Below are 277,203 nucleotides of genomic sequence, written 5' to 3'. Positions count from 1 at the left end.
ATGATGAAATTTTGTCTTGTATGTCACTTTGTTATTATGTATTTTATTGTGAAAATCTCATTTGTTTCGTATTTACTAAATTCGTAAAAATAGGTCACAAGTAAAGTTATCTTTGAATTTTATATGTAAAAACATAAAAAAAATATGCTTTTTAACAGTTGTCTGTGTGTTTTTCTGCCTGAATAGGCTTCATTTCACGTGTTTCTTATTGACTACTTATTGACTGTCAGGAAGAAAAAGGAGAGTTGAGATCCATATTTACAAATGTGTTAAAATAATCTCATTTTATTTTATTCAAACTCTCTCTTACAAATGGCACGCAGGAAACTTTTACGTATGATTTCTCACTTATGACGTCATGATTTCAATATAGCCGTGGAATTCACTCAGAAGTCATATTTAAAAGAGTCATGGTTAAAATAATGAAAATAATTTTCTTTCTCTGTAATATTTTTATGAATATAGCAAAATTCATGTTTTGGCTATTTTATTTCTATTATATTAAAAATCTGACGTGATAGATATTTTCTACGGCTAGATTTGTACTCAGCACAAAATTACGTAAGAAATCACTTATAATTTCCAAACAACTTTTAATATTCTTAATTTCACAGGCTTAATTTGAATAAACTGTGAAGCTTATTAACTGTAAGCCCCTTATTATTAATCAATGTACTTTTAGTCAAACGAAGTGTTTAGTCGATTATTCTTGTTCTTTTATTGTATCTTCTCTTTCTCTCTCTCTCTCTCTCTCTCTCTCATTTGCTCTCTTCCATCTATTATTAGAAACTATTACACATTACAAATGATTATGTGATGATATTTAACACCACGTTACGTCTATGAAATTGAATTTGGTAGAGATAGACAATTAATCGAATATTGAATGACCGCTTAATAAATCTTCATATATTAAACATAATTACATAAATTAAATATTATTAAACCAAGAAATTATTTGTCTCACAATCAAAAAGATATTTTTGTTTTAGTGCTTCAAAAAATAAATTATTATTTTTTGGTATTTTTTAATAGTATGAATCTTGAAAAAGAGAGAGAACAGCTTAAAGGTAAAAATTTACAAACGTTTTTATTAACGTATAAATTATTTAAAAAATTGCTTAAAACTTTTTTTTCAAATTAATATTAAAAAAAAATTTTAAATAGTTTACGTAATTTGTGTAGTTTTAATCTGACTGACTCAAAATTTATAACAGATATTATATTTATATTATTTTTTCTCGTTTGACTTCCAATTATGTAAAAATTTTATTTTTTTATTTTTTTATTAAAAGATTTTTAAGAAAAAAACAAAAAAAGAAATTTTTTTCAAAATTTTCCGTTTTTGCAAAAATTATTTTTTTAACTTGATTGTTGATCAACAAAAACTACATTAATGTAGATCAAGAATTTGTTTTAATTTTTTCTAAGTTTGTAGTTTTTATATTTTTTCCAACAAATTTCTTCAGAGACCATAGCAAAATGATGCTAAAGAACAAATATTTCTTTGAAGCTTAAATAAAAGCAATAAACGAAACATCTTCGAAATTACGTCTCACAGTATAGAACAGGAACGTCATTTCCTCTCACAATCCATTATTTGATAATTAATAATAAATTCATAAATGTAATATATTATTATTTCCGTACGTAAGCAAAAAGAGATAAAAACGATCATAAATATTGAAATTTTTCTATAAAAAAGTTTATAGAAATGTTTTATTTTTCCGTGTAACTATATACCTCTATAAAAAAGGTATTGAAAAAAAAATATATTGAAAAAATATTGCCAAATATTTTTTTCATTTTTATGCAAATTAACATAAAAGAACGTTTTATGTTTCAAATATATCACAAAATGACACATTTATAGAGCGCATCATCTTGTTAAGGAATTATCTCGACGATATCACACCTCCAACATTTGCAAAACATTCAAAATTATGACCGATACCGGAGATTGCAAGAAAATGTCATTATCATTTCAGTGTTTCGATAACGCAAAATGCTTTGCCCTAGATAGCAAGCTGACATTATTTGTCGTCATTTCAACGTCAAAATGACATCTTTAACGATGTCAAAGTTCTAGCTTGCTACCTGGAGCTTTCTTTGCACTAAGAACGCACAAATTGTCGTGGAACAGCGATAATAAATAACACACAACAGTTAAAAGAATAAATTGAGTCCATTAAAGATAGCACATCATTAGCAAGTACATGTCACGACTAATCGATTGATATGATATCGGTAACGTCCGACTATTACTTTCTCAAATCGATATACCATGTAAACATGGCAATCGTAATTAGAGTCAGCAATAAACCGCGAATATACTGTGTGTAGCATCCAATTAATGCAGATTGAATTTAATTGTAGAAATTCCGTTATATTCAGCGATCGAAATGTCGAGTGTGCGTTTCCTCTTTTCCAAGTTATAAACATATTGTTAATTAAAGAAGATATTATTTCATTTTTCCATCTTTGCTTTAAAGATATAAATATCTTAGGAAAGCATGTCACGATCCGCGCTATCAATTTTGAAATATGTGGTAAAGAGAATATATGAAGCGTACACCGATATGTGATACGAATATAATATATCTCAAAGCAAGCGATATCTACCGACATGAAATTTTCCGGATTAAACGTAGAATTATACCAGTAATATAATTCCACGCAGCGGAATATTACAATGTAACTGCGGTGCACACGATTGCATATAAATCTAGTATTCATGATTCTTCTCATACGCCAAAATAGTAGCTGGAATATAAAATATTTTGTGTATTTATTTGTTGCCAAAACAAAAGATAAAATTCTTACTATTATTTGGCGTACTTGTGGATGCAAGATAGATATATATTGTGGGATGTTGTTCTCACGTTGCAAGTTGCAACATATTTGCGTGACTTTTTGATGAAACGTAATGTAAAAAAATAATTTCAATTTCTGTTCAATTTCTCGATGATTATTTTGATGAAAAATTATTAGATTATCAGATACTGTAAGTACAAACTAAATTCGTTTATTTTATAACACACACACACACACACGCGCGCGCGCGCTTCATCTCGAATAGTAAATCCTAAAACCCACTTTAAATGCAGAGTTCACATTTATGGCTAAAATCATGTTTTTCTAATTATTATTCGTATATGTGATTAATATATTTTTTGACTATATTTAAGCCATTCCAGGAATATTCTTATTACTCCTCGGACAAATAATATTGTTATTATCTTTTATTATTATATTTCCTGTCATTTAAAGATCCAAACAATGATTTTTTAAGGTTTATCTTCAGATTTCACTTGGAGACACAAACGAACACATTTTTTAACATTTTTATGTAGTAATAAAATTACAGTGATAACATTACATAGATCGTATAAAGTCTTTAATGAGAGAAAATGTTTGGCGTATCTATCATTAGCCTCCTTTATTAAAGACCTTATACGGTCTTTGTAATGCTATCATTGTAATTTTATTACTACATAAAAATGTTAAAAAAAGTATTAATTTTTTTCCCCAAGTGAAATCTGAATAGACCTTAAAAAATTCTTTCGCAATTACAAATTCAAAATCTTCTAATTAAAATCTTATTAATATGATCATAACGTTAACAATACTTTAAAAAGGTTTTAAACATTTTAAATAGTAATTTTTTGATAATAAAAATGTTATAGATTTCTTTAGTAATTTTTCTATAAAATTTCAAGTGCAAGAATTGCATACATTTTTCTATTCTAGAGCTGTTTAAGAAATGTTGCAGACATATTTTGCAATTTTTATAATATATTTCTAAGATATTTCTCTGAAAAATTTCGGTGTTGTACAGGAAGACATTGAACAAACATTCGCTTTAAGACGAGAGAGAGGGGAGAGAGAAAGAGAGAGAGAGAGAGAGAAAGAGATATGTCAAGCCTTATGCGGAAGCATTATACGTAATGATAGCGTGATCTTATAACAGAGGATCTAGTCACTTGTCCCTTAGCGTCTCGTGTCTCGTACTTGCGTTAGGAAAAAATCTTTAGTACAGATATGTATCTATAGATACATTTTTGGCTAGCTTAACGCTTTTGACTGTATTTAAGCCACTCTAATAATGTTTCTATCACTTCTTGGACAAACGAATGTTATTTTCTGTCATTTAAGGACCAAATAATGAGTTTTTAAGGTCTGTCTACTTGAAATTTCACTTACGAAAATCGACACTTTTTTTAACCCTCCTTTACAACAAGGAAAATTCATGAAAAGATAGTCAGATTCAAATAATAGAATTACTGAAAATAATACGCTCTAGAATTTTTTTTTTATAGGTTTAAATATTTTTACTGCTACAAAAAAATAGTGCAAAAGCAAAAAAACAAAGAAAAAGTCTTTAAATTTCAAGATTACTACTCGCAAAATACAAACAACTTTTAAACGAACTTTTCTAAAGTTGTAATTCAAGATTTCTTTTTATGATCAAATATTTTTTTACGATTCTACTATCTTTTATGATTACTACTATCAAACGAAAGTTAACGGAAAATGGAGGCAGTATACGTTTTACCAAAGTCGGAAATTGGTTATTAAAATTCCACAATTTCAATATATTTTCTTATCGACTCTTGGGTATAAATTTACATAATGAGTATAATGAGTTCGAATGTTCTTGTGCAAAAAAATTTCAAGGAGTAAAATAATATTTTATCTACGAAAATTTATCGTGATGAAACGTACAGCAGCTTATTTATTACTAATCGTACAATATTTTCCACAATAATAGGATTTTTGGTCAAATTTGAAAATGATATCAATAATATCAGTAATAGGAATAATTATATTGCCATAATCATGCAAATCATAATAGTGTAAGCTATAACAAACAGGATCATCGAACATTAAACATACATCTATTTGGCAAGGGAGAAAATTTATTTTATATTTTATGTACATATATATATTTTTTATGTACAATCTCGTATATGTAAAGGTACACGAGAACCTTCAAACGGAAACAATCATTTTGTGTCCGTATACTAATTAATTTGCATATCGTTAGTGTCCATAGTAACGTTGACGGATGTTCGGGGCAGGAACTTTCACCTGTAATCATTATAACAAATACAGATGTATTATGCATGCAGTACGCTACTATTTGATGTAATAATCTATGTAACATTTCACTTGGCGTAAGATAAATGCCCCAGTAATCAGGCATGTACCTACGCGTATATTTGGACACTTACACAAAAACTTATCATTATTAATTTGAAATGATTTTTTGTTATAATATTAAAATTCCATTGTAACCTTTAAATATTTAAAATCATAATTAAATTTAAATATTATAACAAGAAAAAGCATTTGTGTTTGTTAATAATTTTTGTGTCCGTAGGTCGGCGTAGATAGGTACAGGTCCGGTAATTAGGGTGTTTACCTTATAAAAATGCAAAACTATTTAATTCGCTATATTTTAATTCGCTTTGCCTATCGTTCTTTAATACGTGAATATGATGATAAATGTATTTGTGGCACGCCTTGTCGAAACTTACATGAAACTGATTGGTGACACCGTAGTAAGGATACACGTCACCAAGGACATAGCGATAATAACCATTATGTCTGATACGATATTCGCCCGGTGTAACGTCCTGCGGGATTTCCCACGTAATGGTCACCTGACTCGATCCCAGTATCACATTAGTTCGCGTCCATTGAAATCTAAAAGCACATATATCCCATTGCGATTTATTAAGCTATAAAGGATAAAAATAAGGCGGCTAAAAGAAACAGAATTGTGGCGTTTCGTGTTTCAAATTGCATTACTTATATGTATAATTATGTACGTATACGTCAGAATTAATGTTCTTAAGTATCCAGGAAAATAAAATTGAAAAAAAAAATCAGGTTTTTCCATTTTTTTTTAAATATAGAAAAAAAAACAAACGTAATAACGATCTAATATTCTTAATTTTCCGGAAAAATAAAATTGAAAAAAAATTAATCTATATTTTTTTGTAAATTTTTTTTTTAATTTGGAAATAAACTAACGACAGCAAACTTTAATGGGTAACACCACTGTAGAATTTTCAAAAAATTGGTGTTTTTTTTGCTTGAATGATGCTTTAAGGTCTTAGAAATAAGGTACAAAAGGTCTAAAAGCGAAGAAAGATCCCTAAGTGCCATTTTTGGAAGTTTAAAGCACCGTACTTTTCGGTCAGATTTAAAGCGTTTGCGAAGATACTTCTGAGAATAATAAGAGGATTAATTACCTGCAGTAAATTTTCTTTAAAATCGGCTAAGAGGAATCAGGAAAAGGCGAACAGCAATAAGGAAGGTCAATTGTATGGTGCAGGCATCGTAGATTAACGGTAAACAAAAAATTTCTATCTTTGTTACATAAAACTTTAAACGCGTTTTTCTCGAAATCACTTTTTTTAAGATTGCCGCACTCATAACTTCCATAAATCGTGACCGATTTACTTGAAATTTTAACTGTAGCTTCTAAAATACACTTGTCAGCGAAGTACGCATGAATTTTACGTTTCATTGTAAACTTTTTTTTTTTTTAAACAATTTTCTGCAAAATTTTTCGCAAAAAAAATGAGTTTTTTTCCAACTTGTGTCATTTTTACAAAAAAAATTATTTTTTAATTTCCGTACGTTCTTCGCTAGCTAATGACATAAAGAATTTAAAAAAAATTAGTTTTTTGTTCTCGAGCAAAAATTATAGCAAATTTTGGTGCGCCAGTAAGGCACTCCAAAACGAGTAGCCATCGTTGCCAAGCTTTGTCACCACCATTTTGTAATACAAAAATGCAAACAAATTTTTGTTAATACTTCAAAGTATGAAGAATAAAGTACTTTAAACGGATTTTGTTACCGTTTTCCTTTTCCCGTAAAAAATGATCAAAAATAAGCCTTTTTTAGAGTCTCTACAGTGGTGTTACCGCTTGAAGATAAATTACTTAATTATTAAAACTTTTGAATGTGAGAAAAATCTTAAAGCCATCGACACAAAGAACAATAAAGGTGACGGTCTTTTTTTATTTAATAGCAAGAATGATCCAACAAAGTACGTCAAAGGAAAAATCAGAAAAACTGTTTTCCTCAAAATTTCCGAGAATTTTTCCGAGCTAAGAACATTATTTAATACATTTACTTGGTCTCCCAATCAGCATCCGTGGCGATCGATATCCACACTTCATCATCCTCCAATCGCTCCACAGATAAGAACGTACTCTCAGTCATTAAATTGTTACGGGGATGACCGGCGACCTGCAACAGAAATACCGTCATACAGTTGTGCAAATCTTTCTCTCGATTCATTATTGCTCCGCCTCAATTGTAATCGTACGCACGAAAGCACCGCATTCATCTACCCGAAGATAAACGAGAATCTCGATGTTTCTCGAAATACGTTCTCTCCATTTGGAATGGAATCGTAAAGCGACGTGTTTTACATACCGCACGTTGATACCGGAAAGCGTGCCAGCGTTCGCGCGCCAAGAGACGTTCTCTAAGCGATCAATACGAAGCCGAGAACGGGAGAAGTTCTAAACAGAGCCTCTCGGCCTCGCGCGCGTTAAGTTACGGACTATGATTCATTTGTACCGCTGCTTTCACGATGCATCTCGCGCCTCCGTCGCCGGAAATTATAGCCAGAAGGTAATTTACGATTACTTAATCCGTTCGCACCGCGTCACCGAAGGCAACCTATTTTCCAAGTGTTACGCGAGCGCGCGGGAAAACGTCGCCGCTGCTTTTTATTGCGTACTCAATCGCGATAAAAGCTACGGATCGTGCTACGGATTAACGCCAAACGACGATTTCCGCTGAAAGATCGACGCGGCGATCATTCTCGCCTTGATTTACTAGAATTAACGGAAGTGCAGCGCATTGGAGAAATTTCTTGATGAAAAAGTGAAAATAAAGTGGACGTTACACAGTTCAATACGTTTTTCGCAAACATTTATGCGTGTAAATATGTATACTCATACGCGTAAAATTAATTAATTTATCGAATACGTTCGACGGCTAATATTCGTACGCAATATATAATTAATAACTTCGTTAATAATCTGTGTCTTTTATATTATATTATAATTATTAGGTCACTATTGTCTAAAATTAATCGAGTAATTACATATATATTATTATTTGCGCAATTTTGGTTAATTTATAATCAAAATCGCAAAACAATGTAGGATTGAAGTCATTTAACGTGTATCCATTTATATAGTTATCCATTATAGTTGTCCACTCATGTTATACAAGCCATTGAGGCCTTCACAAGGGAAGAACGAAGGGGAAAAAAAGGGACGGATAAACGAACAAGAAATAGCCGTGTAAGGCACTCTTTTGTTCGAATTTTCGCTGTGATGTCTTACGTCAAGTTGGTAATATCGTGTCGAGCAGCGATTTCGTTTCCGCTACACGGAAAATTCCACCGCAGGACTATTTGCGGGAATTACGATAAAAAATTAACTTCGCATTCTATCTCTTTATAAAAGAGTGATCTATCAATGCGTAATGCGGTCAGTTTTTCCGACAATAATATTAACACACAATAGACGAAAATAGACGCGGAATTTACATGGAAATTCAATCGTACATCGCGATTAGTTTCCACGATTTAATTTATATTATCACGAATTCACGAAGTTTCCTGTTGTCGCAACAGGCGGCCTTGGTCAACGGTGTTAATCCGTTCAATTCGCAATGGGTTATGCCGCATTAAAGGTTCATTATTGCGGTGTTTACAGATAGTCAGTGTGCGCGGGTCACATAGTAATCGCTCCATTTCGCAGCATATTCACCGTTCAATGACTCGCGAAGCGAGCACCAATGTTGCCATTTGCAAAACGGAATTACACATGTGTTTTGCGCAAGCTACCAACCCCTTTCATCTTGACCTACAAATTCAATTATCGTCGTATTGCGCGTAACGTTTCCGTGTGATGCTGTTATAGGTTTGATTCAGTTTGTAATCTTCATCGATTATTATTCTCTATTATTTGGAAACGAATGTCGATTTGTGGAAAAAATCCTTGAGATAAAACATTCTAGCCTACGCGGAGAAAATATTTTTTTTTCTTATAATTATTTACAATTTATTCTCAAAATCATATTAACATAAACTCCAATAAATTTTATTTCCTTTTGAAGTAACTCCAGTAAATATGACACACCTAAATAAAATTTAATTTAGCAAGTGTCTTTGTTTGTGTTTAAGGAAAATAGACTATGTCAATACAAATTTCATACTGCCTACTATTATAAAAAAATTTGAAATACAAAATATTTCCCTTACGTTCACTAACATTAAGTAGATGCATAAAATCGAAGAGAATTCATGTAACAGTTTTCTTAAAAAAAAAATTCTCAAAAATATAGGCTACATTTTTTTTCGCGCTCTAGACTAGAATAATACTTCTCTTTTTTGGAACGACATAAATCATAGGCGGAAACATCAAGAAAGATACTTACAAAAATCGCCGAAACTGTGTCACCGGGTGATGCAACTTTCGGCGGCTGCTGGATGACATCCCCGAAGTTGCGTCCCCATTGCGGGGTGTCGAAGAGTACGGGCGGTACAAGAGTAAGCACGCCACTTTGCAGCAATTCCGGAGGGGCTGGTCCTGGTGGAACAGATTTACCCTGCAATTACGATAAAAACATAGCATATACTCGCGATATAAATCCTGCACATGATTAAGCATCGGTGACTCTGCGATGACGCATAAAAGATGAATGATATAAAGTTTCCATGAAAATATTAACGCACTGTTACTAAGCAGAGAAATATTTTTCTTATCTACTGATCGCATCTTGTCAGCACAGAAAAAGATCTTTTCGATTTCGAATTGTGATAATGTTTCTGCATATTTTTCATATAGCGAACATGTATGCTTTATTATTTACTTACTTGAATAGCTGCCTGTGCCAGCTCCCGATATTGCTTCAAGTATATTGTAAGCGTATGCGGACCGTAAATCGTCGATGCGCCTTCGTATCTCTGTATCTGAAAGTTAATAATTCAGCGAGCATTATGCATTATGCATTGCAGAATGCGTTCTAGAAAAAAATGAATGGGATGCAAAGAGAATCTGTAGATCTTAATTTATATTACGACGTTTTTACGTGCTACTTGTCTGATATTTATCAAAAAGTTAATCAGAGAATAAATAGAACAACATCTACAAAATGGGGGAATTTTCTATTAGCGGCATATCAAAGTGAAGTTGTGTGTGCTGAATACTGGCCACCTAATTTATATCTCATCAATGTTAATTATTTTTACTTAATATAAGCAATATTTAAAATATGAAACGGTGAGAACTAAGTGATACGGACAAAAATTTAACAGATTATATCTTATTTTGTATGTCCTAACAACACTTTAAAAAAAGGTTCAATTGATGTTAGTTCTTGATCAATTTATGTCACTAATTACAATGTAATCGTGCAATTTTGTACTGAATTTTTATATTTTTATAAACAAAGTTTTAACATAAAATATTTTACATATATCTAAGTTTTTTAAATAGTACCATCGCAAAGAACCTCGCAGAATCCTTATGGAAAATGGCTTTTGGCTAATTTTTTTAAAAATTTGATATGTTGTAGTTTTCAACACGTAGAACAAAAAAGTGTCCATGGCCTCAAGGTCCTATCACGGGTAGTTTACGAGATACAGCACTCCAAAGTTGGACTTTTCTTATCTTATTGCAGCGAAAAGTCCAACTTTGGAGTGCTGTATCTCGAAAACTACCCGTGATCGGACCTTGGGGCCATGGACACTTTTTTGTTCTACGTGTTGAAAACTACAACATATCAAATTTAAAAAAAAATTAGTTGAAAGCCATTTCCCATAAAGGTTCTGCGGTCCTTTCATTACAATAAATAATGTTAAAATTTAAGTAAAATCGATAAGTAATATTCAATATTACAAATAATAATTGATATGAATAAAAGTGTCAATTTCAAAAATAAACTCCAGTCAATTTTTATTGTGACGTCCTTACTTTCTCATTATAGTTGTTTATTAATCATTTATTTATAAATTATTAATGAAATAGATATTAGTTAACCATTCCTCATATTTTTAATGATTATAATTCATGAATTCAATACTTTCAAAGGCAATACAATCTAATCCATATATACAACTTAGATCATTTGACTTTTGCACCATGTTACAAAAAGTTTTACAAGAAATTAATTTGTTATTGATGAGAGTATAAACATTGCAGTACGAAATATCTGAAACATCTAGCTACAATTTTCAACATTTACTTGCGTACAAATCAATGGGAAAATATGCAAAATCAAATGGGAAATATGCAAAATATGCAAAATATGCAAAAAATATGGAAAAAAATAACTCAAAAATTATACGCAATCAATAATTCTTTCCTATTATAAATCGCACTAACTAATCCGTCATGTTCCACGTGGAAACCCCCAAAGTAGTTTTCGAGGAAATATTTAGTAATAACAATAAACACAATTTACTTGATACTCCTCGGGCGTCGTTATGTAATCGGAGTAAATATTGCAGAGCCCTGCGACTATTACGACTGTTTCGTCGGAGGACGCATTATTTACGACTTTCTTGATAGCCTCTCGCAATCTTCTTCCGGACATTGTTGTGAATTCACCGGGCACGCCGGCAATGACGACGTTCCCGATTACGGCTACTTGTGTCGGGACGATTTTCGGCTGCCATAGATAGGGTAGTTTCATCTGAAATCAGTGAATCATCATTTCGACGATTCAGTGCGCTCGCCTGCCGAGACGTAATAGTTTCAAATCAAAGCGTTCAATTACGTTACGTTCAATTGCGCTGCATATAACACAGTGCTGACATTTCCATCTTCCTTTCATCTAAATCGCGACTTATTACTTGTCTAAACGCGATAATTCACATTAAATCTTATTTTAATTCATTTTACATATTGATTACATATTAATTTATTCTATACATTGACTACATATTAATGATTTCAAAATTTCCTTTAATTAACTAATTTTTTATTTATACATTTCTAATTGTTGATTATGATTAATTTTTTTATTAATATTAACTATTTAGTAAGGATATTTTGATTATCACTTTTCTATAATACAATTAAAATTTTTTATATAACAGACAGCAATCCGAATATCTAAGTACGATCTTTTTTAACAAGATACATCATAAATTTAAAAAATTTTCAAGACTAAAAAATGTGAAACGCGAGCTTTACATTAGAAAGATGTATGAACTCCAATCCGATTTGTAATAATTGATAGGATATGATCACATTGTATGTCACTCGATTAGAAGAAGACCGTAAAGAAGTAAAAAGGTTAAAACGCATGTTTGTATTTATAATACAGTTTTATCAACACGAATGTGAATAGTTTTTATTTGTATACATTTGATATCAACGACCGTCACGGCTCTTTAACCCATGTAACTTATTACTTGATTAAATCTTATTGTTGGTATTTCTTCGTAATTAGTATCTATGAGAAAAATCTAACGCACAATGAAATTCAATTAATCATATATCATATCTTAATTCCCATACAGCGCAGAAACTTGTAGTTACATTGTAGAAAGATTGCAATATTGCAGGCTGCATTGCAATATTATTTCAATATTGTAGATACCACATATTGTAATATATAATCGCGTGTAATAGATATCACGGTGCAAGATTGCAAAATTCTTGTAGCATTCTTGCAAACGCTAAAGAATATTCTATTATTTGTATTTTATAATGGACACAATTGATTTTTAAGAAATGAATTGATTTGTTACATGTGGAAATTTTTATATAATTGACCCTGTGCAAAGCTTCTCCCTTTACCTCTATACTTTTAATTTCTCAAAGTTTACATCTTGCATAATTTTGACTGATATTGATTTAAAAAAAATTTTTAAGATACTTTAATTTCAATGATTTGAAGAAAATACCGTCGATGTTGAAACTTTCTTAAATTAAAAAGTAATATCACAATATTAAATATTGATGTTAACAATAATGAAAAGTATTACTTCAGCCAATACTTCTAGATCTCATTACAATCTTACATAGCTCCATACATGCGAGCATCTTCGACATTTCGATTATCGAGACCTTAAATTTTTTAACGTATTAATGCAAAAAAGAGAGGGCTCTTGAAAAATTGCTCCTTTTTTTCTCATGCATACTGCATTTCCAATCTTCTTCACTATCCGAACTGTCTGACTAACAAATTGATCTACAGATCGATCGTTTAAGTTCGAACTATCTGAACTTTCCGAAATACTCGAACTTGATGTTCATTTGTCTTTATTTATAACTGTTTGAATATACATATATTTGACTTTTTGATTATAATTGAACTGTTTTTCCATCTGAAAAAGTCCATGTTAAATCGATAGTCGCGCATCTCTCGAAGTTTATTGTTGATGCTTTTCCGTAATGCTGATTGGCTCTCACTCTGTACTTACTTCGTGAGTTACTGTCATCGTGGAGATCGCGTTTTGACAGTTATCAAGAATTATGTGTATATTGAGCAAATTTGTAATTTTTAATATCAAAAGTTGTGTATGGCGCGCGTAACGTAAAAAAATGATTTTGTTGATATCAAAAATAACTATAATTTATAATCATTTTCGATATCAACTACATTTAAATTATGATAATAATGTAATCATTTTCTTATTAGTATAACATATCGTACGTTATTATTACTAACGGTATAGGAATAACAGTAATAACCACAAAATCGATCTCCTAACCATAATTATTTTAACATCCAGTTATACTCAGGGAGAAATGATAATGGGAATCGACATTTAATCGATGTTGATTCAACGTCAATTCGATGAGTCATTTCCCGCTGAGTAATCAGAAATATTAATACTTTTCTCTCAGTGTACTTGGGGGAAAAGGTAGACTCACCCGTCCGGTGGCTAACAAAATAGGTTTCGGACTATGGCAGCGAATATCGCTTTCAGTGGGAGCAGCCAAAAAGTTTCGTACGGCATTCCAAAAGATATTGGGCGTCGTTGTTCCTTGCTCGAAAGCGAACGAGCCAGGTCCGTCAGTTGTACCAGCTGCGAAACTGTAACCCATCGCAGGCACACAGCCGTGCACCTATCAAAAAAATCCAAATAAATCCTTTCTTTATTGGGAATCTGAAGAGTACCAAACGTTATAAGTTCCACTTTTTAAATTTTTCCTTTCACTCTTTTACACTTTTTCAACTTTTTCTTCTACTCATAGTACAGATAGGAAAAAGACAAAGCGCGTTTTCTTGGAAGAAAAGAAATACTGTAATAACTAAAGATATGAACAGTTACTTTGTGAAAAATTTTTTAATTAAATTCTAATTAACAAAAAAAAAATAGTGCTAAAGCGATTAAAAATTTAAAACGTTATTAACTAAAAATGCAAAATCGAGTTACTCATTTTTTTCTCCGCTCGTAGCAATACATTCCATAGACATTAGTACGTGATAGAACACAATCACAAATGTGAAATAATGCAGATAAGAATCTATGTATACAATAAAATACATCTGCACAATTTTCGTATTTACAACGTTTGGCATATCCCGTTTGTTTTCAAGATTACGGATATCAATCGTTATTTACGTTCTCAAACTTGCCCGTTGTCTCGTTATAGAATTCCGCGGACTGTTCCGGCATGTCGACGTACTGGTGAACCGCTCGTATCGGTCCAAACACTTCCACCGCTTCGTTACTTTGCCATAATCTCTGCAAGACAAAAGAAATTTTCATGAGCAAGATATTCCGTCGTGAAACAATGAAACTTATCATGCATTAAAGGAATTTTGATTTTATCTACAAGCCACTTGCATGATTTATACTATGGGAGTAAAAGGCTCTCCTTCATCGTACATCGTATTTACGCGATTACGTGGAAATGCGAAGGCGAAAAGTTTGATTATGATTGATCGCGAGGAAGATAGATAAGCGAAATGTACTCATACCGGTATAAAAATTCTCTCTATGATCGCGATCTTCGACTTTCCCATATAGGAAAGCTGATGATGCAGAAGTATGCGAAGGCTTTGCGTATGACTCGATAGCGCACAGATAAACCGATAGACATGGATACGATAAAGATGATTGTCGGAATGAAGTCGATATCCGGATGTTGCTGTGATTACCATGAGAATTAATCTAGTATCGATCACAATTATGATTATTAGATTCCTGCGTGTTTCGTAGAAATATGAAAGTAAAACGTTGCACAATCCGCAAAAGAAACTATACATGATTGTGCTGTTCTGCACAATCTGTATATGTAACTTGAATAACTTCTCGTATATTATCTATATAATTTAAATGTTGCATTATTCCAGAAATACGAGAAGTAAAATATATTACGGTAATTGAATGACTGTTAAATTACGGTTATTAAAAAAAAAGCTATTAAATTACGTTGTTAAAAAAATATTACACTTCTAACATTGCATAAATAATTTGAAGTTATTATTACAACGCAACTTTATTTATTTATTTATAATGATGTAATTAAGCTTTTCAACGATTGCTTTGCTCTTTTATTCACGTGGAAACCGTAAAGCTTCCAAAATAAGAGTTCGATTTTGAATGAAGCTGTTGCAGATTATTACAAATTTCATGAATAACATACGTATGTATGCGTGGCAAAAGGTTCATGTAACTTTTAATTAAAATGCCACGTACGTTTATTAAAGTATTCTTTTCATTTAGTCACTATTTTATTACAATGTTATTAGTTAATTACAATTGAAAAAGGCATTATAAAAACGCAACTATAGTATTTTAGAAGTTTTTTTTTTGTAACACTATTATTTTTATTGAAATATAAAAATCTGTTGAAAAAGAGAATGCTAAAATTAAAATCAGCTTAATGAAATATTGTTAGTACGATATAATAAATAAACAATAACAAATAAAAGTGCATATTTTTCAATTGTATAACATTGCACTTAAAAATTATGCATTTATATATTATTAACACAAAAGAAAAAATAACAATTAGAAAAATTATACACAGAGAAATTCCTCTTGAAATTTATTTTTAAATACACGGTCATCATTAAATAACATAAACAATGAAGAATTTTGTTACAACTTTGGTAAAATTTTCTGTATTTATAATATAATTTCAGTTTTAATTAAATAGTAGTTTTAATAAAATTTTATTAAAGCAATATTTTATAGCAGTATTTGGCAAAATTTTATTAAATTATAGTGAAGTTTTAATAAACTGTATAATGTTAGTAAAACTTTATAAATGTAATGAAAACTATAAACAATAAAATTTGACTAATCGCTATTATAAAAAAACTTTTACATATAATTTTATTGAACTACTATTAAACTGAAACTGAAATTGTACTTTACTGTTGTAATTTAAATAAAATATTATTAATTTTGTTAAATTTTTTTTATACAAAATTTTACTAAAATTATACTAGTACAGTAAAATTTTAATTTTATTTTAATAGCTGTTTTGCTAAATTTGTATTTAAAAAATGTTATTTAATAAAATTTTACTAAATAAAATTTATTTATTTACTAAATACTATTATAACAAATATTTAAATAAAATTTTATAAAAATTGTTATTAAACTGAAACTAAAATATTATAAGTATAACTGTAATTTTGTTAAATTACTAAATTTTATTAAAATTATAATAATTACAGAAAAACTTCAGTTTTAACAGTAGTTTTATAAAGTTTTATGTATTGCTATAAAAAGTTTTAAAAATAAAATTTTATTGAAACTATTTTTAAACTAAAACTAATATTTTATTATAACTAAAGGAAAGACGATGGTCATGGAATATATCTGAAGTGGTGAAATATCACGATGTTTCATACAATTCGCGTTGAAAAGCAACCGTTCAAATTACTTCGTTACTTCGCATAGTTTATTTAGACATTGTAGGATGGTTGCTGGTCATTAGTGTTCTCTATGTTTTTATAAAAGCTGAATTTCAGTCTTGCAAGTAGCAGAATAATTTACAAACAGTATACTCCCTACGTAATTTTGAAAGGTACATGCTACATATTAATTTATAACATTAACCTAACGTAAAGACCTTAAATGTGAATTTCAAATAATATTGTTGAATTTAATATGCGTCGTAATGTGTGTATGAATTCAGCAAAAATTAAAGATTTTCTCACTGTGTCAAGAAAATATTACTTCGTCTTATTGATCGAAGAATTTGCGACTAATACTCCACGAAATATCCCATACGAGAAGACAGTAGAAAAGTAAACTGAAACGACGTGCGTACGGCGGAAGTCGGAGGATGTTGAGAAAAGTAGAAAAACATAGATTGTATTTTCACGACGCCGCGATATATCGCGCGCGAAGGCGCGGAATGCACGCGAGCGAGCACGCACGCACGCCCGAAACGCATAGAGCGTCTCTAACCGGTATAGAGCGCCTTCTACGGCTGTAGAAACCGTTTCTCGCTCTCCTTTATGATGCTAATACCTCTTCACGAAACTGACGATGGTTTCGCTGGTCGTGCCCCCGTCACGCTTAAGGAACATGCGAATATATGTGAATTATCACTAGCCTGGCTCGCCGCTCGTTCATGTAGCTTCTGTATTACGACAGTGGCGAAAGCACACTGAAACCTGAAACGCCGCTCTGTTAGATCCGTGCCAAAGCCAGGTCCATGCTCGCTAGATATCTCGGTATGAATACACGTCTGAATACGCTTTACCTGCTTTGATATATAGCATCCTGATTGCTCGCTTTTTCCCAGTAGCTACGCTGTTAATAATTTGCTCCTCTGTAACGCTTCGCCGCTGCGTATGATGTAATTCGCGTTCTCTTATTTCGAGCTTTAACCGTAATCATTTTATACACTGTCCCTTTTACTCTTTTCGAATGTACTTCAACATACGTTCGCGCTAAGTTGAATCGACCGCTCGCGAATTTAATCCGCTCTTTTTAATTCTGATAACTTTATCTTCATGAGAGTAGGAATAAAACGCAAATTTTTCATGGCCACACATGTTCTACTAAGGGTCTCTTTTTGAAAACGTACTGCCGCATAATCAACCCTTTTCGTGCGGTTATTTTTCCACACTTGGCCTATTGAAAGGGTTTCCAAGAGAGAGAGAGAGAGAAAGAGAGAGGAAGCATCATGCCAAATGTATTTGCGACATTTGCGCTAAAGTTAAAAATGACTTTACCGAGATAGAGAGAGAGTGTGCGTCTCGTTTTTTCCACTTTTCCTGGCTTACCTCTCCACTCTTGATATTCGAAAACGCGCAAATCGAGGACCATTTGTATACGAGTACCGGCGAGTCATCCAGGTGTGTATAATATACTACGATAGACGTCTTTATACTACGCCCGCGACGTCGTCGGAGGGAAAGTAAGTGGCGGAAGGTGCCGTTGCGTATACGGGGAGATGCTACGCGAGATATTTCGGTGCGAGCGAGGAAACGATGACGAATGATGTCCGAGTGGATTAGACACACGAGCGCCGTTGCCCGAGAGCATACACACATCCGTGACGGGTGCTGCGCATAGCTTTCCCGCCTTCGGGCATCGTCTCTTTATTTTTTTTTTTTTTATCTCACCACGGTACGGTGGTGTCACGAGCAGCAGATTAATGTGACACGATGATACACGCCCGAGACCAACGATCACCAATGGCTGGGTGCACAGACCGTTTATATTGCATCGTTACCCGATCACGACGTCGATGTAAATTCTTCAATGTAACAGCGTTTAATTAATTTTAATAATGCGCAAATGACATATGGCGAATCCGATTGATGCCAAGACAGCTGATCAATCACCGATGACGGAGTCGTTGATCTTGCACAAATTGCCGATCATTCTCGAATTCTTTGGCGAATTAGAATATTCGATTCCGTCTCGGGATTTAATATTAACGAGCCGATCGAGTCTCACGTAGTAGGCGGGCAACCTTCTGCCAAGTCTTACGACAACAAGGACTTGTGGCATGGGAACACTCCGACCCGGAAGATTCGATTGATCTCAATCAAAGGTTTTTCCTAGTAAGTCGATCGTATCCGGTTGGGGCAATTCCCAGCCTGCATCGATCGCGCCATTTACAGTATCTAGAGCGTTGTTATCTCAATACACAATTCTCTCTCAAAAAATATTAAAGAAAGAAGAGTAAAGGAGATAGGGTCACTGTATCAATAAATAAACAAGTAAAAACAATATATATTTACATTTTAAAGTTAAAAAAAATATATTTTAATCAAATTTCTATAAAAATTAGATCTAAAAAATATTAATTAACTTGTAATTTATTATTTTGAAATCTTATTGTAATATTTTTCTTCAACAGTTATTTACTTATAATTGTTCAGAGATCTTATAAGCAACGAGAATTTGTTCTTAACATTTACTCTCAAAGTCATGGGAAAATATTTCATAAAATTTTATAGTTGATTAAACTTTAATAAAATTTGTAAAATTTTAATTTTATAAAATAGCTTGATCAAATTTTAGTAAAAATTTATACATTTTATTAAAATTTAATCAAACTATTTTATATTTTATTGTAATATATATTAATGAATCAGAAAAAATCACACAAAATGCTATGTATGCAATTACTACATGATTAAACAGTAATTAAATCTGTACTTAATAATAAGTAGAACTTCAGATAATATAAACTTTTTCAAACGGAATTTCATGTATGTGAAAGCTACCTGTATATCAAACTTTATACGCAGAATATTATTTAACAAATTCATGAAAGTTTGATGTGTGGATATTTCCTCGCGATTTTGCCATAATTCTATTTTAATAACTTTCAGAGTTATTCAACTCTTGAAGAAGCTTTTGAAGCCTTGCGAGATAAACGTAACGACATGCGATGAGATTGATGTCGAAAGAAAGAGGGTTACGTCAGATGTACCGAATTAGACATAGCATTAGCTTACATATTATAGAAATTAAGCTACATCTGCCTCGCATTAAACTAAAACGTTTTCCGCGGAGTTTGTTCAGAAATAATCACTTTGATAAATAGGAGTTTTATGATATTATCCTTTATATTATAAATTTAGGTTCTCTTCTAAGGGCGACTATAAATTGTGAACATTTAAATTAATTGCAATAAAATGCATAATGTTAATAAGGTCGTAATAATTCAACGCAGCTCGTATATCTTTTAAAAACAAAAAAGGAAATCATATTCGATAATACGAATACATAAATGTAAAATTCAATCTCAATTTGCGCTATATATTTTGTTTCATTTATTAACCTTAATTAATTAACAAGTTTTGCGACGAATAATAACCATGTTATTATTTACGTAAATAAACAAAAAATTTTCAATATAATTAAATGATGTACTTATTTAAAAAATGTATGAATTCATAAGTGTGTCGCTCCGCTTTTCCGCCGTTAATGCAAGTGTAAATCTAAAAATAAGGGCGACTTATTCAGTGATTTTTGTGTACGTACATACGCAGTTAAGAAAATCGCGGACGAATCGATATAAGCAACATTGGATAGTATCCTTTTGCTCGTACAACAAGTTAACGTACATCGCGTGGGTGTTTTTGCGCACGTATGCAGTCTCCACACATGCGGACACAGTTAAGAATAGACACATGTAGAGTTTTATCGTAAATCGAACGCGATGAAAAACATTCAAATAATCCCGGCGCCACGTAATTAAATTAACGATCCTTTCAAGCAGATTCCTAGTAGTTTACGGAAGAAAGTTATACATAATTACGACGTCACACGTCATATATCACTGCTTGCCAACATGTAATAAGCGAACTGATATTGCATTTGAGGCTTCTGCTTATTGATGCACCAATTTATAAATGCTCCGACGAGTCGACAGCTTTCGAATTACATATTTAAATCCGCTTTGAGATAGCAATCGGGAGAAAGAATCAAAGCCGCTTAAATTAACGCGCTCATTGTCTTAGTAAATATTGTAACACGGAGAATGTTTAATGTAAGCTTTTCGCTTAACGTTACGGTAGATTGCCCACAGTCAATTTAATTAAATATTTAACTCATTCGAATCAGCTCGGTTACATTATAAAGCTCGAAGGGATCTTTCAGCTTTACAAAATTCCTCGACGGACTAAACACTCTGAAGAAAATGCAAAGTGCTTCGGGATACTTGTTCATCCTAAAAGCCTTGAGCTACCCAGTATAGTACTTAGTATAGTTTTGCATGCATTTTTCGAGTGGCTATGCTATTTTGCAAAATATGACGCAATCCTGCTTTTTAGCTTACAATAAAAAATGTATAGCTATTGGAGAGTCCTTTTTTTTCACGTGTAAGCTGTAGTTGGATCGTTTTTCTTGTGATGTCGCGGCGTCAGACGATAAAAAAGTTCTCGGGGAATAAGAGGTTCTATTAAATTACGCGACGAATATATGGATATACCGTGTCACTGTACTTCTCGAACTAATATATCGGTTTTGACATAGTTGAAACAATTATTAAATAACACGAACACGAAATTTGCTTGGTATGTAACCTTTAGAAGACGGGTGAGTTTATTTTTTAAATCTTACAGTTTTTCCTTAAGTAAGATTTATTAGAATTTATTGTATTCCTTGTCTCAAAATATGACATTGTTTCATATTAAAATTATACGGTCTGAATGGAGACGAATAATAGTATAATTTTCCAAAGAATCGATTATTCAAAGTTTATAAGTTATAATTATATAAAAGTTATCGCTTTTTAAACAAAATTATGAAACTCTTTTAATATAATTCCTTTAAGTAGCTTGCATATAAAAGTATCGAGATAAAGTTATCAAAAAATTAAAACTTTACAAGATATTTTATGCCTTATTGTGTAACGTTTTGACGTAAAATATGTAATATCCTTTAAGCTATTAAATTTCTCATATTGCGTGTGCCTTGATATTTTTATATGCAGAATAATTGGAGGAATCATTTAAAAAAAATGAAATAATATCATTTCATTCAAAAAGTAAGTCTTTCGCATATATATGTAGATAGCAATAAGGTAAAGTCGCTTATTATAAGATACCTTTTTTCAAAAACTTATAATTTATTTAATTTGTACATTAACTTCTATTTTTATATCCAAATTATAGTAAATACATGCAATATCCAATTTCAAAATTTTTTTTACGACTGCACACATGATCTGATAATGAATTTTCTATTAAACAAATTTCACCCTAAGAGTAACAAATAATAAGTTTATGATGATATCGTCCGCGCTTATTAATGTAACAGAAACCTCGTTACCTCATATTAAAAACCTATTCTCTAATAGGCGACTTTATTGTATTAAAAATCTATAATACCATGTAATGTAAATTATAAATTAAAAGTAAATTACAATCATCTTATAGAACAGCTATTTCGTTGAGACAATAGTACGTATAAGAGCTCTCATATATAACCGAATAAAAGATTAAAAACAAAAAAAAACGCTCAAGTGTACGTATATTCACGTGATAATATGATCAAATTTATAAAGAATGAGAAAGTATGTGTTAATTAAGTATTAAAATACCTTGAAAAAATTTTGAATTAATCAAAAGTAAAAATGCCTTTATAACAAATGTCGGCTATAATGTATTGACATATTAGCGCCACTACGTAATAACAAGCTAGTAAACAAATGATTCTATATGCTACTAGAATTCGTCATCTAATAGCAGAGATAATTACATTCTGGCCATAATACTTATACGGCCCATAATATCACTTTCTATTAAAATAAATTACAAGGAACAATAAGATCCGAACATTTTTTTATCCTTCTTTGAGAGAACAAAACACAACTCGACTTATATTTTTTTTTAATGTTTTATTGTCAGATAATTGAAATATTTGCAACGAAATAGAAAAAAAGTATCGTTGGCAACAAGAAGTAACATTAATTATAATTAACAGTCACAATTTAAATCTTTGTGGCTTGATAAGCTTATTCTTCGAGATTGGTCATTGTATTTGTCTGAACAAATACCTCTCACTCTGTTATCTGTTTCTACATTTTCCCGATTTAAGACGTGCGGCTTTAAAGTTTTAATTCAGTTTCCCGCTCTCCTGATTAATGCAAACTCGATCGCGGCTTAGCGTCCAATTGTATACGCAAAGTACTTTAAATATCATTCCTTTCTCAAAGAAACGAATAGGTTATTCCGTGACGCGGGTAACTTCGTGGAAACGCGTCAGAATTACATTCCGCCGTCAGAAACAAAATCGGAGCACTTTGATCAAAACGACGCAGTGAAGAGGAAAAACGTCTGTAACGGAAACGAAATTACGAGAAACGATCACTGGAAGTGCGTAAAAAAATTTATTGTGTTTCATAAAAGATAGCAATTATTCGGGTTGACACTTCTGTCGACAGAGATTCCCTCGATTCGCATGTTACGTAAATATACTTAACATTGATAATATACAAAATTGACTTTAATTAACTTAATTATAACTAGCAGTAATTGAAATGTGATAGCTTCTGAATCCCGTACATTAAATTTCCTGCATAATCCATGGTCTTACAGCTTGTACAATGATTACCGCATGTTCCTAATTACTCGTTCAGCCCAGCTCTCAACGTATTCAAATATCATTTATAATAAAACATTGATTACAATATAGGATTACGCGTTACGTGTAATAAATTGCGAAACCTATAGCGTGTATAAATGTACCTGGCTAGCTGTCAATCCGACTCTTGGCAAATTGCAACTCTGTTTATTACGTGATCGTGTTTCCGCGACGGACGACTATCGTTCACGAGGAGGACAAGCGACAAGCCTCGCGGCAATTGAACACGTATAACTTATTCTTCAATAAAGTGCGTACACGAAGCACGCATTTCAAATACAAAGTTTTAAGTATCAAGAAAGCAATAGACACGTGATAACAATACAAAGCGTTTAATGCATTGTGATAAAATGGAAATAATGAAGATACGTATGAATGACATGAAACTAAAATTTTTTATTTGTCGCATATTATTAATCCCGTGTAATTTCCTGAAGTAAAAACGTGCTCCACGTATAAAGTAAAATTAATATAATTTTAAATTAATCGTTAGGAGAAATAATTAAAATACTGACAATGAGTGTAGATTTCATACTTTTTAAACTAGTTCTTCAATTATATATTTTTTTCATTAATTCTAACAAGGAAAGATACGGAAGTGTCGATTCTTCTGATTTTCACGAGTCTTTATTATGTTGTAATACAAAACAAAGTAAGGGACACGTATTTTTTCATATGTGTCGGTTTTTATTTTAGGGAATGAAACCCCTTTGAAAAAAATCTGCATTTTTTTTTAAAGCAAATATCGTCGAAACTATAAAAAATAGAAAAAATGTTCTAAATGAAGTTGAATGGTTTGAAAAATACTTTATAACGTTGATAAAAATTTGAAAAAATTTTTTTTAATTTAATAAAAATTAAAGAAAAATTACATAAAATTTTTATCGCTGTTATAAAGTATTCAAACCATTCAATTTTCATTCAGACCATTTTTTTCTATCTTTTACAGTTTCGACAATATTGGTTTAACGAAGAACTTTCTTAATTTATGTTAGACCATTCATTATCTAAGCTACAACAAATATTAAAGACTAACAATTAATAAAATAGCAGTTTTTCAAAGATTATTTTTGAGATATTCTTTTTTTTAAACTTTTAAAGGTCGCTATCTTGTCAATTTTTAGTTTTTAATATTAATTATAGTTTAGACGATGCGCTCATCCGAACTCAAAATTATAAAATAAGAAAATTTTTTGTTTTTATGTCAATCATAGTGGCTTTTATTGTCTTTTTATTTAAAAATTTATTAAATTGACACTATTGACAGGTTTCAAATTGCTGATACGTCCGTTTACATCAGTTAGATTTTCAAAAATATCGTTATAAAACTTATTCGCGCGTGATCAATGAAGTGGGTCAGCAACAAAGGAATCGAGTGAACAGTTTATGTAGATGACGCACAGCAAATATTATTAAAGCCCGTATTCAGAACGCTTATAAAAATGTTAGCGCATTTTTCATTATTTTATTTTTATTATTTATTAGATGTAAAACAAGAATAGAATGTTTAGTGAAATTTTCCTCCCCCCTCCTTCTTCTGAATCTCATATTAATAAAGGCGATTAAAGTATGTAAAATATCAAAATTTGCTGGTAAATAAACATCTATATGTTTGTAAGTATTTGCAAAATTATTTCGAAATGTAAATTATTCGCGTGGCGAAGTGACATTTTAATCTTCGCTAAACCATGCCTTTTGATCTTCTTAAATGGAATTGAGAGTTGTGTCCCAATCCCATAAACGCGTCTATGATTGATCTATCTAACCGTGCCGCGCTTCGACATACAGCCAGTAATACGTGCATGCATTGACGATATCCGTCAAATTGCACGTCCAATCTTCGTGTTGCTGCAACGTTACTGCATCGCACAAACTATATATGTGATTCCCGCTCAATAATTAACACCGTACGGCAAGCATTAATAAATGGACGGTAATATTACTTTCTAAATTAATTAATATCAAGCGCGGTGACGCTTGATGATCAGCGGCAAGTGTTTCTGGAACCAATTAAAATCAACGATGTTAATATGCAGTTTGCCTAGAATAATTATGTCTAATATGGAAATGATTAGATTATGGTACATGTTAATTTCCTTTTGTTAAACACGCAAAAAATGAAACTTATTGATGTAACCTACTGATGTAAATTTTACCACGGCTGTAAATAATAAAAAACTTGATGAAAATAATTTAATTTTAATTTGAAGAAAGATTTAGTTCGAAGAATCTAGTTTATCGTATATCAAAATTAAAATAATATCGAATAATTCAAAACATCGATTGTGGCAGTGAAGTTCGATCTCTTTTACCGGTATCAAATATGCAATAACAGCGACGGTTTTGCTGCGAAAGCAGAATTATTTTTCTTCTTGTGTCATTAAATTCCGGCAAGAATGCGTAGAATCGAGTGCAATATTCGCACTAAGGCATTTTTGTTGTGGCGATAATATTTCGAAACATTAATTATTGCCGCGTGCCCACTGCAGATTCTTTTTGTGCAAATATTGCAGTTATAATACAAAATGGACGTATTATTGACGCAATAAAGTGCTATTTTATTTATTAAATTTTGTGCGCGCAATTCTCGAGAGGTCTAAAATTTCTACATTATACGTTAATTAATTGCACACGTGTAATATAATTCATATTATTATTACACTATGTATATTTACTTAATCATAATGTAATCGGATTTGTCCTGATTATAAGCGGATAGCCGTGAGCGCTTCCCGCCGATTGTTTTCACTTTTATTCATGTATTTTCTATCGTAATCTATTAGAGCAAAATTTACGCACCTGCGAAAATTTCCTAAAATGTTACATCAATGTCGGCGCGAGTCTTAGCCGCGATACATTAATTAGTAACGTTGCGTGTATCCATTTGTAATGAACTGGGAGAAGTTGCGCACCTGTGTTCGCACGCGCAATTATTATCGTTTTATGGCTCATTTTTACCGCTGGCAAACAATAAATAATTCGAAAGCGAGCGAGTTATTGAAGCGCCTCGCCTTCTTCTCGAATTTACTATCTGTGTTCGTTGATGCGCGAGCACAGCAATTAATATCAAATTAAAACTAATAGATTCTATTTAACAATCATTGTTTTATATCTAAGCAAAAACATAATTGATTACTTATGTATGATTGGTCGATAATCTTGCTTATATAATTCAATTTCCCTCAAGGAATTTGATTATCTTAGATTTCAACGAAATGTTGCAGTTTTATTTTAATTCATTTTATTAGTCATCTGAAGAACACAATTGTGATGTGTGATGATGATAGTATTTTTTTAGTTATTTTTCTTAATAAACTGTAAAATTTTCTCATATAAGTATATTAAATAAATTTTACATTATATAATCTCATTTCAATATTTAATATTTTGAAAATAAATAATGTTTTTAAAATAAGAAAATTCTTTTTTTTTCTGTGCACAGAAAAAGACAGTATAAATTATATAGTTGTAAATTAAAATTAAGATAGTTTATTTATTTAAACACTAATTAATTTCACTTAACAATCATTGTTTTAAATGTAAATAAGGAATTATATTCTTGCTTATACAAGGTATTCTAAAATTAACGAATAAAAATAAGTAAGAAAGTCCTCGAAAAATTCAATTTTTATTTAAACAGAGAGTACTTTTGCTCTGAGATATAAAGAACTAAAGCTAATCAATCAAAGATAACGTTTAGACGGTCACCTGTCATACAGTCACTAATACTATTCACTCAATGCTCTCACGACTCATGAACATGTCTAAACGTGGTTTGTATAATTGGTCAGCTTTAAACTTTTCTCTCAAAAATTTCTGTTTGAAATAAAAATTTACAAATAATTATTTTATTTAATCTTTTTTTTGATTTTTTTCTTTTTTAGTATTTTAATTTCAAAATATCCTGGATATGATTTTATTTATATAAAAATTAATTCTATTACAGAATTTAATTCATAAATTTTACAAAAATATTATATTTTTAATTTAATATTATAATTATGGAAAACAGCATATGATTGTTTTAATAATAATAATATTAAAAAAATATGGTATATTTCTTTGTTTCAAGATACTGTTATTTCCAGTCAATATTTTTTTCTCCAAATTTATGAAAATTATTGAATAATCAGAATATATGAGAAAATTTTATATATTTCTTATATAATAGAATTATCTCATACATATTTTTTATATAATAAAATTATCTCATATAAACAAGTCACGTGTGTTCAATGCTAAATAATCTCATTTCAAGTTAACATTTTAAAAATAAATATAATTTTCAAAACAGGATTATTTTTTCCTACGAAAAGAAACGAACACGCAATTTCTGGAACACAGCGTAATTACCGTTGAGCGATCATTCAAGCGATAATCGCGAAGCGCGAAGTCGCGCAAAGGAGTCGGAAGTGCGGATCGTCCTTGCGCGCAAAACTCGCGCAAAACTCACATTATACTGCAATTCGTAATAGCACGGCGCACACGAGGCGTGGCGCGAGGCGTTCTTGGAAGATCGCGAAACGAAGCTCGCAAGGATCTTCAAGGCGGACTGAAACAACCTCGTTCAGCAATACTTTCCCACTCGGCAGTGTGGTTATCGTCAACACCGCTGCCGTCTTTGTTCACAATGCTATGGTCGATGCCGACGACGGTTGTCATTCGGCCTACCTTGGAAACAGTTTCAATACTTGGGACAAATCGCGTGACGCCGATATAATTGCGGTCAGACATAATCAACGCGTGCCCACGCAACGCAGCCTCGATATCGTCCCGACTTATGGAGAGAACTCATTCAGGATACACCGTTCGAGATATCAGGCCATCAGGTGGCTGAATTAATTCGAGATCTTCGTAAATTAGATATGCGATTTAATCAAAACTGTGTGTACTCTATTATTACGATCTTTAATCGATGCTGATTCTCTTTCGTAATATCCTTAATCTTCCTCCTTTATAAAAATTTACTACTAACTGGCTTATTAATTTACTTTGAGTTATTGTAGATAAATTTTCATCGAAATGCTAATTCACAACGCAAGTTTACAACGCAATTCTTTTTATTTTTAAAATTTTGATAGTTTAAAATAATATTCAATTAGATTTTGTTTATGTGAAAACAATGATATTCAATTTAATTTTTTTAACATCCTCTAAAGTATAAAGTAGAAAAAAATATAAAAAAGATTCATAATTATTTAGGTAAGTTTTCACCCAGACTAGTATTAATGTACGAGAAAAAAATAAATGTAAAATTTCGGAGTTAAAAACATTAGCATTAACAGTGCATTTAGTATTCAACGTAAGTAATTAATTGGCCAGTACCGATGTTAAATCGTTCTGTAAGGGTTTTACTCGAGTGTTCCAACCGGCGGCAATCGCTGGAGCGAAATTGACTACGCCGCTCTCGGGTAATCAAGAATACGAGTACATACGTCTGTCGATCCTTGATTCGCTGGCTTTTGCAGCGCCGGGACTTTCAGCCGCGGAAGCGGAGTCTGTCTCCGTCGATGTAAGATAAGCCGTATAATGAGGCTGAGATGCTATGCGATTGCGGAGCCCCGTTTTAAGACGTGGGAACAGGAACGTGTAAACACGTGTGGATCGCCATAGTGACTCGTTCCATTTTTTATCCCTCTTTGTCTGTCTCCTCATCGTGCCTCCGTCTTACTCGCACGACGATGACTCTGCCCCTTCTAATCGACCCTTGCACAAGCGGTAATATCAAGGCGTGTGGTACTGTTCCGGCGTGGGATAAAATTGGCCGCACCGATTGAAACCGGCGCGGCCATTCACGGCGGAATTACCGGCTAATGCATTTCTGATACATCACACGATTTATAAACGATGAGGTGTCACAAACACGTGGCTGATAATTTATAATAACGATTCTCTCCGAGTTGACACTTTTATTCTTTCCCGCCGATTGTTCTTCGATTTCAAAAATTTTATTAATGAAACCGCTATACATAGAAAAGTATCACCTTTCTCCTGCAGAAGAAAGCGTTTACTCACATTATTTTTCTTTCTTTAAATAACAGTTAATAATACTTATCACAAATTTTTAAAAAATTTATTTGTCATGTACTCAGAAAAAGGGATTCATATTCTTTTGAAAAATATTGTAATAAAATTTTATAGAGAAAAAATTAAAATAATTAACCTAAATGGGAACTGAACATCGATGGAATTGATACGATATTAGATACTGATATTAGTAACATTAGATAATAGTTATATTTGTGAAATACTGAGATTATAGCAATAAGTCAATCTTGAAATACAATAATATTACTATTATTGTACAGGATGGTGTCACACACGCAAACACACACACACACACACACACACACACACACTCTCTCTCTCTCTCTCTCTCTCTCTCTAATATATTCTTTCTAATACTGAATATATTTTGAATAAATTTAATGATAAACTTATGATAGATTTGCGAATATATGAACTTATTTGTATGTGTCTGAAATACTTGAAGTAATATTTATTTAGGTACAATTATTTTTCTAATACTTGTCACGCTATCCGATGGTACTCTACGTTGTTACGTCGAACGAGATCCTGTTATCTAATTGAACATATTTAATTGACATCGAGGGATTCTTCTTTATAAGCGGATGCTTATCGATTCGTTGGCGGCCAATCAATTTCGCTGGCGCACGCCTCACCAATTTGATCCGCGCGGAATAATAAAGATATGCGTATTAGGAAGAATGATTCTAAGCAGAAAAATTCCTGTGACTTCCTGACGTTACGACACAGTTATTCAACCTGGAGAAGGTTTCACTCTCGTTTGAATGGCCATGCGCGCGCGAGATCCGAATGCAGGAACGTCGGACTATTCTCTTACATCGTTCTACTGCTCCAGAATAACAAGCGCGCATCCGTCGGAGACGGTGCATTTTCTAACGATCATTCTGGAAAACATGTCGGAACACTTTTACCCTCTCTAAAAGTGTATACGCTCTCGTGCCGTAATACATGACACTTTGCCTTTCTTCGCGACAAATGCGCTGCGTAACGGTCATAAGTATTCTGCTGGCAGCATGCCATTGAGTCGCGAATGACAGAAATGATTGTCGTAGCACCGGTAGAAACCGCTGCTGAATCACTTTGTTATTTAAATAAACCCAGCCGCATCGGCGCGTTCCACATGACACCATAGATTGTGTGTTCATTTAGCATTGGGAATTATATAATGTTGCAGTTGATCGAAAATTGCAGTTAATCGAATGGAAGTGCACACAGAAGAATACATATTGCAAATTATTTGAATTTAAGTAAATATTATTTTGTATCACACAGGTATATTTCATCACACAGGTATATACTTCATATATTTACATATTCGCAATCTATCATAAGTTCATAATAAATAGAGAAATATATAGTATTATAGGTCAGTATTAATTGCTTGTAATTACTTATGGAATCATTTGTTTGGCAGCAGCTTGTCATTTATTAAAAATATTCTGCTATATTTTTGTAATAATTATAATATTAAAAATAATCCACCATATTTTTATATTTAATTTATTTAAACGCATTTATACGTTGTACAATGTGAAAACACCACGTTTCTTTGCGCTTTTAAAACATGCAAATCTGCTTTACTTTATTTAGAAAATGATGACGCCTACGCCTGGTGTGCTCATATTTATATAATAATCTCAATTTAAAGTTAAGACATTTTTAATACGTTACATTCTCGTAGTTTTTAGTTTAATATTGCAATTGAAAAAAGCGGCAGTAATTGGAAGAACAGTTACATTTTTAAATACATTTTTAATTAGAGATAATTTAAATAGAAATTAAAATGTGAATTATTCTTTGTTTCAAGAATATTTTACATATAATGCCAGCACAATAGGGAACAATAGAGAATAATAGAGAACGATACAGATAATTCCGGACAAATAAAAAAAATCAGTGTTTAATATCATCAGCTTTTGACCAAATCTATTGATATTTTTAATACTAGTAAGTTTATTACTTTAATTAAAGACGTTACAAGAAAAATTTAATTTGCTTATTATAGTACTTTTTTTAATAAAATGTTAATAATGTTTTTTAAAAGAATATTTAAATTTAAAATAAATTTTTGAATGAAATTTATTTTTTGTGTGCACATAATAATAAATTTTTCTAAAATTTGTGATGAGTTGGATAAAGCCGGTATACATAAACCGCATCTATCGAAAATTGAATTTATCAAGTTGTCTGTGAATTCCGGAGCGGCTAAAGCCGGTACGGATGTACGCGTACTGAGATAATTAGCCGATCGCCATCTTACGTTAGACTTATCATTTTATACCATTAACAGTTTCCATTGTATCACTTCGTGCTTAACAGCGCGGAAAATATACCGATGTTCCAATGTCATACGTTATCGGATATACGCAAATTATTGCGTTGCATATCGCCACGTTTACGACGCGCCGTTTTCCATACCGTAAAGTAAATTATTGATTTCAAGGAAAAAAAAAATGTTTATCAGCTCCAGTGAGAAAAGATTTTTTTGGAATCGAAATATCTAGCAGGAAGAATGAATATCTAGCAGGAAGAATGGAAAAAAATTATCTTTTAAAATTTACCTTCGAAATTATGAGAGTAAACTTTAAAACTTGGAATAATATAGACATCAAAGAATTTTATTATGCTTTCAGAAAAATTTTAAATTTTTGGAAAATTTAATTAAATTTAATATAATTTAATTTAATTATAATATAAAATAGTTTAGTTAAATATTGTAAAATAAAATTTGATTGAATTTTATTAAAATTATAATAAAATTTCTTGTGTGGATTATGCTATCGCAAAATTGCTATGATTATAACAGTGTAAATTTAAAAAATAATTTCTTGTATACTATTAAAGGTCTTGTATTATCAAGAAATTAAATTGATGCAAAAGATTGCGAATTTTCATTGAATTTTATCTAATAAGTAAATGTATTAATTTGAATCTTCTAAAAAAGATACGGTATACTACCAACTGATGTACGATGTATTATTGAAAAAAATTTTATAAACAAGCATTTTTATTATGATTCGTCGAAATGTTCAGGCAAAAAGCAGTCTAGCGAGAATTATGTGTACTTCAAGGGGATCTCGAGAAAATTATGTCATGTAGAGGCTCGTTTAACAGCAAGGATACTAATAAAATCGCAGCATCGATAAGACTGGATGACGGACAGTCGCGCGCGGAGTGAAGAGAGGAAACCGCGTATCCTTGAGCATCGAGACAAAAACTCGCCGAATTAAGGTTGAGCCGCGACCAAAAGCGGCCTCAGGAGAGTTAGACTAGAAGCCAGTTCTCTTCACTACCTAGTACAAACGTAGTTCGGGGTGTGCCAAGGATACACGCCGAGACATTTCTTCCCCACGTTTCGTGCGCGCATTCGTTTCCCACACGATTGTATTGAAATGCGGCTGGTAAACAATACGTTGCGTCACATCTGCGGGGCTACGCCGCGTAGAACGTTTCGCGAATTGATACAGGCGTGACAGGAGGAGAGCAAGCGAAAAAGAAGGCAGGAACTGTACGGCCCCAGGGTTCTCTGTGCAAACAAAGCCACGAAATCGAACGAGTCTTCCTCGCCTCGCTCCCCTCTCCCTCCCTTTGCGCGCAAATTGTCCACGTGAAATGGGAGATTAACACTTTGCTGTTTGAATAATAACTAAAATGAGATGGGGGCGTGATCCATTACTCGATAGCTTAACGGATAAGGGCGCATTGACCTCACTGGTTTCACTGATAAGACCCAATTAAACGACTAATCCAAACGTGGTTCGTGATTTAATTTTAGTTTCATTACCTTTCGCGCTTTTCTTCTTTTTTCTTCTCGAAGCGTTCCTTATAGTGCAAATTCGACGTTTAGCGTATTACGATCAAATTTGACGCATCGTGATATTTGATTTAATAAAAAATCCAAGTCGTTTTAATCTCATATTTTCGAGATAGCGTTTCGAAAAAAGTCCACAATAAAGTTTTGTAATAATTTGTAGTTTAGTTTTTTTTTCTCAGAATTTTCTGCAAATACATATTCCATTTTTCTATATTTACGAATAAATTCATTCTTTTTTTTTTTTTATCCATTAGAGTTTGCAACGTGTAATTTATTTGTTTACGGTACACACGCCGTCGAGTGTATTTGTCAATGCTCTTTGGCATTGCAGTCACGAGTGAACCTCTCACAACTTCGCAGTTATTGTAAAATCCGGAATGGGGACAGGTCGCGAAGTGGAGCATTAGACATGACTCTACTGGTGTCAAAATAGATTCGCTGAATAGCGGATGATTTTTTCTCCAAAAAAATGAAAAAATTTAAATGACATTCATTTTCACATAATATGTCATAAATTTAATTTGTTTTGTCGAATCATTCTGTTGAATAATTAATAATAAATTAAAAGTGCTTTTTGGTAGCCTTTTAGTTATTTTTCTTTATTTTAGGCACGTATTTTTTAATAAAATTTTACGTATAGAAATAATAAAGAAATCTTTATTGTGTCTTTTTAGTCTTAGCAGACTAAAGCAAGAATGTGAAATTTAATATTGATACAATGTGAGCTTGGATTAAAATTGAGATGGATCTTTAATAAAAATGTGATAAGATTAAAAATGCCAAAATATAACCATTTCGTGATTTTATTCATGTAAGTAATATTTTCCACTCTAAAAATTCTTATTACTTTCGCACGTGTATCTCACCGTATTTTTCTACAATCGTATTTTACTATCCAATATTTTGCCATCGTCATGAAAACAAAAATCAGGTCGGATAAAAAAATGATAGATTTTACCAATACCGACGCTGTATACGTATACGATGGTAGTATTGACACTGAGTTATATAACTCGTACAACCAGAAAGTGTACACTTTCCAACAATAACAATATTTGTTTACTGTGATGACATTTTTGAGATATACACTTTAAAAATTTAAATATGACTGATACTGTATCTCAAATATCACGAATTTTTTTATACAAATGGAAGCTGACATAAAAAAATTACATTCATTTAGTTACTACTGAAACTTTGCTTACATATAGAACGTAAATAGATTTATAAATATTTAAAAAACTGACTTTATGCGAACAAATCCCGTTAAGAATGTACTAAACATAGTTTTAAAGTGATAAAAAAATGTTTAGAAAATCACAGATTGTTCTATATTGCATTTGAAAGTTATATTAGTTTAGTGATAATGGTTTGTACCTGGATTAAAAATTATTTGAATAAAAAGTAGACCTTTAATTAAGAAATCAAAACAAAATGTTTTTATTATATCAAAATAAAATGTTTTTATTATATAAATACTTTGAATATTTAAAATGATTTATGTAAAATTTTATTAAAATGCAAAAACATTAATTATTCTATAAAACAAAATTTCAAAAAAAAAAATTTAAAAGCTCAAAATCAAAATAAAACGTTGCATACATTATTTTAAATACTTAACTTACTGATACAAGAAAATTCATATTTTTATTAGTGTATTTTATAATAATTTAATTTTTAATAACGCAAAAAGTGAAAACGTGTTATTAAATAAAAATATGTTATTCATACAATTTTTATATGTATAATATATAATTTATTTAAAGTATAAAGTTTAACACATTTCCAATTTGAATTTACTATGCAAGTACGGTTGATACATTCTTAAACGATTGGTGCGTTTTACGAATGAATAATGTCTTTAATTATACAAAGACTGTGAGAAAGGATCGTCGCGGTCTATAAGTATACCTGTTATTTTTCCCGTTGTATACCTTGTTATGACCCTTAACGAGTGCATTGTCAACGGTCACGCCTTATTTTGTCATCTAAATTGCTGTCTACGAAGGACGTATGATTACACAATTCTTCACCTGCAATCAACAAGCTGACACGTATTACACGACCGCAGATAAATGGATTGATCTCACCGACACCTTCATCGTTTCTTCCACGGTATTTTTTGTTGCTTTAAAATGAATGCAGAATGCTAATGTAGAACGTAAAATTAAAATTGTTGCAACGCACTTTTTAAGAGGAAATTATAGATTATACTAAAAAATACTCTTTTACATATAAATTACATACATATGAATATACATAAATATAAGGGAAAAATGAGAAAAAAGTTTAAAAGAAAAAAGCTTAAAATATGCTGCGAATATGTGTTGCTCTATTTAAATTTGCCGTTACTTTTGTAATGTTTATAAAAGCACGTTAAAACTTATCACTGCAATTACTCAATGTGACTCTATAATTAAAAGAATCCTGTAGTATAAAGATAAATTCACTCGGAGCTAGACACTATCGTGTCTCTTGATACATTCTTCTGACAATGGAAGTAAACGTAATAATATTACAGCATTGCACTTGGCTGGAGAATAAAAAGCAGCTATTGTGAGTGAATTGCGACACTTAAAAGTAAGCGAAATTTTGTATATTCCATTCTTTTTGTCGAAAACGGCATGCTATTCCTCAGAGCATCATTTGTCACAGAACAATATGGAGACAATCAACCTCGTTAAACAAAGAGAGTTTATAACAAAAATTAATGCCAAATTATTAAATTGTAATTAATTATCAATATTTTTACGTATCTTTAAATGAAATTATCTAGTTATAAAAAATGTTGTAAACTTTTGAATTATGAGTAATATTTTATTTGTACATTTAAAATTAATAAAATTAATAAAATCTGTTCACATTTATAAACTGATATTTATGACAGATATATGTTTGTGTAACAATACAATCAATGAAATATCAATAAACATTCTCAATAGTACGTTGATTTTGTCTTGAAAACTTTACAACATTACGAAAAAAATTGTATGGTGCTATTTAAAAAATTCAGAAATCTTGATTTTTTTTATTTAAAGATTTTTTACATTTTTGTATCGCATGTTATAGCTTGCATGAAACAGATGAATATTCATCATTCAACCTGTTTTTTTAATTGTCAGAAGTGCCTAAAAAATCGTGCGGACCAATACTCTGAACGCTCTGTAAATACATCCCTATTTAAAAAGTCGGTAAAAAATGATAGATACAGATTTTAATTTTATTGAAATTTTATCTAATCTTATGATAAAGTTCTTGTTTCAATCGAATCTATTTGAGTTACAATAAAGAAGTTATCTATCATGTCTCAACAGTATCTTGCTAAACAATTAAATAATTAATCTAAATATTCGGTTTTCTTTACAACTTGTCGAGTCATTTTCAGTCTAAAAATTGCGATTTGCTTTATATATAATCTAATAGTATTATTTATAGTATTACATAATGCAACAGATACAGATAAATTGAAAACTGATAAAATAATATCATTTTCAACAAAACATGGTCAGACATTGATTAAAAGCGATTATTTAATTATATGCTAAATAACATAAAAGAATAAATTTGATGTTTATGAACCAAAAACATCAGGATTACATAAACAAGATTATATAGGACTTATCTTATCTAATTTTATTGGATTTTTTAAGTAGGGAATTGTAAGCCTATTTAATATTTCTTTATAAAGTCCGCAGAATTTTTGTCGACTAAGATGCTCGAAGAAAATTATGTTCTTTTTTATTTCTTTTAAAAAAAAGTCTTTCTGTCTCTCTTTCTGTACAAATTATTCTAATTCTGATTTACTTAGCTCAAGTATACTTGAAAGGCATTAAATTACTGGAAATAAATTATGTACAAAGAACTCTTTCGCGACACGTTTCTTTCTCCGCTATCATTGTCGCCGCCGTCATTGTCATCTTCTTAAAAGACGTCCAAATATACGACCAAATTTAATTCAGCGTAGCACCCTTATGAAATCCTATTGCCACAGCCGTTGTCGAGTAATAAGCGACTGCGTAAGAAACGGGTTGGCTCGCAGTCGAAAGAAAATGGTAATATCTCGACTGTTAACGAAATCGTCCGCGGAAGCGGGCAACCTTCAATTACGTATCCGGCAAACAATGTCATTGGTAGAAAAAAGAAATAACAGCGAGGAAATAGGCCGCGCCGCTTATTAGCGCACCATACGAAAATCCGAATTTAGAGCGCGACTCCGCTCCTCGCGAATTGCGAAACACGTCAACGCGAAGCGTGACGGCGATTCGGGCGATTTAGCTCGCACAACGTTATATAGATCCAGCCTGTGCGATAAACGGAAAGCGGAGGATGGAATAACAAGAGCCATTTTGCAAAACCGCACTCCAATAATTGCGAGTGGAAATATGAGATGGAAGAATTGCGTTCTGACCGGCAATTATGTTAAATTAAGTTAATTGATTGTTCGCAGCTTCATACGTATACACACGCTTCGTGAAGCAAATAAAATTTTCTCCCGTTATTGTCAAAGAAAATGTGCCTGTTCTTAAGAAGAAAAAGAATTCTACGCAAAAATACCGCCGTGATAAAAAAATGATATACGAAACTTTACATGATCGATTATCCAGAATTAATCAGAATTTCATTTCACACATATACAGTTGCTAAAATAATAGATTTCAACATATCGCGAGAAAATAATGGAGTAACGTAATTTCTCTCTTTCTCTCTCTCTCTCTCTCGGAGAAATATTGAACAATACACATAAGTGTACGGCACGGTATTATGTAAACGCGCAACAAAAGAATTTGGACTGAGATCGAAAGGTTTTGTCACTTATGATCTTGATCCAGATAGATCGTGCTGGTAATCACTCGGGCGGGACCGACCTTTTCTTTTTTTTAAAGGTGGTTACCGGATCGCATTCACGGAACGATGATGTGTACGTTACGTGCGCAAAGAAATAACATTGCTTGTTGCACGAAGACAAACGGGCTTTGTCAAGAATTGCGTAAGAATAGAACTGAAGCTACACCACGCCTTTGTCGACTAAAACTAAAGAAATGAATTCGGGAATCAAGTTTCTCTTATATGAGAACATTGTGTATATTTGGTAATGCATGCAGTAGCGAGTAACAAAAAAATGCACAACAAAAAGTTTTATTTTATACATTTTGTTCAACGGATTAACAGTTTCTTATCACGTTAGTATTTTATTAGAAATATTTTAAAACAATTTATGATATTTTTATGACATAAAGTTGGACAAAAGCATTTAGCTTTATTTTTTATTCCCTAACAAATAAATTGATTGCAGGTGTGTGCAAAATAGAAGTGATGCTGTAACCAAAACTCACTGTGGCTCGATTAAATATTAGTGATGTATTTTTATAGTGAAACTGTTTTTTTATTGATTAAAATTTTTGTATGCACATAAACAAATAGAACTAATGAAATATTCAATTTACAAAAAAAATCAGTTTTTATAATAACCTCTTTTGTTTTATATCTTGCACAATAAAATACGGATGGTTGTGTATGTCTGAATACATGACGCATCAAGAAATGTCTCTTCTGGTAAGTAAAATATCTATAATGAAAAATTTAAATTGCGCATTTTTTCCACTTATTACTACATACGATGCTAATTGTCTTCGTTATTACGAAACAAAGAAGGTCACAAAATAAAACGCGAGGTTCCGCTTTAAAGCTGCAAGATTTAGTCTGTAATATCATACTACTGTTATGTTAGTAAAAGTTCATTTCCATATAAAAACTCTGTTAAAATAAGCATGTAAGAAGTGGCAACGAGTCTTTTCGTAATTAACGAATGTATCCTTTCTCTTCAGGATGTTCTGTAATAACGCTCGGTCCGGTTTTATTTCGCGACCGAAGGAATTCGGTGTAAACTCCCCACATTACTTATGAATTCTCTCTGCATCATATGCTCTTTCTGCGTAGAAAAATGCGTAAGAGATTTCACAAAAAAGAATAGTATTAATTCGGATACGAATATGTGAAGAGAAAGAGGGAGAAAGAGAGAATGAATGAAAGAGTGAGAGCGTTTGCGTCTATTACGTTGAGACGTGACGTAACGTTTATGCGCGCGGTAACAATGATGCATAAGCAATAAGACACTGTTCTTCCATGTAGCCTTTACGCTGTAATTTATAATTAAACCGAATAATAAGAGAATATAGTATCAACATTGTTAATCTCTGTGGATTTAGATTACATTTCATTTTTTTCCTGTAGAATTTCATATTAAATTCTCTTTGTTTATGCAAACTGAAAGTTTCGACAAAAAATTGGATTTTAGTACAAGATATGTTAAAAATATGCCATATTACATATTAATAATAAAGTTATATCGTTTGAATCGCATTTTTTCACATCGGAAAAAAAACATTCAATGCTTCGAAAGAAAGAATTTTAATATAAACATAAAATCAATTTCTGCCTAACATAGTTAAATCTTCTTTTGAAAATTATTAAGAAAACATACGACGTTTGTTGCAACTAAATACAGATTTGTTTCGCCAAATTAATGACGGAATTGTTTTGACATTTCCATTCAATTTCACGTTCACTTGGCTACCTTCCGCCGTTTTGGGACGGAATTACGTCGAAACTCTACATACGCAGTTGCGAAGCGAACGATTCGAGAAACAAGGTTTATTCGCCGACTATTATCTCCTATCCTTTCGAAATAATCGCCTCTGACGGCCAAATCGATCCGTTGCATCTTTTAAACGAATAACTGCAAGATTCGCGCGAGCGATGTCCGTGAGCGATACGGACAATTTATCTCGCCCGTCCCGTTCGATTTACCAGGTGGCCAAGTTCTATCTTGTAACTTTTGCAGCAACTATCAACTTTCCTATCGTCTCCTCCAATCGAAGCGCGAGCGTGACGGCCGGCCGATATTTGAACACGAGATGACTAAATAATCCCTTTCAGGATTTTCGCACGAGTGAGTAACGCCGACGTGTGCCACCGCCGTGGAGAGCACGTGGATAGTATACATCGTGTGTTTTCTCATACACAAAAAGATACCCGCGGGGGGTAGGGTACAACCTAGACGGCCGGTCTGAAAGAGTGGTGGCACCCGAGGCCGAGAGCTTTTGCCCGGAACGGAGCCATCCTGAGGTGGGAGATGGATATAAGCCCATCGTCCAGGAATAATGCTATCAGTGACTTCGCGCCCGAGACAGTCTCGCATACGGTAAACGTGGTGTGAGCGAAAACATTGTGGAAGCATCATGCTGAAGGTACGGCGAGAGAGAAGGCCTTGCACCTTCCAATACACGAGTGTGGTATGAACGAGAGTGGGTGTGGGTGGCTGGGAGACCGTGCGAGTGTGCAACGCTTTTCTCGTCGCGTCGCTCGCGTCCGAGAGACAACTTCCGATATCGTGTTTATTGTTCAAGTGAATCTCACTTATTTTCCTTTCATTCGCTTGATAGGGCGCGCGCACTGTAATAATGTCCGCGAGTCTTACGCGAAGCCGGCCGGAGCCTTATCTATATGGACTTTTCCGTCAAGAGGGCGGAAGAGATAATTCCACAGTTGCTTTTCGTTAAGCTAGTGAATACACGCAGAGTTTAATATCCCTTTTAATTAAACTCTTTTGTCTCTGGTATCACTCTTGCCATAAAGTCATTTATCTGCACGCATGATCAGTAACAAAAACACCCCATCTTCAATTTTTAATCTAATTTTCTAAATTATTTTGTCTTAATAAGAGATACTTATTTAGCATTATATTTGTATAACAAAGTTATTTACAATTCGTATATAAATTTTTTTTTTAATATTTTATTCTTTAAAAAAACTGTTTAGCGACAAAATGGTTTTTAAATATACGTACAACACACATTTCCATTCGTCAAATGTTAATACATATCATATATTGGGAAAGCAATTGTGAAGAAAATTTTGCTACCGTACCGAGTTGAAATTTTTTCACAGACAACTTCTCTCTTCAGAAATCCGATTTCTCTTCCTTCCCGATTCTCCGGTTTACCTCAAAGTACCGGAATCCCCGCGTTAGCTTTCACAGGCATGAATATTCGTGCCGGGGGTGTAATAGACCTTTTATTCGCGACGTATCATTTTCATCGCAAAGAAAGCGAAATTCTTAACCGCTTCCGCGGTGTTTCATTAACTTACGATCTATTGGCCTGCGGATAACAAGGTCGGCGTGAAAGTGAAAAGGAGGACGGCCCTCTCATCGATACAACTTCCGATTCGAGGCTTTTAACGAAACATCGAAACTCGAGAAGCGTGCGTCTCAGCGAAGAGACTTTCTCGATAAATCAGCCCCGATGACTTTCCAAAACTAGCTTCGTCCGAGATCTCGCCTTGACGGGTGACTAATGAAAATCGCCTGCGTTGCATGCGGTATCGATTATCCGCAGTTACGCTACGGACGCTTTTAAATATTGCACGAGCCACGGTGGCGCGGCGCGCAATTGATGAGGGAATAACTTTTACGGGACATCTCAAAGAGAAAAAGAAAAGAGAAGACAACACTTTGCAAACGCCGTAATTGGATTTGAAAAGAAACTATCGAATCCTTGACACAACTTCGCGTATTAACAATCTCGTTTTTCCCACAGAAGAGATTTACGATCGCGAATTGTGGTTTTCAGACGGTCGCTTTCCTCTCCGCCGTGCTGGCGTGCAGCCACGCGGTGGTTCTCAGCGGTTATAGCGGCGACCATGGCCTGTCCTACAACGATTACGGCGATCTCGACGGATACCTCGGTTCCGCCGGATACAAAGTACTGCCGACAGTCGCAGTTCCGGTGCACTCGGTGTCCGCCGCGCCGTTGCACCTGGACGCGTCTCTGGATCACCAACTGCACGGCTACAAACACAATGTCGAACAGGATCACGACTACTACGTGAGTACTTTTTTCACGTCTCCTTTCGCAATCTGATACTCCCTCATCTCTCATGTAGAAATATTCCGCTGCGCTTCCTTGAAACTTTTTGGAAAATTTTTAAAGAACCTCCGAAGAACTTTTGCAAAAATAGTAAAATTCAAGATGATATATTGCCCCTTACGTTGTTATACATGACACCTTGTTGGGTCCAATAAAAGTCTATTGTAAAGAATTTTTTTCGAGATATGTGTTGAAGCAGTTAAAAATACAACTTTTAAAGTATTTATTGCTTTTTATTGATTATGATATTGTGATTATAGTATTTGTTACTATCACAAATTATCCAGTGGATTATGCCTAGATGACATAAAATTGAGATCCTCTTTATGAAAGCGATTAAGAACATGTAATTAATTTGAAACATAAAACAAAAAACTTTTTAATTAACACAAGTTTGTGTGTGTCGACTGATCTACACCTAATAAATTAATATAATAATATTAAAAACTTAAAATGAATAGTAGTCTTTCTAAAATTACTTTAACTTTATTTTAATCTTTAAAGGCCGCCGTCAATATTCAATACCAATTAGTTCAGTCGGTACAAGAATTTATATAAATTAAAAAAAAACTTTTTGTATTTGAGGTCAATTAGTAACATCCATTAGGAAGTATGCAATAATAAAAAATACCGTTATAATCTATCAAAGTTAATAACTATCCTAGGAAAAAAAAGTTATTAACTAAATTTTTCTACTTGACAAAATTTCTTCAGTATTTAATTTAAATGCATAAAATACTTGAACTTTGATTTATGTATTTAACTTAAATACATAAATACACTTGAACTGAAGAAATTTAATCTGAAAAATTTAGTCAATTTAACAACCATTTTCCAGAGCATTTTAACAAAAATTACATCCTAATTGTTTTAATATTTTTATCAAAAAATTTTTAAAAACTGTAAAATTATCCACAGTTAAGCTTAAATGAAGTAAATTTTAATCGTGCGTAATAATGCCACTAGCTATGACACTCTGTTGGCATTACTCTACATAATCAAGTTCTTTAACTCAAAAAAGTAAAATATTCTTCTCAGTAACATTACAATAAATATTGTACTTGGTATATCTACACGTGAATTCAAAGGCAAATCCATATAATTCTCCTGCAATTTTAACTTCTATCGTTTCAACTTCATTAACAATATTTAACATGAATTCCCGCACGTTTCTTTCTGAAAACTGTCAAGATCCATCAAGCCTCATAATGTTTCCAGACGCTTGAGGCACATATGCTAATTTAAATTCTTGTCTCTTTGAAAAGCGACGTCTGTGTGATGAAGGTATTTCCTCTGTCCTCGCCGTATCTTATTGTCGAGACTCTTTCCGCAACGCTCATTGTCGTCGCTTTCTCGCGATGTTAATTGTCACTAAAAGCGGCGAGTAATATCATAAAGTGAGAAAACGTCGCACTGCGTGTGCGAATAATTGCGATGTAACATCGCGTCTCGAAAGCGCGCGGAATTGTGCGTCACAAGTAGCTTTATTAGATACAAGCAGCTTTATTAGAATGGCTTTATTACACAAAAACAAAACAAAAAAATTATGATAAATTCTATGAAATCTCGCAACACTCGAAACTCATCCTGCATCATTCGGTAAATTATATTAGCATGCAGATTAATTCATGTTTTAAAAATACATTATGCATATTTTTAAAATAATGCAAAAATTATGAAAACATTATAAATTCTTCTAATGTTCTATGCATTCAAAAATAATAAAAAAATATCTATCGACGATTCAGTATTTGAATAAAAAGTTATTTCTATAAGAGGTGGAAATATGTTTTTCACTTCTTATATAATCCCTCATCTTTATTGATCAATTTTAGGACATTAACTATTTATAACGAATATTTAAAACACTGTTAATAATACTTTTAATACTTATTGTAGGTAATTAATATAGTACTAAATTAACCAATTTCTTTAAAAGATAAAAATGTAATTAAGTTATAATGACAAAAATCTAAATTTTTTAAACACAAGTGCTTTAAGTGTTCAAGATGATACTTTGTATAAAATTTCATTGCTACGCAGAAATTAGTTGTTCTTTAAATAAACAAAATTTATTTATACGTTTTACGCACGATTAATACGTACAATCGCAAAGATCAAAATCGCCCTGCGTCTGCTAGCAGTTTTGCACGGAAGTATCAGTGCGTGTAAAATAAATAACGCGAGCTCGTGCACTAAGCGGCTATAGCACTTTGCACTTTTAGCTTCGGCATGCGGACGTCCGTCGGGTCGCCGCAAACTCGTTGAAAATTCGCATTATAATGACATTGTGTGTTCATTACAGTCGCACCCGAGATACACCTTCAATTACGGCGTACACGATCCCCACACCGGCGACGTGAAGACCCAGCACGAGGTGCGGGACGGCGACGTCGTCCACGGTTCGTACAGCGTGAACGAGCCCGACGGGAGCGTGCGCATCGTCGAGTACACGGCTGACGACCACAACGGGTTCAACGCCGTCGTGAAGAAAGTCGGACCGGCGATACACCCGAAACCGGTGCCGATCGTCAAGTACGTCTCGCCGGCGCACTTCAACAGCTACGACTACGAGAAGCATTATTAGCTCGGCCATTGTGTAAATAGCATCGAATCGGACGTTTCACTAAGAGGCATTAGTCGATAATCTGTCTGCTAGTCAACGCGACAGCGAAATACGTTTTCAAGTTTGATCAGATCTTCACAGATGGATTCAATTGATCATTGGCCATCGGCGACAGACAAAAAAAGAATTCGACTCATTTTTACGTACAAAGAGTTTCCATGTAAAACAATTGAGTTTTAGAAGGGTTTACGATTATATCTTTAATATAATGTGCGATAAGCGTACAGTTTACAACTGAGATTGTCGAGGAACATTGATTTATTCTCTAGCACAGTGTTTGAAATTTATTTTTTTACACATTGAAATAAAAATTTTTATCTTAGTTCTCTATTTTGTTGTCTTATTTCGAGGTGTTTTATGGTATTTGATAACTGCAGCGCAAAAAAAAGTCGATTAAGTTCGCAAATAACACAGGAACACAGCTTCATCTATTTATTTTACCTTCTCTCTGACGATTCGCGAAACCACAAATAAAGGCGTCTTGCGCATCCCTTTAAAAAAAAAGAGGATCATTGATGGAATCGCGATGTGACCGCGCGCGCATGTCTGAAGTATCGATTTATATCTGCAGGACAACTACGTAATAACGTAAATTTCATTTGTTCTCGTGATGCCCCTTGTGCATTTAATTTTAGGTTTTTCATACGCTCTAATAAATAAATATAATATCGCGAATGATTTAGACAAAATTGTGTAAACGTTTCATCATATAGAAAACAGTCATTAAAATCAATCCGAGAATTTTTACAGTCTATGTGCAATAGCGTGATGATATATGAACTTTACATTGCAGAGTTCGTTAGATTGAAACTTGTTACGAAAACGAAGAGCTCGAATATCAAATAAATGTGATACGAGTAAAAGGAACGAATGTATGTTTGGGAATGATGCAGGATGCAGGTCAAAATCATCGACTAACGAAACGCAGCGTTTTTCAAAAGTAAGATAGATAGAAACTAAGTCTTTTGTATCCGCATATGTATTTTTAAATATATGAAAAATGTGAAACAACGCGAAATATATTAACAATGTACTTATACGAATCTGGTTTACGTCAAAATAAAAGTACAAACACAATCCATTAGGTAGGTATCTGTCTGTGTTTTATTTCACTTTCTTTCGCCCAACGTAAAATGTGACGCGTAAATGCCACGTGAGAGATAATTTCTCGCTAAAATTGAATATTGAATTTTTTTTTTATTTTTCAGTCAATCTTCTGTCATTTAACTGTTGTTCAATGAAGAGGAAATTGACGATAACAAAATAACGTATAATCTTTTGGAGAAATTGTAATGAAGTGCAAGCGACTTTAATTTCTCGAATGATACTTCAATGCATCATTATGGTTTCAATAAAATCAAATGATACGGAATTATTTCTGAGAAAATTACGAGAAAAGCGTAATTTTCCTTCTGCGTTATCAACCACTCTGATATTGCTTGATTGAAAAAAAAAAACATTTTAGGATAATTGTAATTTTTCAGTTTTAAATTCGAGATCGTAATTCCAAGTATTCAGAAAACAAAAAATAAGCAATAGATATATTTCCAATTAATCTTTCGTGATGCAATATTTTTTTGTCCCTAGTTTGTTTTCTAATCTAACCGAGTTATTGGTGCATCATAGTGTTTTTGAAAAAGTTTTTGATTCTAAAACTGATTAAAAAATTCTGATACACTTTGTCAATATTCCAGAATACGATTTTATAATCGTTTGACCCAAAACATTTTTCACTTTTTTCGTACATGTCCGAATGTGAAGCAGAGTAATTGAAAATTAAAAATTCGCACGGATCTATTGGACTACGGTGGGTTAATGATTATTTAATAACTCTGGATGAATTTTACAACTAAATTCTTAAAACATAACGGAAGGATTAATTATATAATTATAATTATCTAATTTTTATAATAAAAAATTCTTTTATTACCCATCGCAGTGATATTCACTGTTTTAAATAACTGCTAGATTTTCAGTACTAAAACGGTCAATGTTTCATTATGCATATCTCTAATTAGCGTATTGCTCTTGATGAAACACACTGCGCGCGCGGAATCACTTAATTTGCTTGATAACAATCTCGACGGGTCGGTGGCTTCGTTTGCACCGCTAATAAGTTTCACATATGCTACCGTGTAATTAACAATACATACACGAGGAAGGCGCAATCAAGTCACTGAATCGAGCGGTAACACATTCAGTTCCTTACGTGCAACATGCCGCTTTGTCCGAGCACTTGAACTTACTCGCATCACCAAGACCGTGAAATCCACGTGCACGCTTTCCAATTACTTTAGTTTCGTGCTATAGCGACGTGATCTCATATTTATGTTCAATTAAAATGTCCATTTTTGGCGTTTATAAACACGAGGAGAAATCGTTAGAATTTTTCTTTTTTGCTTAACTTTTTTAAGTCAACGCATGGTAGGCCACTTCCGCCATAGGAAGTAATGTACTATCACTATTATTTTAAATTACAAATAATGTTTTACTGCACGCATCTTACGCAATAAATGATGGAAAAGGCATCACAAAATACGAGTATCATAAAAATGGCAAGAAAAAACGCACTTACCGCGGACTCTTGGTAAAGTTTGTGAGCAATAATGCTCGTGCTCTCAAACATATCCTTTCCAGGACCCGAGGCAAAGCACATTTCCTTCTTTCCAGGGCACGTATACTGCTCGGAGCAGTTATTTCCAGAGAATTCGCACTTTGGTCCACGTATATTTGGGGAAACATCGCCAAGATTAGTCGAGGCAAAGGCAGCTACGAACGGACCCTAAACCGAGAAAAAAAAACATTATGGTGTTTGCATTAAAAAAAAGTGTGTGTGTTTGTGTGTATATGTGTGTGTGTGTGTGTGTGTGTCTATGTGTGAAATTACTCTCCTTTTAATTAACCTCGTTTAATTAACTCATTCAATAAACATCGTTATTAAAACAAAATAAATTCTGTAACTTCCTAAAATATTGATTTAAATTTATTTTCGGACACGTTTGTGATATACCCATAGAAAGAATTTCTGGATTCAAATATTACTCTTCCATGTATCGTAATATAAGATGCTATAGAGACAATCATAATTATTACTGAAAAAAAATATTTTATTCTTAAATAAAAAAATTCTTAAATTTAGAACAAAGTGAGTTTGATATTGTTTCATCAATTATCTCAGATAGACTTAAATTAGACAATGGACATTTGTGACGAATCTTGTAATATTCTTGATTTAATAATAGATTGATCTAAAGAAAATTTCCAGATTTTTTTCTAATAAAATATTACGAATGTTCACAAAGCAACTCGTTTTGTAAATACCAAAAATACTTCGTTCCACAACTTATAAAGACTCGCTTAACGCACAGGTAAAGACTGTTAGGATTTCCATAGATACGTTAATTATAATGCATTATATGTGAATCTCTCTTACAAGAGAATGCTTGTCATTTATATTCCCTACCGGTAGCGTCTCAAACTGCGTAGCTATTGATCACTATACGTTATAATTTATTATATCCAGCAAATTTGTATTCTAAATGTATAAATATATAAATTGGAATTTATGTGTTACTCTTGTCTCAAGACAATAAATCAATCTTATTTAATTCAATCAAGAAAAATAGGAACTGTAGACTTCAATCTTAACTCTAGTTCGCCATTCTAGGATATCACGTACATAAAAAAGTTAAAGCATTGTAAAAAAATCGACGTACCATGTGCGATTCTTTACATTATTAACTTTTTTTCTAATATGATTTAATGACTTGGATTGAGATTCAAAACAAAGCTTTAACTATAACTTTGTCATATAAGTACGACAATCCTGCAAAAACATACTTTTTTAATTTTTCTCAACGCAAGAGTGCACGTTAGTTTAGAAAGGTTATTTGGTACCATATGTAACTAACCCGTAAGTTTTCGTCATTTTGAAATCACTGTATTTTTTATTAAAAATATCATTCTATATTTTATGAAATATTACTTTATTTTTTATTAAATAAATGTTACTGCGTTCCAGATAGTATAAAAGTGCATAAAATTGCAGAGTTAAAAGGTTATTTTATTAGTATAACGTATACGCATTTTTACGTACATTCTAATATTTTTTTGCTTTTTGCAAGAAATTGCCCAGAAGTTTTATAGTATTTGCTTTTGTAAACTAATGCACGCAAATACTTTAAAACTTTTGGGACTTTCTTTAAAATCCGTTTTCCTTTATGTATACAATAATAACATTTATTCATTATAATCCTTTGTCCACTATTTTATATTGTTTTTAAATAATAAAATTTTGTGCATTAGTTATAAAATCATGATTTGTTAATGTTTTAAAATACAAAATTTTGATATTCAATGATTTCAAACAATTAAATTTTTTGGAGTCTATTTATATTTTATTTTTATTAATTCCCCCCCTCCCCAAGTTTATAGTTAAAATTTAAAATTTTGAAATCTTTTTATTCAAAATACTCATTTCTTACAATACAATTTTCTTTTAATTATTATTTGAAAATAAAATATTTTTTTAAATCAGTATTTATCATGTATATTTGATTTCGAGGTATCGATTTTATATATTTGGAGATAGAAGATATGCTTCTCTTCAGATATATAGTATGACAAAGTTACAGAATTCCACGCAGCAATATGTGGCAGGAAAAGTAATCAAAAATAAGTGTGGCGAAGTAAAGTTAATATTGTTTTATTTTTATATTATTCCTTTATTTTTATATTTATATTATTTTTATATTATTATAAGATAGTAATAAGATAAAGTACGACAAGAATATTTTTAATCTTATTTTTAGAAATTCTTTCTGAGAGGGTAAACATGAACAGATTATTTATTGTTATAAAGGTAAATAAATAATTTAGGGCTCAATCATGCCACAAGGTACAGCCAGTTTCTAGCAAAATTAAAGTAACTGCATATTAATAAGATTTTGCGCCCTCCCTTCCCATGTAAAGTTGATCTGAAATAATTTCGAGATATTCACATAAACCAAAATATATTTACTCGCCCGTACCGTGCGCTGTATTCTTAATAGTTCTTGTATTTTTATATTTTATCTCACGCGCATACATCGATTTCTTATTCGAGCTCTATCTAATGCCACTTTATAAGTATTGCATGTTGCAATAGTGGTGCACTTAAGAAATAATAGTCGAATAAAGAAGAAAAGAATAAAGAAACACTAGCAAAACGTACGGCTATACAAAGTAACAATAGAAAGATTAAATGGATTTACTTTGAAAAGGAAAGAGAGGTAATAGTAATAGACACACGCGAACTGAATGTAGCTCATGAAACTGCTGTCTGCACGCGATGTGTAATATTTACAAATGAAATAATTTATTTAAACTTGAAATGTGTACTTAGAGGATTTCGCAGTAGTACGTGTTGCCACGATACAGTAAATTCGCATATCGAAATTATTCATGTTTCAGAGATTCATTCGTAAATTTTCTCATCAGGACATACAACCACAAGATTGTGCCGTAAATTTCAAGATTACGTCTACATGGATTATTTGTACATTGTTAACACAAATCTTTTTCAAATACAAACAATATAAAGCATTTTAAATTATACGTATAACACAATACGCAAAAAAGTATTTAAGTTTTAAGGTTGTTAATTCTCACTTTATTATTGACGAAAGAAAAATATATAACATTAAAAATTAAAAAACAGAAAGTAATTTCCACTACTCCTGTAATATGAATCTTTGATGAACTGTAAATTACTTACACAGATGAGAAGTTAAACAGTTTACATCATTTATAATTTATACGTACAATATAGGCTGTTCGTAGTTTATGCATAAACGCCCAACACTGAATTGAATATCATAGCCCAATTGTTGTAAACATATTAAAGAATATCATAATATTTATCTTATAATAATTATTTTCACCTCTACGTCTAATTAATAAATAAACACAATAAATCTCACGTTGCATATATATTAAACATTGAGAAACCTATTTGGTTGAATAAAACAAAATTTGATTGAATCAACTAAAACTGTCGTTTGGACAGACAAATAAATTTTATGGTTTTCAAACAATTTAGTTGGAAAATTTGATATTATTAATATAAAAATTTGATGCAGTGATAAGATTCTTTATCAGAAGAAAAGGCATTATTATAGGCACCTGTTTATATTTTATTCAACAACTTTGTTAACATCTAACCAGTATTTTACAGTGAAACAATTATATTCATCAAAATGTTGTTAACACATTCTAGATACAATGTTATTACTTACAATTAATGATTTATAAAAATGTGACGACACTGCATTATGGGTCAAAAAGGAATAGGAGGTAGTAATATCGATCACAAAAATAAATTTAAAAATTGATTTTGTTTAAATAGGATACAAGATTTTGTTACTTATATATTTTTTATTTATGTATATATTTTTAAATACGTAATTAAAAGTTAAAATGTATCTTCAAAAAGTTTCGAAATGCTAAAAAAAATGCCTTATAATTATCAGCTACTGCAGTAATTATAGTAATTGTCAGCCATTACGTATTGGCATATTAACATCACTACATAATGGCAGGCTAATAAACAAATGATTCCATAAGTAATTACTAGCAGTTCGTCATTTATAATTACAGGAATAATACAGATGTTTATAATACCTTCCCATAATATTACCTTATCCTCTATATAAAACTAAATTCTTAATTAGAACCTTGCTTAAATTTATTTCACTGAAGGTGGATACAAGGGTTGCCCAAAAAGTAATGCCTCACATTTTTTTCCCAAAAACTATTTATTCTACAAAAATGTTTACACATATGAAAGAATAATGTTTTATCTACTGACTCTATTTTTCCACATAATCTCGTTCAAGTTCTACTGCTTTCTTCCAGCTATTCACTAGGGCATGTACGCCCTGTCGGTACCAGTCCTCGCTTTGATTACGGAGCCAGATTTTCGCTGATCTGGCTCCCTCGGACTTCCACTTGTTCAGGCCATTAAATTTAAGGATAGCATTCATGTAAAACATGTTGAACACGACGAAGAGATGATTAGCACAATGAAAACCTGGCTCTGTAACCAGAACAAGAACTGGTACTGACAGGATGTACACGCTCTTAGTGAATCGCTGAAGGCAGTAGAACTTGAAGGGGATTATGTGGAAAAATAGTGTGAATAGATAAAACATCATTCTTTTATATGTGTAAATTTCATTTTTGTAGAACACAGTTTTTGAGAAAAAAAAAATGTAGGGCATTACTTTTTGGGCAAGCCTTACATTTGCAAAATAAAAATGAGAATTCCTTAAAATTGAAACATTGTACTAGAAGACAATGATACGCCGCGCTGCGCGTTGGTGCAATTACAATGAGATTGACCATTTCAGTACTGAGATATAAGACAATTAAAAACTGCACGTTTTACACGTGTCGCCTATACAAATTTATAAAAATGTTTATTTTGGTAGTATCTAAACTAGAAATGACATGTTAATATAAAACAAACATGCAATGAAACAAATATTGTGAAAAATGTCATAACTTTTTACCATTTAGTTTGGAAAATAGAGCCGTGAAAAGAATGCAATTTTTGATTTTGTTTGACGTATGGAGTAGACTGAGGGGAATAGTCAGTGAGCATCTGACCATAACCAGCGAGTATTGAGTTGCATCAATCTGCGTCTATTTATTTATTTTTCCCGTGTGTGCGTGCAGCGCAACCAAAAGTTTTCTCTCACTGGCGGAAGTGAGAGCATAGAAACATTGAAATATTTTACTACTTGTTTCTGATAAAATAATTCGCATACTTTTGCTTTTTTCCGATAAAATAATTATTTTTACACAAATTACAATTCCAATAAAGCAAATGGTAAAAGTAGTATTCCAATAAAGTAAACGGTTTAATAAAAAAAATTTTAGTAAAAAATTTTGCTACTCAATTAGTGGATCTCTCAGTGTATATAAATCTGAAAGAAAATCTGAACATTCCATTAGTATTTACTTACTGTGCCGACCGCGGAGTTTTTATTCATCATTTTCTCAAAGAGAATGGACGCATAGCCCACATTGTCACTGGAGATCAGGTGGTTCGTGTTATTCATACTTGTTGGATGCACGGCGAACCAATTTATGACACCCAAGGGCTCATCATCGGCACCGATAAATTGTATCTGTGTTAGTATCTTGTCTACATTATCTTCATATCTGTGAAAGTAAAGAAAGGAATATTAATTTTATGCAAATGTAAACTTATGCCTCCAGATGCTACTGACGGCGACTGTCTCATCACATTTTACATTTCAGCATATCGCAAAATGCATTTAAGCGATAAGTGGTCACGTCGTGAATTTTTGAGAATGCATGCGCTTACATGTTAGGGTGATAAACACGTTGACGTGTGTCATGCTCCGTGCAATACGCAATATACACGATTGCTCTTTGTATTTCCAGAATTAATAAACCTCAGTACACCAATATTCAGTGCCGCGCGCGACTGCATTCTATAATCCCCTTAGTAAGCAATTGCTACATGAATTGATTGATCGCGTTATTTGAGAACGTTACGTTTGTAGCCTGACTGTACAAGGCTGCACATAGTAATATTATTAATGCCTTCCGTACGTTACCTGACGTGCTTGTAATGATAATATATAAATATACTTTGTTTCAGAATTAATTTTACATTAAATCCTTTGCAACTGATGTAAATAGCAAGTAAACAATTGTAAAAAGGTTTCGTTAAAAAATTTTAGAAATTGACTTTGATTCCTTTGTAGTCAACTTATTTGACTCATATTTACTTTGATGGAATGAAGTTTGAAAAAATAATTCCTTTCTGTAAAAATCTTATAGACGGACGAATGGATGAACGGATCCATTTAAAAATTTGTCTCACAATTTTTTTTATAATTGTTCAGATTACATTTTAAAACTTGACATAAATTATTATATAAACTTTATAACATTTTTAGAATTTTTTTCTAATTTTTTTGAACAAACTGGAACATTTTTCAAAAATAATTTTAAAAAATCTAAATATTTCCCAGATTATTTAAAATTAATACAAACATCAATGCGAGATATAAAATAATACTCAAGTAAGAATATTTAGACCATTTTAAATTATTAGATAAATATGTGTGTTGGTACAGTATTTAAAATATTCTGTTTGACAGAATACTTTATGTTTATAATATTTTATGTTAAACACTAAAATATACATAATGATATTTATTAAGTAATGCAGTGCAGCTATTTAATAATTATCACAATACAATAATTATAGTCGCCTCCGTACTTAATTAATAATATTTTAAGTTTTACAATATGAAAAAATTTTTGTTAATTTATTCTTCCTTTAAATAAAAATTGCTATAATTTTCTGAAAATTCCTATATTTTGAGAAGGCTGTTACTACTTACTTATCTCTTTCCGATTTTGGATTCTGAAGATACGCTTGCGGACTCCTATTAATGTTAACGTTCAAAACTTTTCCATGAGCGATGAAGATTCTTCCGGGCACAACGGCATTGTGGGCACGCTGGATGCTCTATGATATCAAAACCAAAATCAGATCGTTACATCTTCCATCAAACAAATCATTCACGGTGGTGCAATATCGTAATGACGGCGCGTCTACTCACCTTCGTTATGCCATTGACGATAGCGTCCAATGATTCTCTGGCGAAGCCGAATGTGGGCAAATCGAAAAGGACGTTTAGCATGTAGCCACCGGGGGCTGAGTGCGTGTGCGTGGCACTAATCATCACGTTCCTCTCCGTGTACATGTCGCCAAATTGGGTTTTCAATTTGCGCAATACCTGTGGCAGGAAAGGATCGCGGTTAACATCGCGTGATAATGATCGTATTTTGCGGCGAGTCTCACGATCTCGTAAAGAGCAAATTATTGTGCAGTTATCTATGACATCTATGTATGGAATAAACGACACGTAATGTTTCAATTTTTGTCCTGCAAAAGATACGATGGTAAAAATTTGTAACATCAATTAGTAAACGTCTGCGTCTTTTTATCACTCATTCTAAAATTCGACAACAATTATTTATTTTTTCGAAACTTTATTATTGACATATTTATATAAAGTTTCAATGCCGTTATTATATAATACTTTTCAAATGAGATATAATTTTTACAACAAACTTTTATTTGAGTACTCTCCTTCTTGAAATCATGTCTTATTCTAAGTATTTATAAATTAAAACAAATATGATAACATTTCTTAAATTATTATTACGATGAAACTAGATAAAAATATAACATTTTTTTAAACTAAAAAAGAATAATTTAAATTTAATATCATGCACTACTGATCAAAAATGAAAATACTAGTTTAAAGAAATAATACAAATTCCTAATTGCATAAAATTATGCTTTTTGTAAATTTAGTTACGTTCTTAGCTTTTGCTAAATAAAAGCTAAGAACGTAACTAAATTGACAAAAATCACACATAAAAATGCATTAGAAGATGTAAAAAAATAATATAAAACTTATGAAACAGTTGTGTAAAACAATTGAAGTAAAACTCTAACATTACTTTGAATGTTGTATGAAAAGCCTCAAGATTTTTATTTCATTTTATTAACATTGTCTGATGCGTAAAAATATTTGTATAAACAAGAAAATAAAAAATCATTATATCTTAATGTGATAATATGACTCTCTGAGTAATTTATGACACATTTTACAACATTCTTTGAGAGAGTTTTAAACATAAAGACAGATTATGGATACTGGTTTTTATTTTTATTAAACACATGAAACAAAATTTCTGACGCAAGTATTTCATTTTTCTCTCAAAAACTCCAATACTGGCATATCACTTCGTTTTTTCTATGTTAGTATTGGCAATTTTGCTCTACAAAATTGATATTAGAAACGTAACCGATACGTAATTATACAACTAAGAATGAACATATATTATTAAAGTTACCTCCTGTCGGATGTCATGACCCATCATGCCAGAATCCACGTTAACGAACACGAACCTTTCCGCGCCGTCGTCAATTATATAAGCTCTGGAAAACGTACGAAGGTGAAGGCCATTTCCCTTTTGTTCCAGTTTCGCATATCCCATCTAAAATTACATGGCTATTTAAATACATATATTCAAGCACGTATTGTTCATTTTTATTTTCGACAGGTCTGATTTTAATTATCATGAATGCATTTATAACCTTTTTAATTTAAATAAAAGGTAGAAAAGATATATTTTTCATCATTTTATTCTGTAGCATGTGCATAATAGATTTTCTACGGAAATAAATTTTGACCTCGTTGTTATTAAAAATATTAATGTGTTACATCTAGATTCTTTTCTAGGAAAAATTTATTATATAAAAACATTTATAAATATATATAAAATAAGTCCATATTTTCGTTCTCTAGTACAATCTCTGTTCAAGTAAATAAGAAAAGTTGTAATTTATATTTATTTTATAAAAAGTACAAATTGAGGAAATATGAAAAAACTTATCCATATATAATCATACACAAATATGATAATTATGTGTGTGAATATAAAATTATGTATATTATGTATTAGAACATTATAGAATCTAATTATAATTATACTTTATATTAAAAGATCTAATAAAAAAGTTATTTTTTAAATTACTTTCTTAATTATTTTTCTTATATTTTTTCTATATATTTGTAGAGATATACAAACCAAATAAAAAATATATAATATAATAGATATATTTTAGATATATTCAGTTTTCATTTACTTATCATATTCATTATATTTATTTTATTTATCATTTATTCACATTTATCGTGTATTTTTATATCTACAAAATCTTTTACCGAGCTTAGATTTTTTATCTCGACGCATATAACGTATAGAATACTAACGAAGACAATTTCTGCGGACGGCCCTGTGCTGTCAGCTCTTCCGACGCCGATATTGTACAAAGCGAGAGCGGTAGGCGATAGTAACAGGAGAAGCCATAACGCAGATAAACCACGAGTTCTTAGGAGAGACCACACGAAAGTATCCATTTAGTTTTGTGAGCACGTCAGTTGTCCGGACTGAAAGCAAAGAGCAGAATGACAGATACGCCCGTAACCGCAAATGACATCTTTCGGACAGTCGACTTGCCGTATCTCCGAGTTCTGCGAGAGGTAATTTTATTGTTTGCTGCTGAAAGAATAAACAATTATCAATTTTTCCAATCGAGTTTCTTCTTCGAAAACACTCTGATTACGCGCGACAACATGTCAGTACGTCACTCTGTTAAAGATAAGAATCTTTAAACAAGTGGAAATTTTATCAAATGCAATGTACAACGCAAGATGACATAAGAAAAGTTATGTCACTCAACCGCTAAATTATTATGTTATAAGAATTCAATGTCACGAACGTGTGTTATGAATATCAAAGAATATTCTGATAATTTTATCTTGTTATTTCTTTTACGCAGATATTTTTATTCTTAATACAAAAAGAAGATAGTAAACAGAGATAAAGCAACATCAACTCTCAACTTCACACGTTGATTGTAATTAGCGGCGATTGTTCCGAGTTCATTTACAACATTTATCGATGCTATCATGAACAATCTTATGACTCTAATTGGAAGAGCGATTATCGATTCAAAGAGCGGTCCAAGGACGACGGATGGTGATGCAAAACTACTTTCACTGATCCGGTGGTTACGCGCATTTACAAAAAAAAGATGCATAAATAAAACTTTCACGTGTGCTTCGCATTACGTGATTTCACTTTTGGAAGGCTGCTGTCGGAGTTATGGCAGGAATGTGGTTTACAAAGAGATCTGTAAGGAATGTAGAGGATGCAACGGTTTATCCCTGTGTGATGAATGAACAACGCTATCTTATCTTGAACGACACTGTGGAGATTTTGAAGAAGTTTCTCTCTTCCAAAGCGACATTATACAAGTTGTTAACCAGAAACGATAAAATATCTACGCGTTGCGGTATTGCAAACATCAAATATTGGGAAATACCACAGGAATTTAAATACAATATCATGAAAAATATAGTAGTGAATAATTTCACAGTAAAGGTAAAAGAAAAAACGTCACGAATATAAAATTTCAGGAAAATTAAATTTTTAGACAACTTTAAATACAGTTTTGATAAAAACTGGCATGTCTGTTTTTTGTTCCTATTATCTCCGTTATCCTTCACAAAAGACAGCAATACAGTCAAATTATCTGATACGAATAGCACATGCAGCATGTCAGCGTACACGGGCAAACTGCTGAAGGAAAGGCATGTATGCAACGCATTTCCTGGTTGACACACGTAAGTGCACGCGTATGCAAATCGCTCGATACTCCAAGTGTCCTAACAACTGCGTTCAAGCGATACAGATATGCATACGCATTCGAGTATGTTGGATGCACACGCCGCAAACCAGCGGAGCTTTACTCACACGTTTCAATTGTATGATACGCAATTGCCCACGAGGCAAATGTTCGTCATGTGTTGAATTTTCATTGTTCTAACGGTTGACCGATCATTTGTACGCGTCAGAATTTCAACGAACGTATGTTGATCTTCGACAATATCAACCATACATTTCTTCAATTGCAATATCGAGAAAATACAAGATATAAATTCTGTTTCCCTCTTGAAACATTTTTTTGCTTGACTATTTCTAAGAATAGCTAAATTTTTACAATGAAAAAATTGAGAGAGAGAAAGAGAGAGAAAGACTAAACCATTCGTAATACTTCACCTACATCTCGCGTTTGTTCTCTATTTCATGGTTGGCTGAAATTGCGCTGAATCATCACATTTCTCCACTTGTAAAAATAGTAAACGATGCCGGGAAATGAGAATGAGTTAAGTATTTAGCAACACTTGTAACGTTGATAAAACGTGAAAGCATTATATCAGCGATATATTATAATAGTATAATAATAATATAGTATAATAATAATGTAGCGAACGCTATAATAAAGAATAAAATGCAATATGCAGGGTGGGACATTTAAAGCGTTACAAATAATTACTTCTGAAACTGTGTATTTTAACAAAAAATTCCAGACAAAAATTGTATAGTTTGAAAGAGAACAAATAATGGTAAAATTAATTTAAAAAAAAAACACTATTTCAAAATTATACGAAAGTCATCGCTTTTTTTTTTTAAATTATATGACTTTTTTACAAAATTTTTTTCAGTTCTTTAATTATTTTGCACATAAAAATATTAAGATAGAGTTATCAAAAAATCAAGAGGATGTTTCTGATTTTTTTCTGGAATATAGGTACTTCAACATAAAATATTTCGTTGAACTATGAATTCTTTACAATTATGACAATTACAATGCGACGCGTGGCGTGGGCGTCCTTGCTTACGTCCGAAGTCACGAACAGCCGTCAAAATACACATAGAATATTAGCCTTACAAAAAAATTATACACCGAATATTATTGCACTTCAAATTATTACCAAACGTTTGATGGCTCTTCGTAATATTTGATCTAACAAGTCGTGCGTTGTTCCGCGCATTCGATAAAGAATGATAAGTAAATTATATTTAACTTGTCAAAATATTGAAGGCACATTGTAGGATATATTATTTGAAATAATAATTTTCTGTGAGTATTTTTCCCCGAGTATTATTATAATTTATAATCCCGTTTTCCTATTATTGCCATTCAAATAAAAATAATCACGCGAGATATCGTTTCTCGTTTCAATAATAAACAGCCATCTTAACATGCATGTGAATTGATAATTGCAAAACCAAATACTTAATCGTGATTTTTTGTCACGAGAATTATTGCATTACGAAAGTGAAATAAGAACTCGTATCGCTATCTGCTCGCTCAAGTCTCGTCGCACGAATAACAGTTTTTTATTGTTACACTACTATTTTTTCTACATTTTTCATAAATGAAATAAGTGTATAATTAAAAGGTAGATAGGGAAAAAGGAAAGCTGAATGTTTCGAACAGTTCAGCTACAGAAAACTCAATATATGCGGAGTCTTTATGTAAGAGGCCGCGCGTTATCAAAACAACATCAAAAGCGCCCACCAAATATTTAACGTTACTTTTCTAGTTATTTTTATAGTTATAAGGACAATAGTTTTTAGTACTTGTTTGTAACAGTAATGCTTCACCTTTTATATGATATTTACATTGACATTAATTCGAGCGATAAGAAACATGTGATATTTACAAAAATGAAAATATAAGCTTAGTAACGTTTTAGCTGATAAATATAATAAAAAAAAACTTATCTCACATCCTTCCTTTTTACACACAATTGAAAAATGTATTCACACGAAAATAAAGTTTTACATTAAGAATATTTTTATAAGAAATACTTTTAATATAGTTTTTTTATTTCTGAATTCTTATTTTTAAATTTTTAAGTGGAAATTAATTAAATTAAAACATTTAAATTGTCAAAAATGTAAACAATTAATTTTTTAAATTAAATTTTACACTATAATTGAAAATGTAAAAAAGAAATAAAATTTTATACTTTTAAAATTTTCTAAATTTTTAAAAGTAAATTAATTTAAATTTAATAACTTTGAAATACAATAACATTAAAATTAAAAAGTTTAAAGTTTATTTTTTTTAATTGTAGAAATAAATTAATGTAAATAAAAAAATAAGTTTTTTAATTTGAAAATTTTGGATTAGTATGTAGTATGTATCTGTATTTTACAAAAAAAGCATTATAAAATAAAAATAATAAGGAAATAAAATATTAAGAGACAGAAAATGCAATGATCAGTTATTGCTCAAGTATTAGATAAAAAATAAATTTTTTTGTTATGCATAATACGATAAGTCATTCGATTTTTGATTTGACTAGTATTTTCTTACTAAATATGTAAAAAAAACTATAAATTAAGTAACTAATGAATAATTAAAAATGAAATAAATTTTCTGTTAAAATAAGTTTATTGATAAAATATTTTATATAATATAAATTATATTTTATATAATTTTATCAATAAACACAGTTTGCTAACAAAGTAGATTTTATTATTTTATTACTGACGACCGTAAGCAATACCCCATTTGGTTAAGTAACTAATGTGAGATATTAAAAATACATCAAGCGACGTGAAACAAATACACAAATGCATGGATAATATTTAAATATATTTCTTAAAATGTTGTTGGCTTTGTAGTTAGAGCTTAATGGAGTTTCTACTATACTAATGATTTTTCAATTATCATGCATTCGCAGATTATATTTATAATTTGCATTTTAAGTCCTTCGAACAAATTTAAAATGCAGCTAGTATTGTTCATGAATCACAAATGCGAACTAGTCAAAGCTTTATCGTTAAATTCATTAAATAGTTTGATTGCGCTCAAGAGATAAAATGTTGCAACGTAACGTAATTGATGGCATAAATGCTTTTCACTTCCTTATTATTTATATCAGTTTCTTATTTAACTTCCTTACTATTCATATCAGTTTCCTATCCTGTATTCTAGTTGCTTTTTGATTTAATCCCAAGGAGTTTACTCTAGTCACGTGGACATTATATATGTATTATTCGAACAATTCAGCATTTTGCTCTCATCTTCTATCACGATTTTAAGGCTCGTCGTTTCTCTCGTACGTGCAACGTACATTTATAGAATTCGATATAAAATGCTTTTCCATTAGCTATTATTCTTCCATTGTCTTTAAAACTTCCACGGCTCTTGAAACTTTTTACCTTCCGCGGCTCGCTTTAATTGCCGCCAATTAATTTAACGATAATTGGATATGTAATAAAAGGAGGGCTTTTGGATAATGAATCACGTACATATCACAGAAGAAGCAATTATCTTTTAGAGGATATTGATTTCCGCCGCTATGACCCACTGTACCACTTCACATCGGGATCAATGCTCGCATTATGAGATGCTCGTACTGCCGATTAGAATGGAATGATTTTTTTTATAAAGTTTTTATATAAAATCATACACACTTTCAGCTGATAAGTCACTCATCAAGTGTCACGTAACAAATGTACTCGATTATGAGAATCACTGGCTTTTAAACTGGCGAGTTGCACGCGAGAGAAGATCGTATAAAATAAGAACCGGATGTCATTAAATTTCGACGGGATGAACGATTATATCGGTTAAACTGATCCCAAAACAGAAAACACTTTCATTTTCTTTTTCACAAAATCTTTCGACGTTACTTATGACATTATTCTCTTTTGTACTCTGAAAGTATCTTTTTTTACATTTTTTTTTGGTCAATACTTTACCTGTATTTTAATGTTCTGCATTTTAAAATAATTTATTTTTAAATAAAATATATTTATTTAAAAATCAATGATTATTTTTATTATTATTATTTTCTAGTTATGCTATCAATAGTAACAACTGCGTAATAAAGTCAAACGAGTGGAACATCATTGAACCATTTAAAAATGTCATATTAAATTTTATTGTAAACATAAATATATCATTTAAATTTTACAATTTTATAATACTTTACGCGATAATTTTACGGCGTTCAAATTCAAGCATTAACGTTTTTGAGCAAAATTGTCAACAATGTTTATACAATTATATTGCACATTTAAAAATAACGTCAAGAGTATATTATCTCAAAGGAGATATACTTTTCGCACTATCTCCATTGAAACGTGACACAAACATGAAAGGACTGATGAAAGTAATAACACAGAAACATTCTTTGAAGGCCTCGGTATGAATAATAATAGACTCACAGGTCTGAATAATAACAAAGAACAGATTGAAAATCACGTACCTGTCACATTTACTCCAATGATAATCACATGTAATTGCTCTAACAGTGCCGCCGGCTTTTGTAATAAATAATAAATATAATTGGCAAACCACGGTTGTCACAAAATTAGCGCCACTCTCAATTTCTTATAAACGGAGCGTCACCACTTCCGGTCATATGGCCCCCAGTAATAATACAAGGTAGAACAAAGAGGAATATATCACAACCAGTACATGACGAATTTACACGGAATTTGCGTAACTAGCGTTAACTGGCGTTATAACTTAAATTATTGCGATCGTTGTAGTTATAGGAAAGTCACTGCGCCAATTAAATTGAAACAAGAAGTGTTTTCGTGAGATGAGCCCGTTCCTGATTCACTTGATCGCGTTACTAAGATCGAATCGATCCTGCTGGATCACTCCGCAGGCGAGTGAAGGAAACTTGCGGCGTCAGCTGGGACCGCGATGGAAACAGACCACCGGCCCGTCATCACGGAGAAAGATACTCTGTTCGGATACCAAACCAAACCCAACGTTGGGACTCACATGGTCGACAGCGCGGAGAAGGGGAAACGGAAATAATTCCACGGCTATTCTCACCGCATGAACGTATACACATACACGTGCACACATATACGTACATACATACGTCTGGTTTCATTCTCATAATTATAGGCTCCACACCTTTGCGCCTTTTGTTTCCTCTCTTCTCTTTGGTACAGAATTTAAATAGTGAGATAGCAACATCTTTTTTGTGGAATGTTGTTTGTCAGACTCGTAGTTTTCAGCCAAACCTTAAAAAAAAAAAAAAAAAACAAGAATCGCAACAAAATGATTAAAATGGCGATCAAAAAACGACGGTTTTTCCAAATAATATTTTTTTGTTGCATAAAACATGATTATTTAATTTTTTGTTTTTTGAAAAAACTTGAATTTTTATATACTGTATCAGAGGTTTGGCCGGAAATATGTGTACATGCTAACAATAAACAATAAACAATATGTAAAAAAATAAATTTGAGTGTGCTGTTATTTCTTTGCAATTGACTCATAGAGAAGAGCTTTATTTTTGACTGCCTAATCTCCTTAATACGATGTATACATGCATAAGTGAGACTACAGAAGCGGAACAAATGCCAGAGAAGCACTACGTTACAATTAGAAAATATTGACAGAAAGATGTTGACTTCAGTTTATAAACAGAATACAATCGAAATTTATATTGAGAGAAAGGAATGGCTTTTACATCACATATAAAAGCAATAGATACTTCCCACGTATGTTCTTGATTATTATTACCTGTCCATATGAATTTCGATAAAGCGATACAGAGCAATTAAAGTTAGATTTAATTACAAGCTAAATTATAAAAGTTCCCGATGAGATAATCAAATTTAATTAAAAGGTTTAAATTAAGTCTTTTATATTATTAACTGATATGCTGTATTAATATAACCGAAATCCAATCTATTTTCTTATTTTCTCAGATATTTCCTGCTCTATCAATTACTTTATTTTTAAGTATATAAAAATACAGTTAGATATTAGATAATGAGTTAATATAGTATAAGCAGAATTGGGAAAGTTTGACGAAGTAACTAGTTATCTACAGTTACAGTTATTCTTTCTCAAAAAGAAACAAGCAGTTACATTTTTGTTAATTTTTTATAATGTTTTAGAATTTAGCAGTTTGACAAAGACTAGAATTTAAAAGTTTGACAACCTTGATTTCAATTCAACAACCCCAAAAACCTATAACAGCATGCATAATGTAAAATCTGCACACTCCTCAAATTGCGTCACTGAAAGAGGTAAGATACCAATTAGTGTGATGCTGAGATACAGATGTAGCTCCTATATCACTTCTTTTAATGAGTAATGTTGCAACAACCGATTTCTGGCAACTTTGCACAGAGAATTTAATGCATGACATTTAACGTATGATAGTATACTACACTTACAATAAACAGTTAAGTAGCAATAGTAAAAAACAATCGAATATGGTTCGTTTTTATCTTTAGACCTAATCAATCGCATTATTACATCAAATAAATTTAAAGTATGTAAAATAACTGTAACTATTAGTTTAATTACTAGTTACTAAAAAAAGTAACTAAATTAAGTTATTATTACAGAAAAATGTAACAAAGTTAAATTACAGTTATTAAAAAAATGACTGACTGTAATTTTGTTATTAGTAACTGGTTACTTTCTATTCATGAGTATAACATAGAATAATCTTTATGTTTTAAGACCAAAGTTCCTTGGATTATGTTAAATAATATTATCTTCTCATAGTCCAAAGTAAAAACTTAACATAAGATGCATCTAAAACTTTAATCCGCGTAAATTTTGTAACAAGAGAATAGAAGCAGTGTACTATATATAATATTTGTAAAAGCGCATAAGTCAAAAATAAAAATAAATGTACAAAATATTTATAATACGTTTGTAATGTATAAATGCAATGCAAATGTCATATAACAAAATATAAGAGAAATTAATAAATAATAAAACGTGAAATATAATGCTTACAATAACACATAACATAAATAATAAAAATATTTTTATATTTGTTAAATACACACTGCTTTTGTTCTTTTGTTACAAAATTTACATTTTAACATTTTTTTATTTCAAAAATTTTTTGTTGTGTATACATAATTATTATTATATAATAATTAAATAATTTGCATCATTATTATACGTATAAAAGTTGCGAAAGACTAATTTGCGCCAATTCTTGAAAAATTCTCGGATTTAAAATGACAGTTTCAAGCGACAAGCTTACAGTTCGTGGCAGGTAATATTTTCTGAGAGAAGCAAAATGCATTCAAACGAAATGTCTGGTTTCATAAACCCGTCTGTCGCATTTAAACAGTCCCTCTCGGGAAACAGTCAAGTGTAAGAGGATAAGGAAAAAATATCGTCGGTGAGTAGGCAACTTTTAAATCGATGGTACGAATGCAAATGGTTACGTAGAGTGTAAAAAAGGAGCAGCGTACACATTGAACTCTTTGATTTCGCTTGACTGTGATACGAGCGCTGATATCAACGTGAATACTTTTTCAGAGGATTATTTTTTCATTTTATTTTTTCGATTTGCTCATGTGCAAGCAAAAGCAATCTCAGATTTAAAGTCTTCTTAACTACAATTAATGAGTCAAGTGTAATCACGGTGCACAACTTTGAGCTCTTTCAAGTAAATAACAAATAAGAAAGAAGGTCAATCACCGAGCAGCGTACAGTTATTATGTATTTTTTTCGATGTTCTTTCATAAAGGATTTTGAATATTGAATGCGATGCGACGACAAAACGACACATTTATATGTGTATTTTCTAGAAAATTTATGGACGTTTACGTCAATTATAAAGAAAAATATGTATTGTTGGATTCAAATCATTAAAATGTATGAAACTCTTAATAAATACTTACGAGTGTCATTAAAGATATTTTCTTGTGGAATCTGGGTCTAACGTGATGGATGGTAATCATCTCAAAAAAAAAGTTTCTCTCCCGCGTCGTCTGGCTCGCGAGAGATGAAATACTCTCTCCCTGTTCTTCTTAAGATCTTATTTGAAAAATGAGATCCTTGCGAAATTCATATGTTATCTCAGATTCACAAGACGATGTACATGTGTACGAGATATTCAGATATCATCGTACAGATACATAATCTCAAGTGGAAAAATCAATAACACTTTCTTACAATGCGTACAATTATTTTATTAAATGCAAATAAACATATGAAATCTGTCAATTAATACAATACGAAAAAAAAATATTTATTTCAAAAGTATCGTAGAAAGCTCGAGACACTTTGGCACTCTGGAAATGTTGCGCCAACATTTTCTCACTCAATTACGTGATTTCGATTAACTTTAATTAATTGCGTGCTAAATTTTCCAATAAATGTCTCTTCGATATAACGGACGTAATTAATCAGTCATTGAACAAAGTAATCGATGTAATTTTCAAAACGTTCATTTTCGCAAGGCAATTCGCCGTTTCTTAGCCGACAGCAATTGCTTATGAAGGATTTATATCTCTTGTTCGATTATTGTGCAATCAAATAGCCACAAATCAGTTCCTATCACCAACGAATAAATAAAACCAATACGTCGGAACAATCGTGTACTTGGCGTAGCGTCAGAGCGCGGACTGTCACTTTCATCGATCCGCGGTGACTCGAGTGCTCATGGGAGAAAGTAAAGCGAGGCAGATTGTGCAATTATCGTCTCTATAGCTCTAACAGTTTCAGCGCAACAAAGCGTTGGTTTGACGGAACGTCAATGTGCGAACCTGTAATTGAATTGTCGACAATTTTTCTTTTTTTTTGCTAATAATTGGATATTGAAGCTCAGTAATGAAAGAATTAAGTAATTTTAACAGATCGTTTTACATCAGAAATATGGTAATCAGAAAACTTGTTCTTCTCCTTATTTGCAATTTTATTTTACATTAACAAATTTTACTTGATTCTCGAGAAACATAATAAACTAGAGAAATTCAATAACGTCAAAAAATTGCGTAAAGTAAAAAGCCATTTTTGTAATCTCATTTCAGTTAAATATGAAAGTTCTGAGAAGCAAAGAGGATCAAAAGATGTTTACTTCATAAAAGCTACTTGTAAAACTTTAAGCTTCCCTTTTATCAGATTGCATCTCATATGTAATGATGTGACTTGTTAAAAAATGCGTCATTAGTATACAGAGATATCTACGGAAAATGGAAGAAATTATAGTATGCGAGTTAGAAACAACATAACTGTAACAATGTAATATTAAGAAAATTACTTCCGGCATTTTTCCTTACGCAAATTTTAGGAAGTATCACGTTTCCTTTTTACCGGATAATCGAAAAGCATTGCCCTCCTCTTCCCCGACTTTCCAATGTTTCGAATACATGACAGCTTAGCACATTGTTTGCCGATGCGTATACGCAAAAATCGCAACTCGATAATGCAAAATATAGCATTACATCGAAAACACTGCTCTTATTTCTGAATGAATTGCCATTCTGATTCATAACTCTGGCGTTATTTCCATCAAGTTCCACTTCCTTATTTTACATACATCATCTCAACTTTAAACCCGTCATTGCGTCCATCTTCTCTCTTTTTCTATCTATCTCTCTTTCTTCTCTCCTTCCGTAATTTAAAAATACTAATTTGTCATTAATGCTAATTTATCAGTGATTTCTGTAGATTAATTTTGCATTTAGAGTTATACAATCCAAGCAATTTGTTTATAATTGAAAGCTATAAAATAAAAGGAGAAAGCGGAATGCAAAGACTTTTGAATGCAAGAGCGTTTTTAATAACGGCATGTTATTTACCGCAATCGATTTGCATCTAATTTGTGTCGCAATATCATGACCTGTATGGATGAAAACTTATCTCATCAATACTTCAGAGCATGTGATTGCTTCATAGTAGCAGCATTGATGTTTGCTCTCATAGCGTTTCGGCTTTGCTCTTGTACAAAAATAAATAAAATATTTTTTAATATGTATATTAATAGAAAAAAATTTAATTTTTTTAATATAATTTCTCATCAGCTCTTCTCATAAAGATATAGAATATTTTAATGCTCTCGTTTTTTTACACAGCAATACATATTCCTTGAAAATAACGTATTTATAAAATTACATTGAATAATAAACAGTAAATAATAAAAATACGTATTAAAAACTATAACAAATATAAAAGTATAAAGTTAAATAAAAAGAAATCAAAATAAAATTAAAAAATGAATTTCCTTAAGAAAGCACATTAGTTTGTTACTTTATTTACTTTTTATTTTTATTTATATTAATTTTTTTATATTAATTTTTATTCTAATTTAAAAAATATATTCTTTCTTATATGTATAAATATGCAGTTGTATACAATTTTCATGCACTTACGTGAAAAAGTAAAAATGTATGAACTCCTTTTTCAAAGAAGATTAGTTCTTACAGATGATTTGCAAGTTAATTTTTCTGCTTAAGGAAGGATGTTATCCGGCATTATATTCCACTTTTTGGCATAGTGGAAAGTACAAAACTTTTTACTATGAAGAATAATAAGTCTTCATTAAAGTTCGAAATTTTCAAGGAAAAATTTCTCAACGGAAAATGAGAAACATTAATCGCGAGCTGTTACGTCCTGTAACACGTACATAAAACTATTTCGTTTTTTCTTTTGCCTAAACACCAATAACTCAATAAATCAAACCTTAACCTGCTATCATAAATCCTCTTTATTTTATCTCTATTTCTCTAGATAAACATATTCCTTTTGAAGGTCCGATCTAGATATAATACGTCAGTTCTCATTCAGAGGTCGGAACAGCAACGTCGTTCTCTGAAAGCTCGCGCGTGAATAAAGAAGTTTTTCCACAGTTTTATCTCGTTTTATTAATTACTTTTACTAATCAACTCGTGACAGAGCATTGTATTCAAGTTTTTCAGGAACATACGAGAGTTACGCAAAACGCGGAAGCTCAAATTTACAAGTCTGTACAACAAAAGGTCAATCGGTTCTCACGTTTTATACTTGCTGATGAAATCAACATTCGGTTTTGCGGTGGAAGCCATAAATTCCATTCACATTTTTTTTTGCAAGCTCCGCCACAGCGGCACTTGTTTGAAATGCGTGTAAAAGGGTTCGTTCGCACGAACGTAATAGGAGACGACATAAGCTGTCAGCAAATTTCGCTGATACGCCATTGCGACAAACCGCTCTGCCTATCAAATCCTGGGTTAGTCGTCGTCGATGTAATCCCGTGTGAGGATCGTAAAGCCAGGAATTTTGAGTACGAGACCGCAATCAACAACTTAGAGACTAATCAAAAGTAAGTGGCTTGCAAATATGTAGCTGTTGTACCATGTATATTTGGGATTTAGTGAAGCTTTCATTAAATCTAAATCTAATTTCTGATTTAATTAACTTGATTCGTTAATTAACTTTTCAACAATTAGTGCGTCTTTTGGATAAATCGAATAAATTGCACGTCGATAAAAGCCCGCCTTCGCAGATGATCGACATTCCGATCGATCCACCATGTTGCGTCGTATTGACGGACTCGAGGATTCAAAGTACAGGTAAGTTGTGTTACTTGATTAATATTTAAAAAATATAGATTTAATTACATCTCCTCAATTCCTTGTTGAAATATTTTTTAATAATGTATTTATTAATAATGAATTAAAATATTATAGAAGAAAATATTGTATCACGATCTCCACTTTAATCTAAAATTCATGTGTTTATAAAATAGTAACCAATTAAGAAATTAAAATTGAAATTAAATGATAAAATTAAAAGTTTAATAATTTATAACATAACTTTGTTACGTTAAAATATATTAATTTTTAACTTCAACTATTTTAAACATACGAACTTTTAAAAATACGTTGATTTTTTGTTTCTTTAAAAGCATTAATATTTCTTCTGAAAAATTTTAAATATTAAACAATGCTGGATAATCGACTTTCATATAATCGGCTTCACGACTATCCTGTGACGTTGTTACTTTGAATAGAAAGAAACAAAGATTTTACTAGCGACTGTAATGGAAAAGAAAAATTGAGTGATGAAAATTTTGAGAGAAATAATTTTTCTATTAAAATTTAATAATTATTTGATATGTGTATTATACATAATTACAATTATTTTTATAATATTATTATAAATAATTATTTTCCAAAAAATTTTTTAATTATATTTTACAAAAGCTGTATTTATAAATAAAATATTAAATTTACGGTATGTTTTAGATTACAACTATTTTTAATTCTAATCGTTAAAAATAAAGTTAGTTATACAAATTATAATTGCTTTTAAAATTTAATAAGCACGCAAAGATTCGAAAACTTGATAAACTTTGATTCGTTAATATAGAAATGAATTGAATATACAATTCTTATATAAGACCTCTAAAGATTGTAATAGCTTTACATGTTAATATTTACTGTAACTTTTTAAAACAGTCTTGTGTTATTAATATATATTTAATATATATTTAGATATGTTATATTATAAATAGGTTAAAAGATTCCATATACCTATTCAATTCCTACTGTCTATGGGTCAAGGTTTAATAAGCTTTCGACCATTTCAAACTTTTCAACCTTTTTTATCTTCTTGCCTTTCTTAATTAAATAATGCTTTTTAAAATTAAATACTAATTTAATTTAAGTGTAGTTTAAAACTAACTTAACTTTAACTTTAATTTAATTAAAAAAGACTAACTAACCCTGGGTTTTAATAATGTCGATAAGCTCACTGCGTGAACATTGTTTTATTATATATTTACAAAATTTTAAGATTAATATTTATCACGGTTTTAGGAACAACATCTGACAAATGCAAGATGAAGTCGGGCGGACACGATCATTCGAAGTTTTACGCGCGGCACAAATATATACTTTTTGGAGCAATTTTAATCTTATTGATTGTACTCTTTTTGACGATCACCAATCTTGCGTTTTCGATAATGTCCGGACATGATGTTCATAATGCTTCAGGTCAGTAAAGGTTACGTAAATACAGCGCCCATTATTTTTCCTGAGAAATTTGCTTTTTATCGCTTTCGCAATCACCAATTTCCAGCCGATGTCCTCGAAGAATCATCTCTTCCACCATGATTCTTTCAGTTCCAATTCAACCGGAAGCACACGTGGAGCGGATGATCAGGAAAGGCTTTCCTCTCGGCAGGAGATCATTGTCAAAATCCCAGAAGGGAGGAATGATCGATGAAGACCCATCTTTCAGTGATCAGACGGAGCTTACGAGCCAGATAGCACGAGTTGCAGCAAGCGACGCATTTCCAACAATAAATGGAAGAAACACCGACGCGCGTTTCAAGCGGGAGGCATCTCGCAGAAGAAGAGATTGCAATTTGAGCGCAAAACATTGCGAGACATTGTTGAATGAGTTACAAAGCTATCTCATGGATCTCAAAAATAAGTTTGCAATGGCAAACGGCGGAAAATCGCCGTTGTCAGAGGATATTCTGAAATGCCTTGAATGCAAAAAACTGATAAACGACGCGGATGAAAATGTCGAATATCACACGCCACGTGCGGAAGATCAATATCTTATGCATGATTATGCCGAGCAAAATAGCCCGAGCAATTTTGACACCGCCGTCAAGTTGTTGGACGACGCAAAGGCTGAAAACGGCTCAAAACGGACAGAAGTTAATCGGACGGAAGCGACAAAAATCCAGCTGCTGGGGACAGACACAGCTATAGATAATCGATCACAAAGTTCCACGAATCAATCATTGAAAGATATCAGTGTATCGGAAACCATTACTGTATCAATTGATCATATTGAATCCAATGAAAGCCGACGGATAAACGAAAGTGACGCTAATAATTCGAGCATTAATGACAAACAGCCAGACAGCAATCATACCGCGAACGACTCGAATGTAATAAATGTAATAAAAATCCAAGATGATAAAAACATTCCTGTCACGTTGAAAGTCGATCAACAACGTGTTACATTCGAAAGTAGAGATGTCACGAGCGTGAGACCGTGGCCTACAACGCAGTCGAGCAACACGAAAACGCAGTACAGCGCTACTACGAAAGATAATGAATATTCCGGGGAAGCCACAGTCACTGATTCGATAGGAACAACAACCGAAACGGCAACGGGGACTATTGACGATCTTACGAAGCAGATTATTAAAAATACGCCAGCAGGATACGACGTGACTAGAATCGCCGACCAAATGACAGTGCAACCTTTGATGCGTCCTTCGTTCGAGAGACACCCGGAAAATCGATCGACTGCGGCGACGAATGGTACGTGCTCGGGAATACGAAGAGAGGAAATTAAAGAGATTTTTCAGTCCTTTTACATGTCAGATTTGAATTTAAAAAATTAAGTATCTCTAAAGTCCGTAGAATGGTTTCGCTATTAATAATGTATTTTAGAGCAGGACTCGTACAAATTGCATATTTCGGCCGTTTCCCCTTACCTCTCTGCTCCGCGTGCAGGTTGGTAAGGTAAAGGGAATAGCACTAGCTGAGAATCCGCTGAAATGTGTAATTCGAACCCTGTTTAGGGTGATTCCGATAGCGAACTTTTAAAGCGTAGTATTTAACTCTTACTTAAAGTGGCGAGCCACTAGCTAGCAAAGTACACGGACTCAATTTTCACTCTTCGTTACACTTGTATGTCACTCCAAAAGAGAAGGTCACCTTTATTCGAGTAAATGCAGGCACTTATAAGTTAGAATTTCTTTTCACATTCAAATTTTAGAGTGATTAACATAACATAGAATTTAGAATTTTTATTTCACTCTTATGTAGAGCGAAGCGAGAGAAAATTTCACTTTATAATGGAGTAGTGCAACATTGAAACAATACAGGCAATAATAAGCAGTACTGCTATTTCATTTTTTAGATAGACTTGGCTACGTAATATTTCTCGTAAATATAAAAAATCACATAGTGCAGTATTATAAAACTTTTCACCTGCATTATAATGAAATATTTTTTGGAGAAACTTCTAGATAAAAAGCATATTAAATAAAACCTATTCTGAGAGTATTGCACAGCAATTTCACTCAACAAAGAGTGAACTAGTCTGTTCTACTATAGTGAAACGATCACACTCTAAAGGTATGGTGTGAATCACGGTTCTCTCTATGATGATTGATAAATGACTTTAACAGGAAAAAGTTTTCCACTCAAAAGTGTAAAGTGGCAATTCACTTCTATGAACACTAATCAATTGCATTAGGAAAAAGTGCTCTTTCACTAAAATGGATCGCGATTTCACTCGAACTTTTAGAGCGTAATTTAACTCTTACTTAAAGTGGCGAGCCACTAGCTGACGAAGTACACGGACTCAATTTTCACTTTACGTTACACTTGTATGTCACTTCGTTTTAAATGCTATTTCACTCTACGAAATTTAAAAGTATATTTCTTTCATTTATCTGAAATTCTTTCAACTGCATCCTTTATCGGCGTTGTATTTGTACATAATTTTAAAGATTCTTAAATTAATAATTGGCGTTTTAATTTCTGTTTAAAATCTCTCCGGTAAAAATATGTTTAAAAGTATAGGTACTTATTAATACATACCTCTCGCCAAAATTATAATATAAAACTTGATCAAACTTTAAGAATAAGTTTATAATTAATATATAGACATTTCTACATTTTTAGAAACTTCTCGACCACTACTTTTCTACATTTAAAATATAACTTTCCAAAATAATATTGAGAATCATGTGGGAAAAAAAGTTTCAAGAAAATATAATAATATGATCTAAAAGTTATCGAAATATAAAAATTAAAATTTTCTTTTAAAAATTTATTGCTTTTCCTAATTCACAACAAAACATTTTTATCTTAAATGTCCAAATTTTGTTTTTGAAATCAGTTGCAAAAAAAAAAAAATTTAATTTATAACAGATTTTGCAGCAAAAATAATTCTATTTTGCTGTAGGTTTAAATAAATAATTTTTCACGAATGTGGATTCAAATGACATTTACACGAATATTTATCCAAGTGACAAACAATGATTTTAAAAATATTTTTAAAACATTTAAAAAATACTTTTAAAAACTTTAGAAATAATAAATTAAATCCTCTTTAATTCATTAAAAAATCGTATATTTAAAAGGATATTTATCAACGTTGGAAAATGTTCGAAGAATGTTTATTTGAACATTTCAATAAAATGTGTCCTTTAACATTAAATAAATGTTTTTAAAATATTTTAAAAATATTTATTTGATAAACATTAAAATAAATGTCTTTTTTTAATAGAATAAAGAGGAATTATATATGACACGTACTATATATCCTTCTGCTAGCTCGATTGCCCACGTTGACAGTGACGATTTAATTCAAAGCGGTAGAAACTAGAATTACTTTCAACATATTGACACAAAACGTACACCCATGCATACGTATACACATTCAATGTATACATAACTGATAATATGTCTGTTATTTTTGCAAGGTACAACATTATTTTTTACTTTAGCACAGTGTTTGGATTGAGTAAAAGACAATTTCGTATTTGGGCTTATGTCAATAAGAGGAAATGTTTAGTACAATGTTCACACAATCTGACAATATATATTTTTCTTAAAGATTAGGCTTTCTTGCATATTTTAAATTGTTATTTGTCAAAATCTATTCAGTAATTTTTATTTGGAGACATTGTAACCTGGTGCAAAAGAAACAATATTTTCGGTGTTTGATGCTTTTCTATATTTTCGCAAAGAGAAAAATGCAACGCAAACTACACAAAAGATATATGCTCTATATCCAATGGAGAAGATGCCGTAAGCGAACATGTGTGCCAAAACTGCGACATTTTGTGTTGGTAGAAGGTTATCAAGAAGGTAAGCGTCCAAGCCTCGTGATCGATGACCAAATCAAGACATTGATTGAAAATAATTAATACTATACGACACGAGAGATAATCAATGTATCTCAAAAGATCATTGAGAACCACTTGCACACACTTGGCACACGTGTCTTGGTACAATATTTACAACAGACTACACCTCACAATTTTGACGAAAAAATTTAATGAATCATATCTCCATCTGCGATTTATTGCTTAAACTCAAAACGGTCCATTTTCAAAATGAATGATAATGGACGATGAAAAGTGGATTGTGTACAATAACGTAAAGCGCAAAAAAAAGCGTAGGAAAAACGAAATGAAACGAGACCGTTGCAAGCCACTACGAAGCAAAGCATTCATATAAAGAAAATCATGCTGTGTATTTGATGGAATTGAAAAGAAATCGTGTACTACGAGCCGCTTGCGCAAAACTAAACGATCGATTCCAACAAGTATTGTTTCCAATTAGACTGTTTAAAGACAGCAATCGATGAGAAGCGTGAAAGAATTAAGCAATCGTTATGATGTCATATTCCATCAAGAAAACGCTAATAAATCTCACGTATCTTTGACAACCCACAAAAATTATTGCAGCTTAGCTGGGATGCCTTGCCTCATCCTTCATACTCATCTGACACTTGGTATACCATCAAACTTTCACTTATTTAAATCTCTACAGAATTCCCTCAATGGAAAAAATTTTATTTTTTTAGAAGTCTACAAAAAGCACCTTCTTGCCCATAAAACTGAGAAGTTTTGGGAGAATAGAATTTTTAATTTGCCTGAAAGATGCTGGAAGATTATTAAATAAAATGGTGTATACATTGTTCATTAAAGGTATTTTTAAATACGCAAATTTTGTTTTTAAATTTTATATAAATATACGAAGTTACTTTTTACTCAAGCCAATATATATGTATATAATTGTAGTACTAAAATATACTTATCATTTTATCACATTTTTATATGGGAAATCAAATACTTGTTTTAATTCGGCAGCTGTTAAACGGCTTGGTTTCGTCCTTGATTAGGCACAATTTAATTTGACCAATTCATACAGCACTAAAATTTTTCAGATTTATCTCGAATGAAAAGAAATATTTCATATAAAAAAAAAATAGAACATATAAAAGTTGGGAAATATGTTTACGACATTTCTGAGACAACTCCTGAAATAGTAAAGTGTCCGCGATTCTTACCTTGTAAAAAAAGTTGTTGAAAAGATCTGCAACCTCTTGAAATATTACCAAAAGTTGTTGAAATGGCAGAAAAATATTTTTGAAATATTGCCGCAGATATCTGAATATAATAAATTTAAATCATTTGTGATGTATTTTAATTTTATTTTGTAATAAATTTGAAGCACTTCAGAAATGACATTTAAATTTATTATATTTCGAAGATTGCAAATACGAAAAGGTGACAAATAATAAAAAGTGATAAAAAATATAATGTTTCTATATAATGGCTATTTAAATATTTTGCGAATTTATATATATGGGTATTTGGAAAGAAAAATTATTGCGATTTTGTTGCATTATTTTTGGTGAAGTCATCGCAGAGAAATATGTATTTTATTTATGCAAGTGCATATAACATATACTACAAGATTTGCATATGATAACCGTTTTATTTATGTCTGCAGCTTCCACTTCAAAAAAAAGTGTCTCGAGCTCGACTACGCTCTTCTCCACTTTTTTTGTTTTTGCGGTCTTCAATGGTCTTGAACAAATGCTCTTTTATTTCTTCTACATAGACATGTCATATACAGACATTTTCAAGCGATGATATATCTTTTTTTTTGTAATAGATATGTGATAACAGTACTATTTTCTAACTTTTCTTTTTACTAAAAAATATCAAATAAAAGTTTATCATCACTGTAGTCAATACGAAATATTTTGTCAAAATAAAATAAAACTTCTCCGATCATATTATAAAAGATAGCGCAATAAAAACGTGCAAATAATTTTTCTCTCCGTTATTTATGTATTTATTTGTAAAACTTTTCAAACAACCTTCGTATTGTACGTATTATGTATAATTCCTAATTACTCAAATTGTCCGTAACATACATATTTACAAATATAAGAATATATCACATTGCTTACACACATATACAGGGAGAGGGAAAGAGAGAGTGAGACAGAAGAAAGAAGAGTGGGGGGGGGAAGAGAGAGAAAGAATCAATCACCAATTTTCTTTTAGAAAATTCAAAATAAATCTTTCTAAATAAAAAATATATAAAGTTGAAGCATTACAGAAAATATTATCGATTATTTAATGAATTATTACACTATCTAATGTATTAATATCGTTTCTGCTGTCCCATAGCTCAATCATACAAACCATAACTTAATTATATAAAGCATGCAATAGTAGCAATTTTTTGATTTAATCAATACAAACTATGTCCAGTACATTAAGAAATGTAATATGTGAAATGATTCGTGAATTATAAGAACAGTGACTTTCAATAATCATTTTTTAATTATTTTGTCATTATTTTAATATCATGACTTTTTTTATTTTGCTTAGTTATTTTTCAAATTTATTGCATACAATAGACTTTAGAAACATTTCATATAAGATTTTGTTAGAACCCTTTCAGAATAGTTGTAGATAAAATCTAAAAAGTTGAAATCTTCATGAAAATTTTCCGCATTAATCGGTGTAGTGTGGGTGTACGGTGATTGATCTAACAAAAGGAGAATTTTCAATATATTTTACACACGTGTTCAGTATGTTTTACAAATCCGTTCTATCGATTATAAATGTTATTTCATTATAAAACATTTTTACTTTAATGTACATTGGGAGAATTTTAACGATATATTTTCTTACCTTTGATATCACATTAATCCAAGATAGCTATAAAGAGTGAATAAAAGCCTTAAGTGATTTAATTGCCAGCAAAATATAAGAATTTTAAAGAATTATGTCCATAAGAAAGAACAAAATTTAGAAACATTTTAAAATAAAAAAATACACATTTTTTTGTATTACTTAATGTAAGAGATAAATTGTTGGTAAACAATTCTTTTTAAATAGCTATGTTATACTAACAAAAATGTGACAGCAACGTTTATTACTCCATTTAAACTATTTTAAACAATTTTTTATCAATTCTTTCTATATTAATATTATAAAAAAAATTTTATAAACAACAAAATTGTTTTTATTGTTTAATTTTATTCATTACTTATTATTTTGCAGATGACAATGTCAAAAAGTTTTTCATTAAATAGTACATAAATGAAAAGTCATGAGACTCCTGTCCACTTCTTTCAGCTAGAGAATCTCTTTAAGCCGTGATGGAAAAAGCTTGCTACTTATACCAATATTTACGCTGTGAATGCGCTTCTTAGTTTTTTAATTCTTCTTTACTCCGCCTGTTATTACGATACTTTTCTTTTAAAGTTTATCGAAAAATAGATATAATGAGGCATCGCATAGAAATTCAATTTACTATGGCTTGTATAATAAAATGTTCAGAGTCGTGTAAGTAAAGGTTTCATATTCATAATTCATAACAAAATATAACTCCATTATAAAATACACGAAAAAGTTTAATTAACTCGTAAATCCCAAGGTATTACATTTTTTTCCCATGACGCAAGAATGTTGCTATAATTCTGGCAGTATTTGCGCTTTTTGTATAATAAGACACAAAGTGTCTACGGTTTTCTCAAAATAATAACAATATTATTAGATAAGAAACATATAATAATTACAAGATCAAGATCGACCTAAATGTAATTACGAGCAATGCTTGTCGACCAATCATTTTCAGACTAAAGACAACATCAAATCCATTCCAGGAATCGCGGAAAACACGAACTCCAATCAACAACTGCAATTGAACTCCACTGCATGGACAATGCCGCATCCGGTTTGCTTCTTCGGCCAATATCCCGCCTCATCTGCTAACACACCGTTATCTCCGGCATCAGTGTTTTATCCAGGTTTCTCCTCCGGGCAAAATCGCGGTTTTCCGTTCCAGATTCCGCAAGAATCCTCGTCACCCAATTATGTGCAGTCGAATACGGTGCAGTTTTTGCCAAGATTTAACTACGTCGCCAGTCTGTCTCAGCCGACGGGACAAGGCGTTGGTCCCATTGGACCTACTATATCAAACGCACCGAATGCACCGATCTTTCCGCTGAATCAGCAGCCGACAGGAATGTCCCAGCAGCCAGTTGCAAACATGCCGTATTTTTGCGGCTATTTATCACTGCCGACTATACGCTTTCCACCGATCCCTGGCACATCGGAATCCGACCGCTCTGTCGATGAAACAAAAGACCTTCCGAAAGAATCGCGACAGCGATTTCCGGAGGACGATGTTAACACGCAGACTGGCCCACGTGAGCGAAATATTTATAGACTTTTTGCGAGGATTCTTTTATATTATCTTGTCTGTCATTTCTCTTTTCTTACTTTTTTAATTTTATCCGTCTTAAATATTTTATCTATTATATTTTCCTTTTTATTCCAGCGTTATAAATGTAAAATTGAAATTTATGAGATGACATTTTCCAGGAAGATAAATTAGAGCATTTTTTTTCAATTGCGTAATAATTGTTTTAGGTTTATTTACGTTCGACAGATGTCCTGTAAATTATCATCAGTGTAATAATCAGCACTGTATCCCAAGGGTGAAATGGTGCGATGGCCGTGTCGATTGCACCGACGTCAGTGACGAGACAAGATGCTCCTGTAGAGATCGAATATCACGAGATCGACTTTGCGACGGTTATTTCGATTGTCCGCACGGAGAGGACGAGCTCGGTTGTTTCGGTAAAAAAAAAAAAAATAGATATTTTATTTTTTGTATATACACAGTTGAAATAAATGATAAAATTTATTTATTTTAAATTGAAAGAGAAATGAATATAAGGACGAATTAACGAGCAAAATTCATTTTAATGGTTCTAAGAATTTGTTTACTTCAATAAAGTTCACATACATATATAAATATTTATTAACGTGACGACATGTTTCGATCTTACTTGGTCCTCTTCAAAGTCGTTAAATAACTAAAACTTTTACATGAAATATCAAATGTTGTAAACAAAGTTATAATTATACCAAGTCCTGCTAACATTTTTTAAAAAAAGATACTCGCTAGAGTCAGCAAAGATACTCGCTAGAGTCAGCAATTTCAGTCAACATTTTCGGATAGCTGATAATTTGAAATCGTATAATAATTATGCCAAAGCATCGTCGGTGGCGTTATTCAAATCCTCTCATGTTATCCGAGTTTATTTATTTCGTTTTTTTTTTCATATGTATGTTTTAAATATTATAAATGAAAAGAATTCGATTTTGCTCTGATATTCCATCGCATTTAATACTTTTATCTCAGTGCTTTTATGACATATTACATTTTAAACAAATGAAAAAAAGTGCAAAGGCTAATGAGAATCAGCGCTATTGACGATGCGCACAAAGAATCAAATTTACAATAAATTGGTTTATTCTATACAAGTTTGAACGTTTCGACTTTCTTTAGAGTCATTCTCAATAAAAGATTTTCAACTAGCATAATACAACAATAACAATTAATTGTGTTATAGTTCTCTATCCATGACTTCGGTGGTATTCGTCGATGTCTGGTGGTGAGTCACTGCTTTAAATAATTTTTTCAATCTTTAAGATACTATGTAAAATTTCGCATACAGCTATAGAAAGAGAGCTTTCCATCTCCTCTATCTACATACACGGTGGGAAAGCTACACTTCGGGTCGTGCAAACCGTGAGTGACTCAGCCAAATATCGGATGGACGATGGCCAGACCAATTAATTGTTATTATTGTATTATGCTAGCTGAAATTTGTCTTTTGTTGAGAATGACTTCAAAAAGAGTCAAAACGTTCAAACTTGTATAGAATAAACAAAGTTATTGTAAATTTAAATCTTTGTGCGCATCGTCAACAGCGCTGACTCTCATTAGCCTTTTGCACCTTTTTTCATTTGTCAAAATCTCAAGAGTCTTTAAAGTATATTTGTCTCACATTTTTATATAATCTAAAAATTTATAAAATGAGTAACGCTATGTTAAGTTTTAATTTACACGATTTGTAACAGGATAAAATTAAAACGACATGTGTGACATAGCAGGAACCTAGGTGATCAACTGAGCATCACATTTCTTTACTTATCTTGAGCACAGCAAGAATTCATTAAGAATTAATAAAAATAGTTATGCTTGGCTATAGCTACATTGTTAAAAAATAAGTTTTCTTATAAATGGCATTTTTTTTTAAATATTATTGTGATTGTCCACCAGATGACGCTAAATACTGGTTAAATAACGGAAGCTACTTTATCTACGAAATTTTTTTTGCAAGCAAACAATACAAAATATAACATCGCTTGAAGTATAAACTTACCATGACAAATTTTTGTCATTAAAATGACGAAATCTTACGTAAACGTAGAAAAATAATGCAAAATGTACATACGATTTAAGTTTAAATGTTTAATTTCCAGGCTGCCCAGCGGACTTTTTCAGTTGCGATGATTGGGACAATCGTTATAGTAATGATAACTGCGTACCACTTTCACAACGTTGCGACGGGATAGAACAATGTACCAACGGAAAGGACGAGCAAGACTGCAACATACTTCTGGAAACGCACATGGGTCCAAACGACGTACGGACGAGATACTTATATATTTACTAGAAAACAGCTGACAATTTTTTATATAATTTTTCTTACAAGTTAGCCACACGGGGATACCACCCTTTTGAACTTTTGTGCACTCTTACATTGAAAGTAATGTAAAAAAATGCTTCTACAAGCTTATCATATCTATAAATAATTAATGCATTTGTTTTAATCTCAATCCAAGTCATCAAATTATATTACACAGAAAAAATTTAGTATCAAATCAACAATCTTTCATATATAAGCAAGAATATAAAATCTTTTTGGAAGAATTTATAGCCTTAAACAGACTTAATTTGCTTACATGAAGAGAAAAATTTTCTTCATGTAAGCAAATTATTTGTTTAAGATTATAAATTCTTCCAAGAAGATTTTATATTTTTGCTTATATATAAAACAAAGATTGTTGATTTGATATTAATTTTTTCCTGTGTATAAAAAAGTTATAGCAATGTAAAAAAATCTCGTAAAGTACATCGTTGTGGCGAACTAAGGTTAAAAAGATTATGAGATGTTATGAGAATCTTTATTCATCAGAACGCTTATTAAAAACTATGTTTATAATATGATTTCAATTTAATTCTCCATAAATATCTTTTGTAGATGGCTGGTTTTATGGTTGGTTATGCTCAAGGATTTCTGCATAAGAACATGCATGGAAAATGGTATCCTGTTTGTTCAAAAACATTTTCTTGGGCAGAGGAAGCTTGCATATCAGAAATTGGTTGGCCACTATCGTATGTCATCAATAGATGCAATAACTTTTAATGACCATTACAAAAATATTTCACCGTTTTTAACCTGCGAGAACGTTTAATTTAAGGAGTGAAAATGTGCATTTGAGTCAATAAGTATGACCTCATTTTTAAGTCATATATAGGAACTTTTCCAGAAAAATGAGTGGTTGAAGTGGCAAAAAGTACTCATATGCATACACGCGTATATACATCATGTTCCTTTGTAATAGACTGCACATGCTATTGAGTGCAAGAAACGGGCATAAAAATGATGGGCTAAAAACAAGTTAAAAATGATTTATATGACGTATAAAAGCGATGAATTATTTTTGTAAGAGTGTGAGTGCGTATATGTGCATGTGAAGGTATTCGTGCTTGCATGATGTGTTTATAACATACTACACTAAAAAATATTAGTATTTTCTTATTTCAACTTTTGTATGTATCTCTCTTATATGCCTAAATTTCTTTCTAATCCTCTTTTCATAATTCTATATCTCTCTTATTATATTCTCTTTATGTACATGGACTATCAAATATTTTACGAGTCTTCAAGCCTATGATTATTAAATCCAACATCTAGAAAGAAAGAAATTCGCTCATCTTTAAAATTTCCATCATTTAAATACGTCTTTGCAGATCGACTCTAGAGATACAAACTGTTGATGTACCTGAGGATGTCTTTCAAGGTCTCTACGTGATAGAAACCGACAATAACGATATACAGACGACGACATGTCCGGGTAAAGCGGTATTCGTCAAATGTCCGCCGTTACCTTGTGGTACCACGGCCCTACCTCGTCAGAATTTCTTCCCCTTCAACACAACGAAGAACAGTTATACGTTCAGAAGACACGCAGAGGAACAATTACAAATTGCGGAATTCAATAAACTCTACCGAGAGACGCTGAGCCTGCTAAATACGAATCAGTCGGTGTCCGAGGAGATAATGCAAGATCAGAATAAAACTCTCGTCGGGACGCAATCGCGAGTAGTCGGCGGTCGAGCGAGTCAGCCTAGAGCTTGGCCCTTCCTGGTCGCTATTTACAAGGATGGTCACTTCCATTGCGGCGGTGTTATTCTCAGCGAGACTCATATAATCACTGCAGGTCACTGCATGAAAAGGTAAGAACGTTTTCAAAGACGATTCTACAAACTATGCAACGAATATATCACAAGGGATGACAACTAATCATGTTTCTTATAAACGCAAATGTTCTTTCTATCAATTTAAAGAAACATATATACAGGGTTTGACAATAATGTTCACTACCTCGTTGCGAACAAAACCCAAATAAGAATAGAATACACTAACGTTGAACTCTATTAAATCGATGAGATTTTTTAGTTAATCTATTAGACTAACAAAAAAAGTAGTATGATATGAACCGCTCCAAAAAGTTTAATTATATGAAGTATCAAAACTCGATGTTTTAAATAAATCAAAAAATCATGACAACAGAGCAAAATTTCATCATTTAAACAATATAAAATAGTGGCTAAAGAGTTGTAATAAATAAATATTATTATTGTACATATAATTAAAGAGCACGGACATCGAAATAGTCACTGAAGTTTCACGGTATATGCGCGTGTTGGAATGCAAAAGACAAAAAATATTACAATGCGCGTAATAATACGTATATTATACTACCATTATACGACCAATATTCCATCGCTATTCAATTCCCCCTTGGGAATCGTTACGTACCTTATTGCTGTGAATATTACTGTGGTTTCGTTCAAAATAATTTCTTCTAGATACACAGAAAAAAATTATTATTAAATCAACAATTTATTGTTTCATATATAAGCAAGAATATAAAATCTTCTTGGAAGAATTTATAATCTTAAACAGATATAATTTTGCTTACATAAAAAAAATTCTTTTCTTTGTGTAAGCAAATTATGTCTGTTTAAGTTTATAAATTCTACCAAGAAAATTTTATATTCTTGCTTATATATGAAACAATAAACTGTTAATTTGATACTATTTTTTTTTTCTGTGTATACTTCCTCAAAATGTGTCTCTTAATAACTTTCAGATATGAGGTGCACTACTATGAAATACAAGCTGGTATGCTCAGGCAGTTATCATTTTCACCAACAATACAGTTGAGAAAGGTGAAATACGTGATTATTCATCCTGGCTATAGAGACCAAAATATGCAGAACGACATTGCAGTGATCACATTGGATAAACCTCTTCTTTTCAATCGATGGGTCCGCCAAGTTTGCCTACCGGAGTTGAACACCGCGGGTGAAGAGTGGAAAGAAGGCCCGACGCCGCAGTCCGTATGCGTTGCAATTGGATGGGGAGCCGTAAAAGAACATGGACCAGAGCGTATGTTATCTTTACTAATCGCAACAATATTTATACAAGGTCTTTAGGTTTTATAACAAATTTTAAGAGACGATTAATTCAAGATAGAAGCTATTTATGACTACATATTCGAAACAGCTTACAATTAGTTTCAAAAATACAGAATATTGAACAAAAACTTTTGTTTTTCCCAGAAATTTCGAAAACCTAACCACCTTTTATAATTTTGCGCATATAACATAAAAGAATTCTACCAAAGAAAAGATATAAATGCTTTGAAAATAAGATATAAGAGCTGCTTTTTATTTAAAACTAAAATTCTTTTTAGCCGATCATTTGCGAGAAGTGGAACTGCCGATTTTGTCATCGTGTAAACATCCGATCGATCAGAATAATGCCACCATCTGCGCAGGGTACCCTGAGGGTGGCCACGATGCCTGTCAGGGTGATAGTGGTGGCCCCTTAATGTGCAGGTAACAATCAGTATACAGAAAAAAATTTAATTAAAAAATATTCTATTTAATACAATCATTGCTTCATGTAAACAATAATATAAAATCTTATTTAAAGAATTTGTTGATCTTAAATTTCAACAAAATTGTAATCCCAGATAGTAACGTATCTATTGTTGCTAGTGAATTGGTGGCATCATCCAGTGAAAAAGCTAATATCAAAACAATGTATTCAATACCAAAATTAGCTCGATAGTGATGGCAAGAGTAAAGGAACTCAACATTTGAATTTTGATTCATTTTTGAGTTGTCTTAAACAAAAAAATTACAAAAAAATGAATTTTTAAAGCAATGCATAAATGCTTTAATCTAAGATTATTTTACGCTTAGAATAGCGCCAAGAATAAATAATCTTCGATTAAGAATAAATTATTTTTGAAATAAAGCGGAAAGACCGTGCGCAATTAATACTGATTTTACTAGTGGAAAGAACGAAACGCAACGCTAGTAATTTTTACTTCTACCAACTGTATTATTTTTATTTGTAATAACCGAACTTATTTTCGAATAGAAAGTGAATCATCTTGCTTGATACTGGGATCACTGGGGATTCACTTAAGAATAAATTATACTTTGCACAGATCTATTTATTGATGCAAGTGAACAGTTGTAATTGAAGAGAGCATTTTATATTTAAATAGAAACAAATAGCATTCAAGAATAAAAATATACGTGAATTAAGAATTCATTTTTTTATGTAAACAATTTGACATAAATAATAGACTCAGATAACTAAATGTAGTGAGTTTGCTGTCATGTTGCCAATAATTTTGCAACTAATTTTGATAAACTCGGAACAATAAAGTGCAACAGAATTATGTCTGTCGGGTTGCATTCAGATAAATTCTAATTCTAACAATGGTAGAATTAGAACTTTTAATACTAATATTACCAAAACAAATATATTTTTTTGTATGCAAGCATTGAATTAATTAAAATAATTAAAACATTGAAAATCTTACTAATTACACTTTTATTACATGAAAATATTTCTTGAACACAGAAATCCAAATTTAGAATCTCAATGGTACGTAGCTGGCCTAGTTAGCCACGGTGAGGGATGCGGACGTCCATATGAGCCCGGTGTTTACATGAAAGTGAGTTATTATTTGGACTGGATTTTGCAATCATTTGAAATGTTAGGTAAGTCTCTTAAAAAATTCAGAAACCTTTTATATATTTTCTACTTAAACTTGTTCTTATTTAAAATTTTATTTTGAAGATAACTACACGGAGTCTTCTTCTGAAAATAAACCCTTGAGCTCATGTCCAGGATTTACCTGCCAATCGAGCCTAGAAAAATGTTTACCGTCAAAGAAACGTTGTGATGGGTTTGTAAACTGTTTAGACGGAGAAGATGAAATTGGATGCAAATTTCTGGACATGAAATCTGAAAGATATAAAGAATCGGATTCCAATGATACATCAGTGAAACCGCAAGTAGGCGAATCTAACGATACCACCGAAAAAAATGGTAAATCATGTCAAATTCTTTTATGATTGTAACAAGTATCGAATTTTTAATAATGTAATTGATGACGACACGGAATTTTGCAGAAGTAAACACGGAAGAGATTCCTATTTCTACTTCTTCCTATTTCTTCTATCAGACAGAAAGTTATAACGAAGATTCAACCGTGGATATCTACGCAACGCCTGAAGTAAGATTAACATTCACCTGCAGAAGGTAAGTTGCAAGATATTAGAACTTGCTGTACTAAAGATCAAAAAGCTATCTGTTATACTTTGAAAACAAATTGATCGAGTTAATCTGAAATATGGATATAACAACCTGTGACAGTGTTGCATTAAAATACCAAAATAAAATTTATATATCAAAATAAATAAAATTAAAATATTTGACTCTAATAACCAAAAAATCAGTTTATTTTCCAAAATTTGTTTAACCAAATGTATCTCATTAATTCAATGATCGTCTTATCAGTATTACACAGAGTTTTTAAAATTCTATCAAATATAATTTTAAAACCAATTACGTGGATCTTATTCAGTCAAGATACCTTATTTAGGCTGCGTTCGTTTTGGCATTTACAGTGCTTCAAACGTTTCATCCTTCTCGTTTATCAAATATTTCAGAGAATTGTCAAAGACAATGATCCTTACAAGCGATGTACGTGAACCAAAGTAAACGCAGCCTAAATAACATTAATTTTAAACTTTCGAATCAATGTTCGTTTTATTCATAGCCTGATTCAAACCATAACGATCAACAAAAGATGCGACAAACATCTGGATTGCGAGGACGGCACTGATGAAAAAGATTGTACCTGTAAAGATTATCTGTTGAATTTTCAACCCACAGCAATTTGCGACGGACATTTGGATTGCGATGATGAGACGGACGAGAAAGATTGCGGTATTTGATCGTACGTAATTTTGCTGTTAATTTCGCTTATTTAACAAAACGACCGTTTCAGGTAGCTGCAAAGACGACGAGTTTCACTGCAACAGGAGCAACAGAGATTGCATTCCTCTGACGAAAAAATGTGACGGAAATTTCAATTGCCCTCTAGGGGAGGACGAAGCCGATTGTCGTAAGTGTACTGAAAAACGTTAACACTAGAAGTACTGAGAGCTTATAATTGGCCGTTTTTGTTTTTAGATTGTCCTATTTCTTCTTGTGAAAAAAGATAAGATCCTAAAATTTTTCGCTTTTCTTATCAATTATTTCCTCTTTTCTGATGAAATAGGATTACTGTATTAATCATTGAACAAAAATAGTAAATAACTGTTTAAGAAAAATATTAAAATAATAAGACTTTACAATAATAAATTGCAAATTAATCGATATATTTTAGATCTAATTTTTATACAGATTTGATTAATTTTTATTTTAAAAAATAATTATATTAATTAACTGTAAAGAATTTATTGCAAAAAATATCGCCTCAGTCAGGGTATATCAATTAAGTTGTTTTTATTTGTTCATTCATGCGGTGATTCTATTTGATTTTTTATCGATTCTTTTTATTGTCATAATAATTAATTTACTTAATTTATTCAATGAATAAAAGACGTTAGTACTTTCAATATAAAAAAAAACTAAAAGCATGTGAAAAAATTACTGGTACACTATAAAAAAAAAGCAATTCTTTAATAATATTCCAGTAATTTTTTTGTATTCTTATAATTTTTTCCGTAAGAGTAAGTAATATCAAAATATTCTTCTTTTCAGTTGCACTAACTAATGGAGAATACATAAATGTGGACAGCGATAATCGGCCGATTTTGAACACGGAAGGTTTGCTCAGTAGATACCACAATGGAACGTGGCATGTGCAATGTGCTACGTCAAGCATATTAGAGAATAGCACTGTATCGTCGACAATTGGAGAAAATTTATGCAAATATCTCGGATTCACGTACGTTTGATTTTTAAATATTGACCGATTCAATAAAAATCGAATGTTTTTTCACGTATGTACACGATCATTAATGCCTAGCCATCCAAAGTTAACAACGTTTTGAATTTTATTTGGATATGTTATGTGCACTGTAGAAAACTAGAACGCAATTTATTTAACATAGCTAGGCACTAGTGAGCCTATGTGTACAATTTTCCAAATACGTAAATTAATTACTGCTATTTGACAGCATTAAGCAGCATTATGTTAATAGTTTTTGGAGTGCGTCTTCCACTTTTCTGATTCATTCTATATATTTACTTATACTGTATATTTCTCTTGTTATTTATGTTTTAACATTGTTTTATTATCATTAATTTAACAAAAAAAGTATTAATTGTATATTGCGTTTGCGTGCGTGGTAATTGTGCTGCAGGAGTATACAATCGTTGGATAAGATCGTTGTGAATAAAACAGCGCTGGAAACGAAAGTCTCGCGAAGATGGCATAACGCGACGGGTTACGAACCTTCGTCGGAGCACGTTGCGGCGAGTGCGAGAGGCGAGACGTGTACGGCACTACAATTTCGTTGTAGACCGGTTTTGAGCAGCAGCGTCGAGTCGCATCTGGTCGTCGATCCGAAAACCAGAAACCATACCTACCTGTGGCCATGGCTAGCAGCCATCTTCGTTGATGGCCGTTACCAGTGTTCAGCCTTACTCTTGGAATCGAATTGGCTTTTGTCCAGTTCGAGCTGCACGAAAGATATCAGGTGAGCGAATTCTATTTTCATCCAGATTTTTCTTGGTTTCATAAGTGCCTATCCGATGCATTTATCGAGATGCGTAAAATTTGTGTAAAGTTAAAGAATTTTGTATAAAAAGTTGTGCAAAATTAAAGAATTAATGTTGTTTGTTTACCCTCGCAATTGTTCTTAGCCAGATTCTCTCAATAAATAAAGCGGTTGTTTGAAAAACACTATAAGTCAATTTTTGTTTCTTTAAAATTGAGATATTGGGGGATTCAAAATCAAAGGGGACAGATACACAAATTCTTTCAATAACCACATTAATTAAACATTTTCTTAGATACGTGATTCTACAAAGCTGTTATTTACATGAGAAATATTATAAATCAGTGACTATGTTTTCCTTATATTCTGTAAAAATACACTCAATGAATCATTTTAGCATAATGGAATTCAATGTTACCTGTTTGCTTTTTTTCTATGAATTATGTATTGTTCACCAATAAAGTCAAATATTTTTCTTAGGATATAATATGTTATTTTATCACATCCTTAGGAGAGTCATTATATTATTTGCCATTATATTTACAGAATTTTCTAATTAAAAATCTTGTTTTACATGTAAATTGGTCATTTCATTGAGAAACATCATAAGTCAAAATTTTCAAAATTAGTTTTTTTTCAAAGTGAGTTTTAAAGTGATATGTTCCATTCATTCTATGTAAAGATAATGAGGATTTATACACATTTTTAATTATTTTAATACAGGACAGTTTTTTCAATTTTCCAAAACTGAAATCTTTTGACTTATGTTCTTTTTCATATGACCAATTTTTCAAATAGTTGTGAAGAAATGCGTAAATAAAAATTAAAATTGCAGATTATCAGTGAATTATACAACAGCCGTCCTCGGCCAAAGCCGTTCTTTTCTCTATGTAGACGGACCTTATCAAGAGATATCGATTGTTGACGAGATCAGAGACGTAAAAAGAACGGACATTTCGTTACTTCACTTGAAAACTGCAGTGAACTTTACCCGTTATGTACAACCGCTGTTCTTAGAGAAAAAGTATGTATATTAATTATTTGTTTATTATCACAGATACATTATCTTCTTTTTACATGGTTAATTTTGTCGATTCTTCGTAGAATATATCCATCAGCAATAGAAGATCTATGCGTGGCAATTGGCACAAACAATGACCACGTGACGCAATCGATCTTTCTCCAACCGGTCCTCCAAAATTGCGACAATTGTTATCGTTGTTTCGTCGAAACTTCAGAGAGCAAGTGCTCGGTAAGTAGCTTCATAATAATCGAACATTCAACAGCGATTTATTTTGTCATTTGTGTTGTCCAGTTAGTCTATAACGTTTTACATTCAAATATCTACCTTCGCACACAATTATTTTAATGGTCTAACAAAAATTATTTTCATATTTGCATCTAGCTAAATTTTCGCTATCTCTTTTTATTTTTTTACAAAAATTTCGTAAACTTAGGCTTCGTCTAGGTACACACATCCCCTGATCTACTCGTAATATACATCTCGCATTAGATTTTGACTTTATTTTTTGTTTGCATTTAGGCTAATGGAACTTCTTCGGATTGGAGCGGATCAGTGTTTTGTCGCAGTGAGGAAGGATGGTATCCCGCGGCTATATTTCATGAGAAGGATGGCCCGTGCAGCTTCCGAAACATGCGGAACTTAACGAGCTTTGATTACATCCACGTCTACCTCACGCAAGCTTTGGGTAAGCCGACGCACACTGGCGCGGAGATATATTTATGTTATCCATTTTTAATCATTTGAACTTTACTTCGATTGTTGTATTTTTACGTGAAGCAACGAGATAATCTAAGACATTTTAATTTTTCTATCGATGATGCTGCAGAGAAAGCGCCACAACCAACGTCTGAGGCTACATGCGATGGTGTTCGGTGTAAAATTGGACAATGCATTCCTTGGAATCAAGTATGCGACGGTGTGACAGATTGTCGAGACGGTGCAGATGAGAATAGTAAAATGTGCCTGCAAATGCAACAAAGTGGAAAAAGAAACAGGACCAATCACAGTAAATAATTTGAGATATTTGATTGCATAATTCATCAGATTAATTAAAAATCATAATTTATATTCGACTAACGTACAGTATAAATTAATTTAAAACTGAATAAGATTAACTATAAGATTTATTAAGCTTTAATTAATTTTATCTTAATTCTTCATTGTACATAAGCTTAATACTACTAAAATTCCTCCGTATAATTAATCATTTTTTATAGTTTTAAAAATTATTTTAGACATTTTTTTCTATCTTGTAAGATGCAAAGTGTTAGAATAACTAATACTATTTTCATGTAAAAAAATCGTATTAAGTTATTTTAAGCTGTAAATAATAAAATCTGTAATAAATCCATTTCGAATCCATCGCATTCGAATACAAATGTATCTATAATAATATACGTAGTATTTCAGAGTTAATATATGTACTTTTTGTTTAGAATGCGCGAAGTCGGAGTTACGATGCGAGAACAGCGAGTGTGTCTTGAAGAGCGCATTTTGTGATGGTAAAGTGGATTGCTCGGATGGGACTGATGAACCTGTAATATGTAGCTGCGCAGAATATTTAAAGTTGACTGCACCAGAACGATTATGCGACGGGGTGCGACACTGTTTCGATAAGACGGACGAATCGCCAGAAGCATGTCAATGCACTGAAAACAGCTTCAAATGCAATACGTAAGATTGATAAATCTAAGAACGATATAACACGAAAGCTTATGCATTGTATATGTCAGGCTTACTTCACGATAAAAGTTATCGTACCATTTTGTGGCCCATATTAATAAATAATACTTATATAGCCACTACCCAATGAGAAATAATAACAAAATCGACGTCAAATCGATTTGACGTATCATTTTTTACCGAGCTAAAACACATCTCGTGTTTCGAAAATTCTAACGCTTTAACACTAAAACTACCAATGCAATGGTGCTGTTTTGATTCCGCTAATCATTTCAACTTTAAAAATATGGTACAGATCCCAAATTCTCAGGTTCTAACGCAACTTCAAAAAATGCAATATAAGGTGACGATCAGAATCAAACTCGGGATCCGTTAACTATTAATCAACCATTTTCACGCGCCACCACGAATAAATAATAAATTTTGTAAAACTTATTACAGTCAGCAATTATATATAAATGTATGTTGTGTGCAGAGACAGCAGAAATTTTACTTGCATCTCGCAAGATTTCGTATGTGATGGCGACAATGATTGCCCGAACGGTGAAGATGAAATGGAATGCAAAAAGGTGCAAGAGCATGGAAGAAATAGGTGAGAATGAATTGTGCCATTATTTTTGCATATGCGGATGATACTCGCACTGAGAGAAATAAATGGTTGCAACTATCATAATTTAACTGTAATTCATAGTCATGTTACAACTTTTAATGACAATTATATATTTGTAATTGTTTTAACCGTGCAAATTACAGCCATTACTTATTATTATTAAACAATAAGTAAATGTTGAAAAAGATATTGTTGCATTCATTATACATATTTATGATTGAATTTACTACATAGAAATGCTTATTTTACTTTTATTATTCAAATCTTGATAGAAGAAGAAAGCGTATTATAACTACTCCTAATAATAATTTTACCGTGAAATTATAATTACAAATATCTCAAACATGTTTCTCTCAGCGCAATTAAATCAGTGCTATTAAATGCTAACAAAATAAAGCAACAAACATGTTTACGTAATTAAATTTGTGAAATTGTTTCTTAGATCTGCTGCAGGCGAAGTGATGCAACGGTCTTACGGTGTATGGCACACTTTGTGTTATTCGTCAGTAGAAACGTCAGAGAATGAAGCAGTAAATGCATGCCTAATGAGTGGTTACACAGACGGAGTTATTGATTACGAATTACAAATTTTCGACGAACCTGTCGTTCCATCTCTCGATGATTTCTACATGATACGATTAAATTCTGACACGTGGCTAACCATGCGTGATGCTAAGCCGCTTATAACTTTGGTCCGACCGGAGAAACCCTGTTATCGTCTCTTTGTCAGGTGTAAATAGTGGAATCTATTGTTTACAAATCTGGTGCAAATTTTTCTTGGAATTCTTCATTTTTTTCATATTTATTTGTAGAATTTCTGTAAAATTTTATAATTTTTTTTTAAATTTACTAGACTTTTAAAATGAATTATTACAACACTTCAGAAGTTTCTATAGAGGAAGTTTACATTTTTTCTCAAATTCTTTATATATAAATACTGAAATCTTTTAAGATTTCTTTTTTTATAATTTCCGCAAAAAACTTATAAAATTTGAAAAAGCTTAAAACATTTTTAATAAAGAAGTCTTCATAATTTTGAAATATGAAAAATATTAAAAAATTTTATGAAATGTAAAAATTTTGTTCATTAAGGAAATTAAAGCAATTGTGTTAAAATAGTATTATCTCTATACCTTTTTTACGATATGACAATTGAATATAAAAGGTATTTTAAAATGTGAAAAACACAAAGTAATATTAAGTTTTATACATTGGTAAAAGATTAATTTATTCAGTTGTAATACAATAATTGCAATGTACAAGCGAAGCAAAGCTATTTAGGAAATAATTCTTTTTCAACTTTTAAGTAAGTAGATGATCAAAAGAGTTACGTGAGTAGGGATGCTGACAATATCCCAAACAAATGTTATTATTATTGTCACATTTTTCATTACATAATATATTATATTTAAATTTACATTAACTAAATCCTTAGAAGATAAAGGAATGTAAAAAATAAACTTTAAGACTAGTGGACAATAATTTCTATTTTTTTTTTTCCAAAACAAGGTTTCTAATCTTGCATTTCTACGTTGCCTGGGATGCTGTGGCCACCTCACCTATTTACTTAAAAGTTAATAGAATAAACAAGTACATTAGTATTTTTATAATAATAGATATGTTTATTTGTATCTTTTAATAGAATATCTTTTAAATAAATCTGTATAAAAAAAAGATGTACTTTATAATTTATATAATTTCATTATTTTAATATTGTTATTTATTAATATAACGTAAAACTATTATTTGACAAAAACGATAAGTAAAATAACCTAATTTTGGCTTAAATAATGGAACCTTTCTTATGCATATTTTTTATGTGCTAAATTATTTACCAAAGTTAATTTTAAGCTAATCTAAAGATATTAAAAATTTAAAGTAGCTAAGCTTCGTCAAAAGAAACTCAAGAATATGTATGAGACATTTTTTAATCTTTTTTTGTCTTTCTATTTTTTTCCTTGCCGCGCACGCGGAAGCTAATATTCGCCACATCGTTGATTCTAGGTCATGCTAAAAACGAAATAATTTAAAGCGGATTGGTGATATTAGATTGGGCTGGGTAAAATTAGCTATCAAAATGGTTTAATTAAATAAAAAAATAAGAGAATAAGATAGGAAATGATAGAACAAAAAAAAGGTAAAAAAATGTATATTCTTGAGTATTTGTTAAGTTTTCGATTAAACTTTGATGCTTTGGATACAATTTTCAATACGTTTCCATTAAATCAGCTTAAAATTTAACATTTACGAATGATTCAACTCATCAAAAACTATGAGAAAAAATACATAAGTAGGTACCATCATTCAGGCCAAAATAAGATTATGATACCCATCGTCCTTTACACTTCCTGCGAATATATCTCATATCATTGTATTAATGAGTATGTTACATGAGATGTATATCCTTAGAATTTGCTGTCTGAAGAGTAGAAGAATCAGATGATCATGTAATATGAAATTTCTACATTGAAGAAATGTGATAGTGTTGAGCGAATTTTCTAACATCGCGATACGCGATCGCTTCGGGCACGCACACGTGCGTCACGTAGGAGACAGCGCGGATTAGTCACCCCGGGAATGTGAATGGATACCGTTTTTCGCAGTTTCGCGGCATTCGAAGGCAACTTATCAAGAGGAGCCAGGGGCGCAGTCGTTTGCCTTCAACGGCAGCGACCCCATTCGCTACATTCCATCCTGCCCCTTCTTCCTCGTTTCTCGTTTCTCCGTCGATTCCTCCGTCCGTCCGTCTCTTCCATCGTTCCGGCAGTTTTGAGTGTTGGCTTTATTCGATGAAGCCCACCTGTGGAGCGAATTAAAATCGATAACGTAATTAATAACGTTATCGATTTAACTTCCTAGAATTAATAGTAGTTACATAAGTGATTCTTGCACTTACGTTAAATATATTATGTAAGAAAATGTTTTTGCAGAAGGGATAATAACATGTATTCTACCTGTGTAAATGAAAAATGTATTACAAAGAAAAACAGACAAGAAAAATCTAAGATTTTGTTTAAACAATTTGAGAGTTTCTTACAAAAACCAAATAAGTTCAGAAACTAAATTTTCAAGTTTTTCCTACTAATTCTCAAACAAAAACTTGTTATCTTTTATACTGATTCATTATATGAATATAGTATTTTTATCCAGATATAAAGGTACAAGAACAAAGTTATAAAATTTTTTATTAATATTTTGAGAATCTATTAAAAAAAAATAAAAAAATCTATTTGTTTGGTTTTTACAAAAATGTTATATTTATTACCTATTTATATTTATATTTCACGGTTTACGTTTCATTCCTGCTGGAACAAAATTGTTCACGATATGACGTTACTGATAGAGAACAATTTAACGCTATAACAGAACTTTTTTTAAATGGACTTAATTGTAGGAAACATTAGCAGAAAAGTTTCCTTTTTGTAGGAAACACATCGATTGACAATAAACGAGCTTTTTAGCAAATTTTATATAACAACATTATAGAAATATAAAAATATGATTTTTGCTGTTATTATAAATCATGTGTATTTTTTATTATTTGCATTTCCATAGTATTCTTCTAGATTACTATACTTTGAGTGCCGTTTTTTTTACCTTCAAAGCTCCCGCCCAAAGTACATTGCATGGCATCGGTGGATTATAACAACAACCACGCGGAAACTCCTTTCCTGGTTCTTTCGAGCGAAAACGAGGGGGATATGAAAATAATGGCTATTTTTCCTCCGCATGAGTCCATTCCTACATCCTATCGCGCCCACGGTGTATTAATTTGCAAGTTTTTCTTTCGTATGTGCTACTTGTTATCTATTTTATTGTCATGTGAACATTTTCTATTTCTTGTCATAAATTTGTTATTGTACGTTTCACTCCCTATCGAGTTCAAAATTAAATAATCTTTTCGATATCATTGCAGAAAGTTACGCATGACAGACGATTCGATCGTACTGATACGCGTACTTTCGATACACTTTCTATGTACTTTCTGATATGTACAGATTCACGCTCTAATTAACATGTCTAATCGTTTAATTAATTTATAAGGATTAATAGATTAAAATAAAATAATTATACATTTTTCACAAGTATAATATTATATTTATATACAATAAATTGAAAATAAATTTATTTCTCTGAATATGTATGCTGAGAAAAAAGCATTTGATATTTGTGATTACAATTAAATATTAAAATAATTATAATTAAAAACTTTCTATTTTCATAGTTATTATTGCTCTAATGTTAGTAATAACAACATACAATGTGCTACACTAATAGAAAAATGGTTGAAATTGTGTATAGATAATATAATACATTTAATATAATAAAGTAAATAAAAAGTAAAATAAAATAATAAATATAATTATGGGAGGTCAACGATTAATAACCAACAAAATAATATAAGCTATTTAAATCATTTTTATTTATTCATAACCATATCAAATAACATTGAAACAAATATCAAAACACAGAGTCTTCTTCAGCGGTAATTGTACAAATTTAAATTATCATGTAACATACGTATAAGAAACAGAATTAACGTAACGATAAATTAACAAAATAATCACAGTGAGTACATATCATAATAACATAATAAATATTAAGGCAAATAAGACGTTAAGAAACGACGTTAATAAAATGCTTTAAAGTTTAAAAAAAAACTACTCAAAAATTAAAAATACTACATAATTTGGAATAGAAACAATGTAATAAATAAAACAAGTACAATCTTAATAGAACAAATAAAAGATATAATAAAGCTTCAGCACAAAGTTTAAATAAAATTCACAATCTATTCGTCTTTCGATTATGAAAATGGATTGAGTGTTAATCAAAGTGTTAACGAATAAAAATAAAGTAATGAATAATTTTGTAGTCATTTTTGGTGCCAACTAAATTTAATTTAAATTATAACTGCAATCATTTTTTTTATTAGTGTGACACATTGTATATTATCGTTACTAATGTGATAGTGATAATAATTATAAAAATAGCGTTTCTGTTTATCATAATTATTTTAACATTCAATTGCGGTTACAAATAATTTTCTTTCATTAAAGTACCCCAGTTCCAGATGATCTAAGCTGTACTCTCCGATCACGCAGAATATTAGGGAATTTGTGTTTTTCAACGTAACCAGCAACAAGTAAACTGAGTTTCTAGCGCACTCGCGAGCATTATTTAACGCGGTTAAATACCTTTAAGTCATTCACATCGCTTATTAACTCACGCAACCAAGCACGCGAGGCACGTACTTTTTACACGCCGGATGCTGTGCCTTATCGATTGCTCCATACTAACCGGGAGCTCGCGGCGGAATGTTGGCGCGATCATGAATATATGTATAAACGCTGAGTGATCACGATAAATTCACTGCATTTATGATGTGGCCACGTGAGAAAGCAAACTGAGATTCACATCTCTTTCTTTTTTCCAAACCACCCCTCCGTAAATTGATTCCGAGCCTTCGCGCGTTTTCAACGTATCCTTCGTACGTTTTCCTTCGTGATTTTTTACCTACCTGGTTTAATTCATCCCACCGTCACATATTGACCTGAATACACGTGACTTTTCCCGTTCTTCTTTCTTTAAGGCAAGCGACCACGAGCGTGGCTGACAATGAACGATCGGAGCGTTTTTTCTCGACGATCCGTTGCCGAGACGAGACATTGATTATGTAATCAACACGCGGGATACACTACGTGTAATTTCATTCCGCGAAGTACCGTTGGCTGCTTCCACCGCCTAAGGTTCTTCATTCCCCATGCCACTGTATGCGCCTTTGCACATTCACGCGAAACACAGTATGCAAGTGTACGAGCGTTATAACGCAACGTAAAAGGCGAAACCGGATTCAGGCTAGATTGCGGCCAATCCTTAAAACCGGCGAATTCTCCGCAGACCTCTCCGCGTGTCAGAATTGCTTTTCGCGTCTACGAAATGCCGGAGGAATTCAGGAAAGGAAGAATAAAGCATTCCTCGTAGAATTATTTCAGTCGTGCAAGGTGTCTATGATTTATTTTGCATAATATCACTTTAACGGCATATGAAAACTTACGCGATCAAAGTCATGTTACGTTCTGCTGATATAACTTTTTATGTAATTGTTAACACATTTATTCTGCAACCAGGGCGCAGGCAAAGTGGCGCGATGCGCACAGGTTGTGCCCGAACTAATGATCGTTTCGGTGTGAATTACCCGCGGCCCGTCTCGCGCGCTGAACCGGACTCGAACGGCATGGGCTGCAGGACGAAGGCAGCGTGGAGAAAGGATCGAAGTGAGACGCGAGCGTAGAGAAATCTCTCTCCGAGCGAGCGCGAGAGAGACGAGCAGAGAAAGCGGTCAACGTTCAGGAATGTGTAGTCCTCATTACGTATTACCCACATTACGTCGCGCGCGCCGCGGCTCGCCATCCTTGATGAGCCCACTCTGTCCCGCTTGCATTCCGAGCCATTGTATCTGCGTTAAGCGCAGATATGAATCATTTCAGGATCGAGGAAGTTCCTGTCCGTCGGGAAACATTGATCCTCGAGAAATTATATAAAGCGATGACGACCTTATGCCCGCGTGATGCAAGGCGGCAAGCATTTTTTCCTATAATTACGCGCTGTTAAAGCATTCATTGTCGCTATTGATTCACCGCTTAGTAAAATTTAAAAATAAACCATACATATAAAAAACAATTTGTATTTATGTTAAAGTCAATTAAAATTTATTGAAACTTTTTCGTTAAATTTTCCACATATTCTAATTTAACATAATATTTTTGTATTATCTTCTAACGAATTTATTTTATGTTAAACACAAAAATTGGAATAGATCGTTTACAATATGTTAAATCTAACAATTTTCCTATATAAGTGTATATTAAGCAATTATATGAGACAAAAAGTAATTACATGGTTATTAATTACTATTCTCTTTTATTCATCGTTACTTCGACGTTATTAATGAGATTCAAACACTAACGAACGATTGAAACATGCAAATCCAGGCGTGTGAAATAAAAATCTTCAAACTACGTTATCATCTTAAACGCTATAACTGTAATTCCCAGTAGAAGTCGATAAAGTGGTCGCTAATGGTGAGATACTGGGAAATAGTAATCAGCCATACAAGTCTTACCGCTGGATTACTAATCGTGCGATTGTCAGTGTCAACAATGGTTAACGGAACTCCGGATTCGCTTTGTAGATTTATTTCGATAAGATAAGCTACAAAATAGTCTTTTCCTTCAAAGGTACTTTTTCTAAATCACGGACGAGTCTTTAACGGGCACTAAAGCATGATCAAATAATTCTATTGTGAATTGAATACCAGTAAATGTGTAATTAAAACTTATTCCAGAAAATCTTATATTTTTTGTAAAATTAACACTTACTCACCACCGTGGGGTCACTCGCGTTCGAGCAAAATTTCCCGCGCCGCGTACATCGGTAGAGTACGTACCGAAATTATAAAAACAACAATTTCACCAATTGTTACTGCCATTTCACTTTTTAATCGTGTGTTGAAAAATTGAAACTGATTGTAAGTAAAATTACGATTGAAAATCGCCCTCGTTACTTTGTACCCTTTAATAAAAACGTAAAACGCGAATAATCCCACGATGGCGAGAGAGAGAGAAACAAAAAATTACTATGGCGAATAAAAATTAATAATACGTTTTAAATATATATTATATATTTTTCATTCTATTCAACTGCTTTTAAGTTATCAATTACAATTATAAAAAAGTTCTGGAACAAGCATCAACTAAAAAAAATCAAAATATTAAAGTTATTAACAAAAAAAAGGTAATTCTGATTTTTAATCTCATAATTAATAACTTTCTTTCATGATCAAACTGAGTAATTGAAAATGTTCGTCCTATATGATTCAAGTGTTTGATCTCGAACCTTCCGGCAATCCGTGCAGCACGTATGTATCGCTGCACACGCAAATTTCGACGGATAAGTTAATATTGACCTCGGAGAAATCTTGGCGATAATTAGCCGAGAGTACGGACCCAAAAATGCTAGTGTAACGAGGTCACGGTAAATTCAATTCCGTCATACTTAACGCATTCTTAAACGTTCAATTCCGGAAATCATTAATTCTAACGTTCTCGTTTCGCGAGAGATTCTCAGGACTGTGGAGTTTGGTATCGACTCTCGGTTTATCGTAAACCGAGAGCACGCGACTTATCTTGCTCTTATCCTGTTTGCCACCGTGTTCGCCACCATCGAGATGGTTGACACGCCACTCAGGAAGCACGACGAAGTCTGGACTCGTCTCTATATTTATCGTCGTGACGACGATGACGATATCGACGGCGCGTAGCGTCCACGAGTGGAGTATAGCCGCGCTCCGGTACCGTTACACCTGGCACTTCTTGCCACTCGCGGACTACGGCTTCCATCATCCTTGGCTTCGTCGGTTCTCCTTCGCATACTTATGGCATCGTCTTTTCGGCATCGTCATTGTCACCTACTCCCATGGACGTGCGTGCGCGCTACTGTACCGTAAACTTCGCTCCGATCGAAAATTCAGAATGCATTCGCTGCGAGCGACAGGGAGGAATTTGCAACGCGCCTTCGGACTACAATAATCACGAAAATTCACTTTGAAAAACCGTGCGATTTTATTATCGTCGGTTGCAATGAGCTTCTTTGCTCAAAATTTGAAACAAAATATTTTTATTATATTTCATTATAATAATCATGTGTAAAAAATTGGATTCAGATTTTTTTTAGATTCTAAATTTCTATAATTTATTTTTTTCTTTAAAGATTAAGAAAATCATTGACATAACATTAATACGTCATATATAATAATTTAATAATTCGGACTATATTATTTAACACTAGAAATACCAATTCGCTCACTTGTTACTCATTAACCCTTACGTAAAGGAGCACATTTTTTCTATGGAACGGATTTGTATTGAGCATTTATTTATTTTTTGAGTTGCTAATTAAGTATCTAAAGTCAGATTTGAAAAATTCAAAATGACAGATTCAATACGATGGATAAATGTTTTTATATCAGGAATTATTTTCAATACACTTATATTTTTTAACAATATTTGGGTCACTGATTACTAAATCTAAAGTCAAATTTAAAAAATTTCAAATGGCGGATTCAGTACGGCGGACACATTTTTTATATAAAGAATTATTTTCAGTAAATTTATATTTTTGAACGACTTCTTGGTTGTTTACTATCAATCTGAGATTAAACTAAGATTTGTCCAAGTTTTAATTTTGTAGGATAATACAATAATTTATCATACAGAAGAAAAAGAGGGGGAAAAAAAAGAGAAAGGTAAAGTTATACAATTGACTGCGCACCTCGCGTCTGCCGAGTGAATATTCATTAAGTACGATCCTGAAGTTCTAATTAACAACAGGTATAAATGCAGTTATAAATGCACGAAGAACATCGGCGATTCTTCTGACAACTACAAAGTCGTTCTGAGCGATAAAAATAATTATGGAGTAATAAAATGGCAATTATTGAGGGCACGGTTTTTTTTTTAACGCGCGCTGTATGCTCCGGATGGTAGAATACGGTGTGTTACCGCGGCTGTAAAATCGTGTCAGCAAGCATCCCAGATGGACGCGAAATGCAGTTTCGTAAGAATGCACGAATTGAATGAACGAATTGAGGAAGCGCATGAATATGATCGTAATTCCGCGATCGCTCGTATAACGTTCAAGGTTCAAGTTCAAGGTAGAGGAAATGCATATAATACATGCCAGCTATTTACAGTAATCGTCGATTGAATGCATTTTTTCGTTTCCCTGCGCTTCGCAGAATTTTTCGTTTCTTCCAGTCGAACTTCTCGTCCTCATGGAGTTGCAAACAATTTTACATATTCAATAAAACGTAAGGAAATACCCCAAAAGAAAATCTTTCCATGGCAAACATATTTTTTTATTAAATGAAAATTCTATTCGTTTTCCACGTACTAGGAAAATTTTCTTTTAGAATTCATTCTTAAAAAAATTTTAACTTATTTAGTAAACTTTTAATAAATTTATAATAAAATTCTTCGACGTCCACATTGTCTCACGGTACAATCGTTTTAAAATTAAATTGTAAGAAAAAATGCTCTTCATGCAGAAAAATGTAAAATTGAATTCTTTGCGTGAGGAATTCAGAAGATTTCAATATCCGCGTCGGCGACCGACTCGCGGTTTCAAAAACATCATTCTAGACTTCTCTACGTAACCGAACACTCGACGAAAGAGAGTGATACACTTCTTAGTAGCTGTGATATTGGTAATGGTCGGCCGATGATCGGATTGACCGCAACCGCGCGTGGAATGCAGCTATGCATCTCATTCGCCGTTCGACGTCCCTCGGTGAAACCGGCAGTATACGCGCACGCGGCGCATACGCGCGAGTATACGTGTACTAGCGGATAAAGAGGTCATCGTAAATACTTCGATGTTAATTCGCCACGAGTTTTGTAGGACACGCCGCGCGAGGCGAAGCGAGGCGAGGCGAACCCCGAGGAGAGGCTCGCTCATACACCGAGCCGAAGCGATTCGAGCGTTAACGCGACTACACGTCTCAGCGTCAGCCTGGACACGTCGAACGGTTTCTCGTGCGCGAAGGTCAACGCCCTGCCCAAACTTCCTAATCGTTTTGCACTGTATCACGTCCGAGGCTGTCTGCCAGGACTGTATCCTCGATACATTCTAAGTCTAGTGCCAATTAATTCATTTGACAACATTAGAGAAACTAAAATGCAATTTGTTTTAAAAGCTAAGAGAACAAGCTCTTCGGCTTGCTTGTTTGATTTCTACTTTCCCTGTAACCCTTCTCGTTAAAGTCTTTGGAATTACGTTAGCTTACGACTAACATGCAATCTGTATTCGGTTAGTAAAAATTTAGTTAAATTAATAACATTTACTTTGAATTAAGCTAGGGGATTAAAGCCTAAACAGAATGGCTAACTTTTATAATTTCAAGGCAATATTATTTATTTTACTTGATACACTTTTATGATATGTAAAAATATAAAGTTACACGGGAAGGACGCGTTATCATTTTAATAGTCCGACAAAATTATTTTCAGAGCTGTCCAGCTAAATTTTTGGATACTTTTGCAAAACAATCCTTTCCATAGAAATGTTTTTATTATTATACGACGATTTATCATCAATCACAAAACGAAACAAATCTTTATAATATAGAATTTCAGACACAAGAAGGTTGTGCGTTATTAAGACAAAATTTAAAATATCATTTTAAAGTTATAAGTCAGCGATTCTACTAAGGTCTGAAGAGTTTAAATTAAAAAAAAATTAAAATATTTTAGTGCTAAAATGCGCGTCCCGATTTATTTTGTATCTTTCAAAGTTTCAAGATTTTTCGTACTCTTTGTAACAAAAAGAAACCAATATAATATAATGATGTTTCAGAAGATTTTTTGTAAAAAAATCCAATATATAACGGTCTTCCGGAAGAAGAACTGCCAGTAAATTTAATTTTACCTATATAGTCGAATGTAATCGAACGGTTCTTTGCCCGGGTCAACGTCTTGTCATGAGCGCTTGACAGTACTTTGCTCGGTATAGCGATACGGCTAATGCCTCATACCTAATGATACACCCTGTGGTTTAAATGCACATCGCGTTGTAAGCTTCCGCTGATGCAACGTTATAAAACGAACGATCGGAATTATTACTCACTGACATTGAACCGACACTGAACTTTAATGGTAGATGCCCCGTTTGCAGGTAAAACCGTATGGTCTCTTTTTGCCCTTCCGCGATCGGCGCATATCATTCAAAGTGAATAATATCAGGAAAATATATAAGTAATTGAGTGGTGGCGCGTATATCGAAAGTTGCTAATAATCGGACAACAGCGGTGACATTGGATTGCAAATAATTATAGAATAGAGTTCTACCCTATAGGTAAAAGTTCATCGGATATATAGAACAAACGTAATTTACAATGTAAATGATTCGTTGATTATGTAAACCTAGTTTTTATTCATCGTCAAACGTTAACTCCCTCGTCTTGCTCAACCTTCTCCTAACCATCTTACAATGTCTACATAGATTGTAACAAAGTAATTTTACTTTGCTCTTAGAATTTAGTTCACGCAAATTATACAAGGTATGGAACCTCACCATCTCATACCTATCTCACAATCCCTTTCTCTATTTTTTATATAATTCTTATTATACTTTTATTAATTTTAGTAATCCTCTGTTTATTAATACTATTATACTTTTAAAGTATGTTAAATTTAAAATACTTCATAAATAACATTTATTTTTATTATATTTAGAAGATTACAAACAGCAATATTTTAGAAAAATTTCAATAACTTGTTGGTAATATTTCAAAAATATTTCAAATTTTTTTCAGTTTGTTTAGCATTATTTCTGCAAGGTTTCAAGTACAAAAATCGCGGACACTTTGCTATCCCAAAGATCTCAGAAATATTGCACACATATTTCACAACCTTTAATGTTTCATTTTTTCGTTTAAAGTATTTCTGAGACATCTCCAAAAAAATTATTACAGTGCTAAATGTACTTTATCATTTATTAAAAATTCATAAAATTTAATTAAAGTTTTTTGATATAATAATAAAATAAAGTAAAAATGTGCGCGCGCGTTTTATAATAATATAATTGTCACCTATTATATATTTGCGCCATTACAAATTCGTTCGCGTCGCACGAACTTCAATATACTCTTACTCGCGCTCCAATACATTTGAGTAAAAGTATGTTGGAGCATGCGACACGAACCTCTTATAACAGCAGGCTACTAAACAAATGATTCCATAAATAATTATTAGCAATCCCTCCTAATGACGGAGATAATACGAGTACTCATAATATCTACACGACCATAATACCACTTTCTCCTTTAGTAGCATGTAAATGTTCTATTACAATTTGTAACAAGTTACTTTTTGAATATTTTAATACCAATTTTAATATTTTTTATTAATTTTCTAAATGAATTGTATAATAAAATACGATTTTTTAAATGAATCCTATACTTCTTTTTAAGATCATATTGAGCTGTCTATCTAAACATCCTGAGACTATTATTATATATTATACAATTTTTATAGTTTCTTGTGTACTAAGAAAGAGATCGTACATTTAACTCCATTTTGCCAAGTTTGTGCATTTTTACTAAAAATTTCTTTGGACATTACAGTATAGTATTCCATTTGCCTTTTTGGAAGGATTTGTTATGTTGATCAATATGTATGACAACGACACGTTTGCGATTAGTAACACATAGAATAACCAATTCGTATAAAATTTAACTTTAATATTGCTTTTTATCACTTTTAACTCGTCTGTTGAATCAAGAACATTTTTATAACTAAAATTTCCAGTTATTTAATTTTTATATCTACAAGTGAAGAAAACCAAATAAAATTGAAGTATACATCATAATTCAGATGTATTCCTTTTTATTTAAAATATAATTATTGTTTAAATTAATGTGGATTTAAGCGTTGCCATTCTCGCTCGATTGCTCCTTGGATTTCCGAACCATTATTTGCTTTACATTAACAAGCTTGTAAGAGACTTCTTATTCTTTCGTCTTTATCCATCGCTTTTTTTCTTTCTTTTTCCGCAATTTTCTCAATACATTTCCCTTCACTATATTTCAATCCTTATCCCAGACCTTGCTATACATTTCTTTCTCAGCCTTACTTATTTCTTCAAACCAAACTTTGATCCTATTGACATTTTTCTGCGTAGGTAATAATCAATATACAAACTTATCGTGTTTAATAATATACGTACATTAAGTGTTTCGCTTTATTGCAATTTATCAGCGATCCTTTGTACCTTCGCGAGTCAACAGAATAGATAAACATTTGTAAAATCGGCAACGTTCGAGCAAATAATGATCGAGCATATTGCTTGAAACAAAACCAGCGTCTCGTGCAGGCCGATGCCAGCACCCTTTGATTGCGTTTTCTGGCTTGGTAAGCAACTTAAGGATGATGGTTCCGTTTTATTTATAAACAGTCGCCCGGCGCTCAAAGGCTCGCTCGCGTGCGCTCGCAGCGAGTTGCCGGGTTGAACGCCTCGAAGTGCAGCAGACCCGATAAAACGCTAACGGAGCGCGCTTTACGTGCTTTTCTTTTTCTCTTTTCCATCGGTCGCGAAATTGTTCGCGTCCGACTTTCATTCGATTGTCGCCGCGGTTATCTTCCATACGCTTTTCATGTTAGGTTGGAACGCAAGAGTTGAAATGTAATTGCGACGGATCGCGTCTCGGTGGCAACGGCGGCGATGCGCTCGCTCCTCTTGCGTAATTCCGACGCCGCAGTCACGCTTGGTAAAAAGTGTTACGTCCGTTGCAATTAGAACGAGTGGAAGGAAAAAGACGACACTTGAACCTCAACGAAGGCAATTAGGCGATCGTACCTCGATGAAAATATAGACGTTGCGTTAACTTTTATTTATCGTGTGCAATTCTCTTTTCGTGAATAAAAGAAGAGAATATTTGCACTTGAAAGGTTTCACTTTTTTTGCGCGCGCAGAAACATTAATTTTTACTTCTATATTTTTTCCAGTCTAGAACTCACTATAAGCAAACGAGTGAAGATTGTACAAACAGAGCAATCTTTTTCTTTTTATATAAAATTCGGTCTTTGCGTTAAAAAATTGCTTCGCGCAATCAAGCTTCCTGTATTTACGAGGGTACGACGTACGACAATTAAGTGACGCATCTCCCGATGATTTCTAATCGACGATCTAAAGAGCGGATCTCTCCAAATTATCGACGCGCGTAAGCGCGAAACGTTGAATGCTGATACGGTCGGCTCGCGCACGTCCAGCTTCTCGCTCAATTACAACTTTCATTCAGGTGCGCGCAAGAAAAAGAAATCCGCACCGGCCCGCGCGGTCGTCGTACCCGCGTGGCGTGACTCCGCGCCAACGATCTGGCTCGACGACCTTTCCTGCGCGAGCATCGATGTCTCTTTTCGCGAAACACCTACTTGCTGCAATCGCACGCCTACTTAACCCGTTAGCATGCCGAGTCGCGCTTGGCGCTATCTCTGAACATTTTACGATCCGTGTCACTTTAGCAAATTGAAAAGAAACTTATTAAAGTACTGTAAAAGAAGAAAAGTTAACAAAAGTGTTCTTGAAGCCTCTGGCTTAGAATTGTAAAAACTTATTCACCTCGATGCAGTTTCTGACAGATTTTCGTCTAATTTTTGTTATATTATTATTTTGTTATATCATTTATATTATTATTGTTATAAATTATTATTATTATTTATTATAAAATATTTATATAATATTATTATTACGTTATTTATTATTATAAATGTTATTAATTCTTCCAGAAATTTAGTGACGTCTCACTGAAAAATATAAATTGTTTTATAGATAATATTCAGACAGCATGTCTAAAAGAAATTTTTAAGATATCTTTTAAATGTATGCGTGTTGCCTAGATAATAAGTCTAGGTTGCAATTTTTTAAAGAATATAGAAATCGAAATTAAGCTAAAAAAGAATTTTTATGAGCAAACAATTGCAAAGAAATGTCATAAAATCGTGGTTCTTTCACATTACTTTGGCCACTCGTGACAATTCTAGAGGCATACCTACTCTCGGTAATAGTGCGAACCTCTGGCGTAGCACCGCCGCGCCGCGATCAAGCTCAAGTTCTACCGGCTATTCCGCCTTCGTGCTACGTTCACGGCCGTTTTCACGAATAGAAAGGCTCTCCTTCGATTGTCTGCCTTCCTACGAGTACGGGATTAGAATCGACATATGGAGAAAACATCCACTAGAATAAGATATTATCCCTCAATGAGCGTGTCTACGCACTCGTACAAACCAACCGGTTTCAAACTAGGATGCTATTTTGGAATGCAGAAGTGTTTGACAATATTATGGCGAGGTAACTCGCGTTAGCAAAACATCTGTATTGTCTTTAGAAAATTTGCAATTAATATAAACAACAAAATTAATTTCCCCGCTCTTGTTATCTTACTTGTTTGTTTTATTGTAAAATATAATAACAGTATCGTTGAAATTGTTTTATTTCTTTTATGAAAATCGTTGAAATATAGATCTCAGTGAAACGAGTAAAATTCGGACGACAGAACGATTCTGAACGGGCTTCGAAAAGATATCTTTGGCCTCCACGCCTCCGAAGGCCGCCATTATACGATCGCCCCGAACGGATTCCTGAGCGAAATGTGAAGCGAATTCACGTCTGTCCTCTCCATCGCGAGTCACGCTCGCGTCCTGACGTCATTTTGCAGCAATCCGGCCCGCCACGTGACAGGTATTTAAATGTACCGTACAGAGTACAGAGAGCTACCCCCGCGACGACGGTGCCGTGCAACAAACAAGAGCGATGCCTCCGCGCTCGGCCTTCTCCGGCGTCGCGATTCGCTCTCGAGTGTCTCCTCCACCTTTCCTGCGCCTACGTTCACGGCTGCCTCCTTTTCTCTCTCCTGCGCTCCGCAACGGGGGAGAGAAGAAGGCACTCTTTCTCAGGTAAACGCGCGCCGTTCACCTGGGCGTAGAGAGAGAGAGAGTCCAGTTCTTCAGTCACGTAGCGGCGGGCCGGAGGGAAGGAGCTCCGTGACCCTGAGGACAATTCCCAGATCCTTTACTCCATTCTCTCTCTTCCTTGCCATTCTTCTCGCCGCGAATTCTCGTCTGATATCACAACGTCTTGCGCTTCCTTCCTCTCTTCGTCGTCGTCGTCGTCGTCTTCCGGCTGCCTCGTGAGCGCGCTATTGCTATATCGGCGGCCCCGCGTCCGCGCGCGCGTGAGTTCAGTTCGGATTTCGTTCCATTTTGTGAAGTGAATTGTCTTCGGCGGATCGTAAACGGACCTTCAGTGGTGTACATGTACTCTGGGACTAGAATCTCACCGTAGAACGTAGGGAAAACCAACGTAAGTCTGTGGGAAATGTCGCTACCTCGTGGCAAAGGTCGAAGTTGTACTTCGATGCATGGGCGTGATTTTGCATGAGCACGTCTTCTTTTCCGAACACACGCCGCAAGATTACTCACACTGGCGAAAGAATTTGGGCCCGAATGGGTAGAAGGTCAAATTCGAATGTTCCCGAACGTTTCTCGAGCGAAAAATTCCGAAAAGATGTGTCACCGCTTCTCATTTTTTAGTTTACTTCTTCTTAACAAGATCATATTAAAATCATCTTTTAACTCTCAGCTGAAAACTTGTTTAAAAAGTTTATTCTTAACAATTTGTAAAATATTATTTGAAACGATGTACATATCCTTGACGAACGCAAGCTGCAAGATACGTATTTGTGATTTCCACACGTATAGAAATTGTTTAGGACTACACAGGTGTTGAAATTTACGGAGTGCGATCATAAGTTCGCGATATTAAAATATCAGATTGTTACCGGTCGGTGAGTCGCCTTCAATTAAAGTGTGATTAACAACACGAATCGAAACTTATTTACGCGGAAAATCTTGATAATTTGATTTAAAAATCAAAATGAATGATTGTACTCGAAATAGGGATATTTAGTCATTCCATCCTAATAAACATCATAACAAAATGTAATTTTTTTCTATTTCATTATCAGTAGCAATTTAAAGTACTCGGGTTAAGGTCTACTGAATTTACTTCTTTAATGTTAAATAGATTTAAAAGTCTATTATTAAAAACTCTATTAAATAATTTATAAATAATAATTTATTAATAATAATTAATAAATATTTTTTTAAATAAGGAATATTAAGTAAGCTTATTCAATTCAAGTACCTTGCGATTAATCGCGTCGGTTTCTATTGCTTTTAACAAAATGTATGAATAAAGAGTTAACGCAAATTGATACCAATTTTTTTGGTAAGAAATTTTCTCTATAAAAAATAACTCTATTCTAGAAAATTTATTTATGTGAATAAACCGAGGAGAACTACTTCATTCAATTTGCTATACAAATCGTGTATTAAACTTTCTCACATTAAGTTAACATTAAATTGTGTAACACTATATACTTTAGTGATCTCAAATTCATGCGTAGTGCTTTTTACAGTTTAAGGTTAAAATTTTACATCTGCTCGCATTATTCATAACGTAATAGTAAGAAAAGTATTTTGAAATTTTTTTGCAGAGATGTAATATACAAACTTTTCCTTTTCTGAATACTCTCTCGAATACTCGTTTGAATCGTTCAAACAGTTCTTGAGCGAGTTCAAACAGCCACGAGATTCACAAATTTTCTTTAACCGATGAATCGTTATCGGTTCGATCCTGCGCATGCAGGATCTGCATAGGAACTGCATGCAGTACAAATTCGCAAAGCGTAATCGTAAAGCGTCAGAAGAACGCACGTAAATACAGAAGAGAAAGTTTCTTGCACATTGAATTTAATATCCCCTTCGCGCCCCCTTCGCTTTGCCTTCGCAAAATGCTAATAGGGTATTGAGACGCGCGAAATTATGAGCTTTGCGTTTGCGAGTCAGGGCTCGGCGGCGAATGATTTCAGAATGCGCACGATGCGATAATTCTGCGGCATCACGGCTGCGAAATTTATCCACGCGCGTCGGCAAGAAAAGAAAAGCGGTCACCTTTCGGATTCCTTTGCGCCCCTTCTCGTAATTTTCTTCATTGAGTCATTGAACTCGCGTGAACATCGAGTTCCATCTATACAAATCTAATTATTCAATTTGCCAAATACAATACACAATATGATACATTACGTCACAGATATTTCCACTGCTACGATATGGCGATTTGCCGTTAAATTTAACTTGCTGCTCGCGAAATTGAAATGTCTTTAATGCATTTATCAGGGACTGCAAATGACTGAGTTTCCATTAATCTTTATATTACAATCATCTACTCCTCGAACATTGAAAATGTTATACACTGAGAAAAATCTTTTAATCGTATCAACAAGAAGTATACATACTAAATATATTCTGGAATTATCAATCAGAATTATTATCATCGCGATTGAATTTGTGATTTGAATAGGAAGAATGTTTGATGGATCTAACGAATATCCTTTTAGTTTCAATTTAGTATCTTTTTAATAGAATTAACCTATGAAATTTCCAATTTGCACAAGTAAATTATTTTTCAAATTTACATTACAGTCCTCTAGATATAATTTAAAGGGTTCTTTATGATGTTACAATGGCCTAAAACCCTTTTACTGATATCTCCGCCATTACGGCGGCAGAGAAACCGCGGACCAGTCTTAGGGCTTTTAATGTCGATAGGTAGGTAGATAGGTAGGTAGCTAGGTAGGTAGGTAGAAAGATAGGCAGGTACATGACTTGTAGATGCCAGCATGTGTGTAGGTAGATAAGCTCGCACATGGCGTAGCAGACGTTCTGGCCGTATCTTGCATATTAAGGGCACCATTCTATCGCGTTTGACCCTTGCGTCATTTTAAAAGAATATATACTCGCGCGTTTGCACGTTAAAACTGTTACACGGTTTATGTTGATTTTATGTTGGCTCATTGTGGGACAATTGCATTGTCAAACGTATCTACCTTTCATAAAAAAACAACGCAAGTGCATCAATACTGTACTTCTGTAAAAGATATCACGATAGAGCTCCGAAGCACAAGTTTTTCTGAAAAATTATGTTATAAACAAGTGCCTAAGTTACGTATGTTTTTAAATCTGTATTATTACTAATATTTAATTTTTAAATATATAAACAATCGTAATCGAGTTTTCGCCACGCTTCGCTTGGCTCCGTAACTTAAGGACAAATTCGCTGTATAGCTATGACGCTACCTGGTTGGAATACCGTTAGTCGCCAACGGCTAGAGCATATCATTGCCGTGAGAAATTCCAGTCACGTAACAGACATCGATTGCCGAATAAAAGAGATGCCATATCGACCGAAGTATTGTTACCAGAATCGTCAAGTGTCACCTTCGTCATTGTGTTACTAACGTAAAAAAGAAAAAAAAAACAGGTTCAAAGTTGAGAAAAATTGTCAAATGAATGAAGAACGTTTTATATTATATAAAGCGCCCAGTTGTTTTATTTTCATGGCACCGAATTTACCGTGTAAAGCGCGCGCCGCACATTTCCCGCAGCCTTTTTACGCAGAACGGTTGCGGGGAAGGCCGCGCGATTGTGGCTTCCTCGTTGCGACAGACCGTAATCACGCCGGTATTCTGCAGGACCATTTTTCGCGCGCGGCCCGTGCAGTTGTGTCGGTTCGGTTACCGCGCGGCATAACCGCGGCACGATTGCAACTCTGCACGCTGCCACGCCCTGCATGCTACCATAGCGCAGCATAGCGCGGCGCGCCTTGGTACCCGCGTACGTTCGCCTCGGCGACTGAGCCTCGCGTTTTCACCGTCGCAGCTCGTGCACGGGATGAAACGCATGCAACTGCGTTCCGCGTTGAAACGCACGCGTGCAGAAGCCACCCTGCTGCACTCCACGTGACTGCGTCAACACGGCGCCGCGGCGCCAGCCGTGCTTTTATCGGTCGACGAATTGGAAGAAATGTGAAATCGCAACTTCGGAGTTTCTACTAGAGAAGTGTGCAAATATACTATATATAGCTCGAATTTGAACCTAATAGTAGATTCAATTCGTTTTGTTTTGTTTTTGAGTGTGAAAAATTCGAATTCGAATAGTCCGAGGATTTCGATTCATCATAATAATTAAATTTTGAATCAATCTCCTAATTTCAAATCAAAGATGTCGATTCGATTCGAGATGGAAATTTCAGATTGGATTTTATTCGATTTGTTATCAAGACATATTATCAAAGATTTGATATGATTTGATCTCACAAATCGCAAAATTTTCCATCTAATTCTTTCGTAAATTTTCTTTTGACCGAAAGGAATCTTTTTATTTTGTAAACTTTTCCTTTACTCCATTTTCATAGAATATAATCTATAAAATAATTTAATAATGCTTTATTCGCACCTAAGTAAAAAATAAAAAAATTCAAGTGGTTAATCCAGCACAAGGAACAGAATTCCAAAAAGTAATCTTATTATCGTGAAACTCGGTTTTAAAAAGTTTTCAACATTGTTAAGACTAAGATTCATTTAATTCGAAGCTGATGCTAATGCCTTGTGACATACGTTTTCTTTTATTGGAGATTTTACTACCTTTATGAATTTTGATATTTTCAGATTACTTCAAATTCAACGAGCCTAAGAACTTCCTCAAACTAAATTTCGTGATAATCAGATTATCTTTTAAAAATTTGGTCCACCATATTAAATTTTAAATTTTTTAATTCTGAGATTTTAAAATTGCATTTAACGGCTGCAAAAATTAAAAAAAAATGAGGTCTTCCATAAGATACTTAGAAAACTTTAATCCTCAAAGAGTTAAGAACAAATATTTCGCGAAAAACAGGAATGTAAGATAAATTTATATATCGCGTTTTCGCTGTGGCGAATCAACGAAGCAGTTAAACGATGAGTTAAACGATGCCAATTCCTGTTTGAAAACGAATGTCATGCTTCCTCGACGTTCACTCGTCGCGTGACATTGTCATTTGTCTGCGACAGCGAGCAGCTTTATCGGTCAGCGAACCGTGAGAACCGTGCGAGAGATAACAAACGTTAGGCCATTCCGCGAGAAAACGCGATGCGGCTTCGTGTCTCAAACCTCGACCCTGAATTTCCATTCGCCGCCACGTGTATCCCGCATTCAGGAAACAAACGGTAAAAAACCATGTCGCCTTTAATGAGGACAATGCGATAAAAGTTACGCTCGCGAAAACGAGGATGATGGTCGACGCTCAATGACACTCGTATCCTTCGCGAAAGAAAAAAAAAAAAATAGAACGAGCGTTGCCAGATCAAATTAACGAAGTACTGTATAAAACTGTGATATTCCTTCTATCGAAAGTGTATAAATATTATTTACGTAATTACACAATTTATATAATTTATAATGTGGAACAACATACTTCTTTTTAAAAGCAATTATAATGTACTTTTCTACACTAATTAATTTATCTCATTATTCTATGCATAAAAGTATATGGTACTGTATTAATCATATAATAATTATAAATAAATTAATAATTTCCGAGATATTTTATATTTAACTGGAAATATATGTGCTAGAATAATGCATTATATGCAGAATAATAAGAAAAAGTGTTATGTAAAAAATGCATACAATTTTATTGAAAAAAATGGCGATTAGTTTTACGTGACTTTAAAAAATCAATTAATACAGTTCAATTAAATCAATTTTTCAAAGTCACATATAAAGGTAATCACCATTTTCTCAATAGAACCGTATTTTTAAAAAATTTATTTTGCAATTATTTGTTATACCTCCAAATTATATAATTTTTGTATGAAACGTTTTTTTCTCAAATGTGTTTCATTTTCAAGGTATTTTACCAGTCCGATACTTCTTCCTCACCCTGTATGTATACTTTCCAAATTGTGTATACTTTCTAATTACTTATAATAGAAGAACTTTCTATAAATTAGAATGAATATAAAATTGGAAGTTAGAGTGAGCAACGCTAATTGACATATATCAGACGTTTTATAACCCAAATTGCAGTATTTCTTACATTGTTTCGTATATCGATTACTGCAGTTACAGCCGAGTTACTCGTTACAGAGAGTCCGCAGGCTTAATAGGATACATCTGAATAACTTAACGGTAGCCCTCGCTAATTGGCCCTCGTGTACGACGCGCGCGAAGCGAAAAGCGAATAAATGGTCCGTGAGTATGTAAGGCAGAATTAAATGAAATTAGGTTAAAATTCGTTGAATATCATTCGTCGCATCGAACCGTGTCTGATGGACCTCTTTATCAATCGCGTGGACCTGAAATAAATCATATTTACGTTCGAGCATTGACTTAATAATATACTACGTAGAATGTAGAATTTCCTGCAGTGCTGCAATAGGAGATACGTTGCATGCTACATCACCAGCGGGTGACAGACTCGTAACCGCAGGTGGCTCGAAGGAGGCGAGCGAGCAGGATGCGGAATGCGCTTACACAATTGCCAATCGAGCCGCACGAAAGAAACGTCGTACTGACTAGGCGTTTTATGATCCGGTGTTAGATACCACTTTCAACTATTGTATACGATCAAGTAGATCGCCGCGAAAACAGTTTCAATGATCGTACGCTGTGCGGTATCATGGAGCGCTTGTAATCGTTATCCTAACGGAAAGAAGAACGGTTTTGCTAAAGTATGTAAAAATTTAACTAAATATAGATTTAGTTAATTAATTTTTATTAAATCATTTTTATTAAATCATCAATATAGAATCACTGCCAGTCAATAGAGAAATAAAAATAATTTAATATAATTACGTTTGTAAGTAAAAAATAATATTTTAATCAAATCTGTACAAAAATTAATTTTGAAGAATACACTCAAAGATCAACTTTGTTAAAGTATTTAAAAACTTAGCTGGATACAGAACTAAAAATAATTTTGTTGGATCATCAAAGTAGGATCATTGCACTAATCAATAAACAAAATAAAAACAATTTAATATAATTACATGTTCAAATAAAAAATAATATTTTTAATAAAATCTGTTTTTAATAAAATTTTTTTAATGAAAATTATATTTAATAAATACATGCAAATAATGGTTTTGTTAAGATTTATAAAAACTTATCTGGATATCAGACAAGAATTTTGTTAAAAGTTCAAGTTATATAATGACCAAAACGTCAAAAAAATTTTCTTCGTGCTTGAAAATTCTATAGTTATTTTTATAGTCCAATAAAATTATTTTTTATCTACATCCATCCAAATTTTTAGCTTCTTCAGTAAGAAAATCTTCTTTTTGTTCTTCCAATAATGTAAACGAAATCCTCAGTAAGGACGTACACTAGCGTAGGTTTTGCAGAATAAATGGAACGTACTAGAGAAAAAATTAAAGGTCTTCCGCAAGACAAAGCCCTATGCTAACGATAGCGATGGCAGTGACGAAGGAGGAGGAGGTCCGGTCTTTCATATAAAAGCGAGTCTACCGAAGCTTCCTTTACGCGCACGCAATTCCCAGAAGAGAGCCTGAAAATTTACCTGAAAGGTACACCCACACGCAAAAATGCATCCCTTGAATTCCCACGAATCCTTCGTTACAGCCGGAAACTCTTGAGCTCATAAAATTGAGAATGCCAACAATTTTACGTTAAGTGTTACAACATGACTCCATGTTAAATAATTGAACATGAATAAAAGAAACTATAACGGCGAATTTGAGTTTAACACGTGACTGAATAAGATACCGTTAATTAAAAAATAAAGGAAAAGAAAACGAGGAGACAGAGAAATTTTTCGAGTTAATTTCGAAATTCTGTCGATGTCAACCGGAAATTATATCACGCCTTGTTACGTTGCGGATTGAATCCGCGCTTGCCAATTCATCCAAGACTTGGACGCGATTACGGTAATACTAAGGTAATCAGGCCATGTAGTTCCATTCACTAAGAAGCACAACAGCGTGTAAAATTCTCACGGAGCTACATAGCCAGATGTGTTATTAGGCTTTACGTAAAGGGTAACGACAGAGATGTCTTTCCGTGATTCTTTAATTCAATTCTCTCTCTCTCCCTCTCTCTCTCTCTCTCTCTCTCTCTCTCTCTCTCTCTCTCTCTCTATCTCGTATAACAATCAATTTTGAAACCACGTCAAACTCTGTAGTTCCCAATCTCTTTGTGATGACATGTACTTATTCTACTAAGAATTATATATTAGATTACGAATTATATGTTAAATAACATATTAACATTAAAAGTACCCACGTTTTTTGCTCATTAAAATGATCAAATAAATAAGTGACTATGAAAATAAAGAATGTAATTAAAGTCTAAATATTTCATCAGTATGCTTAAAAAACGAAGTATTTAGATTTGCTACATTTAAAAGCTATTAAAAATGTTTCAGCTGTAAATGTTTTAAATCTGAATAATTAAAACTGAAATATTTTGAAGTATTTAAAAAACCGAGAAAAAAAATTAAACATTTTAAAATCTTAAAATGAAAGACTTCTCTTTTAAATGTATAAATGACATAATTATTAAAGAATCAAAGAATTTCAGAATTTTTTATCTTTCACGTAAGAAATATAATAAAACAACTAAAAACAATTTCTTAAAATTTCTAATTGTTGAGAATACACACATCTTTTATATTATTTAAAAAAAGTAATTATACGAGTTGCGAGATAATAAAAATAATAATAAAAATGTGTGTTGTAATCATGTCATATATTTCTTCATATTATGCACAATACGTTACGTGATAATAATTACGTGAAGGCCTTCTCGCGTAGGCTGCACTCAAGTGGGATATCATGATATATCGTTTACCAATTTTGTCATCGAACGGATGTGACACCGGTGGAGTTTATCGAGGAAGCCGGAAGTGGTCGGCGAACAATGCGCAGCGGTACTTCACTCATGATACCTGCATTTGGACATCTTTTCAGTTGTCTCTCTCTCTCTCTCTCTCTCTCTCTCTCTCTGTCTCTCCTTTTCGAGTCGATGAACTCAATCGAAGAAAACGACTACTTCGTTCATCGTAAAATAAGAGCCTGTAATTTTCAATTGTCAAAGTCCCACAAAGTGCAGATTGAAAACAAAGCAATCAGTAACTTCTCTTTAAAAAAAATTATCTCGAAATTGGGTAGGCATTACAAGAAATATGTAAATATTTCAATATTTGAAAAAACAAGAATTTTTGTAGATTTTAAAAATATCTTATACACTTTTTTTTAAATACATTTTATATGTCTAGAAATATCTTTTATATATATATATATATATATAAATTCTATCAAAATGCCTTCAACAAAATCTTTTTAGATATTTTAAATAACTTCATGATATTTTTAATGAGATATCTTTTAGATATCTATAGGACTTCGATGTTTTGTGAACATTTACATTACACAAATTTGCCATTCTTTTATTTTACAACTTTGGGTACAACAGTCCGATTTTGTTAATCTTACTATTGTTTAAATCTATCTCATTAATGATAAAACTGTAAAAACGTAATTCCATGTTAACATACTTACAACTTTAAACAGACGTACAACCTTAAACACTATAATTCTTAAGCAAATTAATTCTCAAGACTGCTAATTCTTTACCAAGGAAAAACGCGTGAGAACAAATACAACGGACGAGAAAGGAATATGCCTCTCAGAATTTACTATCGATAACGGTAAATAACGGTGATTGCGCGCAAATCGACATATCAACGATACCACAACAGGTTATTAGACATTAGACATCGATGGAGAAATTATAGAACCCAAGTTTTCCTGCGAAATTCGTTGTAATCTCATACTTTCAGACAGCTGCAAAAAGTGAGCTCGCTGGGAAACGAGACTTTGCGAAATCCATCCGACGGAAGTGTGCACGAAATGGAAACAAAAAAGACTCAATTAAACAGATTGACGTTGATCCGTCGTTACAATGCATAAATTGTGCTCTAGATGCGCGAATTAACGCGCGCATCGGAGGAATAGCAGTCATTATCGTAATTAAAGACGCGCGGCCCGTACAATCCGCCGCAGGAATCTCTTTTATTATAGAAATAATTGATCGAGGCGTAAGGATCAAGATAACCAGGCTCAGGATCCAGTTAGAAAGTATGTTTGCAGTGCTATCGCAATTATGACGATGTGAGCGTTTCCTGGTAACACAGGCAAACCGTTATCCGACACACTGCGCGAGAAAATAAATAATTTTGTCCACAGCTGATACTCCGCTTCTCGAGCACAAAATCGCGGTTTCGTGCAGAAAACGCATGCGCCGAGAAAAAAAATTACTAACTTGATTAAACGTGTCAACTTGTTTAAATTTCTTCAATTCAAATAATTATAAATGCAAATTACAAGTTAAAGAGACTCTCGAGATTTAAAACGAAAAATATTGTCAAGGTTAATGAGAGTCAGCGCTGTTATCGGTGCGCACAAGAGAGTTTATTCTATATGTCAATTACAAACAATGAACGTTTCGACTCTCTTTGGAGTCATTCTCAACATAATACAAGATTCGACTAATATAATAATTGTCCGGCCATCATCATTCCGGTATTCAGCTGAGTCACTCACGATTTGCATAAGCCGTGGTGTAGCTTTTCCACCGTGTATGATAGAGGAGATGGCAAGCTCTCTCTATAACTATATGCGAAATTCTGCATAAAATCTAAAACGACTGACAAGATTATTTAAAGCAGTGTCTCACCACCAGTGTCTCACCACCAGTTTCAAATAATTATATACACAAGTTTTATATATGTACACATACAGTGTCCCGTAAAGACCGTAACAGCTTTAGAGTAGATTCCTGAAATTATTTTAAGACAAAAATAGTTTTCAAATTATTTAAAACTGACACATAAAACTGTCCGAAATTCTCGTGCTCAGGTATGACAAATCGTATAGTGAAAATGTATACAAAATAAACAGGAAAAATAAAAATCGTATTTTAAAGTACCTTTATTACTATGCAACATATCATATCTATCTGACAATGAGCATTCGTATTTTGAACAATTTGATTTGCTAGTTTTAAATATCTCATTTAAATATTATTGTAATCTCGACATTAGTATTAGAATTTTTATCTTAAAATGATTTCAAAAATCTACTTTTAAACTTTTACGAGACATCCTGTATATATAGTTATATTCAAATAAATAGTATGCTTAACTTAAATACATATATACTTAAACTGAAGAAATTTAATTACAAGTTGATACATTTATGTCCATTTTCACCTAGACCGGCGCGAGAATTAGAAAAGATAAAGTAACGAATAAGTACATTAAACCGAGATTAAAGTTACTCCACGTTAGTGAAAATGGATATAAATGCATAAAAAAATATTCTTTTGAAAATAATAATTTTAATAATAATTTTAAAATATTTAAAATTTTAGAAAAACTCATTATTTATTAAAAATTTATATTCTTTTGAAGCATATTGTAAAACTTTATTGAAGAAAGATTAGAATACGCAAATTGAATTTCTATTTTGGGATTCTACAATATCAGCTAAAAGACTAAAAGTTATTAAACTTTAAAAACTACAAGCTTCTTACGTTTATTCTGTTTCTATAAACAATAACAAAAATTTTTGTAATAAATGTCTAAATTTGGGCCCTGAGACCAGTGGCAAAGAAAAAAACAACAAAAAATAGGTTTATAAAAGTTTATGCAACTTTCTTGCAAACTATTTGACTGTAGTGTTAGATAAATTTTATATGAGTAAGCAGATAAACTTTTGCACAAATATTTATTAAAGTTTTAATTAACACATGTAAAATTTGTAAATAAATACAAAGTAACGCTATTTTACATAAGAATCAAGAACAAACAAAAAAATCAAATAATTTTTAAATCAATAAGAGTATTGTGCTTAAATTTTACACAGATACTTAAATGTAATTGTACAACAATCTATAAAATAAAAAAATTTTTGACAATACTTTGAGATGTGACACATATATCCATATGACTTAAAATTCTTAATAGAAATATTAAACCCACTAAAACTCGGAACATATTTAAATTTGTATATAAATGTTCATGAATAACTTACAATAAGAATTTGTGAATATACATAAACTGAATAAAATATTTGAAACAAGTAATATTTACTTGTTTAAATATAGTAGGCATTTAATAACACTTTTCTGCATGCACGTGGTTATCGAAATTTATTATACACTAAAAAAGAACTGCCAAATAATCAGTTACGACATATGCGGCCTTTCTAAGCAAATGTCAAAACTTATACCAAGAATACGAGAAATTTTAAGAAGTTATGTAAATTTTTAATCAAGGCTTATCCGTCAAAAGCTAATGGCGCAATCAAATGGCGGTGGGCCGTTCCCAGCGCGCCGAATTATTCGCGTTCCTTCGCGCTCGGCTGCACACCGCGGAAAAGTCGCGTTTGAACGCGCCTAGGAGTCATTGCTCGCTTTTTACACGCACCGTTTCGTGCTGCTTAACAGGAAACCCGAATACTTTCTAGCGCTGACCGAGGATCCAGTCCAGTTCTAACCAACGCCTATAGGATCCAGTCTCCGCCGATTTCAATCTTCGCGCGTGTCTTCGATCTAACGCGCGACTATCTCTTCTGTTCTCGCAATGCGAATTGCGAGTTCATAACCGAGCGGATACCCGCATTTATCGATTTAATGAGATGATTAGCATTGTGAATACAGTTAACGCGTGTTTCTGCTTTTTACTAACTATTTATCACTAACTCGTACGTTTCTTGTCCGTCTATATTATAATTATAAATAGATACGCGGCAACTTTTTTTTTCTTCATTGTATTTAATTCACATTTAATTAATTGACATTTAAATCCATCTGAATGAACGTGGAAGACGATTTGATTTCAATATAACACGTATTTGACCTTGCATTTTTATGAATTTTAGCAGCGTATAACGTTTTATAAAATATATCTCTCACGTATTCTTAATACACGTGAAATCGTCCCCTCGGAGCCGAGCACATTCTTGTTCACGAGAAATAAATATAAGGCGTAGGAAGAGAACAGGTTTAACTCCTCCGATTACTGCCGACCACGAATCTTTTCGAGAGCAACTATCGAAGGACACCGGCTCGATTCCATTTTACCGGTTTCGTGTCACGACTGTTTAAAGATAGGAACAAGACGACACGTTCGAGCACTCATACAGGTGCATCGTTGACGTTTTCTCTTAGAGAAGACGCCTCGTATCCGCATGTATTTATACATACAACACAAGCATGCGGTTGTGACGCGCGCGTCCGGATTCCCTGATAACGGATTCCCTGATAAACCGTTATGATCGTCGGGAATCGACTATCGCGAACGGGGTAGCGTGGGGGCACGCCAGACATTTAACTCACCGCAGGAAGATCTCCTGCCGACGACGGTGTAATCGCGAATAATCGTAATCTTGTCGCGGTCGATCCTAACCGATAGGATGCTTCCTGCCAATCGCAAGTCTAACGGGTCTCACGTTCGGCCGCACGAGGCGACGACGCGACGGCCTCGTGTTTATGTGCAAGAACATTCGAACGAGGCTTATTTTACGCGAATTAGCTTCTTTTGCACGGCAACGGCTGCAGAAATATGACACAAATCGAAAAACAGGAAAGCATTCCGTTATTTTTACAAAAGAAGAATCAATGTACCTAGTACGCTGAAAAAAAGAATCCAGTAATAATAATCAAACCTAGATGATGGTTAATAAACTTTGGGAAAATAAATCAACTGTTAGATTAATATGATCGAAATTATTAATTATTATCAAACAATTCGAATAATATAACCAAAGGTAGTAATTATTGTCAAAAAATAATAATTAATAAGACTCTTTTCTTGATGTATAACTACTATTAAATTCGAGAAGTCAAATTATATTAAATTTGAGTCATTTTTAATCATTTCTGTATACCGTTATTGCTCTTAATCAAGATATTGTTAATTTAACTAAAATAATAAAGTTAAATTCAACTTTAGAGGTTGCTTTTAATCACATATTTTATGCCAAAGTTAAGAATTCAATTTAATTGAAAATTAGTAAATGTTATTATAATGATTTATAGTTTTTTTAATTTTACATATTTTTAATATTTAACATAATCAAAACTATTGGGTTGTGTTTATGTTTTTATGTATTATGATTTATATTGTTTTTATGACAGTGCAATATTCAAGACGTGTAATACTTCTTATATTTATTTGTCATAATAATTTTATCTACTTAAATTAAGGAAAATGTTGATATTTATTTGTATTCTCTCCGAACATTAAAATAAGAGGAAAATTTCGTAGAGTCGAAACGTCGCGTTTCGTAAGTATTTTTCATAATATTAAAGTTATATTTTTAAAACTTTAACACCTACTTATCTGACCGGCCATAATATAATTTGTTTGTCTTTTTTAAAATTCATACGAGCTTTGTTTACATAAATTCACCTGATCTCCTTTATTTAACAGTGTACCTAATTGTTAAAGAATTAATAGCTTCTTAAAAATCATCAAAGTCTTTCGATTATCGTTTTTGTCTCAGCATTCTCTTATGATGATTACATATTGCAACCAAAATCTTGAGAGGCCACGATCTCAAGCGCGATTAAGGAAGAGCTCTCGCACGAGTTCTCACGCAATCGGCATCTCCGAATCCGAGGAGGCCTAATTATACGGCCTCGCTAATTAAACGCGGATGCGCGCGGCAGATTGCACGACCGCTTGCTCCAGTTAAGCGCGAGGCGCGATTGTGACGCCTCGCGTGGACGGACAATGGCACGTTGGTTGCATAAAAGCGACTGTATACAACGGCGCGAACCGCAAAATATAATAAACTTTCGCGATCCATATGTGCCACGCCGACGACGATGTATCGCGAGGCACTGAATCGCTTTCCAGCGCCTTCCCACGAGTTCGCTCATCTGCGCCTCGCGACCGTTGCGTCACGCGTCTACCCACGACTGTTTGCGACTTGGAAAACGCAACTGCGATAATACACACAAATTTGGTTTTAATTATCGCACTGAGATAAAAGCATTCGGTATATTTGCGACTATAATTGAATGTTGAAATGATTATGATTAGAAGCTCCACTTCTATTGTTACAGCTCTATTCTTATGTATATTGTTAGCCACTAAAATAGTTTTATATAATTTATAATAATTTTCCGTGTCAACTACATTTAACTATTTCGTATTTGATGAGACATACATGTTCCGGATCTTCAAAAATTTATCTCTTCCATAAAAATAAAGACTTCCTTCTGTGCTCGTTTTAAAGATAAAGAATAGGACTATTCACAAAGAAAAAACAACACTATTAAGTTTTATCCGTTGATCTGTAACTTCGTTAAGTACTCGTAAACTGGAATAAAAGTGAAAAATACTTATACATATATTTCACAAAATTAAGATAGTGAATTTTTTCTGGGCTTATTTTGTAAAAGTCAATATTAAGGCTATATATAAAAAAAACAGCTAAGTAATTTCAAAATAAATTCAATGTAGTAGACTACATTTTCTTGGATTTAAATGAAACTCATTTTGTAGAGGCTTCTTGAGTCATTTATTATTATAAATCTAAAATCGAAATTTTTTAATTTAATAATTCCGAAAAAATGTAATTGACAAAATTTAAATAGAAAAAGGCCGAATCAGTTCTTTTCATATTTCAAATTAATAAATTCAAAAACTCCTGGAATATAAGATTTATGCAAATTCAAGAAAATTTTGATCCGCTATTTAGAATTTTAAAATTTTGATTACAGATTCATCACTAGCGATCCTAAAAGCTTTTAATAAAATATAAACTGGATGCTAATTATTCTTGGAAGTCAGAAGGATCAAATTATAATTGCAAAAATTATAATTGCACATTTTTTGGTAGTGTAACATATTGCATGTTATTATTTTAATAGCAGTATGAAAAGAAAATTTCTAACTCTAATTATTTAACTAAAAAAAAAAATTATTCCAACATTCAGTTACAATCACAAATACTAAATACCTTTTTATGTTCTTTCCTATTTTTTCTCTTCCTTTTTGATTTCGGATCAAGAGCTGCTACTTTTACCGTAATTTTAGCACGTCCTAGACATATTTGCGGAACGTGATAAACGCGGAAGAGCAGCGCGATACTCAGATGACCCCACGCTGGGGTTGGTGGGACAAAAAATAAGATCTGGTAGTGCAGGGTTAATAGACACAGGTGCGCAATGCAACGTAACGTCATCAATAATAATCCTCGCGGCCAGCGACGGTTATCGCGGCAGTCGGTTACGCGGGGTGAGGTATAGTATGCAGCCGCGCTCTGTACCACAATTCAGCACAGAAACCGTAAGGAATTTTATGGAAACGGGTGTGTATTCGACGGTGTACCTTCCGCGTTCTTTCGCGATTATGACGAACGTTCGACAAAGGCTAAAAAAAAACGGAGAAACGTCGTTGTATGCTTACGAACGACTACGCTTCATCGATCCGACTCACAATCGGATTTTACAATCGCCAATCCTTGCCGCAATGAAACGTACACTGCGTCGCTAAATGCACCGATGACGATAGATGACTAGTCATCGATGAGTAATTCCGAGAAAAATCGAGACGTTTCGAGAAAAAGTACGCGCCGCCTCTGTTACACCATCCGGCGATATCTGTAATCATTTAATTATAGCAGTGCGATGTAACGCCAACGTCTACTCACGTAGAATTTCTTGTCTGTTACAGGAATATGCTGATAAGAGAATTGGCGACCGTTTGGGTCGCCGTCCTCTTGTGCCATCTTCAGCTAACGGAGTCTCAGGTGAGCGTCCAAGTATATGTTATCGAGCCGAAGTTTCAATGTCTTCGGAACGTGCTGCGTGCATATTAACTGTTAGGAATTAAACCCGTGTACTGCTACTGATACTCACAATTATTTCGTATATTTGCGCATCCGTAAAAAAATGTGGAATCAATTACTTGCTTTATTTATCGCAGCCCGTTCAACAGAGGAACTTAATAGAAGAATTCAGTGTAAAATAAATAATTTTCGAATTAAAAAAAAACTATTAATGATATCTGAATAAGAAAACCTTGTGGGGATTTAAAAAGGCATTTTTAGGTTACAAAAGAATTTAAGTTTCTTACATTTTCTTCATTCAATCATTAAATGACAACAATATAAACTATTGTCGATGGCTCTGTCAGTGTGCAGTATAATAGCTCTCATAGTCATCTGAAAGCTAAGAACCAGAATTTTTATTAAAGTTAAGTTAAATAGTTTATCTTAGAAAATAAGACTATAATTTAAAAAGACATATGAAAAATGGTAAAAGTTATAGCGTGTTGAAGAAAAAACCAATTTTTTTTCGACCAAAAATTCAACTTTATATTATTGATAGAAATGTTATAAATAAGTAAAAAATTAAACAATTGGTCTATTCCCTAGAAAAGTTTACAACTAACCGGATGGGACTTGTCTGAAATCGACTGGTCGATTAGTTTTTGAGTTATCCCGAACACTATTTCGAAAAACTTATCTCTTTAAGCTACGATGTTCCGCTTTCTGTAGTTGTTTCAATATTATATAATAAGTCGAGTACTTTAAATTGTTGTCCAATTATGATGTCCATTGTTTCCATGATTTTTAATATAGGATAATAACCTTTATTAAATATTACAATAGTCAAAAAAAACAATAGTTTCCATATTATGTGAACTGCAGTAAAGATATTTGAAATCAAACACACCTAAACGCACCTTACAAAATAAACTGTAACCTCGTCATTTTTACGAATTCGACTTTAAGACTTCAGAAACATATTTTTCAAATGTACTTTTGATTAATGCAAAAAAAATTTTTTTTACTCTATTACACTGGACTCTTCTCTTATTTTGTTCCCATCTTCTTCATCTTTCAAATGAAAGTAATCACTATCTTTATTTTTGTGAAAGATATGAATTTTAAGAGAACCTGGAACACATGTGACTAGTCAGGCACGAAAAGGTTTAAGATCTTGATTATATATGAGACAATGATTTAATACAAATTTTTTTTCTGCGTTTCTCTCTCTTTCTTTCCCATGATGAATCTGATCAAAACTCCCCGACCAGTTTTTAGCGTAATAATATCGGTTAGACCCAAAGAACCCAAGTACTCTGGGAGAAGGTAATTTTGTCTGTGATGAAGAAAAAGTTGCTCGCGGCCCTGCCCCATCAGGCCAGGCGGTCAGAGATGAGAACACGCGAGGGCGAGCTCGCGCGATACCAGCCCTACGTCGAGATTCCTGCGAGTTTCAACCGTAGGTTATGAAGTAATTGGTATGTCGGCGGCGAGCTTCGACTCCGTAGGAGTTAGCGGTGCCGAGGCTCGTTTCCACAAGATGTGGCATATGTAAGGTGAAAGTGAATTTCAGTGCGCACACAAGCGCGCCCGCACGGGCGTGTATACACACGCCGGGTATGTGCCGCGCGATCGCACACAGATAGAGCATTTTAACTGCAGAACTGGTAGCCCAATGCGCGGAAGAGGAGAGAACGTAAGCAAGAATGCAAGTCTCCGAGGCAAGCGTTTCTACCATGACGCCTTGACGAACGTCTCCTCGAGAGTCGAAACGTTCCTCTCTAAAACTCCGCAATCTGTCCGGCAGTTATGGCTGTGGAAAATTGAAATCTTTGTAGAGACTCGTAGAGATACAGCGCGGATGCAAAGAAAACTTAAAAATTTCTCTTGCAAAATAGATTTTAATTTTGCTTTATTTCATGCTACATTTATGCGTAATTTCTATTAGTTAGAAACTTAATAATTATCACTTTCCTTGTACAACTTCTGCAACTGCATTGCATTGCATAATTATCTAATAAACATATGTCATCGTAAGATACTACCGTTATCATAATATATTATAAATAAATGACTTTGATGAAGTTGCGTATGAAGACTCGATTTTCGAGTCCCCGTTCGCGCGCGGGAATGCACAAGGGTGCAGCCTTTCTATAGCTAGTGCAACTCGCACCTCTCGCCGGAATGTAGTCACCGTTATATCACTGATACGCACGCATAGCAACGTCGAAATACAGACGGGAGCACGTCCGAGAAGAGCTCTCGCGGAGTAGCGGATACTTTCCGCGCTCTTGAGAGACGGATGTAAGAAACGAAGATCGTTGGACAGATTGCATCTTCACTTTCTCCCGTCGGATAACAATGCGTCTAGCATGTCTGGGTCTAACCGGCGTCTTTCCACACTTAAATCCGACACGAAAAAACTGTGACTTTCAAGTGTGAAGTAACCATAGGATTCAAGATTTACTATCTCTCAATTATCCTCTTTGGCAAAGTCTCATTAATCTATCGATATAAGAAATAACATTTTCATATTTTATTAATTTTAATATTGTTTAATTTTCTTTGCAGTTTTGGGGTTTAAGGGGCATAATAGAGATGCAAGCATCAAAAAATAATTAAATTGATTAGCAATTTAATTTGGTGATATTATTACTCTTTCGGGGTTCTTCTTAGAAAATGTTTTTTAAGTCCGGCAAAATTGCGGCTTGCAATTTGGAAGAATCTTGTAAATGTTTATAAATTTACCTAAAAAAATTAAATTATTGAGCACTGAGAACTGCTTTTGACCGATATTGCCGTATTCGTTATTTTAATTTGTTATTAAATATTGTTATTAAAGTTCCCTATTATGACAATTTAATGAAGTTTTTTAGTCATTCCGTGATTGCTTCCAACATTGTAACAAACTAAAATATAAGTAAAATAAAATACAATCTTAGAGATAAAAATACAATTAGGCATCTATATTTTTTTTACACATACTTTTCTAGAATTCTTTTACCTGTATTATTTTTACTGTCATTATACATAAGTTTAGAGTATTTTTGAAAGAAAGATTGATCAATATAAAATAATGAAAGAGTAACGAAAGATTGTCGCATAGAAAATAGTACAGGTAAAAAAAATTCCAAGTGAGTAAAAATAAATATAGGTATTAATTAACTAATTTTGGTCAAGTATGTATAATAATATTAAAGACCTTTCGATATTCTCGTTACATAATAAATTTGATTGCAATGACAATTTTCTACTGTCCAAAAATTTAGGAAAAAATTTTTTTAGTTTGTATAACGCGAACTCAATGTCTCTTCGACTGCGATTTAGAACTGAACAACTAATTACCATTTAATTTATCATCAGGTGTTAAGTATTAGTGTTAAATGCGCTTCCTTTCTGTTGCAGGTTCCTACTACAAATGTCTTCACCTGTCCAAACGGTGAGTAATGATGCTTGCTTATATACTGGTACACATGTCAATAGTAAACAAGTACCACTTGAAGCAAAATCTCCCTTTTCTTTCCCCCAAAAAGGTCGCATCTCGTGCTTGCATGTACAACATGCTTAGACAAATTCAAAAAAAATTCAAAATAATCTAAACTTTCATGAAAAAAAAAAAAGAGAGAAATTGTTACGCGTAAAAATGCACAAATTTTCAATCATTTCTAAAAATTCGATAAATGCGATAAATGTAATGTAAGTGATTCACACGCTCGATTCATGAGTAAATTTCGCCAATCGATGTCGCAAGACGGCGCAAGATAACGTGAAAGTTGCTCTGCAATTATTTTTTCGTGACGGTCCTCCCAAGTTAATCCGGAGACATCGTAGAAATCGCATCATCTTCAAGACGGTCAGTTTAGATATTAGGCGACTCTTACTTTCGCGACCGGTCTCCGGCAGAATATTCGAACTCTCGTTCGCGAGTTGCAAGCAAACAACCGACCAATAAAATCAATACAGAGTGATTTTCGAGATTGAGAAACCATAAATGCTATTACGGCTAATGCCGTGCAGCCTTCTCCGTTTGGATAACTGCAGGGAGAAAGAGATAAATCACACTTCGGCAGACCGAAGAAATCACGGAAGTAAAACATGATTCTATTAAGTGATAATTTAATCGTGTAAAAAGGAAATTTTGTTTGTTTGGTCTGACTCGGTGTTTCTCGCTCGCAGATCAATATTTTTATCGTAGATAGAGAGCAATTTTAATTCCGGGATTAATTCCATTGGTTCATACGTGAGAAAATTCTCTTTGCGACGCATGTAGCACGGGTCGCAATTGCAAATAAGGGAAATCGGATGGTTCCTCATTTTTTATTAGGACGCGTCGTCGTTTACATTTCGATCGCACAGAGGCGCTTTGAATAGCAAATTGCGCACCGACAATTATGTACCACGCCCCGGCGGTACGAGAGTTTTGAAAATGAGACAGGCATGCCCGATAAATAAATCTTGTGTGGGACAATGAGGATGAGAGCCATTCGGCCATTCGTAACGCTGCTCCACTTTTCCTCGTTACTCGCCGCTGCAATTAAGTAGGTTGCACGTACCATATGGGGGCCGGTCGGTAGCTAGCCATGAATCGTCGCGTGCGCCAGAAAAATTGCAAGTGCTATTTTCTTCCGTGTGTTTTCTCTATTTTCTTGTACTTCCTTAATACCCCGATTAATCTACGCTTCGTTTGCTCTCATGATAGCCGCATGATTGAAACTATTTCATCGAGAGATCGAGAAATCATTTTGTATGAATATTATTTAGTAACCTTGCTGTTCTATTCAGATCTATTTGACCAAAACGTATTTTACTTTCTTACTAATATTTTATTTAAAAACCTTTTTTTTATTAATATAGGGGGAAAAAGGTTAATATTTAATAATACGTGATATTACTTAATTTTGTTCAATTTAGAATTGTGTTACGACTAAAAATTAATTCGGCGCGCAGTTCATTGAACTTGAGGAAAGTATATAAAATCACACAAACAATACAAGCACGAAGACCTGCGACCGTAGAAAGCATTCTTGTTCAATCTCCTTTTTTTTATATTTGATGATATTTCTATCAATGTAAGATCTACTTTCTGTAAAATTTTTTCATTTTGTACTTTTTAGAACTTTTTGTTCATAATTAATTAACATGTTGATATAAAAAGTTTAAACAGAAGCAAAATTAAACGCTAAATATGAAGATTGCGATTAGCAAAATAAAATGTTTAATTTCATATCGATGATTATATAACAAGTAGAATTTCAGGATTATAGTAGATCAGCGTAAAATTTTCATTTCACAAAACAAGTCGTGCATATATGCTAATAGCTAATATGTTAATATGTTACGTTGATTCGATAATCGGAATAAAATCCACGTTCTGAAGACATAACTTCCCATTTACATAAACATTACTCTATTAACATTTTAGTGTCAACTCTCTAAAAGATTTCAATTCGGTATACGTGTCTCTCGTCATGCATACAACATTTTCGCATTCCACGTATTACGTGGAGGTTCAAGAATGTCACAATTTAAAATGCAAAAGAATTTTAAATTTAGGATTTAGAAAGTAAAACTTGTCATCTGCAACATTTGACCAGATCGGAAAAACGGTCTCTATCTAAAAATGTCTAATGGGTAGCGAGGGTCCAATTCAAGTTGAGCCTTGGACCTCTATTTGATCCGAAATTTTCGATCCGACGCATTTAAACGTCGAAACAGGTAGATCCACAGGTAGAGCTGAGGAGAAGGAAGAATGGAACGGCATTCCTAAACCGTGAATCCCTTCGCCGCATCTCTCCGTCTTCCCTCCGCCTCCTTCTCGTTTACCCTCTTACCATCGAATCATCGGCCGGCCTCGTCGCATAGCGACCCTAAAAATACACGTTGGCTCTTCTCGAATCGCATTTGTGCGCCACGGTTATACCACCTCGGAGGAAACTCGATCGAGCGCACTGTCGAACGGGATTCCAAAAAGTAGAACATCCGGCAACTTGCTCGCTCATCTGCTCTTACGCGATCATCCGTCGTGACTTCGTACACGCTTCTCGCGAGGAGGCTTTTGCCCGGAATAAAGAGGAAACGAAGGTGGAAACTGCCTTTCCGCATATTTGCGTGCCAACGGACGAGTCGAAAGATTATATCATTCGTTCGCTATCTCATCAGCGAGTGAACTCTTTCGATTGTTTCCAGTTCCTCTGTTCCAGTTTCTTTCGCATCTATATTCCACTGAATGTTGAATTGTATCAATCTCAAGGTTAATAATAATTTTCTTGTCAATTTCATCTTTAAAGTAAAGAAACGTTGCATAGAGATTTTTATTTTACTGAAAAAAATCGATTAAAATTAATCCTGGATATAGCAACCTGATAATTTGGTGAAATATAAATGATTCATAATTTTTATTAAAATAATCAAACAAATTTCGTTACTCGCATTCTAGTTAAGACTGTCTGATAACTAGACAAATTTGATTGCATGCATTTTGATTCAGACTACATTAAAAAAAAAAGTCTGAAAGATCTGATCAATATCTTACATACCAAAATATTTGTGATAATTAAAAATTCTGTTCACCAAAATTTGTTAACCAAACATATCTAGTTAAGTTAATCGCGAATTTTTTTCCGTGCATAAGCTCACTACCTTTTGTAACAACGAGATGTTTCGATTTCCTTCATTTTTTGAAATTGACTTCACAATGTGTCGTTAATATTACACGATCATTGCTTGAAATATCACGCGTCTCGTTCCCTCGAGAGAAAATAATATTTCACACACGTTCTTCTCGGACGCGAAATGCTAATGGACGTCGAGAGAACCGCGTGCGTGCATGGCCGTTTGACCTTTTGAAAGAAAGGAAGGTCGTCATCGAGTCTCTCCCAGCGAATCCAGCGCCAACTGCATCAGCAGCATGACTGAGTGATGCTGCGTCGCGTTTCTCTTCCACGCAACTTGCGTGTTCCAACAAAATCTTTAATTGCATTCCAACGTGGGATCTTCCACTTTATTCAGCGCAAGAAAATAAACACGTTAAAATTATAATACATGTTAAAATTTAAAAAAGACTAAAAAAGCTAACTTTATTTTGTTTATAAAAATAACTTAATAAATATCTCAAAGCGAGATAACTTTAATCCAAAATTTAATTTTTTTGTACCTATTGGATAATAAAGTTAGAAAGAAGCCATTATTCATTATTAATTCTAATATCTTTTTCTATATTTGTTTATAACAAATAAAAGATTTTTAGCTAATATTTTTTGTACAACAAAATAACTTTAGAACAAAAAAATATACTTATCAGAATTGCTATTATATTTTTAAACTAAAATCAATTAAGTACGATAATCATTGAAACAATAGTAAAAAAAATAAACATTTTTCAAATTTGAATCAAAGTTATTTTATTTTCTGATACTATCAATAATAAAAAAATAGTTGAATTGATACAATTTTTCAACTTAATTATACATCTTTAGTTCAAATATGCTATGTATATTAAGTACCTAAATATTTAAACTGAAGAAATTTAATCAGACAAGATAAAAAAATTCAGTCAAGTTAATTTTCTTCTCAGTATAGTTGCTTAAAAATTATGGCCACATAACTCGAGTGGAAAGTAGTCAGGTTGCAAAGTAATCTGTTTATCATTCAGGTTTATAACAGTGTCAGTAAGTGGTTGTAAAATGACGAAAATAATAGAATAATGTATAATACTTTGATCGAACATTGACATCATTTGATAAAAAATAGAAATCGCCAGTAAACGACGGTAAATTGTATATTTACAATTGATTTGTTCCAATTATCTACCGAAAACTATAGAATAGATATCTATATAAAGCTAGAAAATATTAATCAGTTCTACCTCATTCTAAATCGTTATTTTTTGAACAATGAAACATGCTGATACACTGGTCGCCAGTGTTTGCTTAAGGGATAACTGAAATATAATATTATATCCTTCCAGATATAAACTTTAGTATCATATTATTTGCATATTCTGTCAGACCAGATATTCCGTGTAGTGTAATATTGCTTGTTATACGACAAGACTCTGGGAAGTGGTTTACTTTGATCGAACCACTGACACGAATTGAGTTCGCGGAAATTCAAGAGCATCCGTAGAACGATGTACGACATGGCGTAGAATAAAAGCTCCCGCCGCGCCGCCGGCAAAGCAATCTGGATACAAGCTTCTTACACACGATATTCACGTCAAGGAAGAAAATTATTTCGATGCAATTTCTCAGTCGGGCGAGCAAATGCATCAAATTACTCTACTAATCAGATTGGAGGAAATCTTGTGAATCAGATAGATGTAAATTATATTTGCGCCGCGTAAATCGAAGAAGATATTCGTAATCGTCAGGCTGCCATCAAAATAACAGATATCGACAAATGGATACGATAGAAATTAAAGAATAGAATATTGAAATGACTACATATTGGAACATTATTCATCATATCGACTTGTTTTAACTTTAATTTAAAAATGACTTTCATATATGCGTCACGTGTTGTTCCGACTTATTGTCACACGCCTTTCGCATCAACGATTTAATTGAACTTATGTATTAGCACAAGAAGACTTGAAAATCAAAACACTGTCTCGTATCTTTTTCATAATATATTAAATATGTAATTTTATTAAACTAACATGTAATATTTACTCGTTTCATTGGCTTTTTACACTCATTTACTTTTGATGATCTAAACTTGTTGAAATTGCCACCATCACAAGTTTTACTATTTCATGAGATTCCTCTCGACTTACTATCAAGTCTTTAATGCTTACACCGTACGCACTAAAAACAATTGAGGCCGTTGTGTCCGTCGCTGCGGGTCACCGATTAACCGCCTTTTCCTGTCTTCTGTATACTCGCCGGCAAAAGATGGTTAAAGTATCCGGTTGCACGGAAGCGCTCGCCGACCTTAAAATAAGGTTTCTTGCATCCGTACTTGCATTAGTTTTTTAGTTTTCAACCAAAATTTTACGATTGTAATAAATTAATGTGTATAAATACAAATTTATAAGTTCAGCATGAAGACTATTACAATTTTAAAAAATTTAATCAATTAGTCTAATCAGTGCAACATAGTGTTCCAATAATCCTTCTGGTATTGCGTGCTCGCGATGCATTACAACTTTACGCTCAGACAATCTCTACATCTAAGGCAGACAGTTTAATATGATGTTTCCTTGCGCAGGATGGGAGCTGCGAGGCATACACTGTTATAAATTCTTCAACATCAGGCATTCTTGGGAAAAAGCGGCGGAATTATGCAGGAGGTAAGGCATACGCTCTATCGATCTTTCCCTTTCATTAGTTTTGCACTTCAGACTTGAGACTTTGGCAAAATACGATCGGTCTCTGTGATAGAAAAAATACACGAAGATAATGTTTTCGCAGAATTTACCCTTAAGATTATATAGTAATCGTTGGACAAAGTGGATTTCGAAGATTTTTACTAAATTTTATTAAAATTATAATATTACAAATCAAGGTATTTTCTATGTAATTTAAAAGTTTTAATTTTTTGAATTTCAAATTATAAACGTTTCTTCGTTTATAAAATTTTTTAAAATCTTAATAAAACTTAATCAAATTTTATTAAAAATTAAAAATTAAAAATTATTCGTCCATACCGTCCTATGATTATCATGATTTTCAAAGTAAATTAAGAGGAAATTCTCTTTGTGTAATTTCGATCGTATTCCGTGACAAAGGATAAAAGGATATTCCATTTTTCCCGTCTTTTTAAACTATGCTGCATTATAAGCAAAACTGATTTTTAACTGTTCATTGCAGATACGGGAGCGAGCTGATGGTGGTGGAGTCGTACAGCGAGAACAACATGTCGGCGAACATGATCGGCCGGCATTTGGATCATTACTGGCTGGGTCTCGCCTCGCTAGACGATTTACGGACCAACACACTCGAATCCGCCGCGGGAATGCTCGTATCGCAATATGCTGGTTCGTACGCACCGGTTTCTGCTTCATTCGATTTGCAAATTACCGCCGCGCATTCTGCAAGAGCACATCCCGTAACCGAACGCATCCTGTGCTGTTTCTCCCACCTTCCTTCTTTTCTTTACCTGTCTCTTGAGCGCGACTCGCGCTCTTCGCCATTAACGATCGACTGCTTAAAAGACCTTGACCGATATTCTCCATGATGCGACGCGGTTAGCAAGTGCAGCTTTCAAAGTAAAGGAAATAAAAATTTTTTAAAGTTACAAATGCTTCGAGATGCTTAGCTTTACAATACCAATACTAAAAATTATCTCAAAATTTAAAAACCGTAGGATTTTTTTGTTTTTATTTCTTTTAAATCAACGATGAAGAATTTTGATCGTAACCACCTGAGTTTTGGCTTTGAAACCAACTGCAAAAAACAATACAACGAATAATTTGACTCGTGCGTCGTAAATGACCACATTTTGCTGCAATTTTTGACATGTGAATTTAAATGAACTTTGCACAAATATTTATTAGCAATACGTAAAATAATATAGAAGCTTATTTCGAATACAAATTTCACATGTTATGAACGTATTACAAAATTAACTGGTTAATAATCGTGACGCGGTAGTTTCGCACAAAGCTCCGACTTCGCATACACGCGGGGCCAGTTTCTATCAGGGTCACGGAAACACGGAACTCGCGTACGTACACGGGACGAAGGCACACTTTTCCCACAACAATGCCCAGACATCGTCATTTCGTGTCCGTTTGCTGCAAGCTGCAATTTCCTCGTCTAATGCATTTGCACGCTGTCTAAACCACATCTAAACCGTACTATTAATTATGCATGGAGCTCGTGGTTAACTAGTTATCGCCAGCAAATGTAATTACTCAAGTAAGGATATATACGACAAAGTAAACTTAGTGCAAGGATACAATGCATTAGTTGAGATATTCATAATGTAAAATCACGCTATTATTAAGATTATTTAATTATCTATTAGAAATACGTGAAGGGTTTCCTACAAAAACGAAACAAGTCTTTTAAGAAATCTGAGTTATAATGTAAATCATTCTTTATCGGTAACGTCACAATGAACAATTTTATTTTGGCAAGGATCAAACAGAAAACGAGAAATGTAAATCTAAATGGAATATTAAAAATAAAATTTCCGCAAGAAGCAAATAAATTTAGAAATTTTGTAATGTAATTTTAAAATCTTATGAGACTTAATGCAGCATTACAAAAAATAAGGAAAAAGTAACAAACCGTTAAAAGTAACGGTACAGGTTACTTTTTAAAATCACTAACGAGTAACGGTAATGAATTACTTAAAAAAAAAAAATAAATAAAATAACGGTGATGGTAACGCTTTTATAACTTTTTCAACTTTTAATGTAACTTTCCCAACTTTGCTTTTTGTTCTATAAAGATTCAACTTTTGAATTTATTTGGTTTTTGTAGGATATACACACATAGATCAATAGCTTCATCAGCATCTTAATAAAATGCTAATAACTATCTAGAAAGAAAATAAGTGTCGCATGTCGACATTGGTAGAGACTATGTTTTCACATTGTTGGTAAAAATGTAGGTTTCTGGGCTCCTAAGCAGCCAAATCCGCACTCCGGTGAATGCGTGGACGTCGCCTTGACGGACGACCGGCATACGTGGGAACTGACCACGTGCGAGTCGCTTCTTCCTTTCATGTGTCGTGCTGACGCCTGCCCTTCCGGTAAGTTCGCTCACGTGAATTGCGAGCGACATGATGCAAACGGTCGCATAACGGCTGGCGGGTCGTTCTCCATATTTCACCGTGGAACAAGATAATAATCCACAGTGACGGGATAACTTCGCAGGTTCGTTCCACTGCTCAAACGGCAAGTGTATTAACGCGGCGTTCAAATGCGACAAGCAGGACGACTGTGGTGATTATTCCGACGAATTGGACTGCCCAGCTAACTGTCAGTACTACATGGCCAGCAGCGGCGACGTCGTGGAGAGTCCAAATTACCCACATAAATATGCACCTCTCAACAATTGTAAATGGACGCTGGAAGGCCCTCAAGGACACAATATTCTGCTGCAGGTGAGTTATTTACACAATAAATGTCCTCCACTCAATCTAAGTTAATGACTCTTAATGTGACATATATAATATGCTGTAGAAACAAATTAAAGATAGATTAGAAATACACCCAGACGATCGTAGCAAGGCCTTGGTGCTAAAATAATATGTTTCATATGTTTCAACATAATGAAATACACATTTACAATTTGCGGCCTTGAATTTATATCGTATTGGCAATGTTGTTATAGAAATCTTTTAGAGTCGACACGTTTCAAACAAAATTACAAAACAAATCATGATTTGTGTTCCAGTTCCAAGAATTTGAGACTGAGAAGAGCTTCGACATAGTGCAGATCCTGGTGGGTGGTAGAACCGAGGAGAAGTCTGTAAACCTCGCGACCCTTTCAGGCAAACAGGATCTCAGCAACAAGCTTTTCGTCTCAGCCTCCAACTTTATGATTATAAAATTCAGCACCGATGCCTCGGTGGAGAGGAAAGGTTTCCGCGCCTCGTGGAAGACCGAACCGCAGACTTGCGGCGGGATTCTCAGAGCAACGCCACAAGGACAAGTGCTCACGTCTCCAGGATATCCGCAGAATTATCCTGGAGGATTAGAGTGTCTGTATATCTTGCAGGCCCAGCCGGGACGCATAATGTCTTTGGAAGTACGTTGAAACCTAATATCTTATATATGTTTCTTATATATCCATTTTTACTTCAAAATAATTGCAATTATCATAATTTAACTGTATATTAATAGTTTTTTAACTATGTAAATTATAGTTACTAGCTATTATTACTGCATGATTAGTAAACAAATGATACAAAATAATTATACTCATAACAACTACAAAAACAAATATATAAATACATTTAACGCTCTCGTTTCTAGATCGAGGACTTGGATCTCGAAATGAATCGGGATTACATTCTCGTGAGGGACGGAGATTCGCCTATGAGCCGGCCAATTGCGCGTCTCACGGGAAAATCGGAAGACAATCCGACAGTGATCATGTCAACCGGAAACAATTTGTATTTGTATCTCAAGACAAGCCTCGGCGATTCCAGACGCGGTTTCAGCATTCGCTTCACGCAGGGTTGCAAAGCCACGATCATCGCGAGAAACGGGACGGTCCAGTCGCCGTCCTACGGTCTTAACGATTATCCTAATAATCAGGAATGTTTGTACAGAATCAAAAATCCGGACAGAGGACCGTTATCTTTGAAATTCATCAATTTCAATGTTCACAAAACCGACTACGTGCAGGTAAGTTCGATTACGTTATAAACACGAATGGTTACTTCTTCACGCACTTTCGGATCATTAACTTTCGCTCTTTCGCGGGAAATCGGCAGATATACGATGGTTCCAATACGAACGGTCTGCGCTTGCATCCCGGAAGTGGTTTCACCTCTAATGCTCGACCTAAGATCACGCTCACCGCGGAAAGCGGAGAAATGCTCGTTAGATTCGTCTCCGATGCTCTGCACAGCAACGCGGGCTGGCAGGCTGAGTTTTCTGCCGGTAAGCTATATTGCATTTTATATTTTAACACGCAAATTATATAAATATGTAAATAAATAATTATTAAAACTTCTATTAATTGTATATTATCATTTATAAAAATAATAAGTATCTCAGTTAAAACAAAAATTCTACAGAAGTTTTTAAAAACATATTTTAAAAAAGACAGATCAAAATAAAGTAGTAAAAAATTTGTTTTCATGTTTTTTTTAGTATTTTTCTACAATAGTTTATTTCTAAATAAAACATTTCTATTTTTTTAAATATTTTTGTTTCTTTTTAGAGTTATGTAGTTTGATGAAATATCAGCAAATAAAAATTAATAAAAAGTATTTTAAAATAGTGTTTTTATGTTTTAAAATAATTTTTAATAAATGGTGAGATAATTTTTTTAGAATGCTATCAAATTTTTTGTAAAACTCATTTTGCTACAAAATATTTTTTTACTTTAAAATTAAATGGTTTACAGAAAAAAAGAAAGAAAACGAAGAAAACTTTTGTTATGTTTTTAATTCACATAAATTTTTTAAGACTTTTTCAACTTAATTTTTTCAAAAATGTAAGAAAATTGCAAGTATCCTCGAACTTATGACTAATAGTGCATATAATTATTTTATATCTTTGTCACACTACTATTACTATTATAACAGTTACATAAACACAGGTACGCTAATATTGACAAAATTAATGAAGACAAAATTAATTTTAGACTGTCCCCCGTTGCAACCTGGAGAGGGAGCATTGGCGTCAAGTCGGGATACAGCTTTTGGTACAGTAGTCACGTTCTCCTGCCCGCTGGGACAAGAATTCGCCACAGGCAAACCGAGAATTTCCACGCAATGTCTCCCGGGAGGCAACTGGTCTGTTACGTACATTCCTAAATGCCAAGAGGTTTATTGTGGCCCTGTACCTCAAATTGATAACGGATTTTCAATTGGCTCCTCGAACGTTACTTACCGAGGACTGGCGACATACCAGTGTTACGCGGGATTCGCATTTCCTTCCGGAAGACCAACGGAGAAGATTTCTTGTTTGGCTGATGGAAGATGGGAGAAGAAGCCATCTTGCTTAGGTTCGTTAAAAACTTGATCAACACGACTAGATACGATACTATTTCTAGAATGCTACCGTGGGTAAATTTTCACCCAAGTGCTTTAAGAAAAAGAGGTCTTAATAGAAATGACAAAGAAATTTTTTAGATCTAACAAGTACTGTCTATAGAGATCAATATAGAGTTCCACCACTTCTATTACTACTGATTACTAAAATAACATTTAAAATTCTTTTCATTTAAATAGTGTTAATTCAGTTATTTTAACGCCTTGCAACTTAATAAAAAAATATATATAAAAGATCTACAGACATAAAAATATATAAAAGAATGTTTACATGAGTGAATTCATTTAGAGTAGTGTTATAATGTAAGAAAGTTATGACTAACACTTTAGGGGGGTTAAATAAAGTAGAATTATAGACTAAAAAAGTACGCACACCATTTCGTTTTCAGCATCTCAATGCGCTCCGTTGCCAGAGGCACCTCATTCCAATATAACTATTTTGAACGGAGGCGGTCGAAGTTACGGCACGATTGTCAGATTTGAGTGTGAGCCCGGTTACGTTCGAAGCGGACATCCAGTCATTCTCTGCATGAGCAACGGTACCTGGTCCGACGAAGTACCAACGTGTTCACGTAAGTAAACAACTTATTGTTAGTAACAATAAATATAAATTTAGAAGATGACGTAAAATGATTCAAGTGGACATTGTCATTTAGAAGATACATGTTCAATTCCTTGCAGGCGTCTTAATCAGTTCGATTACTATATAATAATATTTGTTGACTCTTTTTTTATTTAAATGCACTTCATAGTCTTATAGATACATTAATCAATGTGGATGATACAATTTTTTTCGTTTAAAGGTTTTATCTTACCTCATCTTTTTCTATTGATTAATATTTAATTAATATAAAATTAATTAAATAACACAATGATGTCTTTATTTCATAGGTGCTAAATGTCCGCTGCTACCTACAATTAAAAATGGATTTGTTGTTGATATCGGCAAAGATTATTACTTCGGCGATGAAGTTAGGGTGCAATGCAACAAAGGCTACAAATTATCTGGATCAAATATCATACAATGCGGTCCTTATCAACGATTTGATAATGTGCCAACTTGCGAAGGTAAATTTCATAACTTAAATTTTTTATTATAACGAGAAATGAGCGGTTGCCTTGTATTCTTTCATCTGTCTCTGCAGATATAAATGAATGCACAACGAGCCAATGCGATCTGGCATCCACGGAATGCATGAACACTCCTGGTGCGTTTACCTGCAAGTGCAAGTCAGGTTTTGCACCGACTATGGACTGTCGGCCTATTGGCGATCTTGGCCTCATCAACGGCGGTATTCCCGACGAGTCGATCACAGTTTCAAGCTCAGAAATTGGATACACAAAAACCGTAGGACACATTGACATTATTTAATCATAATCTCTCGTATTTTTTTTCTTCTTTTCATAATTAAATTCTTACGTATTTTCTTCTGTCGTAGGGTATCCGTTTGAACAACGGCGATGGATGGTGCGGCAACAGCCTCGAGCCTGGCGCGAACTGGGTAACAATCGACATGAAAGCACCAACAATTATTCGTGGCTTCCGCACGCAAGTTGTAGCCAGAATCAACGGAAACATCGCGTACACAACGGCCGTGCGAATTCAGTACACAAACGATCTGACGGATATTTTCAAAGATTATAAAAATCCAGACGGTACACCGGTAGAGTTCAGGGTTTTGGAACCGACACTCTCCCTTCTGAATCTACCTGTGCCTATTGAAGCGCGCTACGTGAGATTTAGAGTACAAGATTATTTCAATGCACCGTGTATGAAGCTGGAGATAGCGGGTTGTACACGATTGGAGTGTGCGGATATTAACGAATGCACTATCAGAAACGGTGGCTGCCATCAGAAGTGCATTAACAGTCCCGGCAGTTACTCCTGCATGTGCAACACGGGCTTTGAGCTGTACAAGGGCAATGGTACAGCCGGATTCAGCCTGATGAAATCAGAAACTGGCGAGAGGGATGGCGATATATATCAAAGAAATAAAACTTGCGTGCCAGTGATGTGCCCGCCGTTAACAGCACCGGAAAATGGAAAATTATTGTCAACCAAGGTAAAATCAAAATGAAATAATACGATCTCTTCATCATCTGATGATTAATTATTATAATTATCACTGCACCCAAAAAATTTTATTTTGAGAATTTTATCTTTCTTTTCGATAGTCTAGATAAAATGAGATTTTAATGTTGAAAAGGCATAATTTACTTACGTGTTTATTACATAAAACATATTAATTTTTTAATTTGATTTTAATGTTTTTTTAATGTGTACGTAATATCTTCTGAAAGAGAATTTTCGTTCGTTTCGCAGGAGCAGCATCATTTTGGTGATCTCGTCAGATTCCAATGTAATTTTGGTTACGTATTAGCTGGATCCTCAGCTGTAATTTGTACCTCTTCCGGAGTTTGGAACGGAACCATTCCCGAATGTCAATGTAAGTAATGTGTATATAGAACATCCCAAAATAATTGAACATAAAGTTCATAAGTTTCAAAGTTCACTTCTACAAGACTGTGAATAGGACTCTTAAAGAGAATAATTTATTCATATTAAAATGGCAAATTTTTCGAATAATTGCATAAACTCAATTTTTATTCTTTTAAAATGATATTTTGTTTTATGAGATGTAGACTATTGAATCTTTTGAACAATAGTGCATGTTTCTTACACTCATAGATATCCTCATTCTGCAAAATAATTCAAATGCATTTTTCATTTTTTGCAGACGCGAAATGCGTATCCCTGCCTGATGATAAAAATGAGGGTCTCACTGTAATCCGAAACGACGAGACTAGCGTGCTAGTACCCTTCAAGCACAATGTCACTCTGAAGTGCGGCAGCAACGGCCGCTACTTGCGCAACACCGCGACATCCGATTTCCGACAGTGCGTGTACGATCCCAAACCTGGCTTCCCCGAATACTGGCTGTCTGGTTTACAACCGGCCTGTCCTCGCGTGGACTGCGGCAAGCCGCTTCCCACGCCCGGCGCCGAATATGGCCAGTACCTAGATACTAAGTACCAGTCCTCCTTCTTCTTCGGCTGTCAAGACACCTTCAAATTAGCCGGACAGACCAATCGCAACGACAACGTTGTGCGTTGTCAAGCAAACGGCGTTTGGGACTTTGGCAATCTGCGATGCGAGGGTCCGGTCTGTGAGGATCCTGGCAGACCGAGCGACGGTTCTCAACTGGCCCGTAGCTACGAGCAAGGGTCGGAAGTACAATTCAATTGTAACAGGCCCGGTTACATTCTCATTAACCCGCGACCGATCACCTGCATTCGCGAGCCTGAATGCAAGGTCATCAGACCACTCGGTCTGGCCTCCGGACGCATCCCAGACTCGGCTATAAACGCTACCTCCGAAAGGCCAAATTACGAGGCCAGGAACGTCCGGCTGAACTCGGTGACCGGTTGGTGCGGCAAGCAGGAGGCCTTTACTTATGTCAGTGTCGATCTTGGTCGCGTCTATCGAGTGAAAGCGATCCTCGTAAAGGGTGTGATCACCAATGACATCGTTGGCAGACCTACGGAGATCCGTTTCTTCTACAAGCAAGCAGAAAACGAGAATTATGTCGTCTATTTCCCGAACTTCAATCTAACTATGCGTGATCCTGGAAATTATGGCGAATTGGCGATGATAACCCTGCCCAAGTACGTGCAGGCTCGTTTCGTAATTCTCGGTATTGTCAGCTACATGGACAATGCCTGTTTGAAGTTTGAGCTTATGGGATGCGAGGAGCCGGTAACCGAACCGTTGTTGGGTTACGATAATGGATTTTCGCCCTGTGTGGATAATGAGGCGCCGGTCTTCCAAAATTGCCCGCAACAACCGATAATCGTGCAGAAGGGAGCTAACGGAGAATTGATGCCGGTGAACTTTACAGTGCCAACCGCCGTCGACAACAGCGGCAGTATCGCTCGAGTAGAAGTGAAACCTCCGAGTTTCAAAACTCCCATTCAAATTTTCGAAGATACGTTCGTGAAATACATAGCGTACGATTACGATGGCAATGTAGCTATTTGCGAGATCAACATCACTGTTCCGGGTTAGTAACAATTTTCAACATTGTTGTCTAACATTTTTTTATCTAAAAAAAAATTTAACTTAAGTATTTTAATAAAATTTAAAAGTACTGATTTAAAACTCACGTTTCAAAAAATACTATCAATTATTCTGTGTAAGTAAATTTTAATTAATCTTAATTAAAATATAATATTTTAATTAAGATTAATTAAAATTTACTTACACAGAATAATTGATAGTATTTTTTGAAACGTGAGTTTTAAATAATATTTACTTTAAATAATAATAAATAATTAAAAATATTACTTTAAATATTAAATAATACTTAAACATTAAAGTACTAATTACTTAATATTAATTTAATTAATTAATTCACATTCTGATATCACAGATATAACTCCACCGAAACTGAGCTGTCCCCAGAGCTACGTTATCGAACTGAGCGACCGACAAGAGAGTTACTCCATCAATTTCAATGAGACACGAAAACGCATCAACGCTACGGACGCGTCCGGTCCAGTGAAGATTACTTTCGTGCCAGAACGTGCAATGATTCAAACCGGTGATTTTGAAAACGTTACGGTATATGCAACGGACTCCAGTGGCAATAGAGCAACCTGTCATTTCCAAGTTTCGGTCCAAGCAACGCCCTGCGTTGATTGGGAATTAAAACCGCCAGCTAATGGTGGTCTAAAATGTGTTCCCGGAGATAAGGGACTACAATGCATAGCGACTTGCAAGGCTGGATATAGATTCACCGACGGTTCGCCCGTAAAGACATTTGGATGTGAAAACAAACGGTGGACACCCTCGTCAATGGTACCCGATTGTGTTTCTGAAAGTAAGTTTTTTATTTTAAAATAAACTTTTTTTTATTCGCTATTACCATTTTACATTATTTTATACAAAGCAATCCCTAAGTTGAAAAGATTTAAGAAAATATTTCTTGACTTATTTTATGAAGAAAATTCCTGTAAATGTGTGGCCTAAAATGCTTTGTTTTCAAAGCATACAAGGTGTCAAGTTGATGGAAGAAATAGAAAAATTTCAAAAATCTATAAACCGCTTAGGTATTTTAATCTTAACCATATCTTAATGCTGTTCACTCAAGGCCCAATTTCACTAAAATATTCTTTTAAATATTTTACACTTACTTAGAAGTCATCCTATATAATATATGTATAATTTACTAATAATAAAATATTTTTAACATCTGTGTAGACACGCAACAGGCCGATTATCATGTAATTGCTTCGGTAACTTATCGTGCAAACGGCGCCGTTTCTCGATCCTGCCTACCGATGTATCAGGACCTCATGGCTCAGCATTACTCGACTCTTAACAATATTTTGACTCAACGTTGCTCCGCTATTAACGTGAATATGAACGTATCTTTTATCAGATCGGTGCCTTTCCTGATCGAAGAGAATGTTGTCAAGGTATAAACAGAAATCTCAATTGTATAAAATTTTAACTCATTATTTTCTTACATTTGTTTCTTTAATTCTAAAAAAAAATCTTAAACAAGAATTTTAACAAATTATTAGTTATACATAGAGGAAAAAAATTGAAAAGATGTTGTCAGACTGTCCTATAATTAGAATAATAGGAAAGAATGGTGTTAATAAATGATTCCATTTAATTAAATCAGAACTATTGATGAAAAATAAGATCAACACAAGAAATTCCCTACAAATTGCAGATGGACTTTATCTTGGTAATCGTTCCGGCACAACGTCAACCGCAATTGTACGATTTTTGTGGTTCCACGTTGAATTTGATCTTTGATTTATCGGTCCCTTACGCGAGCGCAGTTATCGAACCTCTATTGAACGTTTCTGCGATTGGTAATCAGTGCCCGCCTCTTCGTGCTCTCAAGTCATCCATTAACAGGGGCTTTACGTGCAGCATTGGTGAAGTATTGAACATGGATACCAACGATGTTCCACGTTGCCGTAAGTAGACAGTACTTCGTACTATTTATCTTAATCCATACTTTCTACTTTCTTAACGAATTCTATTGCAAAATCTACATATTTTTAGTGCACTGTCCTGCCGGAACCTTCGCCGGAGAGAAACAGAAGCAATGCACAGCCTGCCCGAAGGGCTTCTATCAGAATAGCGACCGTCAAGGTTCCTGCTTACGCTGTCCATTCGGCACGTATACGAAGGAGGAAGGCTCGAAAAGTATAGACGACTGCGTACCAGTTTGCGGTTACGGCACATACTCGCCCACCGGTCTCGTACCTTGCCTCGAATGTCCTAGGAACAGCTACACCGGCGAACCGCCGATTGGAGGCTACAAGGACTGTCAGACCTGTCCAGCTGGGACGTTCACTTACCAACCGGCTGCGCCCGGTCGCGATCGTTGCCGTGCCAAATGTTCGCCGGGCATGTACTCGGATACGGGACTCTCTCCTTGCGCTCAGTGTCCCAAGAACTTCTTCCAACCTCAGCATGGCGCGACCACGTGTGTCGAGTGTCCCACAAACATGTACACGGACGGACCTGGTTCGGTCGGTCGCGAGGAGTGCAAGCCTGTCCAGTGTACCGACAGCGTGTGTCAGCACGGTGGTCTTTGCGTGCCGATGGGACACGGCATACATTGCTTCTGTCCGGCTGGCTTCTCAGGAAGACGTTGCGAGATCGATATCGACGAGTGCGCATCTCAGCCGTGTTACAACGGTGCCACTTGCATAGATCTGCCGCAAGGATACAGGTGTCAGTGCGCCAACAGCTATTCTGGCATCAATTGTCAAGATGAGAAATCGGATTGTACAAATGATACGTGTCCAGAAAGAGCCATGTGCAAGGATGAGCCTGGGTTTAACAATTACACGTGTCTCTGTCGATCCGGATACACCGGAGTCGATTGCGACATCACTGTAAGTATTTTGCTTCTTTTTCTTTCCTTTAAAATTTGATAAAATTTAATACAATTAAATCATACTTTATCTGTAAACATTATAGATTATTTAATTTATATTTCTAGTGAATATTTTTCGTACAACTTTCTTTTCGTAGAGTAATTCTTTAGACTTTTTTACATTTTTAATTTATGAAGATTTTTTAAAAATACTTAAAATTTTTCAGATTTTTAAGTTGTTTTTCAGAAATTATAAAAAAAATTTTAATATTACAAAATTATTTCATATATAAAGATTTCTAAAAAAAAAAAGAAAACTTTATATTTTTCAAATTTTATAAAATTGCTTCAGAAATTATTCTTATAATATATTAAAATTCATAATTTGTCTAATTTTATCTTATTTTCACGTCTTTATACAGATAAATCCTTGCACGGCCAGTGGAAATCCTTGCAATAACGGCGCAACTTGCATAGCTCTTCAGCAAGGCCGCTACAAATGCGACTGTCTGCCAGGATGGGAAGGTCAAAGTTGTGAGATCAATACCAACGATTGTGCTGAGCGACCTTGTCTACTCGGCGCCAACTGCACCGATCTGATCGCCGATTTCACGTGCGACTGTCCACCGGGATTCACTGGTAAACGCTGCCACGATAAAATTGATCTCTGCTCGGGCAATCCTTGCCTGAACGGAATCTGCGTGGACAAACTCTTCAGTCACGAGTGTATCTGCCAACCGGGATGGACCGGGACGGCCTGCGAGACGAACATCAACGAATGCGCATCAAGACCATGTCGGAACAATGGCCAATGCATCGACCAGATCGACGACTACACGTGCACCTGCGAGCCCGGTTATACGGGCAAGCAGTGCCAGCACACAATCGACGACTGCGCGTCGGATCCTTGTCAGAACGGAGCCACGTGCATAGACCAACTGCAGGGCTTCGTCTGCAAGTGTAGACCGGGCTTCGTCGGGCTGCAGTGCGAGGCGGAAATCGACGAGTGTCAGAGCGATCCTTGCAATCCGATCGGCACCGATCGCTGCGTAGATCTCGATAACACCTTCGTCTGCCACTGTCGTGAAGGCTACACCGGACCGTCCTGCGAGTTTGACATAGATGATTGCGCGTCCGATCCGTGTCTGAACGGTGCGACGTGTAGAGATGAGGTCGGTGCGTTCAAGTGTATATGCCCGGAGGGATGGAGCGGGGTGTACTGTCAAACAGATGTCGGCAATTGTCAGAATCGACCTTGCCAGAACGATGCCACCTGCGTGGATCTGTTTATGGATTACTTCTGCGTGTAAGTTCATATTTCCACGATGTTTCACACAAATGATAAATTCAGTTGATTTATACGAGTTGATTTATACGTTTATTTATTCAGTTGATTTATACGTTTTCAATCGACAGCTGTCCGTCCGGAACCGATGGCAAACAATGCGAAACGGCGCCGGAACGCTGCATCGGAAATCCATGCATGCATCACGGCCGCTGTCAAGATTTTGGTTCTGGCTTGAATTGTACTTGCCCTAACGATTACACCGGTATTGGCTGTCAATACGAATACGATGCTTGTCAAGCCGGCGCTTGCAAAAATGGAGCCACTTGCATCGACGAAGGCCCTGGATTCACTTGTATATGCCCTCCAGGATATACCGGTATAATTTCAACATATCCACTTTAATACGTCATTTATCTAATTAAACGTATTTATTCTCAAGCAAAAAAATTTTAATAAAATATTAATAATTTTTTTATGAAACTTCGATGACATTTTATTGAATTTTATGTTCATTTTGGAATATTTTGATTGATGATTCCATCAAAATTTCAACATTTCAGGAAGAAATCAATAAATTTATAACTGAAATTGGAATAATAGATCGTTGAAATTTTAATAAAACGTCTTTATTTTATCATTACCAAATATTTGTAATTTTTTGTTATAATTTTATTAAAAATTTATTTATAAATATATGCAGTTTCAATTAAATTTCCTTTTTTTTTTTTGATTAAATAATATTGATAACTCTTCATTGAAATTTTATTAAATTTTCATTGAATTCTCGTTAAAATGTCATCTGTTTTTTATTAAAAGTAAAAATAACTTTTTATACAAAATATAATTAAAATGTTATTAAAGTCCATAAAATTATTAAAGAGTTATTGAAATTTTATTAAAAATTTTATTAAAAACTGGAATTATTTCTAAAAAAAATTGATTCTTTAATTATCTTACATAGGCCAAACTTGCGAGGAAGATATAATAGATTGCAAAGAGAATTCTTGCCCACCATCGGCAACCTGTATTGATCTCACAGGCAAATTCTTCTGCCAGTGCCCGTTCAATCTGACTGGCGATGATTGCAGAAAATGTACGTTTCTCTCGAATTACTTTTTTTAAAATATTATATTGGATGATTAGTTTTTATATCGTTTAATCCTGGTTTTAACAGCTATCCAAGTGGACTACGATTTGTACTTCAGTGATCCGGGACGCAGCAGTGCTTCCCAGGTCATTCCATTCTTCACTGGCTCCACGAAGAGCCTAACTATCGCTATGTGGGTGCAGTTTACTCAGAAAGACGAAGCTGGAATTTTCTTTAGTCTTTACAGCGTCAGGTATAGGTTCAATTACGCTTTTGTTACGCTTGAAACTAGCATAATTCATTATCCTCCTTTCAAATAATGTAGCACACGTGTATATACATATGTAACGTCTTTTCTTTAGTTCGCCGCACGTTCCAACGAACCGAAGACTTATGATCCAGGCACACAGTAATGGTGTCCAGGTATCTCTCTTCCACGACCTGCAAGATGTCTACCTGCCATTCAGAGAATACGCGACCATAAATGACGGACAATGGCATCACGTCGCTGTTGTCTGGAACGGTGAGAATAGCGGAGAACTCATTTTAATCACAGAAGGCCTCATTGCTAGCAAGACTGAGGGCTACGGTAGTGGCAGATCACTCCCAGCATAGTAAGTGTCTTTTCAGAAAAAAAATGTTAAAAATTATAACCTAACAAAGACACATATAACTGCTATATAATGTACATAAATGTAACGATTTTACCATTACATTGTGTCTATATTATATGGCAGTTATATTTGTGGTTTGCTAGAGAAACATTTTCCTCAATGTTTCTCCGATAATTCTTTTTTATAATATTTAAAAATGAATATTCATTGATAATTAAACCGTTTTGCAGCGCATGGACAGTATTAGGAAAACCGCAGAGCGACACTACGAAAGGTTACACGGAGTCTGGCTTCCAAGGCCATCTGACCAAGGTGCAAGTCTGGGGTCGTGCGTTGCACGTAACGAACGAGATTCAGAAGCAAGTTCGCGATTGCCGCACGGAACCGGTTCTTTATCAAGGCTTGGTGTTGACGTGGGCAGGATACGACGAGACCGTAGGTGGTGTCGAGAGAGTCGTGCCGTCGCACTGCGGGCAGCGAGTATGTCCACTCGGTTACGGCGGCAACAAATGCCAGCAACTCGAGGCCGACAAGATTCCACCCAGAGTGGAGCACTGCCCGGGCGATCTTTGGGTAATTGCGAAGAACGGATCATCGATCGTCACCTGGGACGAACCACTTTTCAGTGACAATGTCGGCGTCGTTAGGATCCAGGAGAAGAATGGACACCGATCTGGACAAACTCTGTTATGGGGCACCTACGATATCAGCTATGTGGCTTACGATCAGGCCGGAAACTCCGCTAGCTGTAGCTTTAAAGTTTACGTATTGTGTAAGTAAAGTCATCTCTTCAGTCAATATTTGTCCAATATACGCTAAAATAGTTTTTTTCGTTGCGTGCGCGTAAATTTTCTAAATTTATGTGAATTCTTATTGCAGTCAACTTTTGCCCACTATTGGACGATCCTATTGGTGGTACGCAACAATGCAAAGATTGGGGCTCGGGCGGCCAGTTCAAGGTCTGCGAGATTAGCTGCAACGCCGGACTTCGATTCTCACAAGAGGTCCCTAAATTCTACACGTGCGGTGCAGAAGGCTTCTGGAGACCCACCAGTAATCCTAGTCTACCTTTGGTGTATCCAGCTTGTACGAGTAAGCATTTGATTCGTTTTTTTTCACAGTGCTTTTATTTTCTGGATAAATTAACATATATATTCTGTTTTAGGCGCTGCGTCAGCTCAAAGGGTTTTCAGAATTAAAATGAATTTCCCCACATCGGTGCTTTGCAATGAGGCCGGCCAAGGTGTACTCAAACAAAAGGTTCGAAATGCCGTGAACTCTTTGAACAGAGACTGGAATTTCTGTTCGTATTCTTACGAAGGTAATACGAAATTTACAAATGGATTATCATCTATGACAGAATAATCAAACACAAGTTTTTTCGCCCATTTTGTGACCCTCAAAATTTAAATTGAATTCTATGCCAAACGACACTGTAATATAATAGGACATTAATTTACTAACAATGGGATTTTAACTAAAATTAGTCAAAATAATTCTTTGACTATCGTATTAAAAATTTGACCTCTCCACTTTATTTGTTTAATTTAAAAAAAAAATAAAACTATGACCAAAATGTTATTTTTCACTGAATTTCTTGAAAATGGAAGTATTATATTTTATTTGTTTTAATTAAGAAATTATATTTTCAAAAAAGGCATATACTTAAAATACGTATACTTTTTACATGTAATTTTCTACATTAATTTAATTTTTTACACTTTCACTTATTCTTTTTTTAGGCACTCGCGAATGCAAGAATCTTGATATTGACGTAAATTGCGATCACCGCATACGTACAACGAGAGAAACGAACGAGGAAGACGGTGGAACGTACGTCGTTTCTGCTGCTGTGCCCGCGGAACCGTAAGTGTACACAAATTTATGATTTTCCAATTATCAAACGTTTTAGAAAATGTTGAAACATTTGCACATGCAAATTACAATTTTTCCCTGGTATGAAAATTTTAATAAAAATTTCTACAAACTTTGTTTTCTATAAATGTTTGATAAAATTTCAATGAATATGCAACAAAATTTTAATTATACATATTTCTTTGAAAAGATAATTTTCTGCATTTAACAAAAAATAGATAACATTTTAATGACGATTCAATGAAATTTTAATAAAAATTTATTAACATTAATTAATAAGAAAGTAAGGAAATTATACTGAAAATTTTAATCTGTAACGAAAAATCATAGATACTTTATTAACAAATCAATAACATATCATTCAAATTTTAATAATTTATTATTGTCGTTTTATTACAAGTTTGTTGAGCTTTTTATAAAATTTTGTTGAAATTTTGATAAAATCACTGATCAAAATGTTTCAAAATAAATATAAAATGTTATCAAAATTTTATTAAAATTTTTCCACCAGGATTAAACACCACGTTCACTCAATCATCGCAATAAATGTGTGTTCCTCTTATTTAAAATAATTTATAGTACGTGTAAATCATAGCTTGCTTTTGTATCTCGATCATACCGATCGCTTAATTATTCGATACTGCAGTCAGTGTTTATTTCATTGTCCGCGTCACGCGTTTCGCTTACAGTATACCTTCGTACTGAGTATTTTTGTTACTTGTGTTGCATCATAGAACGAGAAAGGGTCGCCAAGGCAGTGACACCTACGAGGTGGAGATCTCGTTCCCAGCGATAAAGTAAGGATAGCTCGATTCATGCCAGCGAGACTCAATTCATTTACATTGTCTTGCCCGCCATTTGTTATCATCTCTAATACGTTACCCTTCATACAGTTTATCATAATTTCCCGCGTTAATCACGTTTCAGTGTTCCTTCGTCTCCTGCGATAATAGCGCATAACTCTTAGATTGGTAATAAGCATCGAAAATTCATCGGACAAATCATACTAACGACTAATCCTACAGCTAGCAAAGTGTCAGGGATCAAGCCTAATAGCTGTACGAAAGTAAAAGCTGCACGTTCTTACTAACTGATCACGACCGATCACCATACATACAGGTGGGACGTCATCGTAGCGAGCTGCATCAGGTGTTCACATATTTTCCAACAATGATAACAATGTAACAAAATCAAAATGTGTAACCAAGCTGTGAAGTCGCTTAACATATTTTAATTTTGTTCAAAAGAAATTTATCTATTATTTTGTTAGAAGATGATGTTGACTTACAGAATCAAAAACTCAAGCATATGCAATTACAGGCGTCACAGAAATTATTTGATTAGATTGTCAAAAATAATATATAAATCATGGAAAGAATTTTTTCTTAGAATTTACTCTCAAAATTATAATAGTTATGGGACAATATGGTATTTTGAAAAATTTTAAGCGGTTTTCTCTAATTTATTAATATCTATTAAAATGTGAAATATATTTTAAATAGATTTTAATAAAATTTACAAATTATTAAAATTAAAATTATATATCAAATCTTTTGTACAAATATGAGTAAAAATCGCTGTTACCTGCAAAATTGATTCAGCTTTTATAAAAACTAAATTCTTGATTAGTATATTTAAATTTTATTCGCTACACTAAAAGTATGTATTGTTATATAATCTTTTTTAATTTTTAGAAAAAAATAACAAATAAATTAAACTAAAATCAAATGTTAATTTTGGAAAGGGACATCAGTAGTATTATAAAATTCTTTGAAATCCCATGTTGTTTCACAACTATCATGGTTTTGTAGATAAATTCTAGAAAAAAGTCTCTCTAATTCGATTTATGTATTTATTTTGCTATTTCAAATTCTGTGACATGCATTCACGTAAGTGATTCAACAGCCTCGGTTTACAATTCCAATTTTGATAACGTACATGATCAACAACGACAACGAATGAATATAGAAATTTGCGTATATTATTTAAAATTGCTAAGGGTATGAGTGCGGTTTTAACCTGCGGTACACGAGTCCACTGATGAGGATCCTGGACAAGGCTGCCTTAACTATACTCTCCTCGAGATAACGGCTGTACATATTTGCGCAAAACCCTTCCATGCCTGTTGCTACCACGAACATTTCATCGATTTACAAAAAACGATAACTCACGCTTATATTTCGCAGTGATCCGATTCTGAATGCTAATTCGAACGAGCGTTCTACTGTACAAACGTTGCTTGAAAAACTGATCTTGGAAGAGGACCAATTCGACGTTCACGACATTCTACCTAATACAGTGCCAGATCCCGCATCTCTTGTCTTGGAATCCGATTACGCCTGTCCTATTGGTCAAGTTGTTATGGCACCGGATTGTGGTAAGACATTGTGTTTTATAAATTATCAAGAAAAATCATTTCTTCGAAATAATCAAATCTCTGTCCGTGAAATAAAAGAATATCTCTGTTGAATTTTAGAAAATGTACAGGATAGTCCTTAATTATTCTAAAAGATTTTAAAAGATGTCCTCCAACTTTGACACAGTCTTTGAAACTAAACGATTTTAAACATAACATATCAAATATTTGTCTCGAACCAATATGAAGAATCACTCCTTAAAATCATTTAATATACTTACAGACTATTTGTATTTCATAAATATTGTAATGTGCTTTTTGCAATAATAAAATATATTGATAAAAGCACTTGAGATCAAAGCTCACTATCAATTACTCGCAGTACCATGTGCGGTGGGCACTTTCTATGACGAAGAGACGAAGCAATGCGTGTCCTGTCCCGTGGGCACTTACCAGAGCGAGTCCGGAAAATTAAAGTGCAATTCCTGCCCAATAATCGCCGGCCGTCCCAGCGTGACCGAGGGTCCTGGAGCGCGTAGCGCGGCGGACTGCAAAGAGCGTTGTCCTGCCGGCAAGTACTACGACGACGTACTCGGTCTCTGCCGTAACTGCGGCCATGGATTCTACCAACCGAATGAGGGAAGCTTCTCCTGCCAGCTGTGCGGCCTCGGAAAGACCACGAGAACGGGTGAAGCGGTCTCGCGGGAAGAATGTCGAGACGAGTGCGGGTCCGGACAGCAGTTGGCCGTCGAAGGAAAATGCGAGTCTTGCCCGCGCGGCACGTATCGAACCCAAGGGGTGCAGGCAGCCTGTCAGTCCTGTCCACTCGGCAGAACCACCCCGAACATGGGATCAGCGCAGGTTGAGGATTGCTCGCTCCCTGTCTGTGAACCCGGAACATTCCTCAACGGTACTCTTAACGAGTGCGTGGAGTGTAAGAAAGGAAGTTATCAATCGGAGCCGCAGCAAACCTTCTGCATCCCATGCCCGCCGAACACCAGTACCAAAGGATCTGCTGCTGTAAGTTTTTCTTCTCTAAAATATCAATAAATAAATTTCCTTACACGCACTGAGAAAAAAAGTTGTTAACTCGGTAAAATTTTCAACTTGATTAAATTGTTTTTGATCCAAGTATTTATATATTTAATTTAATTATATGAAATATTTAAACATTAGTTCAAATTATAAATTTGTAAATACTTGAATTGAATAAATTTAATCAAATTAATAAATTTACTTAAGTTAACATTTTTCCTTCAGTGTAGAGAACTTGAGTTCAAGTATTTGTATGTTTAAATGCTTATTCGGTATAAAGTTTAAGATAAAATTATTTATCGATAAATAAAAAATTAAAATAATATGCCGAATAATGTCTACATATGTTAACAGACAAGCAAGTCAGACTGCACGAATCCTTGCGAGACCAGCGGCGAAGAAATGCATTGCGACGCAAACGCGTACTGTCTGCTTATACCTGAGACGAGCGACTTTAAATGCGAGTGTAAACCTGGATACAACGGCACCGGAACCGTGTGCACGGACGTGTGTCTGGGCTATTGCGACAACGAGGGTGTCTGCCTGAAGGATTCGCGCGGACAACCCTCGTGCAGATGCAGCGGCAGCTTCACAGGCAAACATTGTACAGAGAAGTCCGAATTCTTCTACATCACGGGCGGCATAGCGGGAGGTGTTATTCTGATAATTATTGTCGTGCTACTCGTCTGGATGATTTGCGTCAGGTTCGTAAAAAAATTCGATTAATCTATACACGTGATAACGATAGTATCTGCGATATCAAGAGATAATCCTCTTTTATTCGTGTATTATAAGAAATTTTTTAATAATATTATTCAGATATAAATCGTATTATATATATTATCATTTTATCAGTAATGAGATATCTTTCTTTTTCACAGAGCCTCTAGAAAAAAGGAGCCGAAGAAGATGCTTACTCCGGCAACCGACCAAAACGGTTCCCAAGTAAATTTCTATTATGGTGCGCCAACGCCGTACGCCGAGTCGATAGCGCCGTCACATCACAGCACGTACGCTCATTATTACGACGACGAGGAGGATGGCTGGGAAATGCCCAATTTCTATAACGAAACTTATATGAAAGGTAAGCATTGTGTGAAATATTCCAAGCACGAAATCAAGACTACAATTCAAGTTTCAACGACATAATATTGTTGCAAATTATTTATTCTCACAATATTGATATCTATTGTGCCCTGATAAAAATTGTTCTTTAGAATTCTTTAGAATTTTTCTCTCTGTACAATTTTATAACTTTTAAAAGAATTTTTCAGATTTTTTATTTTACAAAACACTTTTCTCACAAGTGCTGAAATAAATCTATATCTTTTTTATGTAAACTCTGAAATATTCTAAGATTTTTAAAAATATTTTCTTTTCTAATTTCCAAACAAAACAAAAAAAGAAAGAAGTTTTAGATATTTTTCTTAAATTTTCGTAAATTTAAAATATAACATTTTTCAGAAGTGATGAAAAACTCTACATCTTTTCTATATAAGTTTTAAAATATTATAAAATTTTTTATTTTATAATTTCAAAAGAAAACATAAAATTGAAAGAAGTTTAAGATATCTTTCAGAAATGTTCATAAATTAAAAATATTAAAAATTCTTAAAAATATAATACAGTGAAACATTAAGTTTTTTCACTAGGATAGAAATAACAAAAAAATACATGTGAATATTTTACATATAATTTAAATTGCAATATTAAGAGTGCTCATCAAGTTTTTTTTTTCTTTTACAGAGAGCCTGCACAACGGTGGCAAGATGAACAGTCTTGCCCGATCGAACGCCAGTATTTACGGCACGAAAGACGATCTTTATGACAGACTGAAGCGTCACGCGTATACCGGTAAAAAAGGTACAATCCCGCAACTACCCTCGTAATCATACTACTAATCAACGTGCCGGCTCATCAAATGTGCGGCCGCCGTCCGAAAATTACTGCCAACAGGATCGGATGCGACACGCCTCGCGCACAACCGGCTACTTATTTATTAATTAATTTAAGCCTGTGTATGCTCCCTTCGTCCTTTTACAGTCATTAGACATGTAACAAATTTCCGCTCTACTTGTTTATATATCTATATAAATAACGATGGATTGGAAACATCAACGCGCTATCTCAGAAACGTTTCCGAGCGTGCGGCGCAGCAAATAACATTACGAAATATCCATTTTGCAGATAAGAGCGACAGCGACAGCGAAGGCCAGTGACCGGGTAGAACAATGACTTTCACGCCAACGTAGAATACGAAAAAGCGGGAGATATCAGTGTAATCAGACGGGACGACGACGATATCTCATCCTTCGAGCGACGTCGTCGTCGTTGCTCCTCGACCGATCGACGGATCTTGTTATTTATTACATTACCATTCAATACAGCGTCGCACGCGAGATCCGCGATCGTTCTGATCGCGCGACCGGATGTGGGACAGAAACAGAGAGAAAGAGAGAGAGAGAGAGAGAGAGAGAGAGAGAGAGAGTGAGAAAGAGAAATGCCCGGACGGAATCGCGAGATCTCGCGTCGCGTCGACGCAAGAGATGCGCTTCGATCGACAGCTGGCGAGTGACGCAAGAGTCCTGGAACGACGATCGGCAGACCGATGATGCACCGATCGTCGCTTCGGCACGCGTCCAGCAAATTCGAGACGCGCCGGAGGGCCGTGAAAGAAAAAAGAAATTGGAGAACCCGTCCGTTCGTCCTTCGAAGTGAAATTCGATGCGTGTTCAATGATTAAAGAGACTTTTATGCGCGAGGTTGTATTTTTTGTAATTTAATAGAACGTTAAGGACCAGTCCGACACCACCCGATATCATCATCCCTCTCCCTCTCCCTCCGTCCCCAATCCCCTCTTTTTTTTATTAACTCATACGATCGACGGTGCGTACATGAGAGAAACAGTGTGCTTGTATGTTAATATAACTATACGTACGTGGATTTATATTTTGTTACACGGAAGGTATACGCATCACGTTGTAATATAATAGTGTGCGGGCGCGCGACGAGCGCAACGGGGAAGTTTGATGAGATTTTGAGTTCGATTTTAGCGACTGTGGAAAAGAAGAAGTTGAGAAGGGAGAAGGGAAGTCTCGCCAAGAAGATCGGTTCATTCGTGATGACCAAAAACCATTGGAAGCATTATATTCATATTCTTTAATGCGATGATAATCTCTCTGTAAAAAAAAAAAAAAAAAAAAAAAAAAACGGGAATGTGTAGAGTCGCCGAGTGTGACAAACGATGACCTCTGTGCCTGCGCGGCGAGCGTGCACCAAACGATGCCTACCACCTGTTTTCCATTTATGTTGTAAAAACTTTAACAAATAGTTGTTTTTTATTAATAAAATGTATTTCAGTAAAAAGATGGATATTTTATTTCCTTATTTATATTTTTATCTTATATTTTATTTATATTGTTTACATTATTTATTAATGCTTTATGCTTTATTTAATGTTTTGTGCTCATATTTTAAACACACAGACAGAATTTTTTCTTAAATTTACTTTCAAAATCAAATAATAATTGTAAGATTGTACATAATATTACGAAAAATTTTATTATAATTTTAATAAAATTTAATCAAAAACTACTTAAGTATCATAAAATTGTTTAGTTAAATTTTATTAAAATTATAGTAAAAAATTTTTATAATACAATAGTTTTCAAATTATATTAGAAAATAATTAAATTTTACTAAAATTATAATAAAATTCTTTGAAATACCATGTTGTCCCATGATTTTGAAGGAATTCTCAAAAAAATTCCATGTAATATATGTAAGATAATATTTTCAACATTTCGTCAAATCTTTTGCTTGAATATTCTTTTTATTCGTCTTTATCAGTATTACTCTGTGCATGTTCCGTTTAAAATCAAGATGACTCCTGGCTTCATTATTCAGTCGAGACATGTCGTGTGACACGATTTTATTTGCCATTGCTGGGTCGATAGCAATAACTGCATTGTTGTCTGTAAAATCGATATCGTCACCATCGGTCGCGTCACTTCCTTTACGAATACTGTCAGATTCAATTACACTTGACCTTTCGCATTCTTCGTGTTCTGTTAAACGAAAGTAGAACAGCACGGAATATATTTAAATAGAATGGAATAAGAAATGAGGAAAATTCCTTGTTTACTTTTATGCTGCAGAATATTAAGAGCACGAGCAACATCTACGTTGTTCCGGTTTTGCTTTAACACTGTTAATAATAAAATTTGTATTTTAAAAAAAAGATGGGTAGTCATTACTTTATCGTTACTTTTCGTTGCTTTTATCTTTTATAATAATAATTTGGTAATGACGTTGCAATTTTTATAACTGTAATGATAACGCTATCATTGATAACGTTATCATTGTAAATTGTAATGCCATTATCCAATCATTGTTATGAAAAAATAAAAGTAACGAAAAGTAACGGGAAAAGTCGACTTCCCATCTCTGCATTTAATATGTGATTTATATTTTCTATAATTCAAAAATTTTTTTAAATTAAATAATAGTTTATAAAAATTGTTATAATTGATTAATCCTTACATCGATCTCCAACGTCACGAGCCTTCTCGTAATCTTTTGTCATTAAAGCAATTATGAACTAAAACAGGCAAAGCTTGGTTACTATTTATTAATATTCGGTAAAACTAAATTTTAAGCTTTTATAATAAATTCAATAAATTATTAATACTTCAATGCGATCTTCATAATTTCCACCGTGTTCTTGATTCATCATTGCTGTCAAGCGCGTTTTCTGCTTTTGCATTTCATCGATAACCACTTTTAGTCAGAGATAAGAATTTCGCAGAATCGAGCTTATCATAAACAGATTATAAAACTTGAAAAAATATTAACACTCAATAACTCTCTCTTCAAACCTTCGGATCTGCATTCTTACTCGTTTGAACAACAACTTCCGCATTTTATAAAAGTAATGTATTAAAAAGCAATTTTATTTCATACTGAATGTAATTTCAAATGCGAGAATGTGCCTGTATTAATCAAAGAAACAATTGACGCACGTTCATATGTTGCATATATATTTGTTAATGATAATTTTAAAAAAAGTGTTGAAATTAAATTTTGGAAATTTTTTTCTCAATCTCGTGATTATATATATATATATATAATTATTATATATATATATATATATATATATATATATATAATTACATTTTAATATTTAATATCAAATGTTATCACTCTTTAATATTAAATATTAATATTATAAAATAAGATCCAACAACTCACTAAAACACCTCATAAGCTACCTGATGTCATATAGGAAATCCCACTTCACAACTGGGAGATTGTAGTAGTTTGCAAGACGCTATGATAATTACATATGTGGGCGAAAAAGGAGAGGTCGTTGATATACGGAATGCGTCACTGCCGAGACCCTTCAATTTATTCAAGTTTCCTTATATGAATTCATGGAAGAAATAGTCTTCAGAAAGCGTACATCGCGTAATCATAAATTATCCCCGAAGTCTTTTTGTAATGAAACAAAACAAATCTCTATCTTATTTTAAATAAAATTTGTTAGCTCATAGAGGAAAGTTACCAGTTACCAGTACTGATATACCTACCATTTTCGAATAATATTTTTTAAACAAAAGTTAAAAATAAAACTTTAAAAACACAAACTAGAAACTACTTTCTATCAAATAGTATAATTTTTATAGTGCTGTTTCGCATTTAATAAGTAATGTTTTCGCAATATAATTCAAGAAAAGTGTCTAAAAAATTGGACCTTAAAATTGACAACCGCACTAAGAGAAAAAAATTCCTAAATTTTGCAAAAAAAAATCGTGCAAATTTTATTTTCGCTTTTCAAAAATATATTTTTAGTATATTTTATATAGAAAGAATCTATAAATTTATGAACTATGAATTTTTATTTCTTTAATTGCATAAGATCATGTTTTTATCTGTATTAAATTAGTATTAATGCAACGTTTAGTTTACAAGAAACACAAGTGTTGTTTTAGGAAGTTCGAGTTTCCTCTATAATAAATTCGGTTTACAAAATGATAAATACGTCAGATAAAAATAAATGCAAAAGGAAAAAAGCATAGTAATTTTCTGCCATTTGAAACAATCGCAAAATATTGTTTGCTATTCTACCTTTAATCATCACAATCTTTTAAGGAAGAACGTTACATATAGCGATAAGCAATATCTAACTACTGTACTTGGTTTGAATTTGCACTTACAACTCCATCTAGCCACCAAGTGGAAGTGCCTATCGCAACTCGGCTGCACCGAGAAACGATAACGGAACAAACTGCTCTGAAACAGCAATTTTGCAACTGCGCTGTCATGTTCACAAAAGTTTTAATGTAAACTAGCTACAATACTTTACATTTCTTTTTAATATGACATTCTTTAAAAATTAACAAAATAATGTAACAAAATACGAGTATTATGTTATAGGGCAGGAAATACTGGAGAGTGAACAAAATTTAATTAAAAGGTCCTATTGATTCATTCGCTTTCACTAAAGTGACTCGCACTGCTGGTTTTCACACTCGTCACGAGGCAAATACTCTTATAGTCGGCCACCACGCTTTCTCTTGCCGAAAAAGAAACTCGGAACTCGTGGTTCACGAGCTATGCTTCAATTGCATACGTACATACACAATTACCCATAATCTACGGATTATTTTTTCCACGAGTCACCTAGATACAAAACCGATAAAAGAAATCATTAAAATATGTTATGTTACAAGTTATAAATAACAATGATGTCACGGGTTAAAATCTTTTCGGTCTTTTCGTGCGAGCCAGGCGAGGCTCGAAGAACCGCTTGAGGAACATGCTCGCTGCAACCGGTAAACGACCGGTAAACGACCGGCAAAGTGCAGCGTTAAGAAAAAAAAGGAAAGGAGGAAAACGGCGACGGCGGCGGTCCAGAGAGCGAGCAGCCGCGACGCGTTGGAAGCAAACGTGCGGGAATAATAAATTATCGACTCCCGGCGAGATTATCGCCTCGAATTCCGCACATGACGTGTTCCGGGCGGCGCGGCGCAGCGCGCCGCGGCGACACCGCGGTCCGCGCCGATTCGCTGGCGGTGAGCTCAGCGCAGCTTTGATTCGCCACGGATGACGATATTCCAAACGGTATACGCGCCTCACGTCTCCCAACATCGGCCCGTGACGTGGTTTAACCCCGGCACCGCCGCCTCTACGACCGCATTTCACGGACGACGATCGAAGCGGCTACACGATACAGAGTGTACACAGCGAGCGCACGCACGTCCACCTGATTCTGACACATTGAGCCGCGCGAGGGACAAACGAGTGAAAACAAAGTTGCACAGTGCGGACATCGACCTGCGGACTTTCTTGATTCTTTTCTACTAGCTCCATCCAGTCCAAGTGGAAGGTACACCGATACCGATCGTCTCAGGGAGGGTGAGTAAGTTGTTCATCAACCAACGTCGCGCGGATTTTTCACCGTGTAAAGACTCGCGCTCGTTACGTAACGATTGACGAGACGATAGACTTAGATGTACAAACGTCGTCGCGACGAGTCGAATCATAGACGGAGATCGTCGGCTCCGCGGTTGAAAGGTGCTGCGTAGTCGCGAGGGATCGATTGAAGCGCGCGACGCGTGTTGACGTCGTTGTCGTCGTCGTCGTCGTCGTCGTCGTCGGTGGCGCGACTATATATTTTGGGGTTGTACGGATATAGTTCTTTCGAGAGTGTTCCCGGCCGCAGACAGACGATTTGCGATTTTGCGTCGTACAACGCGTGGGACGCACAGAGAGAAGGGGAGGGCACAGGGTCACACGATCAGGTGCGCGAATTACGATGCCGCATCGCGCGCCGCGACGCGACGTCCGCAGCACCGCGACGGACGGTCTGATGCAACCCGCGCCCGCGATCTGATGAGAATCGTAGTCACATGCGCCCAAACGGTACACATACACACACATACACATAACGCCAGTTACATAACCAGTCGGCCTCGTCTGACCAGACTGTAGCTTTTCCTGCAGTGCACCGCCTCATCCGCTGCTGTGATAAGCCTCGAAAAAAAAACAACGTGCGTAAGCCGAAATTTCGCAAAAGGGAGGAGAACGAGATAAAGACTCTGTACATACATCTTGGCCGATAGAGAAGCGAGCGAATTGAGGAGAAATTTTCAAGGCCTTTTTGTAGTCGGTGACGATAACACGTCGGAAATAACAAGCTGTTTGTCTTTGATACGGCCGTGTAACGTGCAATTGCTAAAGAGAGTATAGAGAGATAAGATAAGTTGCATATAGGAAGTGTCGCGTGACGTTTTGGAGCGATTCGGAGGTGACTAAGCAAAGTCGCGCGCGAAATATATCGTAAATTATGATTCGGCGCCGTATCCTGCTGAATGACAACTGGCTTCGAATTCACTGAACTGATACCCTCTTTTTCTATCTCCCGCGAGAGAAAGAATATAAATTTTATCAAACGTTCTACATACGCGACAGGTATAATCTTATAATCCGTAAGATATGGATCAGTCTCTCGCGATATATAATAACGACATTATCGTGATAAATTACTATTTCGCTTATTGCTCAGCAACGTGAAGATAAAAGTGGACATCGATTGATATTGTTTATCAGATTACATGTCATCAAACATTTATAATTTTGAATTCTTGGAATTGTTACCGATACGGTGCCTATATAGATAGCAACTATTTACTAAATTAATTATCTGCATTGAAGAATGTTATTGCTACAGTAAAAAGCTAGCAAGTATCTACATTTAATAAATTTTAATGCAACATTAGATACGATTATTTAGTATTATTATTTCTTTTTTTTCTTACTCTTTTTATTCTTTTTAATTTTTTTTTTTTTTTAATTATTACTAATTGGATCGTATTAAATTAGGTTCAACCTCATTTCAGGTTTCCAAAATCCCTCCCATCTACGAACGTCCAACAACCAGCAACATTTCAGTTGAGGAAGGAGGTGTTCTTAACGTAAGTACTGTCCGATCTCGAGAGAAGATAGCGAAACACGCCACGTTCTTGGACCCGGACCCAGATCTGGTAGACGATCGAATATTGATGGTGGCAATGCAAACATTTCAGGTACCAAAATCATGCAACCGTCAGCAGCTTCCGTTATCTGTTACTCGTGGCGTGAGATCGCGGCCACTGGGAGATGCCACCTCGATGAAGGTGGAGACAGTTCCTCTGCTAAGCCCGACGATGGAGTCCGATCTTCTAAAGGAACCCTGGGTATTCCCGCGCACAAAAGTAAACTATACGAAAGAAGAGGACGTCGCGGCACTCTCCGCATGGGAAGAACACTTTCAGGATCTGAGCAGTTGGTGCATGGACCCGTTCCAGGGTCAATGCGATTTTCATATAGGTGAATCGACTACGTTTAAACTATCAGGTATCTACGTTTATTCTATACTACGTACACATTTTATAAAATTTTGTCGATTTCTTAGCAAGGCTAAGCGGCACAGAGTATTTCTATGGGTCCGTCTTGTTCTAGGTACGAAATACGAGGGTAACGGCGTTTTAATTGCAGAAGAGGAAGGATTGTTAAAAGATTTGACGAATACGACTGATGATGAGAAGTTGGATTTGAAAATGGATACCGTTAAGACGACTAAAGAGTCAAGTGACAATCGTCACTTGCTGCTATCTCCATCGGAACTCGCTAACGAATACAAATTAGGATATAATAATGATAAGAAGAATACATCCAGCTCGTGGTTAATGTCACTCGAATCTACAGCTTCTAAGAGCACCTCCTCGAGCAAACAGCATGACGCAGATGTTAGTGTGTCATTGGTATCCAACGATCACGATTTTGATTATGCCAGCCCGACGTCGATCGACAACGCCATAAATCAGCGCGAAACATGGGACGAGCTACGCACGATCGAGACAACTGGATCAGACACTTTCGACTTACTATCGTATCTTTGGGAAGTACGTTGATAGATTTATCGAAAGTATTTAGTCATGCGATTGTTGAGAATTTCTCTACGATTTATCCTTTAAAATTGATTTTACAGGATGAAATGCGCGCAGTGGAAGGCAGTGTGTCTACAGATTCCTCGACGATATTGAAAGTTAGACCAATCGCAACGACATCGTCGTCGACACTACCGTTTACCTCCACAAAAATAAAGACGGAGGAGATTAATGAACTAACGCCACCTTTGACGCGTAGAAGAATGGAGACCCGCGCGTCGTCGACGATAACTTCGTCCACGACAAAGTCTCCCGTAACGTCGTCTCGTAGATCCGAGAGGACGAGAATAGTGGCGACTAGAAGCAAAGAAAGGGAAAGAGTTACCGTCACCAATACAAAGGCAAAGGATAAAAATGGAAGGAAGAAATATTACGAGAGCGATTCCGATGATGACATCGCCCTCGTCCAATATCGAGAATGCCGTGAAAAGAACAACGAAGCATCGCGAAGATCGCGGATGAACAAGAAAGCGAAGGAATCTGAAATGTCCGTGAGAGCGACCGAGCTGGAGAGAGACAACAAGATACTGAAGATGAAGGTCGAGGAATTGGAGAAGCTGGTGACGTCGATGCGCAATGCGTTATTACGATCTGCTTTAAAGAAGGAATTTTAAGTATGCGTTATTTAATATCTAGACGTTCTCACGACCAGTCGCGCATAATCTAATAAACCATATTTGTTGCATCTTTCCGTTATGTCATGCATGCGTCCATTATTACGCGATGTCTTTTAGCACGAAGAGAGTTATGTGAACTTTAACGTTGAACTTATTTGCCTTAATTGTCTTAATGTGGGATTAAAAGCGTTCTCAAAGGCTTATTATTATCGTTACTTTCATGTTGTTTTATTCGAGAGACGTGTTTTTATTGATCTCGTCTCGCAAGTATTCTATATCGTTACGCAATTTTATTGCCCCGATTAAACGCGGATTAGCGATAGACTAATTGTACGCTGCTGCAATGCGTGTTAAAAATGTTTAAAAAAAAAAAAATGCGAAGTTGAACTTGCTGTATATCGGTACGCTGAAATATTATATATTAAAAGTTTATTTTGTTATAACGAGAGGGAAGGAGAGATTAGAAACACCGAAATTAGAATATATTTTGCGTAATAAATACATACACACAATCATACATGCACACATACACACGGAACGAATTACCTCTTAGAATTTACCCTAAAAATCACGGTAGTCGTGATGCAACATGAACTTCGAAGAATTTCATTGTACTTTCGGTAAAATTTAAACAAATTATTTTATACTATAAAATAATTTGGACAGATTTTATTGAAATTTCTTAAATTTTATTAAAATTATAGTAAAATCCTTTGAAAAATCACGTTGTATGAGTACCATGATTTTGAGAGGGTAAATGCTAAGGGAAATTCTCACCGTGCATATACACATATATATATCCTATAAGTTACTTTGTGTATAAGACATACGACACGAACGAGCAGATGACACACACTATTTTAAATGATAGTACCGTTATCGAGATTTTTATCGAGATAATAAAATCACACGATTATATATTTTCTTCAGCCTTGTATTGTACCTGATACGAAAAAGAACAAAAAAAAGAGCATGCATGTAGAATTCTATCGCAGAGAAAAGTGTGTATAATTGGTAATGCACAATTTTCTACTACTTGGTGTGGATTCAACGATATTGCGAGTTGTAAACGACTACATTGTAAAATCCAAATCCAATAAAAATCTTTATTTTGAAAAATCAACCCAGGATTCTCGCGCGTCACTCCGCGTGCATGTTGCAAATAGCAGTGGGTTAAAAATAACAACGTAAGGCGCGTCCTTCGTGACTCGGTGTACTTTTCTTCCCTTTTTTTTATTTTGCACGCAATGTCTATTGATGAGGGCGATACTAGCAGCCCCTTGCCGATTCGCGTTAAAAACTACGGCACGCGAGAAATTTTCGTAGATCGCTCACATTATTAAGATATGTACGATAACTAGGAACATGTATATGTCGATACATAGACAAAATACCGCGACGGAATGTCGCTAGATAATTGTAAAATCGATAGTGTCGATGTAGGCGAGGCAGTAGTGCAAACGTAGGACTGCCGGCTGAATATTGTATCCCACCGTGCAGGCAACAATGTGCGCCGTAACTTTATTCAGCACCTAAACGGGGGTCCGGATAATTTCTGTCGTGCCGCGCGACTTGCTTTCCCGATGGGGACGACGGCGGGCAAAGGCGGGTAAAGGCGGCAAGACCTCTTTCTGCTAATTGAATATCCGGCGTCGCTAGACACGGGACCCGCGTGCCCTCCGCGCAAAATTGCGTGTCGCGATACGCGTCGCGAATTGGCATAATTAACAGCAGAAGCAACGGATGATATCACACCTGTGAACCAGCTGACTCTCTCGCTGCATATTCTCATCTTTCGTTCCCATTGCATATTGGCCGCGTTAAATAGGATAATGACTGTGCGGTTTTCATCCTTTGTTTACAATAAACAGAAGCGTATTACATTGGATAAACTTGAACCTGTATACGCACGTTTTGACACGATCTGCGCCAAGTACGTACATAAATAGAAATCTATAAAAAAGTTTTCAACAAAGTAACGCAGAGTATAGTTAGCGTACTATATAGTCTTGTATTATAGACTAAACTTGATCTTTTTTGCCTTTATGAACCTAAATAGCACAGATAATCGTTTATCGATTATGAACTCTAAAAAAGACACCTTTATAAATGCTTTATAATTTACTATAATCAAAATAAACTAGAAAAGCTTCTTAAATGTCTATTAAATATCAAATCGTTGACCGTGATATATCAAATAGTATTATTAAAAAAATACGAAACCACATATCTAAAGTCAGAAAATATTGCAATGGCGATTTTGTGATGATAAACTGTATGATAAACTATAATAAAAAAATATATATTTACATTAATATTTAAGTAATATTATTTAATGTTATTTAATATTGTATTATATTAATTGGAATATTACTTAATATTAAATAATATTATGCCCTTATAGGGAACAAGCCAAAAAATGTATAAAGTGGAAGGGTTCAATTCTAGACTTTTAATTTTATAGATTTTGTTTAATACATAAAAATATATGTTAACAATATTCAATTTAATATATTATTTCCAGCCAATTCGCTCGGTCATTTTTGACCTTATTGTTAACATAATTTTGCAGTTAGCATATACAAGCCTATTTTTTATTTATTCTTAAAAATATATTTTATTACTTAGTTTATCAATTTATTTTATAATTAATCCTTTCCTTATGGGCTATGTCTGAATTCTGCTATTATCTAGAGTGTCAGTTTTAAGGCTCAAGGATTCTTTCTTTCGAAGCTAATATCGTCGAAACTGTAAGAGATAGAAAAAATATTGTAAATAAAAATTTAATGGTTTGAATAGAAATAAAATTTTTATATAACAGTAATAAATTTTTTTTTTATTTTTTTTTATTACTGGTACAAAATATTCTTGAAACCATTCAATTTTTATTTAGAACATGTTTTTCTATCTCTTACAGTTTCGATGATATTTGTTTCGAAAGAAAACACATCTTTTAAATAGAACCTGAAATGTAATATCATGAAATTAAATTGCTAATCAATTTAATAATTTTGATGTCTACAAACATTTGTACGATCCCCCCTTATTCCAAAAACTATAAAGAATTTGTTGCAAAAAATATTCGGTCAATGTTTGAACCTCGATCTCCTTCTGGGTGCCTTAGCCAGTTCAATCACCGAAACCCTTGCAATATTTATCGCAACAATCGATAATGTTAAATGAGTTTTTTTTAGCCAACGACGCGTATATAATCAATAATACCAACACAATAAATAATACCTTAATATCTTCAAAAAGTCAACAAATTTAAATTTGTTGACCACCAAAAACGAGAATAGTCATACTGGTCGGAAGCAAAATGCTCATTAATAATTTTGTAGATTAATTTAGAAACAGTTTAGGGGAACTTATAAATGTTTGTAAATTTATTTAAGAAATTATTATTGAGCACCATCTGCTTTCGAATGATATGACCATTCTCGTTTTTGGTGACCATGTAAGCACATGGGTTTTGATTCCTTCAAAATAATTTTGCTTAAGACAAAAATTTTTGATCAACATCTTATAAATATTAAAATATCACAGTTTTAGCCAATTTGAGCAAATCTACTTTGTTCATATGATAAGTGCGAAATCCTTTTTTGATAGAACAGTTTTCTTCAAATGACTTTCTAAAATAGTATTAAGTCTTATAGAATAGAGTTTTAAATAATTTAAAGAGACATTATCGTTTAGAATGTCAACAAAATCAATTTTTTGCATTTTATGAAAGTAATTTTAAGAGTCTATCCTTAAATTTTTAACATTCGGAAAATTACGAAAATTACAGTTTATTATTTGATCAGTGGTCAACGTCAGAGCGCTCACCAGGCCTGTCCAAATCCAATACAACTATTGTAACGACAGGTAGTTGAATATTTGAAATACCTTTTTCTATCGTTGATAGAATAGATACTACCGAGTTAAAATACGTAAAATTTTTTATTTTATTTCTAACGTAAATCTGTCAAAATGTATGATTTACTCAATCATTATTATGAACAATTCTTTTTAAAAAAACTGAAAAATGTTTAATATTATAAATAATATAATAATATTAATACTATAAATAATAAAAAAAATATTTTTAAATAATTGATCATTATTTTTATTGATTTATTTTTGTACATTATTATTTTAAAGGCAAGGCCAAAAGCTCCTTAAAAGATACATATACGAATAAAAAGTTATATTACTCCTCTTTCCTTCACTTTGTTAAACCGAAGAGCTTCTTTAAAGTTTATTGAGATAATTGATATTAAAATTTAATGGAATATAAGGGTAAAAGAAACGTTATTATCCTAAATTTTATTATCCTAATTTTCAAAGAAATTATCAATCAAGAAATTGAAAGAAAAATACAATTGTACCTGCATACCGTACATAAAAGGAAAAGGGACAAAGTGCAGGAAATGTAACCGAATGAACGGGTCTATTGTAAGAAATATTTCAGCGTTTTCATCACTCGTTAAATAATCACGGTTAAATGCTTCGGGATCAGATGCATACTCCAGTGCGCTCGGTCGCGGGTGCGTGCATCGATCGCCCGCATTACTTTCCGCACCCGCATACCGTTAAGTCTGTCAGACCCTACCGTGCTATTATTATCAAAGAACTACCATCACAAAGTCGCATTCGACTTCAGTTTACGAATCGAAGCGCAAACGAATCGTTCTCTCTTACATCAGACGACTCGAAAGAACTCAAGTAAAAGTTGAGAAGTAAAAGGAAACGAACGATTGCTTATCGATCGCTTATCTGTCGAAAGGAATGTGAATCGGGAACCTCTTTTGGATATCTGTGCACATTCTTCACTAAATATTTCAATCATTCCTGAAATCTACGAAAGGAGATGGTCCGCTCAAAAGTTTAAAAACTTATGAAACTTTGGTAACATACAGACGTTTTTTACGTTTAAATACTCACTACTGTTTAAACTATTTAAGTGAAAATCAAGATTATATAAAATTACATAGAATTATATATCAAATATGTCCACATATGTTAAAATATATATATAGATATAAAAATTTTTTCCAGGATTGAAAAAAAAAATTATAAATATATAAAACTACGGATTTTAATTTCTTGAATTATTTAACCAGATCATGTTTTAATCAATATTAATAAAGTACAATGCTTAGTTTCCGAGAAATAAGGGGATGCTGCATTCAAAGATCAACACCGTATTGACAACTTTCCTCTTGGACAACTTTAACGTATCTCTAGCTTTATTTATTTCTTTTTTTTTTATTCTCGAGTTAGGGACCATCGCTTATCACGATCTGACTCAGTTTCACCGTTTTGCTCTTCGCAGACCGGCGTCTGCTGTAATGTCTACGAGACGCATCGGAAAGACCGGGGCGGTTCCACGCGCTTTTAAATGTCCGCTCGGCTACGCGCGTCACGACTGATAAGGCTGCGCGCGCATTGCAGCCGTTCACTGTTCAACTGATAGCTCAGTACGCTGGTAACAGGTGGTTCGCCGCTATTGGCGGAGCGGCAGCGATTGAAGTGCCTCGCGGCGCCAGCACGTGCGGCCGCCGGTCTCGCATTCACGCGGAGAACGTCGTACCGCGCGCATCTAGTCTGGCACAACCGTTCTCCATCGGCAGGAAGGCAGGCCAGGCAGGCCAAGCAGGCAAACAAGCAAGGCGGAACCTTCGCCGTTACCGTTCCAAAATCGATCGCTGCGTGCCGATACTCGGTGCGTGCCTGAGTGCGTACGCATTTGCGAAACAGCCGGTTCCTCGCGATTGGCGGCTCCGTGACAACTCGTGAGTGCGCGGGTGTTGGCTATCGATCCCGCTTTCTTTAGCGTTCATTGGCGCAGCCGTCGTCGCCGGGATAGTTCGCTCGCTCGCTCGCAAGAGCGGCGTACAGTGTTGTGCCTTAACATACTTAGAGAATTATCCTCTGTGATTCCCCGCGCGCGCGCCGCAGGTCAACGAGAGATTTCCCTTTCCTTCCACGCCCGTCTCTCGCTCGGTAAGTAACAACTGCATGCAATCTTCTCCCCTTCGCTTCTTCTTCTTCTTCTTCTTCTTTTTTTTTTTTTTTTTTTTATCAATCTTTGGTACTCGCGCGGTGATACCGCTACTCGACGGCTTGGCGCGGCGCGCAAAGACGGCGGCGGATGTGACCCGGTGCACGTGCACGCGCCGCCGAGCCGGCGCTCCGTTCCATCTGGTGCGCTCCGATTACAACCGACCGGATCTATCATCGCGCGCGAGCCTCTGGTCTTCCTCGCGCGCCGCCGCCGCCGCCGCCGCCGCCGAGAACATCGAGCGCGATGAGTTCCCGAGAGAGATTCTCAGCTCGCGAGAGATCGCCGCGAGTGATGCGCGCGGAATGTGGAGCTCCCTCTCGCCGATTGACGGTCCTCGCTCGCGACATCGCGAAGATCCGACCTCCCGCTCGTCTCTGCTTGAAACCGCGTGTGCGAAGTAGTGCGCTCGGCGTCGAGCGATCACATTGAGACAAATTTGCCGCGTTTGGCGACTTGTCAGCGACAATCCGCGGATCTTCGCCGATAGCGACGCCTGCGGAGTGCTCGAGTCGCGCGTACCAAAGGTGAAACGAAACTTTCATCGAGTCCTTAGCGATAAAACTCTCTCTCTCTCTCTCTCTCTCTCTGAAAATAGTATTTATTTATAAGCTTGACGTATCTTGTCCGCGATAAAAGCTTCACGTGCTTGTCGCAATTACGCGAATCGCGCGCTGATAGCAACATGCGCGGGATCTCGCGGTGTCCTCATCCGCCGAGCGACGCATCTTTCCTTTTCTTTCCGGAAATACCAGTTTTGATTAGCATCGACTGCGGTTACGTGGAATCGTTCGCGCGTCGAAAGGTCGGCTGAACCGAGCCGGACGGTCGCATTGCGTGAACGAGCGTGTAGTACGGACATTGGAAAAAAAATAACCGGAAAATTATAAAAAAGTAAATATATCGTAAGAGATAAAACGCGTGCAAAAATTTCTGACGATTGAAAAAGAGAAATAAAAGTGAAGAACGCACGCAGCCTCGATGTCGATATCTGAAATCGTTTATCGACAGACCTTCCGACGATTCGTGGAAGTAATGAAATAGACACGGAAATAATTTTCAAGAGCAATTTTGATAACAATATATCGCGATATGGCATGTGACACAAATGTTAAGTAACAGATGATTGTTACGTTATCGTTGCGAATGTTTGACGCGATGTTTTTCACAGAGGGACAGATTTGTCATTTCATCGAAACGATGAAGTTGACAAGCCCGTAAAATTTGAGAAAAAAAGAAGAAACGGTAAAAATTTTCGCTGTCTCATTAGTTGATGCTTGGAATAACTCTCTCGAACGATGCGCACGCTTCAGGAGAGAGTAGACTAGCTGTATATTTACGTCGTTTAGAATAATTGGCGTTTTGGTCTGTAACTGTTCCGCATCTAAAATAATACGTAGTATACGTAATGTCGATTGTCGATGTTCTCTTGTGATTATCCTTGCGATTATATTCCGCGGCACAAATTAGCGACCGAATAAATAACAGAAAAAAAAATTTTATTCTATTGCATGCAGCAATCGCTCGTATATGTATAAGATCTTTGGAGTTGAATAGTAACTAATTAAAAGGTTAAAAGTTAATTAATGAAATTAATAATTTTTAACTTTAATTAGTTATTTTTGAAACACAAACGATAATTTACTAACTTTCTCCCTAAGTTAAAAATTTGTCAATATACAAAATAAAAATTTATCAAAAATGTACATTCTTACAAATAGAAAACGATATTTCTTTGCTATTTCATATAAACTTAATTTATAAACAAAATATTACATTTTTTTGATAATCCATATTATAATTGTTTTGAATAATGTATATAACTCTAGAAACTTATAAATTTCTAATTTAATATGAACAATGCTTTTCAATGTTAATTTTTAATTTAACTTAATTTAATTTAATCTTAACGTAACTAAACTTTAATTGAATTAGGTTTTCGTTTATATGATTTTTAACGTAATTAATTTTTATAAGTCATTAACTTCAACTTAATTTAGTTAAAAAAATACATAATTTACCTAACCATAAAAGTCTTTTTTAAAGAATTTGACTTTAAGCGGATTTAGCTTGTTTACACGAAGAAATTTTGTACAACTTCTTCAAAGAAACTAATCTATAATAATTTTTATTTAACAATCATTTTCGTGAATAGCAATATCTTTGAATCAAGAATTGGAATTTTTCTAGTTGTTATTATTATTAAAGCAATTACATTATACTTTTTAGATGACTACTGTAATATTGAAATGGAAATATATATGCTGAAATTTTAAATAAAGATTAACAAATTTTGTAAAAAAATTTTTGACATTTCTGCTCGATGTGAGACGATGATTGTTGAATAGAATATTTCTTTTCTGTGTACATCGACGCGTTTAATCCTCTCATCAGTCATGAGAGATGGCATGTAACATCGGCTTTCAGAAGGATTCTTATCCGCATAAAGAACACTTAATACCTCATCTATGCATGAATTTTTTTAATCATTATCTCACGCGTAAAAAGAATCCATAAACGTAGTTATAAAGGAGAGACCAGATCTTAAAAGAGAAATTTTCACGCGCATTTGACGCGCTTCGTAATAACGAGTTAATTTCTTTTCCCGATGGTGAGCAAAGCCGATTAGAATTCTTGGCGCGCCCTAAGTTTCATCCGCTGTGATTTCTGGACAGTTATGCGTGTTATGTATGCGCCGAGAAATGGTTCAATTGAACTTCATACTCTAAGATATTCCGTTCCACTCCAAGATAACTCCGATTGATATTCATTATCTAAAGATTTATTTTTGTCCGTCGTAAATATGTTATAAAAAATTCAGAAAATGCAATTCCAACACTTGAACATGTAAAATATAAACGTTTAATCGCGCTCGAAAAAGATCGCGTGGAATTATAATAAATATTCTCTGAATCTCATAGAGTGAAATATCTCTGAAGAATGAAAATTAAGCTTGTGCAACGTTCTGTAGAAAATAGCATTAATAGAGAATAGGAATATAAACAGAGAAAAAAATACTGTTGAATCAAACTAATTAGAAATATGTTCTTGTAATAATTCAATAACAGTATTAATGAAACAAAATGATTAAAAGTAAAAATGATAAACATGATTGGATGAATAAAATTTAGTTGAATCTATATATATTAATGATATCCGATGTTTCATTGAAACGTTTTAATTTATATTATTACAGTATTTTTTCAGAGTATAGGAGTGAATTTTTATTTTTATTTAGTGACAAATTATTCAAATTGAGATAAATATCAAAAAATCTAATGAAACTAACGGCACGATTATTATTGTGCATTCAAACATTCCATGAACTTTTTACTCTTTAAAGTGATATTTCGTTCTATAACATTTGAAGAATATACATATAAGAAAAAGAATGAAATTAACATAACTTTTCCTTGCAATTTTGTGATATCGTTTGCATTACCGCGTAACAGTCGGAGTAGCTCCTCTCCCCCCTTCTCTCTATCTCTTTCTCTCTCGCGACGTATACTTAGCTCATAAAGACAGGTCCATTGAACTCGTTAGAATGCACCGCGGCCCGTAATGCAGCTATGCATCATCCCGTAATATAGGACAAAAGGCATTAAACGCAAAACCGGCCGGCTGCGGCAGATAATACGATACGCGCAATACCGTATGCGGCACTGGGGTCACGGATGCGCACGTGCATGCATCGCCGTAATCTATAAGTCGCGCCCGTTTATCGATATCCTCCTTACCGGATCAGCACATCCGACATCCGGTTGGATCTTTTAATGACACTTACATAAACCTTTCCGGCCTGTCTGTTATCGAACGAGACTTGTCTATACCTCGCACCGTTCAAACACACATACACGTACACATTCTCTCTCTCTCTCTCTCTCTCTCTCTCTCTCTCTCTCTCTCTCTCTCTGTCTGTCTCTCTGTCCTTTTTCATTTTATTTATATGTCGCGAAAGTGCGGTTCCTCTTATCTCTCGCTCCTCTAGATCTAATTTTATCCGAATCGCGTGTATAAAGCTGTGAATTTATTTTCTCCCATTTTCTACAAATAGCAGCAATAACAGTTTCTATTTTAATCCTGAAGGAAAATTTTAATCTTGACCCAAGGGAAATCTATCTCGAGATCTCTTTAATTAATGCAATTAATGTAATTAGCGCGCCCTGTATTTACGAATCTCTCGTCGTTTAGTAAACAAGATGATTAACATTATCTATTATATAATAATATCGATAAATTCACGATTATGAGACAATCTTTGTTTTCAGGTACCGAATCGCGAGATTATCAAAGAACGCTGGATCCACGTGGCGACAGCATGTCGGCGCTTTAATTTTCTTCGTCCTTCATGGGCGAGTACCATGTTCCTTTAACCGACGACGTTCGCATTATCCGGAAAGCTAAGGGAAACGAATTATCATGGCGTTCTACGACGTGGGAACGGCCGACCTCAAAGAATTGTGGGAGTTGACCTATCTCTCCGAGCCGGTGAGTTATACGCACAATCTTTATATAAACTGATTCTTATGAAAGGAAAAAGATGGAAACGTCATAAATTTTATTATAAAAAACGTGTACTTTTTTTTTTTAATTTTACTTTGAGGTCACTCTTAACACGTTCGCCACTATTGCCGTTCACTGCTCACGAATTTGTCGCGCCTACGTGACGTGCATAATACATTCTTGGGAAAGTATCTGCGATCTCGAATGAGAGGAAGCTCCATTGGGATCGTAGGGACGCCTACGTCCTTCCGAGGGCCGCAATCCTCCGCGTTACTCGAATATTCGTGTCAAATCTCAGACAGTCGACAGCTCGTAATAGCATCACCACGTACTGCTGGTGCATCGCAGTAAATGTTTTTAAATAGCGAATACCGTTATTTGCGTACGATGTTGCGTCATGTCGACTTGTGCTTAATTTGAGTCATTCTTTAATCATTCCCATCTCGCCACTGCTCCTATTTACATCATTAATTTAACGATCAAATTCAAGTTAAACAATCTAACTTGAGAAATGTATTAAGGTTAACTCAAATTTAATCTATTAATTATTAAATACACTGAAAAAAGAGTTTGACGATAATTATCAAGCTTTAGTGAAATAATTAAATGTTTCGTTCATATAACAAAATATTTAGTAACATTTAATAATCATTAATAGTAAAAAAAACACAATAATAAGTGCTACACATTATTAAGTATTACTAAATGTTTGGTTATATTAATCGAACATTAAATTCAAGTATGCCTGCATGCCTTAATATGAACGTTGCTCATTTTGAAACCGAGTAATTCAATTGTAGAAACGGATTGATTACATGTAATTTTGTTTCCTCGGTTACATATTTTGTGATGAAATAATCAAGTTTGTCACACACACGCACACGCACACACAAATAACAAAATGTTACTTAACTCAAGAACTTGATTTAAAAATTTAAGTTCTTTTATATTTAACAGTGCAGACTTATCTAGTATATGTTGTAGATGGAAATATATGATTTACAGCAGATGTATATTTTACAATATTATTTTTACAATCCTATTTTGCAATATTATTCCGAGAAGTGTCTTTTTTATGAGCTTTTTATATGAAGTGTAAAGAATGTTTGTATCGAATTATCAAATTTATTGACTTCACGTTATTGAAAAAAATACATTTTTACACGTTTTCTTTCCGATAACAATTGCAATATTTGACATAAGAATGTCATATATTTACAATTTTTTAATTCTCATACAACAACATACATGGTAGAATTTAATTAAAATGTAATTGAAATTGACTACATTGAAATTCATTTTTAATTTACTTAACTCTTTCACTATAAATATGGATAACGTGGAATTCATAGTCAATTTTTATTCATGAAAATCTCAAAGAGTCCCCCATCTTCCATATCTTCTCGTAAATTACTTATTTAAAAAAAAAATAGATATGACAAATAAAATTAAAGCATCAAATCGTATTATGTGCTAACAAGACAATGACAATAAAACGAACAAGACGTTGAGCCTTTTGGGTAAAACATTTCTGCACCAAAATATAAAAAAAGTATTTATACTCGATTTTTTCTATTTATCTCATATTAAAAATTACTCATTTTTATGTACCCAAATAAGTGTACTTTTTGACGAATTTGGAGTGCCTTTTCTTTTCATTCTTATTTCAAAGCTTAACTGAAACATCGTAGAGTCACTTTGTTACATGCATTTATTATAAAAAGTTACAATTTTTTAAATTAAATAACAGTAATTAAATTATGCTACATTTTATTTTTCTTTTTTTTTAAATAAAATACAGACATTTGTTCCAGAAACTTAAAAGTATGTTTATAAGTTTTTAAAGACTTTTTGAACCATTTGAAATAGATAAAAAAAAGTGTTCGGACGTAAGTTATTCAGGTTTGTACAGATAAAGTGCTATTTTTCGCGTTATATCGTAAGAATTAATCTTCAAGTCTTTAGCTTGAAAAAAATATAAATAATAGAATTTCGTTAAAATGTAATTGAAATTGACTGCGTTGAAATTTAAAATAGGTTTTATCAAAATAAGTTGTAATCTCGAATCTCCTTTTCAATCCTGCATTTTTTTTCAATTAGTCGCTTTTCTTCTAACTTGCTTAACAATTTTAGTTTAAAGAAATTATATGACAGCCTTTGAATTATGAACAATAATAAACGCATATGCTCACATATGCGTCGGGCACATTGTCATTTATTATCGCGCTTATGGCGACACGGTTGCGACTTGTGCTAATTAAAAAGCTAAGGAAATGAGGAAACCGACAAATTTACATGATAGCGCCCCATTCGGTGAACGTCATAGCGCCGATAATTCTTCCACCAGTCTGACAATCGTCGCGCCTATTTTTCACGACTTTCGCGTATCATCTATCCGACTATCCACCACCATCCTACGAGCGCGCGACGGAAACTATTTTTCATCGCTCGTTGCATTCGCGTTTGCAGTAACAATGGCCCCGCCACATGCTCCTTTCATTCTCGCAGCGTACGTTCCTGTCTTCGATCGGTGCACGCAAAATGGGACACGGTCGCAATCCGTCGACCCTTTCACGTCAGAACTCTCTTTTTTCGCGGTACACACACAAACACGCCAGGCATCAAATTGCCGACAAATTAATTCTAATCATTAACGCGTCGCGTCTCTGCGCTGCGTTACGTCTTCGCTCGGCTGTTTCTCGCTGGCAAATAAATACCAATTCGCATGCAGTTGCATGGCTGTTTTAGCTCAGCGCCTCGCGCACGCCAGACATGTGCTTATTATTAGTTATTGTTTCTCTTATCGGCCGCCTGTAGCTTCGCCAAGTAATTTCGCAGGTCCCCGAAGCGACGGCGACGGCATCTAATCGGTATTTTTATCATTTTCTAGAAGGTCGGTGATACGCACGTTCGATTCCGCTGGAAATAAATTCAATCGTCAATCGCGCTTGTAGATACCATCGCCTCGGGGACTCGAATTAATCTCACGTCGACTCGATCGTCGTTGAGGACTCATGTAACAACAACGCTGGGAATGATAGCAATTATTGTTTTCTTCTCTTTCCAGAATGCATTCGAACGTGGTTACACTTCGAATGCATCGTCACAATTCGATTGTTCCTCGCGAATACGGCGGGGATAGGATTAGCGCCACTCGAACGCGGATTCCCGGCATTTGTAGTTCGTATTATCGTACAGGAAAGGCTATTGTATTTCGGCAGTGAGTCTATAGTTGGCTTGCGCACCTGTACAAATATCGCATCGTTTCTAGTGAATGTACTCGTAGGCAAGTCTTTTGCAAAGAGCCACTCGATTACGGTTGTCTGTATATTCAGCCGTTAATACACCAAACACGATTCGTATATAGAAATTCCTTTTTCTTTCTTTTTTTTTTTTTTTTTTGAGCATCGTAAGCTGCGTTTCTCTTCTGAATGTAAATTTAACGACGCTTCGCGTTTTTGTCAGTATTATGTCTCGGAGACTTCTCGAAACTATTAATACTTTCGAGAAATTATCTCCGACGTCGTTCCCGGTACTCTTTAAGATTACATTATTTTTAGTTCAACAGACGTGGGAAAACACGAGCCACTTACAGAAAAATACTGATAAGATACAATGCAAGTGTTCATTGAATTTCTGTATATGTATGCTGATTTATAATAGACGAATACAAGTTTGAGAGACCCAAAATAGCTTTACAACTCTATATCCTTCATGCAACAAACACATTCGAATTTTGTACACTAATTACAATTTTATCAATCCTCATTGTCACATGTTTGTCGCAAACGTGCTTTTCAGACAATTTACAGATTGGCCCAGTCACCATTCTGGAACTGCACATTTATCGTCGAGAACGCATTTGTTATTTACATTCATTGAATAACGACGATGCTTCGTTACACTCTCATTATCTCCGAAATGTGAGCTTACGTAACTTGCAAGTGTTATTTAAAAATAAAAGTCATGAATCATAATCATAACATGATCATAAATGAAACAAGACTATTATGTGAATAATACAATTAAACAGAACGTGCTAATAAACGATTAGAATTATCTCTTCGACTTTTGTAGTTTTGAAGTGTGAAAAAATTTTTTTAGAGTTCTGGAAATCCTGCTGAATGCTCTGAATAGTCGCCGCGAAATTCTATCAAAAATCTTAATGCGAAACGTAAAACTGATATTTTTGAAGAACTGATATTTTTGATATTTGCGACTATTTTTTTGATATCACTTTTGAGAATTCAATCTCAATTTTTTTTTACATTTTCGGGCAGAACCATTTCTAAAATATATATATCGAGAACTCTAGAATTCGTCAAAAGGAATCGTATATACAATTCAGAACTAGGATTTGACGTACATTTTTTGTCTTTATTTTTTTCTCTAATCAAAAAAGTTTTTTTATATCGGGAACTCTAATTAAACTCGTTTACAGACATCAAATTAGCTATTCAGAAGAACTCTCTATATATTTTCCCGTAACGTTCATAAAAATACGCGCTGACAGATTAATATAATAAGTTTCATCTTACATACTACAGTGTATATTTTCGTGCAAAAATTGTTGGATAGAAATACGTTCCAGGATTAAACATCGATTAATCTAAAGTAGCGCATGCATTTTAAATAGATCTCTATCAACGTATTCAATAGAGATTCTTTACTAAATTAAAATATCATTTGTCACTCACCGACACACGATGCGCAGCAGCGGAGTTTTTAATGTTGTAATCTGTAAAACACAAATAAATATAATTCACATTATAGTAGCGTAATTATTATTGCAAAAAATGATTACGTTGGTTGAGTTTTTATTCATCTTTTTCAAGCACGAATTATATTAATAAAATAAATATATATTTTTACAAAAATCTCTATATATGTAGACTTTTAACAAATTAGATGTACAAGTCCTATTAAAGTAATTTAACTTTTAAATCAAGTACTCGTTTACCTCGTGGTTGCTCCGCCGTTGCCCGATGCCTCCAGGTCCTCCTCCTCCTCCTCTCTTGTACCTGCTTGTTACTTTTTTATGGCACTCACTTACGAAAACACTACACTAGCAATAATCACCTAGACGATCGCGCGACAACCTGGACGGCACTCCGCGGTAGGCGACGAATCTCGAGCGCAGGAGTACGCGCGGTAATGTTTACGCCGCGCCGCGCGGCGCAACATAACCTTACGACCGGTTGGCCGCGGCCGTTGCTAACACATAACACACGCGCATCTCCGGACGATTATTATATCCGCGTTCTCCCGTACGCTGATAAACATACGAATTGAGATCGAAAACAAACACCCATTGACGGACGGACACTCACCGACGCCGTCGCTCGCGCGACGAGACGAGCTCCGGTCGAACGAAACTCGCGGTCTAACAACAGCTTGTTGGTACACTTGTGAGTACATACGGCGGTAATCACTGCTATGAAGATCGCGCGGCACTTTGCACTTACACGGCACTTCCAATGTACGCGATGCGCAGTTTATTATCGGTAACAACGGGAAATCAACACGAAACGGCGAGCGCTATCCGCGAACTGCGAGCGGCGTCACTCGATATCCGACGGCAACGAAGTTAGCCGACGGACGACTCTCGAACGATGGAGACGCGCGAACACCTTCATGTGACACCATCACCACGCCGCGGCGGGCGAGATAAATTAAGATGTCGCATAACCTTCGGTCCCGTGACCGTAACCGTTGCTAACGTATAACACACGCATGTTTTTAGATGATTATTGAGTCCGCGTTCTCACGTATGTACACTGATACACGTACGAATTGAGTCTGAAAACAAACACTCGCGGATCGAAAAACGCGATCGATCGACGGACGACAGATCACTGACGCCGTCGCCGTCGCTCGCACGACGAGCTTCGGTCGAATGGAGTCCCACGAAATTCGCGATCTAGCAACAGATCGCTGGTATACTTGTGAGTACATACGGCGATAACTTTGCTTTTGGTATGAAGATCGCACGGCACCTGGCACGATGCTTCCGATGTTTATCTGTGCCGCACGCAGCTTCTTAGCGCGCGGTGCGTGCAACTTCACGCGATTAGCGCGACCCCCTAGTAAATAGGCGCCTACTTACTAGGGGATCGCACTGGGGTGCGCAAAAAAAAAGTAGTATTAAATCAACAATTTATTGTCTGATATATAAGCGAGAATATAAAATCTTCTTGGAAAAATTTATAATCTTAAACAGACATAATTTGCTTACATGAAAAACATCTCTTTATGTAAACAAATTATGTCTGTTAAAGATTATAAATTCTTCCAAGATTTTATATTCTTGCTCATATATGAAACATGAATTGTTAATTTGATACTAACTCTTTTTCTGTGTAAAAATAATTAAAAAACGAAAATAAAATTTGTACGATATTCTTTTGCAAATTACATAGTTTATTATTTTTTATATTAGATCATTTTACATGTTTGTAACTTTATAAAACTGTTTTGTTTATATTGTTTTCTTTCATATTTTCCTAGTAGTTTAGAACATAAATCACTGTGCAGTGTAAGGCGGTACTCGTCTCCGTGAGACAACTATGAAATCTTCAACTTTAATATTGACTTTTAATATTGACAGAGATTTTATGAATTTTTCATATTCTCTCTAATAGAATAGAAAAAATAGAACAAATCCACTGAGATGCTAAAGAAACGTATAAAGTGAAAAAGTTTGATTCTAGTCTTATAATTTTATAAAATATTTTTATAAAACATTTAATAAAACATATTAGTAAAAACTTAGTGTACTATTTGATTACTTAAGTTATTAATTAATTTTATAATTAACTTTTTAGTACTCCTTTCATACGAAGTCATGTTTAAATTCTACTAGTACTGCTTACTGTATTAGGTTTGGAACTCACTTTCTTATGCGCTCTTTTTGGATTTTGTTGCGAAAACATTAATTATTACAAAATATAACAAAACAATATTATAAACTGCTGCATCAGATAGAAGACAGTTTATTTTCATGAATATACACGTGGGGACACAAATACCTTTTCACATGAAGTTACACGCATATCGGAGCGTACTCCACGCGCTTCTTATACATATATATCCTGAAAATTTTATATTATTTCTACAACATTGTTGGAATATTTTGGTAAAATATTGATATTGTACGTCTCTGAAACGTTTTTGAAATATTATATTGAAAATTATTACAATATTTCTGAAATATTGCTGGAAGCTTCAGTACAGCAGAAGCATACTCGTATGCATGCGTTATTATTTTTCAAATCAAGAGCGTTTAATATTATAAATATATTTATGCGCATGTATTTTTTCTTTTCTGTTAATTATTGACATCTGCAGGGTAGCATGAAATTTAACGTGGACATAAAAAATATTTTTATCTGTATTATATATTCAGAATTGATTTTTATTTTTGCATAATAACGAGTTATTAATATGCATCGATACGGTCGCGACTTCGGGAGCATCGTAATAGAAATTGAAAGGCAAATCTGCACATGCATGTCAATGCTGTCTCATCATATTTGGGGGGGGTCAGTCCCCTTTGGCAGGAATTACGTCAGGCGTCGGACAGTTCGTCGTGCGCGCAAATATGTCTACTCAATAAAATCGTTTAAGCCAACGAGCTAACGTTTGTGAAAGAAAAACAATGAGAATCCTCGCATGCTAAATGCAGTTGATTGTGATTCTAGATTAGAAACCGTGATCAGATTCAGGGAACGTCTATTTTCCAACATTAGAGCATTTTATGCCTGATGAAACATTTATGTCTCTCTCTTTGAAAATCCATATGTTCCAAAAAAATCAAGATAACGAGTTTTTTCAGTTTATTTTGAAGGTCAATGTAATGGTTATATGGAAAAAAGTAACTAGTTAATTTTAAAATTTTGAACTTAAGGTCCAAATCGTAGAGGTCCAAAATCTCTACTTTTTTTGTATTCATATGTAAGTTCGTATATATAGGCTTTAAAATTGTTTATAACAAAACAGTAAAAATTCTAAAAGTTAAATTTGATGGATCCTATATGACGGACTAAAATGCTAAAAGTTAGATTTGAGAGAAACTCATTTTATTCTGTTATTTAAAATTTTAAAATTTTTATTTTTAATTTGCAGCTCTTTTTAGGGTCTAACTGTTGGTAGAACATAATACAATTAAATGCTACTCCTAAAAGGAGGCCAGACACAAAAGGATAATAATAATCATCAAAAACTTGCCATAATGAATCATCCTAATTACGACTGTCGCTTACGGCAAAAATATTGATTTCTCGTTTAACCGACTTTCCTCTCACTAACAAAAAACGGCGGCACCGCGCGATTTACCATTGGCACAACGAACGTCGCGATTAAGCGTGCTGTCGTTACGTAGAAGTGAACGACAAAACGACGAAGTGTAGCAATGCAAACACAGTGGGTGTTCGCTGATGCATCAACCACCACGATCGATTCTGGAGGTTATGAAACTCTGGGAAATAAACTAGAAGACCAACGTCAATGCAAAATTTTTCTCAAAAAAAACGTTATTCAACAGTGATAATTTTGTGCCGTACTTCGTTTTTTTTTTTACTCATTACGATGAAACATTACGATGCTCGTTACAGCTGCAATTAATTCGCTATCTGTCTCTTTACGTCAAAAACACTTGTCTCGATAAACGTTGTTACCTTGCCAATGTATGTCGTTATATTATTTTGAAGATAAACTCGTGCATTTTTTATTTTTAGTTTTTACGAGGCATTTTATTGTGTTAGCTTCACTTGATTTATTTTATTAAACTTCATTTCAGTGTGCATTTTATATCTTATTTTACCATAAAATTTATAATTAATGCCAATATAAAATGTTGAAAATAAAAATTGATTTAAAAAGCTTTAAATAGTAACTTCTATATTACTAGAAATGTAGGGCGGACAAGATAATCTCACTACAGTAATTGTGTCTATGCTCGTACGTTTCGCATTTTTATCGTGGGCGGTATAAAGCAATTTTCTTTACTCGTTCTTCGTGCTTGCGCAGGTGCCACTGACGCAAATGTTGATAGTAGTCCTCGCGTTACACATTTGAAACTTGTGTCAAGTTGAAGTACTTTGCATAGTCACTTGTGTGTGAACGCGTGGTCCCATTAAAGAGAAAAAAATAATATATATTTTTGATTAATTTGTAACGGTTAAATTTGTCTTACAAAAGCGTAATATCATAAATTAAACAAATATTGTAGAAGCACTTCAGAAAACTGAGACAATTGTCGTGCTCTGATAAGAATATTATTCCCCGATTTACAATTAGTTAAAATGTTTTAGACAAAAGTAAAATCGCAGATCTTTTTGGTCATTCGTAAATTATAGATTTTTTATTTATTCATAAATGATATTCAACATTAGCATTTTATCTGGCCGAGGTTTGTTCTCAGGATATCATTAAATATCATTAAATATTAAAAGCTCACTTGATGGAAGAGGTTTCATTTTAATCCACCGCCCAGAAAGGGACGCACGATGAATGCCTTAGGAAAATACCGCGGAAGTAATTTTCCTATAGTATTACAAAAATATCGATTGTGTCTTTGATACTTGCTGAGAAAAAAAAAACTATCGACGACACGTCGTTACCATAAACAAACGGTATTATATTTCCTACAGAAACAAGAAGCGTTGTAACACCATAATTATATCTTGATCCTGATATCGTTTTATTGATCACACAATGTTATTTTATTACGATACTGACATCTTTTTGAATACAAAAGCTTCGTCCATTTTGGGCTTTTCGCGTCCAGTCATCAATCATATATAATTGTGTAGATAATAATGATAGCATTAAAGAAAAAATGAGTTTAGATCTTCAAACCCCTGCAGAAATTCTGATCTCCTGGTGTTATTTTATTCGTTTGATGACTCTATTATCAGAGCTGTCTAATACGACAAATATTACGTTCTGCTACAATATAGACTTTGTACTTAGACTAAAAGTAATGAAATATTTATTACTTAGAATGTGATTTATAAAAATGCAACGCATAATTAGTGGAAAAAAGATGGTAATATAACAAACCCAAAAATAATTTCAAAAAATTAGTTTAGTTTAAAAATCACACAGTATTTTGTTTTAAAATTATATATTTTTAATTATCCATTGTTTAGAATTGTCCTGATTTAGAATTTTTCTCCGTTTAGAAACTTTAGAGATATTATTAGAAATATTATTTTATTGCTGTTTAACATTAAACAACAAGCATAAAATGTTTCTGAACATCGTTCTGTAGAGTATCTAACAATTGATTTATCAAGGAAATATTTTGATACGGAAATTTTACTAAAACACCATATTAACAAAATCTCATATTGTTGTTTAACTTTGCATAACTGAAAATGTGTACAATATGTAAAATATGTTGAAATTTACAACTACTTGATAACTTTATACCTATTATAGTGGGTAATTTTGAGAAAATTTTCTTATAGTGTAGCTTGAAAAAGTTTAGAAATGTTCAAAACTAAAAATGCCTAATAACAATTGTCAGCTGTTGTATATTGGTATATTAGCACCACTAAAAAAATGGCGGGCTACTAAACGAATAATTCCATAAGCAATTATTAGAATTCGTCACCTAATAATGAAGATAATAGGGGTAGCCTCTCCTCTTCTATTCAGACTCTTATTGAATTAATCAATTAAACAATAAATTAATAGAAGTATAGCTGGTTTTTATTGCTAACAATTGTACATGTTACTCGCAATTATAGTTTAATAATTAAATTACGATCTTTAAATAACAAACGTTTTGACCTATTTAATATATAAAAATATATAGTTCTGTAACAAAATAGTTATGTTGTAAAAACATTAATGATTACAAAATACAAAACAATATTATAAATACTGCCTATCAGCTAATAGATGATACTTTGTAGTTTATATTCATGTTTATAAAGTTTATTTTTATAAGTAATATTTCTTACGTTTAAAAAATATTACTCGAAAACAAAAGTGATATGCCAGTATATATTAACTTTCCTCTATTAATAAATAAAAGAAATTTAATTTAATAGTTGGATGTTCAAAAATATTAAATAATCAATAATACGATAAAAGTGGTTATAAAAATTGACACAGTTAGTGGTGCGTAGTATAAATAATAAAATGTCTCTTTAAATTAAATTACATAGATGCGTTCCTAGGAAACACATGTTTATTAACAATTACTTTTAACGCGGAGAAATAAATTATTATCTGGACAAAACAAAATTTTTATGTGATCGTCGCAAAGTGTTTTGTACGTACGTTTATCGAGCAATGTGACGTACAACAGCAATATAGATTGCTTATCTAATCTAATTAGGGAAAAGCGATAAAAATAGCTATGGTGTCGCAGTAGAACACCCACAATAATCGCCATGGTAATGACTATATGAGAGAAGTCGTGGTTGGTTGCCTTCTAGTCCGAAACCGGAAGCAGGAATATGTCGAGCTCGCAATAACGGAAGCACAAGCGCGAAGAATGGGAGAGCCGGAGTAAGTAAACAATAGTAATGAAACGATGTTGCGACACTCGTCCCTCCGCACGTAGGCAAATATTATATAAAAATGAGTAACCTCCGGAGAACGCAAACGTTGAAGTGCTCCAACGCTTGAGTAACATTTATTTTTCATGTAACTCGAATCCATTTTCTCAACGAGCAAATTTATTCTTTTTTCCCCCCTGCCTTCTTAACAAATTTCCGACAACGGCAATTTCTTTCTTTATCAAAGAACTATATCTGTATATACATATAGTCTCAAAGATCTCGTCCGTTAAATATGGAAAGTAGAAAATAACGCAAGGTGATATAGATACGAATCGCATCGTACGTTCTAACGCTATGTACGATACGTGTGTCGCGCGTCTTCTTCCTTGGAAATAGCGGCACGTCATTAAACTAAACTTGTCTCGAACATGGTCGATCTCTACGAGCCGACTTTCTATCTCGAACAAGCATGCCGAAACAGAATTCCCTCCTTCACCGACGAGCTTTCCGTTCGGGCGAGCGGAACTCCTCGAGGAACGCGACTCCTCAGTTCGCGACATCGTCGCCGCGCGTTCTTGAAAAAAAGAAGGAAAAAAACCGTCAATTACCAGCGATCGTTCATTTTCTAGCGGCACATTTCCTTATCGCCGAGCGCAGCATGATTCCAAACGACGCGACCGTGGCACGAAAATAATTATTGTTTTTCCCGGCTTCCCGTTTGTTTGCACGCTTCGCTTCCCCGTTCGCTTCTTCGTTACGCCGCAGCTTAAATTCACGCCGCGTCGGCGAGTGGAGAGAAGGAAAGGCTTGAAAGAATTCGCGACGAAATCACCGTAGCGTGACCTTTCGACATCTATATCAAATCCTCAGGTAGCGGCGGCCAGCGTTCGACTTTTAGCTGTACCGGCGACTTCCTTACGCCTTTTTTTTATATCGATGTCTGAAACAGTTAATCGCTATCATCGGACTGATGGTATTCGATATTTTAGATCCGCATCGTTGCGCTCACGACTAGTATATCTTCGTGAATTCTTCATTATAGCTGTTGCAATTGTTACAAATGTAATGTGAAAGTAATTTTGCCTTCTATTAAAAATGTGAAATTTATAATTAAGTTGGTTATTTAAGAAATTCCATAAATTAAATTTTTGTCCAAATTGAAATGTTAATCTTTCCGTTCCTGAATTTTTTCTAGAAATAATCAGCATCTATTTTATCTTCTTAAAGTTTTTAAACGCACATTCCAAGAATTTTTGGAATCAATGATTTGAATTTACTATTTTTTGGTTTGCCACATTGGAAACGTGATTCTGAGATTAAGCAGCAATTTTTTTATATAGCCCTTACGTTGATATTCAAAATGAGCTTAAAAAGAACTTGCTACCTTCATTTTTGTAGAAGATGTATTTTTAATTTTTTACTATATGAATATTTGATGAAGTACGCAGACCAAGAGTGAAACTCACAAGAATGTTGACTTTCTTGTGAAAAGTCCTATCTTTTATCTGTAAAATGAGTCGAGGAAAAAGTCGATATCTTTATTTTTGTAAAAGATATGAATTTTCTAAGGACATAATACATGTTCCACCAAAGGGCCAAGGAATTCAGAATCAAGAAAGATAAACAGTTTCTTTCAAAAACCACATTGGTCAAGCATTCCTTTCCTAGATACCAAGCTCACAAAACTGCTTTTTACAATTAGAATAATTTGAATTTTTATAATTAGTTTTTTTTTGGCAGTAAATTTTAGAAAATTATTTTGATTACTGTAAATGTAAAAACTAGGTTTCTCCAGTTCTGTAAAAGTTACATTTTTCACACACACATACGCACACACACGCACGCACACACACACACACACACACACACACACACACACACACACACACACACACATACAGGTAACCGATTCAATTGATTGAGTTATAATACAAATTTAAATTCCTGTGTTGCGAGCGAAGGGCAGAAATTGACCGATTTGCAGGATGCGATTGTTGCGCTCTTACTGTTTCTGGCGTTCTTATCGTCTATTCGCATAACACCGTTAGATGCGGGATTCCACCTTTGTACATGCGTAACCGTAAACTTTTCTTTCGCGCACGCTTGCGCGCGAAGCTATTCTCACTGTTTCTACAAGCATGTAATGGTACGATGCATTCCGGAGCTGTAGGATTTTCTGTCAAAGAAAAACGCATCTTCTGTGAAATCATTGAATCTGATGAATTTCAATATTTTAATAGCAAACACATTTTTTATTATATCGTGGATAATATAACATACGCAAGATTAATAATAAAATTAATGAATAATAATAAAATATTTAGCATTTCAAAATTTTTAAGAGAAGAGAATTTCTATGAAATTACCTTTTATTAAAAGGTTCGTTGATGCAAAAGAGAATTTAAGTTGTAATTACATTATTCTTTGCATTACAAGACAGTAGATAATTTCCGATTTGTTTCTATTATCCTCGAGATGTCGAAGGCCACTCCTTTAGCCACTCGTGTCTGCAGTGAGCAGTGAAAAATGTTTGTAAAAATGCATAAGATAATTTGATATCTCATATGTGCAAGATTGCAACAATGTTGAACTCTGTAAGCGATTGCATCATGCGATTGGAGAATGAGAAATACAGTTTGGCAAATTCGTTATATTTAATCGAATTGAACGTCCTTCGACAACAAGAACACGAATACAAGCAGAGCGCGAAGGACAGGCTTGTTTGCATAAGACACATTACGCTATTAATAAAATAAGATGATGTAGAGGAAAGTCACCAATATTAGCATATCATTTCGTTTCTTAATAATATTTCTTAAACAAAAGCCAAAAATAAAACTTCAAAAACATGAATACGAACTAAAAATTATCTTCTATTAAATAATATTTTTATTTCCTGAATTGTTTAAGCAAATCATATTTTTGTCAATTATAATCAGTGCAATGTTTAATTTTCAAGAAATAAGGGGATGCCACTTTAGGAGGTTTATGCTTTAACAGTTTGGTGACTTTCCTCACCGAGAAAATTCTAAAGTGATTTTCGTTTGGATAAATAATCTTGCGTTTATCGCGCTCGACGTTCATCCACTATATTACATCTGTCATAAGCTGCCACCATTCAGTCAGTTGAACGCAAACGACTCTCAATTTTCTCGTGGTTACCAACCGGCACGGAACCATTACTGTTACTATCGCGGCGCCTGCAGTTCGTGAATGAACGCAAAAATTCGCACACGCAATCCGTCGCACAAGCCTATAATTATTCAGGAAAAAAAGAGGGAGAGGAAGAGAATCTCTTATGAAATGAAAGAATATGTTTTGACCAAATACGTCAAAGGCAACGCGAAACAACAACCGTATGATTTACTATATAGCGCGGAAGAAATTCCACCGACCTTGAATAATCCATCGCGATTACAATTGCACATTTATCCCAGAGCGTACCTTAGTCTCGAATACGACAGACGCTCGCTTATCCGCTCTATTATCAGCAACTGACTGCATCGGGAAGATTTCAACGATTTTAACGACACAGATCGTAGATAATATTTGAGTTGATAACAGAATGGCAAGTTGATTAAAAGTTTTGTTCACATGTAAAACTTTAGAAAATTACACACTGAGAATTTTATTTTAGAGTTTTCTTTCAAAATCATAGTAATCGTGAAGAATTTTACCCTAATTTTAGTAAAATTTTAATAAATATTATTTATCCGTGGCAACAGTTATAAGTATTTCTCAAACTTTACACAGAGAATTTTTTTTAGAATTTATCCTCAAAATCTATAATTGTGAAACAACATGGATTTCAAAGAATCTTACTATAACTTTTAAAAAATTTAATATAATTTAGTAAATTTTACTACAATTTTACTATACTAATTTTTTGTAAATAAATTTTATTAAAATTATAATAAATTCCAAGAGAAAATTTTCTTTGTTTAATGTGAAATACAACATTCGGTTGTCTTGGATAAAAATTCAATTTTTCAATAATTTGTTATTATTTATTGAATTAAACATCTCATTCTTGTGTTAATCAAAAACTTAAAAATCGAATACTGATATGGAGGAGCAACGATATTGAGTCGATAGTGCGTAAATATCTTGTCCAATTATTCTTGCAGCCAATGATTGGTGAGATATTGCAGAATCGAATTTTTTCGTACTTTGTCTTTCCCAGTAGAGTCTCTGGAAAATTTAATACTAAGAGACTTTAGAAATCCATTTAACTTCCTCACTGTTATCGGCCAACGTGCAGCCTCTATCAGAGGAAAGAGATAAAACCGTCGTGATTACGGGCCCTCCAGCGATTAGAGGTTCATTCCGCACATACGTTTCTTCTCGTGGGATCCGTAGGTACTTGCGCTTCCCAAATGTAGTTTTACGAAGATAAGAAATATATAGAAAAAAATCTTGTAAGTTAGCAGCGCTATTAACGAGAGCAATGAGAGAAGCATGCATTCGTTGAATTTTATTCTTTCACATCGAGATTTTGTTTTCTCACTTGTGTTTCAATGGAATGCCAACTCACAGAAATACTAACATTACAGGATACAAAATTCTTCGATTTGGCTTTACACACACACACACACACACACACACACACACGTACACAGAATTGAATATTTTTTTACATGTATAAAGTACACACAAGAATAAATCGCGGGATTCAACTTAAACTTGAGAACAACAATTTTTTTTAAATATATCGATAAATCTTTTTTTGCTTTTAAGCTTAATTAATGATGTGTTGATAATTCTTCTTTGTTCTTAAAGTAGCCCATAATTTATTCTTGTGTGTACTTTGACGAATGTGTAAAAAAATTTTTCAGTTTTGCAAAATTAATTTGGAGAATTTTGTAATATCAGTAATTTCGTCGGTTTAGGACCCCTAACGATGCAGCTTCTAACGGCAATACGCCATTGCGTCAATTGCTCGCCGATCGATGAAATTATTTCCGGATCGTAGGCGTTCTTCTGTCGCAAGGGCGCACGAGTTTTCCTCGAGTTTAGTTGTATTCTGACGCGCGAATCTCAATTTCATTTATGTAGGTCTCGACGATGCCATCGTAGTAAGAGTTATTTAAGGCGGTGATACTCCACTGTCTTTCTCGTCGCTTTAAGTAAGCTCGCAGCTGTATATTAAATTCGACTTGTAATATGGCGATACGTGTTATCAGCATATCCTTGAGGGCATCTATTATAAAAAAGTTTAATAAAAATTATGAAAGATACGAAAGCTAGCTAATGAGAAGGAGAATTTTCGAAATTCTTAGAATCTTCTGAAGTTTTAGAAAGAGATTTAAGTAATGGAAAGTATCTCTATTTTAGAGGAGAAAAAAGATTCTTCACATTGTTAAGACCTTCAACAGAGTATCATAATGCTTCTAAAAGACGTTTAAAAGATGGAAATCTTTATTTGAAATTCTTCTCTTTCAATTGCACGTTATGAGCGTTATGAGCTGCTTTCTCTAATTTTATTTTAATCCAGTACTCTATTAAACACGTTTAAAATTACTCTTGGATATATTAGCGGATATTGGCGAGCTGTAGCGAATTCAGGCCCGTCATCTTACCTAAATCCGACGCTCATCTCGACAAGCCTCTCGCATAACCGGTGACGCAAGTGGCCGGTCGTCGGGCGCAACTTTTTTTCGACTCGACGTGCATTTATCAAGCGTGTTAAACAGACGCGGGCGATTCGTTCGCAGGTATAACGACGACGATAAAGCGAAACAGTGGCCCGGCGAATCAGTCGTGCTGAATAGTTACGCGTATGGTGATAAGCTCTTATCAGTTGCGGCCGCCATCGCGCGCTGCCCCTCCGACTGCTTTTTCGTCTTCCTTCACCGCGTTGCCCTTTACCTCTTACGTACTGATTCCTCGCATTCGTTTGACCTAATTGATAAGGGCATAGATCCACGCAACACCGATTCCTTAACTACGTCTCCATTATACGAACACGCACGATGCTAAAATGCGCGCTTCACTTACATTAAACGATTCTGTAGTTTTCGACCTTTTTCACATAATATGAGTATATGAACTTGATCAAACTTTGAGGAAAAAGTTTTCAATTAATATGTAGGCAACCCTAATTTTGCTTCAACTTTTTTAATCACATAGTTTTCTTTAAATGACTTTGTAAAATAGCATAGCCTCATGAAAAGAAGAATTTTACTCTGATGCATCATAATGACATCAAGAATTGACGACAATTTTGCAATAATTGCAATAATTACTAAAATAATATGTTACAACACAGCAGTTTTGTAGAAATAAAATTTTTAAATAATATTTATCAAGAATTAAACAAATCTATGTTTGAAATATAAGCATTTTACAATTCTTTCAAAAGCCGTTTAATTCTTTATTTAAAATATTACCACGTTGATTGTGTAATATTTCATGCTGCAATATTTCTACATTAGAATTTAAAAATAATTATGCACTTCTGTAAACATGTATATAGATTAGTTTTATATATTTTATGCAGCTAAAATATATTTTTCAAATTTTAAACAATTCCTTTTTAAATTTAATTTTGTAAGCAGTTATCAATATTTTATAAGAGGTCATTTCTACATCTATTTTCGTAAATTTACCTATACAACTCTAAATTATAATTTTTATAAAAGATTTTGTCATATAATTTAATGAATGTTGTTCTACCGGTATACTTTAATCACAAACAAAATATAAAAATTTTTTAAAAATATTTTTCTAAGGAAGAATAAAGTTTAAAGAACACTTTGGAATTAAAATAAAATAAAATAATAAAGTTCCATCTAAAGATGAGTATCATCTTTGTGTAAAAGTTAAAGTGTTTATGAATTATGTAAATCTTTGTAAATATAACATCATATTAGTAAGAATGTGACAATGACTTTTATTGCAATATTTAAGTCGTTATTATACACAATCTTTAAAAATTTTCTCCACATCAATATTTGTTATCGTAAAGATAATATTTTTAAATAATAAATTATCATTTTTATTGCTCAAACTCATTAATTATTATATTATTTTAAATGTGGCAATATCAAAAGCTTCTTTATTTAAAGATATATATAAATGAAAAGTTACATGTCTCCCCTCTACTTTTTTAAGATGAAGAATTTCCTTAAGCTTCAAGCGTGATGATAGTTTACATGATAGTTTAACAAGATACGCCTCGTGAAATAAATACAACGATTTGCAACTAAATAACATGATTATTAAGTTTTTGTAATTAATCAAACGTAAATAATATCATTATCAAGTTTTTGTAATTATGCTTTCGAGTAAAATGCGGATTAGCGGAATTCCATGTCTTATTTATTATATACGCATTACGTCAATTAAATGGTAACTTGATAAGTTATCATAGCTCTTCTGATGATTCGAACTGATTAAACAAAATATTTCGCTTCAGGCTATAAATTTCAATGTCGCAAATTACGATCACCAATAAATCTGTTTAAAGAACATGGTTTCTAAATTGCAGTACATTATTCCTTTTTATTTTTTTCTATTTGTTTGCGTATTTATCGTATTTACTGAAAGACAATACACCGAATATTAAGTTAAATGTAATGTTAATGATAAAGTTGAGAATATCTGATTTAGATAATTCAGAAGCGGCTGAAGTTCTTTGCTTTGAGTATATACACAAAAAGAGATATCTGTAGACCTGATGAGAACGAAGAAATTGATAAAAAAGGATCTATCAGACCATTGTATTATATATTATGTTAGGACTGATAGAGAAGCCAATTAATTTACATCCTTGACATATAATATTGTATAATGCACTATTGATCTGAATATTACATGTTATTATTGATAAAATTAGTTGATTAGTTACATAAAAGCGTCTCGCCGGTACTTCGACTCTGACTTTGTAATTACTTACTTTGTCATTACATGAATGAGTCTAAATATCACTTTCAAGTGTATACATTGTGTGTGTGCGTGCGTGTGTGTGTACGAGAACTCCTACAGTTCTCGTACACACACACGCACGCACACACACACACACACGCACACACACACACAATGATATATCTTACTTCAAACATTTTGCAAATCACCGTACGTGCCTAGAATAGAAATGTATTCAAAACTGAATTGAAAACGATGTTTATATTCAACGATTACTTCGAGTATCAAAGGTAGTTCGAGGAGACGCCGCGAAGATAATTTACAAATATCTCAAATTTAAATTCCTGGAATATAAAGCGACCTGAACTTTTCTGCGTTTAACAGTCCAAAGTATTTAATTTATTTCTACGTATTTTTGTCTTGCATTTCTGCAACGGTTGGCAACATCAATAAATGAAACTGGCTCCGCGATTAGGCCTTTTGATTCTATCACGAGTATTGTGTCGCCCAATAGCAATTCTGCCTTTATTGGTCTCTCGGATTCGAATACTAATCGGTGGAATGATATATCACGAGGTCACAGGTATACGGGAGAGAATGGTCCTCTGCGTTCGATTCGAATTATCGTCATTGATTGCGTCCATTCTTGGGCACAGTAGTAGAAAGTAATAAATTCATCGAGCGATATCTCATATCAAACATTACATATATATTTAGCGCAATTATAAAGCCTGCTTGCGTTACGTTGAACGCAATTCGCTATTTTTGTTTTATCTTATAATTAGCTCTATCTTGCTTTATCTTGAAAATTTACGTAATGTCATCGTCGTCGAGTCATTTTGTATCGTGAGCGGACAAAGTTTGCAAACCTTGACATCGGTATGCAATGAGTAAGCAGCCAAATATTTCTTTTTCCCGTTATCGTCCATGCGAATATCTTGCATCTTGGGTAGCACTTTTTAGTCCCTTAACGTAATCTGCCGAGCAAAACTACCTGTTGATATTTCGCAGACAGAACATTCTGGTGGGTAAATTATTGTCTCCATGGGTAAATTATTGTCTCCATTCTCTTCAAGAAGACGAGCAAAGACCGATGCGTAAATAATTCCGAGCCGTACGTGAGAACTCGTCCGAAATCCTGGGAACACAGCCATAAATGCGCCTTGTTAAGCGCCAATTTCGCTTACGAAGCTATTTGGTCCATTCATCGAACAAGATATACGTGCGCAACGCTTGTATTCTTCAATAAACCGACAGTCGCAAAAATCAGACGGATTAAATAAATTGTATTCAGACAATTATGTCTGCGTATAACAATGTAAAAAATATTAAGATATCTGGATTGAATACGGCCGTCTTGAGGGTGGGGGGGGAGGAGAGAGAACAAACCATTCTGATTGTGATTTCTTATAAAGGTCAGCAAAAAGTGTAAGAATATAAAAGAGTAAGAAGTGAAATATGCCTTTTATAGTATTTAATAACATGATAGCTAAGCTTTGTGATTTGATGCTCATTTTAAAATAAAATGTTACACAATTTTGTGCCAAGTTATATGGCAATTACATAGCCGGTATAAATTATATTTTTAATATTATTATATGTATATAAATTGCAATAACATTTTTTTCAGACACTTGAGCTGTCACTATATGCAAAACATGATTTTTCAAACTTGATTATAATACTTGATAACCTTCATTGTAATAGTCTTATTCAAATTTTGGGTACTTCACTTAATTCTAATTATTTTAAATTTGTAAAATGCTGTTCAAACCTATAATACAAAAGTATGAAAGTATAAGTTGCTTTTTCCAACTATAAATTATCAAAATTCATGGTTTCATCACTCATACGTTGTTTTTACAATTTAAATTTGATTATCTACTGTAAATAAACAAAACACGTATTTCCTCTTACATCATACTATTTAAATACTTGTGATTCTCTCATAGGAGGTGGCATCTAATCCATGCGTTAAGGAAGATAGACAGTTTTACAAGATTTAACTAATTTTTTTCAAGAGAGGAGAACATCGTAATTTTCATTACTTTTTATTTGTATAAATAAATAAAGATCCTAAGAATATTGTATTAATAATAATTTTTCATTCTTTGATTCCATCATATAATAAAATTGTTTCGGAAGAATGGTTTAAGTGTGGCATCTTCTCCCAATTAATTCACCTTAATTAATTCTATTTTTTACAAAATCTAATTTAATACAATTTTAAAAAAATAAAATTAATTAAGTGGAATTACCCAGTTCATCTTATGATGTTATTTTCAAAGTGAGAATAGAATGCAAAAAATAATTAAAGTTGAGTAAAAATAATTTAAAATAATAAACTTGCTGAAAACATTTGTTTTAAATTTGCTAATCGTTCGTATTTTCTGTATCTGCAAAATTAAATTTAGTGACGGTTTTTGCGAAAAACAGCTCGCTCGGCGAATTCAATGTCGCTGGAATTATACGGACACAAATTATGTCTGCAATGATGTACGGAACTTTTCAAAATAAACGGCTCGGATTTACGTCATCCGATCCGGTCGCCATTTCTTGGGCAGAGCTCGAGTGGCGAGAGCTTTCTAGAGTTTCTCAACTTTCCTAAGAAGGTTCACGGCTACCTGTGAGGAAGGGATCTGGTTTTGAAACGAGTTGTATGATGGTACACGAGAGAGAGAGGGACCTGTCGCCGTCGCCCGGCGTCGTCGCTCGTCGTCGTCTGAGGACCGTGGTGGGGAATAGACGAAGTGACGGGATGGTTCGGATGGAACTCGAGGACGTTCACCTTTTTTCGTGACTTCGAGGCCGGCAGACGCCGTTGAGATACCCTCCCCGGCTAGAATCCTGGACACAATTGACCTATTCGTCTACAGTGGAGAAGTCCGTCTTAGTGATTGGAAATAGCGATTCTATTTTATATTCTATAGGATTTTAGAGCCCAACACATTTTCGAGGAGGATATGAATCGCATTGTTTATTTTGTTAGGATATATTTCCAAATACAAAGTTGTATGATTTAAGAATGATTTAAGATATGGCAGATACATATCGTATCGGAGTTATCGAATACTCCATTTCTTCAACAGAAAGATGTCTTATATATTATATATTGCCTATTTGTATATGGTATAAAAGCGGCGACCTATTATTTATATTTATAAACATTCTTAAAGCCAAAGAATAGACTTTTGTATAACGCATAATACATAATGTATAAGAGAATTAACCAATCAAAGTTCTTCATTTATCCTTGGAAGGGAAATAAATGATTCTGATTGATTGACTGATTGATTCTGATTGATTGTACGTTATGCAAGAGTCTACGCTTTAGCCTTTACAACAAAAATTTTTTGTTTTTGTCAGATATATTAACACTATTCAAGACATATTATAATAACTTTATTCATATATGTGTTTCCTCAAATGTGTAATAAATTTCTTCAAAAATATTTATTTTTTACAAGTAACTTTTTCGTAACTTTGGAAATATGAGTTTAAATAAATATTTGCGAAGGTGTTATTTTTACAATTAAAATATCCGGATTCAATGTTTCGAAAATTTATTTACTAGATTTCAATATAATGTATTAAATTTGATTCAAATAAATTTTCACTAAAGTTATTTTTTAAGTTTAATGCTTAAGTTTACTCTACTTAAGAAAAAGATGCTATATATTTTAAACATTATTTATATTTAAATTCAGTAAATCTAATTTTAATAAATAGTTGTAGTATTATATTTTTAATAAATTTACTAAAATTAAGGAAATTTTTATCGCAATATCAAGAATATATCAAGAATATAATGAAATTCATATATTGTATATATTAAAAATTCTAATTAATAATGTATTAAAAAAATTAAATAAATGAAATAAATCTTCTTCAGCCCGGGAACAATTAAAGTTTTATAAAGTATTCAATACTGTACAATTCAAGAAATTCTTAGAACGTTTCACTGGTTGATCGGTAAATATCTTCTGCGTTGCAAGACGATTAATATCAATGTACGCTGACAATAAATTCGTATGTGCTGAATCAATTTAAGTGAGTACTCTTTCTCATACACGCGAAGAACACTAATAGCAGTAAATCTTTGTAAACAATCTAGTAGTACCGGAAATACTCATCGAGATAAAGCGAAAGAAATAAAGAGTAAGAGAGAGAAAGAGGACGCTCCAGTCATACATAACGGATGGGCTGCTCTTTTGCCGTGTAGCAATAGTAAACGCTTGGAAAATATTTGCGTTCTCCGCCGGGGTTGTATTGGTATTCCATACGTTTGGATTTCTGTTACTATAGCATTAGCGTAATTAGATATTCGTTGGTGCGTGTCGTTGACCTTCCCATCGTGTCTTCGCATCGACATGCGACAGCGCGGAATCTGCGCCGCGAGTCTTTCCGGCGTAAGCGGTTTGGCAATCGCGGACAGATCGGCTTGTTTTACGGGTGCGATACGCGAATGACGCGCGGACATTACGCGGCAGGATGTAACAAAAACTCAGGCGCACCTTTTATGACTATGTTTTTATTGTCGGATTTAATTTATCACGAACTATTATCGCCTTTTTTATGAGCAATTTACGCTCCTATCCGTCGACGATAACGCGATGAACATGCACAGAAGAGACATCGTGCCGGATACGTGTCGTTTCTTTTATAATTTTTTATAACTCCCGCGTTGATCACGAGATTATCGCTTCGATCACCTCGCGCGCTTGCGCTTGTATCATCCGAAGGACGTCTTTTTTGTTATCAAGCGTCCTGCAGTAAATTTAATATCAAGCGTGTGCATACTCGCGTAAAGAGAATTTCCTCTTAGAATTTACTCTCAAATTATATTAGTTATGGGACAATATCGTCTTTGAAAAATTTTACTATAATTTTAGTAAATTAATAACTAAAATAAATTTTACTAAATTAAGTGAAAGGGGATGGCAAGGGGACACGATGACAATACGATGTTAAGGTTTGTCAATTTTCCCTAATTTTTGTGTCAATGTAAAAATAATATTCTTTGATTCACTCTAATCTCGTTTATTATCTGCAAAAATTAAAAGCTGTTAAATAATTTAAAATTTTTTAATTTAGATTTTTTTATGGACTTGTCAATGTTGTCACCTTAACCCCATATGCTGATACGATGGCAAGTAAACTAACAATAAGTAAAGTTAAAAATATACTCCTTATGAATAAAATAAATTTATTATCATATATTTTGATATTACAGTCTAGTGAGCACGGAAAGTGTACACGGATTACGTAAAATATTTATGTAATTTGCAAAAATAAAGTCATTAATATTACGATGCATAATATGACTATAATTTGCGTTATATATAGTCAAATACATAAATGTGTCACCTTGTCCATGCACGATTTCGTCATCTTATCTACAGTCGTCTTTATTTATTTATTGCACATAAATGTTTCAACGTAAAAAAAGGAAAAACATGAATAAAATATGCGTTACTTTATATGCTTTTAACTATATAATGTTGCAATTTTATGAAGAAAATAAAAATATTTAATATTAAATATTTAATTATATCATTTCTTATGAACAAATACCAAAAAAATACATAGATGCAGATTTCTTATTATATTATCTATTTTTGTGGCCAGATTAAAATTAAACTACCAGAGATTATTATCTAAAATTTCAAGTAAATTAAGCATCGGCTCATTTGTTATTCTTAGAAAAATTAACAATTCGTCATCTTTTTCTCCTAATATAATCAATTTTACTGAAATCAGTGAATTTTTTCGAAGTCCACGACTACCATGATTGTAAGAATAAATTTTTTTACAAAAAGTTAGTATCGAATCAATAATCATTGTCTCACATATAAGCAAGGATGTAAAATATTTTCTAACAAATTTAATTAAATAATATGATAATTTTAAGCAGAGATACTTTCACAAAAATTTTGTATAATTTCATCGAGAAGCATATATTCATCTTTATTCAATGCATTTTAAGGGAAAACGTTCTTCCTGTACAAATATTTTTGCGTCAGGTAGAATTAAAAAAAAAAAAAAAATATTAAAACGCAACATTCACGTCTCACGATTCTCGATTCCGCGCGTGCGAACAGCGATTACAAGTCACGCGTGTTTAAGCGGCATAGAAACAGCACGGAATTTTTATTTTGCGATACATGCACACACAATACTTTTACGGTCCCCGTTTTCATTCATATGTATCGCAGCTTTTGAAACACCGCACTGCTCGAACATGCCACTGCAATTCTCTCCGGTGCATTACCCACAAGTGCGTCTCCGTCTGTATGCGCCTTCAATGCACCGGCGCACAATTGCTTTTCGACCCGTGCATCGAAGTTTAGCGTCGAACCGACAAGTGGAAAGGTCAGTTCTGTTAATAACCGGCATAACTTCGCGGCTGTGCCTCGACTTTATCGCGGATACCACCGCGTTTGTATGGTGAAAATCGTAATACATAGAAGGAATCACGATGGAAAGGTTGACGGTGCACGTCGCGTAGAAATTAATTTACCTGAGATTACATAAAAAAAAAAAAATGTTTTAAGTCGAGCTAGATCAAAGCAGCATTTTGGCACTAAAATAATATTCCTTGTAATTTTATATACTATTTCTGTAAATTGTTTCGCCCAAAAACTGTGTGCCATTACTGTCGATTTCAACCTCTTGGATTAAATCAGCTTTAAATTGAATCAGAATAAGTAATATCACAGAATTAAATTGACAAGCCAACGCAGTTATATTATTACATTTATATTTGAAATTTTAGACTATCAAACTTTTAGAAAAGAAATTATATATTTTTGCTTACATATGTGAGGTAATAATTTGATTAATTTTTTCTGTGTGCAAGAAAGTGCAACTAAAACGAAGGTGTACACGCCCCTTATTTCTCCTCAATTAGTTAATAGCAGTATTAAATAGTGCTTGTAATAACGGTCGCGCGCAATAGCGGAAAGGCATGTAATAATAATAATCGTTCTTGAGAAAATGAGTGAATCGAAGCGATTGCGCGAGGCTCCCGCGATTTCTCGTGGGCAGTCGGAACGACGAAATAATAATGCCACGGTAGTGAAATAACTCGTCGCGAAAATTGCTGAGCCCAGATCCCCGCGCACGATCCACTTCCCGTGTTGCGCCGCAGTTAGTTAATATCAATCGCTACGTTGCAATTTTGCGCGGCGGAGAAATTCAATCGGAATTCCTACCCTGGAGGGAGGGAGGCACACGGAGAGGGCGCCGGCCCTCCAGACTGACCTGCTGCAGAAATGCTACTGCAGGGAGGCTATCATCGTAATGAACGAAGCACTGACAATTAATTAAATGTTTACGTTGAATTTATTAATCGGCGATTCGTGTTGAAATATCATTTGTTTGTATTTTTATTTGTATGAGCTCCCGTCAAGACTTATTAATTGCAAATTCTTTGACACTGAATTATTAACATTATCGAAAAATGAAATTTAAATGTTTAGTGAATATTTCATTTTTTATTATTTTGATTTATGAGAAAGTAAATTAACAAAGAGATTAATTTTATATGTATTTTAAGCATTGATATTATAACTTGACGGCTTAAAAATTGAACCAATATTTGTTTGTATAGAAACCCTCAAGACTAATCGATCGACAAATTTTTCATTTTATCAACTTTATTTGCGAAAAATATTTAATGAACGTTTCAGTTTCATATTATTTGATATTAGTGAAAATAAGTTAGCAAACAGATCGATTTCACAATAAGTTATATCGGACTGACGAAACATAAGGATAAGGAAGTCTGTGTCAGTCACAGTGGTTCCTAGTGCCGAATAATGATCGATCGATTTCATATTATGGAAATTAATTATTTGATGGATTGAGAATCAAACAAATGTTCTTCGAAAAGATTATTGCGCGAATCCGACGGCGAATGAAATAATGCTGATAAATCTACTCACAAGTAAAATTGCGTGGTAAAAATAGTATGAATGTGGAGGTCATAATTTTTTATCATATAAATCGCTAAAGGATGTTATGTCGATACGAGGAAAATCGTATCTGTTATGTAAATTTATCATCATAAGAAGAAATTCATTACGACGAATCTCACACGAGCGTTTGCAAATATATGTATCTCTAAAGTTTGCGAAGCAAAGTGCGGAAAATTAACGCGATACATAAACGATAATGGATGACGAGACGTACATTTACAGCCGTAGATAGATGAACATATATTGACGAACACGAAAAAGGGTGCACGTGTATCCTCCGCCATATCTCCAAAAAGACAACGGAGAAGGATCGTCCATTACGGACGTGCTTCCGCCGGAAATAAGACGTGGAAGGATGCGAGAGATAAGTGTTGGCCGCGCGACCGGAGCATAACGGGGAGCGACGACGAGGGGCAAAAGGACGAAAAGAAGGACCGTGTGGAAGAGTGGAGGGAACGGGAATGGGAAAAGGAAGAGTGGTGTCGTGACCTTGCGAATCCAGTTCCGCATTGCTGCAGCCGGCAAATTTTTTTTATTGGAACCGCTGGATGCTTCGAAGATGTTTCGAAGAGCGACGATAAGTCAGACGCGTTTTTAATCGATTCGACTCAACGCGAGACGCGATTTAACTTTAATTTTACGCGAACGGAACGATGTTTGTTCTCTCGCAGACCGGTAGATTTTCCGGATCTTTTTTTTCTTTTTTAATTGCTGCTGGTGCGTGAAAAATTATAATACTGAAGATGTTGGTCGGTAATGATAAACCTACGCGAGAAAAATGTATGTAATGGAAACAAGAGAATAGCGGAGAGGAAAGCAAAGACGACTCCGTGAGGTTTGAGTTCCGGGTTGTTGGTTACTAATGGTTCTATTGTAACTAATTACCCACTTGCGGGAAATTGCTGCATTCCCATCTAAATTAAGGGGACCACGGTGTATAACAAAGACGAAGAATAGAAAAAGAAAACTGAGACAAAGGAACGAAAAGATGAATGAAGAACAAGTTTGAAATAGAACGCAATTTCATAAAGCGATCGATGAAGTTATTACATTTAAAGTAATTCTAAGAAAATGTTAATGCAAGCAGCACCGTAAATTCAATGTTCAGAAATTGTTTCGAGCGTATCCCACGCTTCTTTTCGTCAACAAATCGTCTTCATTGAAGTCTCTGCTGTAAACAGTGCGAACGCGTGACATTGAAGAAGCATCGCTTAAATCATCAAAATATCATTCCGCGGTCGGATTTGCTTATACAGAGCAAACCGTGCGTAACGGGGAAGTCCGCGAGCGGCTAAAGGAAAACCGTGCGTATGCGTCAACTGCGCGAGATGGCAGCGAAGCGAGAAGCTGAATAGAACTTGGTTGGTAGCAGCAGCGTCGTTTGCGCGATACGAGAAGATCCGTCTTGACCTTGGGACCGGATTCCGCATTGCTGGGTCGCGCCTGGTTGAGGGTCCTCCGAAGATCAGAGGCAGAAGGAGGCGAAGCCTCACTGCTATCAGCTACCTCGCAGACTCGGGTAACGGCCGACCTTCAACTTGACCGCTCAACTTGAGCGCCCTTCTCCTTCGCTTACGTGTGACCGTTCGCGGAACGCTTCGCGTATAATTTTAGAAGCACGCGGGGTCCTTGACACCTCGCCGCGAGACGACAACCATTGACAGCCGCGGACGCTGCCCCGCCCCTCCTGCTTCCCGTGTCCATTGACTCGCGTCACGTTACGTTTGCGGGGAAATTTCACGTAGGATCGATTTCCGCACGGCTCTCGTTCCTCTCCCCTCGAACTGCTTGATCAACTGATCGCACTTTAATACCTATTTCCACCAATTTAGATTAATTTAGAGTTACTTTTTATCTTTCTGTATTTTTAAACTAGAAAAAGATTAAATGTAAGGTAAACCGAGGTTAAAGTTGATCTACTTTAGCAGAAATAATCATTAAAAAGTCGTTAAAAAAATCTCGATAACAATACAAAGATACGCGGAAAGAAGATAAGACGCTTGTATCAAGTAGAATAAATATAAATAAACGTAAATTTATAAAAGAAGTAATCGTATGTTTTATACAAAATGTTCTTGGAATAAATCGTCATCCTTACAGAAATTTAATATAAAATTGGTCACGATTATTTATTCTAAAAGTTTATTTTTATTTTTATTTATTCTGAGAATTTACTTAATATTCGTTCTCAAAGGAATAAGATAATCTGTTATAGAGGATAATGATAATTAATAAATTAGTTTGCACGTTTAAATATTAACAAATAATTTATCATTTTTCAACCATCATCGTACATAAGATGAGATTATACATTTCTTTAGGATGTTTCGAAATGTTTAATTATACTTTATTCCAAGATTTTGAGTACATATTTTTACGTTCAACAAATTCTTACATTGCAGATGCTCAATCAGGACATCTTAATGTGCACCAGAGAAGAGGAATGGGGCAACGCTTTGCTGAGAAATAACGTAATACTGAGAGACCGCCTAATGACGGACGCAGCTCTCGGTGGACCTCGACCTCCGATAAAATACGAGCACAGTTACAGCCTTTCGGCATCCAGTCCCCCTCCGAGTCCTGCAACACCCGGAGCAAATCCCCATACGCCCAATTCAGGTTCCGGCGCGGTCGGTTTCGCTACAGCGACTACTAGTTCCTCCATCGATTTCGCCAATCTGGATCACAGGTCTCTCGACATCCGCGATAGGATCGATGGTAAGAGAAAATGACATTGTGCGACACAGTCTTTTCTTCGAACGATAGTAGATAGCTTTATCGCGCGGCTCAGTCACGAATTCTTTATCACTTTTTTTTTTGTTTCTTTCAAAACCAATACCTGAGAGACACTGAGTATGACAGAGAAATTATTACTGAAACGTTTCAGATATGGAAGAAGAATGTTTTCCAGCTATTTCCATAAGCAGCACTTCGAACCGCGTCGAATCGTCGCCATCGTCGTCCCTGACATCGTCATCTACCTCGAGCGTAATCCTCAAGAGAAACAATACAGTACCTGAAGATAACGAGTGTCCTGAAATCAAGGACGAACCTATCAGCGCGCCGGCGAGTCCCAGTGCGCCTTGTCAGCCGAATTGCGATATAGTGGACGATAAAAGCACAATAACTCTACTGTCGCCGCAGAGTCTTCACTTCACCAAAACCCCTCGCACACATACGAGTGACAGCGAGGAGGATGATGAGGAGTGCTATCAGGTATCTCGACTTAAATCAATATTGTGCCACATAAATTGTCCTCGAACGTTAAAAAAATACTCCGAGAGAAATATTAAATACTTTTTAATGCTATTACACGATCAGAGCAATCATATTGTGCTCTTTAGAAGACTCTTTAGATGATTATAATAAGTAATTGAAATAAAAATACGAGATTTTGTTCAAATTTAAGATAATCAAAATTCTTCATAGAAGATTAAATTATATATAAGCAAGAATATTATTTCTTACTTATATGTGAAACAATGACTGTTAAAGAGAATGTATTAATTTTAATTTGATACTAACATTTTCTTTGTTAGTGCGTTAATTTGTTATCATCGTTGTCACTTTCTTCCAGAATCTGGATGTTGAGGCGTACGGCATAGCCTGCGAAGGGAAGGAAGCCTTGCACGCGTCGAGACAAGGATTACCGCCGACGCCTCCCAGTAGCGCAAGCTCCGATAGCGAGGGTACTGCTTCCGCTTCCTGCTCGCCGGAACGTCGAGATTCCCAGACTTGTACGCAGAATCTCAGGGGCTTGCTGACACCGCGGCTTTACGTCACCAACGGCACTCACACCACCAGACAGCCCATTCATACGCCTCTAATTTCCTGTCAACCGGTAAGAAATAGTCCTGAAGAGTTGGTGGATTTCTTATTGCAGCAAAGTTATCATTAAACCGGTTGACAGGCGTGACCCACATTTGATTATGAATAAGTGGCATGATATCAAGAAAAGAAAACGAGAATCTTGGAGATAATTTGCATTCGATATTCAGTTATGTAAACACAAAGGAATTCTATTATTTTTTTGCTGTTAACATGGAAATGTTTCACATGGTAATCGTAATCTATGTTTAAAAGAAATCAGAAATTTATAATAAATAATGCAATTTTTCTTTCATTGCTTTAGCTACATGTATTCTGTAGTCTTATATTCAACTAACTTTATTAAGAAGGATTTTATAGAGATTAAATAAACTTCTTATTAATAAATTGTTATTTGTATTTTTTATTTAAGAAAATTAATTTTTGAACTATAATAAATAAAAGGCAACAAGTAATTTTAAAAAACATTTGCCAACTTCTCTAAAAAAAAACAGAAGTTTCTTATAAACCTTCTAAAAAATTACGCGACACCGAGACAAATAAATAACTTTGAGGACATTTTTATTAATAGGTTTGATCAATGTCCTATGTTATGATGCATATCGTGCTCATTTTTCTCTATGTTCCATATTTACATTATCAACAAACATAATCGCATATCGTTAGTCAGCAAAGTGGCTGGTTTGCATTAACAAACTTCAAGTTTCTTTTATGGATGAGTTTCACGTATTTTATGTTTTATTATTGTCTGCTTTATTCCTGCGATGGTGATCCATTATTGCTGTCACATTTATTGATCCAGTTATATCAGTATGATGCACTCACATGCAATTGATATTACAGAAAGGATCTACGGGCGTGTTAACATTGACAGAGGAAGAGAAGAGAACCTTGAGGGCTGAAGGATATCCTGTGCCTACGAAGCTTCCTCTGACGAAACAAGAGGACAAAGCTTTGAAGAAAATACGAAGAAAAATCAAGAACAAGGTAAGTGTTTTTAATTAAAAAAATAAAATAAAATCACGAAAGAAGCTAGGATTATTCCACGTTTTCTGAAAAATAAGAAAAAAACCGATTGATAAGGCACTAATTTTTTCAAAAAGTAAAATTGAAAAAATCCAATTTTTTATTTTTTTGATAATTATTGATAAATTATTTACTTATTAAAAGTTTGTGAAAAGTAAAAGAAATCTTAAAACAATTGATGCATAGAAAATAATAAAGATGATATTATCTTAAAAGAAAAATCTCGGAAACATATGGTAAGGAAAAGAACCAAAGAAAAATCTTTTTTTTTTTTACAATTTCCTAGACTAGTTCCAAACTAAGAGTACTAGGCTGCAATAACGTCTTGAATGTTTAAATTCTCTCAAATGTTCAAATCGCGAAATTAAAAGTAATGAAATGAAAAATACTGATTTTATCTTTATCTTTTACATATCTTTTGCAGGTATCGGCGCAGGAATCGCGAAGGAAGAAGAAAGAATACATGGATGGTTTAGAGAGGCGGGTCACCATGTTGACGAACGAAAACTCTTCGTATAGGGACAGGCTAAATTCTCTAGAAGATACGAATCGCGAGCTACTGAAGGAGTTGCAACGTCTTCAGGCCTTGTTGCAATTACAACAATCTTAGACTTATTTGTTTCTATTTTGAATAGCCTAAATTTATTTGATATCGTCAAATTTTTACTTTTAAAGAAGAGATTTATTTTACTTACTCTCCCAAAAGAAACGAATGCTCGATCCAACAAAAATTACAACATTTGCGAGATAAATATGTCAATAAATATGACTACGCATTCTATTGTTACAGAGATTGAAAATTCTTAAGTCTCGAAAAAGATTAAAAATTTTCAAATCTTTTATCGATGCTAATATAGATTTATCTCTACTCGTCAAATTGTTCTTCCATATAGAAACTTTAATCCTCATAATTGTTACGAGATGAAAATAGCGTATTTTTATGGCTAAGTCACACAGATCAGAATTAAAAAGAGATATATTTTTAGGGATTAGTGCAATTTCTTTACATTCCTAGAATGTCTTCCTGGCATACAAAACGCGACAAAGAAGTATCTTACAGCGTAATGAAGTTATACGAAAGACAGCCCGAATGCTGTAAACTGCTTCAATGCTTTCAATGAAGATTTTTTACGCCAATATAGTATGTAAAGTCATTATGCCTTTTGCTGAATCTACGTATTTTTGCCAGGAGTGCCTTCGCAAGTTTATTTTCATATTTCTTCCAATATTACAAATTGGAGATTTAAATTGCTAATTTATTTCTCGCAATTATACATTCAGCATGAGCTTTTTAATTTCAATAAGACGAAAATATTTTGAGAATATAGGATTTGAATGTTCGATTCATCATACTTGCGTAATGCGGAAAAACAATTGCCTGCTATTGCCAAACTCGATGCAACGAGAAATTTAAAAAGAGACGCCTAGATGTAAACAGCCTTTCGATTATTCCATATATTTATGCTCCAAAAACGATGACGATATTTTAAACCGTATAAGATCCAAAGGAATGTTCTTGAGGTCCATATTAGCATATATGTCGATATAATACAGTCCACTTTGACACGATTTTGTCAAGGGATTCGCCTAAATAAGATAAAATATAATATATGACATATTTTATAGGTGAGAGACAAGAGAACGAAAGTACGATTATTAAATAGAAAGGTATGAAAGTAGATTTGATGTCGCCAATCGACGAAGTTATTGTATTTATATGTTTTATGAAAAGATATTTAGCTGTGTGCATAATAAGATCATCATGCAGATCGACTTGGAGGAAACACTCGCATCAAATCGACGATGTGTTTTTTTCTGGGACATTGTCACTGACGTCGTTAAAACGGATGTCAGAGAATAAAGCTCTAAGATTATACAACAACGACAATTCATGTTGCGTTAATTAGAAACGCGCGGTAGGAACATTTGTAAAATATAAATTTTGTAGAATATATTTTGCTCATCCACACGAAGAATCGTCCAAGATGCACTGTTGAGTTTGTAAACCAATGAAAATCGATTATTTGGCAAGCGGCAAGTTCTTGTCTTCGTTACAGATAGATGTGATCACGCTCGAGAAAATTGTACAAAATGTCAGATTTATGATCTTTTCAATCTTAAAGCGGTATTTGTTATGTAAGAGAAACTTTGACCGAGCTGACTAACATTAAACAGTTGCCACACCGAAAAAAATTGGTTGAATTAAAATATGGATATAACAACCTGACAGTTTGGTGAAATATAAACGATTCATAATTTTCATTAAAATTTTCAGAGAAATTTAATTGCAGGCATTTTAATTCCGACTACATTGAAAAAAATCTGGTTGCATTAATTGGAAATCTAATAAATTCAAGCAGTTTGTTCGAAACGAATCAGAATTCTTGTAGGAATTATCTAATTTTGAAATTAATTTTTGTTTCCAAATTTTGTGGAGTTAAAGTTTACTTGAAAAATTGCACAGGATCAATTTTCACTCTAAAAAAGTGAATTTTTACTGTTTAAAGTGACATTATGCGAAAAATTACACAGGCTCAATTTTCACTCTTTTAGAGTGACGTTTCACTCTACGAGATTTAGAAAGTACGGAACTAAAAACTGTACTGTCAAAATACATCTTTCATTTATTTCAGTCTTCGAATTTAATTTTAAGGACTCGCAGAAGAAATCCTTTTGTTATAATTTCAGATTTTATTTTATTGAAATATATATTGAGAGAAAAGTGTTTAGTTTTTATGACTATTATTAAATGATAAAATGATTATGACATGAGCTCCATTATTACTATGACAGTGTTAGTAATAATAACTTTATGTTTATAGTTTTATCAAATATTACAAACTTTTATTATAAATTATGACATTTTCAAATTTTATTTTATTTCAAATATAATATAATAGCAAGAAATTAATGAATTAAAAATAAAATAGACATTTCTATCTAGTAAATGCAATTATAGTGAATATAATTATTTTTTAAATATTTGTTTACTTTACGTAATAATAACTAATAATTATATTTTGCATTAGAGAACAACTATATAGTTGACACTAGAAATGACTATAATTTATAAGTATGACAATTGCAACTATTGTTTTCTCTCAGTGTATAAAAAATTTCATAATAGTGCACCTTTTATTCCATTATGTGTGTTTTTTTATTACGAGAAGTAGAACGTTTATTGTTATATACTATAAATTTTTTGTAGATTCAATCAAAAAATGTTAATCTTTTTATAGTTATTGTATATATCTAATTTATAACTATTATATTTTTTTATAATTATTATATTTAAATGTTCTGACCGCATACAAAAATATCTAATTTTAATAACCAAAAATTTTGTTTATTTTTGCCAAAATTTGTTTAACTAAATGTAACTTGTTAATTCAACCATGATTGTATTTTCATACAGGTTGAGGCATTTTTCTCTTTTTATGTTTTATTATTATCACAAGAAATTTTTTGGAAGATAATGATGCTATTGACCTCTATATTTGTCTCCTAAAAATTTCCTTGAACTTTTTCCTCCAACGTGGCAACTTTGAGTAAATGTCATTGGTATAATAAATCACGTATCAATCGTATTGTGATTAATTTTTTTTTCACAATACTTACTTGTGTTTCATGAGTAACAAAATCGTATGAGAAGTGATGTCGTGATGCACGATAATGACAAACCTCTCGATTACTTATCGCATGAAAATCGTGGAAAGGGACCAATGTGCAAGATAAGAAGACCTTTTCTTCTTCTTCCTCTCCTTTCCCTTTTGCTTCACGTAATAGCCAAATAAATAATAGAGTTAGTATTGTATTGCGTGTCCAAGAGATAGTACGTGTATTAAATGGTCACACATCCCTCGCATGAGTGTGCCTACGGAATCGTCGCTATCGATGTTATTTAAATCGAGATTACATCGACGTTATTTAAATACGAATTATGCATTTTAATCGACCGATATGACCTTTTTATCGTATGAGTGCTTTACACTTTTAATAATTAAGTGTTAAGTACGTCTGTATTTTATGTACAAGTAACGTATATAGCATGGTCATAAGAGATCTATTTTTGAGATTTACACATATATTTTATTAATAAAAATAAATTATTATATACTTGCAGTCAAAGCTTCGGTAAATTAAAATCGACTTCAAATTCATTAAAGGGGAAACCATCATTGCTAACTTTGCTTTTCCTGAGTCATACTGCATAGAGACGATCTTATAAAAAGATTGAGAATTTCAGAATAACTTTTCAAATTTTAATTATTTTTGAAGTTTTTAGAAAGAGACCTGCTGATGCGTTGGTTTTACCAAAAAAAGTCAATAAACATAACAAATGATAGTATCAATTAATATAAATGTAAATGTGAAGAAACTTTCGATGTATTTCGCAGACAAGTGTTAAGAATCTTCATTTTTTTTCATTTTTTTTTGACGTACATACACACATAAAGTTTTTATTACTATATGTGCATATGTACGTGATAAAAAAATAATTACACGTCTGTACAAAGCAGCAGAGTAACGATTTTTATTGAAATCAGAGAGTTTATAATATATTCTATGAGAATAAAACTTTATAGACAATTATACATATATATATATATATATATATTAGAATTATACATACATAGATGATTATATTTTACGACAAATTGCATAAATGTTTAACAATGAAAGAAGTTAAAACACAAATTTATCGTTATTACCATTCTCGTTATCATGATGTATCATTTATTTCTTATATACGATGCCAGCGTTATGCATTTCTATATCATGTACTTGGCGTACATATATTTATCTAGAGAATGCGAAAGAGTCCTTATATATATATTAACAAAGATAACATAAATATAAATATATGTATTTTATTCGACAAACGTCGAATTTACGTGTGTGTGTATAATGTTGCTATGTAAAACGCGGTGCTACAGCGTCAATGTGACACTCGGTATTGCAACTTTGAACGGATGTCCGACAATAAGAAATAAATACTTGTGAATCAGCATCATATATCTTATATAATTTACACATTTGCACTTGCAATCAAAATTATTTTTTTCTTATAAAAATAAAAAGTTTTATTCTTTCCCTTCAATTTTAGATGCAAAAAATTTGTTGCTTTACAAGATGTTATTATTCTCTTACGTTTAAAGTCTTAAAAGTTTATAATTTATATTATTACTCATTTTCAAAATTACAAAGAGTAATTTACAATTTAAAAAGAGAATTTTTTTCATCGTTATAATTTACCTTACAGAATTTTATTATATAATCTTCGTAAGAAAAAAAACTTAGTGAAAATTCTATAAAATTTAATCAAACTATTTTATTTTGGTAAATATTAATAAATCACATAAAATTTTTCAAAATATTATATTGTTCTACTATGGTTTTAAGGATAAATTCTAAAAGAAAATTCACTCCGTGTAAAATTCAATCGGCGAAATATAACATTAAATTAATGATGACGGAAAAATTCTTACTTTTCTTACTCTCATTCCTCGGTATCCATTTCCTCATTTTCTAGTTGATCTTCTATTTTGTCTTTTAGAGTGGTAAGACTAAGAGGCTCATCTATGTCGAGAATCTTACGTTCTTCCGCCTTGTCCCTTTTAGACTTATACAGGGGATTTTCGAATCTGCCCGCGACTTGCTTTATCCCCTTATCGTCGTCAACTTCTCGTCCACTCATTCCGGGCACGTCAGCAATCTGAACGTTGCCTTCGGGAACGTTCTCGAAACGGGCAAAACCATGCTTCTGCTTGCCCTCCCAAATTCCATCTCGGACGGATGAGACGGCTTCCATACATCCCGAGAGAACGCTGAAAAATTACATTTCTTTTCAGAAAGATTGATAGATGCCCAATTTGCTACACAAATACTTCCGGTATATTTGACACAGGTAATATAAATTTGTCTTTAGTATGGAACATACAAATATTTTAAAGCAGAACGGAAGGAAAGATGTAAAAATTGAAGTAAATCGCTGCACTAACAAGGAAAGGTCTTTCACTCGGAAATTCAAGAAACTATAAAACTTTAACAATATATACAATAAAAGAAAAAAATTCCTAATGTTTAATAAATATTTATTTGAATAGTAGTAATGAAATATTTATTTACGATACATAAATATTTACATTGTAAGAAAAGATAATACTTAAATTAGTGGTTCTTGTACTACATAAATAGGTATGTACTTATATTTAGTAAATATTTTATTAGTACTATTCGAACAGATATTTATTAAAATTTAATGATTTTTCTTTTAGTGTAGAGAATATATACTAACATAAAGAAATAGAACAACATTTTCTAGAAAAAAATTTATTTCTTTTAATGAGATTTAGTGATTAGAAAATTTACGTAAACGTTTTGATGTAAAAAGTACATAACAAAATAAAATTCCTTGCCTAAAAGTAAATCAATTTTTAAGGGTTGAAGGGAGGATTTGCTTTAACACTTCGTAGAAACTTTATTGATTCTCTTCTTTATAATTTCAAATATTCGTACACGCTCCCCGAACGTTCCATAAAACAGATATAAAACATTTTTGTTATTACATTTCTTTTTCAATAATTTATTTTTATATGTTTACGTTTCTTCAATGTTCCATAAAATGTGTACAAAGCATTTCAATACGTTTTCCGTATGTTTCAATAATTTACATTTAGATGCTCTTTACAACAGCGCTCCGCAAAAGGAAGAGAACAGAGAAAAATATAAACAAAACAGTTTTAAGAATCTACAAATATGTAAAATAATCTAATATTAGCAATACTATACTTACTATTGATTTAATTATGTAATTTGCAAGAAACAATTGTGCAAATTTATATTAAAATTAAAAAATATATTATTATAGTTTACTTTCACTTTTAAAAAATTCAGATTGTTATATCTTTAATTATCTAAACAGATTATATTTTTGTCCGTTTTAATACAATATTTACAGTGTAATATTTAGGTTCTGAGAAATAAGGAGGTGCCGCTTGCTAGACGATATTCTGTTCAGTTTCGTAAGAAAACTCGACATCGTTTCGTTTACATTCGACATCCTGTTCGAGCTTATCAAAGAATCTTCTACTATGTTTCATTAATACTTTTTTAACGTTCAGTTGTCGCTTGTTTTACGATTCAATGTTTCCATTTTTAACTTTTGTTTATAAGTTTCTCTAATTTTCGTTACTTTCTTTTACACTACATTTGTTTTTCAAAAATGCTTTATTGACACCTGGTTTTATTTTTTATTGTCGTCAGAAATATCGAAATATCCTTTATATATTGCCAAAGTTCCAATTTCTTAAATTTCCGAATTGTGGAGCCCTTTTCTTGTAGGTTATTACCTAACAAATAAGGCGACATCAAATGACGTTTCAATAACAAACAAATTGATGTCTGTTGACGTTACAAACGTTATTAAAATGTTATTAAAGACATTATTTAATGTCTACTTGTTTATTAGATAATTACAATGTCATGTATGTTTTAAGAAGAGATTATCTTATAGAAATGAGCATATAAAAGATATAAAAACCGTATCATTGTATCACAAGTAGAGTGAGAGTCTCGGTCTGAAAGATTTCGGTCACAAACAGGATGTATTCGGCGAACCGAGATAATTACTCAGCGGCCAATTCTGTTCGGTTTGAAGCCTGCTGAGAGCAATAATATACTGACCAGTCGGTTCGCCAAGGGAGCCAAACTAATTAAATGCTAGATAAAAGGGAGAGATGCGGAGGATGACAACCTCGATTCGAAGCGAGTCGTGGAACAGCGATGAAGAAATTAGCGCGCCGAGAAATATAAAATAGAAAAACGAAAGTGGGTTGGTTTGGCTGCCAAAGTATTGTTATTTTGACGTTATTTCACGAATTAAAACACCATTTCAGATGCATTCCCCAATACGCTGTGCATCAACTGCATCTCTTTTCTTTCTCTGTCAAACTCACAATTTACACATTTTCCCTCCTTCTCGTTTTCTCTCTTCTCTCTCTCCTTTATCGTATCGGATAAATGCCAACAAAATGAAAATTTTGGAGAGTTCGACATTTTTCATTTTTCCATGGATTTAATAGCTGTAACAGAATTTTTTCAGCTAATCTGCAACCAGTCTAATAGACCCTCTGTTCGAAAATAAGTTTGGTTATTACAAGTAAAAATAATGCAGTTAGCAGAAGTGAAAATTACTGACGTTGCGTTTTGTTTCTTCCACCAGTAAAACCAATAGACAATCTCAAATAGTCCGAAATGTCATAAAGATTTTCAAGTTTAAATTGCGGACATTTCAACGTTACCGCAATCTTGTAGTAACATTGCAGAAATCTTTTGTAACTTCCATACAATATTACAATGTTTCAATGTAAGATTTATGCAATATTTTTTTAATCTTTGAATGCTCGGTTATGATTCTAACCTTTACTTTTTAAAACAAATGTTAATAATTAATGATTAATATTATTAAAGTACGGATTTCGTTATTTTTAACTGTTTCTTTTCTTTTTTTCCCTTTTTCTTTTCATCTTTACCTTTTTGTCCATATTTAAAAACTATTCTTTCTCTTTTTATTTTTCATTATTTTATTACTTTTCTTTTTTATATCCAACGTTTTATAATATCTATCCATCTATTACATGTGATTTTTTCTGAAAGACAGAAAAGAAAATAATATTTTATTAAATAAATTTTTATTTAATAAAAATTTTTTTTTTATTACTTTTTTTATACAAATAAGTTTTTAACTTTGATAAAAAGTTAATAAATTAAAATCCATGTGTTTCAAAAATTAAATCATTTAAAATTAACTAAGTTAATTTAAAAGTTTATTAACTTTATTATTTAACTTTTAATGTTTTGATTACCCAACCCTGCAAATGAGTTACGAGAATTTGTAGCGCGGTACAATGCAAAAAGATCTCTCTAAAAGTCGTTGATCAACAGACGGTAGTCTCGCGCAACGATAGAGACTCCGCATTAGCCCGAGGTGCACGCCGTCTCTGCTTCACTCGGGTTGTTGACCGCGCACGGTCCCGTAAGATAGGCAGTACGCCGCGCGTCGTCTGGCCCGCCTCCCCACTCTCCTCGGTCGCTCGGTCATTCATACTACTCGAGGCGCACGTGCCGGCCGACGGGTTGTTGACCGCGCAAGGTCAGGCGCCATACCGTCTCGACCGCCTCCCCACTCTGCTCGTAAAACTGAGGCCGCGTGGGGCCGCGTGGGGCCGCGGACTCGGCCATTCGGTTGCCGCCACTAACGCTACACTGCTGGTACTGCGCGTTACAATATTTCGAAATTTTGATATAAAAATAAAAATTTATTTAATAAAGTATTTTTTTTTTTGTCTTTCAGGAAAAATCACATGTAATAGATATTATAAAACGTTGGATATAAAAAGAAAAGAAATAAAATAATGAAAAATGAAAGGAGAAGGAAAAAAGCAGTTTTTAAATAAAGAAGAAACGATGAAGATGAAGAAAAAAAGGGAAAGAGTTTAAAATAAATAAATCCATATTTTAATAATATTAATCATTAATCATTAACATTTGTTTTAAAAAGTGAAGGTTAGAATCATAACCCATTATTGAAAGATTAAAAAAACATTGCATAAACTTTACATTGAAATACTGTATAATAATATTGTATGGAAGTTACAAAAGATTTCTGCAATGTCACTACAAATTTGCGATAATATTGAAATGCTCGCAATTTTAAACCTGAAAATATTTATACGTTACGAACTATTTGAAATCATCTGGTTTCACTGGTGGAAGAAAGGAAACGCAACGCCAGTAATTTTTACTTCTGCCAACTGTATTATTTTTACTAGTAATAATCAAACCCATTTTCAAACAGACTAAAAGTTGCAAACAACTTGCTGCTTGATGATCAAATTTTTTAAATTGAAAACTGATTTTCTAATTGTTGCCTACTACTTATTTATCAATGTATTCTAAAAAATTGAATGAAGTATTTATGTTATATGAAAAAGACTGGCGATCCTCTTTAAGTGCAAGAATATCGCAAAAATTTTTTTGCGCATTTAGCTCTCAAGTATTCTCAGAAGAAATCAATATCGTGTTCTGGTATGCACCATCGGACAACCGGAAATAGAGCTAGGACATAATATATATGCATGTGTATGTAGGCTGGTAATCCGTATAATTGCTTTTCCCACTCTCTCTTTACGGATGTGCGAAAACTGTCGACGGAAGGATCGCGAGACTGGGAGAGACTAAGAATCTTCGATTAAACTGGAATTTCTCATCAAGAATTTTCCGCGTAACTACATGTCACCGACGAGTGTTCAGAGAACACACACACTATCGGCTGTACTAACGAAGCGTTATTTTTTTTATTCATTTTCTTGTCACGTTTCCGTCGGCGCATTTATTATTATTCCCGTAGTCATACGCCGTGTAATGTTTGCACGAATGTTGAAGGTACGCCGCATACGAATGTAATAGGTCATCGCGAGGTTCGACAAAGTTTCCTTTTTCAATGTTGCTGATTTTAATAACAATATTTATGCAGCCAGTAATATAGATGAGTTCTCTCTCAACCCGCGTCCTTCGATACGTCCGTCACACAAGTACGAAAATACTTCGTTCTTCTAAAAACTTCTTTACGACTTCACATTTGTGAAAAAAAGATTTTTGCTTTCGCTGGTGGTAATAGTCAATATAATTCGACCGAGTATTACGAGCAGGTTGAGAATGCTGAACACGGTGATGCAGAGTTTTATTCGCAATGCCACGTATGCAAATCTGGAACATAAACTGGCTGGCGCCAAATGGTGGCGCGATTTTTCGAGCATTCGTAGCCGAGCGTGTCGAACCGTATGGCGACACTTGATAGCCGACGTGTAACATATTAATATTAATATTAATCTTGGATGTAGTATTTTTGTATTAATTTAGAGTGTTCTAAGATGATCATTAGCATCAGTATTATTAAACTGCTTGTCAATTTAATTTGTAATATTATGTATTCCAACTTCAGATTAAGACTGTGTTTTAAACCTAAATATTCGGCGCGCAGTTTGCATAAAATTATAAAATTTACACTGAGGAACCCATTTGATTAAATAAAACAAAATGTAATCAAATCCTCTAAATCTCTTGTTTAGATTTTGAAAAACTAAGGTTAACACAACAAAATAATTCAGTTGGAAAAATAGAATAATATTAACATACAAAATTGATTTAGTGATTAAAATTCTTAATTATACAAAGTTAAATTCTTGATTAGTATTTTGTTTAAAAACAACTATTTAAAAAAGGTTAATTTTTGCCCAAGAAGGTGTAAATGAAAGAAATAATTTTATAAATTTTGATCTCCTAGATAAAACTATTACAAACAAACATACATTTATTACAACTATCACATTTTATGGTAGAGAACACAATTGACAATTGAGCAAGAACACGATGTCTTTATGCAGGAAATTTGAATAATGTATGGAGCTACGACAAAACATATCCCAGCGCATAATCCAGAAAATGGATTAAAATGGATTGAAAATTTTAATCCATTTGAATCCGATACTTCAAATCCATGAAAATGGATTAAAATGGATTGGACTCCTCATAGAGATAAATGGATTTCTATTCATAATACGAATAGAGTTGTCAATGCTTTTAAAGGTATTAGAATGTATTTAAAAACTAATACACATTTTAAATAAAAACTATTTTTATATTTAGATGGATTTAAAACAATGCATTTCCTGTTCATAATTTTTCATTGAGTAGCATTTATGGTCCTTATTTAAGAAAAAATTTTTTTTAGATTTAGACGGATTGAAACAATGCTTTTTCTATTCATAATTTGGAATAGAGTAGCATTCACAATTTTCTTAAAGATGGTTTATTTATTGTTAGCTAAACAAATTAAATCTAATTCAATCCCCCCTCCCTACGCGCTTTCACAGGCATGCACACAACACTCCCGCTCCTTCGCTTTTGACGTAAAAAAAAACTTGTGCGCGGATTCATTTTATGGTAGCTTCATACATCATCCGAATTTCCATAAATACATATTCTTGCTCAATTTTCAAGGTATTCCCTAAACACTATAATTTTTTTTATAGCTTTTTTATAGCTCATCGTATCTAGGCAGTGAAAATATATAAGAAACACTATTCCTTTTTACTTATTCTTTTTTGGACAAAAATCAGCCCTTTTTAACATTTTTTTTTTTTATTGTCCTAAATTAAAATTATTTATTGTTAGAAAAATAATTATTTATTTATTTTTTAATTAATCAAACAATTTCAGCATATCAATATAAATTCGTATGATTTTGCTACGTCATCGTTTTCATTCAGTATACAAAATCGAAAGATCTCATTCTGACGTTCTTTTTAAGGCAACGTATTGAATCCTAGAAAAGGATCTTAATTATAATACGCTGCTTTGTATTTTTCTTAGAAAAAATATTAGCTACGTGTCCCTCTCGGCGATGCCTGTACTGCATAGCGGTCGTGTGTGTACTCGCGCACTCCGTGGCACATAAGATGAATGTGCTTGTCATCGCTAACTACGAAATTTTGAAATACACAAATCCATACAAAAAATTTGATTATCACAGCATTTACTTGTTTCTGATAATATATTTTTTTATTAATACAAATTAGGAATTTAATCAAAGTGGTCTAATAAAAAAATTTTATTTTATTCAACCAAATGGGCTGTTCAGCGTACGCGAAAATATTATGAGGTACCAAGATCTGCTTCGACCGAAAATGGCTCTTTTATGTTTGACATTTTCATTGTTCGATTTCCACTTACTGGATATATTATGGATATATTAATAAATTAAATAAGATAGACCGTGATGGTCATAGCAAGATCTTTGTACTGAAATAATATTTTTTATGTTTTCTGTTCATTTTGAACTGCGCGTCGTTACTTTCGGTTTCAAAGACAGCTCTCGAAACTGAAACATAATTAAACTGAAAATCAATTTAATAATACTGATGCTAACTTGCATCTTTGAAATTTCTTCACCTTCAGAAAAAGTGAAAAATTTGTTGCGAAAAATATTACTTCGACCAAGGTCAGTATTATTAAATTTTTAATTTAATTATGGCTACGTTTCGTTTCACGCATTATGAGCGTGATGTATCATTTTGTCCTTTGACATTCGGGGAATTACAGGGATAAAATGATACATCATGCGTATCATTCATGAAACGAAACGTAGCCTATGTTTCATTTTCAAGAGCTGTGTTTGAACATGGTGTAAAAATACACCATACGTTTGAAACCGAAAGTAAAGGTGTGCAATTCAAAATGAATAGGAACATATAAAATATTATTTCAGCACGGAGATCTTGCTATGACCGTCTCGGTCTATCTTATTTAATTTATTATATACCATTTGCAGTCTTGTACCTATACGGATATATTAAGTTTAATAAAATGTGACAGCTTGTAATCCTGCCGGATCGATGTCTTTCACAGCAACTCATAGAGGAGGGCGCGAAAATGAAGGCGCCAACACAATGGATACTTACTGTCCTAAAGAATAACCGAAATACAGGAAGGCCAACAGAAGAAGAGCTATCACGACGAGGGGTGTTGCCAAAAGCGGTCCAAGTGTAACGGCCAATCGAGAGTCCTTTATTGCTGCACCAGCTGTCTCTGCGTTTGTCACGTCGATTCCAGTTCCTAATAGAAAAATATTTGACTAAACTAGCGTTCCGAGAAAAAAAGGGTCTTACAAATTACTTTTATTGTTCCTTCCGATAAAATCGTAAATAATAATAATTATTATTATCTGCTCAATAATTACATTTTCTTATCTGTTTGGTAAAGGTGTCTTTGAATAAGCCTAAAATAACTTTTTCTTTTTTTTCCTATATTTATTTTATTTTAATTATTTATTTTATATATTTGTCAATCTTTATTACTCTAGATTATCATATATATTGGACTTTATTTCATATATTGCTTTTGTAATATATTATCACATACATTATTTGAAGTATATAACGCAAATGATTTATTTATTAATAATATTATAATTTTATCTAATTTAAGACTGAATTTTGGCTGATATGATAATTTATTGTTAAATTAAACATTGCTCGCATCTTATACATATAAATTGATAAATAAACATGTAGTTATTCTTATAACAACTTCTCTTTTTGCTCTCTTTTGACCTTTTAATTTAAAGAATACATTGCAGTTTGTTATTGCAATACCGAGTCAAACTTTTACATGTTAAAGCAATTAAATAAACATCAAATAAAATAAAAAAGTATTACTTGTTTATGCACATTTTTTAAACGTTTTCTGAACCGTGTTTTAATTAAAATTATAAATTTAAATATATGTCAAAATAATATAAAGTTTATATATAAACGTATGACTATATGTACATATGTGTATGTACACACAAAAATTTTTTATACCAAATAAATTATATTTTATTAAACAAATGAATGAAAGCGGGATATTGTCTGACAAACGTTCAACGTGTTCCAATTATAAAACTGGATTAAAAATCTAGTGCCGACATTTGTAGGCGTCAACGCCAATCGATAACGGTATTGCGAACAATGAGAACGGGATAAATGAAAGGATTTTATCATTTTTCACATATCTCCGCTTTGCTTGTACATACGCTTGTAAACTGCAGGAGATTACTTGCGCAATAAAATTGCTTTTTAAATTATTGGAAAAATGTAGTGTCGTCTAACTTTCGTTTGAGACACAAGCGAAAACAATTCCCCAGTTTATAATCCAGTTTAAAAATTAATCAAAAGTTTAAAGGAACATAGTTATTATGTACTGACTTCGCAACATTTCCCGCAGGTTCTCCACTGCTTCCTGTATCGTAACCCCGGAATAATCTCCTTTCTCCTTTACAAGAACTTCGACTCCTCCGTTCCAAGTGTGTCTAGTGTGCCACTCAACCTTCCCTTTATATCCTTCTAAAGCTTCGTCAGCCGCGGTCCGTATTGTCACTAAGGAAATCTTCTCCGACGTGGAAATGCGCCCACCACAGTACGGACAACAGTGACCTTCCACCTGAAATACAAAATAAATTACGTCAATCAGGAAATGCGTAAACAGTAAATAATTAAACAAGTAATACATAATTAATAAAAAAATAATAAATAAACAAGTAAGTAAATAATAAATGATGTTTTTCAATAGAATTCTCCAACCGTGAGAGGATATTCGCAGTCTGTGAATCCACATCTTGGCCTCTGTATTGCGCAAATCTCTTCGAGATAATCGCCCTGAGAATCTCCTTGACAATAACATTTTGTACAATCATGCGTAGCTCCATATAAGTCATTTAAGTTACTAAGATACCTGAACAGAGAACAAGTTTTAATAAAATACACTTTGCCATAATGGATATGGAATTTCACTTGTAAAAACGCAGTAGAAATTATATTATTCGAGCTTACTTTACAGTGAATCTGCCTCTGGAAAATTCTCTGCGATTTTGAAAGTTTTGCCATTCCCACTCGGTAAACGGCTGTCTCTCATTCGACAGTCGAATTGACATTACCTCTACCTCTCTTACAGGTAGAAGCATACTCAAGGTGCGACCCGCGCTCGGCAGGACAACCTTGTCCAAGCGACAAGGAACACGTTCGAGATGCGGCGCCGCTATGGAAGTACCATTCCAGTTTGCAGGGTCGGCCCAAAAAACATTACCCTCCCTCGACCATCTACTAACTTTCGCGTCCGCCCGTGAATTGCTTAACTTACACACAAATACGAAATTTTTGTTATTAAATTAATTAAATTAAATTAAGTTGCCAATTAAATTGAGATGCGGCAATATGGCGGCAATATGGAGAAAACGAATAAATATTGTAAGAAAATACAAAAAACCAAATAAAATATTCATATTCCATACAGCACCAAAATTTTTCGGAAGTATCTCAAAAACATTTCAACTGAAAAAATAAAACATCTCAAAAAGATTTTGAAATGTGTCTGCAATGTTTGAAATCAGAAATAATATTATCAATAATTAACTTAAATTTGAAATAACTTTAAAGTATTTTAGAAATAATATTTAAATATATTATATTTAAAGTATTACACAAGTATTACAATTATAAATCAATGTATTAGTGTTTTTATTCTACGTTTTTATTTATTATTTAAAATATAATTAATGTAATAAATATACAAATAATTTTTACAATAATTAATAACGATAATGCATAATATATATGACACAATATTTTACTTGCGTAACATTCATGTACTTCTACTGTATAAACTTAGCACACGCCGCGGGCGGGCATAGAAAATTTTCGTTCTACCACACAAAAGCAACAAATGTTAACATATCCAATCAGAAAATTTGCCCAATTTCAAAAAACCAAATTTAAAAATTTACTGCATGTGACAGATTGTAGAAATATTTCTATAATAACATTTCATATAACATTTTGCAGACTCTTTCAGAAGTATTATACATGAAATGTGAAAGGTTGAAACCTTTCTGAAAGCTCTCTGTAACAATCGGTGCAGTATGGGAAACAATCGAAATTATTATGAGAGAAATGGACCCGTCGCGAAATTGCACGTTAAATGAGAGGAACGAGAATGAAGGATATTGAGCTTAAATCTCACTTTGTTTCATTAATTTTTTCTTATTCTTACAATATTGATTAGGTGAGAGTTACAGATATATATTTTTCGCAGATAACATGGATTGTATGGATCATTACTTATTGCTAGATAAATGTCATAAAACGAAAATTGGTTTGTAAAGAAATAAGTAAAGATATTATAAAAGAAATTTAATGTAGGCTATAGTAGGTTGTATGGGAGGAGGATTTAGACATAGTGAAGAATATTGAGAAAATCGTGGAAAGATATGTACATACATACATATATAAAGGAGTTGAAGAACAGAGGAGATAAAGGAACAAAAAGGTCTTTGGCAATATTGTAATAAGATATTAATGCAGTATAATTTAAATAATACAATAATGTAGCATAATGTAAATAATATAATAATGCAATAGTATAATAACCTGATAAGAAAATGTTATACATAGAATGCATAGATTTTAAAGTGCTTAGACAAGTTAATGAGGTAAAAAAATATTGTATTTACAAAAACAAAGTTGTGATAATTGATAGATATTTTCTAATCATCAAGTTTGTGGTACAGATGTATGGTTGAATAATATTGAAAATCAAGTCTCTTCTTACAAAAAACTGAAGTAAATAAATATTTTACTATTAAATTAATTTTATTTCTAGATGAGATAATAAATAAATTACGGATTACTTGAAACTTATTATTATTGTATTAAAGTAAATATTCCGAAAAAGAAAAATATAAAAATGTCATTAAATTTTAAACAGGATTTAATATCGTTCGCATTTCACGAATGTCAGCGTTTTATGATGTTTGTCGCTAATAAATATTCTGACAAGCTGGATTTTCCAATCAATCGGAGAGCAAACGTCAGGTCAACATTAAAACATTAATGTCGTAATTATCGTGAGTGTACCACCAAAGCGGCTACGATATTTCGCAAATTAGTAATACCTTCCATCCGAGAATACATTAAACTTAAAAAGGGAAAAGAGCAGTCAAGCGCATCCCGTTCCCCGTATATCCGATTTATTCTATCAGTCGTTCATATATATTTTTTTTTGCAAGTCTATAGCTTGACCTCACCTCCAGTTTACCGTTTCTAGCCAGGACCAAGAATCCCTGCCGTGGCAAGTCAATCCCGGATAGCCTGAACCCGGATATTTCGGAGATGAAGGGTATTTCGGTGATGCCCACCGCGTGTCGGGTCTGCAGAGGAAAGATCACACGACTGTCGATCTTCGGAACACGTCCGTCCGCCCAGTTGCTCTCAGTTCGCCACTCTAGATCCGGAAGCCAGTGTTTCTCGAAAATGGTCGAGCATCTCGATACCAAAAGAGCAAGCAAGTATAGCACGATTTTGTAAAGCATGTTATACGCGAATTACTTAAATGACCGGTCAATTGAACAAAGGTACAAACATGTATAACGTATGCGTCACTCCTTGATTAATTTTCACTTATGCAAAGTTGAAAAAGTGTGAAATGCAGCGAATTTAAATATTTTCTGTCAGTAATTTGCAACAAATCTTTCAATCCCGAAAATAACGTGGGAAATAGAAGTTGAACACTGTTGGGAATTTTAATAACTGAAAGCTGCTCCTCTATAATCGAAGTCGATTGGAGGCGTGTCTGATTCACGATAGTCTGGCATGGACCTGCATCATTTGTCGCGATTAGATCGCGGCGAGTCTCATGATTCGTTTAAATCAGAATACTTTAGCTGTTTAACTTATATCTTTTCTTAATAGTAATTTAGATTTTTTCAAATAAACAACTTTGATAAACAAATATGCAATATATAACAAACATCGTTAATTGAAAAGTTATCGTATCATTCAAAAGTGTGTCCGCAAAAATAAAAAATGGATCTAAATGTGAATTTTAAGTACCTCTGATTTTTATTAATAATTCATTTTAAGCACAAAACATGTGAAAAGTCAAAATTTTTGCAATATATCAATATATTTGCATTTATTTATTTGTTATTATAATGGTATGCTCGATAGAATAAATCTACATTGCTACGTCACGCACGAAAATATCAATAACATTTATTTTTAACAAAATTCTTATTTAATTCACAGAATTTGATAAAATTAAATTAAAAGTGTTCGTACATGCCGTATATATATATATATAGATGAAAGATGAAACTAATTGCACCAATGTTCTCAATGTCATAATATTATATATCTTGTAATCTTCTTTTATATATTCTTTTATATATTATATTTATCATATATGTATATGACAAAATAGAAGATTACAAGATTTATTATGACATTGAGAACATTGGTACAATTGATTTCATCTTTTTCTATAACGATTAGAAATATAACCGTCGAACAATAAAGACAAGTACAATATTGCCTAAGTAGATGAATATAACTTTTTAGCACATCGAGACAAAGTTTTTATCTATTGTACAGTAAATTGTTTAATCGTTTGCTAAATTACAGTGTATATAGAAATCCAAATCTGCAATTAACTTAATAATTCCCCTGTTACTTTTGTCGATAATTAAATCGCTATATTCTGTGAGCGTGGAATGTTAAAGAAAATATTTAATTTTCTATAACTTAATATTTAATTTTAATTAAATATAATATTAATATATTTTGACATTAATAATATAATTGGATTTAATATAAATTTATTTTGACAATAATAATATTTAATTTTATTGTAACATTAATAATATTTAATTTTATTTTGACATTAATGTATATAAGTGCTAAATAATGTTGAGATATATAAATAGAGTTGAGATATATAAACAGACAACAATAGACTTATACATTAAAAGAAATGACGTTTTTGCTCTTCGTTTGCATTCTCTTTCCATTTTACAAACTCAAAAAAAAAAAAACATTTTAATTATTGATTAAAATCACAGAAATATCGAACAGCTTCGTCTAAAAAGAATTATTCGGAGAATTTTTCTACGTCAAATATATCTTTCCATTAAGGTACCTGCGTTTTTTTTTTAACATTTACAAGTGGAGAGAGTATTGTCGATGGCGCACGAATTTTATACCAAGTTTTAGAAAAAAAAAGAAAATCTCGATATCGCTCTTAACTTCCGTGGACAGTGCATTCTGCTCTCGACATTCAATGAAATCATACACGGTACGAGATGGTATTGACATAAACACTCAAGAAAACTGCATTATATGTGATTTCAATGAATTTAATCTCGATAAATTCGAGTTTATGATTTATCAAAAAAATAGAAACATTTACTTGATTTATTATTTATCTGTCTTATCATTAAAAACGTCAATTAATTATTGATTTGTACAACACAAAATGTCGATACAGGAATTTTATAACAAATTTATATTGTTAAAATACCAGACATCTATGTAGAATTCAAAATGACAAACAATTAATAAATATATTGTACAGCCTTTTTAATCATTTATCCGCTATTATTGCATTTTGCCAAAATATTTTCGGAAATAAATAAATCAGATATTTCTTCTGGTATCGTCCAGGGATTAAAGAGATTGAGGAAGATAACAATTCGTGCTCCTCGACGAGAACGCTTTACTGAATTAAATCGTCGTTCTCATCCGGTTCCTTTCCCAAACCGAACAAGAATTTCGAGACTATGGGATCGTTCAGTCTTCTTTCAGCCATTTCTTCAGACGCTAACTTCCAGGCCCCCCGTTTTCCTAGTCCAAAACCGAAGTGCTGGCTACGTTTGTCCTCCATAAAATCGTTCGAGTTGTCGCGTGATTGATATCCCTCTATGTTATCAGCCGGAAAGTCCAAACTGAAGGGATGGTATCCATTGCGTTTTCCTAAACCAAACCTGAAGTCTCGGAGACGCTTGCCGATACCGAATGAGAATTGCCGGTTCCTCTGCGCATATAAAGTTTCAATACTTAAAGATATAAAATGTAACAATACAATAAGACTGCAAAAATAAATCAATATAAAAATATATATTGCCTATGAAACACCACGGAGTTGTTGCAGTGTAAAATTATTATATCAAAAATATTAAAATAATATACCGAAAATACCAAAGTTAAGAAGCTACCTATTATTATGGATGTCAAAGTTCAGAGGTGCAAAGTTAAAATTATTATTAGAAAGAGAGTCTAAGACGTCAAAGACAACAAGATAACGAGACACAAATTATTGAATGATAATTAATTCAACAGACAAATAGTGACTCTTTTTCTCAATAATAATTTTAATTCTAGAACCTTGACCTTACAATACTATAATAATAGACAGCTCCTTAACATTTGCCTTTGATACTTTTTTATTACATTTTGAACATCTAACCAAACGTTGTGGAGAAAATCAAAATTATACAATCATATTTGTCTCCGCGTAATTATTGATTTCTAATAAATTGAATTAACCGGAATTGAATCGTTTATATACATTCCAAATTTTTAATATAATATTTTTATTAATCGCGGTGACTTTCACAATTTATGTTTTATTATAAAAATATATTTAATTTTAATTTTACTTAATATAAGTGTTGGACATCAATATATTAATTTGTTGACTAAAATAAAATTTTAAAAGTGTATAATTGTGAGTAATATAATCAATTAATAAAATAAATTGTCAAATAAAATTGTACAATTGATTTAGTTTTAACTAATTATTTTAAAATTAATGATAAACAAAATCACGATTGAATTATTTAATTATTAAAATAAATCAAATACTATTAATTTAATAAAATTAATTATTATTATTGTTTTTTTATTATATTTCAAATATATTTACCATTTAAATAATTATTAGCTTAAATGTATTTGATGTATCGAAAAGATCACAAATAGATTAGTCGATAAAAGATTCTATTTACTATATCAATCAATTATTGTTGTAAATCAATAAAGTAAAACTAAAATGATTAATAATTAAAAATTACAATTTATTTTTAATCAACAGTATATCATTTTTGTCAGCTGTTTAAATTAATCACAATATAACATATAACAATTAACTTTAATCAATTCATTTTTATAAAAATTTATTTGATTTATGTCTAAGATTTAAAATTCAAGTAAAAAATTTTAATTATTTATTATAATAAGAAACTAAATATTTTTAGTTCTTTATTATAATAAGCAATTAAAATTTAAATTGAACAAATTTATTTGCCCAACACTGCTTAAAATATATCAAATTTTTTTAGAGATACGTCACAATGTATTGGATTTGTGACATTTCTATAATTAGATTTATTTTTATAACAAAAAATTGTTTTATAAAAAAACCAAATGTTTTTTTTCATCTATAACTCACTTTATCCTCATCACTATTCATCCGCTTCCCGATGCCAAAGTTATAAAGGGGTAGTCTTTTGTATTCGGCAATGTAGGACTTTTTCTCAGGTTCCTCAAATTCCAAGTTGTTTAATAACGGATGAAATCGTGGAATATGTAAAGATGAAGAAGATGTCTCTTGTATCGCCGCTGTTGATTGTCCAACGACACTCAACAGGTAGAATATAATAATTCTGATAGTTATTAAACTCGTTCTTGACTTCATGATGCCTGTTTGAATCTGAAAGCACGGGGAAATATAAACTGTAATAGACTATTAGACACGTGCACATGATTCCTATAATATATTATAATAATGTCATATAAACTTTCGCGGTAGTTCCGAGATTGAGTTTTTAAATTCACTTGTATGAAATTCGCAATTTTGTCTAAATTGCGAGAATAAAGTAACTTTCATCTAATTATATACTTTAATTACGTCCTATCTAATTTCTCATTTTATTAAAAAGAAAAAAAATATGTATACATATGTAAAATCGTTTTTAAAAAGTCTGAAAAGTAACATTTATTTTTAAACGCAGTATTATAATATAATATAATTTATACTGTAATATAAATATCATAGATATAATATTATCAAATAACAACAATTTTGCGTAACAATGTGCTAGGCATTTGTCTTTATTTGCTATTTTATTATTATATTTGTATGTATATGTATATACAAATAAATTAATATAAAATAATACCATATAAGTATACATATATCTATACTTATACGCTATTGTTTTATATTAATATGTAAAACTCATGTCGTGCTATTATATAGCTCTTTATCTACAATTCCGTTATTTCCATCTGTATGAATAACTTCTCTTTATTTTACTGTAAATTACATTTACCCTGTTATACGCACTTTAATAAAATTTATTATTATTACTTTATTTATAACGATATATTTTCGCAGCATTTTTAGAAATCCCGTGTCTATATCTTTTAGAGAAATCTTTTATCTCTTATCTATTTCAAAATTTCAGCAGAACATAAAACAACGTTAATGCAACACTCTGTGGAAGATTTTATGGGTCCTTCAAGGCACAAACGTACGCAAATGGAATTCTAGCATGTAAAAATAAAATGAAGAGTTATTTACGACTGGCGTGGGATAAATGCCATTTCAGTAGGGGAGTAGCTCCTACTCGTAGACTCGCGTCGCGCCAATTTTACGACATGGATTCCAACAGCTGTAGCACGTATCCTACTTTTTTGCAAAAGCATTCTCACTGACATCGGACTGAATTTTACGTTAGATCTAGGAACAACCATGGATGCTTTTATGTTTGCGTGTTTTCCCTCATGAATAACATTTTATTGAAAAACAAAATAGTAGTCGGTTGAAAAATTTCGTTAAAGTACGAAAAAAAGTATTTTATGTCAGTAATAGGATTGTCCATAAATTTTGCGGTTATCAGTTAAAATATGCGTTTCCATCAATTTAAAAGTAAAATGTTGTATTATGAGTGCACGATGTCAATATGCATGTGACCAACGCAGCTTGCGGACAAACATTTAACACCACAATGGAATGGCGAAAAAGAGTGAGCGGTCTGGCGTGATTGAATGTCGCGACATCGTTACAGACCGCTAGAACCAAAATCCTCTACGGGCGGTTCGTTCAATATTTGATGGCGAAATCCGACGGATTATGGATCCTCCTTCGTCCTGCTTGGTCACGCTGCTTTTCGAGAGGCTTAAACGGATCGAAAGGGCGAGGACGCGAGGACGCGCGAATGGACGTGGATAAAAATTGCGAAAGTCCATAGAAAATCCTCAGCTGTCGAGAAAATAACGCAAAACTTTCCTTGCGTCTTACTCGAATGCAACGTTAGATATACTTTCCTCATTTTCGCTGAAATAAAATACGAAACGTTTCGTTATTTGTCCTGTACGTGTAATATCAGACTCGCATGACAAATTTATGTACACACTATTTTTATTTCTGTTTTTAATAAATACGAGTATATAAAAGTTGCAAAACTTACGCGTGGAGTCTGCAATATTTAATTTTGGTGGGCCGTTGATTCGAATAAAAATAGCATAAGAATAAAATGGCGATTCTATAGAGAAAAAACACGTGTTTCCAGGAAAGTAATAAACATTTCCACAACTCGATTCAACTCGCCTACGATGTCGCTAATTGTCAATAAATAGAAGTTAGCGAAGATTAGCGTATTTATTTCGTAGTATTCATATTCATACGTGTACGCTGATATTAAAAGAGATATTTTACGGAGATTAATGATTTAATGATTAAACATTTATTTTTATTATACAGCAATATTATATTAAAACAAGACTGAATAAGATTTACTTAATTTTTTTTCTATTTAATAGAATTTATTAAAAATAATAAATTTTTATATTCCTGTTTCATAAAACTTTTAAGAATAAAAAAAGTTAAATCTTATTTAGTCCAAGTACGATACGATATAATATTCCGTTCCTGATAAATAAAATTGTTTCTCTTATTGTATATATAAGCTGTATCTTTTAATCTTCGATAATAAGATTAAACGTAGTTGTAAATTACAGTTTCTTGCCGTATGTAGAACACGAAGTTACGAGGCAATGTTTTTACAAGGGTGAGAATGAGTCGGAGAGTTTCCTGATGAGTTACTTGAAGCCGAGAAATAGTTTGATGGTTGCAACAGGTGCTTTTTCCCCTTCTTTCTTGTTTTAATGTGATTGCAGTTCTATTTCTCTTAAGGGAATATTCTCCTTTAAAAGATAAAAAAGAATTGTTTTTTAATTTAATATTCTTAATATTTGAAGTCCTTAACCTACATTCGTCAAGTATTTCGTTGATTTGATGCTTTGATAAAATAAAAAAAAAAGAAACAAACAACGAAAAACGAAACCTTTGATTTAGCACGATTCATTTTTCGATACTTTTAAATAAATTTATAAATCTGTTTATAATTATATTATACCGTTCATATTTTTTTGTTTCAACTTACACATAGCCGTAAAGTAAGATTTTAAATGCATGATCTTATTTAATTAGTTTGTCATGAAATATTGAAGAACATAGATTTTTTCCACAATATTCTTAATCTATCACGAAGTCAATTCTAACAGATTTTGTACGCACATTCCCACTTGCACGAATAACTTTCATAAATTGCAAAATAACGTTATTTGTTCTTTCTGTCAGTTTTATCAATGCGTAAATTCCATTGCACCGAATTCCACATTTTTTCGTAATTTTTATGATAAACAAAATTATCTAGTTCACCTTTAATTCAATCCACTCTTGAATATCAACCTTTTTTCTGATTGAATGTTTTGTAGAAAATAAAGCTGCCCCTCTCTCCTTTCTTAAAACAATAAAAATTTAATATAAGATAGACCGAGACAGCAAGACATAGCAAGATCTTCGTGCTGAAATAATATTTTGTATACGTTTCTATTCAAAAATTTCAAACTGTGCGTCGTTACTTTCAAATTTTTCATTTTCTTCAGAATAAGGGGAGATGTAAGTTAGCATCAGTATTATGAAAATGATTTTTAATTTAATTATGTTTTATTTTCAAGAGCTGTATTTAAAACCGTATTTATTTTTGTAATTACATAGCATAAATTCAATTTCATCTAAATCTGGTAACTATCGGAGGTCTAATAATTATCGCTTTATTTCTATTAATAATGAAGTTCTGCTTCACATCATTTGTTTGTTTTGTATCTTCTTTCCTAACAACGAAGGAGGCTTATGGTGTCTTACCTGTCACTCAAGGCAGCAAGTGCCTCGGGGGATATTGGACATTTCTCTTCAAAAAAGAATACTTCTTATTGATTTCGTCAGCAGAATTTTTGGCCCACAAATATAAGAAATAATTGCCAATGCTTAAGCGTATATGCAAGAAATACGTGAGAATGATCTTATCTTATAACTTTTATCGTCTATATAATAAGAAAAACAAAGCATTTCATAATATACACAAAAGAAAGATAAGAAGGAAATAGCGTTACGATATACTTCATTTGACAAAGATTACATATTTTTGATTTTATGCGCTTTCTCTGCTTGTCGTCATGCTAAAATGAGTAAGCAAAACTTTTTACAGCTCAAAAGGCGGGGGAGCGAGGAAAAAGTATATGATGGAAAAGTAGTGTTTCTCTCTCTCTCTCTCTCTCTCTCTCTCTCTCTCTCAAACTTTTTTCAAAATAATCTTACACGTGTACGATTTTTCAAATAAAATTAATAATATTTTATTTAACACCGAAATTTTTCAGAGAATGTTTCAGAAATGTTTCAATTAAAAAAGCGAAACATTCATAATAATTGCAAAATATGTTTGCAACATGTCTAAAATAACTCTAAAATAGCAGACATCCTCGATTACTACACTTGAAACTTTGTACAAAAGTTGTTGAGAAAATCTGCTATCTTTCTGAAATATTTTTGTGTTCTCTGAGTATAATAAATTTAAATATTACTTCTAAAATATGTATAATAAAATATAAAATATAATAAGAAAAATAATGCATAATATATATGCACAATAATATTTTTGTACTTGTATCTTACTACATAAAATAAAAATTTGAAGTTTATATTTAGATAACATTTATCAACTTTCTTTTAAAAAACTTAAAATAAACTTTTTAAATTATAAAAACATGAAGTTAAAGCATTATGATAAATACTCTTTGCTATTTAACGTATTATACCTATTATAGTTATTACGTTCGACAGCAATTATACAAAGTATATGTAATTATATAAATTTGTTGCTCTGATATTATCGTGAGCCATACCTAAGCAGAACAATAAGTCACCGAAACAACGTCAAAGTGATATAAAAATGTATCGTGATTAATCAATATTGACTTTTAATATTTATTTTGGAATTACTTTGATAGCATTTTGACGTTGTGATGACTTTTTTACTTAAGTATACTTTCTTTATAGTATATAATAGATTTTAGAAACATTTCTCTTGCAAAATTTCATCATCCTTTCAAAATTGTTGCTTATAAAATGTGAAAGGTCGAAACCTTTCTGAAAACTCCGCAACAAAACTGTATGGGATTAGGTATGTGTATACGTCAATTAACGAACGCGAGAGGTACCAAAGAGCTTCATGAAAATACTTGTCAGTGATGTTATACGCAAGAGTACTTAGTACTTAGTACGCAAGGTACCTTAAGATATATATATATATATATATATATATATATACGTAGAGAGAGAGAGAGAGAGAGAGAGAGAGAGAGTTCCTAGCTTCAAATTCACTTTGACTGAATCACTTTGAACGTCTAATATAAAGGATTATATCTACATGATATCGCATACATCGCTAAAATTATAATGCGTAATTAAATTTTACCAAATCGTTTTGATAAAATTTGATGAAACCACAATTCAATGAAAGCAATTTATTAACGAATATGGTGAAGGAATAGCTTCATTTCCTGTAGAAATAATTACACCTTCCAGACATTTGGTTATATCAGAACATATTCTCAATTATGATCATTCTTTCGATTGGAATAATGGAAAAATATTAAAACATCAAATCTAAATATTATAAAAGATTGATTTCAGAAAAGATATACTTAAAAGAGCAACCGAACGGACTCAATAAATAAAGATACCGAATTGCTGAATGAATCTTATTTTAATACACTTAAGAAGCTTGTCAAGAACATAAAATTCTGTAAATATTTACATACGTAAATTTTTTTATAAGTTGTATTGCAAGGTTAATTTGTAATTAATTAAAAAGTTTAAAGTTAAATAATAAAGTTAAAAAATTTTATACTTTTAACTTAACTTAATTAATTTTAAATGATTTAATTTTTAATTTTGCCAGATATTTTTAAAACACAAAATTTAATTTATTACCTTTTTCTAAGTTGATATGAATAACGCGTTCCAAATTAACTTTTAATTTAGTTTGATTTTAACGTATTTTCTAATTGAGTTAGTCTTTTGTTCATGTAACTTTTAACTATATTAATTTCATGACATAAACCGTTAATTTTAACTTAAATTAGTTTAAAAAATATAAAATAATTATGGAGTGTTTAATTAATAAACTAATATTATATAATATAAACAAAATGTTATTAAATATTATTTTAAGTTAACAAAATTTTAATATTTTAAGTTAACATAAACTTGAATTAACATTTGAAGATTTACAGTAACACTCCAGTGTTAATTAAATCATATAAAACTGAATTATATAATTATGTTTAAAAATCTTCATTGTGCATTTAAATTGAACATATATTTCTTAAAATGACATAAGAGATCTTCATAGTAGATTAGAAAAATCCAACTCGATAGTTTCCTTTTCTGCACGCTCTCGTTTTCACGGTCTCTCTGACTCGTCACGATTTTTTCCATCAGTTATAGACCGGATTTTCACACCGTGACTCAACATCCCTTTGAAAATTCTGATGAGATGACACGTGCACAATAGCCCAGCTTCAAATTCACGTTAAATGAAGCAGAAGATCTGGCTGATTCGCGACGAGACGGCTGGATATCATCGGCTCGAAAGTACGAATGCCGCGAATCTCTCGTGCCGAATCGTTCATGGTCTATTGAACACGTCGATAAGTAGGCATCAATCATCAGTGGTCTGCTCAAAAAATCGTGTCGTAATTACTTTGATTACACTATGCATTTTTAACAAAGAAATTTAATGCCGCCTCGGAAAAACATCTTCCACCGTTATTCCTGTCATCTTATATTTTCTCTTAATCCCCCTTACAATCGCCCCTCTTGAAGGGCGATAATGTTAATAATCTCGATCAATATTTATGGAATGCTTTTCATTGAGCCATTCACGCGTGGATCTCAATAAGGGTCGAGATTACACCTCGTTTTATACCGAATTTTATTTACATTGTAATATACATTCAAGGCATCTCATCGAATTTCTTTTGTTATCGACATGTGCTGAAGACTTTTATCGTAACGTTTGCGGCAGAATATCGGTAATAAAAATTGTAAAATAATTATAATAATAATAATGCTTCGAATATAATATGTCGAATAGTGCGGCAGTATCCTTTCTCATAATTTACCATAGTGTATACTCTTTCTTCGTCTCGCTTCGTTACTTTCAATCATTCACGTTTTCAAGATATATTTTGTGATCATATATTTTGTTCAATCATTTTTTAAATATTATTTTCAAATATTGTGAACATAAGAGATACACTAATATGCACGTAGATACGTAGATAAATCAATTTATTTGGTCGTTTTGAAAATAACACGAGTTCAAGTATTTTTCTATTTTTTTTTTATTCGAATGTCTGATTCAATTATATAGCTCCACAAGCGACATGTGCGTTTTATATTTTTGAATGATGGATGGCCCTTGTAAGCGCGTTAAAAGTTGTGGTGTGTCAAAAATCGTGTTAAAAGAACCATGCAGCATGAAAAATATTGAAACGAGAAACATTTTTGCTAGCGTAACCTTCTCGACATTTTATTCCTTTATGGAGAATCAAGCGCATGTAAAAAGAGGCTCACATTTATTTCAATCGGCTGCGAGCAAAGAAACTCACGGAAATTATTCCGCAATTTTCTTCAATTTCTCTTCTCCGTCTTTCCTTTCAGATTATCATATAGAAAGGAAAAATCATGCTCGAAGATAATTCATCTTTAAACGATAGCATCTTTCCTTTTTCCTTATCCTCTATTTAACTTCTTCAATTACATCTTAAGGATGTATTGGCTACACAATCTTGACAAAAACTGTATAATAAGAATATAACAATTTCATCATATTTAATATAGATTTAACATTTGGATTTCATAAAATCCATAAAATTATTCGTTTTAACTGTATAAAACTATATAAAACTAACAAAATGTTTTTGTTATTAAGATTCCACACATTCTTTATGCATATTCTGTTTCGCTGTCAAATGTTGGATGTGACTGTACACTAAATCCAACTTAAAAAAAAAAATGAAAATTGTAAACCTGAATAAAACATAAAACAGAAGTTATTAAAGAATAATTATAGTACAAAAAGTGAGATTTTAGGATCTCATTGATTTTTAACATTTCAAAAAATTGAATATTTGGAATTAGTATATTAAACATAGCAACGACGCTTTCTTCTTTAGTTCGTAGTGTTTCTGCTTAAACATACTTATGCTAACTTTCTTGAAAACTATTTTGACTACTGATCAACTATAATTTAAGATAAAAGTTATAAAAATGCCTAAATATAACATAATAAAAAAAGTATATAGATTTTGTTGTAAAGACAAAATTGTATTTGAAGCAATAAGTTAGAGAAACGTTAAAGTGACAATAATAAAGCATAAATTATGTTTTAATGTATTATTATTGCACATCTTAAAAACATTAAAAAATTCTAATAAACTGTACAATTGACATTTTGTCCGAACATTTTTTTCAAAACTTTTTATAGTTTTAAAACTTTTATGTAAATTTTAAAATTTTTCAAAATTTTTATACGATTTTATATTTTTTCAGAAAGTTTTCTAGATTTTTTTTATGCGAATTAAAACACTTCAAAAATGTTGAGAATGTTTACATCTTTCCTTTGTTTTACATATATCAATTTTGAAACAGTTTAAGATTTCTTAGACTTTTTATTCTATAATTTCTGATAAAATATAATAAAAAATAAATAAGTTTAAAGTATTTTTTTTTAATTATAAAAAAATCTTATTGTTCAAATATTTCAAAATTTATATATATGAAAAGTTCTATGAAAAAATATAAACTTTCTCAATTTTTCTGAAAAGTGTTTTAATTCTTATAAAAATTCTAAAACTGCTTTATACTAGAGAAACAAACCATTTGAAGTACTACACAACTAAAACTTGCAATGTTGCAACTTTTCAACTGACGTAACTTGAAATTTTACAACTGCTAAATTTTTAATTAATATCTTTATAATAAGTTAAGAAATACACATTTCTTTATTACAAACAGTTTTTAATCTCTTTGGCAACCAAATTAAAAAAGTTTTAAGAACCAATCAACATTTTATTAATTACTATTTTAGTAATTAAGTCTAATACATCTACGTCACACAGTTTTTCAAATCTCCATAAAAAACTATAATGATTTATAATTACAACTTTTAAAGAAACTTGTAAACCGTGATGAAACTGAATATATATATTTATAAATATATACTTAAAATTTATGTTTTAAATAAATTTCATTAATTTTTCACCATGTTCGTTTATAGCCAATACATTTTTAATTGTAAATTAAATATTTGCAAAAGCAAATATAAGTAGTCTCATTAAACAAATTACAAACTACATTGATGTTTTAAAAAAGTTTGACAATGTTTGTGCGTACTTTCGTGAAAAATCGCCGCAAAATGAAACAGTTATATCTTTATAACAATAATCTTATTTGATGCTTTCAAATTAACATAGTAATCAGAAAACATTGATTTCTTTGTTCCATTAATTTACATTAATTTTCTTCTCATTACCGTTGCGCCACTTCATTTCTTCTATTACCGCAGCACAAGTGTACGCGTTCGTTAATATGTAAATTTTTTAATTATTTAAATATGACGTATGTGCTTATCTTTACATCTCAAGCTACTTTGAAAGATGGCCATGATTAAATTCAACAATAATTTAATAACCATTAACATTGATTAAATCAAACAGTTACGTCATTAAATAAATTTAACAATTAATGTGAAGTAAAACTCATTACGTTGTTGTTATTCAATTTTATTTTAATAGAAATTATTTTAATAGAAATCACTTGCCCGTCCGAATTATCTTACACTTATTGTTAGATTACAAGAATGACGGAGAGGTCAACAGAATTCTTGGAATTCTGACACGCATATGCGCATGAAGTGAAATGTATACAAGTAAATTGCGGAAGCCTAGGAGGGTACAATCATCCGATTACGGAAAGTCCGCTCCCTTTTCTCATTCCAGTGGGATATCAGACCTACCGCATGGAATATCTTTGTCCTTCCCTCTGTCTCTCTCTTCCTTTCTCCTCGTCCTCCCTTTCCTTCTCCCTTTCTACCCTCCTTTATCTATGGCAATATATATTCTTATCTCCTCCACAACTGCTACATCCGGCAATGAAATTAATGGAACTCTTCCTAGGGTGAATCAATATACATGTTTCGCAAAATGAAATTTGAAACGGATACACTTGTTTGCTCAACCGTCATATATATCCTAACAGTTTGCCATTTTCGTTTGTTAATGGAATAAAGAAGAAGCAAATTTGTTGACAATTTTTTAGATATTGTTTAAAGGACAGTTAAAGGATTAACCGTCTGAGAAATTAATTATTAAAGGATAAAATTGTAAATTATATATGTACATTTTTTTTTACAAAGCATGTTTTATCTTTCGCATGTATATTAATTTTAAAATTTATAAAAGAGTATATCTTTTTTATAGTGATAAATTAACATTTTCTATTATCATAATATTAGTGTCATCCTTTATATCGCGTGTCTTTTGTCGAGTATTTGAATATTAATGATCCATTTTGTAATAAATGAGATTATTTTAAAAGCGAAACCCGCACGAAGCGAACGGAAGCTGCGCGAAACTTTTTCATTAGTTTCAAGTGCTATTAAATACACGGCATGACGCACACGACTTAGAAAGAACACTGTTCTTTACAAAGTCGAACCTTTCATTTGCATTAGTATCTTTGAACACCGGAGATTGCGAATATATCAGAAATTACGCGAAACTGCGCATTATTTGTAAATGCAGATTGAATTGACATTTCTTTGATCAACAGACATTATGCTCTTTCCACCTTTGAAGTATCCATTTCATGCATGTGTTTGTGCACGTGTGAGTTAATTATTTTCTTAATAGAAATATCAATACATTAATTGTTTCTCAATTTCAAGCAAAGCGAAAGTTTCTCGTGAATCTTCGAAGTTCGAAGGTTGTCAATTAATCGCGAAAATTATTCTTCGATTAATTTCCAGAGCGCTTTACGTTAGCGATACTCTCTGAAGTTTGATTATTGACGTACATGGAAATATCTCTGAAAAGCATCAGCGGATTAAAAATTCAAATATTATAATTAAGGGACTATGCGGCAAGCAAAGCAATTGTGCGAATAAATCAGAACGGGTAACATAAAATTAAAAATTAAAACAGAACAGGAATTTCTAATACCTTATGTTATCTGTACACGAAGTCATTCTCAAACTATTAAGAAATTAAAATTAAAAGCTGACAGTGAATAATATTAAAATAACGTTTAACAAAAAATCACTGTAGGTGATTGCTGCCGCTCAATAATAACACGAATGCATTAACATAGTCGTGTGTATCGTAAAGAAATGCACAGTGTGATAAAATATTTTTAATTTTGACATTCTTTATTATATTTTTTATAAGTAAATAATTTACTTGGTCCTTTTAGTGAGTGAAAAAGATCGGTGCTTCTAATATTAACAATAAAAGTTAACTATTGAAACGAAAACAATTATAAACCAAGGAAAATAAAGGAGGAAAGGATAAGGAGGAGTAAAAGGAGAGGACTGGAAGCAAGAAGATATTGTAGGAATTAGGTAGAAGATAACAAGAGTTAACGATAAGGAGATGTGCGTCTCTGTGGGAAAATTCCGTATTACATTGTTTATTTAGATTGTTATATTTTTATTTCTTTATGTAAATCTTATGAAACAGGTTTTATTATAAATTAGAATAAACACGTTTCAACGACGTTGATAGTTTCAAAAGTATCACAAACTATCAATAAAACTATTTCTTCCACAATAAATATCATTACGTAAGCGTATTCAGTTGCTTCATCTCGAAAATCGTAAATACAGCATGTTATTGCTAGCATTGATAACTGATCTTTACGCGTTTCTATGCAAAATGATGCGCGATCCCTCGCGCCTTCCGTTTTGATAAACGATTCGTGCGCTTCCTCGATAGCACACCTGTGTTTACTGTATACACGTCTGGCGTTATACACGTCATACATAACAATGGGCAACGGCACGAGAGGCGTTGATGCGATAGACCACAAGTGTCTGCGGGCCTACACTCTCTGGGGGAGACGGCCCTTCTGAAATGACAACTATGTTCGAGACGATAATGTTATCGTCAATCTTATCGCGTAACCGCCGGAACAAGTTTTCACTTTGGACACGGAAATTAGATTAATGTCGCTTAGACGTTCCTTTCGCATCCCACGATAGCGGAGAGAACGGCACAAATTATATCTCCGCGCGCGCCCCTTCGATCCCTTTAAATACTTTCTGATTTCATTCCACGTGCAAGATAAGTTAACGTAGCAAGATTGAAAAAGCTGATTAATTTCACCGTGATTTCCATTTTTATCGAGAGCTCTCGGAAAGTAATTTGTAATCGGTGTTTTCGCGCCGAACCTGTAACAATAACACGGCCAACGCTTCCTTTTGAGAAGCGCGACGATTTCTCCCCCAGTTCTATCGATTTGCATTTACACGTGTCCCGAACGTCCCTCGGGGTGTGACCGTTGATTTTAATCACCAACGTTTTCGCGTTTACCAAGGGTCAGCGAGAGATCTCATTTACCTGCGGCATAATAAGCAACTCTACCACGATGATTATCATGAGCGAAGCGATAAATGGCGATATATTGTGCACGGATACCTGCTTTCAGACATTAATTATTTCCTTGTTTATTCAAAATACATGTTATGAGGAAACGGAGAGATGAACGGAGAGATAAAATAAAGAGATATCATTTTTATTGCTTTGCTAATTACAATTTTTGAATCTTGATATACGGAGAGGATTTTCTTATAGAACCCTTAGACCCTCTTAGACCCTTTTAAAATCATGTTAGTCGTAGAACGACGTGACTTTCGTTGAATTTTACTATAATTTTAGCCAAAAAAAATTTAACCAAATTATTTTATATTGCACTTTGACATAAAAAAATGATATTTTTGACATCGAATTTGTATTCAGCGATCTAAAAAAACTTTTAAGCTTAAATGAACGTAACTACTACCCTGGTAAAGATTTCCGACAGAAAAAATTCTATTGTTTTGAATATGAATTTTGACTCGTAATTCACAAATGTGAATCGTTTTCTATCATTTTCTATTGACAATTTTTACCAGGATAGAAATTAGTTGGTAAATTGTCAATGATCTAATTCGTAGCTTCTCCTCAATTTCCCATTTAATCATAAATGTCTTATTAACCATAATCAATATCAAAAATTTCTCTTTAAGGCTAAAAGCCTCTAACAACATAAGTACTAGATTTCGATTGCCGTGAAACTTCTCCGCGTCACGTCGCAGTTGTAATTTGACAAAAAAAAATGTAATGCAATTAAATTTACATGAAAAATACCTTTTTTTGCAAAAATTGTAACGTGATGGAACAATTTGGACAGCGAATTCGTATTCGGTATCCAAAAAACTAAAGGAAACAACAATCTCTCGTTCTGGTTTTCTGTACCACCGTGTTACAAAGGGGTTTGATTAAATTTTACTAAAATTTTATTAAATTTTAGTAAAAATGTAATAAAATTCTTTGAAATTCAAGTTGTTCCACTACTACTATGATTTCTAGAGAATAAATTCTCTCCGAGAGAGAATTCACGCCGTATATAATATGTCTATTTCCTTCTCTCTAAGTAACGTGATACAGACCTACGTCAAATATGTCAGTTCGTGTATACTGTCGCAAATCAAGGCAGGCACGAAGATAGGAAATCTGATCGAATGCACGTGACTGTCCGCCTCTTTAAAGGCTTACGAATCATCTCCCCGCAAACCACTAATTAACATAGTGCAAAGAAACGTAAAAGTAAACGCGCGCGATGCGCGTATAACAAGGCGACACGAGGCATTTAATGCCTCATCGAAAAGCCGTCAAAGGCTCATGAGTTACGGCCGTAATTAAAGACGCAGCGCTAACGACAGTGCAAACGAAATTAATGACGGAGTCGTTTGCGGCGTGCGACCACGTGGAAGAAGACTTTACGGCGTAACGCGTAAAATCTTGCGGTGTAAGGAAAATAGGTGTGAGGCGAGATAACGTACGTTACTTTGTTCTTTCTCGCGCGATATATCGTGCCCTCTATATATATCCAGGACTGTCCTAAGGGCGCCCTCCCCCCTTATTTACTTTGCAACATTGTTGTCTACAAAGAAGCCTGCGTGCAATATCACGAGAAAACACGCGTGCGGTATTTTACAACGAATAACCACAAGATTTCCGACGACACGTAGGAATGTCACGAATACTCCGTTGCGTGACAATTTCCCAAATGTTTGGTTTAATGAAAGCTCGAGATGAAAAGATACGACATACACAGAGAAAAAAAACTAATATCAAATCAGCAATTATTGTCTCATACATAAGCAAGGATAGAAAAAATCTTCTTTATAAAATTTCATAATCATAAACAGACATAACTTACGTGAGAAATTTTGTTTAATCGAAAAAAAGATATTTATCTTTATTCGATGATATTTTTTATAAGTTGTGAAAAAAACAAATATCGATCAAGATATAACCATATCATCAAAAAATTAGAATTTTTTCATTCTGTTACTATAAAGCAATCATATTGTTGCTCTTTAGATGATTATTATAATATTAAAATAAATATTTGCCATTTTGCTAAAATTTTAGATTTTTAAACTCTTTAAATAAGTCAAAGAAGAAGAAGAAATGTCATTTTTTTGTCATCAATTTGAGATACTATTTCTATCTTCAGTTTGTGATTGCGTTTCAAGTCCGACAACATGTGCCAGCAAACAGTTTATACCTAGAACTGAAAAATGTATTCAAATATTAATGTAGAAAAAGGTTACGCACACCCTCCAACACCCGCTTTGATAAAAAACGGCATTTCTTCTTCTTGATTTTTTTTTCAAGTATCAGCCGAAATGTCAACTTATTGTCTTAAAAAAGTTAATATTCTTGTTTACATATGAAACAATGATTATTTTAATTTGATACTAATTTATTTTACGTGTAAAAGCAACAGAAACGATAAATCGGAACATTGATTTTTTCCCTTTGCCCTTTTTGGAGCGACATTTCGCGCGTTCAATTACACAAACAACGGATTTAATTTCAAGCGCATTTAAGAATTAAGTTCTTAATCAATTAGCTCTGGCAATACGTGCGCCCTTTCGCAAGCAAGTAAAATGTCGTAAAATGTCGCGCTTTAAACGCGGCAGTGAACTTTATGAGAATGCACACTTCATCGCAGCAGCAACGGCAGCGACAGCTGTTACTGCTGCTATTGCTACTGCTACTGCTACTGCTACTGCTGTTGCTGCTGCTACTGCTGTTGCAGCTATACTCTTTCTCGAACAATGACCCAGTTGGCGCAATTTTGGATTTCACTTGCACAAAATAATGCGTCAGCCTAAGGAAAGTTAATAAACGGAACGAAGCAAGTAGCGACTTACGAGCGGCAAACAAGTCCGGCAATAACGGCGATCCAATAACCGGCATCTAACGACCGCGGTTTCCCCTTTCTTTTACCTTCCTTTCTCACATTTTACTCATTCCCATCCCCGTCCCCCAGACGCACCACATTAAACGCACGCACACCGAGATTACTCTCATCGTGTATGTACATTCATTTTTTCTTGTGTCAATTTCATAACTGTCCAGTCTGTACAGTTCATTCTTTTCCTGCTGTTAAAAAAAAAACTTCTCCCCTTCTCTCACTCTTTATTTTGTTAAATTACAATCTGCATATTATATGCAGCGCATCGCTGAAACAAATAACTACACGGTCCTGTGCAATCCTTTTACAATATATAAACTTTTATCTTGTTAAAATTCATCAGTTTTATTCATAGCTAAAAATATATACGCTATTCATAGAAAGATATAGTAGAGATATAGTTTGTAAACTTGTATCCCCAAGGTCTTATTAAGGGCTGTTCTCATCACGATAGCGAAACAATTACGTAGATAATGAGAACTGTTGATGTCTTTATGCAGCGCTGCAGCGCTGTTGTACCACTGTTTCATTATGCTTCACCTCGCGCCGGCATACACGATAAGAAGAGCAATATAAAATTTAAATAGAATAATTTTGACGATTTTATTTTTTCCAATAACGTACTAATAATATGAATAATCTGTAGAAAAGCTAAAGCTCAAGATGAAAAAGCCAGAAACATCATATTGCACCCCCCGAAGAAAGTGACACAAAAATGTAAAATTATTTAAGAGAGAGAAAAGGAACTTGTATTTCAAAGATACTTAATTGTTTACAACGGTATTAAACGCAAGTAACTCGGAGTTAATTACAAATATGCAAGTTCTTGAAAAGTAATGTAAATATTAATTTTGTTATAATGTTATAATGTTAGACATAAAAACTACTTATATTTTAATTTTCGTCATATTTCTTGGTTTCTTTCCTTTCCTTTTTTTTCTTTCTTTTTTAAATTTAATTACTGCCACTTTTCTCAATTAAAGACTGATGTATTTAAAACACAATTCACATATAATAAGAAACTTTAAAATTTTCAACTTATATCACTTTTTTGCGAGAATATATTATTCGAAAGAAAAACAAAGTGTTTGACGTAAATTTCCTCATTCTCATATCCATTTAAACTTTTTGAAGTGCGCATGTGTATTTACGTCAGCGAAAACTGACAAATATCTCAAATGTAATATCGAATTTAATAATCACAAAAGTTGTGCTATCCTTTCATCTCCTAAGTGTTCTTACATAGGAGGCAATGTCATGTTATGCGACAAGCGCGCGTGTTGTTCAGCTGACTCTTTCTTCAGAAATACGATGATCATTCATTCTGTCGCGCATGTGACAATAGCGGTATAACTTAATCTTCGATTTTGTGTCACTGAGGTAAGCTCTCCATTACTCAGGTGTCGGCATTCAGTTAGGAAGTTCATTTTCCCGGCGAAGAGCATTACATTAAAACGTCGCGCGCGGCGCGAAATGCGTCGAATTTCATGTTCGCCGGAAGAAAGAGAAGGATCGGTTTCTTTCGGAAATGTTAAAAATTGCATTAAACGAAATAATGTGACTGATTGGAAATTAAGATTTATGCGCAAGCTATATGTGATTTTGCGTGATCCCAATTTTCTGCGACAGCCGAGATCAATTCAGCAGCTAGATCGACAAATAGAAGAATTTTCCATTTCCTGCTTTCCAAAATTCGTATAATTTTTTAATCAAATTTCTCATTGTTCATTCAGGAAAAATTTACGTGATATTACTTGAAAATTATACGAAAAATTTTTAATTTTATAAATTTCTTTTTATAAAAACTGACATGAAATTCTATTCGGATTCTCGTGACTTGTAACATTTATAAAAACTCGATTTAAAGATAATATAAAAGGTTTTGTCAAAAATATAAAAATACGCATATAATAGATAGCAGACTAAAATAGATCTAAAAGATTTTCTTTGTATTTTTGGCGGTTACTTTTTAAGTTGCCTACATATAATTTATGCAACTTTTTGCTTGCGTAAATTTAAAACTTAAAATTTTTTAAGTTTAAACTATATTATTTCGTGTGTGTGTGTGTGTGTATGTGTGTCATAAAAATATTACGTATAAGTATCTGCATATAAACATTTAGGAAAGTTTGGCTACACAATGTCAGTTAAGAGTTATCAAAATTTAACAACTGTCGATTTCTTAGGTTTATTGTCTTTTTAGTTTTTTTTAACTAATTATTAATGTAAAAATTTTGACCGTAAATACCCAAATTTTGGTCTTAAAACCAGTCGCAAAAAGCAAAACAAAGAATAATTTAGCTCATGTGTCGTAAATGATTACATTTTGCTGCAATTTTAAGTAAATGAATTTTAAATGAATAAATAATTACAAATGACCTTTTGAATAATTATTTTTTTTTAATTCTATTAGTATATAGAAAAAATTTGATTAAATTTGTAATTCTATTTTCTCATGAAATTCGAAAATAAGTACTAAATGTAATTTTACATAAGAAGAAAAAACAAAAGGTAACATTTAAATTAATAAGACTGTTCTCAACTTTTATACAAATACTCACACGTAATATTAAAACAATTTATGAAATTTTTTTATTTTTGATAATTTTTTGAAATATGATACACATACATCCTTAACAATTTAACAATTTTTGTAGATTAAAAAATAACAAAAGTTTTTATCAAATTTAAACAATGACTATTGTTCGATGTTTCAATTGTAATATTGCTTTTCAATTTAAAGCATGCTATATTTTTACCTCAATATATTGACAATAGTAAACGGAAACAGTAATAAAATATACCAGAATATTAAACCTAGCAAGGTTTATAAAAAAATAAAATGTAAGGAAGATACAACGTATTAATAATATCCAAGTTTATATAACTATCACGCTATCTTGCCATTTTTAATTTCTTACTCCTATTATTTATTTTACTCAACGTCAAAAACTTGATATTTTACGACATCTTTCGTATTTCTTTACTTTACGCATCCGTAGTTTTCCCTTAACATCTTGTGATATAACTTTAGAAATATTAATACTTTTTTAATGCACTTGCGTTAATTGAGACATTTTTAAATAACAATACGTAATAAAAATGTATTCAAGAACATTTTATCTCCGATGAAAAATATTAGCGTAATTAACAAAAAAAAGATAAAGATGTAGAATTCTCGAGAAACGGTTTTGTCCTTCTCACCTGTTGCTACTACCTTCAAAGAAACGCTTACAAATAACAAATTAAAAGGAAAAAAAGAATTAATCTTATTAAAGTATAATAACATTTAATACTAGTTATTAGAGAGGTAATCATTAAAAGAGTTTCCTTATTAGATATTCGTTACAAAAAGTGTACTTATTATCAAATAAATAATTTCTTTTATTAGTTTTATTTTTTCTTTAAAATGTGTATTTTAAAAATATGTTTTTCATAGCAATAATACCCAAGTTTACATACAAACAGTTAAAAATAATTAAAATATAAAATCAGCTTGTGAAAAAAATTAAAAAAAAATATATATTATAGACAAATAGTGCATCAGAAGACGAATCGCGACGGAAATCTTTTATATAGTCATATATATAACAGAAAATTAAGAAAAGTGTTTCAAGATACACCAGATATGGTGGACTCTATTACTATCTGAAGTCGGTTGTATGCAACTAAAAACTTTCATAAAATATCGTATTTCTTTGATAACTCAGTGGCATTTAATAAACTCTTTTCGCGTTCACGTCACGCGCCATTCAATCTATACGCTTGATCGAATTCATAACGTATTACTACATGAAGCAAAGTTTTCCCATCCTTAGTTTGAGATCGTCGAGTGCAATACGGTAAATAAGTAGCAAGATACTTGATAAGTAAAAAACTCAAAATCGATCGCCTTACAGGATTAAATTGAAGGTACATAGGAAACCTTAAGCTTTTTACCACATAAAAAATACGATTATGACTGTACTTAAAGCAGGAAGAAAAGAGCGTGAATAAAAAAGAACAGTGCGTGCAGAGAAAGATTGTATCTCAAGAGGCGAATTGCTCACCTGTTGCTGTCAGATTCCACCGGCGCGACTCTGCAGGTGAGAGATGAGTGTGACACACGGAATACCCTCTCGAACTGTTAAAAGCTCTGGAAGTAGCGTTTCTTCTTCTTGCCGGGGGATGAAACTCTCATTCGCGGACGAGTGGTCCTCCGATCTCACGTGGCTGCGAGGATGTGCCGACTGTTAACTGCCTCCGTGAGTAACCGACGACAGTGACGACGACGGCGACGACGTTCTACTCCGGGTACCGTGACTTCAGCGTCCGCGCGCGCGGGAATGACGGCGAGAGCGTCGCGACGCCGGCCTTTTATACGTATGTGTGAGTGCGTCGGCGCCTGTGCGTGTACGACGGAGGTCCCCGTCTTTCTCGCCCTCCGGGGGCCGCGTGGCACCCTTTCCTCCCCCTAGAGCGCTTTCACAGGCTGATGCGACGCGTCGCGACGCCTCTCGCGCATGTAATGCGTGAAGACAGATTCACGCTGAACACAGGACGTATGACGCCACGCGCGCGGTCACCACGTCCGTCGCCCAATTGCAACGGCGAACCAATTATTCGGCGGGATGAAAGGAGGGATCGTGGATCGTACCACTTCGCGAAATGTCTATAACGGTGGAAAATGAACTTCCGGCGCCGACCACTTTGTCTGATTTTAATTTTGCGCTGCCGCATAATCCAGCAGAGATATAGAAATTTATCCTGAATCGAACCGCGAGTGTACAATAATGACGGAATATTAATTTTCCCTAATACTGGCATGCGCAATATGACTATTTGCGTAACGCATTTGATTAAATTAAAAAGGATTATCGCTAGGAAGCTATTATACATTGAGTGTCTCGTTCACCCTGAAGAGACATATGGCTACCGGAGCGATAAAATGTGATTATTATAAAATATTGTCGCGCGAGTAAATTGACGCCTCCGCGTATTATAAAGCTCTCTTTTAAATGAAATGTAAATTGCATTCTTATCGGATTACGCTCCTTGCTTCGAATGCCGTCAGTTTCATTTCGCGCAAACTCACTTTCCGCGCTTCCGATTTGCGACTTTCCTCCGACGAGCACGAGTCTCATCCCTATAATTACGACGTCATTTCGCGCATCTCCCGTAAGTGATTCGTGCATGTGTGTATGTACGGTGCAAGGATTCTTCCGTCGGACGAAAGTTTCGCCATAAACCGCGTCGAGGGGAGCACCCCGGCGCTAAATCCAACGACGGCGCGGTTAAGCGTTTATGGCTATCCGCCGTACGCGCTGGATACACATCGGCCACATGCGGTGGAGGATTTCCGTGGGATTTCCTGCTAAACCACTCGTAAACGAGCGGACTCGCGTTGCCCGCTTTCCGTTCGCCAGACACTCTCCATCGCGAACTGCATCGTCGTAAAAGTCTCAACCGACGAAAAGATGGTAAATACCTCGTGAAAAATGAGGAAAATTTTAATATAAAATTTGCATATTTACGGTGAATTGCGATGTGTTGCGCGAGAAAATTCGCGTCTGATTTGATAATATTGCCATTTCGGGCGCGAAAACGTATCCTGATAATGGGAGAACCAAAAATGAAAACATCCTGTTGAAATGCAGTTTGTTGCAAAAGATAGTCCTTTGTGCTTATATTAAGAATTCCAACTCCTAGCTTTAGGTAATCCTTAATTTTCTTACAAAATCAACAATAAATATAAGAAGTTTAAAGTTATCGGATCTCTTTGATAACACAGATAAGATCTTAGAAAATAGAAGAAGAAGTTTAGTTATTTCCGTATTAAAAAAAATTTTTTTTTAAATTTTTTTATTATTGTTATAAAGTACTCTTCAAGCCATTCAATTTTCATTCAAAATTTTTTTCTGTTTCTTATAGTTTCAACGATATTCGCTTTGAAAGAAAATATCGATTTCCTTTAAAGGAATGTTTCACTTCTTAAAAGTAAAAACGGACATGTATAAAAAAATACGTGTCCTTTATTTTAATCCATAACAAATATCTATACTAAAACTATTAAAACTCGTCACAATCGAAGGACGACACTTCCGCACTTTTCATTGTTAGTTGTAAATAGAACAAAATTTAACATTATTGTCCGACATATTAAATCCGCGATTATAAAATTAAATTAGCAATTTCTTTTCATAGCTCTCACATATGGAAGCCCATAGCCCTTCAAACTAGGCATAAAAAGAACTCCCTATCTTAATTTTTGTGAAAGACATATATGTAATTTTACACTTTTATAATTTTTTATGAGATTATTTGCAGATTGAGGATCAAACTCACAAAAATTTTGATTTCTTTTTGTGAAAAGTTCTATCTTTTAATTTTAACATAAACTAGGAAAGAGAGCTTTATTTTTGTGAAAGACATTTTTAAAGGATCGGGGAACGTGTCCCACCCCGAAAGGATTAACATTGTCCATTGCACTGTCAAAGTAGTGACGAAAGTGAAGTAACCCAAATTGCATTTATATCTATATATCAGAAAAAAGTTGGTTAGTTCTGAAATATCGTAATACTTAATTTTTTCCTGCTTTTCCTTGAGATATACCAAATGGTTAATCAATCTGAAGCAAAATTTTTATATTTATTGTGAATTTTTAAAAACAATAACTAAAGAATGTTTAAAGCTAAGATTTAAAATTCTTAATATAGGATTGAAGGACCATCTTTGTGAGAGAAAAGTGTTTGGTATCATGGCAAGACGCTAGCCAACATTCTGTTTTCATGATTAAAAGCTATGGAAAAGATTCAAAGGAAAAAATGGGCTTTGTATAATTTATCGGAATTAGCCATCCAAAACCAGAAAAACCCTTAAAATTAAGTGTAACACTTAATAGTTGACATCAAAAATATATATAAATTGTAAATGAATTATGGTAATTACAACTACTTTTTTTTCTTAATATAGATGAGAGGAAATCAGAACAAGAAAAAAAAACTAGTAAAACTTGAACTTATTAAAAATATAACAAGAGTACGTCAAATATCCCTAGTATATATTTAAACACCTGTTAAACACCTGTCATGTGCAGCAAGTTTCGATTCTATTTACAGAGAGCTTTCACGATTATCACGGAAAATTACAGCTATTCTAAGTATGTGCTATTGTACGTTGTTTGGTCATTCATAGTGGGAGTTACTTCACGTCAAGTTTAATCAAATTGCTTATAATTATCTACCTCAAACATTCACTATGATTTGCATTATATTGTTAAAGGTTTATTCGAATTTGAAGTAACTCACATCGTTACTCATTAGCAATTCACAAACACAGATAATTTTGGCATGCTCAATACAATTATAACGGTTATAACGTAATTGCACATCTCTTTACATACAGTGTAATTACATTACGTTTTTAAAGTGCTTTAAAGATGCTTTTAGTATTATTATTAAAAATTGACGATTAATTTAATTTGAAATATTATTTCCACATTTAGTATATATGACTGTATTTTAAGACGCGCAATTTTTAGATCTAAAAATGTATTTAAAACTTACATATATAAATATTATTAGGCACCACGATCTATATAGTTCCTTTAGACTTTTGACACTTCTCTATATATTGTATTTGTATGATTTACTTAAGAAACCTAATTTAAATTATTATTCCCGAGTCAAAATTTTACTTTTACAGAGTCTTCGGCCTCAATTAAATCTTTTACGCCTACTTTGATATTTAAATAGAGAACTCTTCTGATGCTATACTTAACCTGTTGACAATAGGGTCTTTCGAGAGGTTTTTGCCGAAAACCTCTTTTTAATCAAAGTATGAAATTTTCCAATAATTACTATTTTGAGGCACAAAAGATCTAATTGAAATTGAAAGTAATAGAAGTAAAATTGCTTAATTTGATTATAACGTAGTATCACGTTTTCACATTTGAAGTAGTAATTTCTCAGTAACTCTCTAATATACTTAAAAGATATACAGATACATGTCAAGAGAAATATTCACGCGAATATTTGTTTGTTTCTAGCAGAAGGTAATAAATAGAAAATTTAGTTAAATCTAGTTCGTTGCGCCAAAACGAATGCCTTTCGCATAAAAATTCATGGAAACGAGAAGATTCAAAGAGACCTAAACTAACAGGTTTCCGTTACACACGAGTAACGAAACACACAGTAACCGTCGCGCGATACTTCTCTCGGGGGCATTCTTAATTAACAAACAGTAAATGAAACGGAAAGGAAAACATTTTATTCTTATCTTCTTCTTACTTGAGAATCCATAATGACATCACCGAGCTCGAATTATTACGTCAAAGACAAGGATTGAGATGCGAGTAATTCTTGCAATGAGAAATACCAAGAACGAAATGCTGGGAACTCGGCACGATTTCAGGAACGTGCTTTTTCGCGTATTTGCGATCGTCCTGTTTTCCCAAGCAAAAATTTTAACTGCGACGTTATTAGGAGTGCATTTAACTTGTCCTTCATCTGGATTTATCGAACGCATTCCATCCCACATGGGCGGAGTGTCCGTACCGTAGCGCGATAAGAGTAATGGGGCACGGCGGAAGGAAAAAAAAAGAAAAAAAAGGCCGCACTTTGCGTGCGTAGCTTAATAGTACCGATATTATCCGCTGCGTAAAAGCATAAATATCGAACTGATAGCGCGCGATACGTGACGATAACGAGAGAGCGGGCGAGTTGAAGCCGCTGGTTGATTCCCACGTGGATTAAACATCGGACAATCGTCGATGCCGCCAGCACTAAACGCGTCCCAACGTCACTCGACCGACATCTCGATCATTAACGATGCTCCGATATTACCTGATTACACTTGAGATCTTTTATCGCGACTGCCAAAGAGACCGATAGCCTCTTTAATAAAGTGCAGGTCGTAAATCGTCTGTCATTTGCATCCGCGATTTCCTCTCCCCCCCCCCCCCTCTCTCTTTCCCTCTGTCGCTTCCTTCAGCGATTCCCGGCTGAATGCCACGCGACCAATCGATACTCCGGAGGCAACGAAGACGAAAGAGCTTATTATCAGCTGTTTCAACGGAACGAGAGAGGAAAGAATAGGATGATCGTAAGAACGATGCGCCTCTCGCGTAATTAATCCTTACGATCGTTTCCGTTAAACGACTACTTCGGAGAATTCTCTTACTGGCGTTCGGGGAGAGAAATTTTTTAACATCTTCTCTCATCGCGAGAGTTAAAGAGACGTAAATGGGACTGTTTCGCCGCTCCCTCCCGCGTTATCCCCCATCCTCATATGGATATTAATCCCTTTAACGTGACATAAAACAAGTCACTCTCACGTTTATGGTGAAAACGTAAGCAAGTGAACAAGAAGTCAACAAAAGTAACGAAGAAATTGCAGTTTCAGTAAATTTCATCATCGGCATCACCAATTGCACGCAATAGCGAAGTATTGCTTCCTAATTAATTGTATTATTCCTTAATTGAGGGTGATCGATGAAACGCGCGGTACTTATTGAATATTTCGTTGTTGGAATGTTATTGCATTAGCGAACACGAGAAATATCTCTATAAAATAGACTCGAATGATTAAAAAATTTAGTTCCAAGACGTTTTTTTTAGACGAAAATTATGGTCTTTTAATTAAACGTGTTTTATTAATAAGAAAATATTTATACACATAAGCAATATTAGGAAACACGATAATAACAGGTAAAACAAAACTAACAAATAATATACTCCAGCATTCATAAATTTGGACACACTTGCGGTTTTGTTACATTTCGTGAAAAGTTAAGTATCTCGGTAAATCGAAGATAAAGAAGTTTTTAAGAACGCATTTTAAAGAGGAGAAATAGAGTTACTAATTTGTTTTAACGAAATATCATTAAACAAAAATCAATAAGAAAAGTATTTTAAGATAGGCTTTCTACTTTCAAATGTTTCTTTAATGTTACGATAAATTTTCTCAATGACATCGTTTTTCCTAGAAATTCATCTCTAAAAAATGTAAGAGATAAAAGAAAAACATTTTTCTTATAATAGTCGTTTTGCATAAATTTCTTGAAGACATTTTTTACTTAACTTTTCGTTAAGTAAAAAATGCAAAAAAATTGCAAGTATTTCCGAAGTTGTGAACGACAATGTAATAGAACATTAAAAATCTTATTTTCTAGATAACGATACCTTAACTGCGACTTTCAAATCAATCTCTCATCTTTCCTTTCATTACGTCGCGAGACGATGTTCGAGCCACGTACGAGTAAATTTCCATTGAACAGGAAAAATAAATTTATCCACGACAGCCTGCGCGAGTTTTCTGGATCTGCAGAAGGTTCAACTCGCAGAGGACAATCGGTTACTTCCGCCTGAATTAATGCTCGCTGTGACATTTCAATTACTCACTCTTGCTTAACCGGAGCTAGATATAACAGCGTAAGCTAAAGCGCATAATATGTCATATCTCAATTGTAGGTGATCAATATAGGTAACAAGGACCGTGCGGGTAAACCGCTCTCTAAAATAATACATAACATATCGATTATACGCGATCGATATCAACGTTAATCAACGCAACATTGATCTAGTCCGAAAGTACCGCGGTATCAAAGTATGGTAACGATCGCGATAATCGCAAAGTTACACTACTCTCTCCCCGCGATCACAGCGTCTTTCGCTTCAGCGATTGTGCTTGTGACCGCCACCCGCGTCTCCGCCGTCGTCACCCTTCTTGAAGCTCCATTTTTTCCCGTGTTCGTGCCCCTCTTTCTTGCCGTACTTATTGCCGTACTTATGATCGTTATCGTAATGATGATCGTGACCTTCTTCATCCTTGTGGCCCTTGTGCTCGTGATGATGGCCGCCTTTCTCGTGCTTCTCTTCTTTGCCGTGTTTCTCCTCGTGGTCCGCGATATCGTGATGGCCCTTCTTTTCGTGACCACCTTTCTTCGACTCGTGAGCGTGATGATGCTCACCGTGCTTTTCTATGTCACCGTCATCGTGGAACTCGTCGAAGAACTCTGTTTTCTTCTCGAATTCGTCCTACAAAATTATCAACAGCGAAATATTGTTGCAATTACAACATTTTTATTTGATTAAGAATTCAATTTCCACGTCACATGTACAAAAATTTATTTTTAGACCTTCATTTTCAACATATAAATATTAAAAATTGTATAACGTTAATTATAGGCAAAAATTGCTTCATGATTCAATGGTAATCTTCATTGATAGGAAAAAATATCAGACAAGAAATATGTTTTCACAAGTAAAAAATTAGAATTGTTCTTAATATTATTATATCAAAATTTTATATTGTACTTCTTTTAGATAATTATCATAATATTGAAATAAAAATATAATATTTTTAAAAGAAATTTAAGATTATCCAATTCATCTATTATAACGATTTTTAGATTTTCGGTTATTATTTTTAATTTCATACTAATTTTCTTTCTGCGAACATTACCTTCTTGTGCACCGAATGTTTGCCGTGTGTACTGTGACCCTTCTTGTGTTCGCCTTTCTCGCCGAATTCTGATGCCTTCTTACCCTCTTCACCGTGATGATGCTCCTCGTGATATTCACCTTCTTCCTCATGTTTCTTCTCCTCACCGCCTTTCTCATCATAATGTTTGCTGGCATGTTCTTTATTGTGATGCCCTTTGTCGGCCTTTTCGTGCTCATGCCAAACCTTATATCCCTGTAATCAATAAACAGAAGATTATTAACAATTATCGAAACTACATTGAGAGAAGAGCATTTGGTATTTGTAATTATAAATAAATGTTAAAATAATTATAATTAACAGCGCTATTTTTATAGTTATGATTAGTATTAGGTTAGCAAGAATGATATACAATGTGCTACTCTAATAAAACAATCACCATAATTTAAATATATTGAACATGAGTATACATTACACAGTACCGAAATTTTTCAGAGATATCTCAGAAATATTTAGATAAACAAATGATATCCGCAAAGCTTGCACTCAAAACTTGTACAAAAATTGTTGAAAGGTTTGCAAAATCTGCAATCTTTTTAAAATATCGTCAAAAATTTATTAAAATGGTTAAACTATTCCAAAAATTACTTTTTTCCCTTAAAAACCCTTATCTAAAGACCCTGAAAAAATTTTTAAACGGAATGAGACGAAATTGTATTGTTCAAACACGTTTCATTTGGTACTTTCACTTTGAAGTTCAATTTTAAAAACTCAAGTGAACGTATTTCGTTCAAGGAATTGATTTTCATTAGATTTCGAGCGAAAATATAATACTGCCTTTTTTATTCAATTTTGTTTTTATACTATTTTTTACTTACTAGAAATAAAGTCCAGCTATTGACGATTTAGCGTACTGCTCGTGGATTTTTAAAATATTTTCAATTATTTTACACAAAAATTTTTCGTAATACTTATTATGTTTACAAATTTACCAAAGATGATAGATTTTAGAAACATCACTGTTGCAACGTTTTACATCTTACAAAATTTTTTCAGAATTGTTACACATAGAAAGTGAAAGGTTGAAATGTCCTGGCAGATATTGAATCTAATGGTTGACTAACCATGAGCTAATAAAGTTATGTCATACATCACTACTGTCCAACTTTTTCAGTTAATATTGTAATGTTCACTTCTTTTAGTGACTATATAGCTAATTCAATCCAATACTTATCTAGCTAAAAGTAGTTATAACTGAATATAAAAAGAAACAATGTAAAAAATTTTATTTTTATTTATTATTAAATTTGTTATCTTTTTACATAAACTGAAGGTAACTTGGATTAATTTTTTAATTAATTAATCGTTATTTATTAATATTAACGTTTTACATTAATCATCATTGCTCTTCTTCTTGCTTGCTGCCTTATTTGTTCATTGATAAGTTTTGAACACAACTCTATCGCTTGCGTCTCTTCAACTTATTAGTAGTTACCGTAATCATAGCTTTCTATTGTTTATATGTTCTAATAAACTCAATTATATTATATAATAAACTCAATTATATTATTTTCTAAAAACTTTTGGCAAGAATCTGTGATGTATAGGCAGTATATTTAAGTTATGATAATTGCAATCATATTTTTGTAAACAGGTTCCAATAAAAAAACACAATTTAAATAAAAAATTTACCTTCTCGCCCTTTTCTGCCTTGTGTCCATGATGCTCCTCTTCATGTTCTGCACCTCCACCTTCGTCAAATTTATGATTTCCCCCATGTTTCTTCTTTTCGTGATGTTCCTCGTGTTTATGCGCATGTTCTTGAGTCTCACCATGCACGTGATCACGCGCTTCCGCTTTACCATCATCCTGATCTCCACTATCGTCGATACCAGGATCATTATTAACAAGCTGATGATATTCCTCGCGTGCGTGCGTAGGATTCGATTCTCCGTATTCCTCGTGAGCGTGATCTTCTCGAAGCGAGTCTCTTCGTGGAGAGATTCGATAGTTGCGCTTATCATTATTGTTTTGCTCCTGTTCGTATCTTTCATCTTGTCTAGAAGCTCGTTGAGCAATTGGCTTGTCTTCAGCAATGCTCTCATCTTCGGATTCTCTATACTGATGATCTCGTCGATCTTTCTTGTATTGTCCGCCCGCTAATTTCTTCTTTTTATCAGAGCGTTCGCGATACTTGTTGTTCCGCTCGCGAGTTTCATCATCATTACCAAGAGATTCGAAATATTTGTTGTTACTTTCAAATCGACGCTCAACGTCTCTTCCATAGTCTAGTTTATCGTGACGATCTTTTGGTTTGTTGTATTTCTTGCTATCATAGTGCGATTTCTCAGGTTGTTTTTCATCCGAATGATCGGTATTATATTTATACTTATTATACTGACGATTACCATTGCCTTTATCCTTACTTTTTCCAATACTGACATGTTCTTCCTCCTCCGTTTCATCGACTTCCTCTTCATCATCATCGTTCTCGTACCGAGCCTTCTCATATTCCTTGCGCCCATCATCGTTTTTACTGTTATCATCGTTTTCATATTTATAATCTCTATTTTGATATCCGTAATTACGACTCTGCTGCGGATAACGATCTTCCTCCTCTTCTTTGCGATCTTCTTTCTCGCGTTGTTTATTCGGCGTCTCAAAAATATTAGTTTCCTGATTAACTCGAGTTTTATAATTTTCATCGTCGTCATCATCGTCATTATCTTCTTCTTCAACCTCATCTTCGTCTTTAACTAGAGGTCGCACGTTCGCTTGAACGTTATCATCGCTTTTCTCGCCAAGTTTTCTATCTATATCTTGCGAAACGAGTAATACGCCATCGTAATACGGCGCAGGCTTAGAGAACGCAATCGGTCGGGCTCTCGTCGAAGTAAGAGGTTTTAAAGTTGCGTAAGGAAGGGTGGAAACTTGCTGTTGCGTGGGCTGCACCGGCTGCTTAAAATCTTGCGCAATTGCTTTCTGCGCATTGAATATATTAGGAACATCAGCTGAATGCAAGTTCGCGAATTTGTTATAGAGCGCGACTCCAAGATTTTCATTTAAACTTGATTTCTCATCAACGGGACTGTTGTAAGTGGTGGCTCTAGGTAAGAAGTTCTCCTTGCGAATGGCTTGAGAGTCATCCTGCTGCCGTACGACGTATGAGGCGGATGTTTGACTGGGTATATAAGTTGTCGCGAAGTTCGTCTTCGTAACAGTCGTTACCGCGGGGCTTTCCGTAATGCTGTGGTAATCCGACGAGCTCTGCTGGCCATTAACGGTGACCAGAGGACTTCTCGTAGTGGCTGTGTAAAGAGCATTGTAATCCAGGGTAGTTCTTTCCCTTGCGGGACTCGTCGGCGGATTCGCCACGGTACTGACGACCGTTGCTGAATTTCCCTCAAGATTGAGATGCTTCGCGCGCTTTATCGGGACGTAATGGCGCGCCGGAGGCGGACTAAAAAGCTCCGTTGGAAGAACCAGCGGTAGAACGTTCGCGGAGGAGCGGGCGATCTGCTGCTGCTGCTGACCGAAACCCCTCGGTGAGGCGATCGGTTTTCTGTATGACGCATCAATATTTGCGGTAACGGGCGAATTGAGCGATGGCAATGCGGAAAATGGTCTCGGCACTGTGCTATGCCTCGGTGGTAACCGTACGGCGTTTGCATCACTCGGAACGTTCAAATTTTTTAAATTGTTTGCATCGATGTTATTGGCGTTACTGTCGTTCAATCGTAAAGTAAACGACGATACCGATTGAATCGGGGGGTATTGAATATGCCATTTGCGACTTTTGAGTCTTTCCGCTGGACCAGAATTGGACGCTGGCGATGTAGATAATGATCCGTTCCTCGGCTTCGTTTTTCCGCTGGATACCTTGAAATATCCCGCGGGCGTGCTCGATTCGTTACTGCCGGCAGTTTCCTCGTCAGAGCTTGATTCCTCGGACGACCAGAATCGAGGAGTTATGGTGGTGCGATTCGACTGATGATATTTTTTAAGTAACTTTCTCGACTTCTTGTTTTTTAGAGTCGGCGACGTGTAGGAAGGATCAGTATCGGAATGCGGCTTCTTCGCTCCGTCGTTAGTCACCGAACGGATCGTCACTTCCGGAATGTAAACTTGCTTGAGCTGCTTTAGTGCCTGGGACAAATAGGAATTCCGCGCCAAGTCGTCGTTGTTCAACGACAATTCGGTAGTTTTCTGTGATATATTTCTCAACATCTCGGCATAATCCCTCTGGAGATCTGTTACTGACCCCGCGGCCTTATCGTGGATATCTATGAAGAACAAATACAGAAACTTATCCCGATTTGTACGAGAGTATACTACTGTAATACGGAAAGAAAAGTAATATTGCTTTATTTACCGCGAGTACGGTTCGAGCCGTCGACGATTTTTCTCTTGAACTTCTTCGACGTGAGTCTCTGCGGCTCGTACTTTTCGATCACGCGACTCATTATTTCCAGATCCGCCTCGAGTTGGTCCTCCTCGTTCGCGTTGACGATCGCGGTGCGCGATTGCGCCGCATCCTGATCGACCAAATCCGAATTCGTCAACGTCGAATCTCTTCTTCGTATCTCGCGCTTAGATAGAAGTGAGAGTATGTCATCGTCGAGCTTCGACGTGTCTTCCGCTACTGCATTCGCGAGTATGCGAGTGTTATTTCCATTTCCGGTAATAATCACTTCCTCCAGAATAATTTTGGAGTCATTTTGGGCGTTTGAAACGTTCGTGAGGTTGTGTCCTGCGTCACCGATTTGTAACGTCAGCTGCAAAAGATCTATGTTAATTGTGTTAACACAAATCTTATTATATAATAAATATACAGAGTTTTAAATAAGTTAATATTTTTTTAACTAAATTAAGTTAAAATTAATGGCTCATAAAATCAATTTAGTTAAAAGTTGCGCATGAACAAAAAACCAACTTAGTAAAAAATTACATTAAAATTAAATTAAATTAAAAGTTGGTTTTAAGAAATATCATTTATAAATTTAAAAGTCCTCCGTAATTGGTTAAAATTAAAATTACTCTAAATAATAAATTAATTACTATATTAATCGAAAAATTTAATATCTTTTTGTAAATAAAATTTACAAAATAACAAGAGAATAATGTTTTTTGGATAAAATTGTATTTTTTTTTTTACATACATAGATAAGTTTTTAACTATAAAAAGCAAAAGTTAATAAGTTTGTGTTTTAAAAATAATTAACAAAAATTAAAAATTAATCCAGTTAAATAAAAAATTAACTTTTAAAATTTATTATTTAACTTTTTAACTAGTTACTTGTTTTTACTAGTTATGTAACAACTCTGTAAAAATTTGATTTATTTAAAGAACAATAATAGCTTTTTTGCACATATAGGAAGGAAAGATGGGCTTTTTTAAGTTTCTGTAATCCTAACCCTAATTTATTTTTTTTTAGATTTATAAAAGCCTTGTTTATTATTTGTAAAAATTAAAAACTATTAAATAAATAAATTTTTTTTTTATTTTGATTTTTTAGGATATGTCAAATTCATCATTTTGTCTCATATGCAGATAAGCTAACTTAATACTGAGTAAGATGACAAATAATCAAGTAAAGTTAAAAATATACTTTTAAATAGAAAAAAATTATAATAAACTCTCGTGTAATAATAATAAAATATTATTTTGATATTATAGTAACGCAGTTTAAAAAAATGTAAATAGGACAAAAAATATTTATATAATTTACAAAAATAGAATTATTAAAATTGCGGCATATATTGCGATTAAAATACCAAAAAAAAACTAATGCACATGCGTCATCTTGTCCACGCACGATATTCGTTATCTTATCCCTCGTCGTGTTTATTTAATTACTAAATATAAATGTAACAATACGGAAAAATGAAAAATATTAATACATTCTTTACAATATTGTATACATTTTTAGCCATACAATATTGTGATTTTCTTAAACATAAAAATATTTACTGTAATTATGACATTCCTTATAATCAAACTCCATAAAGTTAGGTGCATCCAAAATATATCGCATATTCTATTATCCACTTCTGTGGATAAGATTTTATCCACTTCATGATCTTATCCCTTTTTTTCCGTACTTACATTCGCGATAAAAGCAATGCTTATTCGTGCGATAAAATTTATTAGTATTAAATATATCTCGCATATATTAATTAGATTAATGTCAGCGCGGACAAGATTCCATATATATTTCACAATATTCGGCACCGTACCACTTTATTGTTTCTCACTCCAGTTCGTTCAAATTAAAAGTTGTCGTAAACACGCGTCAACCTTTGCCGCTGACAGCGGCTTTAAAATTCATGATCGAGATATTACCAGGTGGATTAACAATAGTAGCACCATGGCTATCGGCTTCCGGCAGGTTTTCATTATTCGTCGAATCCGCGGCAAACACTGAACCGTATTGACGCGGACAGACAATTATATCGTGTCGTTTCCTCTATCAGAAAACCATTCGCGAATGATATGACAGTTTCACAGCGATTAGGCACCTCAGAGTGACGAAGGAACCCCCGGCAATCGCAGTCCTGCATCGATCGCTCCTTTAATTCGGCTTCCTCCTTTCTCTGTTGATTGCACAAGATCGTCGCTCGGCCGGAGCCGAGTGATCTGAAAGCACATCCCGATCTCTCATTATTTAGTCTATTATTAACGCGCCTTGTGCAACGAGCCGCGTTTTTTATCACATGAAGTATCGTAACACAAAGGAAATGGTGTTTCCTCCTAGGTATGCCACATTGCAATTCACGATTTTACTTGTACGGCAGTTCTTCCGTGTCATTTTGTACCGGTGCGGCGCCGGCGATTGCCTCACATTAGCATTTACATGCAATATTATTTTGCGCTTGCATTACCCACTTGCTCTATCAAAAAGTTCCACGCTCGCGGTGGAACGCAGCTGTCGGAATTAAATTTGCAGTATTATTCAATGGAAATCAAACGATCACCACTGACAAAGCCATTGATCGCAGCGGGGTGAATTTTCCATTTCCACGTAGACACACTGTGGATTTTCATAATCCACTGTTGTATTAACGTTGCACCTCTCCGCATACCGGACACCAATGTGCATCGCATGAAGTCACACACGATCTCCTGCGGTTTCTGGCGTCACGTAAATTATTACTTCAAAGGATATCGTGCGAACAGAGTAAATTATGTTGATCGCGACAGAAATTTAAAAGAGCAAATAAAGCCATCAGTTTAAATAATTTAAATCGATGTAACAAAGAATAGGATGTGGTTATCCTCTAATTATTATCTGCAATGCTCTCGTAAATCGAAAAATATTTCTTGATTTGTAACACATTTTGTTATATAATCGCATATTTTCTCTTTGTCACTTATATTGTATTTATTATTATTTTTATTTTTTTTACTATAAAAATGTCAAAATCACACTACCGTTCAAAAGTTTCAGCAATGCTTGAAATTTTCTCGCGTATGACGAAAAATTAAAAAAATCTATAAAAAGTTTGGAAAAAATTTGTGCGTATCAAACATATTATAACAGTTCTTTTGATTTTTTTCACAAAAAAATTCTGTAATTTTAAAGTTAAAAAATATTTTACGTGAAATAAGTTTGTACATTAGAAGTTTGAAAAATTATTAAATCAATATTTAACAAAAAAATTTAAAGCTTAAAAAATTCATATTAACATAATTTTAATGTAACTTTTGTCAATGAATATTTCATTAAATTACAGTGCTTTAAAATAATAAAAAATTATAAAAATTCCAATTAATGTTATATAATTTAAAAACAAAATACTGTCAAAGAGAAATTGGAATACAGATTCAAAGCTCTACTTTTTCTTTTCAAAATGAATTTTTGCAAATTTGTCTACGTTTTTTTTTCATAAAGATTCTTAACTTTTCGTGAGATATGAGAAAATCTCAATTGCGCTAAACTTTTTGAGCGGTAGTGTAGATCATATTTTTCTAATTTCAATAATACTTTTTGAAAACAATGTGTTTTAAGAGACGTTAACGTTATAATATAGGTACAAATGCATTTCGTTTGATTAGGCAAAATTTAGATTGATTATGTCAGCCAAAGTGAAAAGAAGTTTCTTGACTTTTCACGCGACGTTACGCCGAATTTCTGCGTGCATTCAAGCTTAAATAGGTCAGTTGTAATTGTTCATTCACCGCGTCAATGTTCGCCAACCCCAGACTGCGCCTTAATTAAAAGACGTAATTAAAGAGAATTTATTATGCAAGTAATCGTCGCAACGGTAGAAACATTTCGAAACTTCGGTGAATTCGACTCGGAAAGGCGCCTGTAACGGAATTTCGAAATATTAAAAGAAAGTTTATCGATTAAACGATTAAACGATATTAAATGATTATCATCATGTTCTAAATATAATCTTAGTTTACGTAAAGTAATAAAATCGTTAATCGAAATAACGTTACACTTTTCAAACTTTAGTACATCGTTATATTTATCATCTATAATTTTCTCAACTGATTGATCTTTTTTAAAGAAAATAACGTGCAGCCAATATTTTTTAAAGTTAATTAAGAGTTTAAAAATAAGAGCTAAGAAAGTAAGAGAAACAAGAAAAAAGATTGCAATCAAATAGAAACTATATTTCTAATTTAATTTCAAGTATATTTTAACAAGCTTCATAAATAGCAATAAATTATTAACTCTGCAGTTTTGTTTAAATTACCTTTATTTTCATATTGTTTAGATCAATCCAATCAAAAAGCTCTAAGAAACTCTAAAAAATCTTTTACAGAAGAAAGATCTTACATTAACAGACATTAGTAAAATACAAAAAAAAGAGTTTTTAAATAAAATATTAAGAAGAAAGTAAAATGTGTTTTGGATCAAATGAACGAATAAAACAACAGTTATCATATTTTTTTCAATTTTATGTTAAAAATTGAAAACTCGTGAGAAATGACAACATTCTGATAAAATATCAGTTTCTGAATTGGCCGAAGAGTGTATGAAAGATAATCCGCAAGAATCGAGATATCTATATACGCCATATAGAATCACACGAATCAATGGACACGGAAGTTATTTCCTCGGCTGGCTTGCCGCCTCGAAAACAAAATTCATGGACCTACGTTAAGCGTGAAGCGATTCTGACAGATTTCTGACCATGGATCCTGTGCCGCTGCGACGAACAGTCATCTTTAACAATCTAGCGGCGCAATCTTCGCGGATCCATCGGCGGTATTTACGACAGATGCTTAATGATCTCGTTATACGCAAAGGTCTTTCTTATTTCAGTGTGAAATTCAACGCGACATCGTAAAAATCAGATGCGCAGGACTCGGAAAGGCGGAAACGCCGCGCCATATGAAACGCTTCCTTACCTTCTTGGTTTTGGAACAAATGGAAGATTCTCTGAAAATCCCTTGGCAACACAATAATAGAAAATATTGCAAATGGAATAGGTTTGTTCTTTCTAGCTGTAGCATTTCTGAAGTCATTTTCTTTCCTCTTTCTTTGTACAAAGTAGTGCATGTACCTTCGTTTCATTTTAACTCTTCATCTGCAAGCATACGCAAATACCCAACAATTAGAATTAGGGATTTTACAGTTTTAATTATGGTAAAAATTTTTTTTTGAAATATTTTTTATATGTAAAATTTTTCAGAATTTCTATATAAATTATATAATTTTTTTTTAGAAAATTTTCTCAATTTTTGAACAAATTCAACAAATTGAAACTATTTTTTTGAAATACTAAGAAAATATAAGTTAGAATAACATAACAAAATAATTAAGTTTTTTTAAAGATTATCATCTAATCCAACTTATTATTTTTGTAAATATTATACCTTCGTTGGCGTCGACTGATCGTGGATTCGGTCAACTTTAAGGAATAATTGCTGAGCTACATCTAGATAAATTTGCGTAAGCATTAAGGATAAGCATCAAACCAATCACTGCGTGCGATATCGCCAGATCGACTGTACACACAGTAATCAATTGCCAGAGTAAGTTTGATACTCGGCTAAATTCAGCAGAAAATAGGACCACCGGGTACAATTACGTTTTGATCAATCCTCTCAGTAATATGCCTACATTATAGCGGGATTACATACTGCGCGTTCCGAATTATTGTGTCAATATATCGCTCATACATACATTAATTACAACAATACTAGATAACAGAAAGATGATACGAAGCAATACGAAGCAGATATATAGAAGAAATATTCAGAAATAATGCAAAAACGAAAACGATTTCAATGCAAGAATATGTCTTCATAATAATTTAAATTTTTTAACACCGACATATTACGCGCTCAATACTTATTATGTTTTTTATGAAATTTTAAAATTTTAAAAATATTGTTTATTTATATTTTATTATAAAGACTTTTATATTAAGCCATCATTATCATTGTGTATTCCCTAAATTGTTAAACCTAATGCGGCAAAATCGGTGGTTAACCTCTGTTGTTAATCACTTCACTTGTGATTACATAATCAGCCTGAGGTTAATTACTCTTATTTGAATATCCATCTGCTTCAACCGAGGAGTTTCGAAGCGCGAAATTGGATTTTGCACGAGATTATTAACCCATTAAAATAATTGGAGGGTCTTCGAAAACGAGTAATTTATTTTGCCATCACATCAGCTGAAGTTTTGGCATTTAAATTGGCAATACCTGATATAATGGTATTTTTTAACGAAATATTTTGAGCGTTAATAAATACCGTTATACCAGAGTGTCTTGAATTTAAATGCCAAAACTTCGGCAGCTGATATAATGGCATTTTAAATAAAATCACGTTATTGAAATTATAAAAGTGTGATAAATAAAATGAGAGTTTTAGCTTTCAATCGTTAAACAAGATGAAGACTCTCAAGGTTGCCTCAATTCCATACATCAGCATTAAGTCGTACATTGCAATGTGCACTGAAGCGCGAACGGTTTTACGCTAAGATTTTCACTTTTCCCGCAATCGAAGTCGATAAAAGAAGTGACAGCATGACATTTGAGATTTGTTCGAGAAGTTATACTCTCTCGTGTTTTAAGTAGATAACTATATATTATATATAAAATTCAATTACATAAAATAACAGAAGCCTTGTTTGCTTGATCTTATAATCTCGGAAAGCTTTAATATCCATATAAGTATGCATACTATTGTATTTTTAATCTTACGAAAAAACTGCAATCAATACGTTGCAATTTTCTAAATTAAGGATGTTTTGGCTATACCAGCTAAAAGTAACCGATAATTTAAAATTTAAAAACTATAAGCTTCTTAGATTAATTCCTTTTTATCTAATTAATAAGAAAAAATTTTGATCGTTAGACTTATGCAGCTAAAACCTAAAATTACTTTATTTTGGTACTGTTTTGAGTAAATAACTTTTAAACGAGTAAGTATATTCGGACGAAATTAATACGAACATTTATTGGAATTTTACTGGTTTATGTAAAAAATTTGATTTGATTCGTAACGGTATTACTTCATCAAATAGATAGCACAAACAATATTTTATATAAGATCAAGAACAAACAAAAACTTAATTTTTCACTCGAATATGTCTTTTTGGCCTAAATGCGTGGATCTGTCACGTCTGACGTTACTTTCCCAAACTTAAAGCATTATTAAAAAAAGAAAAACATGGAACATCTGTCAACATTATTGACAATTTCATGATTATTTTAATAAGTATTGTTTATTAAATATAAGACACAAGACTCGTGATAATGTGAATAAAAACAAGAAATAAAAAGTGGCAAATACAAATCATCAAAAAGTTACAATACGTCTATTTTATTTTAGGAAAATGTCTACAATTAAAAAAAAGTAAAAATGTGTTATAACAGTTATTAATGATCCTGTATTTTAATAAAAAAGTATTGCACTGCACAAGAGAGAAGAAAGGTATAACTATAAAGAAAAATGAACATAAAAAATCAATTTTACATTTCCGTAATATTTCTTTCATGCCAGAGTTTGAATAATTCAAAAGTAGCTTTGTTGATTCCCTTGGAAGAATGAAGAATATAACATGCGTCATTTCTTCTCTTAAACTATTATTTAAATTGCAATTTACGGAACTTTATCATATTTTTTATCGAAGACGTTATTCAATATTATTGTTGCATATATATCTAAAAAAATCACTAACAAAAGTAATAAAGTTACTGTATACTTAATTATTGACGAAAAATCGTACATGTACGAATCCAAACACACATTACTTCCCCACTTTTTATTTCTGACAAAAATTTTACTAATAAAATTATACTCATTTTTTTAATAAGTATAAATATAAATAAGTAAAAATTATATTTGATTAGTAACATATTATATTATAACGTATACACAGAATATAAATGCTTTGTTATATGTTTGGCATTAATATATCAATATCAATATCAAGATTTTTTATATGTTTTAATTCAACCACACACGTAAGTCCCAGCGCGCGCGCGCGCGCGCTTACGCAAAGTTTTTTATAAATTATACATTCTCACCTTATAATTGATTACAAAGCATGCTGGTAAAGAAATATAATTCTTTTATCAGTGTAAGATACACATACAAATTATTAAATTACATTACATACAAGTTATTAAATTACATTAAATATTTTATAATAAAAATTAGATGGTATTCATAATTTTAGACTTACTCTGTATTCTATAATAAGAGCTCAGTGAGAAATAACAGATCGGAATGACGTTATATCAATATCTACAAAATTAATTGATATATACGTCAAAAATTTTGTCGTCTCTGTATCATCTGAATTAAACGAGTATTAAACATTTACCATGTTTATTTATATCCGACTCTATCAATATAAATTAATTTTAATCTCAATTTAACTTTATAATTAGCTTGATAATTACTCTTATTTGAACATCCACCTACTTCAACTGAAAGGTTTTGAAACGTTTGAAGTTGGATTTTGCAGAATTATTAAATTATAATTGGAGGTTCTCCTTTGACAACAAGCAATCTAGTTTTACTTGAGCGTTAATAAACACCATCATACAGGTTGTCTTGAATTTAAACGTGAAAACTTTGGAAGATTGTATGATAGCATTTAAAAATAAAATAACGTAACGTTATTGTAATTTTAAAATCCTATTAAATAAAATAAAAATTTTAACTTTTAATCGTTAAAGAAGACAAAGATTCGGAAAGTTATCTCGATACCATACATTAGCATTAAAACTCGCACAGTGTAACGTGCACTGAAGCGCGACCTGTTTTATGCTATATTAAGATTTTCACTTTTCCCGCGATCGCCAGCGATAAAAGTAGTGGCAGCATGACGTTCAACATTTGTTCGAGAAATTATAAGATTTGTTCGCATCGCATGCTCCAATGTAGACAAGAGAGCACTTGGATCAATTGGATCGCTTTCATCACAAATCACAAAATTGATTCGAACGTATTGGAGCATGTTAGAGTGAGTAGGAGTTGGAGCATGCGACGCGAACAAACCTCTTGCGTTCTAGGTGGATAACTATAACTTATTATATTATTATTCTTATATCATATTTAAATCTATTTATTATACATATATCAATAAAACTTATGCACTACGTAATTGTGAAAATCTTGCGGCAAGTTTGTATGCCACTGTACTCGACGAAGAATAAAATTATTGTTGTCATCACAAGTTTTTTTTAATAAGCTCAACGTATATGATTCACACCATTCGATGTCGCTCCAAACATGCAGCTTTATTCTATCCGTAAAATTCTCGACAAAATAAACGTAAGTAAAACGCTTTCGATTATATAAAAGTAAGTTTTGTTGTGCCTTGTCAATGATGATTTGATTTCGACCATTTGTGTCCTGATGCATGTCCGCCTTTATGGCCGTGTTTCTCATTATGGTCGTGATGACTATCGTGCCCTTCTGCCGATTTATGACCTTTCTTTTCGTGATGATGGTGACCTCCCTCGTGCTTCTTTTCCGCACCATGATGACCCTGAAATAAAGACGATATCGATGTTTCAACGGCCGAATTAACGCGCAATTGTGCATGTAAGTCTTTCAGTGACAAAGAAAATAATTATAATAATTTTAATAAATAACAACCTCGTGGTGTCCCGCATGTAGAGAGCCTTTCTTTTCATGACCACCCTTCTTGCCTTCGTGTTCCTCATGCCAACCACCGTGTTTTTCACTTCCTCCATCCTCGTGATATTCGTCATAAAAATCCTGTTTCTTCTCATACTCATCCTGAAAACAATTTACTAACTCAATTTAATAACTTTATTAACATAAGATCTATTTTTAGTAGAAACTTTTTTTATTTTTATTATTTAGAATTTTTTAGATATTTTAGATATTGATCCAAGATAAAATTGTATTGAGAATTTGAACAGAACAGAAGATTTAAAATGTTTATTAGTAGTTACAACATATTTTTTATTCTACAAAAAAGTACATCTTATAAAATTTATATCTAATGAACATTTTAATGGAATAAAAATTAAAGGTAGATTTCCGAAAACGGTTAATCTTCAGGTTAAAAAATGGCTTTATCTCTCACAAGAGACGCCAAAAATCCCTTTAAGAGGTTTTATTTTAACCTTAAATGAATAAATTTATATTATTGCGTTATCACAAAGTTTAATCGAAATCGGAGATTAACCGTTTTCGGAAGTTTATCCTAAAGTATTATATTAAAGTGTAATATTAAATATAAGCAAGATATCATCATAGAAATACAGTTACATTGAATAACAGAAGCCTTGTATGCTTGATCTTATAATCTTGGCAAGCTTTTGTGTACATATAAATATTTATATTATTGTATTTTTAATATTGCGAAGAAATCACAATTGAGTTTTCTAAATTAAAAATGTTTTAGCTCTATAATCTAAAATTATCAAAATTTAAAAACTTATTTTTAGATTTATTCTTGTTTACTTTATTAATAACAAAAAAATTTTAACATGTTGAATCTTATTCTTTTAATTAAGTTGCAAAAAGGCAAATAATGAAAAATCTGACTCAACTGACATGATCCTATTTTGCTACAATTTTAAGCAAATAACTTTTAAACAAATAAATCCTGAATTTTTGCACAAATATTTATTAGAATGGAAGGTTCCCAATTGTCTTATACAATTTGTTTACCAACATCCCATTTGTCTACAAATCATTTGCGCACAAGTAAAAACTTAAAGGACGAATGCATGTTTGCACACACGACAATATTGCGCACAAGCAGCATTACGCACAAAAATTTTTGCCTACAGATCGATTACCTACAGACAATAGTTTTTGATACATGTATTCTTATACAAGGGTGATTAACAAAACAAATTAATTTCGAGCATGCGACACGTAATCGTTGAGCAACAAGACGATGCGCATTACACGATTCGTACCTTTTTGAATACACTGTGCTCTCCCTTCGTACTATATCCTTTTTGGTGCTTGCCCTCTTCACCAAACTTTGCGTGCTTCTTACCCTCCTCACCGTGATGCTCCTCGCCATAATGCCCAGCTTCTTCGTGATTCTTCTTCTCTTCACCATCTTCCTCCTTATACTCTTGTTTGTGCTTCGCTTTATCGTGATGTCCTTTATCGCTTTTCTCAGACTCATGGAAAGCCTTGTAACCCTTTTTCAATCAAGATACACGTTATTAAAAAGTTAAAAAGATATTGGAATCAGATTCCCACGGTGTAACAATTAAATTATATTACAGAATTTTATGCAAATTACTCTTAATTTTAATACGCCCCTATACACTGCTCCATATAACTTCTTGTGTTTATATTTACATTTATTATATTAAGGTTCTTTAATCGATGCGTCGCAGCATATTACTGTAAAAGGTCTCTAAGTGTGCGGCAAAAATTTGGCATTTGCGGCATTTTAGAGAAAGTAAAAGAAGACACGTACGCGTACACACACGTATAATTTAAAAATATGTAAAAATAAGAATAACGTGCAAAATATAAAAAGTTTTCATTATTTTTAAAATATTCACAATGCGTTTATTATTACACGACATTATTACACTGAGAAGAAAATTGTTAACTTGACTAAAATTTTCAACTTGATTAGATTTCTTCAGTTTAGAATATTTATGTATTTAAGTTAAAAATATAAATATTTAAACTGAAGTTGAAGTATTTTACGTATTTAAATTAAATCCTAAATAAGTAAAAAAATGTAAACAAGTTAAAAAATCTAGTTAAGTTAATCACCTTTTTTCTCAGTATAGAATACTAATTTTGATGTAAAAAAATAAAACTCTTCCATTGCTGCTTTGCAACGGTGAAATTCGCACAGAAATATAAAATAATACCAAGACTCACAAAGGGGTAAATAAAATATTTTATAGTCACGCGTCCAAACGCTTCTTTAGGTCAAAGCCTGTCTCGTTCTTAGGGTGCAATATTCGTATAAAAAAAAGAAAAACCTACGTAATATATATTCCCGCAGCGAACGAGGGGAGCAAGAGCGCACCGTTGACGCTTATATTACAAGCGATAAAAGAAGGAAGTAGTCGCCGACGACGACGTGGATGACAACGGCCTGAACGTCGATAGCACAGTCGAAGGACAAAGCTGTTACATACCTTATCGCCCTTATGGCCGTGCGTGTCGTGGTGGTCCTCGTTGTGTTTCGAGCCGGCTCCCTCTTCGTGGTGTCTGTCACCGCCTGTTAGAATAAAATGTAAATAAAGCTACCGGGGCTTTATCACCGGTGAGAGACTGCTCTCTTTCTCACCCTCTTTCGTTTAACGAGTCTCTCAATTCGCACGTCAAAGAGAAAATTATGTATTCCAAGAAACGATGTCTTCATTGAGCCTTTCTCGCGCAATTCAAAGTCATTCGCTTATACTTGAAAATAGAGTATATAATGTTATTAGATACATTATATTTCAATCCTTGAGACGAAAGAGAGAGGAGAGAAAGATCGAAGATGACACATGTAATGTGGTCTCATTTTGTCAGACGCTCATTTTTTATTATCTTACTTAATTATTGCAAAATTCAATATTATAAACCAATATTGATATTAATATGATATTAACAAACGTACAGCAATCTAATTAAAAATAACTTTATTAATTTAATAATTCAAAAATATATCCATAATTCAAAAATATGTGCACAATCATTGCAGCTAAAATTTAGCAATATTTGTTTCATAAATTCTTCATATTAAATAATCTCATTTAATTTAGTTATTTTTATTATTCTTATCGCTTCACGTTCTTACAAACAGGTTGTAATAATGTACCTCCATGGCCAGTAGCCTCCGCGTTTAAATCCTGAGAATATCGAAAACCAGCTGGAGTCTTGCTGACTTTTTTCATCGCCGGTGAGCCATCGAGAAGAACAACAAGGGTGAGCAACAGCCACAGTGTCCTTAATTTGCCGACGCGTGACGTCATTTCGATTCTACGTAGAGTGAGAAGTACATGCGAAACGTGAAGAACAAGATGAGGCATTGAGATGCGACTGCAAACGTGGGTTCGATTTATTGCGCTGATACTTCCTCTCATCGCTCGTTTTTCTTCGCTGCTGCCAAGCAGGCGATCACGTTTTTCCTATTAGTCGCTGAGAGGACTTTTCTCTTCCGGAGGATGACAACGTAAAAGAATGAAAAAAAAGACGAGTTTTCTTACTTTGTTGACGCCACTTTCACCCGCCGCGCTCATTCTTCGCGGTATGAGCAAGAACAAAATGCGAGCGAATCGTATATCTTGCTCCCGTTTCCGATCATTAACATTTTGGATCTTGACTTATCATTGCACTCTTAGCTTTTAAATCAGCACAATTTTGATGGGATGAACAGATGTGAAACGCAAGGGAATGGCCAAAGAACGTAAACGATTCATAATCACTGAACATCAGAGTCTTTATAAATTAAGCTAGTAAATAAATATTGTGCTATAACTAAAAAGACAAAACTGTCACACAAACAATTACTATCATTCTTTTCTACACTGTCTGTCTGAAATATCCGCTCTATATGATACAACCCTCTCTTCGTTCTCCTCGCCACACTTTTATCTTCTGCTACCATGGAAAAGCCGATAAGCCACGAAAGGATGTTTTAATACGGATTTTACGTAATGAATCTCTCTGCCGCATAATTACAATTATTAATCCGCTCTGTAAATCATGCGGGATCATTAATAGTTCCGACATTAACGCGTTACGACTGTTTCTCACAATTAGCAATTTTTGAAATACGAAAAAACCTAAACTGCAGCATCGCAATTTGCGTTTTATCGTAATTAAAAAATTTTCTCAGCATGACCACTAAATATGTCGCACCATTAAATCTGTATACGGATAAAAAAAAGTTTGCTCAACGTTTTTTGTTTAGTTCTCCATTCTCACTGTGCAGTTTTAATGTCGGCATGAACCAGAGCAGATTTTAATAATTGCAATTGATTTCTACATAAACGTCATGTTGAGCAATTTACATCAATTCAAAATAAAATGCCAAATTAAACTGTAAAATATATTTGTCTCCACTACATGTCCTAGAATCAACCAGGTAAAAAAATTTTTATAGATACATTATATTTATATAAAATGATTATATACGAATTATACAAAATTATCCCCGCGGAAGTTGCGGCAACTGATAAATACATGAAAAAATATTTTTTCAATATTTTTAAACGGATTGCTGGCACCTCAACTTGGCTCCCCAAACAGTAACTTTTTTAATTTATGCAATTTTCTTGCAAAAATTGTTATCGCTCTCCAACTTTTACACTATTGCGTTTCTCAAATATCCGACTCTATAAGAAATTTTTAAGACCGCAACCTCCGCAGAATTATACGTTATATCAAATATGATATGTATATAATTATGTATATATAATTACTGATTTTACATACCAATTCGTAAAACTTTATGTATGTATAATACTGGAATTTAGTAAATTAAACAATACAATAAATAAAATAAACTTTCCTAACATCATTAAAAAAGAATTGTCTTCAAATTAGAGAAAAAGAGATCAAAGAAATTACAATCGGCAAAATATTCGACATTTTCGAAGTGGCAAAATTATATCGATCGATAATTCGGTTGTTGTTTCAACATACCGAGGCTGTT

General features: G+C 33.3%; 11 protein-coding genes and 1 long non-coding RNA gene across 20 annotated transcripts; 6 read left to right on the top strand and 6 right to left on the bottom strand.

Annotated features, from left to right (window-relative positions):
- Positions 1-4,897: 4,897 nt before the first annotated feature.
- LOC105197211 (neutral ceramidase) lies at positions 4,898-63,232 on the bottom strand. Of its 6 annotated transcripts, none has more exons than XM_011163482.3 (15): positions 62,732-63,232; positions 56,867-57,043; positions 55,944-56,087; positions 54,638-54,814; positions 54,416-54,543; positions 53,000-53,198; positions 47,569-47,775; positions 14,624-14,746; positions 13,929-14,123; positions 11,506-11,736; positions 9,917-10,012; positions 9,478-9,648; positions 7,151-7,266; positions 5,541-5,709; positions 4,898-5,091 (listed from the first exon to the last, which is right to left on the bottom strand). In XM_011163482.3, exons 2-15 carry the CDS (start codon positions 57,011-57,013, stop codon positions 5,044-5,046), a joined length of 2,151 nt encoding a protein of 716 aa, XP_011161784.2. In that variant the 5' UTR covers positions 57,014-57,043; positions 62,732-63,232; the 3' UTR covers positions 4,898-5,043. The 6 variants fall into 6 exon arrangements, with proteins under 6 accessions (XP_011161784.2, XP_039302534.1, XP_039302535.1 ...); XM_039446600.1 differs by lacking the exon at positions 62,732-63,232 and adding an exon at positions 61,935-61,955; XM_039446601.1 differs by lacking the exon at positions 62,732-63,232 and adding an exon at positions 61,770-61,880.
- LOC105197210 (cuticle protein 19) lies at positions 40,542-46,085 on the top strand. The gene is made up of 3 exons (XM_011163481.3): positions 40,542-40,687; positions 42,071-42,325; positions 44,673-46,085. Exons 1-3 carry the CDS (start codon positions 40,679-40,681, stop codon positions 44,952-44,954), a joined length of 546 nt encoding a protein of 181 aa, XP_011161783.1. The 5' UTR covers positions 40,542-40,678; the 3' UTR covers positions 44,955-46,085.
- LOC120357080 lies at positions 57,007-59,594 on the top strand. Its single transcript, XR_005574281.1, has 2 exons — positions 57,007-57,136; positions 57,436-59,594. It is a non-coding gene; the product is annotated as an uncharacterized LOC120357080 (long non-coding RNA).
- A 6,176-nt stretch (positions 63,233-69,408) lies between the features above and the next one.
- Positions 69,409-94,471, top strand: LOC105197209 (serine protease nudel). The gene is made up of 25 exons (XM_011163480.3): positions 69,409-69,550; positions 69,678-69,800; positions 71,049-71,225; positions 71,355-72,515; positions 78,910-79,455; positions 79,679-79,888; positions 81,584-81,747; positions 82,366-82,499; positions 83,139-83,624; positions 84,545-84,843; positions 85,151-85,295; positions 86,338-86,477; positions 86,557-86,808; positions 86,892-87,021; positions 87,542-87,711; positions 87,773-87,889; positions 88,531-88,717; positions 89,136-89,471; positions 90,328-90,516; positions 90,597-90,744; positions 91,036-91,201; positions 91,343-91,522; positions 91,953-92,190; positions 92,675-92,791; positions 93,252-94,471. Coding segments are annotated over exons 1-25 (6,114 nt in total). The 5' UTR covers positions 69,409-69,549; the 3' UTR covers positions 93,550-94,471.
- A 14,824-nt stretch (positions 94,472-109,295) lies between these two features.
- LOC105197255 (sushi, von Willebrand factor type A, EGF and pentraxin domain-containing protein 1) lies at positions 109,296-159,162 on the top strand. 2 transcript variants are annotated; one of them, XM_026136846.2, is made up of 37 exons: positions 109,296-109,726; positions 126,017-126,092; positions 129,519-129,552; positions 135,321-135,402; positions 135,923-136,089; positions 137,673-137,813; positions 137,938-138,167; positions 138,461-138,814; positions 139,042-139,416; positions 139,506-139,674; positions 140,384-140,746; positions 141,182-141,364; positions 141,684-141,860; positions 141,938-142,140; positions 142,232-142,855; positions 143,116-143,239; positions 143,531-144,853; positions 145,223-145,672; positions 146,053-146,270; positions 146,534-146,786; positions 146,875-147,716; positions 148,120-149,003; positions 149,114-149,361; positions 149,947-150,078; positions 150,160-150,325; positions 150,435-150,686; positions 150,917-151,458; positions 151,566-151,778; positions 151,852-152,007; positions 152,429-152,552; positions 153,296-153,358; positions 154,748-154,938; positions 155,300-155,937; positions 156,307-156,656; positions 156,834-157,036; positions 157,699-157,815; positions 158,140-159,162. In XM_026136846.2, the coding sequence occupies exons 2-37, from the start codon at positions 126,021-126,023 to the stop codon at positions 158,169-158,171; spliced, it is 10,695 nt and encodes a 3,564-aa protein (XP_025992631.2). In that variant the 5' UTR covers positions 109,296-109,726; positions 126,017-126,020; the 3' UTR covers positions 158,172-159,162. The 2 variants fall into 2 exon arrangements, with proteins under 2 accessions (XP_025992631.2, XP_039303579.1); XM_039447645.1 differs by lacking the exon at positions 153,296-153,358.
- Positions 159,163-159,367: 205 nt separating this feature from the next.
- On the bottom strand, positions 159,368-160,979 carry LOC105197207. Its single transcript, XM_011163479.3, has 4 exons — positions 160,643-160,979; positions 160,495-160,552; positions 160,097-160,159; positions 159,368-160,019 (listed from the first exon to the last, which is right to left on the bottom strand). Exons 1-4 carry the CDS (start codon positions 160,715-160,717, stop codon positions 159,748-159,750), a joined length of 468 nt encoding a protein of 155 aa, XP_011161781.1. The 5' UTR covers positions 160,718-160,979; the 3' UTR covers positions 159,368-159,747.
- A 2,147-nt stretch (positions 160,980-163,126) lies between these two features.
- Positions 163,127-167,681, top strand: LOC105197254. Its single transcript, XM_026136865.2, has 5 exons — positions 163,127-163,368; positions 164,853-164,927; positions 165,039-165,348; positions 165,454-165,896; positions 165,983-167,681. The coding sequence occupies exons 3-5, from the start codon at positions 165,123-165,125 to the stop codon at positions 166,553-166,555; spliced, it is 1,242 nt and encodes a 413-aa protein (XP_025992650.1). The 5' UTR covers positions 163,127-163,368; positions 164,853-164,927; positions 165,039-165,122; the 3' UTR covers positions 166,556-167,681.
- Positions 167,682-172,036: 4,355 nt separating this feature from the next.
- LOC105197206 (cyclic AMP response element-binding protein A) lies at positions 172,037-211,954 on the top strand. Of its 3 annotated transcripts, none has more exons than XM_011163477.3 (7): positions 172,037-172,546; positions 176,873-177,092; positions 206,871-207,186; positions 207,356-207,684; positions 208,046-208,309; positions 209,140-209,283; positions 209,747-211,954. In XM_011163477.3, the coding sequence occupies exons 2-7, from the start codon at positions 177,024-177,026 to the stop codon at positions 209,930-209,932; spliced, it is 1,308 nt and encodes a 435-aa protein (XP_011161779.1). In that variant the 5' UTR covers positions 172,037-172,546; positions 176,873-177,023; the 3' UTR covers positions 209,933-211,954. The 3 variants fall into 3 exon arrangements, with proteins under 3 accessions (XP_011161779.1, XP_025992649.1, XP_039303580.1); XM_026136864.2 differs by lacking the exon at positions 172,037-172,546 and adding an exon at positions 172,816-173,131; XM_039447646.1 differs by lacking the exon at positions 172,037-172,546 and adding an exon at positions 173,249-173,849.
- A 2,708-nt stretch (positions 211,955-214,662) lies between these two features.
- On the bottom strand, positions 214,663-227,711 carry LOC105197205 (protein amnionless-like). Its single transcript, XM_011163476.3, has 6 exons — positions 227,006-227,711; positions 224,757-225,058; positions 224,508-224,658; positions 224,133-224,367; positions 222,846-222,999; positions 214,663-215,150 (listed from the first exon to the last, which is right to left on the bottom strand). The coding sequence occupies exons 1-6, from the start codon at positions 227,288-227,290 to the stop codon at positions 214,823-214,825; spliced, it is 1,455 nt and encodes a 484-aa protein (XP_011161778.1). The 5' UTR covers positions 227,291-227,711; the 3' UTR covers positions 214,663-214,822.
- Positions 227,712-227,877: 166 nt separating this feature from the next.
- On the bottom strand, positions 227,878-251,112 carry LOC105197204 (allatostatin A). The gene is made up of 3 exons (XM_011163475.3): positions 250,743-251,112; positions 231,205-231,465; positions 227,878-229,788 (listed from the first exon to the last, which is right to left on the bottom strand). Exons 2-3 carry the CDS (start codon positions 231,448-231,450, stop codon positions 229,471-229,473), a joined length of 564 nt encoding a protein of 187 aa, XP_011161777.1. The 5' UTR covers positions 231,451-231,465; positions 250,743-251,112; the 3' UTR covers positions 227,878-229,470.
- A 5,277-nt stretch (positions 251,113-256,389) lies between these two features.
- Positions 256,390-264,752, bottom strand: LOC120357245 (homeobox protein cut-like). Its single transcript, XM_039447311.1, has 5 exons — positions 264,458-264,752; positions 262,487-262,889; positions 259,807-262,397; positions 258,136-258,369; positions 256,390-257,708 (listed from the first exon to the last, which is right to left on the bottom strand). Exons 1-5 carry the CDS (start codon positions 264,509-264,511, stop codon positions 257,346-257,348), a joined length of 3,645 nt encoding a protein of 1,214 aa, XP_039303245.1. The 5' UTR covers positions 264,512-264,752; the 3' UTR covers positions 256,390-257,345.
- Positions 264,753-271,797: 7,045 nt separating this feature from the next.
- LOC105197203 (histidine-rich glycoprotein) lies at positions 271,798-276,276 on the bottom strand. Its single transcript, XM_011163474.3, has 5 exons — positions 275,365-276,276; positions 274,697-274,779; positions 273,497-273,730; positions 272,196-272,339; positions 271,798-272,085 (listed from the first exon to the last, which is right to left on the bottom strand). The coding sequence occupies exons 1-5, from the start codon at positions 275,627-275,629 to the stop codon at positions 271,918-271,920; spliced, it is 894 nt and encodes a 297-aa protein (XP_011161776.2). The 5' UTR covers positions 275,630-276,276; the 3' UTR covers positions 271,798-271,917.
- Positions 276,277-277,203: the final 927 nt, after the last annotated feature.

The sequence above is a fragment of the Solenopsis invicta genome, chromosome 3 (assembly GCF_016802725.1).
Source record: "Solenopsis invicta isolate M01_SB chromosome 3, UNIL_Sinv_3.0, whole genome shotgun sequence".
Classification (NCBI taxonomy): domain Eukaryota; kingdom Metazoa; phylum Arthropoda; class Insecta; order Hymenoptera; family Formicidae; genus Solenopsis; species Solenopsis invicta.
This window is presented reverse-complemented; position numbering and strand designations above follow the sequence as displayed.

Coding starts and splice junctions, on each gene's coding strand:
- LOC105197254 (XM_026136865.2), top strand. CDS start 165,123: ATGAAGGTGGAGACAGTTCCTCTGCTAAGCCCGACGATGGAGTCCGAT. Junction 165,349..165,453: donor GACTACGTTTAAACTATCAG/GTATCTACGTTT, acceptor GTCTTGTTCTAG/GTACGAAATACGAGGGTAAC. Junction 165,897..165,982: donor TACTATCGTATCTTTGGGAA/GTACGTTGATAG, acceptor TTGATTTTACAG/GATGAAATGCGCGCAGTGGA.
- LOC105197203 (XM_011163474.3), bottom strand. CDS start 275,629: ATGAGAGGAAGTATCAGCGCAATAAATCGAACCCACGTTTGCAGTCGC. Junction 274,780..275,364: donor GGAGGCTACTGGCCATGGAG/GTACATTATTAC, acceptor TTATTCTAACAG/GCGGTGACAGACACCACGAA. Junction 272,340..273,496: donor AGCACAGTGTATTCAAAAAG/GTACGAATCGTG, acceptor AATTGTTTTCAG/GATGAGTATGAGAAGAAACA.
- LOC105197209 (XM_011163480.3), top strand. Junction 72,516..78,909: donor ATCGACTGCGGCGACGAATG/GTACGTGCTCGG, acceptor AATCCATTCCAG/GAATCGCGGAAAACACGAAC. Junction 82,500..83,138: donor GAAATTGGTTGGCCACTATC/GTATGTCATCAA, acceptor ACGTCTTTGCAG/ATCGACTCTAGAGATACAAA.
- LOC120357245 (XM_039447311.1), bottom strand. CDS start 264,511: ATGAAAACCTGCCGGAAGCCGATAGCCATGGTGCTACTATTGTTAATC. Junction 262,398..262,486: donor CGGCTCGAACCGTACTCGCG/GTAAATAAAGCA, acceptor TGTTCTTCATAG/ATATCCACGATAAGGCCGCG. Junction 257,709..258,135: donor AACATTCGGTGCACAAGAAG/GTAATGTTCGCA, acceptor ATAATTTTGTAG/GACGAATTCGAGAAGAAAAC.
- LOC105197206 (XM_011163477.3), top strand. CDS start 177,024: ATGGCGTTCTACGACGTGGGAACGGCCGACCTCAAAGAATTGTGGGAG. Junction 207,187..207,355: donor CATCCGCGATAGGATCGATG/GTAAGAGAAAAT, acceptor GAAACGTTTCAG/ATATGGAAGAAGAATGTTTT. Junction 207,685..208,045: donor ATGATGAGGAGTGCTATCAG/GTATCTCGACTT, acceptor ACTTTCTTCCAG/AATCTGGATGTTGAGGCGTA.
- LOC105197211 (XM_011163482.3), bottom strand. CDS start 57,013: ATGGATACTTTCGTGTGGTCTCTCCTAAGAACTCGTGGTTTATCTGCG. Junction 14,747..47,568: donor AACTTTACCAAGAGTCCGCG/GTAAGTGCGTTT, acceptor TTTGTCTTGCAG/AGATTATGGCAAAGTAACGA. Junction 14,124..14,623: donor CAACGGGCAAGTTTGAGAAC/GTAAATAACGAT, acceptor TTTTTTTGATAG/GTGCACGGCTGTGTGCCTGC.
- LOC105197204 (XM_011163475.3), bottom strand. CDS start 231,450: ATGAAGTCAAGAACGAGTTTAATAACTATCAGAATTATTATATTCTAC. Junction 229,789..231,204: donor TGAATAGTGATGAGGATAAA/GTGAGTTATAGA, acceptor TTATATGCGCAG/AGGAACCGGCAATTCTCATT.
- LOC105197205 (XM_011163476.3), bottom strand. CDS start 227,290: ATGCTTTACAAAATCGTGCTATACTTGCTTGCTCTTTTGGTATCGAGA. Junction 224,659..224,756: donor AGAGGCAGATTCACTGTAAA/GTAAGCTCGAAT, acceptor TTCTCTGTTCAG/GTATCTTAGTAACTTAAATG. Junction 224,368..224,507: donor ACTGCGAATATCCTCTCACG/GTTGGAGAATTC, acceptor TTTGTATTTCAG/GTGGAAGGTCACTGTTGTCC.
- LOC105197255 (XM_026136846.2), top strand. CDS start 126,021: ATGCTGATAAGAGAATTGGCGACCGTTTGGGTCGCCGTCCTCTTGTGC. Junction 129,553..135,320: donor TGTCTTCACCTGTCCAAACG/GTGAGTAATGAT, acceptor TTCCTTGCGCAG/GATGGGAGCTGCGAGGCATA. Junction 144,854..145,222: donor GATCAACATCACTGTTCCGG/GTTAGTAACAAT, acceptor CTGATATCACAG/ATATAACTCCACCGAAACTG.
- LOC105197207 (XM_011163479.3), bottom strand. CDS start 160,717: ATGCAAAAGCAGAAAACGCGCTTGACAGCAATGATGAATCAAGAACAC. Junction 160,160..160,494: donor TCGTGACGTTGGAGATCGAT/GTAAGGATTAAT, acceptor TATTATTAACAG/TGTTAAAGCAAAACCGGAAC. Junction 160,020..160,096: donor TAATATTCTGCAGCATAAAA/GTAAACAAGGAA, acceptor TTCGTTTAACAG/AACACGAAGAATGCGAAAGG.
- LOC105197210 (XM_011163481.3), top strand. Junction 42,326..44,672: donor AACAGGATCACGACTACTAC/GTGAGTACTTTT, acceptor TGTTCATTACAG/TCGCACCCGAGATACACCTT.